This window comes from Echiichthys vipera (genome assembly GCF_963691815.1).
Source record: "Echiichthys vipera genome assembly, chromosome: 12".
In the NCBI taxonomy this organism is placed as follows: domain Eukaryota; kingdom Metazoa; phylum Chordata; class Actinopteri; order Perciformes; family Trachinidae; genus Echiichthys; species Echiichthys vipera.
The window spans coordinates 15929879-16185593 of NC_139837.1; the positions used below are offsets into that span (position 1 = coordinate 15929879).

Genomic DNA, 255715 nt, shown 5'->3' on the forward strand with positions numbered 1-255715 from the left:
AGTCCACCACTGCAGCACAGTTAAAGCACACAATTAAAAATACTAATAATAATAACTGTTATAAGTAGTAGTAATAGTAGTAGTAGTAGTAATATTTTAAAAAGTAGGTAAAGCTTAGTAGTGAAGCTTTTCAAGAATCGTATGCATTGTATGCACCCTTGCACAACTCAGAAATTACTGAGAAATCTATAGATGCTCCAATTTATTGTTAGAAAACTCTGGAATCAGCCACATTAAAGTTAAAGTGACCCTTAGCTAAACAAGCAATACACTGCTATAAATGTGAGTTTTAAGTCTTTTATTATGAAACCAAAAAAGCCTGTACATTACGCTTAAGATAATTGCCATTCTTGTATATAATACTATTCAATAAGACTTAAAATTATACTCTTATTGACACAGCTCTAAATAAATATCATAAATACATATAAGATTGAGCCAAATTGGCCCTGCCAATATTTATATTCACAGAATACAGTCCGCAGAGCAGCACAGGGGAGGCCAGTCAGCTCTTGGTTTGGGTGCGTGCGAGGAACAGGGCTGAGCATGGCAAGCATTTCAAGAAAGTAAATAACACTTTCCACCCTTTCAATGAGCAAAATCCATGAGTCTCCTTATCCCTTCCTGCAGTGAAGTGATGGAGACAGAGATGCATCTCCACAGTGATGTTCAAGACAATACTTCCTGTCTTCCTGATAGTCTATGTCGACTGAACATCCCGCCACACCTCCCAGCAATGGAGGGCCATGTGCAGACAGGGCTTCAAGACTAGTTAACAGTGGCTACAAGCGGAGATCAGCCATGTCATGCCAAGGGAATGGAGACAATGCCGTTTGCTCGACTGCGGCTCCGAGTGTGGACGCTGGACTCTGTGAGCTCCTCTCCATGTTCCTCTGACTTCTTGTCTGCGATGGTGGCCAGGAAACGCAGCGTGACTGAGTCCCACTCTTCTGGCAGCAGCAGGAGCAAGAAGCCCAGGCAGATGATGCAGGTGGCTGCAAGACGCACCACGCTGAAGATCACTTCATGTTTCAAAACATCTACAGCTACAGCAGGTCAGAGACAGACAGAAACAAAAGAGGGAGACAGAGTGCAGAGCAGGACAGGGAAGGAGGATGGGGGAGAAACAAAAACAAATTGAGATTAATTACATAAAGTAAGATAAACCACAGGACACTGCGGCTGTAGGGGATGAGTGTAGAAAATGCGGCTTATAATCAGCACAAGCCATCCACTTTATCCCCTGCGTCTTTGTGGTTTGGAGCCCTAGGACAAGTTGCTGTAACCCACTGACCTTCATACAGTCCATCGTGGTTAAAGAAAATAACTCGTCTGCAGGCATTTAGTGTCGCCTTAGCAACCTGATCCTCCCTCAGCGAGAATAGTTGCAGGGTCTGTTGAGGCACATTGATGATTGGGTTTCCAGGACGAGAGAGGCAGACTTGCTGTGTAATCTTTTTGCTACTGTGGCCCTAAGTGCTGACCTCTCAACACAAAACCACAGAATGTGTGACTGTTTACTCTCATTTTCACAATCATATTCATTTCCACCATATTAAACAAGAAAATAATAGAAAGAAAGTAAATTGGAGAAACCCTACCTGCATTGCCCGGTACACTGAGCAGTGTTCCTATGGAGATGAGAATGGGGTACGTCAGCACCACACCAACATGGACCAAGATGTTGAACACTGTTAAAGACATCCAAGAGGTTGAAAACATTGGAGAACAGATTAACTAGAGCTGAAACAACTGGTTGATTAATCATTCACTTACTTTTTTCGGCAAAAATGCCAAACAGTCACTAGTTTCAGCTGCTCAAATTTTGCTTTTTTTGTATGATAGTTAACTGAAAATCCTCTGGTTTTTACATCTGCTGTTCAGACAAAATGAGCAATTAAGTATGTCAACTGGAGCTCAGGGGAATTGTCAGGCATTTTCCACTATTTTCTGACATTTTGTTCTGACCAAACCAAAGGGTATTGCATAAATGTACATTGTTGAGTTCTTGACCACGAGTAGTAAAATGGAACAATGTTTTTGGTAGAATGCTCAAGCATGCAGCCAATGTGTTTTACATTTTACTGTTAGTTTGTGGCGGTAATGCACCAATAAATTAGCAACACCAACAAAAAGAAAAGTATCATCTTTACAGATAAGTTATGAGGAACAAAATGTCTTAAATATTTAGAATTCCACAAGGCACCTTCAGTCAAGAATATAATCGCTGAAAGAATCAGCAATGAACATAGCTGTTAGCAGGAGCCCTCAAACTACTTAAAAGTACTGTAATGAAAAGGCATGAGTACAACCATGATCTTCAAACTTCTCTCTACAGGGATATATATGCACTCTCACCCAGCCACAGTCCTGCCAGTCCACACAGGTATCCCCAGGGCAGCGAGGACAGTGAGCCCCAGTGCTCTACCTTGGTGAAGTAGAGGATGAGTGGCACACAGGAGATGAAGATGAGGTTGAAGAAGCCCATAGTGGAAAGGAAGTGAGCCACTTCTCCAAGGTTGGCACTGCCCAGGAACATCTTGAAAAGCACCTGGAAGGTGAGGGGACAACTATTAATTTACACCAGTGACTACATGAGTATTAAAAATCAGTGCAAAGGCAATCACGGTGGTTCAAACTGTATTGTGGTCTAACCTTGTAGAGAGCTGATGTGGAAGCTGAGCCCACAGCCAATGCCACGCCCACAAAGGAATCACCATGGAAACCGTCAGCATAAGCCATCATGACAATGCCTGTGATGGCCATGATGGCTGCCACAATCTGCAGGTAGAGATTCACAGCCATCAGTGGCATCAGTACTCCTCATAAGAAAAGAAGTCAACAAGTAATGTCATCGTTTTTGTTTTCATACAGACCCGAACACCCATGAAGCGATCCTTGAGAACAATCCAGGACAAGAGAAAGACGAAGGCCTTGTGGCAGCAGTAGAGGGCAGAGACATCAGTGGCGGTCAGTTTCTTCAAAGCCATGAGGTACAGGTAGTTGGTCAGTGTCCACAGGATTGAGAAGGGTGCTGTTCTCTTTACGAATAGCTTGAGAGTCATCCCCTCCTCTCCAAAGAGCTTGCTGCACTCCCTGTTTGGGAGAACAAACCACAGAAGGGTAAAGGAAGTGATGTCAACCTGTTTTTCTCATGGAATAGCATCTTTGTTTGTCTTTTCAGAATCAGAATCAGAATCAGAATACTTTATTGATCCCCGGGGGGAAATTCTTTCGTTCCAATGCTCCGTGCACAGTAGAAACAAGCCATAAAGATGAATAAAGTAGAAATAAAATAAAGTAAAGACTCAAATAAAATACAATTAAAATAAATCTAAGTAGCTAATAAATAGCCAATAAAATACAGTACAAATAAATAATAAACAATCAAGTAAACAATCTGAAGTGGGTGTGAAAATACAATCTGAGATATATACACTGTACAATTAGGTTGTTATGGCAAATGAAATGAAATATATTTTGTTTTGTTTTGTTTTGAAGTAGTCAAGAGTCCGATAATTAAAGAGATGAGTTTTGCTATCAAGAGGGCCAAGCTTTAAGGGTGGAAATGTTGGTTGCTAAGTTGCTCGGTTCCTTATGGACAGTCAGGTGCTTTAAAAGGTCTTCCAAGTGACTGGGAAGAGCAGCAAGGCCTCTAGGGGGTCACTAGTGGAACTTTTATGGGAAACTGGTACTTGGCCTACTGTAAACAACATCAAAATATTTAATTCTTGTCTTGTTCTACTTGGACTAAGCATAAACACAATTAAATATCTTGTTCTGTTTATTTTAGTGACAAACTTCACTGACACATCTGTAAATCTTTTACCTGTCTGCTATAGCTCTATGTTATTTTAGCAGTAACAGTGGCAAGCGCACATATTGCTAAAGCTTACTGTAAAAGGTGCTCTGGAATCCAATTGGGCATATTTTGCTTTTCTTGAGTAAATGTTTTCTGAACTCTTCTTTATTTGAGTTCAAAGATAACTTTGTTGGCAGTTTACCTGAATTTTTGAATGGGAGTCTGCTTCTCCCGCGTGGTAACCACAAGTCCAGAGTAGTAGATGGGGAAGAAGAGGATGTTCCAGTTGCTGCTGAACCAGGAGATGAAGAAGGGACAGGAGAAAGACTGGAAGGTCAGCTTAACCACCTGAGTGGTACCCACCCAGGAGGAGGAGACACACAGTACCAGCAGAAGACCACCCAGCACCTTCAGAGCTGTGTTGGTACATGTTTGATAGGACCGGCTCTCTTCGCTGGTCTCACTGCCTGGTGTCTCTGCATGAGACTCTGAACCATCCCCTCCTAATGGGAGACAATAGGAGAAAAGACAATCACAGAAAATGCACTGCAGCATCTATACATGTGGGCTCTACTTCCTGTCCAAAGACCAATAAGAACAAAAAGCCTCAAATATGAGAATTTCATGTTTTGTTCTGTGAAATTTGAAGCTTTTACATGTTTTTAAAAGGGCGTTTACTCACAAGTTTCTAAATGAGACTAAAGAGGTTGTCAGGGACATCAAAAGTCATCACGCTGAACATGCAGACTTCAGTTACAAGTGGTGTTGGCATTTAAGTCATGCCACCATAGTGTAGTTCGTTTATAGCCTAACATTAGCTTTTTATGAGCCGCGATAGCTGGTATTGTTTTCATCATGGCAAAATTGGGTTTTGGAGACACCTACTGTAGTGCGAACTACCACAGAGGCAGTTTTGAGTATTTTGCCAGGTGTTTATATGTCTGTTTCTCTACAGCCAGATTTTTTTCGCTGTGATAGTATTGCAGCCGTGCAAGATACAGTCAGAAAACTTTACAGGTGTGTAGGTCAAAATGAAGGCTGAGTTCAAAGATGGGTGTGGTCCGAGCAAGTGAAAATAGTAAAAGTAGGGTTCATTGAAGGCTATCTTGCTGAACGAAATGTGTTTACTATCATAAACTTTAGTTTCCAATAGATGTTATTTTCTGCAATACTCCAAAAGCAAGTTAATGGAAAAATTCTATTGGCTGTTTGTCGAGTACCCAGGGTGATGCTAATTTCTGGGTTGGCCTGCAAAAATATGTCACCCCCCCCCAACCACTCTATTTAGATTATATTTAGATTCTATTCTATCTACAAGATCTCAATGTTTTTTAGCCAAGCTACCAGCATGGCTCTAGGGATGGCAATGTTGGTTAGTACAACACTTTGGTTAAGACTGAAATATCTCAACAACAACATCAGCATGTTAGCATTGCCATTATGACCATGTTAGCATGCCAACATTAGCATTTAGCACAAAGCCCTATTGACAATGTACAAGTATAGCCTCACAGCCTTCATTTACATTCACATTTATATTAGCCTTTAGTGGCATATTCAGTATGCTTTGTATTACTGTATATACTGTACAGGATATAACGTGTGTCTCCCTGGCTGGGGTGATTGATCAATTGCCCTTAGTGATCACTACCAGTTTGCATTTCTTGCTGTAAAGGCGCTGATGCATGAAGCAAGGCTTTGTTAAAAATGTGTTGGGTTAGCATTGTGGCTGTGTATGTCATAAATAGCTTTGTCGCCTCATGATGCAGCACGTAAGCTCCTGTACACCCATTGTAGTCGAGTGTGCACAGAAACATGATGCCCAGAAAGCAGGAGTAAACCTAACCACATGACATTCCACATGAAAGTCATGTCAACCTTGGCTGCCACTGATTGGACTGTTGGTACATTCCTGCTATGAAAATGTTGCCTTAGAGATATATTGGAACATGGAGATGGGAATTAAATGCAGTAATTGGTAAAAATGCATTGTGTCACTAGACAATTACACCAAAATGACATGAACATAGATAGATTAAGCTGAGGGTACTTATTTCTAATCTTATACCATAGTTGATCTGGCCCAGTGCTTTAATGGACTCCGGGACTGAACGGCTTCTGGACCTTTACTATGCTGTATAATATGTAAAATGCTGTGTGCGTGAGCATTTCCAGAGAGAGCTCAGATCCGTTCTTTAAATTTCAACAGTGTGATCAATTTACACCAGGGTAGGAATAAAAGATGACATGTGCTGGATGTTTGCTGCCCGCGCTCTCTTCGCTAGCTCAGCATGTGAAGCTCTGCCATTCCCATCATGGCTACAGACACTAGAGACACTATCTCCCCTCTACAATAGCAGGACATCTTGGAGGTGCTCATTATTGCACCTGATAGTCTTTTGTTTATTAACTGTAGTGAGACCTCGGCAGGAAGTCAAGCAATGGGAGAACAAGTAGTGTCAATAATAGTGTTAGGAGGACAAACTCTTTGATCAAGTAACCAATGATAACAGTATTGTTAGCAATTTGTCTGTGTAAAGCATTTAGAGTGATGAGATGCCACTTTGTATCATCTTAAGTCTCTGTGTCTATCGTGAAACTCAGTGTCTTTCAACAGTCAACAGTCTTGCCAAGCTTATTTCATAAGCCTAATGATTGCATGAGATCATTGCTGGCACCCAGTAAGAATATTAAAGCGCCATGGCTTTAACTGTTATAGCCAAGAAAAAAATGGTGAATATAAAGTCACAGATTAGAGTCACGTCTGTTGGGTGGTAGAATAAGTAGTCAGATCCTCTACTTAAGAAAAAGAACCAAAGTCCCACATTTAACATCTTAATTAAGTCATTGTTTTAATTCGCCTATGTGACTGATATATTTTATTTAGATTTTACATTATCAATACGGATATACCAATGCATAAGTAGCATTTTACGGTTGTAACCAGTCATGTTGGGCCTTGTTTTAACTATTTTATATAAAGTTACATAGAGTATGCAGTTCAGTACAGTGATTCCCAGCCTTGGGGTCAGTCCGCCTCCAAAAAGTCACAAGATAAATCTGAGAGGCTTATGATTAATGTGGGTGGAAAGAGAAAAAACAAATTTATGCCACACAAATTTGTATTCATATTTTGGACTTTTCAATAACATTGGCTTTTTGTGAACTCTGGATTTCAAAAAGTTATTTAAATAAAACCATGAGAAGGGAAATATATATAATGAAAGCTCATATGTTCTTAATCTGAAAAGTTACCAATAACTATATTTGTCAGATAAATGTAGTAGAGTAGTACAATATGTAAGCACAATATGAAATGTGGTTGAGTAGAAGTATAAAGTAGCATAACATGGAAATATCCAAATCATGTACAAACACCTCAAAACTGTATATACACTACTTGAGTAAATGTACCAAGTTACTTCCTCAGTGCAGCACTGGCCCTCAGGGCGCACTCACACTGTCCTTCCGTACCGGGCCAAAACAGGTTTGGTGAAGAAACACTGCAGAAATAAAACTTCCCACTCACAGTATCATGTGAGCAAAAGAACCAAAACAAAAAACTTTAAACTATAAGTTACAATAAAAACCTTTAGTATCCAAAAAGACTCCCACTGAAAAACCCTGTTCTTTCTCAGTTCAGTTCAGTTCATTACAGCCTGTGCGTGTCAGATACACCTTACAGTATATCCCAGCTGGGAGCAGATCTACAGTATGTGGTAAATGCAAAATGTTCAATACCAATTCAATTCCTTTCCTGCAGGATAATCGAGGGATTTGGTCTAATTACATTCTGTCACAGCAAGGATTCTTAATCAACATAATGAGCCTGGTGCTCGCTAACTGCAGTACTGAGATCTGATATTTATGCAACAGAGAAGCAGCTCTTTTATTCGTTTTCACCCTTTTATGTCTGCTTCTCCTCCGCTACAAGCAAGGTGGTTCAGGTTTCACAGCACCGACAAAACCTAAAGCTTTTAGTGTTGGATATGGGCTCTTCTGTCCTGAAGTAAAAGCCACTACAGGCTGATGTAGTGCCAAGATGCAGTAATGTTATAACTCTACTATTCCCCTGCCTCATAAAAGCAGCTCTCAGGCCAAAATTGTATTCTCATAACAGACAGTTATTGCTGACTAATATTGCTGGTAAGAAGTTGCAAATGAATCAATAATGACCAATAAACAAACTGCCAGCACAGTATTGCAGTGAAATGCTTCCCTAAAGCAGGAGAAATGCTATTTGTGGTCAATTTCAGTCAAGTACAAGTGTACTTGTACGTTTGGTTTAAATTAAAGAGTAGTACACTTGAAGTATGTAAACTTAATTAAGCTGTCAGAAATAATTTAGAGCGTAATTATGAGGTTTATTTTATATAAAGGTGATGTTGATTCAGAATCCAGATGTTTTTGTAGTTAAAAAGGCATCACATAAATGCATGAAATACATCAAAGGACACATACCTGCTTAAAGTATGTGATTGAATTTGAGAGGAGCTCATTTCCACCTCTTTCAAACAAGAATACACAGAATATACTTTTATGGCTATATGTGGGCTTGAGAGAATTTGAAAAAATATCTTATTCAGACATGGAAAAGTTGACTAGAAGCTCACTGTGGATTGAAAAAAAACTGAAGGCATGAACACCATGCCATTTCACTGCATAAACCACAGTACTACATAGGATCACTCACTACTGGCACCCATTAACAGAGATTATCAACTCTGTATGACGCAGGATGCTGCTAGAACCTCACATTTCAATCCATTCTGTGTTTTATCCCTGCCACTGCCACTGCATGCCAGTGACATTGATGGATGCATGGACACTCTGCCGAATCCAATATTCAGCTGGCAGTCACGACTGCAGCGAAGGCAGGCCTACTACAGGTCAAACAGCGTTAACTTTATCTAAGTCAGGTCTGAAGGTGTGGCATGGTTTTGATGGTGAAAATGTGATAAACGGGGATCTCTGTTGCATTTGGTGAAGTTCAAGGCTTTTATAGGGATGAGGCAGCCAGAAACATGCTGCTGCTGCTGCTACAACTACGCATTTAGCATCCCAACTCTGAAAGGATACACTAAAAAAGAGAGCATGCTCTCAATGGGCCTCCATGTTTTTTATAAAGGTTTCAATCAGTCAGTCAATACAAATGTAATGTCAAAAAGTCCAGGTGGAAAAATACTTCAATTCAATAGCTGGTCTTTAAATGGAAGTTTCTGATACCACGTAATGAAGAAGAACACATTTGCATCACACTATTTCTATTTCATATGAATACCTACACACTCTACATGACACGGATGGGAAATTATTCTGTCAAAAATAAATAAAGTATTCCACATCTGTAAGCAGTCTATCTGAGCTAATGCTGCCAATATCTAAGTTCTTGCTAACACATACACATGCTTATATACATAGTCTAGTATTAATGGCGGTCTGGCCCTTTTCATTCAGTTTACCTTCAGAGATGGGGCTGGTCAGGACCTGAGTACTGTACGAGCTGAGAGGAGCCACACGGGCTGAATGCTTCTTCATTCTCCACTGGGGGCACAACACACTGTCCTTCCCTGGGAATTGTGTGTGTGTGTGTGTGTGTGTGTGTGTGTGTGTGTGTGTGTGTGTGTGTGTGTGTGTGTGTGTGTGTGTGTGTGTGTGTGTGTGTGTGTGTGTGTGTGTGTGTGTGTGTGTGTGTGTGTGTGTGTGTGTGTGTGTGTGTGTGTGTGTGTGCAAGCTCAGCAGCTCCTCCTGCTAGCTCTGTGCATCCTCAGACTCCTGACTCCTCCGCTTCTTCTTCACGCTCTTGATTGCCCCGTCCTACCCCTTCTCCTCCCAGATCTCTGTCAAACTCTTCTGTCTTGTTCCGAGCACTCCAGTCCTGACTCTCCGTTCCCCTCCAGCCCAGCACTCTCACGCTCACTGTTACTGGTGCTCTCTCTTTCTCTCTCTCTCTCTCTGTCTGTCTGGATGGTGACACAGCTCAGTGGAGATAGCTCAGTGGAGTTGCAGTGAAGTGGAGACTCTACTGTTGCATTGTCATGCCGTGATCCAGCGCTGCCACTGTCTCCAAGGGAGATTGAGCTTCAAGTGTGTGTGGCATGGCGCAATCACTCCGCTCATCTCTTTCTATCCTCCCCCTCCTCTTTTCTCTCTGTCCCGCTTTCCCCTCCTCTTCTTTTGCTCTACAAATCAGCAGCTTTGTTTGGATGGTAACCAAGCAGCCCAGGCTAATTATGCTGCGTTAGCTATTGCCCTGTCTTTTACTCCCTCCTCCTCCCCTCACCTCTCTACCTGACCAGGCTCCTCTCACTACGCCCCTTCCTGTCTTTCTCTATGTACACTTGTCCCCTGTCTTCCAGTGACCCCCCCTCTCTCTCCCTCCCTCTTTCTCTTTTCTTGGCACATCTCCTGCTCTTCACTACTCCTTGAGAGTCAGATTTTTCATAGAGCCCCCTCTTGTTGCTTTCATCACTGCAACATGCATCAATGAGCTATAGAAAAGACAACTATCACAGAGACATGACAGTCCCACATGTAAATGCCATCTACTGAAGCAGGTAATCCCAGTGCTCTGAGAGATGAGGGACTCTCTGCCACATGGTAATCACACCACTATAACATATTTACACATCACTACTGTATGCTATCCAAATGCTTTTCAATCCTCTAAAGACAGCACAAGGGACACAGCAATACAAACCAACTCACTTTTTAAAAATGAATACTACTCGTGTATTTATTGTATTGTAGGCTTTGACTTATCTGCAACTCTTAATAAAGAACTTCTCTCAGTCTGATCTTATGTAGCAACATATTTTACATTGGACATATCAACACTTTTTGTACCTGCATGTTTGCCTTAATAGCAGTAGTAGAAAATAAAAATTTCTCAAATAGTATAATGTTTTAGATATTTGTACATGTCTGAATGATTTTCACTGTGTAAGACTTTACAGCATTGCTCTACTTCATTTTAGAGGGAAATGTGGTACTACAATATTTATTTCAATAAATTAATTTGATAGCTGGAAGTAAGAAGACTGTACATGCAAAAGCATAAAAACTTAAATTATTAGACCTAGCAGTATCTGGACCACCTAAAACATTAAAGCACTACTCACTATGTCAATAACTTGACACTTTGAATGTTGAATGTTTGTGAGGTGTTTATCTTCCACTGCCATCCAGATCGATTACAATTCTCTCCGGGGTTCAGGTAGCATTGTTAAGATTTTGAGGAAAATGATCTGCTTTATGGGGGAGCTTAAATAATCTGACCAATAATGTGGATTCTGCTGGGAGAACTAATCAATTGTTGATCAGTTAAATCAACAATAGAAAAATAAATAAAAAATAGTGCATCGGCATGTTGTGGTGGTCGAGCAAGCTGCAGCAATAAACAGCGTTGGCATGGGCATATTAGCAAAGTAATGGTAAGAAGTGTCACATTATGTTGGCAGCACATAACCCCTGCATGAATATGATTGGACGATACTAGTTAGCTGACAACCATACAACTGTGATTGAGCCAGTGATTGTAAAACATAAAGAAAACAGCTTATGCAACTCTGCTAATGCAGGCGCAATGCTGTGCTTTTTTGCTTTATCAACCCCGTCATACTTACTGTCGTAGCTGGAAGCAGCTGGATGTTTACTGTTAATAGTGTTTTTACATTAAATATTTAAAATTTGATACTTTATTTCAATACTTTTTCCATCACTGTTGCACAGTCAACGGAAACCCTCCCCTCACCAGAAAGTGATGACCTGAGGAGGGTCAGTCTGGACCTTGTGAGTCACCCGTGGGACTGTGGTCTGGAGTTTCCATCTCAAGGAAAGCCCTCCAGCCATTCCATCTCCAGTTGTGGTTTTCTGCCTGAAGATTTAATGGACCTAAATATTGCTTGGGCCTTAACATCAACACTGTAAGTGTCTAGTGTATGCGGTCAGTCACATGAGGCCTTGCAGCCTGGAACATGATCTTAATATAACCTATGCTATGCTATGCTATGCACCAGCAAAATCAATACTAGCCAATCCAAGAACAGCAGCACTATTTCCTGAGATAGAGAAAGCACTCAAAACACCTGCAATATGGTTGATGCAATGTCTGTGTTGGTTTGTTAAGGAAATGAATGCTACATGTCATCTTTGCTCCAGGATTTCTGTCATTATATCAGTATCGCCCTGAGCCCCTCCCTTTCTGTCACCCTCTCTCTCTCTCCAGTGCTCATCAGCCAAATATTTGGAATATCTGGCCCTTTTACAGAGAGCATAGCAAATCAGAGGACTTCTCTTTGCATCGAGCCTGTGAGAGACAGCACAGTTATTGTTTGGTTGTTTGTTAGAATAGATAGAAAATACAGGTCCGTGATCCATTAACACAATGGTGATACATTCATATTGAATTCAAAATTCAATATTGAGAAGACTTTCGCTCTCTCACTCTGCACACTTATTTCCCATGGTCAGTCAGTGTGAAAGAATGAGTGCAACACTAATGCATTAAGTGATGAAACGGTTGTTTGGTCAGGTGTAAGCAGGGGATGAGCTGGGGGTATGGATCCCCTGAGACAAGGAGGGTTAAACTTAAAAATAGCCCTGCTGATGAGTGGAGCCAACAGCCAGACAGGGAGGAGACAGAAATGATCCAGTCAGCAAAGCCCAGGATGCTAATCACTATCAGATTAAGAGAAATACCTGAAGCACATGCACTACAGGAGGCAAGTTTAATTTCAAAAATTAGACTCAAAGTGATTGGTCCGTTTGTTGTTGTATATTCCTTTATTGCGTTAGGTATAGCTAACATTAGCTTAACAAGGCACAAATTCATTGCCAGCTCATGAATTCACTTTTGTTTTCTTTCACGTCAGCAGCTGAGGCCAGATTTTGAAGATTGTTTATCCATTTTCTGTCTCTTCATCTGTTTTTCAGACCAAAAGTATAATTTCCAGCAACAAAAACTCTCGGTATAACACTATAATTCAACACCAGCAAAAACTACTGCTCCAAGATGACCATAAAGTTGAACTCTTTAAAACAGCGTTCACAAAAACCAAACATCATGACCTTCTAAATCCTCTTGTAGCTAGGTGTAAATAACAAATAGGAAATTAGTGTATCACACTCATACTGTTGCATCACAGATCAAAGCACAAAAGAGTGACTGCATCCTCTTTCTTTTCCTCCATAGCAACGGACAGCCTCCTCTGTACTGATGCACTATCCACCGATTCAGGCTCTTTTGTCATTTAGATGAACCAATGTTCCTCAGTTTATGGTGAGAGCTCCTTTGTCTTTAGCCCCTCACTTTTACCCATCACATCTCAGTGAGGACCAGGAGCAAAAGGAGGAGGATGAGAGGCAAATGCATCAATATTTTCTGCAGCTGATATTAACTGCAGTGGAGGGACAAACCACAAATCAAGTCCTGACCGTTAGTTTCCCACTCATTGGACCTCTTTTCATCAACTCAATGTCGTTAGAACATTGGAGGATGAGGACATCTAGTGGTGAATGTGATGGATTGTGTTAAAGGTGCATAGACGGGAGCATGAGGACACAATCCTAACTATGACTATTTGCTCCAAGCATCTACCAGTCCATACAGCCAGTTAGGGGTGCCTTGTTATGCATATAGTTTCAGTTTAATGTGATGAGATTTCAATATAGCTGCTGCTGAATTTTTTTACTACTACCAATGTTATATGTGGTTCCTAAAGCACTTAAAATATGCATTTGTGAAAGTCAACAGAAACAATGTTGGATAATTCACAGTCATCGTAAAGCATAGACAGTTAACAATCCCCTCCAAGTGAGTAAGTACATATATAGCACACAGCAGACTGTACTGAAAATGGCAGCTTCATTATTTTCCCTGCGACCAGCATTCATACTACCCATACTGGCACTCCCTGACCGTGCTTGCTTCTCTACAAGACAAAGCCACATGATAATGTAATAATGCAGGTCCTGTCTTGGTTGATACTGACAATTAATTTAAATTAGCTTGGGCTTTCGGGGGTCCCAGCGCTGTGTTAGGCACTTAGCCTGGTTGGTAATTCAGCAAAATCGTGTTCTTACTGAGTTCTTCAAATTAAATTTTTCATTCAATGCTTTGAGCAGCACACATTTCATTACTGTCACTTTTGTTGATTTGGGGTAGCAGCCTTGTACTGGCGTTTTCTGTCTGGCATCTTAACAAGGATGTGGAGGGTCACTTTATTGTTGTTGTTGGATTTACACACCACATGAGGGCAGTGTTAGGCTGATGACCAGATTGCTGGTGTCCTCTGCGTGATGGAAAGGCCATGACAGACCTTTCACTTATTGTACCCTTCTCTTATGTAATATTACTTTTGGATTACAGAAAATTGCTCACAGTAAAACATTTCTCAACCATGATGTGAATTGCGTGGGCCAGCCAAAAATATTTAGCCTTCTGACATACAGCACTACAACATGACCAAAAACGCATTGTCATGAGTATTAGGTCAGCAGTTCTGTAACTCCTGTGGAGAAACATTGCACCCATTACTTGTGTTTTTGCTCATTCCCAGGAGTATGTGAGACTAACAGCACTCTAGGAGTCGTTAAGGCAAAGCTCATATCCCATTCGAAGCTAGGCTAGTTATAAATAGCACTGAGCGAGCATGCATGGGAATGGGACACTCCAAAATAAGTGCATGCTGATGCAGAATGTTTTAGGCAATGTTTGCTCAATAAAAATGTTTCTAAAAAATGTAAAGTGAATTGCCAATCCGTACAAGCATGACTGGATTCAAAGGCATGCCTATTTTTCTTTGTATATCCCTCCAGATCTTCTCTGTAAACTAAAGTGCACATGACAACACATCCCATTGTGATAAATGGTTGCTTTTCACGCCCTTCCTTCAAAATGTTTCCTCTGAGTGCCTGCGTGTGTTGTTGTCCTCCTGTGGTGCCGGCTGTGAGCAAGCAACACAGACACAGTAGACTGTCACTACAAGTACCTGCCATTTCTCGTGCACAATACCTACTTACCCAGCAGGGTCTCATGCCAGCACTACAAACCTTTTTCTAAATAAGATACTCAGAACAAGATACACAGCAAATTGTTGTATTAGTTTTTCGGGAGATGCTGAGGAAGCATTTACTACACACACCATTGTTGTTTGCTCCAGTAGGAGCCAAGTGGATGCTGTGAGATTATGTTGTCCTTTCTTTTTTCTGATTCAAAGTCAATTTCATGTAAATCTTTCGCTTGAGCAAATGTTTTTAGTTGTGCTCTCCTGTGCAGAAAGTGTTAGAATATGAAATATTACATCATGCTTGTTTACAATGACATTTACCTTCCTACCTTCAGCATTATACCATGACCGTACTTATGCACTACAGCCTGTCACCAAATGTGGTCCACAATCCCCCTCAGAGGCATCTTCTAATTCGATGCAGATGGCAAGTGGAAATAATAAACTGGCACCAAAATCATACTAAATATATCATTACCCCATAGGCTTGGCAGGATGAGCCTACTGTTCTATTTACGTGCTCTTTTGTCTTACCCTCTATGGAAAATAATTCTCATCAAATTGAGAGACGTGTGATTCTCAACTCAAGGTTTAAAAATGTGTAAACAAACCAAAGTAAACAAATGTAATGCTTTAAGGCAGCAGGCGGTATTAAACAAAAGTGACTTTCCACATTCTTGTTTCTAAAGATGATCAAAGAGGAAGATGGGTGTGCACATAAAGTACACTCCTTCACAGTGACAGCACCAGCAACAGCATTGTTTAATAGCTGTGCAAGCAGGAAAAATGGTGACAAGTAGGCTGCCCTGAGGAATACCTTCTGTTGACTCTGGCAGGCATATAAATCAGTTGATGGATAGATGGAGGAACACAGGGCTATAGATGGCATATTTCATCAGAGAAATGGGAAATGTCTCTCAAATCAAATAACCCCTATGCATGTTGATACATTCGCTTTTATAGGCTTGGTGTGGATGCTATTACAATCCACACCTGCTCCTTACACGTGAAATTACATCACATACGACACCCCATCTTTCCTTTTCATCAGCTACAATATACAGTAAGCAATGAGATGGGACATAAAGAGAAGCTTTTATTTAGTCTTGTGTCATACTCAAAACTGTCCAAATATCAAAGATATTCAGTTTGCTATCACATAGGTCAAAGAAAATTGTCACATTTGAATGGCTGAATCAATTAATTTTGGCACTTCTGCTTAAAAAAAAGTACTAAAATGATCAATCTATCTTCAAAAAAGATTTCTTTCTCTCAATCAACTCATTAATTAATCGACTAATTGATGCATTGCTACTTGCAACTATATTATGATGTGATATCAGCCCTGTGATCACATTGTAGGCTATTTTGACAGAAATAATGAACAGCAATTGATTCTTTAGTCTGTAGCAAAATCAACAATATGAGAGTATTAATCACAAAAGTCTTGTATTTGTTACATAATAGCGCAGTTGTCTCTCAGGCCCTTGAACTGTTAAAGTTGCTAAATCTGTTTTCAATTTAAAGTTTTCGGTGCCCCTCATTAATCAGGTATTCTTCCAATAGATTAATCTGGATGGGTAGAGATCCTCAGTGAAAGTGCGTGATAGGGTTCATGGTAAATCTACTGCAACTGACACTCCTGATGTGACGATGAGGTAGTTAATGAGTCAGGCTCATTTCCTTTTCCTCAGCCTCTAAAAACCATTGAGGTGCTCTCAGCTCATACATAAGAGACCCAGTTGAAACTGATTGAATGAGGCCCTATCTGCGTACTTTTACTTTCGGACTCAAAACAAGTTTGTCAGAGTAATGCCTTATGTCACAGAGTATCAGGGTTCAGGGTATATGATCTGAGCAGGAACGCCATAATGTTGGAAGTACAGCTCTCTTCCAGACGTATATCTCTATGTCATGAGTTTTTACATAACAGCCAGAGGAATATTAAGTCAAATTAATTTGGGGTAAAGGTGTCACAGCATCGGAAAAAGAAGAGACTCATAGACAGATGACCAATTACATTTTGGGGATTGATTTGAATGTGGCACAGTGGTGTGGTGGCTAGCACTGTCGCCTCACAACGTTTTGAATCCAGGCTGGGGCCCTTCTGTGTGGAGTTTGCATGTTCTCCCCGTGTCTGTGGGGGTTTTCTAAGGGTTCTACGGCTTCCTCCCACAGTCCAAACACATGCTAGTGTTAAGGTTAATTGATGACTCTAAATTGCCCACAGGTGTGAATGTGAGTGTGAATGGTTGTTTCTCTCTGTTTGTCTCTATGTGCCCTGTGATAGACTGGCATCCTCACACCCGATGTCAGCTGGGATCGGCTTCAGCTGACATTTCCATCTCATATTCAGAAACTGTGTCTTTAAATGAGCCGTCAGGACTTCTATATGGTTGCGATGTCACAACTATACTACATATAGGTAGAAAGTGCTGTTAAAGTGCCATTAAAGTCATTCCCTGGTTGCAATGACTGTGCAGAGATGGTGAGAGCGCAGATGCGAAAGACCCGGAAACGCTGACCAAACAGAGCGGACTGGGCTGTTTCAGGAGGGGGGGTTAAGAGACAGGCGCTAAAACAGAGCGTTTCAGACAAAGGGTGAATGCAGGTATATTCAGACAGATAGTATGAGTCAAATAATGGGTTTTTTTTAACATCGAAGCATGTAAACATTAACCAGAAAACTAACCAGAAAACTAGCAAAATATAGGAAATTTAAGAAAGGCACCAGTTCATCCTTCCCTTTAATAAAGAATGATGGCACAATAAAATGAATAGGCCACAGAGGTAAGAACCAGAGAGGACTTTTCTACTGCTACATATATCTGGTGAAATCGCTCTATGCACCCCTTACCTAATTACCATAAAGCCATTTTTAAAACCACTGACTACTGTAGCTGTGCACAGAGCATTGCAATGCGTATTTCTCCCCTTTTTATAATCCCACTGGCAACGGCTATACTTCAAAACAACTGGAGGGCAAGATTTTATAGATCATCCCCAAACAAAGTGCACCATCAGCTCTCTTATTCCAATTCCAGCCATTGTCTTTGAGTCAGCAACATTCAGAGCATTGCTCTACCAATCAAAACCATATTGACAAATGAAAATTATAGAGAAGCTTAAAGAACTGAAGCTCGAACATTTCTCAAGCAACAAATAGCTGGTGATATTCACACATCACTAGGAGATCTGCTGTGTTTGTCATTTTGGAAATTTATTGTTTTAATTAAACATTTGGAATTCAATATGAGGCTGTCGTGCAAGTGATTATTTGCAGCGTTCGCCAACATGAGTGTTTGATGTGGACAGCATTAGGCTACAGTCAATAGACTTTGAAACTTAATTTGAAAATTCCAGTGTAATTTGTGCATGACATTTTGCTGTGTAATTGCACAGCCTGGCAGTGTTTCTCTCTAATGTTGTGTCTCAGAGATGGAAGGGCCAGCATCACCCCGCCTCCCGCTCAGAGTGGCAGTGATTGACTTAATGCTGCTCCATAACAGCCATAATTAAAACCAAATTAGCTAAGTTTGCAGTGGTGGATTATGTAATCTTATTAAAATTAAAAAAATTTGGCATATTTTGCAAGATATGATGCATGCATTGTTTCGTTTTCCACACACCACTGGCACAGACTGTATTTTGGTTTTCTGTGTTAGTATAACATGATACACATATTTATTTTCCATCATAACATTGTGTTCTTTAATTGACACGATCTCACACCTGGCAAAGAAAGGCGTGCAAGTGTCGCATCCACTGACGATGCCATCAGTACTTTTTCTTTGCACTCACTTCTATGACTGGAGTATCCCGGGTTGTAGCCGTAGTAGCCGGTGATCCTCAGAATCCGGTCCTCTATGTCGTGCACCCCGTTGGCTGTCACTTTGGGGCTGCTTTCCATTAAGACAGCGCAGCTGCCACCGGTCGGCGTCGTCTTTCCCGGCAAGTGCGTGTTCACCAGGGGCTCCAGCCGGATGCAAGGCTGCTCTCCACTTTCCAAAACACTCTCCGTGCTTATCATTGTAGGTCCGAGCGGACAGAGATGACAAGAGAGCGGGTGATCAACATGCGAGAGACCCGTCGGGGCTGCGGCATCAACAATTAGCAACGAGAATCCACATTCACATTCCTTCAGTGATGCTCCGGACGCACGGCAAGGTTATGGTTATCTCAGTCCAGGAGCCTGGTAGGCTTCAGACACTAGGGGGCGTGTCACTACTATCACATGCTTTGAATTCAATTAAGAAAGGGAAAAAAACTTGACTGTAATCAGCAGTGTGGAGCAGAGCAGCCAACATCCATTACAGTCTTCATAAACAGGGTCCTAAACAAGTAAATTATGGCATCTGACATCATTAAAATACTCTGTTTTATAAGAATATGGTATTTCTTATTCTCTTATAATGTCTCTGTAATATTATATAGTGATACTGATTTGTGTGTAATAAGACAGCGAAGTGGTATCTGTTATCTTAGTTGTAGATATTTCTGTAACAGTCTGTTCTTGTAAAAGTCGAAGTGAGCTTTATCGATCTAAAATAAATCTTCTCTCTCATGTGTTACATTTGTCTCTCAGAATAAACCAACGGAAGTTAATCTGTCTAAATATAACTATAATAGCTGTTTTAAGGACAGAAACATTCAAAAGATTAAATAAACCTTAATGTCTCATTTAACCCCACACTCAACATGATCACAGATAACTTATTTTTAAAACAATATTTTCAGTATCCATTCTCTTCCTGGTCTCTGATCATTTGGATTTGTTTCACCTTGTGAGCCTGTGTGTGTGTGTGTGTGTGTGTGTGTGTGTGTGTGTGCGTGTGCGTGTGTGTGTGTGTGTGTGTGTGTGTGCGCGTGTTCGTGTGCGTGCGTGCGTGCATGCGTGCGTGCGTGTCTGTGTGTGTGTCATGGCAAAATGTGGTCCTGGAGTCATCTACTGTCAAGGGAACTAACACAGATGCAGTTCTGGGTGCTTTGCGAGGTGTTTTTCTGTTTTTCTGTCCGTGGACAGATTTTGTCCATGACAGCGTCACAACCATGCAGGATATAGTCACAAAAGGTTATGGGGTTTAGACAAAAATTAAGACGGAGTTAAAAAAAATAATAAGTGTGTTTCGAGCAAGGTCACAGGAAGTAGGGGTTAGAAAGTTGGGAAGACGCCTTCCTACTTTAAGCCACTGGCCTGATAACTGCAAGTAACAGTGACTTTACAGATATGTGGTTGTGACCAAAATGAAGGCAGTGTTTAAGATGGGAGTGGTATGAGCAAGGGTGCTGGAAGTAGGGGGTAGGAAGTAGGGGACCCCCCCACCCCCCAGTTGTACACCCGTGGCCTGACTTGGCGTTGCGGACGGTATGGTGGCCTTTCCGTGATGTTTCCATTTGTAGTTCATAATAAAATATGTATGTGCCTATGAGAAACAAATGTGGCACCGGTTTGTCTCGCACACTGCTGCAAAGCTATTGACTCCCCACTACATTTGAATGTAGGCCACAAGTGTTATTTTACTTTTCCTGTTTTTCTGAAAGTATAACATAATATCTTGTAGATTATGAAGTTTTTGAATATTAGTTTATGCCATAAATAAAGTTTTTTTTTTATCTTCTTCAGACACTTACTATGACACACATTTTATTCTAAAGTTAAACCCAGAACAATCTAGTTTGCTCTTTCCTCTCTGTTCCTTGGCCACAGGTTCTCTGGCTGGCTCGGGGAAGCTCCACTTGACAGGATCCCCCAGCTTGCAGATGCTGCGCAAAAAAAAAATCCGGAAACGGAGCTCCAAATCCAATAACACAAGATGCAGTGTCTCTCAGATACGCCTCTCTCCAAGTCCTCCACTCTCTGTGTGAAATTGATTCCCAGTGTGTGGAGAATTTGCACCCCTGTTGGCATTGTTGTGCAGACACATGCTGGGGTTTATGATGCCCTTGGACTCCAGAAGTGCTTCCTCCCCCTCTCTTACTTACTAAACCAATCTCCACCTCATGTTCCTTTGTTTCAGTTTGTTTGTGCTCCAAAGCACTTATCTCACACATTCAGTTCAGGGACAGCTTTGTGGCTGCAACAATGAAATGCCAATGCCCAGAAAGTTTCTCCTCGCTTTTTGAGAATTGCTAATTTATTATTGGACACTTACACTTACTGTGCAGCTACAGTCCAAAAAAAGTTTTCTCCATTCGCCTACTTGTGTTGTGGTGCTCTACAATTCTCTATAGTTTATGCAGCACCAAATGTAAACAGCTACATTGGAAGATTATGAGTTGGCTGCTTTCTCTCATGTTTAAGGTTGTCAAAGTTATTTTTCAGCTGCTAATGCATTGAAAAAAATTTAGCTCAAAGAAAAAAATTGCTCTCTGACAGCAGTGGGCTCAATCAAAGTCTTTTCAGCCATAACCCACATTATTAAAACTGTTTTTGCATGAACTGCGACAATGCAAGTTCTGGCCTTTTCGATTCTTAATGCAAATACACTGCAGTGTAATGCATCAAAGTGTCATCACAGTCAAGTGATCTCAAAAGAAATCAATCCTTCAATCCTTGGAGTGATATCTTAAAAGCTATCATGAAAGGAAGATTCTCGAATCTACTTTAATATCATCTCTTATTGTCCCCCAGCCAGGAGAACGAAAGGAGGCTGACTTCAATCTCAGACAACTCAATCAGCATTCAGAGCGTCCCCGGACACAATCCTCCGAGCACGATCTCCTCTAACCTCCTCTATTCCAGCAGAATAAATCAAAGGGCCTGAACATATTAATATGTTGTATTTTACTTGTGGTGTGACAAGCAATCTCTCTTTTATTGAACAGCTGTGTTTCTTCTTTGCGGCTTGGACGGTTGATGTGTGCAGAGAGTGTGGCTTCTATTTTTAGAACCTGGTTCTGATTTGGATGCTGAGATATGATGCATTTTTGGAGGTAAATCAAATGTTTGATCATAACTGCCTTGGCTCATTGAATCTTCTCCTCAGTACTTGTCATTCGACCATAAAACCTAATCCTTTTGCGGAGTGGAATAAAAGGACACACAGAGGAGACAATATATCCCATGTGACTTCGTCCCAGGCCAACCCCAGCGCATCAGCACCCCCCACAGCGGCTCAGCAAGTCACCTTAGAGATCAGTGACCGACTCCCCAGCCACCTTCTGTATAAATATTCAATGTGCACTAAAGATAACCTGGCCCGTGCGGCAGGGAGTGAGAAAGAGGTTCTGTTTGTCAGAATAAGGGGCTGTCATTTGAATATAGTGAGTTCAGTTGTGGCTGCATGGCGTGTTGGCCTGCAAAGGTCACGTTTGAAACCCTGGTAAATGTTTAATAACTTTGATCACCTGGTCTCTGTGGTAATGTATGACTTTAATTAGAGGGGGATGAAGGTATGTGAATACAATGAAGAATGAATACTCTTCTCAGAGCACATTTACAGGATGAATAACTAAAATTGTGACATTTCTCATGTTACAATAGTGGCCATTCTATTGCACAACAGTGAGCGTTAATTTTACTTTCTCTCTTTGTCAATTGTGGCTGTGCACAAGATGAAATATCATAATGTCCTTTAAAGCCTTGTATGACCTTTCTTTGTTGTCTCCATGCAAAGAAAAACCGTCACCTGCTTGCACAGAGAGCTTCCCATAAGGTTTCCTTTTTGTCTCTCTTCAGAAACAAAAGTTGATTTGCCTTGAGCAGGTGATTGGCGAACGAGCCTGCTTGCTTTCTTTTAAAGATGTCAGCCCGCATATAAATAAAATATACAATGACCAGACTGCGTTTTTATAAATAGACACCACAGATCCTCATCTCTTCAATTCTCTCCCTGCTATGTTTCATGCTTGTTTGAACATGCTTTTAATGGAAACAGTTAAATACTGTATGTGCAGCATAGTACACAGAAGTGCTACAAATCACCACTGACACGTGTACTATACAGTGCAACAGACCCAGCAGGCAATTAGCCTGAATATCACATACCTGTGTTTTGCACACATGAAAATTTCATAAGCAACTGTAGGTATCCATTTTTCCGAAGGTCAGCATCTTCACATGTGGCCATGCCTTGTAAAGCACGTACAGATGACTTAATGTTGCTTGACGGCGGACGCTGAACGCCTGTCACTGAAGCCATTAACAAAATGGAAATCACAATGTTTTAAACATGTTGCTTTTGCATGAGAAGGCACTTTTGACCCTTTGCTTTATACCTAAACGATCAATATACCAATCGAAATGACTGAATGTTACAATAAGGCTCTCCATCCCATTATTAGGAGGCAGCCAAGGAGTTGCATGCACTTACAGAATACTGCATAAGCTTTTTAGATAATTCATTGTGTTGTACATTTCTCTGCTCTAAGTATATTATGTAGCATAGATGTTAAACGTTTAAAAAGCCCCCCACCCCCAGACATTTTTTGGTTGTCTTTCAATGAAAATAATCAAGTACAATAACCAAGTAAAATCCTCATCACACTAAATTGCATACTGGATGACGATTGACCTCTAAAATCAGTTATGTCACAAAATCATACTCAGATTCAAGGAAAGCACATAGAAACTTTCCCCTTTCAGCTGATGTATGTGAAAACAGCCTTCTAGTGTAAAACTCTGTACATGCATCATTCTGCACAATGAAGCTCAAACATTAATGTAGAATAATAGCAAGCAAAGCACACTTATGAGTGGAGAGGGGCTTTACATTTTAGATGCCCTAATGTCCGTTTAGGATTTTGCGGCCATTAGGGAACACTGTTTGTCAAGAACAAGTTCGCCGGATCATTTGTTTATTCTGTGATATTATTACTCTTTTAAACAATTCAAGCACTGCACAGTACACTAATGTAAACATTCAATTGAGAAACCCAAGTTGCTACACATCCTGGTGAAAACTAAAGCAGTGAAAATAATATCACAGCAGTCGCGTGCACATGTGCATCGAATTACTATGTTCCCTCCATTATATCTACACATCCCTTATGCAAATGCCCCTGCTTGATCATATTTCTACGATGTAGGCTGTTTCTGTTCTCATTTTATTAAAATGGACAAAGGCTGTGTTGCTCTGGGTGAAATTTAACTTGATCTCACCTTCTGAATCTGGGAGGAAGCGACTGCTAGAGATTTATGGTCTCTAGAGATAACAAAGTAAAATCCCTGGGTGTAGCTTTTCAGTATGCTTCATCCCTCCTCACTGCAGTCAGGATGATGGATTAGGTCGCTCGTGTGAGGGGGCGGAGGAGCACAGGCTGGATGACAACAGCAGGGACAGGGCATTTAGTCTGATTGACCAGGCGGGATGGTTAGTAATGTTCAGGTCGATATTAGCTTAGGGGCAGTCTCACTCTCACCTGCACTGAATTTAGATGGTTTCAGGATGTTTATGCTGTCCAACAGATTGCCTCTGCTGATATTTTATTTCTATTGCACCATAAATCATTTATCAGTGTTTTGTAGATTATTAATAATAACAACTTCTGGGTTGCCAGGTTTTGAAAGAGCCCTCTGGTCTTTGGTATAAATGTTGGTAATCCATTAATTAATACTCATTGAATTTTTCATTTTCTAATAATCCATCAAATATGCATTTATAAATGTTATTAAATCATTAATGAAGACTTTTTTAATACACCAAGTCTGCTCTAATGTGTTACATGTTAACATGCTGATGTTTAGCAGATATTGTGTTTACCATCTTAGTTTAGCATGTAAGCATGCAAACATTTGCTATTTAGCAACACAAAGAACAGCTGAAGCTGATGAGAATGTCATGGTCTTCAGGTATTTGGTCCAAAGTGTTGGACAAATTGAAAATGTGACCTAATGATGGAGCATCCTATGAACAGGATCAGAGGGGCAGCTAGTGAGTCAATCAATCAGGATGTAAACTTCAATCAAATCCACAGCAGCTGTTGAACCGCAGCTGACCTCACGGTGGATGGTCAGGTTTTTTGATATTTTGAAATGAACACTGTAGTATCCTCCCTCTGCAGCACTACATGAGTGCAAGTGGAGAGATTGGTGTCCCTTTTCATGCTCCCATTGGACTCTCAATTGAACTCACCCCTGAGCTCATTAAGTACGATCTTATAAGGGGGGATATCGGCCAGGAACGTCAATTCTCAGAGTCAAACCCGTTGAACTCTGATTGCACGCTGAAACTGAGAATTCAAGGTCAAGATGGGTATCGGCTGGGAGATCTAGGGATTTGGAAATTCTCCACAGAGCCCTCTGTACCACTGTCATCTGTCCTTTAATGACGAATGGTGAAGGGAGGCCACCATTGTTCTAGTTTATTTGTCTCCTGTGGCTGGTGCCCAGTGCGACGTGTTGGAGACACATGGGTGAACACACAGCCTAGTAATTCAGATCCAGTGTCACTCTAAATGAGCTTCTCCTAGTAGCTCCAGTTAGGCCTGCACTATTTCCATTTGGATTCATTAAGCTCTGGTTCTTTATGGTTCCTCACACACATAGAGCTGCTGACCAAAGGAATAAGTGCTGTCAGGATGTGCTAGTCAGCAAACATTGTCTTTATATTGTTACAAAACAGCCTTTTGGTACCATATAACTGGAGAATAAAAGCTGATGGAAGTAAGCGTAAATAAAGGGCTGTTGCAGTATTTTTGCTGTGATGAACAAAATATAAAAATAAATAGATAAACATGTATGAATAGATATTCTCAACTTACATTAGGGAATGGCCATCAAAGGAAACAAACTCTGTCTGATGTTTCTCTTATCTGCATTAATTTGCACTCATAATATATATGTATGAATTATTCAATTCATTGTTCACTCCGTTTCAGTCCCTGTCATAAGCTATGCTAACCGGCTGCTGACAGAAGCTTTTTATTTACAGTGAGTAGTATCCATCTTCTCATCTAACTCTTGGCAGGAAAACATTTTCAAAATATATTTATTTCCTTTTCTACTGGAGGAAACGCTTGATGAGCACGTTGTTTTATGTCTGGTAAGTGAGCCTATAGTTCTGCACGGGTATTTCCGATCATTTGCTTGAGGGAATATTGATCTGTAATCCCCCTCTGAACCTGTGCACCCTTGTTCATCACCCATAATGGGCCTTTCCCCCTCAGGAGATTGATTAAAACCACTTAGTTCATCAAAGTGGTAAAGATGCAGGGTCCTACTCTCTCTCAGGGTCACTGTCTTGCCACTAGTCCCTAAGGAGTTTTCTGAAACAGGAAATGGTCCCAAGCACCTGCTGTGCAGCGAGAACTGACCAATGACACCCAATGGTGATAGGATATATTATTTATGGATCATCTGATTTGGGTATGTGCAGTGTTTAATCAACAGGGACAATACTTAAGAGTCAGTGTGTAAACATCACTGCATCTTATTGTTGTTGTCATGGTCCTCATAGAAACAGAATTTCCATGAATAACATTACATTACACATTTGACATTTACAATAGAAACTCATGATTTTGAACACAGCCCTAATCTCTAATTCAAGCTTTTATATTTTTACTTCCAGTTAAAAACGAACACTTCAATTAAACATTAAAAATTGATGGGGACTCAAAGTAAGTGCAGCTATTACCACGTGTCATGTCATTAACTTTAATGATTAATAGCTTGTGCGATACTTCACCCTTCACATTACTTAATCTCAAGCACCAGACTATTAGTTTTTTTTAAATTAAATTAACTTTTTGAATCATTATATGACACCTTATCTTATCCTTTCTTGTATGTTCTGCAGATTGCACTGCATGAGTGTTTGAGCAGCATAAGGTACTAAATGCCCTCCTATGCTGAAACTAGTGTCATAACACATTGTTGTCATTGTCCAGACACCAGTGTTTAAATTCACATTATTTTGATTGTCTTTTAAATGCAGAAATTATCCAATGGACTTTGTGTGTGTGTGTGTGTGTGTGTGTGTGTGTGTGTGTGTGTGTGTGTGTGTGTGTGTGTGTGTGTGTGTGTGTGTGTGTGTGTGTGTGTGTGTGTGTGTGTGTGTGTGTGTGTGTGTGTGTGTGTGTGTGTGTGTTTTCAGAGAAGCTGTTGTCACGTTTAAGTGTTTTGAATATGAATCCAGGATTGCAGGACTTTTTAAACTAATTCCTCAAACATAGTTTCTGTAAATGATGCATGATTAATTCTTACCAGGTGTGCATTTTGTTCTCTGGAAGCCAGCTTTCTTGTACACATCCTGGCTCCACAGTGTTAGTATACTGTTCTATATTTATCCTTCCTTTTTGTTACAAGATATTATGTTGTTTGCCATCATTGTACAGCTGTTACCAGACTGCCACCCTCTGGTCCACCTGCTCATTGCACAACCAGGACTATCCCCACGGGCACTGAAATATATAGTGGAAAAAAGTTAGTTTAGTTAAAAAATGTTTGAGATGAAGGAAAATCAAAGTTAGTCTAGTTATGGTTTTGTGTGCTTTGCACTTATTTTGGGAAGAATATGTTATTAAGGATCTAGATATTCTCAACTGGGAGCTGCACATTAAAGAAGGACCATCAAAGGATAACCAGTTTGTGTCATGTTTCTCTTAACTGTATTCATTTGCACTGATCTTAGATATGATCTTCACTTACATAAGAATCATTAATGCAATATTTACACATATGTTGGAGCATACATTTTGTCATTTTAATTTCAGAAAATCAAATAACTCCACCGGGGCACAATTTCTTTTTTGTTCCTAGATTTTAGATTTTCAAGCATGACACTTTGATCACATCAGGAATATGACAACATCAGAGTAGCCTCAAGTAAATTATATGATTTCTCTGATAAGTGTGTTATAAGTGTGATTATTATTCATTCTTTTGTTCAGAATCCAAGAGAAATACAACTTAAAATAACAAAAAATGTAATAACACCTATGGCACAACAAACAATTCCCATACTTTATAATATGTGTCACTTTCTTAATATATACATTACTTTGTCAACACTGAATAGCTCAAAGAAGTATGAAATACAATCATCCGGTGTACAAACACAAAACCACTGTTTCATTTTGAGTTTAAACACAATTTGTTGGTGTTTTCAGAGTGCATCAATTCAAGTTGCAGAAGTTCTGACTATCACTATTGTAACTAACTTATTAACACCAGACAGCTTCCTGTGTATATGCTAAATTGGTGTGGTATATTGCACAACAAAAAAATGCTACATTGCTTAAGTCTGCAAAGTTATTGCAACTGTGGCTGAATTAAGTGCATAAGGCTCAGTCGACAGGGCTCTTCTGCCTTACAGTCAAGACTCAGGGCACAAGTGCCCCAAATAAAACTTGACATTTTTCATTAAAGCCTAATTTCAATAAGCCTATTCAGTTCCATGGATTAATTAATGCATGCCTTACAACTTTGAATCAATTGATGTATCGCTTGAATTTGGCTCTTGTGTCAGCGTGCCGAGCTGTGCTGCAGGCCAGATGGCATCTGTTTCTGAGGTGCTGTGTTAATTCACACAGAATTTCACAAGACAGACACAATGGTCTCCTGAGAGGAAGAGTCAGGATCCTGCTGAATGGCCAGCACTGCAGCACACTAACTTTGTCCTCATGATTAGAGTATTACTGCACAAACAAGGGTTTTTATTATCAAATGTGTAGCCACAGTTCAACAGGCAGTATTATTTAATTAGATTTATGTCGCTTTTATCATGTAGCAGGAATATTAACATAGCATGCAAGTTCAAGTGAAGTTAAAACAACTTAACACAGAATGGCAGATGCAGTCTGTAAGACAGAGAAGCCGGTGTCTGGCTAAAGAGGCTGTCTGTTTATAACTCCCTTGGGGGATTTAAATCTAAAGCTTTCATATTTCATTTTTATGAACTGGAATGAGAGCTGCTTTAGCTGACGTAAAGACAGAGCATGAATGATGCACACTGTAAAACATGGTATGAACGATTGAATTTAAGTTAAAAGCCTGGTGCCCTGGTCGACTTTATGTTCCTTAAATGAACATCTTCCTCAGCCAGCTTTAACACACATTACAGTCAGCTCTACTCCCACTTTTCTCTTCAATTTGACTTAATTCACCATGAACCTATGACCTTATATTGGAGGGCAGCTGAACCTTTATCTGACTTTCATATCCAGAAGTCTCATGACTCAGTCATTCCAGAAAGAAATGCCTCTCACTCCTCATTCTGCTGAGCCAGTTCTCACTGTGGATTGACCTGACTTCCTTACACATGCCAAAACATATCGCATTGGCACCTCACGAAAAAACATTTACTGGCTGGACGAGTCAGGGTGCTCCAAATGCAGAGCAAGAGACCATTTCTCAACCACTTTCTGGGAACTGAGATTAGGAGTAATTTCAGATGTTATAATGATTGCCAAATCCCCCAGAGTGTGAGTCCAAACTCTACTTTGTATAGTCAGTAAGTGAGATAAAAATCTGTCTATAAAGCATGCCACATATGGACCACATAGACCACATGGGCCGCATCAAAATGATCATTATTACTTATGACAGAATGTAATATATCTGCATGGATGTTCAAGTGATCCAGATGTACTGAAGTTTATAAAATGGTTATTTAAGTTAGATTATATAATTGAGTAAAATCTACCCAAACGAGAGGTTGCAATTATCCCAGATAGCAATTTCTCAAAGCTCATTTTGATGTGTGATGCATTTGGACTGTAAATACATTCACATCATTGATGACGTTGTTTAGTCTGCTGACCACATGTACGTCCTAGCTCCAGTGCGCATTAACATTAAATGTCTTATTTTGTAAAAAGGGGGATTCCCATGTCTTTTTTCTTATAAAGCAGGTCAATTCAGAAACTGTCTTTAAACGAGCCATCAGGACTTGCAGTATAGTTGTGATGTCACAAATACTAGGTAGACAGTGCCACTACAGTAGTTCTCCAGTGCAGATGCTGAAGATGAAAAAGAAACACTGACCAATCACAGAAGATTGGGCTTAAAGAGACAGGATCTAAAACAGAATGTTTCAGACAGAGGGTGACTACAAATATATTCAGAAAGATAGTTTGAGAAGAGACTCACCTGTATCTCACCTCTCTTTTTACTCTCTTTGATTGGCATTAATTAATTTCCTTTAACATTGCTTTACTGATGATTCTTTACTCATCTACTGAGTGTCTAATGCTCCAGAGCTTTTATGATTGCTGAAAGAAAGCCGTGTTTCCTTTTTACTGACATTTCATTCACGCAACATTTGTTCTTAATTGCATTTTATAAATGTTTTTCTTTGTTGATGAATTGCACAACATGGTTTGTGAACTGCTAAATATAGAAATGTCTGCTGTCCCTGGTGACATAATGATATATGTTTTTTTCATTTTATGGGAAATGTGTTTAGAAAAAGCTGCACTGATCTGATAAGGCTGACTTCACATCCCCTGACTTTCAAAGGCTTTGAAGCGATTGAATTCATTGTACTACTGAGGTCCCATTTTGTGCTTGAGACAGATGCGCGTGATACGATATTCTAGATCTATCTGAGAATTATAAAAATGTCATTGAAGCATTTGAAGAGATTTGTTCTGAACAAAACACAATAACATGCGCTGGACACGCGATGTATGCACATGACTGATCTCTTAAAAATCATGTTTTTTTATGTGCTCCAAATCCCAGACTGGTGCACAAACAGATGTTTCTGATTCTAACATTCAATACATTACTGCACAGTGTACAGTCTTTCCCATTTTCTGCTTGTCATTAAAGGTAAATCAATTTTTAAATTGAATGCAGACAACTGTCCAAAATAATCACCAAACAGCATGATGTCTTGAGATATCCTGTGAGCCGGATCATGGGAATGATCACTTCTTGATCTTTGAGGTTTTTCACTTACAGCATTTCCAATATCCCAAGAGACTCGCTCTTGGCTTCCATGCCTCACATCACCTAAGATACCATCTGCTTTGGACTATGTTCAATGAGTGTCGTATTTTAGTTTGTATCTTCCTACGTATATCTTTAGGATTACAAAGTGCTCTCATTTCCTCCTCTGCTCCACTTTTCCCAACTTCCATCTCATTTTCACAGGAGAAGATAAATATGCATCAGCTTTCCATTGTGCCTTCTTCGGGTTTAGAATATGCACATTAAAAAAGCACAGGGACAGTGAAGATCAACTCCACTGTGCCTCTCCGATTAGAAATCCAAATTGTTCATCAGTTTGACGATTTCAGTGGCATTTTATCTCACAGGCTATTACATGTACCACTCAGCGGTGTGAACTGTATACTATATTTCATGAATACTTATTTCCCATGTTGCAGTTTCTGAAGTCTCCCAGCTGTTCAACATCTGCAGATTTGTGTTTCCTGCCCAGAGTAAAAAGGTCTGTCTATTCATGAGTGCATTTCCCATGCTTGCGTGCTCAGCCTGATCCAGTTGCTTCCATGCTCTGTGCCCTGTCTCCGAGGCCTGTAATCCGATCCTCGACCCGACGGAGTGCACAACACAGATCTTTTAGCTCGACGTCCAAAGTGCCACAAGGCACACTGCCTAATGGTTATGAGACATGCTGCCCCCCTCTGCTGCTGCAAATCCCTTGTCACTGTAGACAGAAGATGAACAGCAGTGTGCAGGCTCCTCAAGTTAAGTTGGCATTTCCTTCAGTGACTTCTTCACATTGATAAGAGCCTTCCCAGGGGACACGGGGGGCAGAGTGCAGAGAGGAGGGAAGCACCAATGTAATTGCTGATATCACGTGAGTGTGTAAAAAAACACTTGCCAGAACCCATTTGTCAGAGTTTATCTCTTATGTGAAAGACTGTAGAGAGCTGGGTCCCTTGGGATGGCGAACCCCTTACTCTAACCTCGCCCCCGGCAGAGCCATAAAGCTGCTGGGTATCTCTGCAGTGAAAGTGGACAAAGTCACGACAGAAAGGATCCAGATTCATTCTGGTCACAGTGTGGGAATATGTCCTCAGGAAGAAGCAGGAATAATAAGACAAGGAGGAAAACCATGGGGGAAGAGGAAAAGGGGGAGGGGGAATCACTTGTAACTGCACCATCAAAGGCGGCAGATGTGGGACTGCTCCTTCTCCTCAGTTCCCCTGGTTATGAGACAGGGGAACCCCCTTTGGTTAGCGTTGAATTCCAAATAATGGCCCATTTAGTCTCCTGCCGTACCATTTAGTCTCCAGGCCATCCCGCATATACGTGTTATGAGTGTTATGACCACACTGTCACTGTTTCCCATAAATCACCAGCATTCATCCGCTGTGTGATTAATCTCTCCATCTGCAGTGTGCTGGCTGTGCAGGTGCCTGTGGGCTGGTGTTTCTTTACAGCCAGGTGTAGTGGAGTGCGAATGAGAGACCCCAGAGGTTAGACAGTGGAACATTAGTGCAGAGTGGCAATTGTTCAGTTACAAAATATGTCAAAAATGATAGATGAGTTTCTCACTAAGTGCTTGCTTTTGTATGTTGGGAGAATTGAGGATCAGGTGTAAAGAAAAGAATGTGATTCTTCTCTGATCACAGGCACAAAGACGCTTGACAATTGACAACGTCTTGGATTCATGTCTGAAAAATGATGACATTTTTCTGTCTCTAAATCTCCCAAAGTGTCACTTGCAGTGTCTTTTGAGTTTATGCAGCATTACCAATTTTAGAATAAGGATCAAACACACCTAAAGTTACTCTATGGCCCATTTGTGATGGTAGCTAACAGGACATAACAGTCAAAACTACTGCTGACATCCCTTGCTATTTGAAACCACTATACTTTCTCTGGCCAATAATTGTCAGATTGTGGTTAGTTTGTGTGGCCACCAAGTTCATATAAGTAACACCACATTTGTGCGTTTCAGGGTGTTTTATTTGGAATTTAAATGTCAAAATATATTGTCTGCAATCAACTAGAAACTTCTATAATCAGATTCATAATCAGGACATGTGTGTGTCAACGTTTTTGTTCTTTCCTCAGGTGATTTAAAAGCCCTGCTACAGTACGTTTGTGCATTCTTGTTATCATGTATAAGAAGAGGTTATTTGTTGTTTAGTGTAAACTAAGTTTTACCAGTAGTAGTTTACAAGTTGTAGTTTAAATGGGTGTACCTATTTTGTTATAAACATTATTTACCAATGATAAGTCTATTAATTATAAATGAGGGAGCAGTTCTGTGTCTGACATGAGCATTCTAGGAATCCTGCTGATATGAAAGCACTTAGTACTTCCTGAACACAGCCTTTAAACCCTCATCGGCACCACTTTGTCGTGTGTGTGTGTGTGTGTGTGTGTGTGTGTGTGTGTGTGTGTGTGTGTGTGTGTGTGTGTGTGTGTGTGTGTGTGTGTGTGTGTGTGTGTATGTGTGTGTGTGTGTGTGTGTGTGTGTGTGTGTGTGTGTGTGTGTGTTGGCGGGTGTGTCTGCCATCAAGCCACCACTAGTCTCCTTTTAATCCCGGGTCATTCAGGTCTGCTTAAACACGGAGCCACAGAATGTAAACACAGCCTTATTAACACTGCCAGCCTCAGTTATCTTCCTCAGTAACCATAAACCATGACTTGGGCTTCAGCCGCATTCTACTTTGCTCATTACAGCAAGGTACAACCATGTAAAGTTTATAGTCAAAACTTTTCTAGATTTGATTGGTTTGATTTTAAATCGACATCATTATTTTGTCTGCTATTATGTAGTAGGGGTTAATGTAGCCTTCAGCCTCTATCCTCCTCAAGTGACATCACTTGAGGCCATTACTCAGGCATTTTTTGAGGCTCCCTCTTGTGAAAAGCTTTTTTCACATATGCAGTAGTACTCCTCAAAACCTTTAATATACTTTATTTTGTACAACCAGCCCAGCTCTCTTTAATTACACCACATTAAACCATTTTGTTTGTTGTCAGGGAGTGTACTGAACAAGAATAATTTATCCCCAAAAGGTTGTTCTCGCAGGGGCCTGCAGGAATTCAGAGTCTTCCTTAAAGAAACCTCAGAAGGTGAAATTCATGTTAATGATGTTAGAGGCTTTAACCTTGGTGCTTTGGCTGACCGATGGTCTTTCCAACCATCCTGGAATCCTAGTTGCCTAAACAATCTCATATCAAAAACCTTATCCTGGATGATGGCACGGAGACGTGGACATTTAACAGGCATCCATATAAGCCTTATATCTCACCCCGATTGCTCTCCCGCCTCAGGATAGTCGGTTAGTCTCATCTCCACTGGGAGCTCCTGTTCCTCCTCTTGCTGATTTGTTTACAGACCACAACCAAACACCCGGTGACTGGCCGATAGTTCGTCTCTGCATGTTTACGCTGTAAGCCAGAGTATGCACGTCAGAACTGGGCCACAGGAGACAAGGGGTTAGGCTCTAGGGAAGCCAAAGGGCCTCGGGGAGCAGCAGGTGCATGAGGCGGAGCCTGAGAGTCTGAGTATTTATGGTGAAAGTGCCAACTCCAGAGGCATGATGAGAAGAGGAGGCGGGGACCAGTCTGATCTCCATGATTCCTCTTCCTGCCAGAAGTCATGGGTCATGCCTTACATCAACACTGGGAACAAAATAGTAAAGTCAAAGAATCTCCAGCCCACCTAGAAAATTTAGCGAGCACTTGTTCATCTTAAGTGGGAACATAAGAACATGACGTTTTTATCAAATCGCCTTGTTTGTGTTTTTCCATGAGAAAGTTGGGAGCTCTTGGACCGGCTCCATGTGCTCACAGCTCTGTACCTAATGCAGTGCCTTTGACAAAAAAATGGTCCTTGGTCATGTGATCGGGCTCAAGGACAGCCACCCTTCCCATGGTGCTCATGTTCCTCCCCATGTCCCAGGAGGGCTCGAGGGCCAGGTTTGACTGTATGAGGGGAAGGAGACAGAATCAGGGTCGGTGCAGCGGCACGAGAGCAAGAGAGAAAAAGAGAGACATCTGCTTCTCATCTCGATGGGAAAATTCCCTCGATCCTGGAGATTAGGATGGAGTCCCCAAGACAGAGCATGCTGGCTCCTCCGAGGCTCACCATTTGTAAGCCAGCTCCCTCAGGCCTAGTTGGCCTAAATCCAGAGTAACTCATTTGAGTGAGTGCATGTCTGCTTGCATGCAGTGACATACCCCCAAAAAGCCCCAAAAAAGTGACAATTGGTCTGGATTTTGTGATATTGTTATAATTCAGGAATCAAAACTGACATGGAAATGTGTTGACTGTGTCCCATGATGTCTAGGCCTCACCATCCCGCAGTCATTTCTCTTGTTACCATGATACCCCGGGGTGCTGTTCTGTTTATTTTCTCCTGATTAGCGCTGCACATTTTCACTCGTTCACGTCTGGGGGTGTCGGGAGACAGTTAGTGGTCTGTGTTCATTCAACACCAGCTCTTTCCACTATAGTTCAAAGCTTATCATGACACCTCCTAACCCTACAACCTTTTCAATGCCAGAGCTGCTCTTGAACGCCCAGATGAGACCCGCGTTCAGCCTTTGTTGATCTTACTGCTGGAATTGTCAAACACCAGCTTTCAATCATTTCCCAGGCTGATCGTTGAGGGAATAAAAAGCATTCACCATTGGTAACAGATTTGTATAGTCTGAAAGCAATCATGCCTGTAATCACGCTTGATTTCTTGGATGTCACAGTGTTACAGACAGGATGGATGTCATGGTCTTCATCAGAGATGCATATTGGAAAGACCTCGCAGCTGGTTTCTAAGAAAAGAGTCTTGGTTTCTTCTGCTAAGTCCACTGCATTACTATATGAGGGAATTGAAAAGTCGTATGTATGTAAGAGCTGTAAAGGACTAGTAGAGCAACATCATATCAGTAATCAGCTTTTATCCAATACATCTCCAAAATCATTATCAATTGGTAAGAGGTTTTTTTTCCATCGGAAACTGCAGAGCAAGAAAATAATTACTTCTAAGTGCTCCTCCTTTCTCACAACCCCAGCCTCACCACCATCCTGGAACTTGTGTATTTATTTGTTTGTTTGTTTTCTTTTTTAGGGTAATGGAAAATTAAACATCATTGAAAAATGTTTCCTTTACAAATGGAAAGTCATTCTGATTTTGACACAGAGAACTGAGGCTCATTTTATTAAGCAAATAATATCATTTGAGGTGTAATGGTCTTTATCCATTTCATTTGCTTAACTTAATATAATGTGTGTTCATCCTGCAGAGCCGCTGTCACCATCAGGCTGTATTATCCACCCTGGTGGTCCTCATTTATCTGTCCCCTCTGGGCACAGCACCATCTGGGACTGGTTGTCTCCGCCATCTCCATGGCAGCAACACTTCAAGACCCGACACTTAATCGCAGCACTAAAATAACAAACATTCACATTGTCTTGAGTGATGAAATCTCCTTGTCCCAGCAAGTGCACAGTAGCCATGAAGCAGCAAGGAGCCCTTTTTTTTTTACTGAATTAACTGATGATAATAAATGGCATTGCTGCCAAATTCCCATCAGTGGGCTGTATTATTTATTGTTTCAAGTTATTAACTTTCCCTAGCTCTTTGACCTCCACCCACCCTCCCCCTGCTCTGCTCCCATTCTCTTGTTCCTTGTTCTACAAGCCATAGCTATTTGAGTATATGTATTTCTCCACACATAAATAAATCTCAGTGCACAATTTTGCTTGGCTGCAGTTTGTGTAAACACTTGCACACAGATGAACTTCACCTAACACTTGCTCAGGCCATGGCCTACTTCTGTACTTTTTCTCTAAGAGTCCTCCTCTGTCATTCGACCACCATATCTCAAAGTTGCTGCCTTTGAAAATGTGTCTCTGTGGGTTGGAATTAGGGTGAGTCATTCCAGCTTTCACACATTGCTACTGTATGTTGTAACACTTTTAAGCTCAGACCTTGTAAATAAATGATCATCTATACCACTAATCATTTTAATCAGGACACAAGCATGTATTCAGTTTTTTAAGGAATCGTTTGGAATAAACATTTAAGGAATCCGTACAAAAGCAACGTTCGTTTTGCTTTTGAACGGATTAAACACACAAAATAAAATGCATTTTTTAGGGAGCTTTAGAGGTACAGAATTGTGTTACCTTTGGACAGAACCAAGCTAGCTGTTTCCAGTCTTTATGCAAACTAAGCTAACCGGCTGCTAGAAGTCTGTCTCCAGACTAGACTTTAGACCAGATGTAGACTGTGGGTATAAGTCTGCCCTTGGCTGCATATTTTATATGGCATTCTCTTCTCCTTCCTCCTTCCACTACCTGCATGATGCTGTTTTCAAAATCCCCTTCAGAACAACAACAACCTCTGGGCTCAGATTACTTTGTGGTCTGCTATTAACACAGTTAAAATGGGGATGTTTCTGGGGATGGCTCCAGCCAGGGAATGGCCACCAAAAACGTGACTGTCCCTGGAAAATGGGGGCGTCTAGTCACTTTATTTTGAACGGCTCTTGGAAAGGAACAGAGCCATAAGATCCGGCTCTCGTCAAAGAGCCTCAATTCCCATCACTAATGTCACTACCTCATCCATGCTGGAAACCCACTTTGCCTCGTCTGAATGCTGTATGTTTGAAGTGAAGTAGGTGCTGAATGGCAGTAAAAAAATTGTCTAAATTTGATGTTGAAAAGATGTCCACGATTGACCACATTTGGACCATAAATAGCCCTTAAACGGAGGTTCCACGGACTTCAACATTGGACCTTTGGTAAACGTCGAAAAAAGACATCACCTGGCCCCTTCAGTGGAACAAAATTGAACGTCCAAAAATTACTGAAAAATATGTCACTCTAACGTCACATTGCGCAGTGGGTAACTATTGAAGGTTAATGCCTTACTTCAACCATTTATCTAGAATGGATCTGGTTTCCAGTATGGATCGGGCAGCCACTGGCACCGTTGCTGCAATCTGGGCTTAGCGCCGCCGAAGACGATTGTGATTGGTTTGAATAAATACAAACAAGCAAGAGTGTTTTTCCCCCTAGAGCAGGGGTGCAGTGGAGGTCGGTCTGGCTCTGTGAGACTAAACAGCTGCTGACTCTTGCAGCATATACCTTACAGCATGTTCTTCATGTGAGTTTTGTGAAGCTATAGAAAGGTTTGTTTGAGCTTACAAGCTTTGATGCCATGTTAATGCTAATTGCACAAATGTTACCCAGCTACTGTCAGTTGTTACTTCATGAATGCGGATGATGTGTGTTTTCTGAGGAAACCTTTTAAAACTTTTACACATAGCCCTGAGGGAGGATAAACTAATTTGAGGTTTAAAGAAACACTCTGTAACCTGAAAAAATAAACCATAGCACTCAAGTGCGACTGCAGTCCAGTAAATCTCACTGCCTGATTGAGTTCATGTTTACTCAAGTGTCCCCTACTTCTAGGAATAAATCTAATCTCACTGCCAATCGATGTCAGTGCAACATACACTATTAAAGGGTATATTCCATTAGCCTCTGCCTCATTTATCTCTTTTAAGAACATGTCAGATTGCTGAAAAAATCAGGTTTGTGTTTACAGAGTAATCTGCGGCTTGCAGCAGTACACCTGCAGGAGCTCACAGAGGCGTTTATATTTACATTAAACATACTTTTGGGGTTTATAACTTGAAGAGAATGTTTTAACATGAAGGTGATGTTAAAAAAACATCTAATCTATCTGTTTAATGGCCGAGGCTGAATCACAACTCATGAACTTGTGAATGTGCTCCACATGTGGGACCTCTTAATGGAGTTTAGAGTATCACCACCGGCCTGAGTTATAACCTGCTCTCTGACTGTGGGACCACTTCTGCGCAGTTTGCACCGCTTGCTCTTCATTTATAAAGCTAACGGCTTTTACAACTGGCAATGACACAAGCCGTGATAACTCATTCTCAGTGCTGTTTTTCCTCTTCTATATTACTGACCGCAGGCCCTTGTAGAGGTGATGAAATTTTATCTTAGACAAACACTCAGTTTCCTTTCAGAGCACTGCTGCTGTGCTCCTGCTCCTCTGCACAGTCAGACGTTGGGGAACAGCCTTAGATTGGATCTGTTGTGAATGTTACCAAACTTGAACCAGTCTATCTGTTCATTAGAATTAAGTAGGGAATTAGCATTTCAGGCTGAATTTTTATCCATCTGCTTAAGGAATAGTTTGACAATTGTTCACTTTCTTGCTGAGAGTGAGAAGAGAGAATCGATACCATATGGTATGATGGTGTTATGGAGCTAGAGCCAGGAGCTGGTTAGCTTAGCTTAGCATGAAAATTAAAATGAGGGGGAAACAGCTTGCTCTGTCCAAAAGTAACTAAATCCACCAAAAGCTCTCTAAAGCTCACTAAATAACGTCTTATGTCTTGTTTTGTGGTTCTAAAAAAACACAATTTAACATGATCACATTTCTGTTTAAAAATAATACTTACTGAGCTTTCTAGGGGCTGGTAAGAGTATTTTTCAACTTAGGAAAGATCCAGGCTAGCTGTTTTCCCCTGCTCCCCAGTCTTTATGTTAAGCTAGGCTAGGCTAACTGGTATAAGAGTGGTATCAATCCTGTAATCTAAATCTTGGGGAAAGAGCTTGAATGAGAGTTTTCCCCAAAATGTCATAGTTGACAGAGCTCTGAAGTGTAACATCTCTTTTCTGCAAACATTTCTCCTGTTGAAAGCTTTTGTTCAGCAATGATTTAATGCCATATGGTTTGCCATAATTTCTTTTCTTGTAGCCTGTGACAGCTGACATTGTGATGTCAAGACCCAGCTGCGTAAAGTTAAATGCTATCTGGAGATTTCTGCAATGACTGATTCATCATACCTCCTGACTGAAATAACTTCCAATTGTCTGTTTACATGTTGACTGGTTTCCTACAGAATGAAACAATGCTCACACATGTACAGACATATGCGTGAAAACAGGATGACACCTGACATCCTTGGAACAGAAAAACAAATGTCGGTGTAGCACGGAAGTGTAAACAGGATTTGACATGTTTTAAATGAAAGAACTTGTTGTGGTATAATGCTAATCACCTTAGGCAACCTCTAAGCGGCTTTTTACTCACAGCTGGGGCATTTCCTATTTACCAGTTATATTTTAAATGGTTTTCTCCACAATAGTACAGTTGGTGCAGGAGAAAAAGATTCATGGTTTGTCACATCTAATTAATGACAGGAAGCAAGGGTCTGGATGTTAAATATTGTCGTATCCTGTTTGGGTCTGCTGTCCAGGTGGTCCCAACATGAAAATCATCATTACATCATCTCCCAAAAGCCTCCTGTTCAGGTTGTCATTTCCACTCCTATACATTTTTTTGTTTGTTTTAGGGTTTGAAATATGTATTCGGCAACGTACACAGTTTTGATCGACTCAAATCAAAGATGATACACAGAAACATTGGTCTCCCTTTAGGGCTCTAACTGTTGTTAATGAGATCCTCCAAATTAAGAGGCTCTCTGGCTTCCCACCTTCCCCTTAAAGGCCCCACTGTGGAGGAAACCAAACGCTGCCCCAACAATGATGAATGGACACCATTAATGTTGTTCATCTGTTTACCTTTTACTCTGCAATCTGGGAAAATGAGGGGTCAACAGCAAAAGGGAAATGTGCTTACTTTGGCACTCCAACTCCTTAAAGCCACCCATTTGGTCTTCACAACATCAAAAGACACCGCAGACTGCGAGGGACTTATTTATTCGACCAGCTGACCTTCTCTCAATCACAAAGCCTTATCACGAAACCCAATTAGAGAAGAGGTTTAGCTGACATTTTGATCTTTATATCCATTACTGCATCAATGAAAGATTTCAAAGATTCTTCGTTTTTATCCCTGATCATAATAAACCACTCTTATCTGCACAGTAGGCTGGAAACAGAAGCCTATTCTCTCTAAAAGAGGCATCCTTCAAATGGATAGCGTCTGACTCCATGACTCCAAACCCAACAACGTGAAGACACATGGTTGTCATTGTGGTTTTAGCGAAAGCAATGAGGGCCTCAAGGTTCTTTCACAATCTGACAGCAGCAGAGATCCATGTCCCCCTGGAATACGCTATCACTCATGCCAGGTTTGCTTGTCTTGTCAGCTTGTATTTAGAGTGAAAACAATTTCAGTGTTGTTATTAGGCTCTATCAACTAGTGTACCTTAAAAACAGATAGATCACTGGACAGATGGCAAGACAGTGGTAATGGTCTGGCTCTGTCCTCTGAGCAAACAGGTCTGTGCTGCTGCTGTAGGCAGGGAGGAGATGTAATGGTAGCCTTACTTTGAGGTTGATGTATTAATTTTTACTTTAATTAAAGGTCAGAGAAGATCCTCAGGGCAATATTTGGTCCATCTACACTGGCAATACTGCACCAATAAGGTGGATAGTTATAGTCAGAAGGGCTAAACAGAATAATTGTAGTCCAAGTGCTTCTATTCTGTCCTCTCCCTGAATTTCAAAAAGCATCCATCACTACCATGTAGAGATACAATTTAGGAAAAGACTACTGTGATGCTGCCCAGCATAATTAGAGGAAATGTCTTCCACAGTCCCTGATTGTTTGCACTTTCTGATGCTCTGTCCAGGGCGGTGGTAACGGGGGGATGGTTTACTCTGCTTTAAGTGTTTGAGATGTTTAGAAAAACCACACTCCTGAGTGTGGTCTGTACAATAGCAGGAGGCAGTGGAGCTATTCAGCACTGTTGAAGGAATGTGTGGAAGCCCACAAGGAATCCTTTCGTTCCAGGTTTTCTCCAAACACAGAAGTCCCACACTGAAGATTAACTCTGTGTCAACAGTAATGGAATCTCTCTTTCTGTCTCTGCAAACACTAACGCCTCAGAGGATCTCTGTGCAAATCTCTGTGCATCCTGGAACCTGGGACAGCAATGAGTAGACCATCCGTGTCACCACTGCAAAACATCTACAAATGTTTACTTTGCCTGAATACCTCTCACAGAAAGTCCTCAGAAGAAGTCTCTCTCAGTGAGACTATGTAAATCACCTGTGGTGTATAGTCTACATTAGGAAATAAAGCACCAGCAGCAGTGTCACATTCTCTGCCATAACCATGTGCAGCATCTCATATATTAGCATTACATGTTGCATCTAAAAGGGGTAGTGAAACAGAAATCTATCAGTGAGCTGTGTGAGGGCTGATGAGGCAGAGCAGAGAGGAGAAACAGAGAAGGGGAGGAGATTTAAATGGCCAGCTCGTGAAAAGGTAGTGTGGGGGCAATTAGAGGCAAGACGGAGCTCAGAGCAGGACTGAACACTGAACTGTCGGTACAACTTCCCGCATGGAGTGGATCCTCATAGGTGTTTTGGACTGAAGACCCCTTTTTTCTGCACTGAATATGCTTTTTCAAAACTGGCTGCTACTATTTCATGCTCCAGAGTCGTTTTAGGATTTGTGCTTTGATTTCATTTTAAATGTGAATTGAAAGACCTTTGTTTTGTGCTGTGCTGGTTTTTTTTTAGCAGACTGTTATTTTATTGGCCCAGCACGTCTCGTTCGCCTGAGGGGCCTTAATTATTAGTAAGAACAAGCGACTTCATCAGGTTACACGCGGCAGCGGAGCTACGTGACTACACTCATTCTCTGCATTACTGAACCGGGAGCCGTTGGAAATTCCCCATCAGCATATTTCCGAGTAGTTTTGCACTTTTTGCTGGATTGTTTTACTGTGTGCACCGGGAGCCATCAACCCCTCTCCACTCGCAGACATCGCGAAATGAAAGTCGGTCTCGTCATCCAGACTGCGGTGGCGCTTTATCTGCTGCTCTCACCTGCACAGGTGAGTTACATTCAGTGACACTATTCTGCCGTTTTGACTGAAAATGAGACTTCATCACATGAAGATGCTCACACTAGATCATCTGCTTGTAAAAGTTTGGTATAAGTCTATTGTATAGACTATGTAGAGCCTACATAGAAACTGGTTGAGTCAGCAGAAGCAATGTTGAAGAAGTCTAATAATCCACTTTGCTTTGACACCTTTTAATGTCGTTTTGAATGAGCGCCATTCTGCTCAGTTCATTCATAAGACGGAACGTGACAAACTGCATCACTCTGCCTGTGGATCTCGTGATGCAAAGTGACTCACTGTTGTGTCTAGCAACGCTCACTAACCTTGTAATTAGCTACAGCCCTATCATACATTTCACAGACATGGGCTATTCCTGAGATACTTTTGAGTAGATTTCCATCATCATCCAATAATTTTCGCGTTGGCGAGAAGTTATTTAGGTAATCTGCAATAATTATTTGAATGTAAATGCCTGTAGGTTTTATCCTGGGGAGTTGGCAAGCTGCTCAGCCTGACAGACTGAGGGTGCTGGTAGTGTATCAGGTTAAACAAGTGTATTCAGTTTCTTTTCTCTTCACCTGCACCTGCAGCACTTATTATTTCATCTATATCTGTATGTTTATTGGATACATGCAGTGTGTGTGTGTGTGTGTGTGTGTGTGTGTGTGTGTGTGTGTGTGTGTGTGTCAGAATTATAAAGATGAACCAGTGTCTGTGTGAAAACAAATCCATTGAAAGTTAATTTCAGGCCAGTCATATCACTGTCAGGCTGGCAGGGGATTACTCTGGTACAAAGATGTTCTGTTCTCTGTTGGCTGGCATTGCCTTTTAAAATGAAAATGTGCCAGAACAGGACAGAGCTGAAACTGGAGTGAGAACTAATTCAAAGAAGAAACACTTGTAAGAGGATGTGCAATTGGACAGCGGGACTGCTGCTCATGCTCAGGCTCTTGAACCCATTCAGTCTCTGATTTCCCTCCCAAGGTGGCTGGGGGCTGGCAGCTATCTCTGATGCCTCTCATGTTTAATGCAACACCAGGCCATTGTTGCATCCATTCAATACTGTCACACTTCATACACTGCTGCCACTGCCTGTTGAACACTGTTGAACATTGTTTCGGTTCCCTTTTTGCCAGGCTGCAGTCCACATAGACGTATAACACTCGAACAAAGTCAGACTCTCGAGGTTAGAAAAAACTTCATATCCCACCAGATTCTCTAACCCGGAGAGTTTGCAGCTGTTGCTGAGTTGAGAGTGAGTGGGAGAGGCATGGGATCACCACATCTCCACTAATCCTCATAATCAGCTCATGGCCTGCTCAGTCAAAATAGGAGTGACAAAATCCAGGGCCTTCAACATGAAGCAGGTTAAATGGCCCCCTGCTGCCCAAAAGACTGGCAGCCAATGTAAACGGTTCAGTTCTGAGATTCAACAACCTGTCAGATCATACGGACTGTCTATGAGGATCTGAGGTTTTTTTTCAATTTCTGAGTTCATTAATTGCTTTATGCTGAGAGATCAGCTTAAAAAGTAAAGGTTGCTCTGCTTTCCTGCTCTAGTGCACAGATGCTCCTAAAGACTTAACCATAAATACATCTGGGGAACTAAATAGTTCACATTTTTAGCTGACACTCTCATGCTAGCAGCTCTTTTGAAGTCATAGTGAGAAAATGAGAATCTCTGTCCTGCCAGCCCCTGCATTAAACTGTCTGGCATACCAAAGTGGAAAAAAGAAAACATTGGCCATGTGGTTGCAAATGTGATTTTTAAATGTCTCTCTTTGGGATTCTTTACCCATAAATTTATGTGCAACTTATTGATAATGAGGGTTTTTTGTCACTGTCGCAGCTGGAACTGCCGTCAGCAGCCGCGTGACTCAGTCATTCATGCCATAAGGAATGGCCAAGAGAGAGGGTGGGGATGTGTGTGTGTGTGTGTGTGTGTGTGTGTGTGTGTGTGTGTGTGTGTGTGTGTGTGTGTGTGTGTGTGTGTGTGTGTGTGTGTGTGTGTGTGTGTGTGTGTGTGTGTGTGTGTGTGTGTGTGTGTGTGTGTGGCCCCTGCATGTTGTTTTCTTCCTCATATCTTCATACTGACTACGTTATAACATTGGTATCATTGTACCTCTTAAAGCATTATCTATGTTTACACCATCATCATCTGCATATGTCAGTATTAGGAGATAAACCAAAAGAGTGATTTTACCCCCCCGCTGCTTTTGATTAATATTTTAAGGCCAGAAGAGGTCAAATTTTGAAGTTTGGTATTCACAGTAAGAAAAGCTGCGATTTGACAAATGTCCTAAAAAAGTCTTCTTTAGCATAAATGTTCATTCTGTTGTTGTCCAATGGGTCCACGTTGGGAACCATTGTTAGCAGCAACAGTAGTTGTTCCGCTGTAGAAATGAGCCATCATTACTGTATTATATACTTTCCCCTCTTTTTTAAGCTCTAATTTACCAAGATGGTTAAGCTGGCAGCTACATGAATAGCAGGCCTACTAAGCAAGCAGTCATTGGTAAAAATGAGTCATGGTGAGTGTAAAGGTCAAGAATTGGCAAGTACGTGATGAGATGTGAGGACATTATTGCAGCCGAGTATACTGTAAACCAGTGCCTTTGAAAAACTTTGTACTGCCCCACTCTGAACTTATGACCAGAGCCTCAAGGTCCGCCTCTCAGGGTGACTGCAACGTCCCCAAGAGAAGCTCTGTTTTTGCCTGATCAGCCTTTTCACATTAATCTTAAAAGTCTTCCTGACCATTTAAAAACGTCACAAACTATCATAGTTTTACACACAACTTAAAAACATAACGTCTGAGTAATTAAGTCTGTCAGCACTAACTGCAGAGAGATGGTATGGTCTCTGATTTTCTGTATAACTCTGAGGTCGTGCAATATGGATAATATGTACTGGTAATGTAATGTAGGCTATGTGTTGGTATTTGCAATAGGGGGATATGTGCAATAAGCATGGCTGCATGATAACTTTATTTATGGGTATAGGCAGGGCTGTGCAATATGGACAATATGATGTATAGTGTAGGCTATGTGTTGGAATGAGCTACACAGGGTTGTAAAATAATCTAATTCTTGTATGCAGACAGGGTTGTGAAATATGGGTAATATTTCATATAGTGTAGGCTGCATGTTGGTACATGCACTAGGGGGTATGTGCAAAAGGCAGGGGTTGTATGATAACTATATTTCTAAATGTAGACAGGGTTGTGCAATATGGATAATATGTTGTACAGTGTTGCTCACATCTTGTTATATGCAATAGGGGGTATGTGCAATAGGCGGGGTTGTACGCTAATATTTTTGTATGCACTTTATGTTTTATCTGTGTGTATTTATTGTATTTGTGTACTGTGCTCCGCACTGTGATGCCATGACTTGTGTTTTAATGTTATGTAGTGCAATTGTTAGTGTATTGTGTACTTACTTACTTACTACGTCATTTTGTACTGTAGTATCGTAGTGTTATGTGTTTGTTTTTTGTGAGCTTTCTGCTAAATGTGATTCAAACATTTATTTATTTATTTATTTTTACAAATAACTAATGTCTTTGCACACTGTCCTTTTTTAATGAACTAAATAAACTAAACTTAAGAATAAAGTACCCATCACTGGACAATTGTTGATAACCTTATGCACAAAAAATTATTTTTGCCACTGTATATTGTGATTTATCAGCAAGCAGCTTCAAAATTATTGATACAACTGATAGAATTCACGTTGTCCTGATTCCTGTGGTTTCAAGTCATGTGTGCTTTCTGTCAGATGTGATTCATTCTCTTGAAACGTGGCCCCATTCATATATGGCTCTTGATAGAGGGTGGAAGCACCTGGTTTTCACTTTGGAACAATGGTGGCCTCATGGTCACTTCATTAGCAACGCTGTCCACCGGTTATGTTGATCCTCGACACCCTCCGTTCTCCTGTTCAGTGTATTATTGGTGCTTCCTGTGTGTGTGTGTGTGTGTGTGTGTGTGTGTGTGTGTGTGTGTGTGTGTGTGTGTGTGTGTGTGTGTGTGTGTGTGTGTGTGTGTGTGTGTGTGTGTGTGTGTGTGTGTGTGTGTGTCTGTGTGTTTGTGTGTTTGTGTGTCTGTGTGTGTGTGTGTGTGTGTGTGTGTCTGTGTGTTTGTGTGTCTGTGTGCGTGTGTGTGTGTGTGTGTGTATGCATAGTTCCTGCCTGTGCCTCACTGCAAATCGAAAGAGCAGTACCTGTTGCCTCCTGCCCATTTGGCAATTTCCCCACCGTCTGTGTGTAATACCTCCATTTTATTGTCATAGTGATGAATGCAGGCAAAACTTGCGTCAACACAACCAACCAATTAGAAGCTGCTCTGGTATGAGATTTTGAATTTTTTTGTACATGTCTATTTCAAAATACAGCATTTTCTTGGCTAAAACAGTTGAAACCTGATACAGGGAAAACTTCTTGCTTAACTCATTTGACGTTGCTTGACAGACTCATCTCTTCACCAGTAAAGCATGCTCCTGATGACTCTGGGTAAAAAAAGAAAAGAAAAGGAAAGCAATAAGCCTCATCTTCTGCTCTTGTATCTTTGTGTATGAGGACGTTACACAGATGTTTCCTTTACGTCACCACCGGCAGCAAAACAATTCTTGAGTCTGATCATCTGCATCACACACACATGTTTTTGTGCATGGTGTGTTTTTCTTATTCTTGTTCATAACTAGCCAAGTGTAGATGACATAACCTCACATTTCTAGTAGTTACAATAGAGTTTCATCAGCAAAAGGTTTCCAAATGCATCAACAGTAAACATCAGGTGTAGGTTTCACTTTCTCAAAACCAAAAAGTAACAGTTTTTGTTGAGCTGCAGCTCAGTTATTAACAATCCAACATTAAAAAGTAAACATCTCCCATCACTGTGTCTCTGGCTCTGGCCATGCAGTGGCAGTGACCTGTTGACTTATAAAGCTCTTATTTGCGTTGTTGTGGTATTTCTCTCTAGTTGTAATGTCCCGGCCCAAGGGATAGTCACAATCGCAGTCAGGAAATATGGATTTCTCCTTCCTCCTGTGGAGGAGGAGGAGCGGTGGCGCTCGGGGCAGCTGTCTACTCAGCAAGCTTTAATCTCCCATCTGGATGTAATTTACTGTGGTTTACACAGGGAGAACAGCGTTTACTGTAATAGAGACCACAATTACCACCGGTCAGCCTTATCTCAAGACCTGTGTGTGTGTGTGTGTGTGTGTGTGTGTGTGTGTGTGTGTGTGTGTGTGTGTGTGTGTGGGTGTGTGTGTTTGTGTCTTAAGGGGGACATTTGTGCATGCATTAATGGACTTATACTGAGGAAATGGTGTTTATCTAAATCAACATCTATATGGAACTTTATGTCTCCCCTGTCACTTGACCCTGTTTTTAGTTTTAGTTTTTTGCTATTTGCTTATAATATTTCCAAACTCACAGCAGAGGACAAAATAATTATATTAAACAATATGATTATCTTTATCTTGAAAAGTCTTGAAAAGTCTTAGGAGTCTTAGAAGTAGTCAATATAGTAACAAATCATAGGATATAGAAACTTTTTGCTGAGAGGTAGATGAGAAGATCGATACCACTCTATAAGAGCAAAGAGACCATAAGCATATATTAGCATAAAGACTAGCCTGTCATCCGTACAAAAACAGAAGGTTTGCAGGTACCAGACTATTACTACTTGCAGGCGCTGTGATTTGCTGAATTTGTATCATCTTTGTGCGTTCAGGAAACCAGCTGAGACTCCAGGAAGTAACTTCTCCCAACCAAGAAATAGTACAGCATATTTAACCCCATAAAACCACAACTACTCACTTTGTTTTTTGCACCGATCACACAAACAAGATTTAAAAGTTAGTGAGCTTTAGAGGAGCTGGATTTTGTTACCTTTTGTTACCAACAGTGCTATTATCTTCTCATCCACTACTATTATAGTGGAGTATAATTCCCTAAATGTCCAACTATATATATAGTTAGTTAAAAAACTGTTAAGTGTGTCTAATCTCTGGAATAACTCTGGATTTCAAAGACACCATTCACCCAGCTCACTTGAGAAAGTGTTGTGGCACATTTACCACATGCTCTGTTGAAGTTTGTTGGTGTTTTGGCAGTGCTCTATGATCACAAGCCCTGACCTGACCACCCCAGAGACCCAGCTGGAGACTGTCAGACTTGTAACGGCACCGCTGTCATTGTAGGTCCACCCACCTTGTGTATACAAAACAGAACCTGCTTTCTTTTGTAGTGGCGGAGAACAGATACAGTGACCTGCAGGCCCGGTGAGAGGCCTGAGAATTAATGTTGCAGTCATGGTGTTGATGATGTGGAATCTGGTTCTCGATAAAGGATGGATAAGGACGCTCAATGAGGCAGGGAGGTAGCTCTTTTTCTCACTCGTCTAGCCGTCTCTGTTTGTATTCACTTGTTCTGCTTTGGTGCTCTTTGTCTTGTGTGGTCTTGTGTTCAGAGTGACGCTTGAGTCAGGCCAAAAGACAGGACACAGTTCCTTTTGGCATATATGTTTTCAGCGAGTTGGGGATGCAGGTGCTTTACTGGTCTGGATTACGGCTGGGATGTTTGCCAGCTTTGCATTTTCTGCTACACTTCTCCTTTGCATGGATATCCCAAATCACTAAACTCTTTTCAAGAGCAGATTTTCCTTGATAGAGACGACCAAACCGCAAAGCCTGCATCTCATCTGTGGTCTGTTTATCTGCACTGTCACCCTCACCGAATAAGGTTAATTTTGAAAGTAGACCCTTTTTGGAAAGCAATGTAAATAATGGCACGGTGCCCGATCTAGCAGGGATCAATGTTTGCTAGAGTCAAGGAGGTTTGCAGAAAGGCTTTCCAAAAACTCAGTACGAATGAAAGCAAGAACACAGCACTCCAGAAATCTGTCCACATCTCATGTAGTTTTCTGTAACCAGGGATTCTGTTAAACGTCTTTTGTAATCTTCAGTCAGTTGACACAGCTTCAAAGTGATCAGTGTGCAAGCTGTCGAGTTTGTCAAAGATGATGAATGAACAAGCCTTGTTAGAGAACTGCAGATACATGATAACTCCCTGATACTAGAGCTGAGGTAGCATCTGTTTACACATTTTATTACTCCTATATAGTTTGTGTGTTAACTGGTAATACGGAGAATTACAGGTCCATGGTTTTATTTTTTTCTCCTCTACTAATAGATATTTGAAACTGAAATCCCTCCCCTTTTCAAACTACACCAAATATGGAGAAATTCTTGCGAATGCTGCTTTCAGCCGAAATGTGCCAAAAGTGAAATAACTGATGGACTAACATTTGATTTATGGAAATACACACAGGTTTTGAACAGAATACTCTCTCTCAAAAAGGATTCAACCTTTTTTGTATTTCCCCTGAATTCAAAGTACAATCATGTGAAAGAGTGCAATTAATTTAACATTATTTGGAAACAAAACATCCTCACTGTCATTGTTTCACAATCCAAAGGAGATGAGAAATTTAGATGACTTAATCCATTTCTGCGTAATTTTACAGTCTAGTCACAAACGAGAAGTTGTCTTATCTACTTCAGATAACCTGGCATCTATAATCTACATTTGTTTCCATTCATTTATTTCATCAGTCCCCTCTGTTACTCTCTAGGAAACACACTGAGCAATATGCTGGCTGGTGTCCAGATCTTCTTGGCTAGTGGCCATAGTACCTGCTGTGGAACTAAACATTGCCCCCTCCCCAGCTTGACCGTCAACGTTGATTTTTTTTAATTTTTTATGACCATTATGCTGGGTCCCCATCATGTTTTGTTTTGTCTCCCTACGCATGATGCCCTTCCTCTTACAGATGGAGTTAAGCAAAGAGGTTAAAGATGACGCAGTTCAGCTGTGTGGGAGTGGAGAAGAGTAATGAGGCCTGGAGCCTCTGTGGCCTGACAGCAGGAGCCCAGGGACACAACAGGTCCTCTGATCTGACCCAGTGGATGGAGCAAACTCTCAGCCAGCAGCTTGCGAACTTAAACTTGAGACTTCAGAAGCATAGAGACTAGTTTTTAAAAAAGCTTAAAGTCAAGTTGACCTCTAAATGCCATGCTTTTGTTACAAACTGCTACAGATCTTTAAATCTCTGCTCTCTTGTTCAAACTAACTGCCCCTCACTCTGCAATACAAGCAAAATGTCTCTGAAGCAGATGTCAGGGGCTGAAAACAACGTGTGCAACTATGGGACAGTGACCAGATTGGACATGGGGGCCATAACCCTGATCACACATACACCATGTTAATTCTCCAATGAGAAGCTTCTCCAGAGAAGTTCTCTGGCACAATACAGCTATTGTCTGTTCCAGCCTCTGTCAAGTTGCTGAAATCTAATGGTAAATAGTTTGTGATAGATACACAAGCATTTTAGCACTTAGCACTTTTGCAATGTGTGTGTTTTGTGTTGTTCTTGCGTTGTTTTTATGTGAAGTAACAGACTTGAGCACTGGTCCAAAGAAAAGGCTAGTAAGTCACTGACACCATTTGACAGTTAATCAATGACAATATTAGCTTGCCTGAAAACATTTGATTTTTTATGATGTTGTTCGCAGTACTGACATTTTAAAATAAATAAAAAAATCAGATTATTTGACAATGAAAGTAGTTGCACGGCGGTGATTCTGTAGAATAACAACTCTGCACCACATGCATTTCAGTGTAAATCTATATCATATAGATTTTTTCTTTACACATTTGATGATGCTGAATAGGTTGTAATAAAAGCCAACTTTAGCTGCACTTTATCTATCCACAACTGCTTTTAGGGCTGTTTGTCTGAGTATTGTCCAGATCTTGATGTTTAATTCACCAGCAGCAATATACTGTATTTCACACTGGATTGTGCAGGAGATCAGCACAGTGGAAAGGGTTTTCCTTCTGAGTAATGGTAAAAAGGGATCTTTTTATTGTCACTGTTGTTTTTGGTTTGGAAAAGAATGTAGCTTTTTAATGATTTCACAGCATTTGTGGTATTTACTAAACCACATATGTTGTACATTCAATGCAGAGGACAAGTAGAAGTTTTCCATGATTAGCTAAGGGTAGAAGAATTTATAGTCAGGGCAAGTTTATGTGTGTAGCCCTTAATCATAGTTAAGTCTCAAAAGTTTTAACACATAATTATGAAAACAATACATGGGAATGACACACAGCAATGTTACAGTATAAACTCCCTGAAAAAAGGTCATCAGGGAATGAAGTGAAAAATAAACCCTGAGAGGACAACACTGAGATTTATTAGACACTTTTATACACATATATTGATTTAAAGTGATCCCTCCTTCACACAAGAGCCAAATCACCTTTTAATGACTCAGTATTACTTTTAAGTGCACAAGGAGGAAGGGGTGGCTACGTGAGGATCCTCATGCAGCCTTGAATAATCTGGCAGCTTCTAGTAGGCAGCTCACTCCTCTGTTCTCAACCACAGGAGTTGCCAAAGATGCCTCCTCACCATGTCAAGGCTTAACCCATGACCAAGGTCAGAAAATCTTTCCCACCTCTTCACAATCTGAACTGCAACCGAGAAGCCAGAGCCAAAAAGCCCTTGTGATGTGGAGCTGCGATAGAAAAGAAGAGAGAGTACAGATCATATGCCAATTAACGATGGAAAAGGATTTATTTTTTAAGCCTGGCATTGCTGCTCGAGAAGGATGAAAAAAATAATCAATGCCCCAGAGAGTGGAAGTGACTTTTAACAATAACTTAAACTGAACTGTGACTTTCCCATGCTGTGAATGAAGCACATTCTGCTAGTGGAGCTTGTATCCTGTGGTGCTGTTGTAAAGCCGACACAGTTCAATGAACGCCACTCTATAGAACAGCTCTTCTGTCAGAGGAACAGCTGTATATTTTGGCCAGATGAACAGTCACTTTGAGAGAGAGAGAGAGAGAGAGAGAGAGAGAGAGAGAGAGAGAGAGAGAGAGGGGAGAAGCCGAACAGATCCCCGAACAAGGGGAGGACTGAACCTAAGTGGTTGACTGGAAGCTCTTGTGCAGCTTATGATATGAAGTCTGTCGTACAGTACATTCTGTTGCAGAGAAGACAGATCAGTCCCAAATATACTCTGCCACTTATGTCAGTGACAGTTTTACAGGAACCTCTGAAATGTTTGTGCGAGTGCGAATGCATCATCATCAAAGCAGGACATTCCTCTTTAATCACATTGTTTGGGGAAAAAAAGAGTGTAGCAGTATGCTGCTGACAGACGTTTCCTCGCCCTCAAACTAATGTTGGACCATAACAGGAAGAAGATGCACTTTAGCAATGGACAGATGGTGTCAAAAGCAACAGTCCTTAGTGTCATCATGTTGGTAATGCCCTTGTCTGCCTGTGTGCTATTATATAACAGCTTTTGGTCCAACACTTTGAGTTAATCCCACTATCAGAGTGTACACAGACAGTGTTACAGTATAAATGTCATCAGGTGTGCGGGGGTGTGTATGTGTTACACAAAACCTGAAATGTAACACCGTCGATGAGAAGAGATTGCTGTTGTCTGTCGAAAGTCTGGACCTTATTCTGCTGGAGGGTATTTTATCAAACGTAGATTTCCCTTCCTGAGATGGAGTCAACTAGAGGTTTTGTGTTTTCCCAGGCGAATGAGAAATGCACTCTGTTTATCATGGGATGATGGGAAAAAATCAAGACGGAGGGGGAAACCATCAATGGGAAAATAAATAGAGAGATGAATCTTACACCACAGGAAACAGGTTTTGAACCTAAACAGTTGGGCACACAGAGGAACGTGATATATGGGAGACAGGATCTGCTGCTTGTCAGAAAGACTTTTCCACTGCAGGGTGGAAAAAAGGTGTGTGATCATTTGCCAGGACAACGATACTTGAGTGTCTAATATTGGTGATACTGCAGGCTGGTGCTGTCTTTATTGCCTGAACATGTCCCTTTTCTCATGTGTTTGCCGTCATCTGTGTTTCAGTCCCAACCATTTAATTTGGATGCTCAACTAAAAAGATGGAGGGTTATTAACTATTGTATGTACACAGCAATCCTGAATGAATAATCAACTTTTTTGTCCTGTTTTGCAGAGTCTTCCCTCGCCAAGCATAAATAATACAACTGAAGGTAGGAATACATGCTATTTTTTCTGCCTCTTCAGCCCAGTCGGCGAGAAATAATATTGACATAGTATGTTTCTGCAAGCCACTGCAACGTTGATATGAAATGTTTTTGGGCCCCTTTAGCGTGTGTATGAGATGCACCAGGCTTTCAACTGGCCCCAGTGTAAAACCATCCACCTCAGTTTTACATGTTTAGAGCAAGGGCTCTGAAAGTCAGGTGACAAAGCGTAACAAGCCTCAAACTCCACTTAGAGAAAAGGTCGGGGTGGATGGTTGGGTCATACACACACTGGCCTTTCACTGTAGGTGTCCTGTTCGTGTCCCATCCCATGTCAAAATGAGCCATAATTACATAACAGACGTACTTATTTTATCCCGAACCCAACTATTTCCCTGAGCCTAACTATGTAGTTTTGATGCCCAAACCTAAGTGATAGCTTTTGTTTGAGTTCACAACATTAACCACATGTTTTAAAACTGCGAACGGGTTTCAGCGGTTCAGAAACAAAACATTGAGATTCAACATATCTGTGGTTTGCAGAACCTACAATGCCAACATTTTGTTCTTTTACATTTATATTTTACAGCCAGAGAGTCAACAAGAATAACTTTTAGTTGGAAAAAGTAGTTCCAACGTTTAAGTCAAACCATATTTTTACAGTGTTTTGTGGTCGAACCTTTAGTCGGATGCAGACTAATTGAATGGATGCCAGCTTTGACAAATACTTTTGAACTGAGCTGTTCATTCATCCGCTGTGTGTCATAAGGCTCTTTGAGGTAAGCTAGTCAATGAATTTAATTTGAATATAGAAAATCACAGGTCATGCCTGGACTAGCAGGGATTACTTAAGTGCTTACTTTCTCCCCTCATATACCGTTCCTCCCTCACATCACTATAAATTAACGCTGCTAATAGTGGAAGAGAGAGCTAATAGTGTAGAACATGCAGCCGGAGGATTAGAGAACATTTAAGAAAAAAAGCCAAATAAGCATCAGACAAACCATAAGCTCAAGGAGTCGGTGAATTGGCCCTTTTGAGCTGCACATAATAGTTTGTGGCCTCATCTCCCTAACGTAGATGCTTCACCAGCCGTCTCCTCCCAGCCTGTCTGCTTTTATAAACAGCTGTTGTGGTGTCAGGCTCCATTCGGTGACCTCAGGGGTCATTTAAGTCCCAGTGGTGCCTGCGAGGCAGCTCAGCTCCAGCTCCAGCATGGTTCTGTTCATGGCCATGTTTCCAATGTTTGTTTTCTCTTCCTTCTCTGTTTGTTCGGCCGTAGTCGTCTCTGTTCCTCCCCCACAGACTGTGCAACTGGGATACTTTCACACATATACTCCCACAGGAAAGCGTACTGTACATTATACAAACATTTTTACTTCAAAATGAAAACAGGATACACACTGGCGTATTGCAAGTGGTTTTATGTTTCTGTCTACATGGTATAAGATTGTTATAGTATTGAGGTAATTAATAATACTGTTTGTAAATGATCATTAACAGTTCAATTCCGTACAAAGTACAAAAATTGTATTTTTTATCTGCCAGTTCTGATTAAGTTTCACATACACAAACTCAAACAATAATAAGTCAATGTCATGTCACTCCGTACTGTGAAGGTAGGCTAGAAAGACAGAAAATAATAACACATATACATATATCTGACCATGCACTCTACTCTCATCCGTAGTATTGATGTTCCAAGAAGTGTGGGGTCGCAGCTTCTGCCGGACCATTGAGAAGCTGGTGGAGGTGGTGCAGGAGTACCCGTCAGAGGTGGAGCACATCTACAGCCCCGCTTGTGTGCCGCTGGTGAGGTGCGCAGGTTGCTGTGGGGACGAAAACCTGGAGTGTCATCCCACCCACACCACAAACGTCACCATGCAGGTAAGACAAGTGCATTCTGTGATATAACTGTTGCTAAATTTGTATGATCCATTACTGTATGTACTGTTTTTGCTTCTACTGGTAATCTTAACTGGTTTTATTCCGTAGCTGTTGAAAATCAGGCCATCAGAGCCGGGTCAAGAATATGTTGAGATGACGTTTGTGGAGCATCAGACATGTGAATGTAGGTAAGAAAACAAGTCATAATTTGTGACATGAAGTATGCAAATACCGTCCCTGTCTACCTATAAACTACATTTATATTCTACTAATTTACAACAGCAAATGTTTCTAATAAATATTTCTGCCAAGTTGAAAAAATATCTTTCCCATAAAACATATTTGGTAATAGTAGTACATAAAATAATTTCTAGTAGACAGAGTTGGCAAATACTTAGAATGACAAATGATCTTACACCTGGATGTCCTTTCTAATTGATTGATTTGTTCCTCAGAGTCAGGAAACCTATCGCGAAGGTTGAAAGGTAAGAACATGAATATGACAGTTAATAAGAATAAATAAATAAATAATGATTTTCCATCTGAGAGAACGTAGGCTTATTGGTAACTGTGTTCTACTTGTAGGAAAAGGCAAAGAGGAAGAGGAAGGAAGAGAAAGGACAGACAAAAAACGAAAGACTGTGACAGGTGATTGCCAGATCTTAGGTGAAACATACGTACATGTATGGGCGGCAGTAGCTCAGTGACTTGGCTGGGAACCATAGGGTCGCAGTTTTGAGTCCCTGTGTGGACCATGGATGGAGTGTGGACTGGTGGCTGGAGAGGTGCCAGTTCATTTCCTGGGCACTGCCGAGGTGCTGTTGAGCAAGGCACTGAACCCCCAACTGCTCGGGGCGCCGATCCATTTGGCAGCCTCCTCGCTCTGACATCCTTCCATTAATTGCATGTATATATGTCCTGTTTGTGCATGTGTGTGTAACGTGAATAATAACAGAGTGAAAAAATGTAATTTACCCTTGCAGGATTAATAAAGTGACTCTTCTTCTTCTTCTTCTATGTACCTTCCAACTATCTATTGACAGTATTAAAGATGTGTTATTCGTTCTTGTGATTTTCAGGTGCCAGAACCCTCGCAGGTAACTGCAGTGGTGACCAACCCCGAGTTGCAGTGTGGCTCAGTATTTATTTCCAACCCAGTGACGGCATCCAGAGTCTCCTCCGCTCATCTATCAATACGGTCTCCAAACAGAGACTCAAACAGCTGGGTTGTTTTGCTGACATGCCCTCCCGCTGATGGGCAGAGCGTTTTTAATGACAAGCTTCAACAGGAAGTGTGTTTTGATCGGTGGAAACACTGCTGTTACACACCTGACACAATGGACATCCCTGGGAGCCAGTGCAATGTAGAACCAAACAGATCGACGCCTTCTCTTTTATACTAATTATTACTGTATCAGTTATTGTAATTTGGTCATTTCTTTGGTATTTAAAGGTGGTTACACTTGTTTGAATAAATAAATCTATATTTATTGATACAGCGGAATATATTTGGACTAGCAACCTTTAAAGAAGTTTGTCATCTTTTTGTTTGAACGTTATCCAAGAAGCCTTGACTTGTCAAAGCAACATACCGTAAGTTGGACTGAGTGTGCAGCTGCTTTGTACATGCAATAATGAAATGTCTCCCTCTGGTGTTTTATGGAAACAGTGCTCAAAACTCCTCTATGCTTAAAGTGTGTGTGTTTTTTTCTAGGTCAACTATATACATATAAGATCAGACATAGGACAGTGTCGTCAATCACAACCAATCAGTTTACTGGAATCTACCTATCACGTATGGAGGTCGCTAGCTCGGTGTGAAGCCTCTCCCTCTGTTGCACCTTGTGACCAGGCATGAGTTTGAAGTGTTTTACTGTCAATTCAGTATTTATCAGAAAAAAAATCAAATGAAGACCACAGAAGATCGTGTATGAATTAATTACTATGATGTATCATATTGTCAAAAATCCAAATTGTCACACTTTCTCTATTGTTTTGGAGGGTCGGTTCACATCGGATACCATCACTTTATCTTATATCACACCAGGAAGTGTGTGGTAGGCTGTAGAAGGGATGTGGAAGCTCCAGCAGGATTCAGGGCAGATCAGTAACCAATACACTTAAGTGCTCATTTGATTATGCCTATTAAGGAGTGTTTTTACAAATAATTTTTGTTGTTTTACTGTCATTAAGTTTCTCATGGATATAAAAGCATGTCTGTGTTTTGTGCTGTTAAACAGCACACCTTTGTGTCCACCATGGTGACTCCCATAAGCGACAGGTGTCTTCCTCAGTCTGTTTTTTGGAAACACTGCAGTAAGGAAGGGACCAATTGAAGTAGTTAGCTATGTAAAATGATGTCCTTTTTGTATTTTTTTTCATGTACTACACAAAGAAAATCTTTATGAAAATGTACAAAGTAACATTTCTGCTGTGTTAGTATTTTTATTTCGTTTAAATATTTATTTTGTAATTAAATTGGTATGGTTGTCAGTTTGTCTTGTGTGATTTTTTTTTTTAATTAAATACAGACTAAGATCTTCAACAGGGAGTTCCAGATTTACACATTTTGCCTTACAAAATTCAGGTGAATTTTTTTTTCTAAATTTCTGAAAAGTAATAAAAAAATAAAAACTAGAATAGCAGGGTTGGAAAAGTGATGAGTCCCCAGATTTAAGGCTCCTTTTGCTTTAATTACATCCATCAGTCTTTTTGGATTTGTCTCTACCAGCTTTGTGCACCTAGACTGGGAAATATTTCCTCATTCTTCCTGCAGAACTAATCAAGTTCAGTCAAATTCTGTGGTGAGTGGCGATGGACTGCACTCTTCAAGTCCATCCACAGATGTTCTGTAGGATTCAGGTCCGGGCTATGACTCGGCCACTCTAGGACATCCACCTTCCTGTCCTTTAGACACTGGTTTGTTTTTATGGAGGTGTGTTTAAGGTCGTTGTCATGCTGGAAGGTGAACCACCCGCTCATTTTCAAGTGTCTAACAGAGGGCCGAAATTGTTGTCACATGCACAGATCGACCAACCTCTGCCATTAAGACTTGTAACTCCTTCAAGGTCACCACAGGCCTCTTGGTAGCTTCCCTGATCAATCTTTTCCTGGCTCGGTCATCCAGTTTGGAGGGGCGTCCCGATCTAGGCCAGGTCTGGGTGGAGCCATGTGCCTTCCACTTCTGGACGATACTCTGAACGGTACTCAGAGGGAAAGTTAAAGCCTTATAATTCTCCCAACGTGTGCCTATCCACAACTTTATCCCGGAGCTCTTTTGAAAGCATCTTTCCAAAAATGGTGAAATATTATTAGTGTTACCATGAACTACTAGGAGTGGAGTCCTCAAGGATCGGCTGATTTCATTATGAAGTAATCAAAAACACAACAATTAAGGTCAGATGGAGGCCAATTAACTTGGTGTGTAACCTGGAAGGTGATTAGTTATCTGAGGATGTTTATAATGGTTACTCTAAAGGGACTGATCACTTCTCCAATTCTGCTTTTCTAATTTTTCATTTTTTATTGATTTTAAGACATTTGAAAAAAAAAGATTCACTTGAATGTTTTAATGTATTATCATTTCAGGCTGTAAAACAAAAAGAGTGACTATACAAAAGGGTATCATGACTTTCTATAGGCACTGTAGGTTCCCGGTCTGTTATTTTTTCCATAATAAGTGCGAATAGGCCTATGCTGAATCAAACCTGAAGGCAGGGCCTTATGCGACCGGGGTACATCCATCCTTTCGGGGTAAAACGTAACGTTATGGTGGAAGTGGCCCAGGCAGAGATGATACCAGGACTCTGCGGTGGTGAGCTCTCTCCAGCAGATGGCAGTAATGCAACACTGGCTGTCGATACACACAGACACAAGGAAGAAGTGGAAGAAGCTAACGTTACCACCAGAGTCCGGCAAAACAACAGACGGATACTTGTTTTCGAGCAAAAGACGCATTTTAAAGGTTTGCATTTTTTTAAATTATTATTTCAGCCAAATAGCTTAACGGCAGTCTCGCGATGAGCCGGTTGCCAAGGGGAAGCTACAGTTGCTAGCGGTGTTTAGCTAACTGCGCAGGGTAGTAAACAGTGAAACACACCGTCGGGGATACGGACAACTGATAATGTTGCTAAACACACACTACAATTGTGTTACCTGCAGCAGCGCAGTTGTGTAAATGAGTTAAAAGTTAATGTGTATGCCGTTAGCTAGAGTCGACAGATGCGCGTGTAAACAACAACAATGCTTAACAGCTTTAACGTTAGCTGCACCAAGAAGTTAAAAAATAAACACTTCAGACTCTCATCTTATCATATATAGTTTGCATTGACGTGTTTTATTCACTACCATACTTGCTGCAGTGTCGGGGAAAGCTAAATAAGCATGTCTCACAGTAGCGTAAACAGACGTGCTGTGCAGGAGGGACAGGCCCACCTTTTTAATTATTATTTATTTTATTTATTTTTCAATTTAGAAATCTTTATTTCAGATTAAGAACAAGCAGACAATCGGCAAAAATAGATATGCATACAAATTAGACTAGTGTGCAAATAATAAATAAAAAATATAGCTAAACAATATATAAATATATAAATTAAGTATGTATTTTTTTTTTTTAAAAAGTCGCAATAGGTCAAACAGGGGCCACAGAAAACAATTACTCAAAATAGAGTGACACTGAAAGGACCTTCAATTCTATATGACATGACTTTTATGATATTGTCAGCTGATATTGTGTTTTGGTGTATTGAGCCTTTTTTATGTCAAAACACAATCTTGTGTGTGTGTGTGTGTGTGTGTGTGTGTGTGTGTGTGTGTGTGTGTGTGTGTGTGTGTGTGTGTGTGTGTGTGTGTGTGTGTGTGTGTGTGTGTGTGTGTGTGTGTGTGTGTGTGTGTGTGTGTGTGTAAGCTTTTCTCTAAATGATGTTGACAAAATTTCAATACAATGATGTTTAGTAACGTACAATACTAGCACAACAAGGGGCAGGCTTAAAACTTAATATACAGTGTGTTCAACACAAGCAATTTCATTCAGTCAAACAAAAGATTTCATTTGCCACATGAAATCATACAAGGTCCATTTGCAGTTAAATGTAATCCCATCAGCTCCTTCAGCTTGAGCCTGATTTATCATAGAGTAGATTGTTGCCATTCAGATCTGCACACAGTAAAAAAGCATTTAAAGTAGCAGCTTTAGCAAAAACAGAATATTTTAAGTAGGGGAGTATTTACAGCAGGGTTATTGTTTTGCCTTGCATAACCGAAAACTGGTGTTTCAGATTTGATTAGTTAGCTTAGACAGATCAGGGAGATACTAACCAATCGGGACAAAGTTACTTGAAGGTAATGCATTTAAGTACACTTAATAGCAATTAAATCTGTGAAATGTCCTCCACAACAAACAGAGTTGAATTATTATTTCCTGCCATCAAAACCTAAAATGTAGTCTTAAAGGTATTGCATTGTAAATAATGTTAAGGTTACAAGTTGACTGTGTCTCTTTTGATATGTCAAAGCCCTGTTTTGATCTCTTTAATCTCTTTTTTTCCCAGAAGAGACGAACATGAGCAGTTTTAGTAGACCCGACAGACACAGGACACCCTCATTCACCAGGGCAACACACCTTGGAGCATCGAAGTCTGACCTGGAGAGAGATTCAGGCTTCTCAGGTTTGATTCAATTACATTACTCAATAATTGTAAACCTTTTTAAGTGTTTGTCCCTATGTATAATTTATTTATTTTGACACATCAGCATTGCCAGTGTGGTAGATGTTGTGAACTGGGTGTACCTGTATATAATTAGAATTAAATTTCATTTCCATGATTGTAAAAAATGATTATAAGGAGGTCAACCCTAATCAAGTGTAGGGATCTAGGTCACATGTTCTACGTCGGCTGTCCTATATTGGTTAAATTTTTCTTATGCCTTTTATTTACATGATGAAGGCTGACCTGGATTTAGTTTAGCCCTCCTCATCATGTCAATGGTATCCTTTTCCAGACGCTCTGGAGAGGCTTATCTACATCTGCCACTGTTTTCATAGTACTAACAATCTGCCCCAGATGCTTTTAAATATGACAAGACCCATATGCTTGTCTCCCCCTCCTCAGATGCCAGCTCAGAGTACCTCAGTACAGTCGATCTGACTGACTCTGAAGATGCAGGAAGGCATGCGTCCATAGTCAGCCAGGACCCATCTGGTCCACAGGTGGCTGTGATGGGAGGCTCATATGCTGGACTGTCTCCAATGATCATCATGAATAATTTTGTCCTAAAGCAGGTAAAATACAGCATTGTGTGTCTGCCTTTGCTCAGCACCAAACCATGGCTTAATTGTCAATTCAGGTTGAAATTACCCTCAGAAGACAGTGCAAATGTAAAGCCTGGTACATTGTTTTGATGGATAATACTTACTTACCTACTGGATTGCACTGTTTTGAATGTTTTTACACTTTTATATGCTCCTTGTATTGTAAGAACTGTGTATGTATTATACTATAGATTATAGCATGATAGTCATAGTTGTTTTCTTTTCTCTCTAGCCATCCTCAATGGCTCCAGCTGAAAAACAGTGGAGCTTTCCTTCACCCTTGGAAGTAATGCCTCAGTCACAGGTGGTTCTTCTTCAACCCATGGTATCAAATGGTAGTAGCAGTTCTCCAAAGATAGGTTCTGAAAATATCCAACAATCAAAAAGCTACATGCCCATCTTAAAGTCATATCCCAGAATTGCCCCACACCCAGTGGACACGCCCACTAAAAGGCTGGGATCCTCCAAGGTGAGGGTGAGTTCAACATCAGGATATCACCAGCGACAGAGGAGGCACCACCACGGACACAGGCACTACAGCTCCCCCAGCCCGCAACCAGCGCTGCAGACTACAATCAAACCCTTCTCCAACTTCGAAGCAGCAAACAACCTTTCACAGGGGGCTGAGTGTCAGGAGCAACTCAGTGACAAGTCCCTCTCCCAACTGGAAGGGGCCAGCTCTCTGATCCCCTACATGGATGAATTCAGGACAGATATGGACAGCAACAGGATGGATGACGACCAGGACGATGCACTCTCAACGGAAACTAACAAACTGAAACGTTTCAGCAATACTTACAACATTCTCGACAAATCTGGCTTGCTGGGGATCACCATGCGCACAAAGCAGCTAATCAAGGAAAATAAGCACACCCAAGGCCAGCTGCAGCAGCTTCAGGAGCAGACAGCTCTGCTGCTGGAGGCTCTGAGCAGTGGAGACCCGCAGCTCTGGACTAAACTGCAGCTCTCTCTTCAGCGCACAGAAAAGGAGCAATATGGAGCAAAAGCTCAGCGAGTCCTGGCGTGATTTATCAATGGACATGACCAGCGGTTTTCAATCAGGGGGTCACAAGATGATTTATTGAATGTGAAAACAAATATATCAAATCTATACAAAACAAGCTGTTTTGTGTGAAATAGTCGTTACAGCATCTAGCAGTATAACTAAACTAATAATAAGTTAACTAAACCGTATATTTTCACACTTATCAGGACAGTACAAATCATCTTAGCATTCAGAACTGTTGGTCTAATATGAAGCTGAAGCACACATTAATATAAAGTGGGTGTTAAGAAGCATGCTTACATTGCAAACCCTTGCCTATAATGAATGTTCTTGCCTCTGCTGTTTCAAAATAACAAGTATCACTTGCAATAGGGCTATGGCTTTGATATGTTGAACTCCTTATTCAATAAAACACATGCAGATACACAGGTGAGGGCACGTGGGGTTAATTCCTTGTACATGCCCTGAATGTGATTGCTGTAGAGAAATTATAAGCATCAGTTTCAAACACAGTGTGGATACATCTAGTCTGTATTTCAGTTTCCTCTTTACTGAGATCTTGATTCAACAGGACAACGTTTTGTCCATATTTTCATTGTGGCTACTTTGTTTTTAAATTGGATGGTAAATGACATGAAAGAGCGGATGCCTCCATTGTGAGGAAGTGTATATACTAACAGCTTGTATTCACAAACAGCCGGACAGCTCGCAGAGTTCAGAGGGCTGACAAAACCATAATAATGTTGTTTTTTTGTAATTTTATTACTTCTTGTCAGTATTATTTATTTGTAATAATGTTTCTGACCATGACTAAAGCTGTGTGAATATTAATATAAAAGAAACAAGCACATTATAACGAGTTTGCCACTTCACTGGTAAAGCAAGCTCCTTTTTTTCAAAAGGTATCTTTGAAGAACTACGTAGTTGTTTGCGGAAGCTTAAACTGTAGCAAGTGAAGTGCTGTAGCCATATATTTTTCTCTGGACTTTGCATAGGTTTCTGCCATGTTCGTTTACTGCTGCTTAAGCTTCGCGTTATGTATTCATTCAAACTTCAAGGCAAAGAAATGAAAACTAAATAGTATCCTATTACAGACTCTTGCACTTTAGTTATTAGATTGACAACTTTTTTAGACAAATGTAACAACTTCTTATCCTTAAATGAGCATTCTGTCTTGATAAAACAATGTGAATATAAATGTTTAAATAGGTGCCTGTGCCTTTCTGAATATGTTCATGTTTGCGCTGCATATCAATGCTTGAGCAGATTAGATTGTGAGCTTCATGTGGAAGAAAGTTAAATGTACCTAAAGGTGTCCAAAGAATTACCTTTCTTCTCAAACAAAACCAATAACTGCATGGCTGGATGGCCCATCCAGGGTAAGAAGGTATAGCTTGAAGACAAATTAGGTCATAAATGGTTCAATTTTAAATGTTAAGTCAAGGTCAACTGTTGTGTTATTTGGTTAAGCAACAATACACTACTTTTGCAATATTTGAGTAGTCATAAAATGAAAAATAATCAAATTACCCCTGGTTTTAAAGGGGCAAAAGGAGGGGTACAAAAATGATTTAAACACAACTATTCAGAGATGGATTTTTTTTCCTGTTCTTGTGAAAAGTGCTTTCTGTGTCGTTTATATAGCAAATGTCACTTTGACTAATAATGAACTGTCATAAAACTGTTTGAAGACCATTTCCTCTCAGTCATTTATTTCACTTTCCTACATCAGAATGTGTGTTTAAAAAAACAACAAAAAAAGAACGGCTGTGATTTGATACTTTTATTTGGTATAACAGGAATAGACAAAATAGCTCTAAAAAGTATATTTATTGAAATCCAAAACATCTTTAACATGATGTTGAATATGCCAGTAGCTTTAGTAGCAGCATAACAGTAAAAAGTCCTGACTATTATACAGAGGGCCCCATCGTTAGCAGTGTAGTGAATACCTCATCTTTGGGGTCATCTAAGACGTGTGTTTATGGCACATTGTGAATAATACCCTGGATAATAATATGGTAATCATCTTCACATTCCCCCCCACCCATTCTCATAAAGAAGTGTATCATTGTACTGTCTGAGTCACGATCATTTGAGTAGAAATCAGTGTGACAGTTTATTGTCAGAACAATGGTGTCAAGCCCGGCAGTTTACGCTGTAGTCACATACTGTAGTTTCCTTGTCGGCTAGCCCTTAACGTCGAAGTTAATTATTTCTCTGAAAACTACCGTAAGTTTCCTGAATGTCACATTGTATCATCCTACAAGGAAGCATGGAAGAACAACACACTTGGTAATCTCAGAGCACCGTGTGGCGCAGGCGTTCAAATCAATAGCTTGATATAAAAATGCAAAGCTGTGAATGCATGCACTTATGCAAAAGCCATCTTTATCTCTAGATGTGAGCGTGTAGTAGTGCATGTAAAACTTCTAGATGTCCCAAATGACCAACTTATAGTGTTAATATTGCCTTGTCAAGCTACTTACGTAAGGATACACTTACACTATGTACTTATTCAAAAGTTTCACATTGATATATATGGCTCCTGTCCTTAAAGGAATGTGTGCTAACAGCTAACTATTTCATGGACTACTTTAAAGGCCATAAAGCATCCATTTAGTATTTCAAATCAATCACCACATGGATCCCAAGAAAGCATTTTTCTACAACTTGGGTGACCTATCGGGAGCTATTGATATGACCCATGGTTATAACTCAGTCTTGCTTATGTGCATCTGTGTCTTCAGAGCACGTCTCCGCTGTCTGCACAGGCAGGATAAGGCCGAGGATCCAACGGGTACCAAACACATCCTTAAGGTTGGTTTTCCAAGGGCTGCGGTTCTCCATGAGCTGCCCCCTCTGCATCTGACACCAGGTCTGTCCCCGGGCCACCAGCAGCACCTGCTGGCAACAGAAGCCGGCACAGACCAGGCCAATGCCCAGCCACACGTAGAGCATCAGCACCAGGAACAACTGCAGGCCTGAGATCGTTCCTGTGGGGAAGAATTAAGAAAAATGAAGGTGTCAGAAAGTCGACGTGTGTTTTGAATTATCAGCTTTAATTGTTTAAACGGAATTGTTGAAGGGGATATGTTATGCTGATTTTCAGTTCATGCTTGCATTTTGGGTTAAATCTTTATATGCTTTAATGTAAAAAAAAAAACACATTATGTTTTCTGACATTGTCGGTCTGAATAAACCTGTATTGACGCTGTGTCTGAGACGCTCCGTTTAAGGGCCTGTTTCTTTAAACCCCCGTCCTGAAAAAATCCAGTCTGCTCTGATTGGTCAGTGCTTCCGGGTCTTTCACTGCTGTGCTCTCCGCATCTTTGCTCCGTTATTTTAGTCTACCTATACTACCTATATTCTACCTATATATAGTATAGTTGTGACATCACGACCATACAGAAGTCTCTGTTTCTGAATACGGGCTGTGTGCATTTCTCTGTGGATTGATCATTTTAATACTTTCACAGTATAAAAAATAGAAATCTCACTTTTTACAACATGGTATCTTTAAACTCACCTGTGAAGAAGTAACCAGTGGAGAGGGGGAGTAGAGTCAGGAAGGTCAGTGGGTTCTCAAAGGAGATGGAGTACTCCACTGTTAGAAAGGCCACACCTAGAACCAAGGAGTACAAACAAGTGCACGATGTGTAGATGCAGAACATGATGAAGTAGCGCATGTTTCTGTTGCCGATGCAGTTGCCAGTGAAGAAGCAGTGGTGATCCCTCTTGAGGATAACTTTCTTGCACAGTTTGCAGAAGTGGCGACCGTTCAGGAGGTAGTGTGCGTCCACTTTGTCCGAGCAGTGTGCAGAACACACCGGAACCACAGTCTCGTTGGCGCTTTCAGCAGGATATTTAATAGTCATTATGTAATTTCCCAGCGCGTTGAACATCAAGAAAAGGAAAACAACTGTGTGAAGAGTTGTAGATCCCCTCAGTGATGTATCAGGGTTTGGGAAGATTGTTGGGATGAAGAAGCAGAAGTGCAAAATGAAAGTGACTACTGTAGCCACGAAGAAGTAGGCAGGTGCTACAGCATTGAGAAGCCTCAGTTTTAACATCCTGGTGAACATATCTGTGTGAGAGAGAAGACACAATAAGCACAATGTTATATACACAGAGGAGCGATTATTCAGCAGTCATTTTAAAGGTTCACCATGAAAGATGATAAGAAGTTCCAGATCGAGGTAAAAAAAAACATGCTTCACAGACTAATTAACTTCAAATGAGAGCTTTTGACCTTTTGCTATTTGACCACCATCAAAAACTATTGAATACTTTTTAGAACATATAATAACATTGCCCAATACCAAAATATTTCAAAATGATATGTATATCATAGTATACTATGTACTTTTCCTTCTTTTTCTGAACAGTTCTGATGGAGATAAGCAGATAAAAGTATATTGGTGAAAGTAACAGACTCCCTATTAGGCCTGATAGATCATAAAAAAATGTATGATCTGGCTGCTCATGTAATAAAGAGAATGTTAGTCTGCTGCTTAGAAAAACTAATTTCTCTGGAAAGGGTCTAGGGACTCTAAGGGGCCACTGAGAATACTAAGAATATCTCAGCCTTCTCTCGGTGATCTCCAAACCTACAGCACTGACAGATGTGTAAATCACAGAGAATCACAGAACAAAAAGAAGGGAGGAAGGAGCTCCCACATACTAAACCTGAAACTGTCTCTTTGCGCTCATATAGGCCTGTGAAAAAAAGCTCTACTGTGGGCCGACCAATGCCCTAGATGACAGAAAGCATGCACAGCACCAATCAGGGACTTTCGCAGTTTCCTCTCCTCCGCGCTTTCTTTCGGAAACAGATGTACCAATGATGGCGTCTATCATTTAATTTCCATGACGACGTAATTAAAACGTCCTCACGGTGTCCAGGCTGCCTACCTGCAGATGTCAGGGAGCGGGGGAGCTGTCCTTTCAGCACCGCGGAGCCTCGGCTCAGAGCTCGGCACGCTCATTCAAACGCACAGAGGTGTTGTTGAGACGCGTCCTTTTTTCATTAGTGGGGGGTCTGCTCCTTTGTCTACTGCCGCCTGTTGGTCTGGATGCGTGTTTTTTCCGTCTTTAGTTTCCCTGCCTTATAATTGGCTGTTAGTTTACTCAGACCATATCCATTAAGATTAATGTTACGGGTCAACAGCACAAACTGACCAAGGAGAAGTAATGTGGAAATTTAGCGTTTAATGAAAAACTTTTGTCTTTTTCACTGCATTTTGATTTTTTTTTTCTGTAATCATTTTTTTGTGATAATTTAAATAGCACTAACACACTTGCAGTGTACTTTTAGTTATTATGTTTATATTAATATCTAGTAACATTTTACTGTTGTAGTTGACTAATTTTAACTCCTGTTGGGTAGTTAGTCTTTCTGGGCTGCTATAAGAATGTTATTGGCACAATGCATTAAATATGGTTTTCCAGTAGGTGGCAATGCATCCGCAGTTATTTCACCATTTAGTCTGAGTGCTGTCAGACTGGAGATATAGATTTATGATATTTTGCTGTTACTCAGCAGGCGGAACAAATCCACACCTTGCCTACCTTGTGTTGTCTCATGCCTCTGCCATTCTACTGATATCTTTTAACTTGAAAAATATAACAAGCAGTTAATCAACAGAATAATACTATAATTATAACAGATACTAATCAATTGGTATCTCCTCAAATTAGAGGGAAAGACAAGATATCGATGTAAAGCACTATCTGACGCTCCCTTAGCAGCCATTTAGGCAGGTGTTTCATTGTCAGACGGCCCCTAAGTATGTGGGAGTTTCTCTTGTTTCTTGGTGTTGGAGAAAAAAACACAGCATCGCCCGCATCATCAGCAGACACCAGCGATCAGGAAGCTTTCTGAGGTGAGCGATGTGATTCTTTCCCTCTTTTTAAAAGTCATGTATCCCTGTGGTGATCTAAACGTGGACTGGAATGGTTTATTGCGCTATTTATGGCGCAATCGTTTTTATTAAGTTATGGAGCTGGAGGAAGGTTTGCAGACTGCTGTGAGTGCTGCAGTCAGCGAAGAGACACAGTCGCCCAAAATGTGTCTGATTGAGAGAGAACCACCTTTTCTTTCACTCATAAAAACCCATATTTGTAAGAATTGAGTGAAATCTAAACCATCAGAAAGTCCCTGCGTTATGGAGCAGTGTTGTTATTGGTTGATTAGGATCAGGATGTTTCTGGCAACGTGTCAGATTATTACACCCAAAAGAGATCTTCTCACTACACCTATTGTTCCTCTAGGAGTCAGTTGGGATGGATACCTTTAATGAGAACCCACAGTAAAACTGTAATTCAGGGTTCCCATTGGAGTTGTAACAACACATAAGGGATCTTTAGCCTTCAGAGCCATGCTGTGACCATGCTCTGTGCTGTAGCCTGTTGTTGTTTTGTTGGATTTATGCAGACACAAGGCATTTATTGGTCAGATGAGCATGTTGTTTGACCTGTTGAATCCATGCTAATCAGGCCTACATATTCACCAGGTTTTTAACTGCATCTGCTGCCTCAAAAGAGCGTTTTCTAAGACAGTCCTGAGGTAAACTCAGGTCACAGTTGTTTAAACACTGAGACCCTTTGGCAGTAACTCATACTGTTGCTTTTTTATTATGCACAAACCTGTTTTGGTTGAATCTTGTATTTGAACCTTTTAAAGCCAAGACAGATTCCATAGTGTGCTATTTACAACTCCTGCCATTTGCACCTGTCTGAGATGAAGGTAAGTGGCCTTTAAAATGTCAGATTTCTAATGGGCTTTTTGACATTTTAGTAGGTCACATTTAGTGCATAGCATGATGGAGAATATGCCAGGCCATGAAGAGAGACTGAGTTTAAAAAAATGAATTTCATGTGGAGAAAGGTGTTTGTATTGGAGAGTCATAATAAGGTACTTACATGGATTTTAATGAGGACGCAGAGAATCCTCTTACATTGTCACTCAGATGAGGTCAGTACACGAGCGGCTCATTACATCTGGGGATAATGATGGTGATGTTAATGTTGCTCATTCATGAGGGCTTCCAAACCTTTTCCACTCAAGACCCAAAAGAGAAATTTATGATTTTATTTCCCTTAATAGAATTGTTTCGCTTTTGATGACAAGAAATTGCAAAAAATAATTTTTGGTAGAGTCCTGAATTACTGCAGCGTCATCACGGCTTTACCTCCCTCTATGGGGTACACCAACCCCTGCAGGTTTGAAACGTCGCTGTAAAAAGTGAGTAGCTTTTGTCAAAACTGGTCACCGGTTGGAATCTATTTAAGACAAAGATTACCACAAACTACAACTTTTTGCCACAACCTTTTAATCAAATAGGCCCAGAGTGTTTGATGATTTCCGGTGCACTATCACTTAAAAATTGGATCCAATACTTTAAAAGGAAGGGTATACAGTAATCCTCCCAAGAATAGAGAGCAAATGAATGCTGGTCATCTCTTCGAGTATCACACAGACATTAATATTTCAGGAGACTCCTGAGCTGAGAATGAAAAAAGCACTTAAAGTAGTAAGATGGATATTGTGTACTTGTACTGCTGGTGAACAGTAGGACGATAGAAGTGTGTAGGTCTCTGTCTTTGGATCTACTTTATCTGGTTTGTTTGTTTTGGTCTGTGTTTGTTTCAGCACCTGGAGCAGGTGGACAGCTCTAGCTGCACAGAATGATGGTCAAAAAGCTTTTAAAAATCTGCTGTACCTCACATGAAAAGAGTTAAAAAAACACAGAAGAAACACTACACAAATGAGTAATGCCCCCAGGAACTTCAAACATCCAGGAGGTTTAAGCATGACTTGATTCTTGAATTAGTTTGAAACAGAGTTTAAATTAAATCTCAGTCTTAAATTATGTTCTTGGAATGGTTGGCGATTCTTCTTCATGTAATTTTACATTGCAACATCAATACTTCTAGTGATATATACCATAGTACTATAGGTGGATATCGCAGTGTGTGTTTTAATACAGTAATAAAAGAGAATGAGCTCAGACTGAGAATCTGAGGGGAACAGCTCACACTGATAACAGATTGCTCACAGTATCCTGTGTAGCACCAAACAGACATCTTCCTATGTAATTTGTCTCCTGCCCTCTCTGTTAGTGATGATGATGATGATGATGATGATGATGATGATGATGATGATGATGATGATGATGATGATGATGATGATGATGATGATGATGATGATGATGATGATGATGGTGGTGGTGGTGGTCATTTCATATCTCAATTATGATCAGGAGATAGCATGTTTTCTGTTAATTCAATGAATGAATAGTCTATATGAAATCACCACATGATAAGGCCTTTTGTATACTCCTGTTTGAACTTAATACGTCATGAATGAAAAATATTGAGTATTTTCTCATTTGAAGAACTTTCAGTGCAAAATATAAGCTTGAAATATTTCACATCAGGTTTTCTGAAAGATTTAAGTTAGTCTGTGTGGTCCTCTTTGTGTGTTGGTCTCTCCTTGGAAGTCAACAATATCAATGTTCTCTGCTATTATCAATAAGAGGATGTAATTGTGTATCATAATATCTTAATATGTGATTAAATCCCAATATGATTCCAGGATTAAGGACTTTTTGAAAACAATTTGCACATGTACTGTCTCTGAGCACTGATCGGCTTCTTTATTTTTAATGTTGTTTTATCATGTTTAGTTGTGTGTCATGTTTATTTTTGTGTTGTTTTTGTTTTAAATGTGAAACCTGTATGTTTATGCTGCTGTCTTGGCCAGGACTTGGTAAAGAGATTTTAAATCTGGGTTCCTCATTCCTGGTAAAATAAAGGGAAATACAAAAAAATTAATAAACGTACGTAGTGGTGGTGGTGGTGGTGATGAAGGCAGGGAGATGTGTGGTGCAGGTGTATGTGCAATACATCCAAGCTTGCATCATACAGTAAATGAGGTGTATTTCTGTGACTCATCTCCCCAGACATATATGTCACAGGGCTGCTGGGTATGAATAAAAATGTCAGGAAATACTTTGGTGAAATCCTCTTGACGGAAAATCGAACACAAACAGAATATTTTGAATAAAACAGCGGCTGAGGAATTTGTGAAACCTCCATTTGTATTCCTCCTGCCATCTAACCACAACAATTATGTATCTTAGGCTGGGCTTTGTTCTTTTTATGTCTTGGGTGGAGAGATGGCTTCCTGCTATTTGAGATTCCTGCTGTGAACTTTCATGCTATTCCACAATGGTCCATCACAGTGATACTGACGCATGCAGCATTGTAATAGTTGTATCACTACACAGATACTCTCTAACAAAGAACACAATGCCATAAGCTCCATATGCAGATGTCAGACTTAACCTATCCCCTCACACAAATTATATATATATATATATATATATATATATATATATATATATATATATATACCGTGTATATATACGGTATATATGTAGATACGGTATATATGTAGCAGAAGACGCCCCGATGATGTGATGTGAGCAGACTTAGACTTGTAGTTGGCTGTGATCCAGATGCTCAGTCAATTTAAAAGTTTATCCATTAACTACAAACAATATATTCCATTAGAGCTGAAACAATCAGTCATTAATTGATTAGTTTAATGACGGGAACAACACCTTTTTTGATTTATTGGTTTAGCACCATTGATCGGGCAATAAAAAGTGTTCAACCACTCTTTTGTTACATTGACATTTTCCCCATTTTTCTGACATTTTATGAAAGAAAGTATTAAAAAAAATTTAAATGGCAGATTTATTGTTCATTTCAATGATAGTTTCAGCCTTAATTCACAGTATTGCTGAATATTTTGATTGCATGTTCTTAGATTGATTTCGTACCTTCCAAACTTGTCTGCCACTAATTTAATTAAAATATGAACATTAGCTTAAAGAGACCTGAAGATTGGTACTCTGAACCAACAGGCATTGAGAAGCCCATGGATTCTTTGGAATATATGTAGTGTGAAATTAAGGAGTCTGGTTAACACCCATCAAATGTAGGTATAAGGCACAAACTGTATAAAAAATGGACGTAGCCTCTCCGTCGAGGCCTGTTCTCTCAACTTGGTCCAATCATACTCACCTCCAGGAGTCGCCATCTTGTCAGAATCTGTGGCCACTCAGAGAACTGCAGTTTTTGGCACTTCCTTACTGGATCAACTAGGAAGTCGCTGTAGTGGGGGCCTGGCATAAGGTTATTGGAAAGCAGCATTTCTAAAAAAAAAAAATTAAATTAAAAAAATTAAAAATATGCCTGCAATTTGAGTGTATTTACTAAACTGGCTTGACCGACTGACTGGAAATGAAGTGTGGTTGAATAAATACACAAAACTTTAGCTAAAACATATAAAACCACTGGTGTTGTTTAATCTGTTGTTGATATCAGGCTTCCTTAAGTAAAATCATGAAAAACATAGATAGAAGTGGCTGCTACAACCATTTCCATAAGGCGTTTTAATTGATAAATGCATGATTGACATTATGTCAGTATGTTGAGATGTGTCGTATTTTGACTGGTAGTATGTTCCTTTTGTAAATATGGTTTAGACGCTTACAGATATTGGAGATTTCTCTAAGGGATCTGTTGAAATGAGCAGTGTTTGCACTTTTTCGTAGATGAGGGGGTGAAGGAAATTTTGACTAAAGTTTTCTCACAGGGTGCTTTTTAGGAACAGCTCCAGCAGTACGAGGCTGTGGGTGGAATCTCTTTAAACTCAGAGGTAACACAGATTGTGCAGGAGGCCAGTACTGAAGCCATCACTGATGTCAGATCGCAGCAGCAGGGCAGACACACTGCGCTCCCCCGGGGGCCTACTGAGCATGTGCAGCCAGACAGGAAGCAGGTGTTTGGTTTGTTGAGTACGGCCTGTGTGTGCAGTCATTACTCCAGTCATGCTACAGCTTATTCAGCCTTCAGAAAGATGCTGGGTGGGGGGATGCTGCATTAATTGTGTGTTCTGAGAAGACACACCTCGGTGATCTGTGTTTGTTTGTGTGTTGTGCGATAGAGAGAGAGTGAGGTAGGGAAAGAGTAAAGCCTCCTCCCTCCTCCACTGAGCAGGTGCTGAGCAGATTGTGCTAAAACCTCCGCCCCCTCTCCGCCTCAGGCTGAGTCGATGGTTGCCCATCCAAACACAACCGACGCCTTCAACTAAAACCCTCACAGCAGAGGCCTGTTAGATCCTGTAGAGTTGAAAATAAGATGTACTCACACATGGCATTCCCATTAAAAATCCCAACAACCTATAGAGATGATACATGGCTACATTCACACTGCAAGCCTTCATGCTCAATTCTGATTTATTTGTTTGGCTGTTTACATTATCTTTGAATGTGGCCCATATCAGATCCATCCATGAGTGTGAACTGGTCACAGTCTTGAGAGAACAATGACATCACACACAGCACACTGAAGTACTGAAGTAAACAGTGAGGCCACTGAAGTCAGTGTTTACGGTTAGATTTAAGCTGATGTGAAGTCAGCAGACGCCAGCAAATACATGAGCAGATGATAACGAAGATGATTAGAAAGAGAAACAATTTTTGAATTGTGGATTTTTGCCATGCAATGGTGGTATTGTGACGTGAATTGCTTCATTGAAACAGTCTTCATCCTTTAGCTTTTTAAGAGATAGGCCACTCTCACTGTCAGCGCCTATCCACAAGACTCCCCTGGCAAGACACTCAGCTCTGAGTTGTATTAAGGTTGTATTGGCATGCAGCAGTGAGTTTGTGACATAGGTGCTTTAACTTGATATGACTGTTCAGACTGAGGTTGCATTGCAAAACATTATCTGATTTAGGACGACCTACTTTATGAAAGTGGCCCAAATCAGAATTGAAAAGATCAGATTCCATTTGATTTGTGCTGTTTACACAAAAAAAAACAGATCTGAGTAACATATAAGCAAAAAAAAAAATCAGAGTTGAAGGTAGCATATATGGCCAGAAGTATGTGGACGCTTCTGCCCATCCTTTTTTTTTTATTGGAGTGATTTTAATTTGATTAACAGTACTGAACAGAGGTGGGAATTGTGGCTTCAACAAGCCATCGCCATACCTTGCATTTGTTCTGCTCAGTCACTGAACCAGGTGCATTTACTGATTGGCTCATGTCCCTGGCTGTAGAGCTGCGCTGATTGCAGTCAGCTGGTTCAGGAGCCGAACAAATAAGTCCAAAAGTATTCAGATTAAGTTACATTTTAGTTTGATAATCCAATAACAATAATAATTACAAAATGCCAAGTAATTTGTTTTTAGTTAATGTCATCTTTTCAAAGTAATTTGACCCAACCCTGTTCCTCCCATACCTCTCAATGTACTGCAAGTGAGAGCTTCTTTAACAGATCAGCTTCCACAACGTGTCATGCCATGTCTCATGTTTAATTGACTTTTAAACAGTTCATTAGGGAGGGATTGATTTAACAGAATACCTTTTAAACACCAAGATTTCCATTAACAGCGGCTCTGTTTTAGATTAGCATGCAGAGCACAGTTTAAAAAATCACTCATGAATATTCTACCAGCTCTGGGCCTTTGAGATGAAGTTGTTGACAGGGGCAAAACATCACACAAACATCAACCCTCTCCTTTCGGTGCAGGTTACGTGGCAGGGGACAACGGCATGCTTAACAAGGCTGCAGTCAAGAAGCAGCTCTAAAGCCATTACTCTTTTATTTATGATGATTGCAACTTGTCCTTGGGGGTAGTCTTTTATCTCACAGTGGCTGGCAGGTGATGAGGTGCAGAGGTTTGGAAGTCAACACAAGTTCACATTTTATTCATGGTTCATCTCTCTGGCAACACAGGGCCATCTCTCGCTCATTCCTTCAGACAGGTAATGAATCTTGAGCCAAGTGAGTGTTTGACGATGGGAGGGAAAGCGCTGTCCACCAAATAGTTTATGTTGTTGATTAGTACCCAGATGCTTTAAAGCATGTTTATATGTAAAGAGGCTTTTTACAAGACAACATACTGTTGCTTCAACTCCTCATTAAAACATGGTAAACAGTGATTTAAAGGGTGGTAAAAGTGAGTAGTGGATTACACCGCACATGGTTTAAATCACGGCTAGGAACTTTGTTGCACACCACACCTGTCTCCACAGTGGTGTAAGCCATAAAGGGAAATGTCGGTCAGTCCAGGACTTTGGTCCAGACAGAAATATCTCAACAACTATTGAATGGATTGTTGTGAATTTTTGAATAGACATTCATGGTCTCAGAGGATGGATCCTATTGACTTTGACAGCCCCCTGTCTTTTTCTTTAGCAACACCAGCAGAAAATTGTTAGTGACACGTTTAAAAAAAACTACAGATAAGAGGTGAATCCTAATGACTAAGGTGATCCTCTGACTTTTCCCTGAGGTTCACTTTTGCGGTTTCCAGTAAAATGTCTCAAAAGACAGAGAGGTCGGGTCTGCACACTAGATAATGATCCCATGAAACATCTTTTTATTAAATCACCACTAACGTGACGTTTCCTGGTTCTTCTTTTTCTTTTTCAGCTTGACACTTGAAACATCACCCTGGTGGTTATTTAATAAATATATTTCATGACCAAATACCCACAAAAGTAATGACATTGCCATCAGCCTCAGTTGTATTTTGTGTTTAGTGCCAATTGGTATATGTCAGCAACGTGGTGACCATGGTAAACATATATATGCCTTCAATTCTTATTTTGTTAATGTTGGCATGATAGCATTATCATTTAGCTCAAAGTCTGAGCCTAGGTACAGCCTCGCAGAACTGATAGCATGGAAGTAGACTCTCCTTCCTCGTTGTATTTGATGTGTAATTGGTGACCACCAAAGTAATAGCTCTTTTTCAACAATCCATGGTGAGCTACCAAATCCTGGTTAATTCTGCTGTAAACCTGTACTCTCGTTTTCAATGTATTTAATTTGCCTTTCATTGGAATTTGCTGTAGTGTTCTACTCTCTTAGTTTCATAAAAGCTCTCCCAGAGGCGGGTGTTGCAAACTAGCATCTGTTATAAACAGTCAGTCAGTTTGTCTATGTGTATTGTATCTGTCCCTATCAAATAAAACATTAAAATAAATAAATGATAAGGATAAAGTAGAAGATGGTTTAATAAAAATATTATGAGGGAGTGAGGAAAGATATCTGGATTGAATCAGGGTTTATTGCAAGTTATGAACTTCCAGTTTTATTGTTTTGTCTGTATCACCTCAGGGTTGAAATTTTCTCTCTCTCAGCTGTTTTTACTGTTTTTTTTCTGAGCTGATTAGCTGACCCGCGCTGGCCCTGTTCCTCTTTACAGCTTACCCTTTTGTTTGCTTCACTGACTCAAACTCAGGTATATCTCCTCACCAGCTGCACTGACTTCAGCATATGTGATCATTATAGTTGACTGAGAGCAAAAGAGAGATTTCACTCATGCTGACAGCGGGAGGCACCACGTCGCTACCCAAGCCAAACATCAGTTTGTAATCTGCTGCGTTGGCTTGGAAGCCTGAGTCAGGGATGAGGAGAGAAATGAGCCGAGGGAAAAAGATTAGAAAGACTTCAGCTTCAATAAGCTGAGAGAAGAAATAGATACCATAACTGTGAGCATGTTTGAAAGTTTATACACAAGAGCTGAGACAGAAAGAATATCCGTGGAGTCGTGTGGTTAAACTGCTGAGTCATGCCGTGACGTTTTTTTCCAAATGTTGTGTGAAACCACTCCGTAGTCAGCTTGTATCCTTCAGCATCCTGCTCTGTTCTGGAGGTGGAGAGGAAGAGTTATACTGTTAGCATCAGCAGCCGGCACCATTCAAGTGAATGACTCATCTGATGCAGGAAGAAGAACAGCTCAATGAGCCGATAAAGGTCTGTTTAAGCTTCTGCATGTCAAATTTTGTCAGAGCTCCAGTTTAGAGCTAACTAGTTGAATTTTCTTCCATAGTCAAGCAGCAATTCTGTTTGATTTAGCTCCTGTTCCTGTATGCCACCGTTCATGCAATTGCTCTTTGATTTGTTTGCTACCATCAGCTCATCACAGGAGTATAAAAATAGGCACAGAAGAGATTACTTTTTCTTTTCTTCAGCTCTCCATTTTAGGCTTTTCAACAAGATGATTGCATTAATTAGAAACAGTCAATGGTATCATCGAGCAACACAAGCAATGCCTTTTTTATCTAGATGTCTATGTTGATGTTCTGATGATCTAGTCCAAGGGCTTTGATTGATTTATTGTTCTGTTGATCACACGACTTAACAATCTCCTGTTTGTTAGTCTGTCCATCAGTTTGTTTGGAAGTGTGTTTAAAAACGACCATTTTAGACACAAAACTGTATCATCCAAGAACTGTAAAGGTGAAAGAATCCAGTGTACTAAATGCCCATGAGGAAGCTGTTTTATTTTGTTCTGCTGCTGTCTCCTTACTGTAAGTCTATGTGGTTATTCATCCCTTTTCAGCTGTAAAATAATCCTCTGACTTGTTTCATTATAAGCAGAAAGAAAAAGTGTGGTGCATGGTACATCAGCTTTTGCGGAAACAGCTCTGCAGACTGCGTGTATGTACGTTATGGATTTTGCTTTGTGATCCATCCTCAGGAGACCTCCTTCCCAGTCGTCACCACAGGGAGGCTCAGATGCTGCTGTAACTGACGGCATCTGAATATTGACTGCAAGTTATACAGTTTCACAACAGGAAGTAAGAAAGAGACGACAAAGCAGAGAGAGCTGCTAAAATAGCTGTATTTTATACGATGTGTATTTCCCCAGACCTCTCTGATGGTGTGATGTAAGGAAGTCCAAAAAACTGCCATTGATCAGCTCGCCCTCCTACACTAGACGTCCTGCTGTGGCTTCTGTTGTCCAATAAGCGCTGTTTGGTAAATGTTTCACAAAACTGTGATGGAGCTTCTCAGGAAGTGACATCATTGGCGCAGTGATAAATCACACACCAAGGTTTAGCTCAGTAATGCGTGCCAGTTTGGAGGCCTTTGGCTTCCACCCTCTTTTTTTCCCACTTCAATCTCCTGTTACCTCACAGCTCTTTGGAGATTGGAAAGCAAAGGGTTGTAATGCAGTTTTGGCTGCCATTTGCTGCTGCGTAGCACACGGCGCGTTTACTACACTGTGTTTACTGTCTCAGTAACAACGTCTCTCAATATATGGTGGAATCTTGTTTTTTTCCCCATGAAATCTGATGATTGATGTCTTTCACTCAGGTGGAATCACAGTATTGATACAAAGCTTTGTCAGCACTAAACTGATGCTCTGTTTCCTCATACTGTTTATTTGGTGATGAGTGTTCACAAGCTGAGCAGCTGGGAGTCGGGACTTTATTGATCGAAAGTGTGGACAGTGTGTGTGCGCTGCTGGAGGACAGATGGTTCAGGCTTTCATTCTGTGGTCATGGCACTGTGACTGATCACATCCTGCACATGCTGCTATAGACACAGGGAAGTAAACAGCCAATCCTCAACAAGCACAGTTTAAGCTTTTACTCTTGTACCTCACAACAGAAATATGCTATTGTCTACATGGTTTCATTGGCTCGTTAGCATCTTCCTGTCACGTTGCTTTTCAAAGTGACATCTCCACTTCCATTTGTCAGATAAAGAAGCAGACACAGATCAATGGCTGCTAATGGACTGTGATGATTATTAGACTGATCCTTGCAAATGCTATCATAACTGCACTTACACTGAGTGGCAAACACTTGCCTGAGAAAAACGGACAACAACAATTGTTTTAACAAAAACAACAGATCATTAAATCACCATTGTATTACTTATTACCAGTACCACACCCACTGTCTCCATTTAAATCCACAATATCATCATAATTGTCAGTGTATGTAAATACAGGATTGTATAGGGGTAGCCAACTAAGAAGATGGGTGCTATGGCTTTTCTCCTCTCATTCTACTGCTGAACAGCAGGTTAGCTAAATGCTAGTACTAAATGCTAAAATTTGTCACAAAAGTGTAACTTTAATCTCAACAATCAATTACTAGATTATTACTGAAATTGTATTAGTTATCAGTAAACCAAATGTGATTGCACTATAAATCTGGGTTTTATCTGTGCAAAGCCCAAATACCTAGAGCATAGAGCACAGCAACAGGTGTGTATCAAGGCTAGAACATAAAAAACCAAAGTAACATATTTTTGGTCCAAGTTCAATAGTAGACCAGTCTTGGCTAATGGTGTCTTCCTTTTATTTCTCTGCCGTTCCTTCAGGTATGGTCCAGTGCTGATGGCGCACTCTGAGCTGTTTGCGACGAGAGCGCCTCCTGTGGAAGGAAGAGCTGTGGAGCTGGATGTTTTGAGCTTTCTGGACTCTTTGGGGGATGAAAACAGCACTGCGGAGAGATGCTACCGCTCGCACTCCCGTAGCAGCGTCCTCCAGGGTCTGCCGTTTGGAGGGGTGCCCACGGTCCTCGCCATCAATGTTGTGCTCTGGATGGTACAGACTCACACCCACCCAATACAGTTTGCCCGATTTCCTTCAGAAAAAAAAATATGGTCAATTGACATTTGTTTTGTTGTTGTTTTGTCCAACCAACAGCGCAAAAACTAAATATATTTGGTTTACTTTTATAGATTAAGAAAACCAGATATTTTTCATGTTTGAGGGTTGGATTTTTTTGGCATTTTTGCTTAAAGAGTAAAAAAGTATCAATAATAGAACCATGCTTGCTCTATTTAACAGGTAGCCTGTTGTCCATATTATCATAAGAGTAATCTCTTCTCTTCTTTATGTACTGCTGCAGCAGCTTAGGGGGCCGATAACAAGGTCTGTGAATGCATCCAGAGCTGCCAACACCCTGTTGAGATATTACAGAGAGCTCTGATACAAACAGACTACAAGACGTGGTGATAGATGGTCAGAGGGCTGTTTCTATAAAAAATACAATATCTAATGGACAACCTCCTGTCTCAAGCACATGACTCTGCTCTTGATGATAACAAAGTGCGACAGCAGCATCAGCAGTGGGAAATGAATGCAGACATACTCTGAATCAGAAATATGTCAGCACACCCACAAGCATATTTTAAATTCATCGAGAGGACCTTCTGCTGACTTTGTATATGTGTCACCTCAACACTCTTTTCTATGTTCCTGAATGTAACTAACAGTAAACCCAGTCTTGATTTTAGCCCTTTGAACCCCCTGATTTTTAAAAGTTCTAACTAACCTTAACCGTTGCTGTAATACTACATGCAATTTCAGACTCTGAATATTCATCTCCATATGCTAATGAAGGCAGGATGTCAAAACTGTAGACTCTCCATTTGCAGTAGGCAATGTCTGTATGGACAGTTCCTATAATTATCAGTGTTTAATTATGATGACGCTTCTTCTCGGATTTTTTTAACAGAAAGCCTGCAGTCCAAGCTAGAGGCGTGAAGTTTGAAAGACATGAGCTTGGGAGGGTATAATTAAAGTTGCTACCAGGTTATCTTATGGGAATAGATTATCTAATGTGTTAGTTTGCACAGGTATTAAAGATGGGATGCCTCAATCTTCTGCAGCTTCATTTTGAGCATGTTTATTTTAAATCCGTCCCTCACAAGTCCCCCAACCTAATTCCAATGCAATAGTATAGCGCAGGTTCATTAAACGGCCCAAGACTAGTGTATCTACAATGACGATAAGCAAAGAAACACAAACTTGCATCTTCATTTGTGAGTCAAACATACTTTACAATTTTATGGCCAAAAAAGTATACTGGTGCTTTCATATTTCAAATCTCAGGTTCATTCTTAAGTGGTAAAATGCATGGGTTTCCTCTTCATTCAAAATGTGTGCCATTCCTCCGACAGTCCAAAGATTTGGAGACTTTAAACTGCTGTGAATGTTTGTTTGTATGACAGACTGGTGAGCTGTACAGGGTGTACCCCGTCTCTTGCCTGATGCATGTGTCGGATCCTCTATAGACGATGGATGGTTGGATGTACAGTCCTGAATATCTGTTGGATTTTTATCAATTAAAGAAACAATAAGAAGAGTGATGTTGCATTGCATTTTACAGTAGTAGTTACCCGAGCTTTTTAGTTTTCCTCTCACACAGTATAGTGTATACACTGTTTACAAACACCGTTGCATATTTTTCCTCCTGTCTCCAGATAATAATAGGCTTGTCAAGTTTAATCTCTGCATTGATATCACTCTCAGTTTGCCCGCTCCATGTTTAAATTGGCTCATTTTACCGCTGCCTGGTTGTCAAGACAACACAGAGGGTCGAGTGCTGTTTCTTAATGACAAACATGAGTCAAAGCCCCCCCACCACACACACACACACACACACACACACACAAAGTGACGAGAGCATGCCCACGCATCAAGACCAAACAAAATAAACTAACAGGGAGGAGACGGACACCGGGAAGAGAGCAAGATAATGGAGAGATTGTTATTTAAAGGAGTCTGGACCCTGAACACGCAGTCATTATTCAGCTACAAGCTTTAGTCAAGGCCGCCCTGGTTGTCTATGCATGCCTCTAGGTCACTAAATAATCAATCACTTAACATTTATGGGAGCTTTGTTTGTATTAACATGGCTGTGATCCCTGCGCAGGAAACCAAATGTCTTCTAAACTCTAGAGAGTAAATGATTGAATGCTGTAATAAAAGTCAAACATTTATCTGTACTTTTACTCAATTTGCATTTGTCAACATTCATCTATCACCGCCCAGTTATGCTCTTTATATTCGGTTCGGCTGTTTAGTATTAATCCACTATTGTGTGGTATAATATCTCTTAGAATAGACTTTTTACTTCATTGTGATGCTACAGGTTAGCTCTCCATTTGTAACATAATAGAGGCTATTCATATTTATTCTTGCTTGACCGCACTCATTTGCCATTAGTGCACAGCATGTGTTTGCGTTTGCATGCTGACCTGACTCTGGTAGTTTCCAAGACAACCACGTATGACTCTAAAGAAAGAAGATGGCTCATTATTGCTGCTGCTTTTTGAACGTGTCTATCACTTGTTGGCTCTTTGGAGAATACAGAAAAAGGCCACAGCTATCAAATCGAGCAGTATGGAAAGGTTTTGGATAAGGCCCAGAGCGAATAAGGATGTGTGTGATTGTGTAAATCAGATTCTCAAGAGCTTCATGCATTCATGTTCTTGTTCTGTGTCACAGTTCCTGTTGCTCATCTTCTCCTGTCTGAGGAAGGCTGCATGGGACTATGGCCGCCTGGCTCTGCTGATGGAGAATGACAGGTAAATCCATCACTTGTCGTCTTACACTAAAAATCAGACACACCCGCTGGTTTGTGAGCCATGACAACATTTAAGATGGAGTGTTGATTCTCAGTGGAACCACTCCTGAGTCCTGATCCTGAAGCCTCCAGCTCTCTCTGCTGGGTCTAAATGGTACTGCATAGGAGGCAAATAACTGCAAAGAGTTACTCTGTCTCCGCTTCCAATAATCATTTGTTCTTATTAGACTGGCGGCTGCAACTGAGGCAATATATTCATGCATTTTATGTTAACAAAATATCAGTCTTAATACAAGTCTTAACACGGATCAGACTAACACATAGACAGTATATACACTGTGGTTTGATTGGGATGTCTTTTCACTCTGCAACTAACAATGATTTCAATTAATGATTTTTCCAATATTTTTTTAAGAAAGAGCCTGTTTTGTCCAGACCAACAGTCCTAAAACCATAATATGTTCAGTGTACAGCAATATAGTTCAGAGAAAAGCAGCACATGTTCATATAGTCAAAGCCTAAACTAGACAGAGTTAAGTAGTTTCACTTTAATTAATAACCCAAAGGACCAGGTTAGAAGGCTTTTGGTAATCTATATTTGCATCAGTGTCAACAAATCCCATGAAAGAATGAAAACAAACAATATGTTAGTCCATCTCCCAAGACTTTCCAATTTTAAAACAGATCACAATATACTGTAGGTTTCATTATTATTAAAGGCTAAATAATCTCCTAAAATAGCTGGGAACTGACAGTTCTTTTTTTTAGCAAGCTCAAACACAAGTAAACAATGCATGTGTGTGAAACTATTTTCAACAGGTGTTTGGTGAGTATTTAGGGCAACAGGGTGTAATAATAAGCATTATTAACACAGACAATACTTGTTAGGACAGGATATGATTCACTGTTTCACTGGATTTGCTGACACTAAGAAAACAATAGAATACCACCAGACTTCTCCTTTAATCAACAGATACCTTTAAGGAAACAAAAGAAGTCAAGGTCCGCCCATCTGAGTCTGCATGAGTCTGCAGCAGTTTGCCTCTGCTTGACCTGAGTCTCCTCTCAGGGGAGTGCCGGCTTGATTAGTTCTGCCTGACCGGCAGCGGCTCCATAGCACCCAAGGGCAAGCAGCATCTGTGTGTTTCGCCAAGCGGTCCTTTCTCCTACTAATGCAATTATGCTGCTTAATTTGACACGCTGTTGAACTGTCAGTGGTACGGCCCAGAGAGAAACGTCCGCAAATTCAATCATCACAGAAGCTTTATTAGATTCAACCATAGTGAATGTGTTTTATGTCTTCTTTATATATGTACATACACAGGAATCAGTTTGTCCAGAGCAGTTACATTATGTCACATATTGGTTGTACTGATGAGGCAGTGTCGGCCCACAATCAATATGATGACCTCTCTATTTCTTTTTTCATCATTTCTTCCTCATTCAGTCTCACATCCCTGTTTTATGGAGAACAAAGTGAGAAAGAGAAGTCTCCGTCAGAGTCTAGTCCCTCCGACTCTGAGATCAAGGACATGGTGAGTTGGGTTACATGAGCCAGAGATTTTCATCCGTTCCTTATTTTTTCCAATCAATTAAAGGTACCCTGTGGTTTCATCCTTAAAAACACTGTTTTATTTACATCCAAACCCAGCCCCTTTCAACAAAACATTTCATGTGTCCTAAAGGTCCTCGTTATCTCTTTGCTGTCTATTTTATGTGTTGAAACTTCCATTGTTCCCATTATAACTTTACATCTGAGTGTAGTTATGCTTCCTTAGTCCACTAACTCATATTTTTCCATTAACAACGTATCAAATAACTATGTGTAACGTCAAAGGGGTCACAGAGAGTGATGAAACCACAGAGAATGATCACCTAGAAGAAGAAGAATTACTTTATTTTTATCCCACACGGGGAAATTCAATTTTCACTCTTATTATCATACATGTTACATGTTACACACACAGCCCCGAAATACACACATGCACAACCAGGACCTATACATGCAATTGAGGAGAGATGTTAGAGCGAGGGGGCTGCCAGTGACCAGCGCCCCGAGCAGTTGGGGGTTCGGTGCCTTGCTCAACAGCACCTCGGCAGTGCCCAGGAGATGAACTGGCACCTCTCCAGCCACCAGTCCACGCTCCATATATGGTCCACACAGGGACTTGAACCAGCGACCCTACGGTTCCCAGCCAAGTCACCTATGGACTGAGCTACTGCCTGCAGTGTCTCAAATATATGGAGCATTTGAATCTTTTAACTCATTGTGTTGGTTTGACAGTCGAAGCAGGCAAAAAAAAACCTCCACTTCAAAACTCCAAAGATAAATCCACTGTATCTTATTTGTCCTGCACCAAAGTTTTACAAAGTTTTCAATGAGCTGGCGGAGCATTTAGCAGGAATAAAAACTGTCAGATGTTGCTAATGTTGCTCCTTGTCAAATGGATGTGTACATAGGCACACACTGACATACTAGACAAATGTGTGGAAAATAAGATAATGGTGTAAATTGGATTACTAATCCAAACAGTGTCACCTCTGTGTTGGTCCAAAATCCTCTCTATTTTTATGCCTCTGCGTCGGCGACAGTCCCGGCCGGGAGCAAAATAAATTCTGTCCCATTTTTGTGAGCGCAATATCTTAGAAGCCCCTGAAGGGAATTTGGCACAAACGTCCACTTAGACAAGAAGATGAACTCATCAGATTGTGGAGGTCAAAGGTCACTGTGCCCACACAAAACTAATTTGTGCCCCTTACTCAAACATTCCTAGGCTAATTATGACATCATTTCACACAAATGTCTATGAGGATAAAATAAGGAAATTTTAAAATTTTATACCCAAAAGGTCAACTTCACTTTGACATCATAAAGTTTCAAAACTCGGATACTTAACTGGCACTAACCTTAAAACTGTGTAGTCTGTGCTGCTTGGTTGAAGATGTGTTTGTAAAGCATCCACGTTTTGCCAAAAAAAAATATACTTAATAAGTTTTGTTAAATTCCTTCAAAGTCCTCACTACATATGTTATGTAAGTCTGGACAACTGCAACTTGACTGGTTGACAGAGGCTTACAACTGCAAGGAATTAGTTTTGTCACCCAGAAAGAGACTCACAAATATTTAGATATTTTCTTCGGTTGTGTGTCATAGGTAAATGTCACACTCTGCTTGTGCAGTAAATACAGTATTCATACTAGTTGAACACATGCAAACAATAAAGGGGCCTGCTCATCCTAACAATGCTCTACAGCACCACCCGGTGGTTACAAATTCCAGAGGTTTACATAATTACAGTAAACAATCATAACATTTGAGGAGACGCCTGAAAGACACACTGTCGTCATCACTACCACTGATGTTAGACAGTCTACCAGTCTTCCTGATCATGTTCTCATTTATTTACAGCAATTATACCAAGGTGTCACAGCTAATTTGCCGATGACGTATTGATGTCTAAAATATTTCTATCATCTTTTACAACAAAGTCCACATGTCTAAGATGGCACTACGTCAACAGTTGTAAGAGGAAAGTTTGGCTCATGACTCAGCAGGACTGTGTGTCACTTCATGACACCTGTGTGATAGACTGAGGTCACTCACTGTGTGTTTAAAGACAAAGTGTCAGACTGGAGTCATCGCCTTGTGCCTACTCAAGGCTGAGGCTGCAGTAAAGTGGTTACTGCTCCAGGCTAGACCTATTAAATCTCCCCCTCTGTGTCACTCTGCAGACCTTATTACTATGCAAATGGTGGATGCATGCAAGTAGCCAGATGTGGTGTGCACAGACTTGCATACATATGTCATTTATTATCTTTGAATAATTAATCCATTGGATGTTTTATGATTCTCCTCTCCTTCCAGGGCTTCTGCGCTTGGCTCTCATCACTTTACCATATGAAGTAAGTACACAAAGCAGTTGCCCTTGTAATTATTTTTACCCTTCTCTCATCTTCGCTCCCATCCTTTTATTGGCCCTCTGTCTTCAAAGCTGATGTCACCGGCAAATGTAAAGTCTGTTGTTATATGTCATTTAGCAGCAAAAACAAACCAGTCTGGGCTCATGCGACCGCTGGTGCCATGGTTTCCCATTGAATATTTGCTCTTGCTCCAGTCTGACTACATACAACAGATTTAGGCCTGTAAAAAGGCGATTTTCACGGTCCCCATGGTTTCCATAGTATTATGGTGGATTTTGGGAGCTTCTGTTTTTAGCTCCCGTGCCAGTGGCTCACCCTGAGAAAGTGCAAACCCACCCTGAGAGTTCGCAATGTGTGGGCTGTCATGTGACCAGCGTGCCCCTCTTCTCTTCTGCTTTTTTTTTCATGCTTTTTTTTTTGTTCTATTTTATGACACTGGGTTTCCGGAACCTCCCGCCTGGTGACCACAGCTTCTAGCACCAAAGTAGTAGAGCCTTAGTTTTACTCATGATGAGGTTTAAGCCGTAGGTCCATTCGTCCTGGCAGTAGACAGAGCTGCATACACATTCTTTTATATTGCTCATGCTTGTTTTATGGCTTTTTATATCTTTAAATTGTTTCACTTGTATCAGTTGTTTTTATTACTAACTCTTAACTTAACTTAACATTAAGGGACTGCTGTCTGGACTACTGGCCACCCATAGATACTTGTTATAAGCTAATAAGTAATATTTGAAATATTTATTGTCTAAGACAGTGATATTTAAGATACCAGATTTTTAGTTCTTATCAATTACAATCGCAATAATTTTCACAAAGATATATATTTTCAATGCATTATTAAATTTATGCAGAGCCCAACTATATGCCTTTAAAATTAAGGAAACAAATGTATATTTCTATATGTTTTATGTCCATTTTAACATTTGCGTGTGTGGAAATTCCATTATTAACAGCTCTAGGGCAATTTGCAGCATTTCTCGTTTTTTCCATGTAGCATAGATAGTTTGGGATCTCTTGGATATGGGATGAAGCCATTCTGAAAGTTTCCTTGCTCTCTATTTCTGCAGGGATGAGGAGATCCGTAGCAAATGTGGCATTGACGCCGTCACATACCTGGCCTTCCAGCGCCACATCATCCTGCTCATGACGGTGGTTTGCCTGCTGTCTTTGGCCGTAATCCTGCCAGTCAACTTTTCCGGGAACCTCCTGGGTATTTCTGTCTTCAGATGATGGCCTAGCTGGCCGACTGTTTGAAAAGCCGAGGGATATCCTTAACCTCATGAGAGGCCCACGAGGCGTCTCGCAGGGAGAGAAGCCAGGCCACACAGAGACAATCACACACACCGAAGCATTTATTCGTTAAATACACTGAATCTTTAGCTTCAAACCATCTGTGGTAAAGCCCAGCTATATAGCATGAATGAAATAAGGTCAAAGCTGAGGGTCATTTTAACTTCAAATGACCCATAAAACATTATGAATCGGAACTACTACTATTTATATACACAAAGGCTGTGTTTCATATAATGGGAGTTGCTAGCATACCAGTGGCAATACATCAAGCATTATATAGAGTGCTTCATTTCCTCTTAACATACACATGTAGGTGTCAGGGATGGGATGGTGCAAAATTAGCCACTAAGCAACAGCAGAGATGCCTTTTGGCAGATGTGTGCTTATTCTGTAGGAAGTGTTGAGTAAGCCATTCCATAAAAGGATGAAGGCAGGCGCCATTTTGGGGTCTACAAGGGGCTGTGCACAGAAACTGTTTTTATTACTGCTGTCTGTCATATTATGAACCAGTGTGTCACCATAGTCATTAAATAAACCAACGCCCAATGACAAACAGCCATGGTAACGGCAATCAAAGGGTGCCAAAGTAAAAAACAGCAGAGTTAGGCATGACAACGATGTTTGAATTTTGTGTGAAATTTCATTGAGATGAGAGAGAGTTCATTAAATTGGATGGAAAAGCTTTTCTCTGAATAGTGACATTGCTTCATTGTTGCCTCAGCCTCCAGACAAAAGAGGAGGGGTTTCCTTTAAGTCATTAGAAAATTATAATGTCTTGCTCTCTGTCATGTTTCATTACTTCTACAGGAGACAGTCCTGAAAACTTTGGAAGAACAACACTGGCTAATGTGAGCGCAAAGTAAGTCTAACACTTCATGAATGACATCTAATCTCATGATATAGCACAGAACCGTGAAAAACTGGACCATCTATATTTGTTTCAACTACAAAAGAGTTTTTGTGCCTTTATAGGGACAGCTTTCTGTGGCTCCACAGCATCTTGGCTCTGGTCTACTTCATCATCACGTCACTGTGTATGGCTCACCACTTGATACGACTGGAGTACAGAGAAGATGAGAAGGTCTGTCACCATCACATCGTACTGTTTAAACACTGAGGGACGGCCATTGAAAAAATATCCATCTTATAGTCTATTTCTCTAATTTGTTAGCATGCTTATTAGGACTAAACACTAAATATATCTAAGGCTGGTGGGAATGTCATTAGTTTTTCAGGTATATCCTCATAAACTAGATTATAATGGTCTTATTATATTGAAAGTTAAGTTGAGGCTGGCCCCAAAAGTGAGTCCCCATAGACCCCATGTTAAAATGCCCAATTTTACAGCAGAAATAAACTGTGCATGGATCCACAGCTCAGCCTTTAATTTTTTTTAATGGCTTAGAGATATGCATAATTAAGGGCATGCTGCTTTGAGTGACAGGTGAGTGCCGTCACAGGAGACTTCAGTCGGACCGCCTAAGCTCCATCCTTTTACCTCTTCAGAGCCGACCATTTTGAGCTTCATTTTGGCTCCTGGCAACCCATCAAGACATTTAACTCTTGACCACAAATGTCAACATGTCAGTGGCGTGAGATGAAATCACCAAAGTCATTAGGATTCATCCTCTGGGGGCAATGAATTTGTGCACCAAAGTTTTTTTTGTAAGCCAGTATCTCTTGATAAAATGGTGATTGTTTTGCAGTTTATTATAGCTCCTTCTCATGGTGTTAACATTATATGTTGCAGGTAGCCAGGACGCTGATGATTACCTCCATACCAAGAGAGATCTCTGACCCAGGACTCATCACCAAACACTTCCAGTACACATGTTTTCTTCTCTTTTTCATTGTTAAGTCCAGTTACATCCTCTCCTTATGTTTGATTAATGTCATAAGGAAGCCCTGACTATTGTACTTACACATACCCATCACCTTCATTATGATTAACTCCTTTTGCTCCGTTCACTAGTGAGGCCTACCCCAGCTGTACTGTCACTGATATCCGTTTCTGCTTTGATGTCCACAAGCTGATGAGGCTGGACTTAGAGAGGTACAGTAGCTGCTACAGAATAGAGCAACAGAGAATTGTCACTGTCACTGTTAAGCTCTTGTCTGAGGATGCTGTGTTTTTGCAGACGCAAGGCAATGAAAGGCAGGCTGTATTTTGCCACAAAGGCCCAAAAGGAGGGGAAGATCATGATCAAGACTCATCCGTGTGCTCAGATATTCTGCTGCGACATCTGTGGATTTGAAAAGGTAATTTTTCATCAGTCGATATGGGACTGGTAGGTGCTGCAAAGAAAGCATGTTACCACTGGATGGCACTGCAATCCAGAAGTAGGTACACACAGCAACAAGATATCCTGCCACTGTAAACCCGGTTATCTCTCTGAGAATGAAATATTCAGTGAAAAATTTGTTTCTGCAGGTGGATGCAGAACAGTACTACAGCGAGTTAGAAGAAAAGCGCACAGACGAGTTTAATGCTGAAAAGAACCGCATCTCCATGAAGAGGCTCGGCATCGCCTTTGTGACTTTCCGTGATGAGAGGATGACTGCTGTGTGAGTAAACTTCAGCGCAGCATTGAGGTTTCTGTCTGTCACGTCCTCTCATCACATAAACCCTGTCACAGCGGGGAGCAACCATAAAATTTTGTGAAGTGGTGTAAAAGCAGGCATTACTGAGGACAGGAGCAGATTTCTACAGTGAGGTTTGTACATCTTGTTTTCCAGCATTGTGAAGGACTACGGTTGTGTGCGCTGCCGTCGCAGACCCCAGCAGTCAAGCATCACCACTGTGGTGCAGTCGCACAAATGGGGGGTCGGCTACGCACCTGCTCCCAGTGACATCATCTGGTCAGTACTGACATTACCAAAACTCACACAGTTTCTTAAACCTTATTTTCCCTCGATTAACCTCGACAATTTCCTCACTAAAAAACATCAAAACTACTTTTCTATCTCTTAAAAGAAAGGGAGTTATGCACCTATCCATTATATATACTTATTCTGTGCATGGTCACAGAGAGTTGTAAGCTATCCCATCATGCATTGGTATACCGACAGACAAGCATTCACACTCACATTTACACCTACAGTGCAAGCAATCTATTGACCTAACCTGCATGTCTTTGCACTTTGGGAGGAAACCAGAGCAAACCCACGCAGACACATATTTTGAGAGTAATATCAACTTTTACATGCCCTATGCATCATTTAGACACATTTCCCTGTAATTAACCCTGACATATATGGTATCTTTGGAGATCTCTGGATCGTGGCTAGACTTTAAACCAAAGTTCTGCGGGCTGTAATTTTGCTTGTCGATGCAACATCAGCTTGTAATGATGGACCTCAAAGAGTCTATTTATTTAGACAAGAGGTATACATTATGCAAATTATGTCTCTCAGTATCCGCACTAGCATTTCTATCTCTATTCCTTTTTTTCATTGAGCTCTGTGCTCTTATTTAAGAACATCGAAATAACAGCAACACTTTAGATCTATCAGTATGTATCAGTTGTTTTTGTATGTGCGCAGCTCAACAAATACCATTTAAAGCTCATTCTCTATCCATGATCGGATTAGCTGTGATGCATATTTCTTATCTCGGAGAGCAAATGCAGCAGTCCCAGCGAGATTATGTAACAAGTGAGTGATGCATATGTATGGGTTATTAACCAAAGAGATGGTAGCGCGCACTGTTCGTGCTTCACGCCTGATTGGCTGCCGTGTGTTTATGTGTTGATGTGTTTTCTGCACTAACTAGACAACTGGAGCAGGTGCTTTTGTTCCTTGAAACTGAGCGTTGAAGTGTGCAATTCCCAACCTGCTCTCCACTCCAGTGCAGTGGGAACACACTCACCAACTCACATACGAGAGGTGACTGAGCTGGCTATTTCGGGCTTATGTCAAAACATACAGTAGAGGCATATCAAGGGAGAGTAGAGTGTTAAGTGTTCTGTCTATCCTGCTGGATGTCTGTGAATTGAGGCTCATTATTTCTCCCCGTCACCAGGGAAAACCTGTCAGTGTGCGGATCTCGCTGGTGGCTCCGATGCATCCTCCTCAACATCCTCCTCTTCTTGCTGCTCTTCTTCCTCACCACTCCCGCCATCATCGTCAACACCATGGACAAGTTCAACGTCACAAGGCCTGTGGACAGTCTGCGGGTCAGAGTTTGAGATCGAGTTGAACTGTACAACGTTTAATGCACATTTGAACCCGCTTCGGTCTCATTAATTAATCTATTTTCTGTCCAATCCAGAGCCCTGTCATTACCCAGTTCTTCCCAACCCTCTTGCTGTGGGCTTTTTCCGTGCTCCTGCCCTTCATCGTCTACTACTCAGCCTTCTTTGAGTCCCACTGGACCAGGTACTCACCAGCCTTCGGCCTCTTCTCTACTCTCTTCCCTGAAATGGAAATGTCTGTCCTTTGCTTCTTCAAATGGACCCTTCCTGCGTAGCTGCCTGTCTTCCTCTCAACTCTCAGCATTTCTTTTTTTTTTTCATCTCAATTATTTTTTTTCTCTTTCACCCTGTTGCTCCTTTTACTCTCTCCCTCCTGCTCTCAGTCACTCTCCCAGTACTGTTATTCTGGGCAGGTTGTCATAGTGATCTCCATGTGAGGATAATGATATGCACAGTAGTCACCATGCACAGCACATGGTGACTAGCAGGAGGAGGAGATGAACAACTGTGCATAAGGAGCAAACCTCGCTCATCACCTATGAGCAGCCTTTCTTTACATAAGCACTCCCACAAACGTGTTGTGCAGGCGTGATGTGCGAAGGACCGAATGCAAATGAACTGTTTACTGGAGTGAAAAGCGTAGTTTGTGCAAATGAAGCCAACATTCCTTTAAATGGAGAGTCAGCTGACTTTACATTACATTATATGAATGTATTATGTTGACGCACCCTGTATAGATATGTTGCACCACTAAAATTGCATAATGAGGCTCTTATCATCCTATGTTATTCATTTAATGTCTCAGATCTGGAGAGAATCAAGTCACAATGCACAAGTGTTTTTTCCTGCTGGTATTCATGGTCATCATCCTACCGTCACTTGGTCTGTCCAGGTACATTTACAGCAACTCTACAGAAACAAAGCAAACACATAACTTCTGCTTTTATACTTATTTTTAGAAAATTCTTTTGATTTTACCCACTTCCTAATTTTTTGCTTTTGTTTTTCTGTAGTCTGGACTTGTTCTTTACATGGCTCTTCGATGTCAACTTCCTTGATGAGAAGGAGGTCAAATTCCAGTAAGATTACTCTTTCTGTTTAATATGACTCCTACGAAGACATTTAGGTTGCAGCCGAACACTCTGAAAACTCGGTTTTCTTGTTGCAGGTGTGTGTTTCTTCCTGACAACGGTGCATTCTTTGTGAACTATGTGATAACGTCCAGTCTGATTGGCACATCTATGGAGCTGCTTCGTGTCCCGGCACTGACGGTGTATGCCCTACGTCTCTGCTTTGCCAAGTCCCAGGCTGAGCGCATTCATGTCAAACGGGTTAGCCGAGCCTTTCATGCTTATCTCAGTGTTTTCATGTCAGGTGCATTAGATCCTGCTCTGTTTTAAGATATAACAATCTGACCTTGTTTTCATTTGCAGAGCCAGGCCTATGAGTTCCAGTTTGGCCTGGAGTACGCCTGGACCATGTGTATCTTTGCTGTCAGTATGACCTACAGCATCACATGTCCCATTATTACACCCTTTGGTAAGCATCATACAGCAACCCTCCTTTGTCCTCGTCTACCTCCTCCTTCTTTCCACCTTCTCACTTTCTGTGCCATCCCATAACGTCCCCTCTCAGTCTTGTGTTTGTATGTGTCGTCTCCCCTCATACTGTTACCTCACTCTCCTCCACTGCCTGCCAGTCCGATGCAGACTGTGTGAATTTGCTGCTGCAGTCCCAGACACCCAGACACAGTGAGTTGCGAGCCAGACGCCCACTCTGCTCCTGTCTCTGCCCAGAGCTCACCAAGCTTCTATTTGCTTCTGCAGTCAAATCCTCAATCCGAACAGGTCCTTTCATACATACTACACTGCTGTTCTGTGCCGTTTACCCGTGCTGTTTTCTGCAGATTGGCAGTTAAGACCTCATTGGGTGGAACCAAAAAGAAGCAACACAGGAACACTGCTAAACCTCAAGGGCAGAAATATTGAAAAATGAAAAACTGAAATTGCGTGAGGCCCTTAAAGCCTTATGTGTGTGGTTTGGTGATCCGTTGGGAGGTTTGAGAGAACAAAATATAAAATATCACCACACCAGGGTTTTCTGTTTTTCTACCTTAAAAACATGCTGTAGTGTTTTGAAAAATTAAATGTGTTTTCCCTGCCCCTCTAGGTCTGCTCTATGTGGTCCTGAAGCACATGGTTGACCGATACAACATCTACTATGCATACGTTCCCACTAAACTCAGCCAGCGGATCCACAGAGCAGCCGTCAGCCAGGTCATCCTGGCTCCCATCCTCTGCATGTTCTGGCTCCTCTTCTTCTCTATGCTCAGATTAGGTACTTTATCACTTCCTTCTTTCTATCCTGTTACAGTTTCTGTAGCCGTCATTATATTTTGAGTGTACATTATATCATGGTGACATTTTATTTCAATTTCCCCTTACTGTCACAGGTCCAATGCATCCCATCACTCTCTTCACCTTAGCGTCCCTGCTCTCGTGTATTGCCTTTTCCCTCTTTCGCCTGTGCCTTAGAAAGCAGCCAGACAAGTCAACGAGCTACCAGGTCAGCTCTGCCATAACTCACAGAGACTCAGTTCAGCTGAAGACTCACTAATACTGAATGAATCGTACACATTTTCTTTGTTTCAGATGTCTGATCAGCCAGCAGAGGGGACATTCACTGGAGACAGGAGTACTGTAACATCCACCACTGCCTCTAATGTACAGTAGTAGGATAATATGTGTATTGTTGCTTGTTGTAATAGTTGTAGTTTTATCTTTGTAAAGGTTACATTAGGTATTGGTGTTAGACAGCTGAACAGTGTTGCATTTATGAGCAGTGGTGACTGAGAATAAACCTAAGAGGACAGACAATAAAGCGACAGAGCAAAAACATGCGTGTTGTGATATGAATTGTCGCTCGAGTCTTGGATGGGCATCAAAGCCACACTAATAAACTAGGGTATGTTTGGGCAAAGTATATATTGGGGAAGTATGGGTAAAGTATATTATACTGTAAATTACATTTTCGGCATAATGAGTACTTTTAAAACTGCCAATACTGGTGTACTTTCACTTAAGTGGAAATAAGAATGCAGCACTTTTACTTGTATTGGAACATTATTTTGAACTCAGACTTATTAATATGTAAAGATCTTAAATTTCCTCTCATATACTCCCAGTGAATTGAGTGATTTAATGTGTGACACCATCGTTAACTTTGTGTTGATCTTCCCCCTCCTCAGCTGTTTGTGGCGTCCGTACTTCTGGAGCCAGAGCTGGCTTTGACTCCCATGCCCTCCCCGGCTCACCACAGCTACGGCGCCATGGCCAGCTCCCAGAGTTCAAACCATGGCCAGGCAGACGAAGAAGAGTGTGAGGAAGGCCACACCCAGACCCTTGAGACTGAGCTCCAAGACCCCCCAGACCCCTACTGTTCTAGCCCAATCATGGAAAGCCGCGTGGGCTTCCAGTAACAGAAAATCGCCCACGCTGATGCCACGTGTCCTTCACCTGGGGAACACAGATTGCTAAATGCCGCGATGCTGCATTTTCGCTTCTGACCTCGGACTCCAACTTAGCTGCCTCAGATCCTGGGGCCGGACTGGACTTGTTAGAAAGGATGAAGCCCGAACAGGAAAGATTACAGAAGCAGGATTCATGTAACCACCACTATTAATATATAGACAGCTGTTTGCCAAAACATCCCCTGAACCTCAACAGCAAACATCATCTCTACAGAAGACACATCCCTAAATGTACAAATTATTTTAGTTAAACTATCGAATGCTCTGTAAAGGGATTCCAGCTTTGTTAAAAAGGTTAAAAGTGATTAAAGTTACTTGAGTGGAAATGCCTTTGGGTTGCTATCAGAGATACTCTGTCCATGCTGTGGCACTTGGACATGAGTGGAGGTGAAAGTTCCCATCAGAGTGGGTGGTGTGAGCAGACTTGCCCCGGCAGACTGACAGAGCGGTCGTGGCACGGGTGATATCTGGTTCCTCGGCGGCAGAGAGCTCAGGGAGGCTGAGGGTGAGGGCAGCTAGTTGTGAAGCCATCTGCAGTGAGAGAGCAGACAGACGGAGGGCCGAATGTAACTCAGAGATGTACTGTAATATATGTACACTCTACAAGGAGGCACAAGCAGCTTGGCTGTACCTGAAGCTTGTTGTAACTATTATCAAGTTAAGGTTGCTATTTTTGCTACAGTATTTTGGTGTCATTGATATTGTGCTTTGGGCTGGGGGGCGGGGTTACTAGAGATTTGTTAAGGATTTGCAGAGCTGTCCCATCTTAATGAGAGTATTCACTTATCGTGCTGTTTTGACTGTGTATGTGATCCGACTCAATTTTTTTTATTTCAAAGGAATAGTTCAACAAGCATGCTTTCTTGCCAAGAGTTAGATCAGAAGTCGATACTACTCTCACTTAGCTTAGCTTAGCACAAAGACTGGAAACAGAAGCAAACAGCTTGCACATGTGTTTATTCTGTGGATTAAACAAACAAGATACACTCTTTAGTGCAGTTTCCCCTTGTTTCCAATTTTTATGCTCAGCTGAACAAACTTTATATTTAACTGACAGATATGAGGGTGGTGAAGAGAGAGTTAGACGAGCTCAACCACTTTGGATCCTATGTCTTATCTCCTGAGATGTGACCATGGAAACAATCTTCTCATCTAAGTCTCAGCAATAAAGCAAATGTGTTCATTTCCCAAATTGTAGAACATCCTGAAAATATGCCATGGAGTCTACTTTCTCTCCTTACAAGACAACAGTCTCTAGAGGAATTTATTCATTTTCAATTCAATTATGTGAAATACTGTGTTTCTACTGAAGCCATTATATTAAAAATAATAATGATAATAATAATAATCTAATAATAATTTGTCACCATTTATTACCATACCATGTATTTGTTGTAAACAGTTAATTCAATCACTACTACGTACCATGGTTTCTGTGTGACTCCACTGCATGGTGACTATCTTGTATAAATGAGGTATGCCTTTCTATCCTTATCCATAAGGTCATTTTCACACATGTTAATCTCATTGGTTTACAATCAGTCTGTATTTGGGGGTTATTTTTATTTCCTCATGGAGGAATGAACCTTTTTTTTCATGAAACTGAATGTAAAGTGATTGTAGTTTGTTAATCATGTCTCTTGCTGTGCCTTGAAAAAAACACTCCCTTTTCGTGTGACAATCCAGCATGGCCTGAAATATGCTGCATGGACTGAAAACTAAAGAGCGGAGAAACGTCTGAGAGATGAAGACACAACGACAACAAACCCAAAAACAACCCAAAGTAGTGATTTTCATTCAATAGTCAATGAGTGTCCCATTCTGTAAGTCAACAGACGAGCAGTAAACTTTTTTTTTAACTAAAAAGGCTCCTCTTACTACCACATTCTGGAGCTTTTGACCACATCACATGGTCTTCATCTGTAGATTAGTTTGTTCAGTTGTAATGGTCAAATCTTCTTTTCTGTGTATGTTTATGACTTTACTCCATGCTCTTCAGTTCTTTCTGATCATGTTGAGAAAATAATCTCTGCTCTAGGTCCACTAACTTGCTTTTAAGAGCTTTTTAGAGTAGGCCAGTGATCAACCTGTGCAGCATCGCGGACATATCCCATAAAAATATCCCCAGAATAATAGAAAGCTTTAACGCCTACAGATCCGTGGCAAACTTCATCCTCTGATTTGATATGATCAAAAGCCCTGGAATAAGCACGTAAGTGGACCTTGAGTATTTTCTTTTTCAAGGTCAATTCGAAGCTAACTTACTGTGTCTTTACATCACAGCAGTTCTGTCACTTTTTCAAATGGATGGTTTGAATTTTAATGAAGTGGGGTTGTATGAGGTCCTCGTCAATAGTTAGTCAGTGTTTTAAACAGTTTCGGATTCACCAAAGTAACACATTTACTCAACAAACTAACCAATCAAGGCAGCGGTAGACCAGCAACTCCCGTATTCTGAGGTGAAATGACTGTTTTGGTCATAGGAGTCTGGTGGATTTGAAGAGAGCATTGATTAACAGCTTGAGTTCATCATTGGAAAGGGCAGCCTGACTTCAAGGTAAATCGGTAAAGATATTGAAAATATAGCAAACACTATAAACTTTTATTGATTTTCCTTTTTTCAAGGTAGCTAAAATGCATTTTGCTGCTGTCCCCGTTCACAGCAGTACATTGCTTAGCTTCCGCACCGCTACTCCCGTTTGCTCTTTCAAACTCGGGGAGTCTGCCATCTACTGGAGGTATATACAGTGACTATGGTAGAAGTACCTCATACTTCACCACTTCAAAAAAGCCAAACTATCGCTTTAAGATGTTTTTTTATTGTGTCCTTGTTGATTTCAGTCCATATCTTTTCAGTTTTCAGTTGTTTTACTCTTTGAACACATCATATAATATGTCTGGCCAAGCTTTCTGTAGAAGATAAAACTCTTTGAAAGTTGTTTATCTAGTGTCATTCACTTGTATGATTTCTCTTAAGGTCAATAATAATTACTTTAACATGTTGGATTAACAGTGGCAGCACTGTTGTTAATAAATTGAGTTAATCTCTCCGAAAAACAGCATATGCAATTATATTCCTGTGACAGATTTCTTTTCATGGCAAATTTAGCAGAAAACAAAATATATTTGCTCCATTTAACAAGAAATGTAATTGCCGTTTCTCATGCTGTGTAAAAAAGATGAATGCTGGCAGCAGAGAGAATGAAGTGGTCAGTGCAGAGAATCATGAAGTTAAACCTATTTGGGAAAAAAGAAACATCAAAGAGCATCTCTAAATTTCTGTCTGGGTTTCTCTGGTAGAAGCTTGTTTCACAGATCATTAAACATATTTTCCTTTGAAAAATGCAAAATGAAATGTATTAGGGTATCCATGCAATGAGGGATTGTCCATTTTCATGCTTAACTAGTTTTATTGTATCCTGTCAAGTCTGTTCAAATAGTCGGCTTTGCCATCCAAGGTCTATTCGGAGGTACATTAGCTTTCCAGACATGTCCACCCGGTTTTTGCTCATGGTTATGAAATGTGTTTATCATAATAATTTTATACAGTGTGTGTGAGCCTGCTGTAAATGTGGGTTATATCTCCAAGAAGGTTGAGGTTAAGGGACAGGCTGCGATTGATCTCTGTCAGGCTAACGAGTTTTCATCTGTCAAAAGTGAAGTGCTGTGATCTGAAATTAAAATTAATTCAGCTCAACCCACTCATCTTGTGCCATGAACTCCTCATTGCCCTCCTCTGTGGTCTATGATGAAGGGTTTTTGAGAGGCAGTGAGTCACACTTCATGTGGTTAGTAGTAGTAGTGAATGTGCGCATGATGCCTTCAGAAAATGTGCGTACGGATATTTTGCATACAATACCGGTTTATGACTTATGTTAGACTTTACCATTTTAAAGGAACAGTTTTAAAGTTTCAAGATTGGAACCATTCCAATCTTTTCATCCAAAGCTCTGCAATAAAGAAAATAAGTATGTTCCCCAAAATGTCTAACTACTCCTTTAAAGTCTAACAAAGTTCAGCACTGATGACAGTGATTCCCTTAATCAAAAGGGTCTCTCTCTCTCTCTCTCTTAGTTGCTCCAAAGATAATCACAGACCAGATACCCTCATTTAACAGAGCTGGGGAGAGGCAGCTAATGAATGCAGGTGCATGTCAGCTTAGTGTTTGAAGCAGTGTGTCTGCATACAAAATAGCCCTGGGACAAGCCTCTGTACATTGCCTCAATGGTCCCTGAAACCACATCTGAGAGTGGATGGGGCAATTAATTGTATAAGCATCTGCTTCTATTTAAACCACATTGGAAAGCTGTAGCAACATAGTGCCAGTGGTGGATGCTGCACCAGCAAAGTAGTGCACGAGTGCGTTTTTTTCAGAGAATTTAATTTTCATATTTGTGCAGTAAAAAGAGTTTGCAAGAAAACTCCATAACCTGCATGCCATTATTTATAGTGCTTCTTTGTTGCTACGAGTTACGAAAGAAGAAAGAAAAGTCCCTGACATTTCCCCTGTCACCCGTGGCAACTGCTGAGAGCATGCTTCTCAGTGAAAGGTGAATTCCTCTGGGTGCGTGGCCCGTCACTCGCCTCTCTCCTGCACAGATGCTTAGAATAGAAAATGTCTCTTCCCTCTGCAGCCACCATATTGTCACTCCCATATGGGTTTGTTTCAGGATGCAAATGTAGTTTAATAAGTTGGTGTTGTTTAGTATTTACATAATATACCGGCTCAAAGTAATCACAATTTTGTTAATAATCTCGAACTTTTTTTATCTCCCCTAGAGTATATTATACTCTTTCAACAAACATATATAAGAACCTTGGAAAAAGCAGTTGACAAATCAAAATTACCACAGGGTTGAGATGGAAAGTTCATCCTTGATCTTGGATACCCATTTGGTATCTGATCCTTGTGATGAGATTGTTTTGTCATCTTGGTTGAAAATGTTTCACAGTGGGGATTACCTCATTAAATCAAAAGGTCTCAGGTGAAAATTGCCTTCCTCATTATATCCAAGCTAAAGATGTCAAGAACTGTTATCTAGGTGATGCAGGCCGTGAGCGCTGCATACTGTAGCTCAAATGCTATTTTTTGGTTAAACAAGAGAAAAACTACAGTAAATCAATTATCGGTGGGCTTCATTACATTAAATAAACTGACCCTGTTAACCTCTATTAATGAATAAGACATTAGATATTTTGACAATTGTCAGAAAATTGCATGAAAAGACCAAAACCTGTCTACTGAATAATATTTATTAACTAACAAGTATCGTCTGCCTGGTAAATCTTATTTATCTGAGCCATAGAGCTCAGCTGTTGCCTGAGAAACTATCAAAAACACATCGATGAGCCACACTGTTGCACTGGTTGACATGTTTCTTCATAACCATGAACATGGGCACTGTGGTTTATTTTGAGTCAACCCCACATACGTGCCATAAATACTTCTTGACACAATGTCTACACAGCCCACATAACAAAAGCAGCATGTTAGCAAAGCAGCAGTTTCTGCCCTCCATCTACAGTAGGTCTATGCAAGATGCGTTCAGGCACAGTATTGAGTGTAGGTCACCCTAGTTTTCTGGCAAACGGTAGAAAAATGGTAGAAAGTAGACTTGAAGCTCAGAAATGCACTTCAGGTTCACATTTGAGCATGTATAGCATAAACACATGCTGTTAGGAGGCCTGTGTTGACGGCTGCATAGATTAAAATAGAAGTGTATGTTTTCTATCAGACTTGCATGGCTGAAATGCCTCCTGTAGATAAGCTGTAACACAAAAATGTGTATTAATCCACAGCTGAAAATAGTCCTAACCAAATACAAAATGTACTCTGGCTTGAGTACCTTTTGCTAAAACACACAGTGCCCAGTGTTTTGTGACATTTCTGTGCCTTTTTTTAAATTAAACTATTGTTTGTGACTGGTTTTGATGGTGGTTGCTTCAGTAGGAACCAATGGGTCTGAATTAAGGAAGTACTGAGGGACAGGCTATCACATTGTTTTTGTCTTTTCATGGGATGTATTGACAGTCAGAAAATATATGAATATATGAACCAGGCTTATCCTTTAACTGGTAATACTTCAAGTTAGAGTGACAGTGCTCATCCCCACTGTTGTGGTTGTTGTTTGGCAGGCTTGTGTTGCAGACTCCAGCAGCTATCAGAGCGAAACCTTATTAGCCTGAGCCTGCACGCAGAGTCACTGTTCACCGCTCATTCCCCCCACAGTGTGATTTAGGAGGAGTGAGTGATTGAGCAATGCCTTGCTTTTCTCCTTCATCCAAAACAAATACACACACACACACACACACACACACACACACACACACACACACACACACACAACCACGACTCTCGACAATCACTTAACAGTTGCCATGACAACCTTCAATACCCCTTCATTCCAAACTTTCTAAAAATAATATGTTGTCTTTTCTCGCAGACTTTTCTCCAGACGACGACAGCCTTCAGAGCAAATCCTCGTGCACTACAAGGTAAGACTGTAGAACTAATACTGTTTAATGGATTACCACAAGGGAATTAAACACTTACTGTGTTTTAGTCGGTAGCTAATTGGATTTTGCTGTAATCAAACCATTGGTTGGTGACCTGAGAGGAGGTCGGGTCAGTCTCTGCGAAGGCCAGTGACTAGACAACTCTGGCTCATGTTGTTCTGTAGGCTGAAGCCAGACACGGAGCATGGAGCCAACACAAATACAGCAGACTCTCAGTCGGACAGAGAGAGTGAGGATACTGTTGGGTGTGCAGAGAGACAGATTAAGGCCATGTCAGCCTCTGCCCCAACAGCAGAACAGACAGCCAGCTCATGGATGTGACTTTTACAATGATACAAGCAAATTGTATACACGGGAGAAATGAGCACTGTGTATTCAGATTACTCACTACAAGCACCCTCCCTTCTCCACTTCTCTCATTACTATGGCTTCCCCTATAGGTAACACACGCAAACTGATATTTGAGTAGAAACACATGGGAACATCTATAAGGATTTTTTTTCTGTTTTTGGAGGGAAATAAAAACCAAACTGTCCACATCGCGTAGAACACAATGTCAAATTTGTTAAAATCTTGGCAAATTTTTGTGAAATTCTATAAACAATCTTAATGTGACATTGTGCAGTTGCATGACTAAGTGGGCTGATGTCCCTGAAGTCGCCCTCGTCTCTGTAGCCAAGGGCGATGAGCCATTCGGCGCTTGGATCTTATGTAACACTAAGGGATGGGCTAACAGTTGGAAGGAAATCAGGCATAGTGTGATTGATTTCAAACGCTGACCATTGTGTTGTAACCATTGTCAGTCTGTGACAACCTGAGAGCAAAAGGAAAACACACTGACCTCATTTAGCAGTAAAATATCCACAGAAGATCACTTTATTTAGTCTCAAGTAAGCACACAACATATTTTTAAGGAAGGAATCCAGTTTACAAAGAGTGCGTGCTTGCATTAAATCTAATAGTACTGTGCGTTTTTTGGTTGAAGGATAACTAGGTGAAGTCATCGCTGTTCAGTAGCAGCTGATAATGATGAGGTAGACAGTGACACACTCAATATGTACAGGGCTGGATGTTAGAGGGATAACATGCCAGTTATCAGTCATGCCTGCTAAAAAGACCTAATATTGGGTAAATGAAAACAGAGACATGGAGAACAGCAACCTGCATAGGGCTGTGTACTGATACTAAGAGTCACTATAAATACACCACATACACAGTCAGTTCATAAACATTACACCTGGAGGCTGGAAAGTATAAACTATGCACAGATAAAATAGATCAATAGAAAACTCTGCTTTTGTAATTTTCCGTAAGGATTGCACATTTAGAAGTTGATAATATCTATCTCTATATTTTTGATTTAATGAAACCAGATTAAAAGCAGAACATATGCCTGTTTGCATTCATCCACACACAAGGTGATATATTTGGAAGATATACAGAAAACAATATCAATGGTCTTTAAACAACACATATATTTTTAGAATATAAAAATAAACTTTTTAAATGTAAACTCAGACTAATAACCACATATCAGCAGCTTGGATTTACAGTAGTATGGTGTTATTATCTAATACTTGGCACACTGTTGCTAAGTTACTTGGCATTATCAATAACAGCTGAGGATGATACATACAGTGTTATGGCAGTAATAATAATAACATACACACATATTAGACAGTGTCAGTACACCGCATCTCTGTAGTATTTGTTCTGTGTTAATAAATGAAAAAGGGAAAAAATTGTGATCAATTGAGTTTGTTTTTGTTTCATAATCTAAAATAAATATTAACTTCCAGGTAGAAGCTCTGTGTGCGAGAGACACAGGCCACTCGTCTTCACCTCTAAAGTTGAGGTAATACTACACGTTTGTAGCCACAACAACACAATTAATAAGCATTACTGAGATAAGCGATTGCAGTACAAGAAAACTACTTGATAGCCAAGGAACAAATATTTTAAAATTCCTAGAAGTTGCCCTTTACTCTAAAGTAAAGAGTTAACATAACAGTCTATGAGTTAGAGTTTAACAGTCAGCTGAAGCCTATTGAAATAATACAAAACCTCTCCTGAGGAGAGCATCACACCATGTTGAGTAAGGTGCACATGGATGCCTTAACAGTCATAGATCTCTGAAGAGAGCCATCAGAGAGTATAACAGTTCTTGTCAGTAATTATTGAATATCATTCTTAATCAATAGGTTAAATGTTAGATAACACAGTCACACATAAAAGTAGGTGTAATGACACACAGTTATGATTAAGGTGATAGGATTAACTTAAGTAGAATCACATTGCTTAGTCCCAAAGCTTTGAACATGTTTTGTAAAGTGTCACTGTGTTCCAGTTAGATGGAGAGCTGCCGCGCTGGCCACAGTAACCATCACAGTTTGAGTAGTGTGTGATGCCTAAATATAATATTGAGTGTTTTACAATTGTGCAACTTTTTAAAGACACATCACAAAGACCACTACAGTCACTGTAATTTGAGTAGATATATCAAAGCCATTATATACAAAGAGACTCAACAGTTATCCTTGTTGCTTTTTCTCAGTGTGAGGCGCTTAGATTACAGCTCCAGACTTAGAAGAACCATGGCCGACTGGCTCAGATCCTCACAGCTGTACAGCAGCATTGTCTGGTAGCTAAACTTCCACAGCAAAGAAAATATACTCTGTGACTGGTCGATCCAATTGTAAAGTGTAACCACACCATACATTCGCTACGCTATGCGACCTCACCCACAGAGCAAATGTACAGCAGCCAAAGCCACAGTGCTGCAAGTTACACAGCCTTATTCCATGGCAACCATGTTGAGTGATTTGACAGCAACCGCTCCCGCTGTGCGCCTCAGTCGGCCTTGTCCTCCCCGTTCTTGGCCCATCCTTGGCTCATGGCTGCTACCACGATGCTGTACATGTTGAGCCAGGCTTGACGCAGCGGCACCGTGTAGGCCTGGCCCAGACTGCACTGCAGCATGTAGAGAAGGGACTCACCCACCACCTGAAGAAGTCCAAAACAAAAAAACATATTTTTTTAACAGCTCAACTCACTTGTGAAATTGCTTTTTGAGAGTATTACTATGAAGTGTGGGTCCTACAGCAAATGACTGTGTGTTGACTCCCACTGCCTGATGCTTCCTCCCAAGGTTGAGAAGAAAGTCCTCCAAGGTGTGAAGGTCATCCAGGTGGCTGACTGCTGCATCGATCACAAGCATCACCTGGGATCGCATACACATGCATATAAAGAGTTCAAAACAGTGCACAAGTACAAACTAAAAGCTTTAGTGGTGACTGATGTGACTGAGCTCACCTTGGTGACATGTTCCAGGAACTCAGGGCTGGAGAGACAGTCTTCTGTGGAGCCACAGTTTGTAGTGTAGTGGAAAAGAGTGAGGAGTGCTGGGTCCAGCTCAAACAGTCTACCACAGACAAATACCACACTATTCTATGGGTGTATACACATGGCATGGGGTTGTCAAACATGCACACAGAGACAAAATATAAAAATCTCTCCTGCTAGTGTCTGATTTAGGGGCAGCTGTCTCAAAGTAAATTGTGGATTATTGCAGTCGGTCGCCAAGCAACAAGTCAAGCTTCCGGTCCCTGCATGGTGAAAGTGTGCCGCGAAGAATCTAGCTTGATTCTCTCTCCACACCGGTGTTTCATATTCACTTATACATATTTTTAACACCACAGATATTAAGTAAGAACAACTATGACTTTTGGTTGAAGTGTTATTAGAATTAATGTTGATTAAAAGCATAACTGCACAGAATAACAATGTTTTTTCTCTCTTACAAGTTACTTTACTGTCTAATTCAATTTAAATCACGTAGATTTAAGTAAGACATTACCTGGAAAACATGACGACACCGTGAGGAACTTTGTTTTTGCCCAGGCTCTCCCAGCTGCCTCGTATCAGCTCCTTGTCTTTCCCTGACAGCTTCTCCATCCCCCCTCAGGCTGTAAACACGCGGCAAGTTCTTCTAGAGGGAAAACACACAACTCCTCTACAGGACAAGAAGGCTTAGTTTGGGGAAAGCCATAATATTCGAGTTAATCCACAGACGAAAAGTTCGCCAACCCACCTGGAAAACAAAGTGGAGCATCAAGTGAGTGTAACACAGCTCATTTGTTAGTTTCAGAAATAAAGAGGGGGACACGGCTGCAGGATGATTCCTAGACTAGAGATGCACAAACATACTGTACCTTCTTGAGGTCAGTCTTCTCTCTGAACTTCTTCTGGTGCAGCTGGGCTGCAGGTGGGTGTGTGTGTGTGTGTGTGTGTGTGTGTGTGTGTGTGTGTGTGTGTGTGTGTGTGTGCGTGCGTGCGTGCGTGCGTGTGTGTGTGTGTGTGTTTGTGTGTGTGTGCAGGCAGAAGCCTTGCCTGAGACTCTGGTGCACTTGCTCTCTCTTTCCCCAAGCCCCACGGTGCAGTCAGGGAGACAAGTTCTACCACGCTCTTATCTGTCACACTGGCTGCTATCTCTCTCTCCCCTTTCCGTTTGCCTCTTGATATGCTCTCTCTCCAGCACTGGGGATATTATTCATACCACTGAAGGAGAAAAAGAGGGATCTCTCTCTTCTGCTCCAGAGAGGCTGCAGTGAGCCACAGCTCCTCCTGCAGGTGAACCGAGGACTAAAACATACAGAGACTATATGCATGCACATGACTCTTCACACACAAGAAACGCAAACTATACTTTATATACTTTTTATTTTAAAAAGAAGTATTAAATGCAGTGCAATTGCTGATGTTTTAAATGTTAGGTGAATGTTAAGGCTCAGTACAAACAGGTTTGAACCCAAAAGCACGACTCTAAGAACAGGCCGCTGGAGCAAAAAGGCAGGCAGGGGAGATGAGGAAATTTTATCCAATAGAGGATCAGAGTAGAAAGCTGGAGTCCAAAAAAGCAGGCAGAGAACATGGCTGGATGGGTTAGGTGATGGGGAATGGTGGGAACACAGGGGTTAGGTGGGAGTGGCAGGATGTGAAATGTCAGGAGAGTTAGCACATGGCAGGAGGGTGAAGCAGACAAGGAAAATGTGAGGGTAGGAATTGGCTGACGTTCTGATAGTGAAGTCCATTTGAGGCCTATATCATCTATTCCCGGGTGTGTCTTCAGCTGCCTACACATGCAACCCGTGCATTTACAGAATTGAATGTGTGGGAATTTTTATATCTTACAGAAGCTGGAATAATAAAAGACCTGAACGCACAACCTTGGTGAAATTATATTGTTCATCTGCTGAGTAGAGCCACTCCTCAAGCAGCGTGATCAAAACATGTGGTGGCCAAGAGCTCGGCCTCTCATTAATCTAAATGAGATGTGTTTGTTGCCTCGCTTCCACACACATTGGAGGCACCACAGTTAGTTTAAGTAGATGTCACAGTCGGATATTATCTAACAGGTAAGGAGAGATTGGTTTTGTTTTCAGCTATACACTGGGGGAATCAGAGGTGTGCAGCGTTTGCCTGAGGGACTATAAGGCAGAGTGGGGAGGGATAAACTGTTCCCATGACAACCTGACAGGATGGAGCCCTCGAGGCTTTGTCATGTGATGTTTGAGATCTCACGGAGGGGGCTCTGTGCTGATTTATCACATATAGAAGTTCGTGTGGCAACATTTTGCTTTTCTACTTTAATTATCTTTTTAATTAAATACCCAGACAGTCATGGTGAATACAGTTACAGTCACTTTTTCTCTGCCACCCCCTGTAGAGATGCACACCAGTCTGGCAGCATAAAATGATACTGTAACTGTATGTAGCATATATGACCCTTTCTAAATAAATATCAAACTAAACATTCAATAGTTTTACCTCTGTATGAGATACTTTTAATCACCTCAATGTCATCTGAGCTCAAACAAATGCACACATTACCTTCAGTGCCCTCAGTGCATGATGACACAGTAGCCTACAACCATTTGGAATGTACTGGTCTCCATGACGACATTTTAATTATGATTATATACATAGTCAGACATTCCCATGTGGTTTGTTAGTAAAAAAAATTATTTCTAAAATTCCTGGCAGTCAGCTTTCTAAGCACAAGCTTATAGTGGAGGCCAGTGTACAAGCGTATTTGATGTGGGTCTATGGGCTTGGAGCAGACCACTGAAACGGTCTGTGTGAATGCAAATGTTCAGTGAAGGCTGTTTATTTAGGTGGCAGTGTGGCTGTAGAAATAACTGGGAACTTTAACACAACCATCTGAGGACAGCCTATGTCAGACACTCGGTGTCCTTAAGGGACCTGCCCAATTCAAAAACATAGATTTATTAGATTTTTTTTTTAACTAAACTAAAGAAAAAACAACTAAGCGCAAAAACAGATACATTTTTTCATGGTAAAAGTACTTTTTATTTTTATGGCTACTGGAACATCCTTAATGTAGAGTGGGTAAAAAACAAATGGATGTTACAGACAGTGGTCTCAACTGGTGTTCTCATTTAGTTTTTTATCTGTTTATTCTGCTTGCCAAGAGTTCATCATCCTCTAAATTACAGTGTTCATATTCCTGAGCATAATTGTCATAAAACAAAATGTACCTTTTTTATATCCATATAATCTGCCTGACATGGTCATGAAAAAGCATAAAAGATATTAATTACTTATAAACAAATAAAGTTCTATAAATGTATATTTTCTTCCAGCTGTAATCCTCAACATTCATGATTGTGAAGTCCAGATGTTTTGTCATTTCATAATTTGCAGTTGCACATCTTAAACTATCAAATGCTTGGTGCGGATAGTTAGCCGTGACATGAGTCATTTTTGAGGACAGCGTTGGTTTCTAGTGGAGAGGCCATAAAAAACTCTGCCGCCTGAACCTTTTTGATCATGGCATTTCTTCCCCTTTGGACTTCACGCTCTTCTCTTCCACATCTTCAATTTTCTCCCCGTCGTCTACATTTTCTTCCCTAAATCAGACATGTTGGGTTAGAAAATGGCTATATTGTAATTACATCGAACTTTTACTTGGCTACAGTGTTCGTCTTTCCTGACAAAAGGCTGAGAAGCTTTTTGTCAGGAAGCTCAGAAAATTATGTAATGTAATATGACCAAACCACATGAAGTCCTTGGCTCTCCAGCACCAGTGCTATTCATAATTTTACCGGACACAGTGGCATTACATAGTGGATGAACAAAACTTGCTCAACATTCTCCCTCTGCATACCTGCTGTGAATGTCGTTGTCAGTGCTGAGATTCTCGTCTGTATCCTCCTCAGATCTGGAGGATGTTGATGTTCCTTCGTCTGCTTCTCCGTTTTCCTCGACAAATAGCTCCTTTACGCCGGCTTTCTTCAGCTTGTTTCTGTACGTCTGCTCTGCGTGAGCCTTTGCATTTTTCTGCCAGTAAAAAAAACCTCAAAGTTAGGCTGGAGGGGCACGTCATTTACAATGTTATGTAATATTCTCTCCTTATTATGTCACTCACCTGTTTTACCTGTTCAAACAAATAAGGGCGTTCGCTAACTCGTGCCTTCATATCCCGTAACTCCCTCCTGTATTCTCTCATCCTTTGTTGGTCAGCCTCCCTTCATGTAAGAGAAGATTATAGTTTGAGCTATAGCGGAGGGAGTGTGTGGTTGTTGTGATGTGAGTTGCAAAGGTTGCAATACTGGAGATTGAACGGACTCACTTGACCAGTACTCACCGATTGTTCTGTAGTTTGTCATTATACACTTCTTTCAAGCTGCTGTGTGGGTCCAGCAACTTGGCATGAAGTGTGACCGTCTTCTTCATGGCCTGGGAACTCATTTGGTACTTCCTCGACCAATCGGCACTCTCTTGATTCTTACTATCCCTCATCTCCATTGACTTTCTGTGAAGGTAGACATACTCTCCATGTCAGAGGCTTTAAAGGAGACATGCTCATTTTCAACTTCATGCTTGTGTTTTCGGTTCTACTAGAACATGTTTACACATTACACATTATTTCCTCATATTGTCTGTCTGAAACGCTCCGTTTTAGCGCCTGTCTCTCTTTAAGAAAGCTCAGTCTGCTCTGATTGGCTTGAGAGAAACATATGGCACACCTTTGCAAAGGTAGTTCTCAAGCATTGGGTGGAGATACTCAGATGGAGGCACGGTATATTCTAATGAGCCTGCATCTGACACAAGACGGGGAGCCGAATCTGAATGGTTTGTTAAATTTATGATCTAGGCAGACTTCAAAAAACTGAGATATTTCACAGGGTGGGAGTTGGTAGGTACTCCATAGACCCAAATGTATATGCACAAGCACTTAAAAAGTTAGTTTTTCATGATATGTCCCCTTTTACAATGTGTAGAAACTATAAAAATCCAATAAATTCTTCAAGTGACCTGATGGCCATGCAGCGCTTCCTCGCAGCGTCTGTGATGTATGTGGGAAGTGTGTCCGCGGACAGTGATGTTAAGGCTCCAAGTGACTTGCTTCTGCTGAGATTACTTATTTTTGGTACCTGTAGATGACGGAGGAAATAGTCAACATCTTTGTTTGATGAAATCAAAACAAATATATTGTTTGACCATACATTGCATCGACTTTTTAGATTAGAATGGACAGTAATAAAACCCTTGAGAGTGCAGTAATAACGAAACCTACATTAGTGTATAAACTGATGTAAGCCTTATATAAACATGCCAAATCAGTGCAGGGAGTTGTGACAGATACAGAAGGTTTTCCTTCAGATGTAACAGCATATCATGACTTAGAGAAGCAGAACAGTTTATCAGTTTGTGAAAATAAACACTTGTTCATTCATCGTCTGTTTGAAATTACAATTACTGTGAGAACAATCAATACAAAGCACTTGGTCAATATTCACAAAAAATAAATAAAAATGACAAAGATTATTGATGAGATACCAATGACTTTAGGACTAAATAGTTTGATGTTAATGTCTATGATATTACTGGTAGAATTAGGGCTACCCACTATAAAAACGACTAAAGAAATCTTAATCGAACAACGTCCAAAACAGCTGATTAGTTGATTTCTTTAGTCATTTTAATAGTGCATTTTTTTCATGATGAATGACTTATTTTCAGGAAACGTATAAACACATCACTAGTAAACACAAGATTTAAAGTGGTGCTTTTATATGATTCTTTGCGGAAAAACTAACTTTTACAGATCTGTCGATAAAAAATCGCTAGTTACAGCCCTACATAGAATTATGTTTTTGGGTGTTTTTTTTCAGATAAACCACACAGTATAAATCTGTTTCTATACTCATACATTATTCAATTACCTATGTGATGTTAACTTACAAATAATGACTACGTACCGAGGCTAAATGTATCTATAAATAGGATAAGTTAAATCAGAGGAATTTGCCCAAAAATGTCTGACATGGTTCATAAAATAGATCTCTGGTGAATTTAATTTTGAGCAGAGCCAGAAATGATATGAAAGGAAGAAAGAAAGGAACTTTCACTGATCACAAAGTTCATGCTACCACTGTGGATTAGTGTAAATTACTGTGATTCTTATTTAATTACAGTTATAATTATTTCTACTCTATAATGGCCTCATGTGAATCATCCACCCAGACTAATTTCTATGGACATATATAGGGATGGTCTTGTAAAATACGTGTTAAATTGCTTTTTTTTTTTTAAAGCAGTAAAAATGGGGCCTGACTTGACTTTATAAATTATGAGGTGGAGAAAGTTTGAAATACAACTGTTGAAGGGAGGGACATATTCCCCACTGTATACATTTTAAATAGCTTTACAGTTCCACAACTGAGGGGACTGGTCTGAACGGCCGCAAAAAATACCACATAAGCCACACAAGAGCTTAACTCATTCAATAAATCTTTCACCATCAAACAAATGACTCCCAAGGTCATGGAATAGAAAGTAAAAATGTAACCAGGTCAAAGTCTTTGGTCCCACTGTATGAAATAAACACCTCTGAGTGTTGAGGGAACACAGGAAGATGGTAGTTTAATGTACAGTTTACTGTTAGGCCAGTTGTTCTTATTAGGCAAGTTATTGTAAATTTTGTGCAATCACAGTGACTGGGACTTTTTTAAATGAGCAAGGATTTCAGCACTGTTGGTCGTGTTTAAGGAAGGCTAGCGGGTTCCCACCAGTGTGTTTACTTGACAAAATGCTGGTTGGATGTGTCTCGAGCCATACATCACAGAGAGTAATGCAAAACTAAAATGTGAAGCCATCTGGGCCTGGTGGTTTGGAGTCCTAGTTGTCATCTTGTTAATTCCTCAAGAGACATGGGCTCTTCAAAATAGGCATTATTCTTTACGTTTTATTGATATATTTGTAATATTTGAGTCACAGTACCATGATTAGGATGGGGGATTAATGAAATGCATATAAAATAACCAAAACAAAAGTTCAAAACTATAGACACTAAACGAAAATTAGCTCATATTCTGAGTAGTGCTTAAAACTAAACTGCAACTAAAAAACAAAACATTAAAACAATTTTAACATATTCTCGTAGTAAACAAGCAGGTGTTTGGTAAAGAGAAGGTTTTACCTGTGAGTTTTCAGGGATCATACGACTTTGCCTTGCAGGAAGAGCTGACGTCCTCAGATAGAAGGGCTGACATTTGATCCCATCTCTACTTTGGGATTTTCTCAGCCCCTCTGTCTGCAAGGCTTTGTGCAGCCTGCTGAAATCAGGGACCTGCTGGATGATTTTTGGCTGGAAGCTTGGCCTCTCATCCAGAAAGCCCAACTTTTCCTTCCTGGTGCGCTCAGCAGTGCGAAGTTTCGGGCTGCCAGACAAAGTAGGATTTTCTTGTCGCACTGCTGTCTGAGTGGGGGCTTGTCTGCAAAGCTCCTGGTCTGCACAGAATTACAATTAGGCGATGTAGAGGATTCCGTGTGTTACTGCAAAAAGTGTATCAGAAACGCTGTATGTACAGTATCCAAATTAGATGTGTAACATTTTAATTACGTTCAATACAATTACATTTAGGGGTAGGATGAGATAAGCATGATGCTTCTTCCTACTCCATTTCAAACAAGAAATGATCATTTCTGTTGTGAATATTCATGATTGGCTGACTGTTACTATAAATTAATAATGTAATGTAAGGCACTTAATGTGTTAAATCATTATATATATTATATCTTCTGACTATAACAGTGGTTTCCAACAGGTCAGGACCCTTAAAGGGGTCCAAGATTAAAGAAATATGACAGCTCCCAAATTACTGACGCAACTTGTGACAGGGGTCAGCAACGCACATTTTTCATCTCCATTGTTTCATTTGTGCAGGGTACTGTGGAAAATCTTATTGTAGATTTGTTTTTTTTATATAACTTTAGTACTTTTGATCCTATTTATTGTGGATATTGTAGTGTTGAAACAAGTGTAAAAAATATCAAAGTATCAATAGTTTTAACATCATTAAAAGTGACACATAAAGTTATGTTACAAAGAATCTGATCTCTCCATATTTTCACACCAGTTCCTACTTTTATATCAAACACTAGCCAGCATCATTCCATCAGATAAGGAAACCCACCTTTCAGCTCTGAATCTGACGTGTCTTTAACGTCTTTGTGAGGAGGTTTTCTAACAGTAGCAGCCTTGTTTTTCTGATCATGTGTGACTTGGTTTAACATTGCTATCAGCTTGTCTCTCTTCTCATTTTCTCTCTCCTGGAAGCTGAATGGTTGTTGTATAGCAAGCAAGAAGTCCCTCCTCTGCTCATGGGCCTGCTTCCTCTCCTTCTCTCTCAGCTCCATCATCTCCTGATAGAGGGGCTGAATGACATGGCTGGGTACTGGGAGAGCGCAGAACTTCTTCTGACACTCAGCCTGCGCCTCCTCCTCTTTGATCACCTGCGTTGTTTTAGATAAAGCTAACCGCTCACACAGTTGAGTCCTGGCAGGAGTCAGCACAAAAGCCCTGACTGAACTGCTTTTTTTTGAAGATTCCCAGGCTGGAGACGATGACTTAGGCTTCTGTCTGGCAGGGGGCAAAGTCTCAGATGAAAAAACAGTAAAGATATAAGAAAATAGATATGTTCTACTTAGGACACATTAAACATGAAAAGACATTTGATGAAACCTACTTAGCCTGATGTTTCAGTTCATTTCTATCACCGGACCCATCTGCTGACAGTAGAGAGTTCTGATGAATCCTCCGTTCAAGCTCCTCTTTCTGTCTCTTCTCTGTCTCCTGCAGCTGCTGCCTGAGGACCTCACTCAGGGCCTTCAGCTGCTGCCGAAGCATTAGCTCTGATCTGAGTCCATCCTGCAGCAGAGTCTCCAGCTTTGGCATATTTTTCTGACCTGTGACACAAACAAAAAGTTGAATGAGCTGTTGTTTGTGAAAGGTTTATTCCTGTAAATGAAACATTATTCTGTTTTGAGCTAGTGCTGAAAAAGTTTTTGTGTGTGTCTCAATGGAAAGTTTATTGACAATATTTGTTACCCATTACTTCAGTATACAATTGTAACACGCATCTAAAACACATACACAAATTACAGAACGATTTACATAAGCAATACTCGCACAGTTCATACAGTATCATCCAATTATTTGACCTCTGTATGTTTTCTTCTTTTGTTTAACAACTTTTTATATCTTGAGAACAAATTATTAGTCAATTAATTCATTGTCTAGTGGAAGTCAGAAAATGAATGGTAACAATTCTGATATTTGACTAATCATGTACGTCATTTTCTTGAGCAAAAATAATCCACAATATGTGGTTTCAGCTTCTCAAATGTTAATATATTTAGGCTTGATTAGTTGTAAATGATTCTCTTTGTTGTAAATTGAATATCTTCAGGTTTGAACCACTGGTAGAAGAAAACATGCAGTTTAAATCATATACAAGATGTAACCTTGGCTCTGGGAAACATGTTGAGACAAAACCATCAACTGCTTAATTGATAAAATAACACGAACATAATTCAATAATAAAGAAAATAACTGTTACAGCTCTACTCTTAAATTCAGAGAACAGGGCAAGCAATTTGAAGACGTCCCTTTGTGGTCTAAATGAATGGGCATGTTACATTTTACAACAATAATTGTAAATGATTAATAAATTAGTAGAAATGATGAATCAATAATGATTTTTTTAGAAGCGTCGTGGATTAGAAAATAAAAAATAAAATAAATCGCCCTTTAAATGCCTTATTGAAAGCTGTATTCTTAATTTGGTTGGTGAATTCAGTTATTTATTTATGTTTTTTAAAACTGCATTTTCAAATTGATTTTTAAATGCTTGTATTTATTAATGAGTTAATGTAATGCTTTTTTAAATGATGTATTTATTTACTGTTTTGAAGTTTCATCTTTTATAGGCTAGTTCCTGTTTAATAATGGATTAATTAATGGATCTGAAAAGCAGTTGATGAATTCCTTTTTTGATGTACAATGAGATATTAAATAAAGAAATGCTGTATTTCAATTTCCACGTCCATTGGAGTCCTCCATAGTTTTGTATTTGTAAGAAAACAACGAACACACAACAAACAAACAACTACAGTGTGAAGGGGTTGCCTGGTAACCAGACCTCTCTCAACATAGAGGTAATGTCGATTTGACACAGTATTTAACGGTAGCAAAGCTAATTTCTAAACGTATTTACTAGTAAACTTTTATTCAAGCCTGCTCCTTTTCCTTACACTCAAAAGCACATGATAAAAAAAAAAAGTAATATTAAGCCGCCAACCTGGTAAAAGATGAGTTTTAGGAAGTGTTTCTCAAAGTCGAAGTGTCTTCAAAACGTCGCTGTTCACAGTGGCAGCAACGCAGTGACGTAATGGTCAACTGCGACCGACGTCTTCTGTGATTGGACACTAAACCAGGAAGTACTTCATCTGGGGTTTTGTCAACATGGCTGGATTACAGAAGGGACACAGCCGCAGTTATTAGGACACATCCAAGGGGAAACGTCTGTCTGATTGTCATATGAAAAGTATCTTCATAGTTGGACTGATTCCTCCAGTTTAAATCGCGGCTTGCCCGCAAGAAGACAGAGTGAAGACAGAATCATGCACAAGCTCACAAGGGCGACGCTGGCCTTAAACGAACTTAGTCGGTGTTTTATTGCAGAAAACTATCTGTCTGCTATAAAAATCAGCACTCGAGGATTAGTGTGTGCAGAACATGGGGATGATTCTGGCAAGAGTGAAGTTTATGATGTTGTTATATCCGGGGGAGGAATGGTTGGATCTGCAATGGCATGTTCCCTAGGTGAGTGACCACCTCTCCTACAACATTATGATATGTGACTCTTAACCAGTCACATTTCGATTTAAAAACTTAGTTTAATCAGTAGCATCTATTTAAATAAACCCATAGAAACGAATCACTGTGATGTAATGCAATGGGGGGGGAAACATGGGAAATCTTATGATACCAGACATATCTAAACATAGAGCGACACAATGTTGTATATGTGCCGCCATTTTTAGACAATATTTACATGATTTGTGACAGGCATGGATCCCAACTTGATGGGTAAGAGGATTCTTCTGCTTGAAGCGGGCAACAAGAAAGTTATGGACAAGGTCCCAGACACCTACAGCACCAGAGTCAGCTCCATCAGTCCAGGCTCTGCCACCCTCCTCAGCGGTACAGTATACACCTACAGTATATGACCTGACACACAAAAACATCAGTCAGATGATTTCTTTTTTTGTCTTGTGGAAAGGCTTCCTGTATTTAAAAAGAAGAGTTTCACCGCAGACAGAATATATATCCAAAAGTTATTTCTGTAGTGATTAGCTCCCTTCCTGTGATAAGCTTGTGGAGCTGGACTAATAGATGACTCCCACAGGGTAAGCAAGGGATCAGACACTGTCCGGTCACTCGGGCTTAGCAAGGATCATATCTGACCTTATCTGTTCCTCCCTGTAACATAAACTGGGATTGATGGACTTGTCTGTGAAACATCTTTCCCTGTCCCTGTAAAAAATAGCTGCTTGTGACCATCACTCCAGACCTGTGCATTTTATTATTTCAACCGTTCAGTCTCACTGTTAGGTGCTACCACATACAACCACTGTTTTACACACGTACATCTCACCAATGAACCATGTACAAAGGAAAATACGAATTAATTTTCAAGTGTTCAGCAAAGATTGATTATTTTCTGGTTTGCCTTAAGGATCCTGAGAAGTGACTGAGCTATACACCATACCATTTTTTCTTTATTTTGTAGAAAATGTATTTATTAATTTATTTTTTATTTTTTTTCCCTATCAGCTTTTGAAAAGATATATTGTTTGTATGTATTTTACATGTTTTGAGTTGTTGACTTTTTTTCTGTTTGTTTTGTTTAGTTTTGTCTTGTATGAATGTTGGCCAAGTATGTTGTGCTTTTGTTGTCATTTGTAAGCCAGCGAATGTAAGTTATGAAATTGTAGAGACCCGAGGAAGAGTAGCGACTGTCTAAGACAGAAGCTACTGGGGGTCTTAATAAATAAACATAAAACGTTTTCTCTCCAACCCCCAAAAAACAAACAAACACATTTTAAATATCTCTAAAAGGATTCAACTTTTTCATTTGAGCTATTAGACAATAATCATTTAGCTTTGATAATTCGACACATACATTTAATTCATCCACATTTATCCCGATTCAGGTCTTAAATAAGGTCAAGTTCAGACAGAGAGGCTAAAGCTTGCTTAACATCTCAAATAACCTTCTTCACTCCGTTCTCTTGCCTCATTTGTGTACGTTTTATTGACTTATTGACACTAAAGTGTTCACCTCGTGTCTGATCAGAGACTTTGACACTGAACTGTCAATAGAGAATTTGATAGGAATATAGTGGTGTGACACAAGGCAGTTTATTTGCCACTCAATGGCACCTGCGTAAAAAGTAAAAGACACAAACTTGTCCTTCCCTTATGAGCACTGCCTTCACTAAATTCTCAGTCTCGATCGCATTTCTCAATATCCATTTTAATATTTTGAAAGGGGTCATATCATGAAAACTCACATTTCCAGTGCTTGTACACATACATTTGGGTGTCTGGAGCGCCGATCAACCAATGAACTGTAAGATAAAACAACCCAGTCAGTTTTGTGGGCAACCTAGTAAATATGGGATTCAACAAGCCATTTAGATTTGGCTCCCCTTCATATGTCACATGCACGCTCATTAGACTATACTGCCACCATCTGAGTAGTTTCACCCACTACTTTTGCAAAGGTGTGCTTTTTAAGGGGGGGGGGGGCTTAAAGAGACAGGCGCTAAAACTCGAACCATTCAGACAGAGGGTGACTACAGGTCTCTTCAGACAGACGGTAAAAGAAAAATCTTGTGTTTTTTGAACATTAAAGCATGCAAACATGTATGAAACTGAAAAACTACTACATACTATTTCTTTGTTAACTACTCCTTAGCCAAACCGATGAAAACACATCCACATTACTCAATCTGAACCTGATCATTTTGCCCAGTTCAGCTCTGACGTAACCCCCGATCACTAAGACTAGTTGGACCAATGTCCTTCTACACTGCACATTATGTTAACATATGCACTTCCACTGATGTTTATTAAAATACACCCAAAATGATATTTCAACTTTTAGAGTATGGTTACAATTGTTTGTAATACATAGGCATACATTATTGCGTTCAATAAGTGTTAGAATTGAAATGTGTTTGTGCACACAGGTATTGGAGCATGGGAAAACATCACAAAGATGAGGTGCAAGCCATATAAAAGGATGCAGGTATGTTGATTTTCACCTCAAATCTGTGCAACACGTAAAGTAACTGCCATCGTACTGCTATTTCAAAAGTTCAGATTGACAAAAGTAGGATTTCATGATCAACAAAAGAGCTGCAGTGCAGAGCATCTTCCTAAATCCTTCTGTTAAACAACTTGGGTTTTTTTTTTCATATGTCCTCCAGACTTTCTAGTTTAAAGCCATATTGTATGTATTTCTGCCATGCATCAATCACAGCACCATACAATTTGTTGAGAGAAAAACCTGCGACTCTCGGCTTCTTCTCAGTCAAACAGCTTAGTGAACAAGCAACACAGTACTGTATCATATGATCATGTATATGGTATGTGATTGTTCACATAAAAATGGCTGGAAACAGGGGTTTCATGTAACATGCATTTTGTTCATTCCTTTGTGCAGTTTATGCCTTTTCAGTAACTCTGCAGGATATGTGGCATAAGGAATGCCAAAGAACACAAGGTATATTTAAAGGGAAAAAAGGGCCATCTCCTGGCAAATTCAAAGTACTGAATAGCTGTTTGACCATGCAAGTTTTATTTATTAAAGCCATGTTTTCTATGAAGAGTAAATCATTTTGACGTTGGCAAATTGGTACAGTTCTCATTCCCCACATCTTATAATTATAAGGATGCATGTGAACAACGGGAAGAAGATGAAAGATTAGTAGAGTGGTTGTTTGCTGCAGAGTGAACTTGCTTTACGGCTGTGGGTGCAGGCTCAGTCCTTCTTGTAAGATGTGGTGTACCAAACACTTGACCGCAGGATTTCTCTTTGGGCCTAAGATGTCATCATGCAGTGCCTTTACAGTGATTATAGTAGTGTACCTCTCCCTTTATACCTTCACTCTGCTACCACTGTTTTGGCTTGTTCGCCCATAGAATCTCAGTCATATACATACTCACCAATTGCACTGAAAAGTATGCACTGCAGGTCAGCTCTAAATAACATTCTTACCATGCAGTTAAATGCCTTTCCTCCTTAAATGTCCAGTAAGCATTGAGGGTTTAGATTTGAAACAGAAGGCAAACAGAGTTTTTGCCATGAAGGCGTCATTTTGCCCACATTTTTCTCTATAAAGTTGCAAGGAAGTGTATTGTTTAAATCTTTTGGTTTATTTTTTTGGTAACAGATTCTACTTCGAACACTGCATCATTTCACTCTACGTTAAACAAAACCAAAACAATTTATGGGCTGGTCCCAATCATTCTTCCCAACCACTTATCACAAGTCGCAAACCCACTGCCATTAGTGGTTTTCTGTAGGATATATCCCCCTACTTTATGGTAAGTTGGAAAAAAGTAGTGCAGCAGCATATTACTGCAGAATGATGGGTTTTGTCACCATAGTTACAACCCAGGAGAGGATTAACCTTGTACAAACACTTTTCACCCCCTCCCGTTTAACCCAAACAGTATTTTCAGGGTTGGAATTACAGTAACCGAAAACTATATCTCATTCTGCCGCTTTTAGTTGTAGATAAATATTGACTCTCTCTTTATGTTCACAAACATGTCATTGGTTATTTGTGTTTCCAAGAGAGTGTTTGCAAAAAAAATCCACATCGCAAAATGTCCTTCGGTCCTCCACCTCAGAGCTCCATTGAGCTGAAGTCAGCCGACCAGCCAGAAGGGTGTTGGTGACCCTCATCGCTCTGGGTTTGTATGTATGTAGGCTGTGCCAACCTCCGACAGTGCCTCAACAACTTTGATGTGTTCAGCTCAATGAAGCGCCACTTCTCTGCCCAGCTATATATAGGGAAAGGGGATGCATTTAAGGATAGACTTGTAGACCGCAGTCATAATGAGTCTTTCATTTAGGTTTGGGATGCCTGCTCAGATGCCCTGATCACTTTCGATAAGGAGAACCTGCAGGACGAGATGGCATACATCGTGGAGAACGACATCGTTGTGGCTGCACTCACTAAACAGTTGGACAGCCTGTCCGGTAAGCACAGCACTTATGATTAAAACATGAATCCCCACACAGTAAGCAGCAGTGCTCTGTAAGACCTCTTGATTCCTGTTCCATCTGCCTAATGGACGCCGAGTCTGGCAGCTAATGCCACCACATTTATTCCATCCTGTCCCCAGGTTTTGTTTATTTGTACTCTCTCCGAGTGACTGTTTTTTAAAGACAAGTTAAGCCCCTGGAGCAGCTCGTGTTTTTCCTGCAATTTCAATCAAAACCTCACATTTTGGGAACTGCAGGGCCCCGGCTCCTTCTGAAGACACGTGAAGTGGTCCAGTGACCTATTTAAAGATGCCATGTGCTCCCAAGCTCTGCCACCTCTTAAGACACTAAAGCGCTGGCGGTGTATAATGCTGTATTGCTGTCGACATTAGACCAACTTTTGTGAAGGTTCACAAATAAAACTTAACTCCACTATGTGCAGTTAAAGTGGCATATTTATAAACAGTTTTCAACATTTTGCCCCAAACAACGGATGTGTGGTCACAGCACGTTTTTTGCCTCATGTGCCTCCCATTTGTCCGTGTCTCTCCCTCTTTTTTTACCCGTGGTGTTGTTATGCTCAAGATGCGCTACATGAAAAGTGTTCTCCAGGACAGCTGGTTTCAATGTATCTCTGCTCTCCATTTTCTGGGAACCCACATTTGACATTTGTGTTCAGGAACCAGTAGCCGTTCTGCGGAAGGGCTCGGCTCTAAAGTCGGCATGAGCCAGCTCAAGAATCCCTTCAACTCTGGGATGTCCAGCTGCTGATATTTTAAGAAGAGGGGCTGTTTTAGTGCCAACCAGCTGGGAGCATGTGCAAAGTGTGGCGTGGTGTTTTTGTAGATAAACACTATTAGTTAGGGCAATGTGGCAGGCCAAGGCCATTAGGAAGATTGTCAAATGTAAACTTTTGCAGCTTCCATGTGCCAGGGAGGAAAACCAGTGGTGTTTTATGAGGTAGTTTATAGATCTTTCACTGCTTTCGCTGCAGGGAAACCATCCTCTCGTTTCGAAGGAAAAAGTAGCAAAGTGCTGATTTAGTGTGATGATGCATACACAGGACCAAGATTGATCCCTTTGTTGTGAGAGGGTGAGTCACACCAGTTGACATTTTCGTCACTCACCAGTTTTATGTCTGTCAGATTATGTGCAAGTTAAGTACAGGTCCAAGGTGGTGAAGTATGGGTGGCCCATGCCCTACCAGGCAGCGGACTCTGTCCCATGGGTCAAGGTCACCTTGGCCAACGGAGAGACTCTTCAGACCAAGCTGTTGGTCAGTTTGATTCTATCATCACATACTGTAGTTATTGTTCTGTCTGTTCTTGTCCTTTTTGTTCTTTATGGTTTGCCTTTTTCTCATCTTGTTTGACAGATTGGTGCAGACGGACCAAACTCAATGGTTCGGCAGAAATTGGGGATACCCACAGTCAAGTGGAATTATGACCAATCTGCTGTGGTTGCCGTGCTGCACCTATCAGAGGTGAGTATCACATTCTCAAATAGCATTATTGGACGTAACTGAGTGAATTTCCTGTGTCGTGTTTTTATTATGATTGTAATTTTAATGTCCCATCTGAGAACAATGCACCCGCCCTGAAGAACCCTTTTGTAATATCTTGTTTTTATGTGCAAAATATGTAATTCAAATGTATTCTGTACATTGCAATACAACATTACTTTAGTATTATATTTAATTTCATCTGATTTATGTGTTGGACAGCCCACAGAGAACAATGTAGCGTGGCAGAGGTTCCTCCCAACAGGACCCATCGCAATGTTACCGGTAATATATCTGCATTATTTACTGCAATATTTTTTTTCTTTCATAGTATCCATTTGTCCCATAAGTATTTTAAAATGATCAATTCAATGACCATGCTCTGCACCCTGCAGCTGTCGGACACAGAGAGCTCTCTGGTGTGGTCAACCAGCCATCAGTTGGCAGAGGAGCTGCTGGAGCTGGATGATGAGAGCTTTGTCGACGCGATCAACTCGGCCTTTGTAAGTCTCGCTCTAACCGTTAAACTGCTGATGTCAAAGTTAGATTTCATATCTGTCGGGAAGGTGTCGCAACATTTCTGTATTTCTGTGCAGTGTACTACATGTGGCCGGGGTTCTCCGTAGTCTCTCTGTGAAGTGTTGAGCTTATTTTTGTGACTCATACAAACAATGTTGTCATTGTTTTTGCCAAAACTTTATACAATACTAATACTTCACAAAGAGAATGATATACCTATCAATTTTTTTATGTTTGGAGAAACACTCTTTTCCCAAGCTGGCTATTTTTACCAGGCCTGCTGATGGACGGGGTCACCACGGTTGAGTCATGTTTGGTTTCAGGCCTGGTTTGCTAATTAAACCTGTGGTCTCCCAGTGTCGACCATTACTGCATGGAATGTTTTTCAAACAGAGCTAATTCAACTGCATAGCCTGGCCGGCATCTTCTTTTAATTAGCCCAGCTCCCGAAGGCCTGCCAAACCAGTTAGTTAGGGAGGGGAAAAAGAGCACTTATGCTGGCCTGGAGTTCAGCTTTGCTCCTATGGCAGCTAATTTCTTTGTCCACTCAAAGGGACAATGTCTGTTTTTTCTCTCTTCTGGTCATTTTTCATTCTCTGTCTGTGTGTGAACTAACAGTGGAGTAATGAGAACCATTCAGAGCTGATTGAGACGGCTGGCTCTCTGTTCCGCGGTGCCCTGTCGGCCATCATGCCGTCTGCAGGTTCACCTCGACAGCTTCCCCCAAGTGTGGCAGGGATCGGCCCAAAGACCAGGGTCATGTTTCCTCTGGGCGTCGGTCACGCATCGGAGTACGTCAGGCACCGCGTAGCTCTCATTGGGTAAGATAGTCATAATGAAAGTAACAGCCTTCAAATAAACACTAACATGTTTTTTAAGTGAAGATACCAATTGTAAAAAGTCCTTAAAAATTAGCTTGTCAAGCAGTCAATGAGTTGTTCAAGCAGGCTTTCGAGCTGTTCATCGTTGCCTCAACTAATGTTTTACTTCATATGTTAGTGAATGGCTTTTAAAATAGAATTACGTGAGTGGAATGTATATGGATATGTTTGTCTTTGCAGGGACGCTGCCCATCGTGTCCATCCTCTGGCGGGTCAGGGAGCCAACCTAGGCTTTGGGGATGTGGCTTGCCTCACGCAGCTCCTGAGCCAGGCAGCCTTTGACGGAAAGGATCTGGGTCAGTGAGAAACTTAAACAGACACTACAACCATAGCACAGTGGTTTCCCCTAAGCTCTTTTCCATAGCCCCAACTCAAACGCACACTGTTGATCTGAATTATAAAAAGCAACAGCTTTTCCGGCAACATTTATTTGATGGTTTTTTTCTGTTCGTTCTGCCAAGAACTATAATTCAAGTTGCTTTTCATAAAAAAAAAATTAAAAAAAAGCTAAATCCTATATAAGATATTGTGTTTATTTTTTCCACTGTTTAAATGTTTTGGAAGTCAAAATAGCACCAGTGTGTTGACTTAATGCAGACAGACGTGCACAAGCTTAAACTTAAGCTTAAATTTTTTAACTCCCAGTCTTTGTTTGTTTGTGCAGGAGCGATGCAGCACCTGTTACAATATGAAACTGAACGCCAGCGACACAACCTGCCCATGATGGCTGCCATCGACCTCATGAAACGTCTTTACTCCACTAACGCCGCTCCTGTTGTTCTCCTACGCACTTTCGGTGTGCAGGCCACCAACATGCTCCCGGCACTTAAAGTAAGCTCTCTCCCTTTTAGCTCTTACCTCCAAACATATCCTCCTGCACATCCCAGTGAACCTGGTCATCACTTGGATAACATCAACCACCTGTCAAACCGAAGCTCCGCCTCCACCCTGACCCCACCCACTAGCCTCTTTTCTGATTACACGGAGCTTTACTTTAGCGGTGTCTATAATTTCCAGGGTTCTGAACCTACTACTACTGGCATCTAAATTTAGCCCCAAATTTAGTGTTACCAAAAGTGTGTGGGTGGGGCGCAGGGCTGGCCTGGGGCAGCGGACAGCGGTGTTGGCTTGTGTTTTCACACCCCTTTTATTACCGACCACTCATGTGAAATGGCTTTATTTCCTACTAAGTGATTCAGACCAACACGACTGTAACTGGTTGTAAAGGCAGTTCACTATGGAGGCACAGAAGTTAAACGGGATATTTTTTTCCATATTAAATGTTGTGAGTTCATTGGTTTACAGGTCTTGTATAGAGCTCTTCAGTGCCACACACTTGTAACAGGCTTTTGGTAAGCGTGATTCAAAGTTAACAGAGTTTCTGAGCTGATGTCTCTGTTTTTTCCTCGGCAGGAACAGATCATGGCGTTTGCAAGCAAGTGATGCATTCGTCATGCTAGGTCTTTAATGGATCTTCAAAGACTGTGCGCTTTAAAGGCTGTAAAAATGTGAATGTAAGAAAAAATAAGAATAAAAGTTTTATTTTACTCCTTAGTGATTTTTGTTCTTGTGTGCTTTGCTGCAAAATACATCCACAACGACAACATCACATTGCAACTGCCCAAAGAATTTGATAACACGTTAAAAGCATAAGGATTAATGATTTTATGTGAAAATCCTTCTCTATTTTGCAGATACAGTTTGTTAGTGCTGGGCAGTATCACCAAAGATGTGTATCACTGTATTTTTAAAGATTCTGTTGGTGTCACAGTATATCACAGTATTTTGCATGCACTAGTGCACTATGCACTTAGTATAAGTATAAAGTGGCTTATTGTACTTAACTAAACTTAAAACCATTAGTAAGAAGGATCATAGGAGTCCCCTCTAAATACATTTACAGCTTTCACTGACCGTAGCTCCCCGAGAACATTGTGTATTTTACTGCATATTGAAGTAACAGCAATTGATTCATCAATGCATCAGTTTTAGTGGAATATGAAAAATTCGTATTTTACGGGATATTATCCACCCAGCAGTTCATAGACCAAACTCTGAATTGCCCAAGAAGTACATTTCTTAGATATGATTTTAAGAGCGGTATGCAGACAGTGTTAAAGATTATGTCATAAATCCAATGTTTGCACAGTTTGATAAAGATGTTTACCATTCAAAGATTCAATACATTTTTAGATAGAAGACTAGGTACTAATACATCCTATAGCATTTCATTATAAGAAGTCTGGATATTTAAAAGTATACACAAAGTAGTACATTTTCAGGTTTTATTAAAACATACATGAATAGTATACACTTACTTCACTGGATTTAACAAAAACAATTTACATAATGTCAGTCATCAGGTTATTCATACTGATGAATATACAGGCATTTCTGAGCAACTGTGCAGCATAAAGCTTTTGCAACGTAAAAGCAGTTCCTGTCAAAAGATTTCACTAATAAAAGTTTACATTATGTATATACAGCAGTAGTTATTAAACATGTTGAATACTGAAAAGACAGCAGGTTTAAAGAGCAGTTACATGAATAATTAATATAGGATAAGGATAATTAAAATACTCTACATTAGATAGTTATTTAAATATTTGTACAGTTCACAAGAAAAATGAATTCAAAAACTGAATTCTATGTTAATGTTTTTGAGTAACCAGCAAAAAATGAAGGAGGCAGATTTCAAACGTTTTACATAATTTCTGTTAACATTTTTTGTGTATTTAATGGCTGTAAATTACATTGTTGAAGCACTATCTACACTTGATGAGAGGTCTTTCTATTGCTGGTCTAAAATAGAGTTCAGGCTCCTGCAATTTAGCCATGCTTGATAAGGCCTTTACCACTCTAGACAAAACAAACAATAATGGCTGAACTTTAAATGTAACAGCTATACAACACAGTCTGAGAGGCATCTCTCCACAATGCTCTCTTTGCCGCCCTCAGTCATGGTAAATCCAACACTTGTTGTGAATATGTACAACTCCTTAGTCCACATCAAAGCAACTGATCACGTCCTAGCTACAATATCTGCAATTAAAGTGTTATGTGCAAAGTGGAAGAAAAGAAGCTGTATGGATGTCAACAGCAGTCAGTTTCCTATGATGGCTAGGGGCAAGTGAATTAGGGTTCTGTGAAAATAATTACGGCTAGAATAGAAAGCATTTAGAAAGACAATTATGGTTGCAAATCCAGCAACTAGTCTCTAAATAAATTCCACTGTACTGTACAGTGCACACCAGGACCACAGTAAGCATCAAAATACCATGACTGGTTGTACTGCTCCTAAACTGCCCTCTACACACTCATAAGGAATCAAAAATGTAAACGTTTTACAAAGACAAAGTCAGCCCACCAGTAATGAGCTCAACATACAGTAGAAATAGCTGGCCTTATAAAAATATAGTGATTTCTTTTTTCAACAGTTCTCGGAGTGTTCGCAGGGTGCTGCGGTTGAGGAAAAGAGGAGGGGCGTGGGACCAGGTGTGTCTGATCGAGGTTGGATGGAGGACAAGAAGTCCCACTGTGACAGACTGTCCCTCTCAGTGCCGGCTGCAGTGACAGCGAGCTGTCCTTAGTGGATGTTGAGGTTTCTGAAGTAGTCAAAGGTTGCACCAAGGGCCCAGCTTGTCTCCACGTTGTTCACCTTCTTGGCTAGCTGTTTAACAGATTGACAGGAGGATCATTAAAACCACAAAGAAACAGTTGACTATACTTTACTTTCATATTGATTAAAAAAGTTGAAGTCTTGTGAAATAAAGTACAGACAGAATTTGAAGGTTTTTCATGTTTTGTATCTCTTTGTCCACAGTAATCCAGCCCTGATTTGCTTACCTGCAGCACAGTGTTGTCCTTGAAGCCAAAGCCCTCCTTTAGCAGACAAGTGATATATGTCATATCCATGCAGAGGAAGGGGCTGATAGCCCGGTACTTGGTCATTTTGTTGCACACTGCGAACACAAAAAACCACAGGTTTCAGACATGACATTAACACAGGTTTCACATACCACTGACAGAAAAGCATTTGACGGAGACACCTTGTTGCATCATATAATAAAGACACGTTCCGTGTATTAACACGATGAAAAAAACACCTTTTCTAACCTCTGTGCTACATGATTAAAAGATGACCTCTGTTTTGTTTGGCTGAATAAACAAGGTGGTGTTAGGAGAACGGTTGAGGGTCAGCACAAGGCTGTGGGTGGGTGGCGGTGTTAAACAGCCTAGTACACAGTTTGTGTGCTGCAGTATGTGTCAGCCCCAGGGTGGTGTGTGGCTGTCAGGTGCCCTCCTGCCTGGACCAGACAGACATCTTCAGCTCAGCTGCCAGCCCAGCCTGAGCCAGACTTGTTCCTCGAGGCCATGTGACAGTGTTCTCACAACACAAATAGCCTTACATAACACATAAACTCATTCCTACTTGCTATAAATCTGGTTCTACATGGGCATTGTACACACTTTTTATAATGAAACTTTAATTAAATAAACTACATTTATCTTATAAGTCATCTCCATAACACATTTTAGCATATAAGCGGTTACATTTTACTGTTGTATTAAATTCTTTAAGCTGTGCCAATTTGTCACCAAATTTGTCACAACTGAGCCAAGTGTTTGGGCACAAACAAGGTTTCGTGCTTTTTCTGTTTAGAGAATAGACAGTGTTGCATGAAGTTTCAGTGGTTAGAGGACTGTTTTATATATATTTAACTTATAAGATTGTTGGTTTCAAGTGCATGCAACCCTAAAGAAGAAGATGGCATGTAACTCTTACCTTCTTTGGCTCTCTTCTTAAAATCCCTGACTTCAAGCGCACCACCTCGACTGCCATCTGTGCAGAAAAAAACAAGCATGCAGTTTGAATACCTTTTTTGTGCAAAAGATGATAATTAGCCTGAAAGATAATGACACTGGAAGGTGACTCTTTGGTCTGTGCCCACTCACCAATGAGGCCAGACTCCACAGCTCTGTCGAAGTAGTAAGAGAAAGCGTAGAAGACACTGCTGCCTTTCACTTCATAGGGCTGGTCCACTATTCCTTTGATTACCTTCATAACTTCATAGTAGCACAGCTTATAGCCCGCATAGCCTAAAGAGAGAGAAATGGTTAATGTAGTTTAGTAAAAAATGTACTTCACTAGCGTTGAAAATGCTGGAGTAAACAATGAGTTAAAGGTGTTTGGAGGTAGTGATGGTTGGAATGCAATTGTGTGAGTCTGGAGCCTCAGTTTGAGGTCAGCCAGGGATTTAAGCTGGGGGCTCACCAGATGGTAGACAAGGGAAGCCCCAGAAGGACAAGTTTCACACAGCCCCATGGGTATGGTTGGCTCATTTGTGCCGGCAAAACCATGTGCTGACAAGAGCGGCAGTTAGTGCGGCCCTGTTGGGCTGTCTATTTTTACCACATAATTGTGAGCGGTCCAGATCAAGCCGCTCGTTACACAAAAAAAAATAACAACTCAGGGACAAGCCCAGCATCTTTTGGCTACTTGACTGTGGTATGGGAGTGACTGCCTTATTTGTGAAGTTAACTGACAGTTTTCGTTTCGTTTAAATACAAGGTTGACTGCAGTATAATTGTTCAAGAGAGAGAGCGGATGACAAAACATGCGTTTGGCGCCAAGGTTACAGAAACTTCAGCGGATAAATGTTCTCATGAGAGAATGCATTGTACTGTACTCTATTGTGTACCAAAGTCGAGAAAGGAATGCACAGATTGCTGCATCCAAGGCACTGGGAAAGCAATCAAACCACAGGGTGCTTTTATCTTACCGTCTGGAATCCCGCTAACTTTGTAGGTGGTTCCTCCAAAAGTCACATCTTCTCTGAACTTTTTTGGGAGGCAGGAACTAGTGAAGACTTTCCAATCTAGACCTGGGAAAACAAAAACAAGAAACAGTTTCATCATCTTCCATTGAAAACATTTGTTAAAGAATAAGAAGTGCAGCCCAGAGGTGACAAAAGGTACTAGATTCCCCTACCATCAGCTCCTAGTGCTCCAAGAGTTGCCAGTCGAGCCGCATACAGTCCATTTCCAAGGTAGCTGTGATGGTGACATACAATTATGGTAAGTTTCTCAGATATATGTATATGTATGTTTTACTCTACAGAATACTGATATGTGAGTTTTCATGGGTAAAGTCTAATCCATAAACAATCTAGCACCTTTTTTGTCAGTTATTTACCTGTGCGTGTAGAGTTGATACTTATGTTCGAAGAGGTTAAAGTTAGCAATGTAGGAGGGGGGAGCAGACTCAATCGTTTTCTGTTGGATAAACAACAAAAGTTTAGTGGTGTATTTTTGGTAAGAACATGTTTAAACATGTTTAATTAGACTTTATTCACCTTTGACTTGGGAAGGAACGTGATCTGTGTAGATCCTCCACCCAAATCCAGGATGCCCACTGTCTTCCTTGTGTTGGAGTACAAGTGACCTTTGGGGAAAATAAGCTCAAAGTTAACCATTGTAAGATGCTATCCATCATCAGTGCACAACCAGAGCACACTGTGTAATCTTGTGGCTTCATCACCAGTTTGTCTTCCTTGTATAACCACTACTGTCAGAATGATGCATGCTTACAGATCATGTCTTTTCCCAACAAGAGGGAAAATACCTTTTTGATTTGAAGCGTGAAATTGGTGTTGAAAATAAATTTGATGTGCAAAAAACAGGAATATTGCTTGTTTTTGCAACCTGTTTGAGGCCAGTGATTCAAGCTCATAACCTCAGACAGGAGACAGGAGTCTTTCACTGCCGGGCTTCTGTGTACACTGGAGCCTCAGATATGAACCTCCTGACCACTAACACCACCATAGCAAAACACAAGCAATGTCTTACCTGTAAGGAAGTTCACTGTGACCCAGGCGAGGACTCCTAAAAAAAATCCCATGGGTGAAAATGTCTGCATTAGTAAAACCCTGAAAATTGATTAAAACTGACCTATGCTAAATTTTCGCATTCAAATGTTTTCATGCAAACAGAATAAACCTAGAACTGAAGATGATTTTTAGTCCAGCTCTCCTTCATTATGCTTAAGTAGCAGAGTTGGTGTAACAGACCAGCCCAGGTAATTACAATTGTCTCAGATGTCAAGTTATTGCACTCATAAAGTGAGGATAATTAACGGCACAAGCTGTATGATGCAACATAACATAGTGAGGGTGTCTTAATGAGTGATGTGGAGGATCCCACTAAATTATTGGGCGTGGGGCAACAACTCACACTTATTTATTTGTCTCTGCGAGGTAGTAACAGACCTCTTGTAAAAAAAAATGATGAGAGCAGCATTGTTTGTGCATGAGGCAGTTAAAGCACCTGGTCAGGCTATATCGCTGTCAAAAATAAAAAATATATAAAAAATCATGTATATATAGTACAATTTGGTTTTAAGGCAGTGAAAGATAACCTACCTTCTTTAGCGCCATTCATGATGGAAACACTGTTGTTTGGTACAAAGAAAGGGGACTCATCAAATACTTCTCGCACCTGTGGAATAGATGTATCCCCATTTCATTACAAGTATCTACTAGATATGTGTTCAAACAATACAATGATTGAAAACGACAACCAAAAGATCATGCTGTTGTCAGGATATACTCTAGTTCATTCCGGCTCTGGTTCTGTTTTAGAGTGACAGATAACTCTACCACAAGCATGGCTGGAACAGTAGCCTGGATTTAATACTTTAAATGACAAATATGGTTACTCCACACAACCCCACAACAGCTGTTTTTTTGCAACATGATAGCCACCAAATGGGCAGACTTGCTGCCTTTTTTTTCAGTGACACTTGTAAGCACTTAGTGGTTTCTCATCCTGCTCCTTGGCGGGACGGATGGTGTTTGTGCCAAACTGTCTGAGGGCAGAGAGAAAACGTGCCTCACCTCCTTCAGAAGAGCATTAGCCTTGTCTTCAGGCAGCAGACGCAGTCCCGCTGTGGCCTTCAGGACCACCGGGGTCCTCCTCCAGTCCTCCTCTGGCACTGTCTTCTTGGCAATCTTCAGCAACTGTCGGATGGTGTTGCCACCCTGCAGAAGAGATGGCAATCAGTTACAGGCAACATAATCTTCAGAAGGAGAGACATTTCATCATTAAACTAAGAAATGTCTTCAGTGATCAGAGTCTTTAAAAATGTGTAAATCAAAGGTAGGTTAATACAGCAGACATGAGTAGGCAGCGGTGACAGCATTTGTGTAATTACACCACACAAACCCAACCCAAAGAAAATCCCAGTGGTTTGCAACTCCCTAATACACCTGATAATTAATAATAAGTGATGGTGTAAACATGCATTCATACCTCCTCAGGGTTGTCCTTATAAGCAGACAGTCCAGGCTTCACTGCATGGTACATTTCATTGTCCAGAACGGGAAGCTCAACTAGAAAAGAAGTCAGCAAACAGATCATAAACCACAGTGCATATTATATCTAATATTTCTGGGATCAAATATAAACTAATTCAAGTACTTTTAATTGTATAGTTTACCCTTTACAACCTGATATTTAAACTGCACTTCACCTACATGCTGGTTTAATTTGGAGGTCTGCTTCCTACACAATTGAGTCAGACAGGAAAATTAAAAGTCTACTTCAGCTACTTTTAGAAGTTGTATTACCCATTCACTCTGCCGTGCATGTTACACCACAGAGTGGATGACCTAACAGCAGGCAGACCGAGTGGGAGCCGGCAGCATGTGCAAATCCTTACTATTGGTTTAGAGACACAGAGAGAGAGAAAGAAAGTGGTGCAGTTACCAGGGTCTTTCTGGATGAACTTATAGATGTGGATCCTGCTGCCTGTGCTCCCAGCGTCAAACATGACCCCGTAGAAAACCCGGCTCGTGTTGACAGGGGACGAGGCTTCGGGCACCTGCTGGTAAACCTCAGGTAGTTGGTAAGGCTCAGGTGCAGGATGCACGACTTCTGGCACCGGGTGGAAAGCCTCTGGTATGGGGTGGATGACTTCAGGTGCCGGGTGGAATACCTCGGGGATCTCGGGGTAGGTCGGCACGCCGGGCTGCGGGACTTGAGGCTCCGGGTTGGATACCTCAGGGAGGAGGTTTTCCGTGTTGGCAGAGTGCTCCCGGTAGCGGTAGAAGTGGGGGACGTAGCGGTGGTGCCGGTAGTAAGTCGCCTCCGCTATGAGGCTCCCAGCCAGGAGCCACACGGATAAAGTGAGGAGCATGCTCGGCGTGGCCATTGTTCTCACAGCCGGGGAGAAGAGACAGGAGTAAAAAAGGTAGAGCTGAAGAAGCTTTGGTGGATGCTGGAGTAAAAGATTGACAGGGACCTGCAAAGAGAGGAAGAGCAGTGGAGATGGAGAGACGCAGAGTGGATGCGATGCACACTCAGGACTGTCCGGTCATCCGTTTACAGTATATAAAGACACAAGGGCTTGGCATGGGGCCACACCGAGTGCAGCCATCAACCAATCCAGTGTCGGTCCATCCCAGCTCCATCAGGAGTCCCCCCCTCCTGTGAGCTGAGCTGGAGAGCGACTACCTGCCTACCAACAGCATTTCCCTTCTTCTTTTTTTTTGCAGATGATTATTTTTGGTTATGTTTTTTCCCCTCCTCATCTTTATTGGTTATTCTGGAGCCAAAAATCCCCAACGCAAAAGAGAAAGGGATTTATAAAGTCCAAATGAATGGCTCACACTCAAAAAACCCAAAAGAAAGCGTCTTAAAATACTTTTTATGGACGCATTTAAGACTTACATAGTAACTTGCCTCAGAAATGCCTTCACCCTGCAACTCTTTGGACTTTGACGACTTCACAAGTGCTCACATTTGACTACTGCTTAAATTAAGAGTGATGTACGTTTCTATTTGGCAGTTACATCCATAGCGTTTTGAAATTAATTAGATACAATTTTAAAAGGTTGCACATTTTGAATGAACTTTAGTTTTATTTTATTTGGGGGCTATGTGGGGAAGACAAAAGCCTAAATTGAACAAAGAAACTCCAACTCCTTACTCATTGACTCATTATGTATTGTAGGTAGAATATATTTCTGCTTGGTGTTATTAGGTATTACAACATATTCAGTAGCTTGAATGAATCATGCCTGTATTTAAAAAAATACTCCCAACCTCCATTTCATGATCCTACAATAATCACCGCATTAAATCTGCTGCAGCCCTTTTACCAACCTTAGAAATGCAATTGTGACCTGCACTCCAGCTGGCATAAAAGTTAAAAGAATGTTAGCAATCATCTCACTCCCACTCATCCTTGTGTTAACCACAGGCTTTCCAAGGGGAAAATATTTGGGCAGCAAGGGACATTTCACAAGAAAATGCATGAAAAGCATGAGTGGCTGTTTCTCCACTTTAGGTGGGTGGTTGGCATAGCATCATAAGTCATGCTGTAGTCGATCAGCTAATGCTTTGTCATGTAATGGTCAGAGTTACGTACATGGCTTTAGTGCAGGATATCCCACAGCACAGCAACCCAGAGACCTTACATGAACTAAAGATTTGTACCAGGCTGTGATATTTTTCACCCACTTTGTATCAACAGAAACAGGGCAGACATCTATAACAGGAGGCGCTGGTAGCAATTGAGGCATCCCTGAGGAACTGACCCTGCCCCAGCCCTGACCTAACATGTGCTTATACGAGACTGATTCACCTCAGGCAGCAAGCGACTGAGGCAGAAACCGAGCTGTCGGCCAGCCCAGTCAGGAGGGTAAGGGGAGGGCAGAGGTCCTGCAGATGGGCACAAGAGAGTGCAGGACGTCCACAGAGAGGACAATGTGGGGAGGGTGGGGCTTGGCACCAGTGTTCACCCATCATGCCATTCCACTCCCAGGACACTCAACTGTGCAAAGCACCGTTCCAACACTGTAATTTGGACTAAAAATATTGGACTTTCTTTCCTCCTTCCTTTTTTCTAAATACTGTGGCTACTTTTTTCAATCCTGCGGCTCACCAGAATGGTCATTCGCCCCTATCAAAGCGTACATGTGCAGGACCTCTCACTGACTTGTGCCCATAGATGTCTTTTGCATGTTAACAGAGTGATAATGTGACTATTAAAGCCTGGACACAAACGTCCTAGAAATATTAAAGAAGACATGCTTTGTCCGGAGTGTGTTTTCATTTTGAAATCATTGTTTAATGGTTACTTGCTGTTAATGTTCAGACACATCTTGTGGTTAATGTAGCAAGTAATTTGGATAATGTGCTGTGTTTGGACAGCTGCAATCAACCTCAGGCCATTTGGTGCATGAATCACAGCATGTTTTAGTTTTAAACACCTACCTTTATAACACAATTATTACAATATTGGGTGATGCAATAGGAACTGCTGTCTGAGTTTGCATATGCATTTAGATTTTAGGCCTACACCAGAAATTTTATAAATTTTGAATGACAAGTTTAGAAATAATATTAAAAAAAGTAAATCTAGAGCAAAATCTGGACGTTGCCAAATCATGTTAGGTTGTCATCCAAATGTGCACTGCTACTGTATAATTTCCATGTAAATTGCTCTACAGCATGAGACAGCACATTACAAACACAATGTTTTAAAGTACATTTTGGTATTTTTTTTCAAGTTAACTGAAACCGTAAAGCATGAGAAGAGACCCCAGCTTTGTAATCTACACTGTGCAATATATCATTAATATGCTGCAATGTTACCCTCAGGAATGCCATGTTTGTGGGTGTCCTACCCCAAGAAGTCCATTGAAGAGACCCAAACCTTGTCATTACAATTCCAATGATAATGACAGCTTTGAAAAGCTCAGGGTTATTTCAGTTTTCTCTCCTCACTGTCATAGTAATTACCTTTAAATTTAGTCTTCAAACTCTGTTGATGATGCCAGAGCAAAGAGTGACCCTATATGATTCGGTTTACAGTAGCTACACCCAACACTTTCGCGATATTTAGCCTACTTTTTTGTTTGATGAATAATCTACACTGGACACACTCAGGCTTCTGCAGAAAGCTAAACAAGATAACAGAGAGAATTTAGTTGTTTTGAGCTTGAATTATACGACCTGTGCAAATGTTACATTGTTTCTTTTGGAAGCGTTTATTCAAAGGTGTTAGCCAACTGCTTTTACGTGGATCTTGGTGGTTTTCTCATAACTCCTGCAAAAAACAAAAAAAAAAAAAATTGTGGCGAAGGCAGCAAGTACCACGTAGTTCTTTTCAGGACAACCTGAACAATACCGCTGACAGGAGCCAAATATATTTCATGTCATCGTGTGGGAGAAGATCATGTGCAAACAGATCCTGTTTGATAGAGGCCGGCATGAAAAGACTGTAATTACAAGAAAAGTGACAAATAGTGTGTCATTCTAGACCAGACGTGTGTTTTACAATCTCCCACAGTGATTGGTTGATTAAAACCTTTCTTTATACAGGGACGTATACGTTTTGCAGGAGGAGAGATATAAAACATAAAAAAACACAACCAAAAGTTAAAAGAAGCAATAGCTGATGACAAATCAATACTAAAAAGGAAAAAACATAGAAAAATGTCTATTACGATAGTTATTTTTTTATATTCTGAGGGTATTAATCAATTAATCAACTGACAGAAAATGAATTGCTAACAATCTTAATAATTGGTTAATTGTTAAAGGATGACAAAAGGTAAAACTTTGCTAGTACCAATCCTCAAACTTGAGAATTTCCTGTTTGTCTGTGGTTCACATCATAACTAAGAACTTCGTATCATTGGGAGTCTTGGTTAGAGATCAACTTGTACTGGGATATTGGAACCTTTTTTAACTGTTTTCTGATATTTTACAGATTAAATAATTTATTATTCTTTAATCATTCGTTAATGTTGCCTTATTATTTGTGATAAACCCAGTTGTACATTTTATTAGCCAGTGACAATGATGTCACTGATGGTTTTCTTTCATTTTGACACAGTAGGAAAAGCAAAAGTGTAAATGATTACGTTAACGATGGCTAATTTCTTCTAGTACGTGAATGCTGTCACCACTAATAACTGAATTAAGCTGATGGTTTTTGTTTTTAGTTTTTTTTAATTTATCATCAAATAGTATGAACAATTTAGAAAAAGGAACAAAAAACAAAAAAACAACAAAGCGACATTCCAAGACATGACAAAGGCACCCATCAAAATGGTATAAGGGTGAGTTATAATGGCAGACAAGTTCACTGAATGTAATTTTAATACAATTCAACAGCTAAACATTTTTTGTTGGATTTAACATATGACAGAGATTCAAAATATATATTTTTTCAATTATAAATAATGGGAATGAAGGGGTTGCCTTGGACATTTTGACTATATCTAAATGAAATTTACCGAATTAAGCTGGTGTGTATTGTTCACCTTTGTCATAAGGCGATTGCACACCAGTATTTCCATACCTCTACCTTCCTAAATTCTAACAATATCTAATCTTATTTTACTGAATATACTGATTTTATCTCAAAGACCCATTGGAACATGTATAAGTGATGCAAAATTCGTACACAGGCTGGAGATGTGATGGTGACAAACATTAGTGTACAGAGTTACAAGAAATAATTTGATTTGCAGCTTGGTATCTTTATCTTTCTTGTCTAATATTATCACTCAGTTTAACATGGAGTGGTCTGTTTTTTTATTGTATTATTTTCTTTCATTTAAAGGTTGAATATGGAGAATGAGCATAACACCTCCATCTAGTGTCTCAAGATTGTGGTGGCAACAACAGACAATAATTCCACCACTCAGGTCGCCATGTTCCTCAAACATAAGCCTACATAAGTATCCTACAGACAACTGGAGTCTGTTTGAGGCTGTTTGAACCCATCCCCTCCGGAAAATCACACCATAAAATAAAGTATTGCAGAGGAGTTTGACTGACAGCTACCGTTAGACGTTACAGCTAAGTAAACATGAGAGTTAGCTTACCAATTAAGGAGAAATGTAGGCATTTGGGCGTGTGTTTTAATGCCGTTGAACTCCTTTATCTCAGTCCATTGAGTGAATGCTTGGTCTATATTGACCCTCGTTTTTAGGTGTCTCCGGTCACTCAGCGGCTTGGACAAATAACAAAGCTGCAGGGTTGGCAAACTCCATTTCACCCAGTGCCAGCCTACAGTAGCTGCACCCAACAACAGACAGCCCTGGTAACCAGCAATGCTGGCCGCTAATGGCAGGTTAAATGTTAACAGAAAGTCATTGTCAATCCTGTCAAGAATGTTTTTAAATATTAATAAAGACTAAATATACTGTATTTTTTTAAATGAAAAAGCAAAACTTTCATTCTGTAGCCCTCAAAAATTAATAATAACAATTATTGAAGATTCTACATATTCAATCTTTAAATTTATGTATGTGCACATGTAGGCGTGTGTGTGTGTGGTATGTACAATTTATTTTATTTAAAGAGAAAATTGTGTATGTTATGCTGTATAATGTACTCCAATAGAAATGTAAATGAAGATATACATATAGGCTACAGCAGGCCGGTAGTCTAGGTGACCAAAGATCATGTAGCAGGGAAATCTGACCTTCCTCGGTTACAGCGTCTCCATGGCAACAACGCTACACAAACAGGAGCTAGGTGCCTTTAGCTAAGGCTAGCCACTGATCCCGGGGTAACTACCGTGCAGCTTCTTGAATCTACCTGTGGCAGCACTGTTTGTTCTCAGTAATATTATTAGACGGTAAAAGTAGCAGCAATGCCGAAAAAGAAAGTCGCCAAAGTAAAGAGGTCGAAAGCCGGGTAAGTGCCTAACCATTTGTAACTTAACGCTGAGCTAAAACGTTTGACTGCATTTACGTTCAAACGGAAACTCGAACTGGCACTACGCTTTGTATTTTGTCACAGGAAGGGGAAGAAAGAAGGGAAACAGGAGTCAAAAGTGGACAAAGAGTCTGACTTGGAGAAAGCCAAAGCCAACGCTGCCCTCTGGGAGCTGAAGCTACAGGTCACCGACCAGTCGCTCGCGCAATACCGCGAGGCTTGCCGCAAGTTGGCACGCGCTAACGAAGAGCTCACCAACCAACTGTACCGCGCGGAGAAGGACACGATCGATATGACTGGCTTCATGAAGAGACAAGACGCAGCCAAAGAGGAGAAGGTCGGAAAGACTACTAGTTTGCAGACATTTAATAGCTAGACTGGATACGTACTGCAGATATCTGTAATTTAATTATTCAATGACAATGACATTCTTACTAGTACAAATGACGTCACTTTTGCCATTCATGTGCATGGGGCTTTCAATTCTACACATTTACATTTTAGATAACTGTACTGTAATTATTATTAGGAAAAACTCTAATTTCAGATCTACATGTATACAATCCAATTGTTACTAGTCATAATTTTAATTTCAGACATCCCAAATGAAAAAACCTTCCACACATCCATAATGTAATATTTCATTCATTCATTTTCAACCGCTGGTCTGTTTGAACATGTAAACTTCACACAGAAGGGCCCCAGCCCGGATTCGAACAAGAAACCCTCTTGCTGTCAGGGAACAGTGCTAACCACCACTGCACCGTGCCACCCACAATGTAATTTTGACTATCCAAATCACATTCTGACTAGTTAAAATGTCATTACGGATATGCACAACTGCAATTTTCCTAGTAAGAATTGCATTAAAGATGTCCAGAATGAACAACCTAAAATGTAATTGTGGATATCTAGAAGTGAAAGCCCAATTCACATGAATGGCAAAAGTGATGTAATTTGTACTAGTAAGAATTTCGTTGTGGATATCTGAAATTATTATTCTGACGAGTAAGAATTGAATTTTGACTAGGAGAAATGGTATTATGGATAACTTAAATGTAATTAGTATGATTTGATTGAATGTTAAAACCGCTTGCCATAGTACTCTGTTTAAATGAACATAAAGAAAGATTACCTGATTAACAAACATATTTTAACAGATCCATACGCTGCAGAAAAGCCTCAAAAGTCAAAAGGAACTTGCAGATGAAGAGCAAAGCAAACTGGTGAGTAAAACACAAGAAAGAAAATAAATGCAACTTGAGTTTTCATTTGTGCTGCGCTGTCTTAACAGCTGTCATGTGTGTAATTATGTTGGCATTCATTATTTAAGAAAACAACAACCAATCAAAGCGACCATAACACAAAAAACAAACCCTCACATACCGAGTTGCATGGTCTAATGCCATTTTAATCTCAGTGGCCACAGAAAACATTAAAAAATGCTTGCTTGGGAAAAGGCAGTAACCCTGCTGGTCTTGATGTGTTAACCTCATATGTCACACAGATCCTTACTCTAAAAGACCAATTTTAGTTGCATAATATACGCCAAAGGAACTTATTTTGACTCCTTTGTCCTCACTGACCTCTGCTGTTTGTAGTTAAGATCAAGCTATCAAACTGACATGACAAAATTGAAGTGGGTTAACTAGACAAAAAAACTTGTGCTTCTTTTCCATCTGTTTTCCATCTTCCAGCTCTTACTTCATGCTGGTAAAAAGGGGTCCAATAAGCTTCTGAAGGAAAAAAATGGCATCGGTCTGGACCAAGTTGAAACATCCCTATTTTAGACATGTATGGAACTGTCACATATGTCCAGTTAGGGGGAAGAATACTGTCATGTCTACATGTGACTTCTGTTCACAGCCCTTTTCTCATGAGGTGATAAAATGGTTTGTTGAAAATTGTCTTAGCTAATGGAAATTACTCCATCGAAGACACTCAAGAAGCTTGAATGCTCCTGACTTTTGTCTAAGGCAAGACAGACTTTCTGAGTGTTGAGGTGAGCCAAATATAAATAATTATCCCATAAAGACATGTCCAACTGTAGTTACTTCACATCACAAGGACAGATATGTGAAACACATCAGTTTTTTTTAACCCAAAACTGGTGAATATTTTTCAGGAAGTCAACTATTCGGTAGATCACACAGAGGGAAAATTGCATATGCTGCAAACCAACTTGCATAAAGATTGGTGAATTGATGTAGATGGACATATACTGAGTTATGTGAAGAATAACGATTAGGCCTACAGTTGTAATCAGACGGTTGATAACCTCTCATTTAGTCGTCATGTACATGTTTGTGGGTGCATGTTTTGCTAGTCTCTCATGACTTTGGTCATTTTGTCACATTTTTGCTCAGACTGGCTTTTCCACAGTAGCATCTTGAGGTATTTAGCTTGACTGGTCTGTGCTTAAGTTGATTTTCAAAAGGGTATGGCCTGTGTGAACTTTGGTATGAAAATCGTTTTCCCTAACTGATGCAAGCTGCACTTGTGGGAACTTTGTAGAATGTCTAGTATATAGATGAAAAGATGGATGCATTTGTACAGTTATGGCATGACTTTGATATGTAAAATGTTTTTTATTCTATGTATCTAATTTGATCGGTTTCAACAGATTGGTGATTACACAACACAAATCAATGAGATGAAGGAGCTGTTCAGAAAGAAGTCCAGTGACTTTGACATGATTCAGGATGGGATGAAGAAAATTAAGGAGTTTCAGAAGAAGAAAGCCCAGATGGAGCAGGAGCTCAGTGATGTGAGGGGGACACACACAATATAAAGTATTTCCTATTAAGAGTGGTTGTTTCTTGTGTCAGGATGTTAATGCCACTAATAACCATGATATTTTTAATTTGTAGATTAGAGAAAACATGAATGTTGCTGACAAGGAGCACAGGGAAAACCTAAACAGACTGGAGTACAAATTATTCAAAGAAAAGGTATGGTCAAGTCAGTGGATCCTGCGGGGAATACTGAGGGGAAATAACAGTTAAATAGATGTGAAATTTATCAGTAAATCAATATTGTCCCAGGTGGAGCATCATGTGAGTTTTGCCATTTTCCCTACAGGATCGCCTGGAAAGGGACGCTGAGCGAACGATAGCTAAGGTGGTGGAGAGCGCGCACAACGAAGCCATTGTGTGAGTGTTTCCGCTGTCCCTTAAACTGGGCTTTGATGTCCTCAGAATGCAAAGAAAAAATAATTTACTCTCACAAGTGTTTATGTATATAAATATATATAACAAGAACTAATGTTATTGTCTTGACCACACTGGTTGGTCATGTTCAGATAGTGTACATCACCGAAGCCAACGATCACATCTTCAGCCGCCCCAGAACGCTGAAAGTGTAATGTGTGTGTGGAAGACCATAGTTTATTACTTTTGAGGCCATAATATATACATTTCACCTCTGCTATGTTTAGTTATTTTTTACAGCTCATAAAAGATCAAAATTGATACTCAGCTTGCCTCAAAAATCAGGAACACTGACCCAGTTCATTTTATGTGTCGGAAGTAGGAACCAAGAAATTGTGGAAAAAAACGTGTTTTATGCTCCTCAAGATCAGCAGTCAGTCTCCTCACATTACCACCATGACTAATAAACAGTCTTAAAATATATAAATATATTTTATTGTACTTGGAAAGCCTTTCTAGCCTTCTGACAATTTATGATGCTTTTATTTGTCACATTCACACACTGATGGCAGAGGCTACCTTCTTAACCTTATTTCCGTAAAATCCAATCATTCCAACAGGGAGGAATTTGGGGTTCAGTTTCTTGTCCAATGACACTTCGACATGCGGACCAGAAGAGAAAACCAACTTATTCCACCTCTGAGCCACAGCCGGCCATACAATCTTTGTATGAATGATGGATGATGTTTGGCATGCAATTAAGATTCCTAGGGATGTGATCATAATCAAAGACAAATTTCTTTTTTGTTTGACCTCTAAACTATTCAGGCAGTTGGACGATGCCTCGCGGTCTGTCTTTAAGGAGAACGTCCGTCTCAATGAAGCACTGAAGTATCACATAAAGGAGGCAGAGGACCTGCAGATATTGACAAATTCAATGGCTAAGGAAAATGCCTCCCTGGAACTGGACAAGGTATGTTTGAACCCTAGGACAGCAAACAGCAGTGTTACTATTAGGCTCCGGCAGTCCTTGGATAGAGACTATTCATCTCCATAAAGTCATTTTCAATCCTTTCAGTTATGAAACACTTGTCCGACCTGTGCAGAATATATTTCAGGTGGTTTTTCCCTTGTGTTGTTTACTTGTGCTGACCCTGTGTATTTTGCTTGTGGTCCTACTCCTACCCCTCAACGTCCTGACTACTACCCTGCCTCTCAGTGGTCAGTGGTTGTGGTGAGTTTCCACGGGTCTGTGGGTTCAAATCCAATGGCTTCTCCTTCACAGGTTTCTGGCACTGATTCAAGACAAATAAATATTGGGCACATTAATCTTACCTCTGATGATGACAGTAAATAAAGGAAATACATCCACCATGTTTAAGCTTTGGGCACTCACTCAGCAGCACAGGCTAGCACACAAACCATTATCTGTTCCAGCTCTATAAATGAAAAGATTTTCCAAAGTTAACTTGATGTCATCCATTTTACTATTTTGCTCTTCTGTCTACTCATCCAGAACACGTGTGAGATGATGGTTAAGAAAAACGTTGCTCAGTTGGAGGCCCAAAAAAAGGAGCTATCTAAACTGAGGGCCAAGGTAGCTTCCCTGGAGCATGCCCTAGAGCTAAAAGCTGGGGAATCCAAGAGAGAGGAGGAGGAGGAGAAGGAGAAGATTTTGGTGAGGATCCAGGCCAGCCAGGTAGAGTTGGAGAAACTGCAGAACGTGCTTTCCATGCGGGAGAGGGAATTGGGGCACGTGAAGCGGCTAGCGAGCACCATTGTAGAGCAGCGAACAGAGCTGGAGCAGTTCTTCCATGAGGCACTGGCTCAGGTGAAGCAGGAGACCATGGCCAGCAGGTTGCAATACAAAAAGGATGCACTACAGGCTTATCGCTGGAGGCTGAGAGAAGCCACGGCAGGAAAAGTAAAGTTCCCGCCCATCCGCACCTTTCATAAAGGCCCCCACAGTACCAACTCTGTCTATTCAGACATGGAGGCGGCTGCAAGGTGGTAGGTCCACTTTCCATAATTTCCATGACTTGTACAACTGTGTATGCCTGTGATATTTTAATAGCTATTATTTATCAGCACCCAGTCACCTGCAGATCATTCAGTGGTCATGGTTCATCTTAATGCAGCCGATATATGTAAAAGAATGTGTACAATACCAGGGGTGAACACTCATTTAATTGAATTTCATCCACCTGTTTTTAAGGACTCATCAACCAGACTGCAAGGTTGAAATCTCAGATCTCACTTGGGAGCAGAAGGAACAAGTTCTCAGGCTTCTCTTTGCTAAAATGAATGGACAGAAGGAAAGGTAATAAAACGTTCCGATAATTGTATTATGTTTGTCTTAGCAAAATAGTCGCTTGATGCTTGTTTATGGCTTGTTAACTATATCCTAAATAACACTCTGCAACGGAATTGTAATTCCTGAAAGTGGACTGAAACTTGTGGGGATCAATTACCTCCTGAAGAACAAAGTGCAGTGACACCAAGCAGTAGTTCAGGCTGAACTTCTCGTGACTCCTCCCTCTTTTTAATGTTTTAAACAGCCATTTTCTCAGCAGAAGAGGATACCATAAAACATCAGTTAGGCTTCAACCAATTTTCTTTTCCATCCAGCTGCTTAAAAAGAATGAAGAAAGAGTCTGGGCACAATAGTAAAAATAGGCCCGGCCACAGAGTCGTGTGCTTGGAAACAAACATCTGGTCACGTCGATTTGCTTTTAGCCTATTGGCCCCTCTTCACGTGCACTGGCAGTTTATTTTGTTCTTTGAACACTTGTGGTTAGAGAGCAGCTGGTAACATGATTTTAGAGGAGTGTGCAGGGGATCTGAATGTATGGGGGTATGGCAGGCAAGAGGAGACGTATATTCATGTTAACAGTGGTCTGGCACCTAGTCCAGCAAAATAACAGAACATTTGGCGACTCAGTTAGCAGCATCCAAGTCCATGTGCATTGTGCTGACCCAGGGTAACCCCTTTCCAAGACAGGCTGCAGGTCTGAGTGAATAGACACCAGTGTGCTAAAACATTGCTTTTCACTATGAGGTTCTGAATTTAACTGCAACTCTGCATTTTTTTTGATAGGAATGCCAACCAACATCTGGCTTTGTCTGCCTCCTCTGAAAAGAAGAGCCTTTTTGACAACGATGCTGCCGGGTAAGACACTAAAGGAATGTACAAGAATAAAAGTTGTACCTCATCCTTGCAATTATGAAGCCTGTGCAGATTTATTGGTGCCACATTCCATGTTTAAATGAAAAAGTATTGGCTGTGAGAAACATGAGTGCCTACGTGTGATTTATATTTTAGTGTTGCATAATGATGACTATCTTTCAGAATTAGAGAGGAGCTCTCCCTGCCGACCTTCATCACCCAGGCGCCTGAGCCCGTTCTGCCCTCAAGCCCAAACAGCTTTCCGGATATACACACCGCATGACCTCTGTGTGGCCCCTACATTGCACATCACACTTTGGGGTTTTTTTTGCCCCTGCTGTACGCTTCCCACAGAGCGTCAATCATGTGTGTAGAATAATACAAGATGTTTGTTTGGGCTCATTATAAATATCTTACCATACAAGTAGATATGGCATGTGAGTACTCTTTCATAAAGTAGCTTATTATAATTCTGTCAAAATCTATCTAAAAGTACTGAATATGTAGTATTATCCTAAAAAAAACCTTATACACTAATACTAAAGTAATCCAGTCATCACGTATGACCCACTAGAAGTGTGTGGTGGTGTCTGTTTCTGCAGAGACCCTGCCCTCTGCCTGGATTTTCGCTTTTCTTCTTATTTTGTGGACAGGGATGTTTCTGGGTGTTGGCAACTCCACATGGACTTTTAACCCCCAGCCAACAGCAGGCAGGGTGAGCAGCTCTTATTCCCAACCTCTATTTTGTCATGCCCCTTCCCCTCCGTGTTGCATGCTGACACACAGGGCACAAGGCAGTGTGTCCGTTTTACCAGCATACACACACACACACAAAGGGTAAAGCTCTGCATTCACTCATATTCCGACAGTGCAGCACCTTGTGTTTATTTGTGCTTTGAACGTAACTGCTGTGAAACAACTAGAAAAAACTGTTTTATTCCTCTGATTCACTGATTTGTCCTCACTGAACAGCGCTCACTTTCTTCACTCACGCTCTGGCTTGTTCTGAATGTGGACTGTTAACAGTAAGCAATACTTATTACATATTAAATCTTTAAAAGAATGTGTCCCCTCAAAATAATAAATGAGTGCTGATACCAATATATGCATAAAATATAAACGATCTCTAAACAATCAGCTTAACACAAAGCAGTGTCCATGATAACATTAATTTATGGGGATTACACCCACTAGAGTGCAAGTTAGTACAAACAAGTTTCAATACTGTTGTATTTGAGGAAGTGACATTGATCAAATAACAATGCCTCAGTTGTACAGATCTTTTGTGTTTTTAAAATCTTAATCACAGTGATTTGCTTTTACAGAGTATATACACATCTAATATAAAGTATCAAATGGGTGAGTATTGTTTAATAATTTGTATTGATGAACTATTCACATTTAGCACATAACTGTCTTGTATGTGGAAAAAGGGCGTCTAGGTCTTCTGGTTTATCGGACTGAACAGCAGCACTTGAATGGAGAATTTAGCGTCCCATGGTAGGCATGGTAACTGCAGGACTTTTCAAGCTGGCATCTTCAGCCTTCCATTGTGAGGTTACAGTTTTGATCTGTGTGTAAAACTGGATGCCCTGTATAGAAAAAAAAATAAACATTTACATCTAAACATAGACTGCTACATGTGTGCATTTCTCATAACTGTAAGAAAAGGATGCATTGATTTAGTTCATACTTGTTTTCCATAGAAGTTCATGTCCCCTCTGAAGGATCCTCTTGATCCAGTAAAGGAGAACATAGGCAGTGGAACGGGGATAGGAACGTTTACACCAACCTGCAGAAAACAAGTATTTTCCCTTTCATTTCCAAAAGTGTAGGCTTTGTAAAACAACTCCCCCCCGAATCCTAAATAGCTACGATGGGTAAGATGCGACTGATGAGAGATGTGGTATTTCCATGCCGTTTGAAAAACAAGCTTACATGATCGCACTAAACAAAGCTAAACCTGCGGCTTATATTTGCAGTTTTGAAAGCACAGTGTGTTCTTATGAGAGGGAAGAGAAACTAAATAAAACATTTTGTTATGAAGGCAATACGGGCACAGCATGGTTGGTTTTGAATGTTTAAAACAGCGGGAATAGGTTTGGACACACTAAGGCCTTTTGGCGAAGGTGCTGGGAGGGAAAAAAAAGGAAAAGTAGATGTTTGTTGCATCGAGGTTTGGAGAGGAGAACAGCACATGGCCTACACAGCATTCCCCGACATGTGAACAGCAAACACAGGACATAACTAAGGCTCCACAGGCAAATAAACAGGGTAAAGGCTGGCCATATTTATGTTTAAACGTAGAACAGGACCCTAGGAATCCCTTTTGAGTTTAATTTAAGATTTCCCTCATTGAACATTACCCGGAAAAATGTTTCCATGTACCCCTGTTTTCTTTTAACGGCCACATATTTGCTGTTGCTATTTGCAGTTTTGACTGGTGGGGAAGTGGAGCCATGGGGGTTGCCGAATGTGTGTATATTTGGTTATGGGCAAACAAGGCTATACTTGACATGGAAAATAATAGCTTTTTAATGAATGTGAAGGTTTTCAAACATGAATGTAATGGGCTCCCTACTTGAGATGCTGTATAGACATGACAGAGGGATGTGAATGTCTCCTTTCTCCCAAAACAGAGGAACACATTTGGAGGCTGCAGCCACTCACCTGGCCCACGTCCACCTCGTGAGTGTATTTGCGTGCAGTGGCACCATTTGTGGTGAAGATAGCTGTACCATTGCCATAGGGGTTCCTGTTAACCAAATTGATGGCATCATCAAGCGTGTCTGCCTCGAGAACAACCAACACGGGCCCGAAGATCTCTTCAGTGTAGCACTTCATCTCAGGCTGGGAGGGCACAAAAGGGAATATTTTCACTGGCACTGACACTAGTTTCACAGTGGTTCTTATGGTATTTAGATGCAAACGCACATGTGCACATAAAGATATGAAACCCACGTACTGTGACATTGCCAATGATGGTGGGACCCACAAAGTTGCCGTTCTCGTAACCCTTGACCTTGACGTTTCGACCATCCAGAAGCAGCTTAGCTCCCTCATCCACACCACTCTGGACCAGACTGCAGACCCGGTCCTTGGCCTGCGGAGAGATCAGAGGCCCCACGTCTGCACCAGGCTGGTCTCCTAGCAGGGCCCCATAAACAAACAGCTATAAGGTTACATAGTATGGCAATTGCATGATGTGAGCACAGTAAGGGAACTGACTTTCAGCCACGTCTTGCCACAAACATGCAAAAACCAGGACGAGGGGCACTCTGAGGCACTCCCTCAAAAGTGGATACTTACGGGTTTCCTGTGAAATACAAAAATAAGAGTCAATATCACTGCAAACAAGGATAATCATTCTCTATTTTACTCCACATCGAGTTCCTTTCTCTTAGCATTTGATGCACTGAACCACTATTTAGGCCTGTGCCGCAGATCTCGCCACAAATTTGCAGCAGGGCTGACTCAACGAGCTCCTACTCCCAGCTGACTCCAATGTGGAGTTACAACAGAGCAAAAGGCGAGAGGTGTGGTAAGGACGGCATGGGTGGCCACGAGATGACTAAACCAAAGGACCTCAGGAGAATAGGGGCTAAGGACAGACAGAGGTGAAGGGCAGGGTGACAGGGCGTGGTACCTGCGTTCACACGCAGAGCCTTGGAACGCTCCACCAGCTCCGGTAGCCAGCTCCGTGCTTCACCCACTAGGATGGCTGTGGAGAGAGCCATGCACCGCTGTCCTGCCGCCCCGAACGCTGCACCCACAAGCTGGTTCAGAGTGTTCTCTTTGTTGGCATCAGGCATCACCACACCATGGTTCTTGGCTCCCTACAGTACAAGAGAGGCGGTTATCCTTCTGCTGTTTGATCTCCACATTACAGCAGCTGGTTAGTCACAAGTGAGAACATAATATCAGGGAATTCTAAACAAACAACCTACAAATTGTATGTAGTAAATGTGTTCCACATTTTGGTCCATATAACAGAGAGGGCTGATGGACACAAACCTAAATAAATAGATGGAACATTTGTAATTGTGGGTCTTCAGCTGTGATGCACAGCTGCAGCCTCTGTTTTGCATCTTCTCTCATGTGTACAGCTGCTAGTAAGAAGGATCAAAAATACAAGAATCTGTTGATCAATGCTGCCACCTTCTGGACATTTACATCAAGTGTCAGACATGTATACCTGGGTTGGGTACTCACCATGTTGGACTGGACTCTTTTGCCATTTTTAGAGCCCCTCTCGTAAATGTACTCCCCAGCTTGATTTGAGCCTACGAAGCTGATTGCCCTGATGGCCGGGTGGTCACAGATGAAATTCACAGCTGTGGCAGAAAGTCAGTTATATAAACTGTTATCGCAGATATGTTTAAATCAACCACAGTAATTAATAACCACAGATATTAAGAATACTGTCACATTTTCTGCATTACGGAGAATATGACAAAATAAAATGTAATGTTTGCTATATAAAAGGTAAAACAAATTATGAGCTTGAGTCATTTTAACATAAGTCCTTTAACAATTTGTGATGGACCTCATTCCTTTCATATTCATCAATCCTGGCTTGGATGTTGGGCTGCAACTAATGATAATTCTCATTTTTGATTAATCTACGAAATATTTTAATTAATAGGTAGATTGTTTTTTTTATAAAATGTCAGAAAACATGTTTTGTTTTGTCCGACCAACTGTCCAAAACCCAAAAGGTATTTAGTTTGATGTTCTTAAAGACAAAGCAAAGCAGCCAATCCTCACACAGGAGATCAAAATATTTGATTTGACACAACGCATAAAAGAACTGATAACAATAAACACATTTTTTTTTATGAAAATACATCAGAAGCTGCTTCATGGGCATTCATTTCAGACTCTGAGGTTCTGTATGTCATGTTATTAAGTATGTTATTAAGTATCAAGTTCTCCGATTTGAGTTTGGCCTTCTTTGTCTTCCTTTAAAAAAAAGAAAAACAGTTTCATCATATCTGCTGCCTTGTATCTACACCACAGATTAGGTTCAGACACAAAACAGTATGTTTTTGACCAGCTGTGGGCCAACTCTTACCATCGTGTTGGCCATGGATGACGTTGAGCGTCCCGTCAGGAGCACCGGCATCCTGCAGCATCTTGGCCAGCAGCATGGCACAGGCTGGCACCCGCTCTGATGGTTTCAGCAGGTAGGTGTTGCCGCACACCAGACCCATGGGGAACATCCACAGAGGGATCATGGCAGGGAAGTTGAAGGGCGCAATGCCGGCACACACCCCAATGGGCAGGCGGTAGGTGTAGGTGTCCATATCCTTGGTGATGGAGGGCAGGGTTTCACCGAGCATCAGAGAGGTGATGCTGCAGGCGTGCTCCACAACCTCTGCAAAGAAAATAAGCAGTGCAACACAAGTTCATTTGGTCAGTTTTCTTCTTTTGTAGAAGTGTCAAGCTATGATAGAATTGTTTGTGTCTGGTATATATATATATATATATATATATATATATATATATATATATATATATATATATATATATATATATATATATAAATCAGCTGAAAGATTGATTGAGTATAGAAGTGATTGAGTATAGATACGCTGTGCGTGTTGCTTCAAAAGCCTCAAAAAACAGTTAATTCCTTCCTAAATAAAGTAAAAAGAACAGCAATAACTCCTGGCAATCATTCAAAGGGTTCATGAAAAAAACTGCCCTTTGTTCTCTTTTATTATAACTCATTAACTATTCCTGCAACCACAAAGTAAAAGCATGCATAACATGCAAACGTTTACCTTTTTGTTGCCCTTTGTAAAGTCGTGTGTGCACGTATGTGAGATAAACTTACGTAATCCTCTGAACACATCACCCTCTGCATCTGCAAGGGTCTTGCCCTGTTCTACTGTGATGGCCTTGGCAAGTTCTTTCTGAAACACAAGAAGGCCCTTATGTCAGTCCTTTGTTCTCATCTTAGGTTTTGATATATTTCTGAACTAGAGTTTTAGTATCAAGTCTTAACAGCAGGATCTGAAATAATGTGGAAATGTTTAAAAAGCTGATGTAGTTTTACAACTTAATTCATCAAATTGAACAGTTCCTAACAGTAAACTTGTTTTCAGCTGCACCTTATACTTTCTGACCCTTTGACTTACAATGTTGTCCTTGATAAGCTGCTGATAGCGAAGAAAGACCTGCTGTCGAGTCAAGATGGAGGACTCAGACCAGGAGTGAAAGGCTCTGGAGCACGAGTCCACGGCAGCCAACATCTCCTCCTGGGTGGCTTTTGGGACACGGGAGATCACCTCATTGGTAGCCTACAGAGGAGAACAAAAGGGGGCTATAGGGATGAGTCAGTTTACATTCATATGGTAAATATTGCTTAGTTTCAACCAGCAGGGGCCCTTTGAGTTCACTTAACATTAGGTCACAGGTGAATCCTAGCAGATGTTTAACTGATGTGGGCTTTCATAAACCTGCAGGTCAGAGTTTATCAGATACAAATAACAGTATTTCTATATTCAAGACATTTATGATTAAGAAAAGAAAGGTCCAGAGTTTAAACAAGTGTAATGAAGGTGCTCTTTGGTATCACAAAGGTTAAAAAAAGAAGAAAGGTCCAAGTCATAAAGTAAGAACACAAAAGCCTTGTCTTTGCCTTGAGTGCCTTGGACATTTATAATCGATGGGTAATGACTCGTTATCCAAGTGTATCTGGGGTTTAGGTACTTCTGATGGACAAAAATAGTTACACTTACAATCATTGTGTGTTACAAACTGAAAATATGACGTGAAACTGCTCAGATATTTAAGATAAATTTAAATGTCGACATTTGCAATTTACTTAGTTAATGTAGGGGGATGTGATGATGTTTGAGACTGGTAGGACAAACCGGTGGAAGTAGTTAGACATCATTATCATTATGTAACGTGTAACAGGTTTAGCAACTCCACGGACTTGATAGAGCTATCCAAGTATCATGAAGGCCGAGCTACAGGAGGATAAACATAACCCAGCTGAAAAAAAATTGCATGCTCGATCCAGGACCAGGTGAAATACTTACAGGGTTGTGAATATCCAGCCATTCTGACGTTTTGGACTCAACAAACTTCCCATCAATGAACAACTTGGTGGTGGGCTGTGAGGGGAGATAACACCTGCTGTAAAGTGTTATAGCAGACTGACAATTAATTGTACACTGTTCTCAACTCACCACCGAGGAGGAGTAACACATGCGGCCAACTTTAAATGGGACCTGAGAAAAGAAGCACAGTGGCGAGGGAGTGTAAAATCATCAGATGGAATAAATAGCAGCATCTGTCCAACAAGTACAATAGTAGGACTTGGTTTATACATCATTTGTAAAACATTAAACACACAAAACCAGCTGTTTCTGTTTGCAGCATTAAGGCCTGCAAGATTAATGAGCAACTACAAGGAGTAAGGAAAAGGTTTGAAGGGCACAAAGTCAAGCTCATTGGAGAGGACTGGAAGAATGAATGCAGTCCAGCCAGTAGTGACAAGTTTTTAAAAATAGTTTAAGTAGCTATAAATGAGCTCATAATGAGTGATACCTTGTCCAAAAAAAAAGCCTACAGTCACACAGAACATCATCTGAAGAGAAGAAACAAGTGAAGTCAATCTCATTTGTGAAAAATAAACCAGTCTGTAATGCCCAGACCTAAATCCTGAAGCACATGACACATTGCACTTTGTAAACAATGTGAGCTGTCAAAACCTACCTGCGTCATTTGGCACTGAGGGGTTTTTAAAGCATTAAAAAAACGTTTAATTTAAAACTTAATATTACCTTTGCTATAAGTGCCGATCTCAATGCTGTTGTCGCCATGGTGAAAGTGTTACTTTGCACTCTATGTGTTGTCCAACTCCGCTGCAGGACGGTGTCCAGCCGAAGACAACATCCAGCTTCCCCCCCTCACAGATGTATTACCTGTGGGCGGGCTCTGAGGGAAATATGAGGCTTCCTATTCGTTCCGCGTTCGCACTCCCCACGAAGAACGCAGCCTGATTGGTCAACCGTTGGTGCGTTCCAACCTATCGCTAGTTGAGGTTTTCGATAATCCCGCCTTAGCCGAGGAACTCGACCAATCATTGGATAGAAGCAGGAAGTTGCGCAACCCCGAGTTGAACTGTGACCAAAGAGCCTAGAACTTAAAAACTAGCTTTCATGGTAAGCGTGTGGTTATATACGCCAACGTAGAAGACAAGGAGAGGGCTTTTGCTTATCCTAAAAATAAAAACGATAACGTTATCACAGCCACAACAATGCATTTGTCTTTACTCTGCCTCTCTAAGGTACTGTAATAACATTGTTAGTTATTTGCTAAGTGTGTGTGTGTGTGTGTGTGTGTGTGTGTGTGTGTGTGTGTGTGTGTGTGTGTGTGTGTGTGTGTGTGTGTGTGTGTGTGTGTGCATAATGTGAACCACATTAAGGCCAGATGTTGCTTAGTCATGGACCAAAGAGTGGGTAGGAGGGATTTTAGGCGCACATCCTATTGGCTGCAGCAGAATGATGTTTAAATGGTGCAAACCCTGTCTGCAAACGTTGATCCAGTCTAGTTGAGTTTAAACCAGCCAACAAAGCTATGGCCACTCAAACCAAGGTGAACTAGTAAGACACAAGAACAAGTTAAGTCAAGAGAAAATGTGTTGTTTTTTAAATGGTCTGACTGCTTTTTCTGCTTTGGGTTCTCTATGTAGCCTGTTCTTCATGGATACTTCAGAAGTTCCTGCTCCTGGAGGGTTCGCATTGGTAAGTGATGCCACAGCATTTCACTAGTTAGCTGTTATTTTGAAGTATTTTGATGTTAAGTTGTGCAGTGATGTTCAACATGTAACTCTAGACTGGTATAACTACACCTCTGTGGTATTTGTCTTATGTCTATTTTGTATGTTAATATTTCATTGTTTATTATCACTACTTTTTATAGTGGTAGGGGCGCCTCTATATACTAAAAAGTTTCTCCTTGATATTGCATGTCATTATGAGGGTTTACCGGATTTTCCAGGCATGTATATTCAATTTGTTTAGGTAATGCTTTTCTTACCTGTATGATTATTCTACTTTAAATGTCTTGGTATGATACATTTTGGAGTATATATATATATATATATATATATATATATATATATATATATATATATATATATATATATATATATATATATATATATGCACACACACACACACACATATATACATATATGTATGTCACCATAAAATGACATGCTCTATATATATACATATATCTATATATACACATATATACACATATATATATATTATACACATATATTCATATTTGCACTGTCATGGGTGCTTATAACGAGGTGTGTCTCCCTGGGTCGCTAACGCCGCATTCCGAACACAAGAACCCTTTTCTACTTGGACTTTACTAAGGAATTCTGCGCAACCAGTTCTTTTTGTACTCTTTTGTTAAGAAAAAAGGAAGAAACTTTCTTTTTGTACCCTTTTGTTAAGAAACCATGTAACATTTCGGGCCCCATGGTGTGATATAGCAAATAAACGCTATTAGGAGCAGACTCTGTTTATCCCTTGTACTGCTTTTTTGTCCAGAACCCAGTGCTTATCTTTTGGGATGTGTGTGCTATTTTGACTTTCTAATAAGATGATTCACTTTTTTGTGCACCAGCTTTTGCTCTCAAAGGTATTGAATATGACCAGGTTGCTGTCAATCTAATCAAAGATGGAGGTCAGCAGGTACAGTATAGACTCACAAGATCAATATCAATGCAGACTACATATCTTTACCATATCATAATGAACCACATTATACTATATCGTGTTATTGTTACATTGACTTTTGCATTATATTCAATGATGTTAAGACAAACACTAAGTACTACTACTAAATCACATAACATATTAGCCTGGTGTTCACTTCACACCACGGCCCCTTTGCCATGTCATTTGGTCTCCAAATACTCTTTTATAATTTCTATTTTTATTCAATTCCTATTTTAGTTTATTTACCCCTTATTATTTATGTTGCTTTCTATAATCATCTGTATTTATTTATTTTGCATTTATTTTGCATTTATTACTGCGACAACCACATTTATCTTACCTTACTCTACATGATAATCAGCATGATGAAGTCAATGTAAATCCTGTATTAGTCTCACAAAACTTCTCTATGTGCTCAAGCTTACTGAACAGTACCAGACATTAAACCCCATGAAACAAGTGCCTGCAGTTGAAATTGATGGCATTACCCTTTCTCAGTCAGTGAGTCCCCAAACTTTTCACCCATGTCATCCTTCAGACCATATTTTAGTTGAACGTGAACAATACTGAATATGGTTTCTTACCCACACAGCTGGCAGTGATCCAGTACATCGATGAGACCAGGCCAGGCCCTCGGCTTCTCCCGGCCGACCCAAAGAAGCGTGCCCAGGTTCGGATGATAAGTGATATCATTGCCTCTGGGATACAGCCTCTGCAGGTGAGAACAGCACAGGACCGATGGTTAGAGTTTAACTGAAGCAGAAAGTTCAAACAGGTATTTCGTTGCAAGTTCAGGTGTGACATGATACAAAAATACAGTCACGACATGTACTTTTTTTATATCTATATATATATATATATATAATTCTTGGCTGTTTCAGAATTTGTACGTAACCAAGAAAATAGGAGCAGAAAAGGTGCAGTGGGCTCAGCACTTCATTGATCGCGGCTTTCAAGGTAGGTGGAAGCCCTTTTTCTCAACTATACATTAAGTTTTATTCAAAGACTTCATCACTCGACTTCCATTGCTTTATTTTTTATGGGCATCTTGCTCTTCCAGCTCTTGAACTGATTCTTAAGGAAACAGCAGGGAAATACTGTGTCGGTGATGAGGTAAGAAGCATGACTATCATATTAAAGCATGACAGTGCAATATACAGAAGAGATTGATCTGACTCATTGCCTACCTTTTAGATATCCATGGCAGATATCTGTCTGGTCCCACAAGTCTACAATGCAGAGAGGTATGTAATCACAACTACTACATAAATACCACAGAAATACTCAGTCACCCCGAACACGAACATTCATTTTTCTATGTTTGCAAGTTCACCCAACCTGTTGAACCTAAAAACACCCTTTAATGAAACCCTTCTATGTCTTCAATTTCTACAGGCACAAAGTGGATGTCGGGCAGTATCCAACTATCAAAAGGTTAAATCAAACCTTACTTGAGATTGAAGCTTTCAAAGAGAGCGACCCATCGTGTCAACCGGACACACCTGTTGATCTGCGTGCATAGAACTCAGCAGCTTTAGAGACAAACCATGCAACTTGGTACAATGTTTAATACAGTGCTTTGAAAATAAGCCCATTCCAATGTCATTACTTTAAATAAACTTTGAGTTAAAAATATTTATTTGCATGGTATACATTTTACACAGTCCACCACTTTACTCTCAAAAACGTATTGACATGTGGAGTCAAGGTAGAGGACATACATTAATGTGTGAAACATGCAAATCAAAGATTTGTTATGCAAAGAGCAAAACCTCTGAGCTCACTGCTTGCAGCGTATTGCTTCTGTGCAGGAAGGATGGATATATATATTTTTTAAAAAGGAATAAAAAAAGAGACAAGTTTAAGCTGCAGAATACATCATGCAACAATTATATAACATGTAAAGACAAACAACCAATATAACTGTGTAAATACACATTTTTCAGATCACAGCATCCTCCACTGTTTATAAACGATAAAACTCTTGTCCTCAAAAGGATTTCTTCCCATTATTTGTCACCAAGAATCTCCACTGTGCACTTGACTGTGTCGTCGTAGAAGGTACCGGTGCAGTCTGATCCGCCAAACACCAGCAATGTGCAGCTGACGCTGACATTTTCACCCTGTTCATGCCTCTCTGCATCTGTCAGGATGGAGCAGCCCAAGTTTATCATGCTGTGTCCTGCACGAGGCTTTGAGCAAAGCAGCGGAGAAGCCACTGAGCTCCATAGGTTGGTGTCTGAGGAGAAATCAAAGCAGTTGATTGGTGACACATTGGAACAGGGTGACCATGTCTGACACCAACCTTCTACGCAATTATGGACTAAACCACAGACACACACTGATACAGTCTTATTGCATCTACTAGGTATAATCAGATTGAAGTGGCATAAATGACATACTCACCAGTGTTGAATATATGTACATCCTGCAAGGCTCCAATTGCACTGCAACCTCCACTGACTAACATCCTGTTGTCTGAAACTGGAAGAGCTGCATGAAACCTGTCAATGTACAAACAAAGGAAATGTATCAAGTGTACCAGTTTTGTTCTAATGCCAGTTTCTACACAGTATTTAAAGCATCTACTGTTATTTCTTACTGAGCTAAAACAAATTTAACAAAGGATAAAGAAAGACGGTGTCATGTCAAAGAGATGACATTCTGTGTTGAAACCATTCAATTCAAATATAGTTCTGTTCGTCAAAAGAGACCAAAAATATAAAAACCAGATGGCTACATTGATGACATTTCTCAAGGTTGATTTGTCCTGTACTCACCCTCGGGGCAGCGGCGGCATGTTCCCACATTTCACAGCTGTGTACTCCATGAATCCTTCGCTCATAAATAAAAAAATAAATATCAGCTTGAAACCTGGATGCAAAATTGTTGCCTAATGCAGCCGCTGAAACTTCCTCTTACCCAGATCTAGAACATGGAGATCATTAAGGTAGGTAGCAGTCTTCCGTCCACCGAATATTATCAACTTCTGTGACATCAGTGTGGCTGAGTGTCTGTTTGACACAAACGCAAGCATGGGATCAGTCTTTAGGGAAAATAAAACAGCATTAAGATGACAATAAATTCACTGTTTCGAAAAGAAGACTGACCCAAACCGTGGCAGGGGTATGTCACCATCCACAATCGGCTTGTACCAGAGTTCAAACTCTGGGTTAAAGATGTACAGAGCATTACTGCAGGATTTATCCACGGAAGAATGGCTCGGCTGAACTCCACCAAAGACAAAAAGCTCTTTCTTATAGAAGGCTGCGGAGTGATATGCCAAATTTGGAACGTTGCCTTTCGCCTAAAAAAAAAAAAAAGTTTTTTTTTTTAAAAAAAAGGGAGGTTAATCCGCAAAAACAAACCAAAAGAAAATATTTCCTACTCCCTCTGCTTAAGTATTTGAGAAGAAATTGAAAACTGGAACATGTTAGTAACTTGCAACAAACCCACAGTGACAAGCTTCCACTTCCAGGTCAGAGTATTGAGGATGTACAGCTCGCTGTAGCGATGACCCTCCCTCAGGCCACCGTAAACAAAGACCGACTTGGAGTCTGGGTCATAGGTCGCAGAGTGTCCTCGGGCGCAGGGTGGTTCAGGTCCAGAGGTAGAGGAGTTCACAGGGAACCAGAAGTCATTGTCTGGAAAGAGGTCAAGAAGGAAACTAAATGTGGACAAATGCTCATTGAAAGTGCGTAAATATTTTAGGGCTTCCAATTTTGTCTTAATCCCTTAAAACAAAGAAATGTAACAAACGCCACTGACCCAACTCGAGCTTCCACAGGGAGTCCTTGCAGTAGTTTTGATCTGCTGTCTCCCCTCCAATGAGGATGGCTGTGTCTGGGTCACTCAGACACATAGTGTGGCTCCAGCGCTTCGATGGACACACTGAAACTAAATCACGATGTCTCTCAAAAGCCTATTTTGTGCATTCAGATGTGACCAAAGTAGATGTAAAGTTTCCTGACCTTCTCGGTTGTCACTCTTTATCCGCGCAGTCATTTCCTCTGTGCTGTTCATCCTGGACAGCTTTCTTCTCTTGGGGGTTGAAGCCTGGTCCACATCCTCTCCGAGACTGTCCATGTCCTCAGAGCTCCATGTCAGGTAGCCTCTCTTACTGATGACTGTCCGTTTGGGCGTCTTATCCTATCAGTTGCACAGAGTACATTGCAGATTAAATCACTCACCTTAAATTCAAACATTAATATATTCTTAATGACTCGTACCGTAGGCCAAACTGGAGGTTTATTTCCTATAGCGGATCCACTGGTTTCGATTTTATTCACTTGAATATCAGCAAAGCAAACACTATCTCCCAAGTGTGAGGAGTTGGGAGTTATCTGCGAGGCAGGACAATAATGTCAAAAATGTTGCAACCAACGTAGATTACTGCAAAAATATTTGAATCCTATTTATCTCACCGTTTCATTCCCTGTGGTTTGGTGTAAGGTGAGATCAGTGGCGTTGTCCTTCTCTGGGAACAGACATTTCCTTTGAACCAGAGGAGTACTGCTGAAGACATCCTGTGGCTGATCACAAGTCTTTTTAGGAAACAAAGCAGTCACAATGTGATATAAGAAATGTAACCATAACCAATACTGTTGGTATCATTGTCAGGTATATGGGCAACACTTTGTAGAAAAGTGGACATTAATTATCATCATGAGTTTGTGCATTAGAGATGTAGCAGAATTATTAGTATTTGTAATGTGTTGATTCATGCAACAACTAAGGTCTCGTCAGGAATTCTGAGTTACTAACGATGTTCATGTCTTCTTCATGAGTCTCCAGTTAAAGGGACAGGGGAGTCGCAGCAGTACACTGTGCTGAACTCCAAGTGTTTTTACTTTTTCACAACTTCATGTTTGCAGCCCTTCAATTAAAATTTACCAGTCCATGATAAAGACACAAACATCATTAATTCAGAAATATTGATCATACACCTTGGTCGTTGCTTTAATTAACCTATTGTTCATGCGTCAGATGCTGTTCATTCTTCAGTTTATGGAGAGTTATGTGAATTAATTCATGCATCAAAGTCACATGAATTCATGATTACTTATCTGACCTTACCACAGAGTGTTACCCAAACCCTCCTACCTCTTTACAGACTGTGAGCACAATCTTGCCATAAACTCCTCTCCTGCCTCTCTCTGCTGCCACTGTGACAATGTCAGGGCTCCAGTCCCCCTCCCAGATCAGGCACCTGAGTTCAAAGTCGATTTTCACCAATTTAGACTCATTTTTTGGGGTTAAAAGTAGCTTTATTCGCTCCTCAACATACCTTGCTTGAGGTGACAGAGTCCCGATTTTCTGGGCCGGTACTTCTGGACTGACCAGAACATCTACTGAGATTGTTGTATCGCTGCATTTCCATTCTCCCAGACCGAAGATGACCAGGTGCTTGGGGAGAGGCAGTGGGATGTGGACTTGGAAGCAACTTCGGTTGGATTTGCTGCGTGGGACCCAAGTGTTTGAACTGTGTATTTTTTTTTTGTCTGAAAACTGACGTGTGCAGGTTTTCCCCAAATAAAAGCCTACCTGATAAACTGGCGAGGGGCGTCACGCAGGGACCAGAGGACATAAAAACTCAGCCTCCCCATGTTGTTCTTGTTTTAGGTCGCCTCACCCAAGAGCACAAGAGGCAGCAGCTTTAGGTAATCACTTGTGATTGGCTGATCCCAGGCTGTTGTGCAAACGCACAGCTGAGACCGCTGCACAATTAATTCAGTAATCACAACACACTCTGTTTAGCCACTGATAAACACCTGCAAGGTTAGGGTAGTTGTTGATGTACATCTATTTTTGTAATAATACACCATAATGCATGCTTTTCCATACTTAGTTTCCCTTTCATGTAGTTTGTCTGATTGTTTACCTGCAGGTGTAAAAGTGGAAAGAGAGCTAAACTTTCTCCCCTTTTTTAAATTCCGTTTAAAAACCTACCTCTTCAGATTAGTTTGTACTAAACAAGTATAGAAATTTTAGAAATATTTTGGTATTTATTTATTCTTCTACTAGTTTTGTTTATTTTTTTGTTTTTACTGCTTTGTTTTTTGTATATGTAACACACCTGACTCTACCTATTTAATTACCTGAACCGTCTTCACACCGTGTGTTTTGCTTGGTTGGAATGAAAATCTGCAGCCACAGCGGCCCTTTACTGGATCAGTTTGACACCCCTGATGTAAGGGGACATTGAGTGGCCTGAAAGGCACCAATAAATAAAATGTAGTATTATTAAATAGAATTACTAAACGCAGACAGAGCTTATTTTTCAGCAGTCGATCACTCAGCCTTGCATCGCTCTGATGAAAAAACACAGATTACAGCTGTATTTGGAAACAATGCTTGTAATGTTCAGTTTAATTAAATAAAAAGCAGTTTGCTTTTTAAAAAAACAAACCAAATGATTAGTGGTTAAATAAGCAGTAGAATGCAGTAGAATTTAAAACGTGTTTGATTTTATACATTTGAATTATTTGGCTAAATGAATCATCAGTGTTTTTCAGTCATATCTGATTTGTCTGTAAACCTTTTAAATTTCCTCAGTGGTAGGTGGTGCTGTATCCGTTAATGTTGTTATTCTGCCTCACTTGTGTACAGCATGTAATGGGGTGGACGAGACACTGAAAACACCATCATAATGCAGGTCAATACAACACTTCGAACTACGGGCTCAAGTGTGCCTTCAGGGTAAAAACATTACATTTATAAATAAATAAACATAATAGAATTTGCTGGCTGCACAGGTGTAGAGAATATATTCACAAGTGAGCATGTATAGAAAAAAAATCTGCAAAAAGATTTATCAGTGCAGCCCATCTCATATCCACACCTTAAAACCGTTAACAGTCATCAAAGACTGTCCTAATGCCGTGCTTTGAGCGGTATCATATAAGAACAATTTAAGAATATGTTTATCCTACTGCTTTTTAGAAATCCTGTAAAACCTTAGGGACACTAAATGTAACTCTGGAGTGTGACTGGCCTCTAGGGAGGGCTGAAAATAAAACCTGGTCTCATCAGCACTTCTGTAACAATTACATCAATCCCCTAATGCCACAATTTAATGGAAACACAAGGGACCATCCTGAAGGGTTTTCTAATCCTGGATCAGCAGTGAGACTGTTATGAAATGATGGCTTCTCAGCACAGATTTAGTTCAGGGACTACACACTCTGACATCTCTTAGATGTCACGTTGTTGTAACATTTTCACCTGCTAATTACAGTGTTCATATGACCGATTCAACTCCCAAATAAATCACAAGAAAAAGTAGATAATCTTCTCTTTATTGTGGAATATAAATCACAGGAACAAATGGCATCATAACTTACAGTAGAAGGTACAGTACAGCAAACACGGGAAGCTTTAAACCGGGTTGCTTTACATTGTATACGGCGTTAGCAGCCAAATCTGTGACATCTTTGGGAACATGCGCACGAGTGAGAGTGGTAGAAGAAGCATCCATTTTTTAAGAAACAGGATGGAACAAGGCAATACAATCAAATCCAAAGTGTTTGGCCAACGCACAGAGGATATTCAAAAACAAACACACTGACACACACTTACATAGACCTGTGCACAAAATTACATTTGGGTGAAATATTACAACCGCTCCCTGCCTCTGAAACAGCAAATTAAAGTGGGGGTGGTTAAAGCAAATGTAAATATTGAATCTATATTACATAATAAGAGCTTTATGTGATAAGGGATGGCTTTTTATTTGTGTCATAAAAGAACACTCTGGAAAACTGTTACAACTTGCTTCAGCACATTCAACTGATATATTTTAACCAACACGCCACTATGACAGTAGACAGCTCTGTGCACAGAATTCGTATTACATAATAATTATATTCTCCATTATCACACGACTCAATTTCACACATAAAAATTAATAATTTACGATACAAAGCAGGAGGATAAATACAGGTAACAATAACAAAGCAACATAATCATACGACAAACAAAAACAAATCAATTTCTTTCGAGCACTGCTGATTAAGCACCAGGCCTAGTGAAATAGATTCTGTGCAGGTGTTCCCCGATCACTGCTACCATTGAAATGTTACAGCTGAAGACAATATAGGTTTTTATGACGGGCACTTGACCAAATAGCACAGTGCACACACGGGAACATGGCACATATGCAAGGCTTCTTCAAATATCTATCAGAGCAAATGTTGCGTTCGAAAAAAAACTATCTGATCGTGAATCCAACAGGTGGCAACACAAGCTGATAGTGGTAAAAATAGATATGCCTATATTTAACCTTTTATATTATAACTTCATCTTTTTTCCAAGAAAGGAATCAAAAATAGTTCTTAAGAGTAGTATTCTTCTGTAAATTATACATTCATAAACTGACATCTCAGGCACTGTAATAAACTCTGTAGTAAAGAGTTTTATTTCGCCATAATGAGTAGGAGTTATCAAACTTCAGGAGGTAAGTGCCTTCACCTGGGAAATCGTGGCTCCCCCCCTGGACGGATATGTGACTGTCCTGGCGGTATACGGGTAAGATTTCAGCCAGGTTTGAGTTGGTTTGACTCTTGGAGCCCTTTTCGACATCTCCGTTACTGACGGGCCCTGCAACAGGAATCACATAAAACCACAAAGTCAACACACTGCCTCAGATCCCAGCTGGATAAAAACACATAAAAACGCAGTGCTGGTGTGTTTTGTAGATGCAGAATGACTGATATGTTTTATAGAATGATTATGCATAATCGAGACACTCAGTGAAGAAAGGTTTCAAAGCGTGAGCTAGATTGAGGCCGCTTTACATTCTGAACTGCAATCACTTAGCTGACCTTCCATCTCCTCCTCTTCCTCTTCGTCATCACTCGACTCGCTGATGTGCACAGTGATGGACCGGCTCGTTACGGGCGTCCAGTCAAAATATATGCCAAAGCCGATGTCGTAACCGTCCGTAGCAAACTCCCAGCACACTTTTTTGGCCTCGGGGACAGTGGGCACGTGAACTGTCATGATGTCGCCTCGGTACACTGTCACCACGCTGTCGTCCTCCGTTCGAAGCTTCGCCTTCAGCTCCTTCAGCGCAGCAGATGTCCACGTTGTGGGGGGTTTCAGGGGCGGCATCTGGGCTGCCGTCAGGAGGAACAAATTGCAATGTGTCCACAGAGAGCATAACAGCAACTGATAGTGATTTATTTCACTTACATAAGCCTTATGAAAGTATATTACACCGTGACCATATTTGAAACATTTATGAAACCTCTGAATCCAAACATCAGAAAACAAAGCAGCAGTCATGGTGGCGTACTCTGCAGGTCCTCACCTTTAATCTCAGAGGAGGGATGACAGCTCCCAGCACTGTTGTTCTCCTTGCCTCCTTCCCCCAGGGTGGGCTCTGCTGGGGCCTCTTCATTACCCTCAAAATGCACACACACAAGAATGATATTATAGCTGAGAGATGATATTATATCATCGTTTATTGCCACTAAATGACAGCTCTTCTGGCACATTTAAACATTAAAAATACCTCAGAAAGTTGCCCTGAATCCTCCCTGGTTTCATCCATATCAGCCTGGTGCTTGGGTTGGGTGCAGCTCTGTGAAAGGTCTGTGTTTTGGAGCCTGAAGAGCAGAAAGTACAGCAGCAGCAGAAGAAGACATCACAGTATATCAACAGTTAAAGACATGTAGGATGCATGAAGTATATGACTGGCAACACGTCTCCTTACAGCAGCTTTTATAAGCAGCACTTTTTCTGCAGCAACAGGCTACCTGTCCAGCGGTCTGGTGTCGCTCTGTTTGGATGTTATCCCGGGGAAAGACGAGAAGGAGAGGGATGACAGCCGCGACTGGAGCTCCGATGTAGCGTCTAATCTCTCCATGGCTGTAAAGACAAGACACCTCAGTCTGCGTGGCTCAAAAAAACAGGAAACCCCGCCCCTTTCCAACCACAGGGAGGGAGGAAAAGACTGAACTTAGCCTCCTAACGCAGGGTGGATAAATGTCATTAATGCACTATATTAACTCCTGTAAAAACTGGCTGCTGAGTTACCAAAGCCAAACGTGTAACCGCGTGTATATGTGAGGCTTTAACACCGAGCAACAGCTTCATAAACTGGCATTAGCTGGGCGGCTAGCTGGTTAGCTCTCATTAGCTACCGAGCAGACAGAGAAAAGTGCAGCCGGAGAAGCTGCAGGCAGACCGGGGCACAAAACTTATCTTACCACGGTGTCACGATGACAGTCTGGTAACCACGATACGATTATACGTTTAGTCAAACTCAGGAAACATCGGTAAAAGCGCCTCCATTCTCACTGCATCATGTTACGGGTCTCTCCTCGGTGCTGCTGCTGCTGACAGGGAAAAAAACACAATTGTTGACACTTCCGCGTTGTCGAAAATCTGCGAATCTGCACCGAGATCCTGTACAAAGAAGTTTTATAATGAATGCACAGTAGCCTATATTACATTACAAACGGACTATTTATGATGCTTATTTTGCATTATAAAAGGTATTGTTTTTCACACATACAGACATACCATCTGGCCAGTGGCGGATTAAGGTGGTCAGGGGCCCCGAGTCTACTGTTTGTTTGGGCCCCCACATTATTAATCATATTTATCAGAAAGTAGGAGTCCACAACCTGGAAAAATCCTGTCAATTTATGAATTTTCTTTAGTAGATCTTGGTCCTCTTGGTTGTTCTTTCAGTCGTTGTGCTTTTCTTTTTCCTGCTCCGCTATCACATTTCCTTTCTGACATTTGTATCCAGTAACAGTGAGTGATGCATCATTTGACAACAAAACTGACCTTATGAACCCGGCCACATGATGGCATCTGATTGGGTAAATGTGTTCCGCATATATCCAATCAGAAACTTTATTTCTAAGGGCCCCAATAGGAGGCAAGTTTTTTTTTATTTCCAGTGTAGTAAATTAAAAAAAATTAAAAATAGTCTGGCCAATCCGGGGCCCCTGCACACCTGGGGCTGCAGACTAGATCAGTCTGTGCATTAATCAACCTCTGCACCTGGCATTAAATTGCAAAGAGCTGGGATTGAACACATGACAGACATTGACTCATCATGGGTGCAGATCCTGGGGGGGCACATGTCCCCCTTAATTTCTGAAAAAACATGAATTGTCCCCCCCAATGAAAATATCCTAAATTATTCAAAATTGAACAAATGTATTTTCAGACTTCACATTGTTCACATTTTAGATTCACATCTAATTATTGAAATGATGGTAGAAATCATGTTTGACATATATATTTCTGACATCCATCTCTCGTCTCCTCCACTACAACACAGATGCATGGGCAGTTTCTTACAAAGACGCTGATGATCAGCAGGCTTTAAATAAAAGGGCTTCATATTTTGATATTCATCCATATCAATTAGTCATGCATAAAAAAGTCCCCTACACTGGGAAAAAAGGAAGATGGCGAGAAGAGCAGGGGGTGAGTAGACATTACATGCCAGAGACCCTTAAAATTATTACTAATATAACAGTTAAGTAAGCAGTGATACATGCTGTTGGCTGTTTAGGACAAATAAACAAGAAAGGTATAAGCACAGTAAATGATTCCCTGTGCGGTACTTTTTGAATGATAAGGCGAGCCCCCACGAAGTTGTGATTTATGGAGGCATGGTATGAGCTGCTGACATTGGATGTGCACCCATGTGACTCATGGTTCATCTTCTCTAACAGATGAGCTCTTATGGTTAGCACTGTCGCCTCACAGCGAGAAGGTTTCAGGTTCTCATCCCGACTGGGGGCCTTTCCTGTTTCGAGTTTGCATGTTCTCCCCTCGTCTGCGTGGGTTTTCTCCGGGTACTCCGGTTTCCTCCCACCATCTAAAAACATGCACATGTTAGGTTAATTGATGACTCTAAAATTGCCCTTAGGTGTGTGTTCGTCTCTATGTGACGCGCGATAGACTGGCGTCCTGTCCAGGGTGTACCCCGCCTCACGCCCGATGTCAGCTGGGATCGCCTCCAGCCCCCCGCGACCCCGACAGGGACAAGCGGTTGAAGATGAATGAATGAATGATTGCAAGGAGAGAGTAAATAAATGCAGTAAAGGGCTGACCTGCATTCAACCTCCAAAACTGGGATTGAACCCACAATGCAAACATATTGTAATCTGAGTCATGTTTCATCTTCTCTAACAGATGACCCCCCCTTTGAAGTAGTGAACAATGTTATGTTCTGTGCACTTCCTGCAATCGTTCATTGTACAGAGGGGATACATTTTGGAGCAGCCTGACAGAATATGTATCCCTTATCTAAACTTTTCCAGGAAAGAAGAAACTACTTAATATTCACCACAGTTATTTGGCACATTCTGGAGTATTCAAAACATAAAACACTTCGTGGTGAAGCAAAGTTTGTTCGTTTCAGAGAGGGGATACATTTCGTGGCAGGTTGAGACTGCGAATGTGTATCACCCTTAGGCATAATCTGAAATACTGGTAAAATAATATACTTGGTTTCAGGGTATCACATATTGATTTTAGAGAGGAGATTTTTAAAATACCTTTTTTACATTTCTACTCTTCTAGACAGTGAGTGTGACAATGTCTGCAGACACATTTGATGACATGTAATCTTGTAGGCCTGGATATTAGGTTATAATTTTCAAAATAAAGTAACATAAGGTAAACAATTTACATGCGTAGTGGACATCCTTAGAGTTACATTAGAGAGTGTCTTATTCTGCTGGTGTCTCTAGCAGTGATTTATATGCAGTAGAGAGGCTCTGTTGCATGGATTTGTGGCGTGATAGAAAGCGCAGCAATGGTGTCTCCTTGGCTTGGACATCAGCAAGAGAAATCCAGGGAAACAGTCTTTGTGGGGGAGAAAAGAAGGTGGAATCAGAACAGACAGGTCTACACATGACAGAACTACATGTATTCTTGGGCTGCACAGTGTTGCACTCACTCCTCTGTATGAAGGGAAGTTTCATATGACGCACTGATGAAACTGTGCACGTTTAATTTCACAGCCTGTGGCCTTTTCTCTTCAAGGACGCTGTTAATAAGAGAGAGAGCATCACTGGATCCCAGACCGGCAGAGGTGCAGATATTTAGCAGGCTGTACAACACTGCACACACCCAGTTCAGACCCAGAGAGATGCCACCTGAATATTGAAATTACACATCAAACGGTTAAATAAAGAAATACAGCTTAAAGTCTTATTCCGACGCAAAATCATCCCATGGTCTTATTCGGCACTTGCATACATCAAATAAGCCATCGAGACAGTTTTTTTTGTGTAACAACTATTATCGAGATATCCCGGAGAGTTGCTAATAGTCGGACGTGGCTAACACTGATTAGCTCGGTGCAGCATGCTGAACGCATGAAAACAGCTTTTTTTAACCACTAATACTGCTCAAAATAACACCAAACCTCTGCAGTAGCATGAGAAGAGTCCCCACATATAAAACAAGCACCAATGGGCTCCTTCCTTTGGGATTGACTTTGGTAATCGACTTGAATGGACTTTACTACGAGAGGAGCTGGTACCGCGACCATTAGGTAAGTCTTTATAACAGTCATTTAATAAACTCTGGGTTCACTAACTACGTTGTTGGTGCTCTGTTTTATGTGTAGGGACTCTTATCATGCTACTGCAGAGGTTTGGTGTTATTTGGAGCAGTATTAGTGGTTAAAAAAAGCTGTTTCAATGCCTTCACCGTACTGCCCCGAGCTAATCAGTGTTAGCTAGGGCCGGCTGTTAGCGACTCTTAAGGATTTCTCCGTTAATAGTTCATACACAAATAAAACTTTTTCGATGGTTTATTTGATGTATGTAAGTCCATGGGATGATTTTGCGCCGGAATTACACTTTGATTAATGTAAATTATGTTAAATCAAGGGTGAAGCCTAAATCCTAGTTCAAGTCCGCAATAATGAAACATAGACATACCGCTCGTTGTAAGAGGACACGATGCTTCTATCAGCAGAGGATCTGTCAAAGCCGTCGCCGGATGAGTGCAGGACAGCCACACATCTGAGGTGTCACAAGCGATAAAGTCATACTGTGGTTTCAGAATAAAGTCATGTCCGAGAAGCTGTGCCAATCTGAAATAAAAGGTCAAAAGAGAGGGATTCAGTGACTGAAAAAGCAACAATGTGCAGCATGTGTATAAGTGTGAGAGTACCTGGTGACAGGCACACCAGAGGTGAAGCTGTAGACAAGGCAGCGCTTTGACAGCTGAGAGTGGAGATCAGCACAGACTTTGGGGAGTTGAGAGGGTAGACAGCAGAGGAACAGAACATCTGCCCACGCTGCCAGTCTGCGATTGTCAAAGAAGCACTCGACTCCTGTGCAGATGTATTCCACTGACGTAAGGAAGCAACAGGGCGAACGCAAGGACAGTAAGTAAGGCGCGACTCAGTTAAATCAACTCATGAGTGACTTGTGAATATCAAATCTTCTCACTACTCTTGAGCATGTTAATGTATTGGACATTACATGGCACAGTAACATCTTATCTAACTCTCCAAAAACCTTCAACAACCTCATGTCTGGAATAACGGATTGAGGAGCATTATAAATGAAAGTCACATAGTATCGTAACTGGCATTTAGTTCAGTCTTTACACAAATACACATATCTGTTTTATACACAATGCTTCAAAATCTTTATGTTATTTTCTATGAAACTCATGCAACACTAATGTAATCGTCTGATACTTTTTGGGACATTGGGATTAGGATTATTGGCTTCTGACAACAAAAGCCTTTTCACTTGCAGAAGATAACACAGTTACCGTGTTTTGAGTCAAACACACTGCCCGATTTAGTAAATTTCCCGACATCAGAAAAATGATTTAACTTTGATTTGGATTTTTGAGGGCCCTATTTTGTCATTGTAAACCCACCTGGCCTTCTACTGGATATCTTAATGTGTGATGGTTTGATGCCAGTGTTTTCAAGGAGGGAGAGGAGCAACTGTTTCCCCATGTGACCCATCCCAATTATCCCAACGCAAAGGTCGCTGTCTTCTCCTGATGCCAATGAGTCTCTGTTTGCAGAGTGACTTTTGATGATACATCTGTAAATGTAAACGTACACAGATCAGAATGACAGTAAAGTATGGTCAAAGTTACTGTAAAGTTCTTCCTGTGTGTCACAGACCTACAGATAAATTACCTCAGTGACTGGACCAGTTTACACAGGAACGCTGCGTGCGCGCACCCGCAAAACGTCAGTCCAGCCGAGCGTGCACGGAGGTACAGTAGGTCTTTCTCCTCCTCGGTCAGTCCACTCTCGAAAGAAAAGCTGCTCAATTCAGCGGATACGTCCACCATCGCCTCTACGTTTCCACAACAATGAGTTATTGTTTATTATTAATTATTCGACAGAGGGGGTTATTTTCTGAAAGTGGAGAATCCCTCCCTTTACAACTCACAACATTCGCCTCATATCCCCGTTTCCATGGCAACAGGACAACTTCCGATTTAACGGTTTACATATTTCAAACGCTCCGTTTTTTTTTTTCTCAAAACTTTATTCAAAACATTTCGCAATCATCAAAAAACACTACAAACATGTTCATAAGGAATTATTGACAATACAATAAGGGACATACAAAAAATAAAATAAATTTAATTTATTTAAAAATAAAGTAGGCAGTACATATATGATAAAGTAAAAATATTTAAGGCTTTTTTTTTAAACAAGGGGGAAAACCAGTTTAATTAGTTAGTGGGGAAGTGTTTAAAAATGTTATATAATTTTTGTGCTTTAGTTCCATTCATCAACTTTAGAGATTTGGCAAACGCTACATGTTGTTTTGGGGTAAAAATAGTTGACTCATATTAAAATTAGAGGAAAAGTTTAATCGAAAGAAAAACTAAATAAGTTTAATCAATTGGGAAAAAAGGTTTTTCTTTCTTTTGTTTGGCCAAAATCTCCCATCTCAGGTGATTACTAGAAACACTAGTCAAGAAAAGAATCATACACAACCACAATTTATTCTGGTGGATTTAACCATTTTTATTTCCATTTCATGCCCTTTAATACAAATTCAACTGTACAGTTATGTACAAGAAATATTTTCCTGTCCACATTAACAAGAAAATGGGCAAATCATGTCTGCAACACAACATTTCACGCCAAATATCAATAGTCCAACATACACTTAAAAAAAAAAACACAATTGTGCAGAATATTAAGACTTCGCTTCAAGATTTTGACTAGATACAGTTTCTTGTGTACATTTGTGTCAACAGTTTGAAAATGTGAGCAGCAGACTGACACAATAAAAGATCTGAAACTATCTTTAAATTTTAAAAGCAACTTTTCTGAACAGCAGCTTTCGTGAAATTACACAACATTGATCACAGCTCAAAATAAAATGAAACTTCATAACAAATGTGGGTATTCTTCCCCTGTGTCACTCATTTGAACAAGTAACCCTTAGTCACTAAAAAGTGCTGATAAGGTAACTTCACACATTCAGTTTCTGTACTTGTTCTCTTATATTTGCATGAAATGTTCTACATTAGGAATATTTACAGTAAATAATAAAGCCCACATACAGTACATTATATAAATTAAGGGTCATTACACCTATAATATAGTGTTAAGAGGATAACGTGACCGCACACAGCTTGTAAACGGAGCTGCTTGAGAATGAAGCAAATGTTGCGCCTCATGAGACAACAGCCTATTTCCTCATTGTTATGATTTTATATTTATAATGCCGTTGTCAATCCTACGACAAAACATAAACTACATAAAGACGATATGTGGCTCACTAATTCATCACTCATCTTACATCCCTTTGATTAAACATACAGTTAGATGCTGATAACCATGAAGGCACTGCGAGGGAACTGGTAAGCCGACATAAGCTGAATCACAGCAGCTCAGACTGCAACAAGATGAACAGTATTTTATTTACACCAGGGCTCTATGTGCACATCTGAGATGTTACTCTTTAAAAAAAAAAAAAAAACACTCGGAAGAAAGTTTCCAACACAAATTCTTTAGCTGTTGCTTCTGTACAATCACGGTTTCAGGTAGCCTATGGCAACAAGAATTACTCCTCGCCCTGCCTCCATTTCTGAGACTCCTCCTGGCGAGCATCAGGGTGAATCTGGTTCCTCATCCCACCCAAGACGTTGGAGGTGGCTTCCGTGGCCATAATAAGTGGCTTGACCACTGCGGGTGGCAGCTGCCGCAGAACTCCACCCACCGCCCCCGTCATCCCGCGTTGCTCGTGCTCCCGGGTGGCCGTGTCATAGATGGTCAGGGCTGTGTCTGTGATGCCCTGTGGACACAAAATCATTCAAAACAGAGTTTTTCTTTCCTTTGACTTAACTGAAGTGAAAATATTGGTCATTTTTGCTTTAGGGTTGTTTACCTCTTTTACAACAGTATAGGCTTTGGCTACACCTTCTCTCAGGTCAACGGGCTGATGAGCCAGTCCATAATGGGAGAACCGTTTTATTCTCTTTGTGTCTCTCTCATCAGGCACTGGAGACACCATGTCATACGCCGTCTCTGCGGCTGCCTAAAAATGACAAAGAAATACATTTGTCTGATGTCTCATGAAGGCATTAGTAGTATGTGCATACTTTTTCTAGTAATGGTTGAAAGAAAAGTTTACCTGGATGGTCCGAACCATCCTGTTGGTGAGCTCCAGAGCAGCCATAGCAGTAGAAGTTCCAAAGGAGGCAGTGCCGCGCTGAAACCCACGGACGATCCTACCATCTTTCCTGTACTGCTCAATGGGGAGCCAGACCAAATCCCTGAATCCCTGAACTGAACAGAACATTACAGGTATACGTTACCTACAGTAATTGAAGAGAAAATTAACGTCAATAGTAATACAAAGATAAGCAGTAAACACCCTAGCTCAATGTATTACTTGCTATAGTTTTTATCATTTATGATAACTATTAAAGCACACTGTGGCAACAAGAAACATGTACCCGAGTTCAGTACATGTACTAACCTAGTTGTACCAGAGAGTGGATAGGTCCCACACCACCCAGTAAGCCTGGAAGCTGGTTCTTCTTTATGTCATTTAGCCACTCATTTATTGCATAGGAAAACAGCTTATCCACACCTAATAATCTGAAATACAGACAAGTATTAGATTCCTGTATTCTTGTATAGTATTACACACTTGATAGGGACATATCATGCATTATGGTGTGTAAAGGAAAATTCTTCTATTACCTGCTGAGTCCAAGATTGTAAATAATAAGCAACATAGTTTGATGTATTACTGAGATAAACATACCCTTGTCTATAGCACAAGCGCCTTAGTTTCAGCTCTGAACAATTAAGCTGCGTCAACCCGATAATGATCCCCGCAAATGTTCCCTAAAACAGAGCAGGCATAAAATCATTCAGCACAGAAGCACAAATGAAATAATATTGAATTACTACATAGCAGTCTTAGAGCATGTACCTGCTCCATTGCAACATGTTTCCCATGGTAATCCAGGCGAATGGGAACCTCAGAAATAAATCGAAACTCCCTGTTAGGAAAAGAAAACGTTACCAAACATTAAAAGAGCAATTATATTATTTCTTCAAAGGGATTTCAGTGTTTAGTTGAACAATGACCTAAAGAAGATCGGTTGGTCTGTAAAGGAAGGAGCAGAGGCTTCATTATCATTCACTTCCTCCCTGCCAGATGTGGAGAAACCATTGTGGCTCAAACGTCTCTGAGCCGGCACTGAGATGATTGGGGCCGGGTCCTGGCTGCTGCCAGCGTGCTTGGAGAAGCTACAGGAGATCTCTGGGGCGGCCGCTTTTTTTGTGGAAACACAGACAGCTGCAAAACAAAATATTATCATATTAGGAGAAGGCCTTTGGGGTCGCGCAAAAAATCTAGTTATTGGTGCTGGTAACTTGACTTTGATATCGTTTCCTGAACAATACTCTTTTTAATACCAATTTTATTAAATCCTTGCGTAACAAAGTGGGTTTTTTTCCTGCATGCCTCTACGTTTAACATTAGACAGCCAATCATCAGCATTATTGGAGCTTTACTCCTTAAGGCCCCTACATATGATACACGGAAGAACTGATGTTTAAAGCCCCGGCCGTTCCATTCATTTCCTATGGAAGAGGCGGTAGCGCCCAAGGTAGCTGCATGCACCCCTGCACTCAAGAGTTCAAATCAGTTAAACTTTGACCTTGTTGCCACTGACATTTCAAAAGCGCAACCAATGAGATAGAAGCTTTGAGTGTGACGTTTATGTTTCCAAGGCAACCAGAGAGCGACATCCAGCAGGTAAGAAAGATGGAGGAAGAACTTATTGTGTGTCCGAGTTTCCCAAAATATTTAACGTTACATTAAAGTCGTTTCACGATATCGGAAGAAAACGTAATGATGGAGGTTTATAAGTAGTCATATGGAGGCAATTCACTCAGTGCCTAAAAGTCAAAGTTCTGAACCTAGCCCTATTTTGGAGCCAGTATTTGCAAGTGAAGATTATGTTAAATGTTTGAGTTCAAGGCACATAATAAAATAATAAAATTTACCTTCTTGAACAGGTGGTGAGAAAAACTCAACTTCTGTAGCAAGACTGGTGAAGAAGTCCTTCAAGAAGAACAGTGCATCCTTCAAACAAAAAAAAAAAAAACGTGGCTGTCACTTTAAAGTAACTAACAATGCTGATTAACATCTTCAATACAATCATCTGTATCAGAATCTTTTACCTGATCAATATTGAGGCGAAGAGGCATCAGGGAAACACGCAAACAGCACTCCTGAGGAGCCTGGCCTGACTCAGGACACATGTGCAGTGCCTTAACAGTCAACTAAGACCAAAAGCACACTTCAAGTTACACAAGGTCAAGACTTGATGAAGTTAATGTGAGTGTTGCCTTCCTCACCATGTTAGAATGGGCTTTTCGGGGCATTTCTTTGCTAGAATACAAGTAGAGGAACTTGTTCATCTGTGAGGTAGCAAGTCTGTCTCGAATCTCCAAGTCCTGCACAACAAACACCTGCCGGGACACTGGCTGATCCATTGCTGGCCCACAAGCCACCTGGGCCTGTGGGTACACCTCATGCTGAAATCTCACCTACAGAAAAGGTAAATGGTAAATGGTGAAGAAATTAAGGTATTTATGTGATCTGTATGAGAGTAATATCATAAACAATCCCTGCATGCGAAGAGGAACTTTACCTTGCTGAGCTGTATCTCCATCAGGACATCAGGGTTCCTTCCTCTTCCACCTCCTGCCCGCCCTAAAGCCCTGGCCTGTCTGACTGGAGTCTGAGAGGGGGAGCTATGGGGTGTAGACCTGCATGGTGGAGTAAAAGGATAAAAATTAAACAAGTTTCCCATTGACTACATTTAAAACAGTGTGTCAGCAGTTTCATAGTTAATGGCTTACCCTCGACTTCTGGCGGGAGAGGCTGTGAAAGTGGCACTTCCAAAGTCTTTCCCACCATAAAGGTGCCAGATGACCGAGATCTCCTTGATGAGGTAGCGCACCTCTGGGATGGGAAAGTTCATGGCTCCACCCCTGGAATCACTCCCATCTAGAGGCTGACTGAAGTAATCGTCTTTAATTTCCACAGGATCTGAGGTAAGCTGCTTCACCACTGGCTCCTGATCAAGATCCTGAAAGACATATTGCTTACAGTGAGCCTGCAAAGATTTTCAGACTTCTTCTTTACAAAGCCACAACCTGGTATATTCTGACCTCTCCTCTGGAACCTGGTGTCTCCAGGATACAAAAGTCGTCCGTCTCTAGGGCCAGGGTAGGGACAGGTGTAATGAGAGGAGAGTGAAGCATGGGGTAAGTGGGGCTCGAATCTTGGTTAAAATTCCCACTTTCATCCGGGAATAAGAATAGATCTGAGCGAGGCGGGTCATGGTCTTGATACCGCTCCTCGTGTGCACCTATAGATGTGTGAAAAAGTATGAAATGTAGTTAAGTTATATCATTCATGGAGCTAAAACTTTTATTTTTACATAACAAAGTCTTCACCATTCTGCTGCAGCCCTGGTGCATGCTGCCCGTCAGTCTCCTCCATAGCTTCACTCATCAGATCCTGTAACATCTGCTGATCAGTCTCAGCGAGCAACAGGGTCTGAGATGTGGGCCGGCTAGGAAACTCCGCCTGTCAGAAAACACACCCAAAGTAAGCGTGTATGAGCTGGAGAGGTTATTAAACCTGTAGTAGCTATGTAATATGGGCTCATGGTGGCGTCGATGCTGACCCTGGTCCGTTGTGTAGTGCTGCTGTGTTTGGCCTCTGGTTCTGTGGGGGGCAGTAAGTCTCCATAGCTGGCTACGTACTGGATAAGGTTCATGAGGGCAGCACAGGAGTCTGAACACGTTCTAATGTGGATAACATCACTGGAGCAGCGCATTTCAAATCTGGGCTCTGACTGTCACCAATGAGACAATAAAAAAAGAAGATTCACACATTTTTTCAACATTATTTTCAAGAGAAAACATTACATTAATGTTATTTAGAGACAACTCTTACCAACTTTCCATCCACTCCAGGTTTGACAGCTGTAATTCTCAGCTCCAGTGTTCCCATGTCTACCACTTGGACATAGTCTGTGACAAAAAAACCCGAACAAAAGCAAACATTGTTCAAAGTTGATTTTAACATTTCAAGCAGTTTGTTAAAATCCTCAATGAAGTCAAGTTACCTCGTGCTAAATTTACAGAGACGGCGTTACTCTTGTCTGAGAGGAACAGAGCCGCTTCGTCCAAAATGATCCTGTGCAAAAACATATTATTCAGCAAAAACAACTTATTCTAAGGCTCAATTACAATCACATCTCTCAATTTTCATACCTGAGTGTTGAGGAAGAGAGGTCTAAAGATACACTGCTGGAGATGCTAAAAGTCTCTACAACCAGCAGTAATCTGAGTGGCAGGTAAAGGGGTCTGTCAAGAGAAAAACTAATTATTATACACACACAGATAACTAAAAACTCATTATTTAGTTGGAGGTCTTAAGTCTATTTTACCTGTAGTCTAGAGAGCAGCTCCACAGGTGCAAATGTAGAGTGGTGACAGACGTAGGGGGGGCGTAACCCAACACAGGCTCATCAGACACATTCAGAAAGTCAATAATCTGTTGCACAGAAATTGGTATTAAGATTACAAATGTGTGGTTTTATAGCATCATATTTCCCTCAAATGCTCTCTGAACATTTATGTGAAGGCAATAAAGAATAAAAGAGGTTTTGTAAGAGTAAGGGAAGTGGTCGCTCCATCTTGGCGTACCTGGTCATACCAGCCCAGGCTGGGAGGGACCACTCTGTGCTGGAGTGTGGCTCCTCTCACTCCAACAGCAACCAGAAATTCCTGCATAAAAAGGCCCAAAGTGTCATCAGTGAGGAGAAAACAAAAAAAGAAAACCACTGATATACTTTAAACATAAGTTCTTCCAAATAAGGAGAACATTGACTGGATGTGGCTGACACAGATGATACTGCAGTTTTCAGGAATAATTCAGTAATCAATATATAATCACGTCTGGTGAAAAAATACTATCTTGTGAACACTAAACCACCTTCCTAACGTGGGGTCAGAAGCCCTCCAAGGGCTAAAGTTGCAAGTTGATTATCAGGATAAGAAAGTTCTTGACTTAGACTTAGAATTCTCTTTATTGATTCCTTTGGGACGACTACCGCAAGGAAATTGAATAAATTGAGTAAAGTTTTGCTAAACAAAATTCTGTAACTGTAGCTATAATCTTTGATTTTTCTTCTGAAATACTGGGTAGTTACTCATCTTAAGTCCTCTAAAAACCTTTCAAATGTAACATTCTGCAAATCACTCTATTGGTGAAACGGCTCATGACTCACTGATCTACACAACATGACTCTCAAGGTGACGTTGCTTCATTTTAGGGAGCCCCAGTAATCCAACAAAGCTCCACAGACAAAGAATCTATCCCAAGGTAAACTAAAGCTGTTCTTCCAGCCAGCACTGCCTTTTTTCTCTCTATCAGTCAATGATTTGAGTAACCTACCTTAACATTGCGTTCTGCGTTTTGTGAGGAGATTTTGATGGCAACAGACACCATACTGCGGGCCTCCAGTCCAATACCCTCTGAGGGCGTTGAGGATCTCTCAGGAGGTGTCTCGGATTGGTAGATGGTTGGCTCCAACCAGTGGGGATGTGTCCTGCACGGTAACTTGACATCTGAGACAGAGGTGCCTCCATCCACGAGTCCTGAAGCGAGTAACAGAGGGAGACGTCAGTGAAAGAGGCAGTAGAAGTACATGAATGATATAACAACATTGATGTAGACAGTATATTAGTTGCATAATAGTACTCTCACATTATCACCAAGTATAACATAGACACAACTGCATAAGAATAATATTGTAGTGAATATGTGCAGTCGGTTTACCTTGATGATACATGCAAATATTACTGGTGTGGAAGCAGATGTAGTGCTGGTCTTTATAGCCTTCGTACTGCGTCACACTGAACAGTACACCATTTTTCACCTCCAGCCAGAACTCGCCATGTTTGTTTTTCAGGACAGTTTTATCCTCCTTCTGTGAGAGAAATGGAAACTCAATCCCAATATCCATAAGACAAGATACGAGTGATATCAAAAAGGATGTGAGGTTACCTTAGCATTAGTTTGAAGAGCCACCAGGCCATGATTGACACTGATGATGACAGAGAACAGGCTCTGGGAGGTCTTGCTCTGGGCTTTGGGCTTTTTCTTCTTGCGAGACCTGTGGCCAAGGTCCGATGCAGGACAGTAATAGTGCATGGTCTCCTCCTCTGAGCCACTGGTCTCCTCTGTAAGCACAAAACAAAGCATGTCTATGAAGTGACAAGCTGCTGGTTGTTTAAACATGACTTAACATTAGACATTTCTACTACAATTCTAAGAGTGAAAATTCATGGAGATTCATGTTTTATTGTCTCACCCTCGGGACCAGTTGAGCGGAACTGGCTGAAGCTGTCCTTTGAGTAAGTGTTGATCAACTGACTGGCGACAGAGAGTCCAACTCCATATGGCATGCTTTCCACCGTCTCCACTGGAGATGGAGCAGTGGGCTCCCACAGCAGCAGGTCATTATTTATCCTAAAATTTTGAAAATATGAGTTTTATGTATGGAACAGGTAGGGGTTAAGTATCTAAATAGGCATCTCATATCATCTTCCATGGCTATGAACACAGTTTTTGCTTCTTCATTTTGACAATCCGCTCTTTTCAACATTTTGGCCGGAGGTCATAAGACCTGTCTCAAATGAAATATAACATCTATTCAAAAAAAAAAACAACAACAGAGTGCTACAAAAAAATACTGATTATCTCATGATTTTCATCTACAACAAAACACATTTATACATGTGCAAAAAACTTAATTGCTGTACTGGCCTACTGTATAACACAAACATTAACAAACATGTTCTGCCATTTCTGTACCTGTTGTGTAGTTTTTCATAAAAAGCCTTGCCGGGGAGTAGTAATTGTACATTGGGGAAACACAACTCGAGGATGAAGCGAGAGTTGTTCATGGTTTTTTCCTGGAACTCTGTCATCTCAGCAACATCACCAGGGATGATCATCTGGAGTAAAAAAAAAAGAAAAACACAAAAAACACTTAACATGGGCTTGTCACCACCGGCTCTGTCAACAGGTAAGGTATGCAAAGCAGTGCTCATGTTGCTGTTTGCATAATGATGCATCTCTTGCACACTATAATACATTAACCAGAGGATACCCTCGCTCCTGAATGCAAATACATTCACCTGCACAAAGCCACCTGCTTGGAACCAATGCCATCATCTAAACCAACAATTCTTCAATTCATTTTTTTTTTCAAACTATGAGGAAATATGTGCTACAACATGTCTTATAGTGTAACTGAAGGTTTATGTTGTTTTCCTAACATCAAGCGTGTGCATTGATAATATGATTTATAAATGCCTATGGGTCCAAACGGAGGGCAAAAATGTTAAACTAAGAAATGCAGTAATTTACTGTATATTTACATTTTTGATGAATGTTGCCCTTTGGCCATGACCTACCTCTTCATTCTCATACATAACCCTTCGTGACGAAAAGGGTGATGGCTCTGGTTTCCCGAAGTCACACACATCCTTCAGTGAATGGGCAGCCCCTTCCTCCTCTTCCTCTTCAAGGGAATGGTCCTCAGCTCCCTCGTCATCTTCAGCCGTGACCCGCTCAAGGATTGAGTGGACAGCAGTGGGGTTCATCTTCAGCACAACCCTGCTCAGAGAGATTCAGTATCACTCAGAGGTGCCCCTGAATGGACAGTTCAGATTGAGGTTGGTTAGATGAACTTACCTTGGCCAATCAAATTTTACACTTTCAGATGTTGTCATGTCTCCATCCATTGTGTGGGACACTCTCAGGAATCGGGAAGCCGGTTGATCCGGCTCCTCTTGAAATTTTCCTGTGCAATGCAAAAAACAAAGAAAAACGGTAAAAGAGCAATTCCTCGATTAAAAAAAATCTTTGGAGGGAAGTTTACATCTTTTCTCCTTTAGACAACATACCAATAAGCTCCCTGAAAGTGAGCTCCATTTTGGTTTGGTCAGGAGAGCTGCCACCCATGAACTCCGTTTTCACTTCCAAGTCTTCCAGCTCCAGGTAGAGTACTTCCTTCTGAAGGGACTTCTTGAACCAAGGGCCCCTCTCCTGATCTGAGCGCAAGTCAGGAATGGGGAAGCGGATTGCAAGGCCCAGCAATGGGGCATTGACAGTCAGCGATACATGACAGTTGGAGGGAGTATGGCTATCATCAAGGAAAACCTCTGTAAAGGCCTTATGCTGTGAAATGAATTTAAAGAGACAAATAATTATATAAACAAGCCTAAAAATATGCAACTGTTTTACCTTTTTAATCTAAGTTTAAGGCAGCTGTGATGTATTATTATTGTGACATATATATGAGATATGAATGTTTCTAAATACTGAATTGAATTATTGGGCCCCCTTACCAAGCTGACATGTTTATTATAGGATGTGTACATGTGAGAGGCCATCAACTCTGTGGTGGCCAGCTTCTGAGGTTGTAGCAATGAGTTGAGACGGTCTACGATGCTGATGTCCAGCTCAGAGTGCACGGAGCCCAGCTCCACCTGGATCTCAGCTTTTCTGGGAATGGTGCTGAGGCGAACCTGGCCACCCTGCACAGAAAACCAAAGGATGGTCTGAGTAGAAGCCTGACAGTGATGCAGATCATGTGTTTGAGTGGTAAGTGCTGTGGTTTCATATTAGACTAATAAAGGCTGTTACCTGAGGGCCTCTGCGCTCAGCCTGTTTGTAAAGCAGGTGAAGGCAGGTGGTTAGCGCTGCATCAGCACTGGCCGTGGTGTCAAATGTCAGGAGCTGAGGTGTGACAGAGAAACTAGTGAGAAACACTATTAATGTCATGCCAGCTGCAGCTTTTAGGTGTACTGAATGTAGAGGCATTTTATTAACCAACCGAAGCTCAGAGCGGTACAAAATGTGCTTAGCTCAAGCTCTCTAACCTCAGTGTACTGAATGCCTCTTTGGGAGCCACCAATGACAGCCTCAGAGGGGAACAGACACTCCAGAAACTCCATCTGGTTAAGGGAGACATCAGTACTGAAAGTCCGCAGGCTGGATCCCTGACAGTGCTCATAGTTGATCTTCAGGCCCTGACCCACAAACCTGCAAGTATAAACCCAGATGAGACCTACATAAACACTTAAAGAGATACTCATAAAGAAACCCATATCAATTCACATCTGTGTCATGACAATGTGGGCATTGTGCTCAGATGAACAGTGTTCGGTCTGTTGCCCCGTGTGATGATGCGAAAACGTGACATTTGGCGAATTTTGGCAGATCTCCGTTGCTCCGATCTGAACCAAACACCTTTCATCTGAACACAATTGAACACAATGCCACAATTGCCATGACACAGACCTGGAATGAGTAAAGTGTCTCTTTAAGTATAACCTTGCCCGAAATTAATTAGTGAAAAATAAAAGTGCACCTCAGATGGTCATGGGGGCATGCCTGGTTAAAGACTGTACGAGACTGAAGGAAAGCATCTGGGGCGAGCTGGCCTGGGCCCACCATGCTGAAGAAATGTGCAGCCATGGGGCCGAGGGGACTGGGTGTAGCACCTGGAGGTGGCAGTGGGTCGATGTGGAGGACTGAAACAGCCAGGCTACTCAGTGTTACTCTTAACACCAGCTCTGGCCTTGACTCATCACCATGAGTTTTGGATGGATGGGCTAAAATACAACAAAGGCAGGTATACAGTATATATAGATACTTCAAGATCACTGAGGTGAAATGATTTGTGCAACAGAGGGCTGAATGTTGGTATGTTTTCATAGAGACAAGCACTTCACCAGCTGATTTTACTTATTATCATACCATCAACCACAGATAAAGATCTAATCAGGAAGATGTGCTGATGTAATCTTTGCTGAGAATGAAAACGTCTTTCCCTCTCTTCAGCACATGGCCACAGAGCGACTAATAGTTAATAGTGGAATGTGTATAAAGTGTGTAAAAATATACAGAGATATTGTGTTACGTACAAGTCTGTCTCAGTAATTTTTGGGGGAGTTGTGAATCCCGGGACTTGAAGGGAGTTTCCTTAGTCTGCTTCTCTCTCTGTCGTGGTACATCCATGTAATCATCCCACAGAGCCTACAGACACAGATGATGTGAGACAATGTAATAACAGCAACTCATTAGGAAGAATTTTACCACAAAAACTAAAAGACACACACACGTGCACACATGCACATACACGCACACGTCAATTATATACCTCCTAAGGATTTCAGTGTCTAACAGAGTAACTAGAACGCCGAGAACTCTTGTGCTCAACCACATTCAATTTCAATATGTCTTTATGACTGTAGTCAAAGATATGAAGACTTACTGTTGCATTTCCAGGGGGAGATTCTCCTGGTGAGGCAGAGTAGTTGCTGTTGAGTGACAAATCCAAGTCAACGGTGGGTGGTTCACCCAGAGGAGGAAGGGAGGACAAGCTGTGAGACATATCCATGTCTGCCATTGAGAAGAACACATCATCTACACCAACAAAAAAAAATAAAGGAAGGGACAAAGAAAGAACATATTCCATTAGATGCAACCATGATATATAGTTTCTCTGAAAGGTCAAGCGTTAGGTGATAGTGTTTTAGTCCAACCTCGACTAGACACAGTTCTGGTGGTCTGACTCTCAAAAAGGTCGGGATCTGTCCCTGGCACAGCGGTGTCCTTTTTCAGGCAGCGGTTCAGTTCCATATGGAGCCGATACTCATCTTCTTGCTGTATGGGTCGGCTCTTTCTATCCTTGGCCCACTCCTGTGCACCTTCACACAAAGAATAAGACATATGATAATTCACTCCACTCCTTAGTAACTCATTTGGTGACATTATTTCTCAGTTTGATCCAAATGTTCTCTATCATGAATCAACAGAGGGGTGCTCACCTCCACCAGAGAAAGCTCCACACAAGTCCAGAAGAAGATGAACTTGCCGTGGGGACAGCAGAATAATAAGTGTATCAATATGTCCAACAACATCCAGCTGAAAAGCAAAGCATGTGAAAACACCCTAATCAAGATCATTTGCCCCAAGATCATAATACTGATTAAATATTCAGGATATCTTATGATATTTTGTAATTACGAAATGCTTAGTTTACCTTTGCTCCAGGCATAGCTATGTTGTTTTTCAAAGTGAGGGATAACTCAATTTTACCATCGAGGCTCCCAACCTGCACCGCTTCAAAGGGTGTTGTAGAGGAAACAGGCTCTGTAAACTGGGGATGAGGCTCACATATGATTTTGGGATTCCAGCTAGGGGAGAGCTTTGGCTCAGTGTCCTGCATAATAAGAGATATGTTTTTAAAAAAGGCTGTTACATAAATACATACACTTTTATACCAGATTCCAAAAACTCTCATCACCAACCGTTGGTGTGGGTGAAGATTTACAACCAGCACGGGACATATCTGAGAATTCATCCCAAAATACGGTGATGCCTTCCATCTGCAAGTTTTTATGTGCAAATGTGGTTGGCTGATGCACATTCACACTTGAACTCTCCTCGCCTGTTTCATCGCAGTAAACAATCCTGAAAGCAACCACAGAACACAGTTAGCTTGACAAGGACCTGTAGTATTACAGTGAAGGTGAATGCATCACATGTACTACATATCAAGGATATCTTCCATACACTTAGCTGCAGCCTTTTTTACGGCATACAACAATAAATAAAAACAATGGTATTTTTTCTGATTCCTCTTATCTACACCCCTAGATTTCAAACTGATGGTTTGAAAATATTTAGAATATTTGTGAAGTTGTCTGGTTTTCCATTTCCTGTCCAAACTTACTTTCTGATTCGAATCTCAAGGGCGATTCCAGTTTTAGAATTTTCAGGAATGTGTTCGACTCGGAGAACAGTATCCAAAAATGTCACTTTGACTCTTCTCAGAACTGCAAGATAGGAAAAGAAGTTACTATACACAATACTAGGCTGGTAAACCACTTTAAATGTTACCCACCAGTATAGACAGAATGTACCTGTCTCTATAGTTTCAGCAAACTTCTCCAATCCCTCAAAAGGCTGGAAGCTCTCTCCCATATCGTCGGTGAGTTTCTGGCTGAGGCATTCTTTGGCAAGCTGCATGCTGCTCGTCATAAAACTGGACCAGTACATGGGCTCGGTGCCAGATGCTGGAGGAACAGCCAGTGACACAGTCATCGACTTTTCAGAAAAAATCCACTCTTTAAAATCTTAATCTTAATCTTAATAATTTTGCATTTCCATCTATACTTTTCAAAGATGGTTTTGTGCTGAACATAATGCAGCCTTTCCTTACCCACTCTCGGTCTTGGTCTGAGCACCATCTCCAAACCCTTGACCTCTAGAGCACAGTTTTCATGCAGTAGGGCTGCCCATGGAACGGTTAGAGAAATTGTCTGGATGAACCCGGCGATGACTTCAAAAGGAGCATCTGCCGTCTCTAGGAGCTCATTGAGTGACTGAGGGAAAAGAAAAAAAGTCTGAAGTCTCCAAGTTCCTACAGATCCAGTGTTTAAATAAAATAAATTAAGCTGCTACTGCCTGTCACAAAGATAACAATACACATACCCATTTATCCAATGGCACTTGTGCAAGTGATCCAGTGCCTTGATAGAGGTCTAAACTGAGCTGATCCAAGCTCAACTTCTCCTGCAGAAAGTTGCCAAGGTACCTATGCAGGAGGTATCTGCAGGCCCGCTTCTTGATGGACTCCGAAAACGGCCAAGGCATCTTAACTCAATAGGTGAACAATACACGGCTAATGAAAGGGATCTTGAGGCTCTGCAACCGGAATGCTGTAGCTACTCAGACAGCTATGAATTAATCTCTGGTGTTACGGTAACAGTCATCCTGTCGACTTAAAGACATTGAGAAATCGTGAGCTCAAACACCCTTCACATCCCAAGATTAGGGACACTTTGGAGGATGTGTTGACACTCAGGGATATGTGCGGGAATTGGTCCGACTCCAGTTTGCTGCTCCTACAGAAAAACACACACACATATGGTCCCCCCCTTTGTAATTTGACACTTGACACAACATGAGTCTTGACACACAATGTTTTCAACACAGCCGAAAACAACAAGGATCATTAATGCGTCAGTTTTAGACAGAGACAGCTTTAAATTGCTCCTAGTTGGCATTAAAAGGTCCAGTTAACATTGAGTTATTCTAAGCACACATGTATCATTCCACAGCCAGTGTAAACAAGCCAAACGCACTTGCGAAATAACTGTTAGCATGTCACAGGTTTGATGTCAACAGCTACCATTAGCTATGTTTACTTATACAGAGCTGTCATCGAAGTCAAGAGACGGGATTGCGCCAGCAGCTACACAAAGGCATGCCATTAAAGCTAATAGCCGGTTAGCAAGGTTAGCGACATTAGCATCCCTGAGAGCCACTACTGTCTGCAGAGTGAGGCAACATTAGCACAGCCGGCTAACGTCAGGCTAACCCCTAAAATACAACATTTCTCAAGTTATCTACCCTCACACTTGAGAAGTGCACTGCCAACAAACACGTTACATATACACACCAGCGTAATGTGAAATAAATACATATAAAAGAACAGAGTTAAGGGTATAAGTGCAGCTGTTAAATTACCTTCTGTGTGAGTTGTTTACAAACACTTTCATGACTCCGCACCAACTGACACACTCCGGAGGGTGGGATTAGGAAGCGACGTCATCCCAGGGCAACTCAGCTGTTTGGAAAGATATCGGTTATTATTATTATTAATTATTATTAGCAGCAGTAATTCATTTTTTATTATTTTATTTATCTATTCATTTATTTTGTTTAGTTTTTTTAGTTTATATCTGAGGTTATTTGTTCCGCATTCCGTGCCAATTGGCGGCGGTAATGCGCCAGAAAGTAGTTTGCCAACCGCCAAAACTAGGAAAGAAGAAGAAGAAGAAGAAGAAGAAGAAGAAGAAGAAGAAGAAGAAGAAGAAGAAGAAGAAGAAGAAGAAGAAGAAGAAGAAGAAGATGGATATGACGTCACAATAGTTTTTTATTAAAGATTCAAAAGAGTTTCGTAACTATTTCGAGTCTGTCCAAATTATTAATAATAAGAAATGTAATTATACCACTGATGAGTTACATTCTTTTTAAAAAAGAAAAGTAACAATACAACCCAAGTTTTAATTTAATCTCTTTGTATGTATTTATTTTTGCTTTATTTATTGTTTTCTTCTATGCCTCTGTATTTGTATTAAGTATCTAAGTACTCTTACTTATGTCATGTCATTATAATTTAAAAATGTATTGTTTATTGAAAGGACAATTGACTGTTTTTATATACATTCCTGTAATTGTTAAGTACGATGCCAAACTGTCAAATGTTTGTACTATTTTTTTTTCAAAATTTGGACTGGAAAGTTTCAAAACTCTTGAAGTCCTACATTTTTTCATAGAAAAAAAATGATATATATGGAAAATATACATGGAAAATTATAAGATGAATGTGGTGATAATATTGCGGAAATTGTTTATCCATAAAAACAGATATTTAAAAACATTCCCTCACTTCCTAGTATTTAAGAGATTTTAACACATATACGAAACCCATTGATGAAATGACAAGAAGAATGCAACAGTTTTAAAAATATTATACTCAAATAAAGGTTATCTAACGTGAACTAAACCCTTTTGTGAAGAAACAAAACGGTGACACAATCCCTGTTTAAACAATTATCTGTGGGATTTTAATGCAAGGTTACAAATGAACACTTTGAATATAAATATGGGATTTCCCTTTGTTTTGTCTGTTTTTTGTTTGTTTGTTTTGTTTGTTGCTTAGCCTTTTATATCTGTCTCATGTATCCACATGCAAACATTTGTGGAATGGATTCACTTGTTTAACTGTACTAAATAAAATGTACTGAATTTTGAATTATTTACTACATTTTTTTATGGAAATCATTTTTATATTTTAATATAATTTAATTTAATATATTTGTATTAATTTTTATATTTTAATAATAAAATAATGATCAAATTATGCTATGTCATATTATGTTTATTAAGTTTAATCTGGTGAATATTTGGGATTGTTAATAATTAGTAATAAATCCATTTTAGTGTCACTTTTTTAACAAAACATTTTATGACGTCACAACATGGCGGATCTGCGTGGACCACGGGAGACTTAACGGCTCAGGATTCATTTCCAGCTCGTGTTTTAGACATTAAACAGACAAACTAGAGATAAAGGACGCCAGGGTGTGCGTCCATGTGAGTCCGGTGTCCGGTTTTCCACAGATCCGAGGCTCGGGAGCCGGTTAGTGACGCTCATTTGACTGGATCCACGGAGAGAGCCGTTGGGCTGAAGCTTAACGGAAGAGCAGACGAACAACAGCGAAGGTAAGAAACATGAACGTGGTTATAAATGATTATAAATGTAACACATCGGATCAAATGAGCCTGTTTAATCATCAAAAATCACGTTTAACATGTTTAACTAAGTGACACACGCGCATGTACACAGAGGGATCAATGCTAAGAATTATTTCCAACACTTAAACATCAAAAATCATAATATTACACAACTAGAAAGCGAGATACATGATTTAAAAATACTATTATTTTATTTTTGACATGTCTGAAAAGGAGTTGGGAGAAGTGTACATTTATTTCATCCCACCCCCTTCTCCATAATCCATTGACTCGTTAAATTGTTACAGCTTCCTGTCACATTATTTATTTATTTATTTATTTTAAATTCCAAACTCAATTTCTTTAACTGTAATTAACAAGTTTTTTTTTTTCATATATTCCTATCAAATACATACAATACAATCCCTTTATTATAAAGGACTGACAGGAAATCGGGTGAGAGAGAAAGGGGAGGGGGAGACATGCAGCAAAGGGAGGACCTTCAGCCTCTTTACATGGGGCGACTGCTGTAACCACTGTTCCACCGCCCGCCCCAGTTAATTGTATTTAATAAGAAATTATAAAGTTATTGATATATTTTAGTGTCGTATTGGTTTTGCTACCATTGACGAGTGGGGATTAGTTTTCCCCAGTTTCCCAATATTTGTAGCAAATGTTAACCATCTTACAGTAGATCGGTCTGTCTATTAATCAATTAACCACATTATAACATTTGCATGAAACTCACGTATTAATTTAATAACTGATGTCTGACAGAATCACAGTACCAGCTACACAAAAGGGTTACTCCGAGTCCTCAGGATGTTGATGTTTTTAATTGCATAGATTAATAATGTAGTGTTAACGTTATTGCATTGGTTGTCTTAGAAGGCGTTTCATACTGTGATGGAAACCAACTATGTAAGTTAAAGTAAAATTACAGAGTAGGCTATTTTTTCTCTACTACAATTCAGAGGGAAACATTTGACTTTTTACTCCACCTTATATAGGCAGATGTAATTACTAGAAACTCTAAAAATGAAGACTCTGCAGACAAAACATTTACAGCAGTATAACTTGCTGGGGATTCTTCTTTACTTTAAGGAACAGTTTCGATGCAGTGGTTTTGGAAACAGGGTTTTGCTTGTAATCATTGCTGCATAGTAGGTTAATCTAAATACTTCCTACTTAATGGAGGCATATGTGCCTTTGTGTAAGTCTTTTTACTATTGTTTAATCTGGCGATTAGCCCAAAACAGCATTAACGGTTCCATCTAGAAGACGTAATAAATTACAAGCATCTATTGAAATCTATCTAATTCTAAACTGACACCATGTGTTGGTTTAATATACAATTACAGACGACAAACAAACCATAATAATACCTTCTCCTACCGTAAAAATGACCGATCCACTGTGTTTTACCACATCAGAAAGGTTAAGTAAAGGTTGCGGCATCTTTCACAATCGGTGGGTTCATTAGCGTGGGCTTATTGCCCTTAAAGGCATCCAGCCCTGATGACAGCCAGGTGTGAGACAACTGCGTTAACAAATGTCACGAATCACAAATAAATGCTAGGGAGGACAAATAGTGGAATAATGGAATAAATGGGCCGCCAGTTATTAGTCGCTATTTAGCAGCCTGTTATATTCAATGAGTGAAGCGTCTGAATGACTGAGGATACCTCAACACCAAAACCTGGCCGGTGCAACTGGACTTTGAGCATTTGGGAGATGAAATCCGGAAAAAAATGAGTCAACTCAGCATTGAGATATGACCTAAACATAAAGACTAGAATGTTTTTCGTACCAGGCCTTAAAAAGGTTTAATTATGCTGTGAAACGGCCTGTTCAACATGGGGGTCAATGAGAAACTGCTCTATTATGAAACCTGCCCCTAGTGGACATCCACTAGGGGCTTTGATTGGCGCTTGGTCCAACTACATTTTGTTCATAAAGCTACACACACACGATCAACTACTCGTAAGAGACATTTCAACTTTTCAACTTTGCAAAAAGGTCACACAACAGTCAGAGGCATGTTTGTTTCAGTTCTTTTTTCTTTAGACAATGCACTATGACAACCCTGCTCATGTTGTAATGTTGTGTAGCTGTGTTATGTTTTAAACGTTTTATGACCAGATGTTACAGGTGTACTTTAAAAGACTTTACTGCAGACTCATTATAGGTAATACTTAACAGGTAGTCCAGTGAATGTAGCTTGTGCCGATGGCAGAAAAGAACTGCTTGTTCTGACAGTCGTAGTTTACTGAGAGCTCTTTCTTTCATTGTGCCAGTCAGCATTTTTTAATAGCATACAGTAACATCTGGGCTTCAGCTGAGTCCGTGAGTAATATTGTTGTTGTGTTACAGGGGATGGAGATAGACTGCCAGCCCGAGGACTCCATCATCTCTTCATTTGATGAGGAATGCGTTGTGCTTGGTGACGTCAAGGACATGAGGTTGGAGGCAGAAGCGGTGGTTAACGATGTGCTTTTTGCCGTTACTGAAATGCACGTGTCACAAAGTCTCAGCAGCGCGTCAGACGTGGCCCACATCAATGTGGAAACCAGAGAGGGGACCCGCTATTGTCTGGAGCTCACAGAGGCAGGACTAAGGGTAAGCTGCATCAAAGTGAGGCACAGTATTTTTCTTGTTTTATTACTCATTGTATACACATTTTTACAATAAATCACTCTGCCCAACAGGTGGTGGGCTATGCCTTCGATCAAGTGGATGAGGACTTGAGCACCCAGTATCATGAGACCGTTTACTCGCTTCTGGACACGCTGAGTCCGGGTTACAGAGAAGCCTTTGGGAATGCTTTGTTCCAGCGGTTGGAGAGGCTGAAGCAAAGTGGACAATAAAAAGGAACAAGATGCTGCACAAGTTGTACAAGTGGAATAGAGGGTGATGAGTGGGTATATTTGGATCTGAACCAATAATAACCAAGTCTGGTCAAATATTATAGCCTATTATGTGACATCCACCTGCCTGGCTACCACTACAATAAGGGGTGCCCAGCCCCATCGACGCTGCTTTGTTCTGACTTTCATCTCATGCTAGTTACTTAACTTCAGTGACTGCTAGGGATTGTCTGTATGGGGTCTGTTGCAATGCTGTTGACTTTTACTGTGGAAAGATCTTCCAGCTTCCATGATACAAATTTGTAACTGCACAGTGTTTGAGAATTCTGCACCTTTTTGTAATCCTCAAAATGATCTGAGAAAGAAGCAGGTTACAGAATATTGATCCACTTTCCTCCTCTGCTCGCACTGAAGCTGCCACCTGATATCTGCTCAAATATACCCAGCTCGTTCTTATTCAGCAGGTGTCGCAGTGAAAGAGCCAAAGCTATATTCTTTCACCTCATATCTACTGCCTTAATGACTGACTTTTGGTTAAAGTACAAAAAATATATATAATTCATTGACTCATGTTTTCCTTTTTGAATTGACAAAGGGTTTTTTGTTTTGTCTTTGAAAGTTGATACTGTATCAAGTAACAATTAAGTTGATTTGTTAGATATCACTTTTGCATAATGCATTGCAACTCTTTTAGTGCCCGTCTTCAAACTTGTCAGATCACACAGCATTTGTTTATTCACCTCAAGAGCTGCTTTAAAGTCTCCGTTTATTGTACATGTTATGCAGCTCGTACTTCAGAGTTGAGTCAATTTGAAGACATCTGTTCCCTTTGGATTCAGACTGTGATTCCTTGCTGCTGGCCTTCGTTCGAGCCAATAAATCCTCAGACTTCTCACTTCATGTTTACCTGATGAATATCTACAAATGTCCGACAGGAGACACATCCAGGTAGAGCGGAAGAAAGAAACTCACTTTGAAATGAGAACAGAGGTTTTCCCTCATCACCTAGTGAATGCATTGTCAATTGCTGGTTTGGGGGTTAATTCATTAAATTAATTACAACATGTGTGCAGGATAAATTGAAAAGCACAACTCTTACTAAAATAATTCAGTCATAAGTCAAACAATGCAACTTGGTAAAGATCAGATTTCTTTATTAGAATTTATTTTACAATATCTACTTTAATACGTCTAGTGGTACAAGGTCAGTAAGAAATTACAAAAGTTTTAGTGAAGTAGTACATTATGTATCTCTTCTGACTACACAGCAGCCAGTGAGACATTTGCACTGTAGTGGAATGTGCCTCAGGGTCATTCACAAACAAATCGCATGGTTTCACATCTCTTAAAAGTCGACGGTTAGGGAAGTCACAGCAAAAATCAGCCTTTTGTTTATTTTAGCAGGATTCAAGATGTGTTTGAGTGCAGAAAAGCTTTGAGACATCTTGAAAAGAAAAATAATCAATTTGGTGAATGCATTAAATGAGATCTTAACTAGAATCATTTATTTCCATAGTTTGTTTGTACTTGCAGCTGAATCCCTTTTAAAACAAGAAAAGAAAGCAAAGACTTGCAAGGAGGCATTGTTACTAGTTTAGCTCACGATCTGAACTGGGAACCTGATGCAGAACAGATCTTTTTTCAGGTCGTCTCTCAGTTCCCACTCCACCACCAGCTTTATCTAGAAATGCAGAAGAATAATTAGTTAAAATAATAAAAACAGGTGCTTGGTATTTCTTAAAAAGAAAGCAGAAGTGAAAGATACAATAAAAGGAGAGCAAAGGGGACATCTGCATTTATTTACACTGAAAAAAACTTTAAAAAGAAGATTTTTGCTAATAACATGTACTTACAGCAGGATACTCAGTCTTCACAGGAAGAGCGTTCAGATAGTGATACATCTGCTGCTTCTGGATGGGACACTGGATTCCAGACTTGCAGCCATCTTCTATGGGAATGGGGAAGGGGATGGGAACGCCAGCAATGATACCGTGCACCAGCGCTGTGCTCGTCTGGCTCTCCACAGCTGGAACAGGTAACAGTTACAAGGGGGGTCAAATGTTTAGAAATATAGGCATTTATGCAGTCAATCAGTTATTTCTCAAAAAGGATAAAGTCCCCTCACCACTGTTGAATGTCACGTTGACACTGTAGGACTGCCCTTTGTGTAGCTGGCATGGCTGACTGGCACAAGGGCTAATGTCCACTATGGACACTCTGCCAGAAGAGGAGCCTGAAGAGAAACATGGGGAAAGAACTGTCTTTTAAAAAAGATAGAAGTGTCTACTGCTGACATTTGACTTGCATCAGAAGAGATCATTCAAAAAATAAAATACTAAATCCAACTGGCTGCTTCATGCTTTAGTGAGCCGATTATAAAGCTTCAGCTTAATCGTCACAAAACATTTACTGAAGGATAAAAAGGGAAGTAACTACAAAAAAGCAATGTGATGTTAAACATGTTAAGTATGAGGAAACAGACTTTTTTTTTCAAGTAGCTCTTATGTGTCTGTTCAGGAACAGACGGGCTTTGACTTTAGGCCGATATAGTGGAAAGTAAGTTTCTGGGTAAGCCTGTAAAAAAGGTTTTATATTGTAATCTTAAAAGTATCTTTGATGGATTCCTACGGATTACCTCACTAATTATCTTTTTACATTCATCAAGTGATTTCAAAATGATTTGACTCAATCAAAAACATGCTCATGTCTCTATGTTGTAGGTTCATACGGTTATAAAGAATGATGCTGACTCCCTTGAGTCATGAGTCCCACTCAGCTGTGTAATCTCTTCTGTTGCTCTTGAGAGGAAGCTGTCCAAAGTGTGAAAAAAATAACCCCGGTGATGTGATCAGGGTGTCAAATGATAGACACGTTATAGTTAAAATGTAGGATCCTGCATTTTTGGAACTTGACCTAAAATTAACTACATGCCTCTACATCTTGAACTCTGCTGCTTCCCTTTTTTTCCTCGAGTCACTCGTCTATAGGAGTACTTACAAGTTACTTACAGTACAAAATCACCTCCAGAAGGAATGTCATATCTTACCAGTGACCAATCAGGACACTGCTAATTAGTCTGAAAAAACAGAAATCTGACCAGATGTGGGAGTTGTTCGTGTGCATATAGGTTTTTTGTTCAGGACAGGTAATACCATCTTTGGGATATATGCGGATGCAGGCATAAAATGTGTCTAGTGCCAAAACAGCTCGACAAATATTCTATTAACAGAACATTAACTACTTTGATAACCAGTTTAACCTTAAGGAATATGGAGGACTCATGAATTAAGTCTAAATAAACACTTTTAAACAACAGAAGAACACATTTTAAACGCAACTTACCGCAGTCAATGAATTTCACCGGCTGCGCACAGGTGAAGCCCATTAAGCAGAACAAAGCGATGAAACCAGTCCGGACATCCATGTTGCCTTCTTTGTGTGGTTCCTAAAACAACGAAATGTCCATTACGCAACGGTCAAGTAAACTTTTCCTGACCAGTGTGGCTTCAGAGCAGTTTAACAGAAAGAGTTCAATCATATGACTTCCCCAAATGTACCGAGTGCAGGAGTTAAACAAGGTTTAACAAAACAAACAGACATATTTCGGTGGATTATTTGACAATATGGTAAACAACACAAACACAGGGAGTCTTCTGCTAAAGTATCAGACATATGCGCACCTCTGAGTGAACCGTGTGCCGTTGGAGGTCTGCCGTCAGCTCCAGAAGTGAGGACTGTAGCCGCCTAGCACCTTTTATTTCCTTGTATCACGAGATCGAAGTGACGCTTATTTATTGACGAGAGTTGTTTGTTTGCCCACATTTTAGTCTGTCAGGAAACCTCTCAGTGGAAAGTCCTCACCTTCTGCGCTATAATGTCACATCAAGACCTCGAGCAGTACACGAAGAAGCCAGTCATCTGCAATATAAACCGCAATATTAACATTTGGTTGGTGGACGGTGTATATTTTGGCAGAGTTGTGCCTGAAAGGCAAAATCCAGGTATAAAAAAAATACAGGATTAAAGCGCCAATACCTCATGATTGGCAGATAATCTGACGAATCAAATGACCGAATGGTTCCAATGTGGGCGTATCTGCGTGACAGACAATAAATTCAGCCAATGATGGGGCGATTAGCCCTAGTCAACGATTGGAAGGCGGGGCTTACCAACGTTTGTTATGGAAGATGTCAGTGGTGAGAGGAGCGATGATATCTGCGTCAAAGTCAAAAGTAATCAGCCTCGCTAGGTAACGTTAATTTGTCTCATATCGTTGTCATCACTAGGGATCATAACCTGTAAACAACAGCTCTGGCGTGAGGGAAAAACCGTGTTGAATATTCGCCAGGTAGTTAGCAAGATAGCCTCTAACGCTACTGTTTGGTAACTGTTAGCTCAAGCTAGTGCTCGTATTTTAACGTTACACGTCCTTCCGCTGTCGTGCGATGTTATCTTAACGTAGCGTCAATGTTTTGCAGGGCATCTACTCTTCTGAACAGCCGTAATGTGAGCCAACAGTTGCATCGACTTGCCCAAAAACCCAGGCCAGCCCTTCACACCGCGGGGCTTCAGCGGTTCAGCAGCGCTTCAGCCCAGGAGAAGCCGACGGTGTCAGCTCCATCTGAAGATAAAGTACAACTCACCGAGTCATGTGTGAAGGTCAGCAGAAACCCATGATTCAGCGTATCATACTCCTCTCATGTCTGAAAATTCAGATTTTAAAGATACGTTTGCAGTTTTGATACATGTATGGAAAGCCAGAGAGGCCAAAAACTATCCATGAAGCTGCTCCACTGACAGCAGTTCAGATATTTTGCAGATGGTGTTTACACTTGTCTGTGCAATGATGAGTTGTCATCTTTGCACCTCATTCATCATGCTCATGTCCCGCCTTTAATCTAGAGACTCAGGGAAATCATGGAGAAGGGCGAGTACCTGAGAATACATGTGGAAGGAGGAGGATGCTCCGGGTTCCAGTATAAGTTTTCTGTTGATAGTAACAAGAATGAAGATGACAGGTAAACTAATCTAGCTTTCAGGTTATGGTTTTACACCGGCCTCACTGTTTCCTTGTTGTCTTATTAATTAAATCAACTCTGTTCCCCCATGCATCTAGAGTGTTTGAGCAGGGAGGAGTGGGCATCATCGTGGATCAGGACAGCCTTGAGTTTGTGAAAGGAGCCACTGTGGACTTCAGCCAGGAGCTGATCCGCGCCACCTTCCTTGTGCTCAAGAATCCTCAAGCAGATCACGGTTGCTCCTGTGGCAGCTCCTTCTCTGTCAAACTATGACCCTGCTTCCCTGTGTCAATGTTACTTAACACCCCAATCCACCAGCTCATTAGGTACACACGTACAAAATACAATAAAATATTATAGACACTTCTCAATATACAGTAATGCATTCTAACTACTGGTTTTGTTGTCTTGAACCGAATGAAAGGTGAGATCTGGATTAATCATTGTTCTATTTTGCAGATATTGTCAATGCTAATTAACAACTGAGCTCACAATATCCACCGGTAATCCGTCATGTATTCAAACAAAGGCCCAGTTGAGGTGTTTGAATATGCCGTGCTTAGATTTGCCTTTGTGTGTAAAATATGTAAATATCTATGATTGAGAGAGAGCCAAGCTATACTGCCTTACAAAGCCTAAACGCAGTAACTACGAAACAGTTTAAGCCCAAAGAAATGTCTTTAAAGTTTATTTACTGTCCCAGCAAATTAATATTTGGCACATTGACGTTGGATTATGGTTTACTAGTTTAACATTTAATAATTTTTATCCAAATCAATCCTAACCTCCATACTTGAAGGCCCAAAACTGTGCAAAAATCATGTTATTAGTGATTTCGTAGTTACTGCACTTAGGCTTTGTAGGGCAGAATATTATATTTGTTTCAACTAAAATAAAATTGAGTGAATTTCAGATATTTGTATCCTTAGTTATTTCAGTGTATTCTATGCAAATTGGTGTGTTATATAGTTAATTGTTCATGATGCACTTATTACATTAGAATGATGACAGTGCAGCCTGTTTCTATTTATTGATTATTGATAAAAGGGTATTTTTGAACACTGATTGTTTCATTAAAAGTGTTACTTCCTCAGCATTATAAAACTGGTCACTGAATACATATCACTCAAAGTCATGGTTGCCTTTTTTATATTAAAGTGGAATTTAAGAAACATCTCACAAAAAATATACAAAAAGAATATATACAAATGATATTTACACTGGTAGAATGTAAATCAAAATATGCAGCAACATTTTTTGTAGTTAGTCTTAATACAGGGATCAAAGTATTTTGCATTTTTCACATTTTCTCTGATAAAACATTCCACTTAATCAATATATCTGATTACACAAAACATTAACTTACTGTTGAAAAAAGTCTCACTGTTCATATTCATGAAATGCGACAATAACACGTCATATAGCAGCACACTGAAAAGTGAGAGAGAGAATTGCAACCGTGTATTGAAACATCAATTTACAGCTGTTCTTTTTTGTTTGTTTGTTTTCTGAGGAATTTGGTTCGGACAGATTGTCTTCCAGTAAGCCATGCACACCCACTATCCACAACAAATCCTCAAACAAGTATGCACACGTTTAACACGTCATGAGGGGAACACTGCCGAGGGAGGTTTGAGGTCAACCAGTCAACAACACGACCACATAAACGAACCATAAATGAACCGTCAGGGTAACACAGTGACCAGGTCAGGTGTACAGTGCATAGTATGCTTTGGCATGCTGACATCCAGAACATAACAGTGGATGTTACATTCAGGAGGAAGGCCACAGGATTTGGAATCACCAGTAAAAATAGAAACAAACAAATGACTACATGACCCAAAAAAGTAAACCAACATAATACAAAAAGAATCCAAACCCTCATAAGTTAAACATGTTAAGGCTAATTCAGTTTGCTACATGATTTTTAAAAAATGGCATTGTCATAACACAACTTTATAGGCCCGCCAAGTGGCAAAAACTGCCGTCTGGGACATGTACACAGATGCGCTCATTATCAAAAAAATAACCCATCACTGAAATGATATGCACACACTGTATTAGAGAGATGTTTTTCTTTTTTTTTTTCAAAGATGATGTTGTGAGTGCCGGGCTGTGTGCCCTCCACCTGTGTTCACAATCAGGACTGATGCTGTGATGAAAATGAGCCTTTCACATATGCATGCACCTAGTTTTGAGGCAGTAAGTCAGATCAACACTCATTTACAAGCTGCCCGCTCTGTCCTCCTCCTCCTCCTCCTCCTCCTCCTCCGCTTTGTTTAAATGCATCCTTGAGCAGAAGCTTTTCCTCTGGGGAGCCACGCTGCAAGACTTTCTGAGGCCGGATGGTCCAGGTGTGATCCTCAGTGAGGGGCATGGACACATCTCCACACAAAGAGGCTAGAAAGAGGTATAAATGAAAAGGATGCATTACTTAATAATTGAATTTCATTTCATTTGTAAACTTTGTTATTTTGTGCCTCAGTCGTACCTTCTGTCATCTCCACCGGCGCTAACGACGTAGCGATCTCCATTTGTGAAGCGTACATTAGTCAAGTGAGCAGAATGGCCCAGAAAGCGTTTGTGTTTGGCCTAAAATAAATCACATAAACATCATCCAGGATGCATCTTTCAAACTACAGTCAGCAGTCAAGGGGCTTTGCTGTTAGCTGTGGTCGGATATACACACATATTACAATGCACAGAAATATCAGGTGATCAGGTTCCAGTTAAAACCCAACATGATAAAACGTGTAGTAGCAATCATTTAAAAGCCACTATTCTAACATTTTTAAAAGATTGTATCACGTTTCTGATTTTTATGTTTGTAGAAAAGCAAAACAATCCTGGTGAAAAGTGGTGCGGGACACATTTTGTTTTCAGCTCATTCATCTCAGCGTTCCCTGGTCAAGAAAATATGCTTTTTTTTTTTAAATATCACCACTGAGTGGCGTCAAAGTCAGGAATTTCACATTTTTCTACCCACAGTTGCTTTAAAATTTCAGCTCATCTCAGAAAGGTGCAGAGACAGTTTTCACGCTTTTATCATCAGATAAATGGCATCGTGTAAACATTAATGTCATAATAAATCACTGGCAGAATAACAAACAGTAAAATATAATATTGTGCAATCATACTTACAAACTTGTCTGGACATGGAAAGTCAAACAGCTTCACCATTCCAAAGTCATCGCCTGTGGCGACGTTAAGGCCTGAGTGGGACACACAGGCACAGGTGACGTCTGCTTTGTCAGTGTTGCGGGACCAGATCCCTATGACCTCGTCCCCGAGGACACTGGATCCAGAGAGAGAGAGAGAGCAATTTTAGTTTTGGCCATTACCTTTCCAACATGCATGTGTCTAAACACTATGACTGACCTTGTCCAGGTGGCCCAGGTAATCCTGTCAATGTGGGATTGTTCTGTGACCTGCTTCCCAGACGGCACTTCGTACACGAGTCGTTTATAAGAACCTGTGGAGATCTGTTTCAAGGTATGAGAGGTTAGGGATATCACAGCCAGCAAGCTAGCATCTGAGACGAACATGACCTCACACAGTCTATACCTGGACGTAAGCGCTGTCAGCAGAAAAGTCCATCTGCATCACAAAGCTGGGGATGTCCCTGCAGCAGTTGATGCGGTTCAGCTGCGGGCCAAATGTCAAGTCGTAGAAGTCGACTGCACTCTCAGTAGAGCCTACAGCCAGGTAACGAGAATTTGGACTGAACCTGTAAGAAAGACAGGCAGTGTTACAAAAGTCTGTCTGATTTACGCTCTGGTGTGTGGAGGTTTCACCCATTTCACTTTGCAAAGAAATGTTGATTCTGAATCTTTCTATCTTTAAATCTAAAAAATGAAAAAAATAAAGATAATATATTTAAATTGGGCTGATTTATAGGCCTCAACATGCTTTGTCCACAGCTTTCCTGGAGAGCCCACTTGGGTTTCAAATGGGGTTCAACAGGACAGTCTGTCCTTGGCCAATATGGGGACCATTAGCCCCAAACTATATCTGAATCTAGAAATAAACAAAACAGGCAGTACGGTTGAGGAAAGACTTCAACATGCCAATCAAATATTGAACAAAAGGCAAGTTCACGCTAAATATTGCATTTTTCATTAATGTACCCAGCTGTATTCTTTTATCATTACCTAATATCTTGGATAGGAGAACGTCTGTCCCTTTTCTTGCCCCAGATTTTAAGCGAGGCAACCAGCAGGATGATGAACTCTCCATTCTTCATGCCGATGGCCACCATGTCTCCTTCAGGACTGTAGCTGATGGTGCGCGCTGGGTGGCCCAGGTTCACCTTATTCAGCATCTTCTGTTTCCCCATGAGGCCATGCAAGAACAGCACATACTTATTATTAACGGTATTTAACATAAGTATTGAAGTACTGGTAAGAACTGAGATGGCTCTGAGGGGATGGAGGTTGACCTTCTCTGGGATGTCCCACAGACGCACAGTGCCATCCTCTGCCGCAGACAGGAATACGTCTCTGGAGGGATGGGTGCCCAAGCCCCAGATCGGTCCGTCCATGTGTCCGTTCACCAAGATGTTGCATGCTGCATTCTTCTCTCCCACTTCAATGATCTCTGCATTCCTGGTCCCCACAAGGATTTTACCCTGACACAGAAATCAGCAAAATGTTTACAAAATTCACATGATGAAGTTTGGAGAGTGCATATTATCTGTAACCTACCTTTCCTCTGCATACAGAGCGAACACAGTCTATGATCTGTCCGGTTTCTAAACGAAAAGCTCTGCAGCGTTTCAGCTCCTGGTCCCAGAGCTTCAGAGCGCCTCCCTCCTTTGACCTGTGGAGGAAAACACATTTATTTAATCTCTCAGCTGATGAAATTCACACAGCTCTAAATAATATGTATGCATTTCCCTCTCATACTGTATTTAGTCTTATTGGTATTACATTCATCTGGATAAGTACATTATTGCAAATATTGATTAAATTAATACAAAACTATTTATAAAAGCGAAAAGATATTTTCCATTATCTGGTATCAAGGCCATCCAAGCCTTCTGCACAGTGTGAGCTCACTGATTTGTAATACAGTGTGTTAATGTAACAGAGCAGCACTTACGGTCTTTCCTTGCCCCCGGTGACAATGAGGCCGTCTCTCAGTGTAGTGTACATGGTGAATACAGGGCCCGTATGAGCTTTGGCCACAATTCTTACTAGAATGTGTTCCTTCCACACACACACATCCCCACTTATGGTACCTGTAAATGTCAAGTTATTCTGAAAAGAAAACAAATCTGCACTAATCTAGTGGCCTAAGAAAGCAGGGAGAGCAGTGGAAAAACAATTCACAGCAGATTTAAGCAGACAGTTTGGGATCAGGTGAGCTTTAAAGCCAAATAATGAAAAATTCAGCAAGAACTAGCAACGTTTTTAGGATTTCATAAAATTGGTTTCTTTTTAGGATCAATTAGATGTTTGAACAATTAGATGCTGTATTGGTTGGAAGTAACTTACAGCTCCAAATGCTACAGACAGCATTGTCTGCATCCGGGCATCCTCTATGGAGCTCATCACACCCTTCTTGCTGAGCAAAGCTCGACCAGCTAACGTCCAAAAACGCACATGTTTGATCCCCACAGACACAAAGTGTGTGTCGGAGTCTGGACGAAATTCAGCCACAAAGATCCTCTGGGTGTGACCGACCCGGCTGGCCACTTTGGCACCTGAAAAATGAAGCAAAGTGCAATGAAAGTGTGATCTCTCAATTGTTTGTTTGTGTGTGTGTGTGTGTGTGTGTGTGTGTGTGTGTGTGTGTGTGTGTGTGTGTGTGTGTGTGTGTGTGTGTGTGTGTGTGTGTGTGTGTGTGTGTGTGTGTGTGTGTGTGTGTGTGTGTGTGTGTGTGTGTGTGTGTTTGTGTGTGTGTGTCCCTCTCTCTTTTTAATCCCAAGAAGGTAAAGTGTAAAGGAATATTATTTTGTTTTACCTTCCTGCCACTTCCAGATAGCGACGGTGTGTTCAGGGTCCAGGCCCACAGACAGCAAGAGTTTTCCTGTGGCACTAAAGCTGACGGAGCAAACTCCACCAGAGTGGAAACATCGGAGTACCGACAGTGTCTGCTTGGTCATGGCGTCCCACACATGGATAGATGGAGACGTGGCTGAGGGAAAGAAAAGGAGAATTATTTATCACAGTTTAACTACTTTTAATGTACTTTTTTCCTGTCTCGCAGCAAAAATATTGTATTATTGTTTTTTTCTGTTCAATGGGGGGCTGCAAATTCCAAATTCACATATGACAAAACCCTACAATTAAAAAGGTATAGGCTAGAGTTTAGACATATGCTTTCATAGCTTATGAAATTGTACATTTTTAGACAATAATGTGATAGAATAAACCTGTGAATGTTCTCATTCTCATTCTCAATCTCAATGTGAAAGAATCAACAAAGTAAAAATACTTCCACACATGATTAATAGGAATAACCACATTTGCATGAAGTAAGGACCACAAAGTGGCCACTGGATGGCAGTAACATGAAGAATATAATGAGTCTGAACCATGGAGATTTTCTTTCAGTAGTTACTAACACCATGTTTGAAGTGTCCTTACCTGACATGTCACCAGTATCACCTGGAAAAACAAGGAAATCAGATTAATTGACAGAACCAACATATTATTCGTTCATTGTTACTGAAGAATAGTGTTTTTTGATAAAAAATTCTACTTTCAGAATGTAACGGTAATTCTCAGAAAATTCTGCACAAATCTAAAAGTATATATACAAAATGTTATAATATATGTGTTTATGTGTGTTTCTTTGAAAATGCAGCATGTGCGACAATCCCACAGCTATTTCTATAGTAAACATAAGGTTGTAGGAGGCGATGGAAGGCTGTCGTGTACAATAATCCCCCTGCACCGATTGCACAACACAGGATACAGGGAAGAAAAGTGAAGCGGCTGGTGACACAGGAGGTCGACTTCTCACAAACATACCTACTTGGCCAGTTGCCACCACGTTGGGGAATTTGGGATGTTGATTGATTGTCAGGCACAGAATGTCGTCACTGTGTTCTACGTAGAAACTTTGGCAATCTGTAATGACAGACACACACGCTCACACATGGATACACAGTGAAACACGATGCTGCGTTTGCTTTACAGGTAGTGAATCGTAACACTGTCAGTGCATCTTCTAGACTGTCTTACTTACAGGTTGTCAAGTTGAGCACGATGCCAACTGAGGCTGTGTGGTAGATGATGTCCGCCCCCTCGTTCAGGTAGTGCACGTTATTGCGGCAGTCATTGCCACGGTAACCAAACACCAGCTCCAACACCAGGTCCTGTGGGGGAAAAAGGCCGGCAGAAAGTCACAAAGGTCAACGCCATGACAACTAAGATGTTCAGAGCCAGCTGACGCAGTACGTCATTATTCGATTAGAGCATCATCAGAGTCCCCACAGAGGCCGTCTGGGTGGAGCACGAAAGCACACAGCATCTTCAAATGGAACATTAGAAACCAGCATTTTGAATCTTGCTGTTCTGACATAGACAAGACTCCTCCTGTTTACATGAAGTTCCCCATCTGTATGGATTAGTTTACTGACTTCTGGTAAGAATGTGAGGTCCTTCTTACCTCAATGGGTCTCTTCTTTTTGCCAACGTTGTTTGTCTGCAGCTTCTCCGGCTGTGGCAGCGCTCTGCTGACAGGAGGCCTGAAACAGACAGCTGGGGTAAGAGGGCTGCCGCAGAGCTGCTTGTCATGCAGATGATAATGATAATGATGATGACAATAATGATAATATTACAATGTTTGTAACTATTATGTGAAAATATTCCCCCAACATCTGCTCATATGCTACACAAATAGGTGATGTTTTATCTGAAAAGAAAGGAAAAAAGCTGGGAATCTCTAGGTGGGATGACGATTGTTATTAAAGCAGGTGAGAATTTGATTTTATTGGTATTAAAGTTTGTTTCAAGGTGTCAACAGGTTTAAAAAGGTGACTGAGTAAGAAAGGTTTAAAAGAGAGTAAAATTCTAAGAATAAACCAGTCGGTCAACTGGCTGAAAAATACAGCTATCTTCTCGGTGAAACACAATCATACAGTAACATTTTCAAGTCCTTTGGAAAAAAACTGTGTCCATAATTACTATAACTTTTGCAGATTTAAAACACAATGGTATGAAGAAAAAAAACTGCATAATTCAAAGACTGTTAGGACAAACTGTTACCATGACCTTCTTTTACAGTCAAGGCAAGACACACAGACATTGGCTTAATTTGAATCTACAAATTCCTACAGTACATGAGGCCAAAGCCTCTCTGTGTGCGCTCTACAGTAATAAGAAAGTAAGCAGCTTACCTCGACCCTCTTCGTGGCAGCAACAACAAAGAAAAAGTAAGAATTAGAAAAAAGGTCTCCCACAGCGTGCTCACTGGCGGACACACACAAAACTCAACACCTAAAACACTGAGTACATAAAATACGGAGTCAATATATTGCGTAACCATGACAACTGAAGTCCATTTCCATGACAACTGCTGCCCAGACAATGCTGCATGGATGTTTGCATCAGACCAAGGTCTGTAGCACACTTAAAGATGGATTGTAATGATGAAAAATGTGATAATGCATCTAAGCATCGTTTACAACCAGACAAATAAACAATACTTCCTTTAAAAGACTTTAAAAGATGACATCTTAAGATGTGTATATTTCTGACATTCCTTCTGGTTTGATGTGTAAAGTTAATCGACTTTAATCATGCCATTTCCCCAGAGTCACTGACTATTAAAAACACTTCTATTCAAATTATGTTCTGCTGACTACTAAAATGGATTAAAGTAAATGAACTGTTAGCCTAATTTGTCCTGCCCGTCAGAACAGCAGCTCATTAGCAAGTGAATTAACACCCAAAAGAGTGTCAAACACAACAAGTGAATTACTAAAATGGCTGGATTTGTACTGAGGAAACTTCACAGACATCAAGGCATTTTATAGAAAATTGCAAGAAGTGAAAGACACTTCTTGATCTTGAGTCTTGACATGGGTTAGTCAGATAAGGTGTTTACCTTTTTACTGTAATTATATATTATTCAACTATGCCCACTGCTTAATCTTTTGTCGAAAATCAACATACATGAACACAAGAGCTTACCTGACCACCCCTTGTCTTCAAGTAGAATTAAAAAACGAAGCAGGATAATGACAGATGAGCAGCCATTAAAGGAAAGAAGAAGAGCAGAAAAGGGTTATTTCAAAAGGGCAGGGACAGGGAAGGAAAAGAAAAAGATAAGTTGACTGAAGAAGGCATGCTTGGCTTCATCTTGATGCAGAAGCCTTATTGTGTTTACTATGACAGGAAGAAATTCCTAAAAGTTGTTTTCTGAATGCTCAGGAGCGTCCTTCTGAGCACGTGCAAAGCTTCATCATAGCTTTAAGGACGAATACCTTTCATCCACAGAGGGCTCTTTCAGCTGCAAGTGGGGTTTCACACCCGTCATGGGTCGCATGTTGCTGGATAAGGCCTTGATGGTGTAGTTGATCTCATTCTCCCTTGTCACATCGCTGTCGTAACCTGGTGATAGAGGGCAATGATGCAGATGTTACCAACAGGAACATCTGATGAATAAAACCTTAAAGGAAGCTCAACCCTCACCTCCATCATCCTCACTTTCGATGTCCGACTCTTCACTGTCACACTGTTTGAATTCCCGGTGGCTCTCGGGCTCGTGGGCCCAGATCATGAGGCACGTGTCAGCCCCGCCGACCGTCACCAAGAGGCTGTCGTCATGGGTCCATCGCACGTTGGTAACATGTGTGCTGTGGGCCACATAGCGTTTGAACTTTGCATACTTCCCCTGAGGGAGAGGGACAACATTTATTTAACACATGTGACATTAACAGAGAAATTAACATAACATTTGCATAAACCTAAGCCTTAAGTCATGAGGCGTTCAACCCAGATAATAAAAAGACGTGTGTATTGTGTTTTACCTTGACAGGGTATCTGAAGAGCTTGACGTATCCCAAGTCATCTCCTGTTGCTAGCACCTTCCTGTCGTTACTAAGGCAGGCGGCGGTCACCTCAGTGACCTCGTTGATCAAAGGCCAGATGCCCTCAACAGACGTCCCCAGGACACACGTCCACGTGCTCCAGTCGATCTTCTCCACCTGAGCCAAGTGAGTACGTAAAGATTCATTTGCAGAGCATTTTTTTAAAGTTACAAAGTCCTACACAATAAAAGCATTAACTATCAAACAAACAGGGTAGTAACAAACACAAGAGAAAATAGGAAAGTGTGTCTCCCTCTCCTCTCCCAAACAAAGAGTTGAATCTCACTCAGTTGTCTCTCCCGTTAGAGCCCTGTACAGGACTGTTTGGTTAGTCCCAAACTCAGTTATTCTGACCATGCATACACACTTGGCCTCAAACAACTTAGTTGTTTTAGTAACAGGTCAGATTTAAAACCAGGCTTCTGCAGAAAGAACTTTGTAAACCAAACACACTCGCTCTAAAAAGTGAGCTACCAAGGCACCCCACCTCTTGCATTTTTGAACCATCTGCAGACGAGCTACAGCAAAATGTCAAACTATTCCTTAAAGGTCCCAGAGACCGCTGCAGGGTCTTTAGATCAAAAGGAAAGGAAGAAGGAGCAGAAACACTGTCTCAGCCTGTCAATAGTGATCCTGTGATCAAGGGTACAAGGGAAGAGTGAAATGCGTGGGAGGGAGAAGAGAAAAAAGTGAATGCATCATGACAAGGTGAGACAAACGAGGAAAGGTAGGACAGGACATCGCTCCAGCGAGACACTACCGAGCAGCATCCATCCATCTCTGACTCTTATTTTCTTAATGCCCCCCTCAGCTGTGTGCCTCGCAAGGTGTCTGAATGTCATGCTGTGTTAAGGGGACAATAAACACTATCCCACTTCCACTGACAAAATTAGAATCATACCAGTGAAAAGTGGGCCGTGCTAATGCTACACTGCCCTTCCTCGAGCCTCCTCTTATTCCGAAGGGATAATGTGGGCCAACAGCGCAATCGTATCCAGGGCTGCTCCTGTGATTTCTCTCCCTGCTTACCTCTGTAGCAGGGATGGTCTGCCTCTTGCCGCGAGGAGCCTCGAAAAAAAACTGCTCTTTAGCACCTGTGTTGACTTGGAGTAGTTTTCCTGTGAATGAAAGAGCCCAGTGCACCACGATGTTTAACAGTTGTTGTTTTTTAACAGAGACCTTTGGAATCAATAATTGTTACTTCAGCAGTGGTTTGCAAGGATTTACTGAGAGAATAGTACTAAAGGAAGTTTACCTCTTTTGTCCCAGTCCAGATGAGTAATGTAGTTGAGGCATCCCTTGCACACCCCAACCCGTTTACTGCTCATGACATTGTAAATATCCACAAAAGTGTCTCCTGATGCGACTGCAAGGTACTTCCCAGCACCTGAGCAAACACAAGAGACATGAGTGTCACTTTCAGACTGTTGGGCGACCAGACTGAAATATCTATCGAACTATAGGGTGGATTGACAGGAAGGTTTGCAATCATTCAGGTCCACCTCAGGATCGATTACAAAACCTATGGTAATCCCTAGTCAAAAATGTAATTTGTCCAATACTCTTGGTTAATACGTGCAAAACTAAGGACATTACCATCAACCTCAGCTGTACTTTGTGTTCAGTGCTAATAAGCAAATATTAGCATGCTAACACAATTTAAGATGGTCAACACCACAGCTTTTAGCTAACGTCAGGATGTGCCTAAGTATGAATATAAACCATATACACACACACACACACACACACACACACACACACACACACACACACACACACACACACACACACACACACACACACACACACACACACACACACACACACACACACACACACACACACACACACACACACACACACACACACACACACACACACACACACACACACACACACACACACACACACACACACACACACACACACACACACACACAAATATAGAAATGGCCTGACCAGACAGCTATTTTGGATTTGTGTGTTATTACTGACCTGCTTAGAAAGCCTTTTCCATCATTTTTTATGGACAATTACTTTAACCATACTGAAACCCATTTCGCGCTTGGCATTATTACACTTCTCTATCCAGTCACTGATACTCTAAGATGAAGCTCTCAGGGATTCATGGATGTTGGACTGAGAAACAGGATCCCTTGCATTGTGGACTAAGGTTAAGTGTCCAGACGAAAGAGAGTTTAATTTCTTGCTCTGCCTTTGTCTGCCTGCACTGTTTCTCATTCCTCTTTTGTTGCCTCTCTGTCTGGTCTCATTACAGAAAGCCATTAATTTGGGTCAGGCCTGCAGCAATATCTCCCCCACTCACAGAGACAGGGACCTGCTGAACTTCTCCTCCTACATAAACTAAGATGCTTTGAAAGGCACGCATATTTTAGAGGCAGATTTTCAGCCAGGGTTTCAGGGGAGTTTTGTTTTGTCAGGGTGAAGAAATAGGGAGGTGTGCAGCAGACCTGGAGAGAATCTGATATCGGAGATGATGTCCTTGCGGTGGTGGAAGGACACCAGGTCCTCCAGGGTGTCTGCGTTCACAATGAGGAAGCTGCCATCATTCAGGCCCACTGCTAAAGCTTTGCCATCAGGGGAGAAGCAGCAGCAACGGCCACCTGTGGAGGACAATTTGTGTGTTAAAAGCCCTGGGGCCGGTACACTTGTACTGTAAGAAAAAACACTTGTCTGTTGCTGTTTGAGCAGTGACTCACCTTTTCTGAGCTTGCGAACAGCCAGCATGCAGTGGCTGGGTGAGAGGTCCCATATGCGGAGGGTTTTGTCATCGCTGACGGTGGCACAGAGAGGGAGATGGGGATGAGTGGCCAGGCCCCACACTTCACCTTCCATGTGACCCTGCAGACACAAACAATAGCAGAATTATTTAATATGTTGATAGGTAACTCTCTAATAAATAATAAAAAAAAGGAGCCTAAAAAGGCCAAAAAGAATACAAACAATGATCTCAGTGTGGAATTAAAACCTTTTGCTTATCCTTGTGTACTGATTTCCCCCCTTCATTTACTTACAGGTCTTACTTACTTGTCCAAGCAGTTAAATAAATAAATAAAAGTAATCAAATACTCAAATATATGAGTGATGTATGCTAAGTTTTTTAAAAATAATAAGGGGTACTTTTAAGTAACTTTTGAATATCTAGTGTGCTTGTTTGCTTATTTGTATATTTATTTATTATTCATTGTATTCTAATTCAATTTCAGTTACATGGCAACAAGTGTCACTTTCTACTGAAGTGCGTCCATACTAAGGACAATAACTACTAAAAATAACTATCATGATGTGAGCATTCACATTGATGAATGAAAACGTGAAGCACGCTCACAGTCCCATGGATCCCTTGTCTTCTGTATTATTGTGTTCCCATAATGCCGTTAAATTAGTTTATATAAAAGAGGAAGTCAGAGACCGCAGATACAACATTTCTAAAACACTTCATTTAGCTTGCATTTGCCAGAATTCTTGTTAATAAAAGTATGAATAGTAAGAATAAGAAAACTGTTGAAAAATAGATGCTGCTGTGGTACACGGCCGTGGTGTTTTTCAGCACCTTGGAGGCAAAAAGAGAGAAAGACAGATGGTGTTTATTTCGGTAAGTAGACCTTCATTTTATTTATTATGCAGTTTGAACGATACTCCCTGTAAATTTAGATTGGGTTTTGATTACTGTCCATGGTTCTATCGTTCATCAAATTACTCTGAAAGTGATCCCACTTGTCGTTCTAGTTGTGGTGTGGATTCGGCCAACCACTTGACTTGTTTTTAAACTACATGCTTTCTTTAAAATAATAATTTTTGTTGTGAAAAATGTGTATGCTGTTATATATGAATAGTAAAAACCTCTGCCTTATCTTTATATGTCCCTCCTCTCAGACATCAGCATTGGGTTTAATTTAACAGATTAACCATATGTACCCAATATTTTATCAAATCTCTTTGATATCCTACTAGATACTTAGCCTGTTACCTTTACAGCCGCTGACTGAGGACAACCTTTGGTTCTTTCTTCAGTTGATCCCATTCATCATTATGTATGTGTGTGTATTTTAAAGCATTTGAAAAGGGCAATCAATAGCATTGGCTCTGTCTGCCTGCAATCAGCAGAGCCTGGGAGACAGTGCAGGACCACTTAACTTAATGAACAATCTCCCATTAAGCAGCAATAATTCATCGTTGTTTATAGCCAGCTCCTTGGTGATTCTGGGGTGCTGTGTAAAAATAGCCAGCAGCAGTGTTATAAGCCCACTGAAGGGCATAGCTGGTGGGTTTGTATGTTTTAGCCTATTAACCACAGCATGGAAATGCATCTATTACTGCTGATATGACCGTTTTGGATTTTTTTGGACCGTATGGGATTGTGAAGCTCACTGAAGTTGTGGCAGATTTTTGGGTTATTTTATCTGTATTTTTACCTGGACCAGCAGAGTGATGGGGCCGCTCTTGTCCACCTCCAAGATCTCTCCGTTCTTGGTCCCCACCAGGATGTGGCCATGGCCCAGAGATATGGCACGTATGGAGGGGTTGTCCTCCAAGAGCAACCCTGCAGAGTTAATGACATACAGAGCCCGCAGCTTGAACCAGGAGGCAATATTAATCTCAACTAAAAGCATTGGATGTTTTAACTGGATTTGCATTTGATGGTTGTATTACATCTCTAGAAGGAATAATCTGAAGGAAGTGGAGGACAATTGGGAACAGGATGACTCTGACTACCTTTAGACCCAGGAGCTAGGACCGCTCGCTTGATAGCGTAGGTCTTGAGGCACCTCTCGAAGGTGTCGTCCCAGAGAGCAACTATACCATCCTTCCCTCCAGTCACAAATCCCTACAGGGACAATAATATAGCACATTTAAAGCTGCAAGGATATCCTGTTAGTTGACCACATCACTGTCATATTAAATTCAATAATGCATACAATTCTCTATGAAAGAGATGGCTAGACAAAGAGAGGCAGACAGAAAAACATACTTCTAATGTAGTTTTTTATCATTTATTTTATTCTGGACTGGTCAGTGAAAGAGCCTATTCCCTGTGGTACCTTTTCTAGAGCGTGAACACTGAAAACAGGGCCGTCATGTGCCTTGACAGTCTTCATCAGGAACATGTCCCTCCATATGCAAATGTCCCCCGTACATGTGCCTGAAAACACCATCTCCTCCGACCAGCCGTACACAGCACACATCATAGTTTCTGTCTTCCCCATATTCCCCTTGCGTCCAATTAGACCACCACCTGAAAAGGAAAGAGTAAGATGTGTCACAGCTAAGCCAGAGTTCTTCTTGTTAGAGTCTTTGCTAGTCAACAAAAAAAGGGGTCTCAGGGGTCTTACCAGCCTTATGCCAAAACTTCATATGTTTCACACCAGCAGTGATGAGCTTGTCAGGAAGGTAGGGATTTATTTTGACAACAAATATCTTGTCCTTGCTTCCCCTGGAAAAAAAATCACAAAATACGCATGGAGGAAAAAACGCCTACGTCTTGAGAGAAAGAAGATTTTATTACATCATTATTTCTTATAGTTGGCAAGACAAACAAACCCTAACTTGACATATAAAAAGAATGAATCTACTGTGGCTGTAAGCAACGATTCAAGGGCCAAGTGCACTCAGGCTTTTTTAATCACAGCGCAGAAATGCAGATATATGCCTCGCTCTGTTTCTGTGTGTTATGAACCAAACTAAGTCCTATAGCTCGGCGTATTAAAATGTTTGTGAACAGACACAATATATCCGTCCTGCAGATACCATGTGTTACATAACGTGAGGATGAATTAACATTGCAAAAAAACAGTGGTCTCACTCTTAGAGAGCTGTATTTTCTGCATTGTTTTTAAAAAAAACAATAAACCAATATTTAAAAGGTAACTGATCGTGGCACAAGACTGATTGTACTGTATTGACCTTCAAATGCAACTTCACATTTTAAGCTCACATTTATTAGCTCCTTAACAGGCATTACAAACAGACTGGAGAAATAAATAAACTTACTGTAACTGTGTCTCTTTTTTTGCCCTCTGATTGCATTGCATAATATAAACACTGAGGATCAGCCACTGGTCCTGTCTAATGCGATGGACAGTACCTGACACTTTTGAGTTCTCTAATCATTGCTCTTTGTTCTCCTCTCCCTCGAACACCCACTCCCTCTCTCTGAACTGAAGACTAGACAGTGGCAGTGCACAAGCTAGGCTCTGTCAGGCCCCATTTTCCTCTGCCTGCCTCACTGCACTGCCCACCAGGGTCTACAAAGGAGATTAGTGCAGCTCCAAGCTGTCCCTGAGCTGCAGTGAGAGCCTGGCACACAACACACAGGAGAGCAACCCGCAATGCCCTGCTCCAAACTAGCCAGGGGGAATTTCAATGGAGTAGATGCTAAATATGAACATCAAGTAGGGCAAGCAACAAAGCAAAAGAAAAGATATTTTGGAATGCGGATGTTTTTCCAGTTACATAATTTTATTTGCTGTGAAATTGAAAATGTTTTTTAACAAATGAAGACCTCTCATGTTTTAAAGCAATTCAGGTCTGGTAAGGTAACCCACTTGCATTAAATGTATAAGCCTGGTGTTTCTGCTCCATATCTGGCCGCACGTATCGTTTACATGCTATATACAGAGCGATCATCTGCATCGTTATCTCCAGTGGCAAAGGAAATCAGTCTGTCACACTTGAGCTCAGAACTATGTTGCTTCAAACCCTTCTATAGTACGACTTCCTTTATCTTTGATGGAATATTAAGATGTGGAGTTGTATATTTAGTTTTTATGGTCAAATTGCAACACATTTGTTTTTTATGTCTCGTTTTGTACCTCAGAAACAGGGTACATCTGTAACAGACACAGTTTTGTCTTAATATATTTTCTTGTCAAAATAAAATCTGATAAATCAAACACCCCAATTTGCCAGGATGAGCCCATGGAAGATTAAAAGTAATTCTCTTTAATTATGGATCTGCCGATTGGGCCCTGGGGAAACTCCTACTATAAGCATTCAGACCCTGTCATGGTTAAGTGTTGCAGTTAAGCTGCCTCATAATATAAAAAGGTAATTCCCCTTCTTTCTTCTCTTCCATCAAACACACTGGCAACTCTGCACAGCAAAGCGGCTTCAATTAACCCTCATCCATAGATGTCCATATTTCAACTAAAAGCATTCAAACAATCTTTACAATTAACAGGAAGGTTTGTCAAAGCTTTTTGGACATGAGGACAGCAAATGCTGCGTGCTGAAAGGTCTACCTGCAGCCCTGTAAAGACTCTAATATAATAACTGTACTAACCTCATGGCAGAGAGCTTCTCCCCCTTCCTCCAGTCCCACAGCACAATGGTGTGATTGTCGTCCAGGCCCACTGAGGCCAGCCGTTTGCCATCCGCTGTGGAGGGAAAACCATAACCATTCAGCAGCCCAGGGGGGTTTGATCTACAGTAGGTGATTAAGTGAGCTACAGGTCACCACACTGCCTCTGTCTGAGGAAGAGAGATGAACAGCTCTATCTTAATTTTAGTCACACTGCCGGCACTTAAAGCGAGCAGATATAGGTTTGTTGGTGTTGCTTGTATGGTGGTTGTCTTGTGAATTTTCCCATTTCTTTTCAAGTTTTCATTCCCCTGTGACAGTGTGATGTCTGGCAGAATTTGTGAAAAATAAAACGTATGTCATGTTGAATCTGTCTGGATAGGAGAACTAAAAACAAGCTCTGAGTTACCGGAAAAGTCCAGAGCGCACACTCCGAGCTGGTGGAAACCCCTTAACACAGACATGGGTTTTAATGTTTCTGTGTCCCATATGTGGATGGAGGAATCTCTGCCGACCTGGATAGACATGAAAAACCAAAGTATGTACACATTAAATTCAACCCATTTACACAAGGGAATTTTGAGATTAATCTATGAGGAGCCATATACTAAACACCAATGCCATCAATATTTTATGTTATTAGCGCTGGCAGCTACCTGGCCTGTTGCTACAAAGTCTTTCAGGGGGTGGATAGCCAGACAGAGGATGTCATCATCATGGCCCATGTAAAAACGTTGGGTATTCTGCTGTCTGTTATACACAACCCCAATGGCAGCTACGTGGTAGACTATCTCCCCAGTCTGTGTGTAGAACAGGTTGCTCCTGCAGTCATAACCCCTATAACTGCAAACAACAAAAACAGAAAAATACTTTGAACTACAAAGCGGAATGTCTCCAATTTCAAAAAGCCTGAAATTCACTGAAAATATCAGGGTTTCCAGGGTTTTCCTTTCATGATGCTACAGAGTAAGCTTACCCGTGAATGAAGTGAAGCTTCACACCGCTACCCGGTGCTCGCTCTCTCTTCTTCATGGCCGTCGCTCGATGCTTCTCTTTGCACTGCTCTTTGAGTTGAGGTAGATCTTCTTTATACACCTGGATACGTGTAGAAAAGTGTGTACCTTCTCTGTTTAACAACATGTTTTTCAGGCAGATTTATTCAAAAGAGGGGACATTCATGATATAATCACAAACCTGTCGTCGATACGTGAGCTGCGTCTCCTGCTCGATTTCTGAGTCCATCTCAGGCACGTCTGACTGATCAGAGTCTGACTCTTCACTGTTAGAGTCTGCCAAAGTCTCTGTGGGCAAAAACAAGGTTGCATCACACCTCACCCGTTAAATCCTTTCCTGCCTCTAAATCAGAAAAAGATCCCACTGTGCACACAGTGAAAAACACTTCATCCTGTTTTGGTAGAAGTGAGGGTGAATCATGTAAAAATCCTCTGACATCTCCTATTTATCAGGCAGTCGTGCTTCACAGTGACATCGCTCAAGACAAATGTATAAAAACGCTGATGCAGCACAGTAAAGCCGTGCCAAGACAAGGCAATAAGCAGAACTGGCAGCTAAGGGCGACTACTCACAACATCCATTAGGAAAATTAAAAGGAAAGGCAGTTAGTATGTGCTTTAATTTCAGAAAGCACAGCTGCACTCTGTCTCTGGAAAAAATATGACTTGGGAATGACAATGCAATTATACTTTCCAAGCTTCATTCACTTTCATTGGATTTGTCTTAATTAATGTGATGGCTGTTCCTTTGCAGAGCTTTACAGAACTAGTGGTTCATGAACAAATGGTACGGGAAAGGAACCAACTAGTACATTACTCTTAGCACATCAAGTTTAGGAGGCTGGTGGGAGCAGTGTAGCTGCACAATATGTAACAGCTAGTTACATTCATACAACCCCTAATATGGAACTAAGAAAAACTCTGGTAATTGTCATACTTTCAGACAGATATTGGACATTTTAGGAAATATTTCTAAGGCGTTTGCATTCTTGCAGAGAAGTAGATAACAAGATCACTTCACACTCATGTCTGTGCTTCAAATAAATGGTTTGATGCATTTTTATGACTGTGAGTTAAATAATTCACTGTTTTTTTAGCTAAGCAAAGAAACAGGAAATAGGGTAAAACAGCTCACCTGGATCAGTCCAACAGTAACAAAATCCACCAACCAGCATAACTAAAGCTCACTAACTAACACCAATACATGCCGACATCCTTAATCCAAATAACCAGTCTCCTATCTAGACGACCAACTTGGAAGAAATGGGAATGGGAGGTTACACGCCGGGGTCATCCCTATGTTCCCCGGGTCCTATGTTCCTCTGTCACATAAGCTTCTGCCTTCGCGGATTTAATTTAGCATTTTGGTATGGCTAGAGGTAACGATTAGGGTCAGGGTTAGGGGGTAATGTTAGGGTCTATATAGATCTATTTGCCAGGGAATTCGGCACTGATTGTGGAAAAAATAACAGACCGGGGAACATAGGACCCTTTCTGTGACAGGCGAGGAACATCAGACCTTTTTCTTAAAAAAGGGTCCTATGTTCCCCGGTCACATACAAAGCGGAACATAGGAGCCGGGGAACATAGGTACGCTCCCCTTTACAACCCAAGTGTAAAAACTAAAATTCTCTGTATTATGGGAGGTTACATGCCAGACTCCAAGAAATTACTCAATTAAACAAACAAGATATAATGATAATGCTAATTAGTGAGCTTTAGAGATGCTGGTAGGTGGTTTCGTTTTGCTATCATTAGAAAGAGCCAGGCTAGTTGTTGTTTACCCCTATTTTCAGTCTTTGGGCTAAGCTAAGCTAAAAGGCTGCTCGTGGTAGGTTCATATTTTACATACAGACATGAGAGTGTCATCAATCTTCTCATCAAATACTAGGCAAAAAAAACACTTGGTGGCAAACTATTCCTTTAAGTGTGGATCTGATGATGAGTGTACAGACTGGAAGCAAGAGCTAACCTGGCTCTGGCCTTGGCAGCTTTTGAGAAGGAGACTGAGTAGGTATCAAACTTTTTGTCAAACTTTCCCACTCAGCCTAATCAGATAATGTCTGTTGGCAGAAGCCACTGATTTTGTGTGATAAGTAATATCAGTAATGCAAGTCACTGGTCGTCACACAAAGCTACATTCAAATGTAATACTGTAATATTCCTAATTGTATAGATGAGAAGGTAAAATGTAAATCCCCTTTTTGGGAAAATGTATTACCACATTACGGTTAAAACTTGCCTGGGGCGTCATCTCACCTTGTGGCGCTATATGCACAGCTTCTTTAGACTTTCTTTCGGGAACAAACTTCCACTGGAACACTGAGTGATCAGCACCACCAATAGTTATGACCCACTGGTAGTCATGTGACCATCTGGCGTTGGTTATGTGGGCTGAATGACCTAAATACTTTTTAAATTTTGCACCTAAAATCAAGAAGAAACATATCAGTAACACAGAACCTAATAATCTGTATTTCTATAAAATTAAACACAACATTGGGTCTTCTTTACCTTTTTTTACACATGGATATCGTAAAAGTTTGACTAATCCGTAGTCGTCAGCTGTTACTAATACTTGATTGTTAAAGTTGGCGTCCACAGAGTTAATGTCATTGATATCTGAGTACTTGGGCCATATTCCATTAACCTCAGGGCCCAACACACATGTCCACGAAGCCCACTGTACCAGCTTTAGCTCCTCCCTGTTGGTCACCTCCTTCCCACCTCAACAGAAGACAGGAACATTTTATCTCACAAAGAAGCTCCATGACAGCATGACATCAAAGCAAATAGCTGTGAACATGGGAACATGGACTTACTTGGCATCCTGTAGAAGAGCCTTCTTCCGTTGCCGTCATTGGTTTGCAGGCATTTGCTGTCCGTGGACCAGTCCATGTGTGTGATGAAGCTGTTGGAGCCGATGCACTCACCCACTTTCTTGTACCTCTGTACCACACCATAGATGTCCACTGAATTATCATTAGAGCCGACAGCCAAGTGGGCCCCATCAGGGGAATACTTCAACTCATGGATGGCTTCCTTCCTGTCCTTGATGTGGACCACCTCTGTCATATCTCTGGAGGGAAGCAGATAAATGTGGCTTGAATGAGGAGCTAAAAAGACACAAAATGATGAAGCTCTTTTTCATAGTAGCCATTCACTGAAGATTAGAATTTCTCATTTGGCCTTTGAATAGTGTACCGACCTGACTCTGAGAACAGTGAAGGAGCCATCCTTCATCCCCAGTGCCAGGTGAATACCATCAGTGCTCACAGCTGCACAGCGGATAGGTTCCTCCATGTTACAGCGAGCTATCAGTGCATGATCTATAAGGCTCCATATCCTTTAGACACAGAGAAGCAGGACAAATGAAGAGTCAAAGCAGTGATTAGATGACACCGTCAAACAACCATGGCAATGATGTTCGTGGTGTCTGTCCTGTTATGTTTTTTTTTTTGACTACATAAGGACAAAAAAAACAAGTTACTTAAACGTCACCATAACACAACGGAAGCTTCACCTGACTGAGCGATCATCACTTCCTGTCATGGCCAAAGGCTTGCTGGGGTGCACTGCTAGAGCCCACAGCTCGCCTTCACAGTGACCCTGCATGATGAGGAAGGGCTTGGTGCGGTCGTGGACCACAACCTCGAAGATCTCACTGTCTTGTGTGCCCACCAGGATGTGATCTCCCCGCCAGCACACGCTACGCACAGACAGCCCTGTCAAAAACACACAGAAACACTTAAAAATCAGGGGGAAAAAAAGAAAAAGCATGCTTACACGAAAGCAGACAGACATTTACCGATGCTTATACAGTTATTATAAGAGACATGAAAAGAATAATAAAGACGGGAGGTGCAAATAGCCATCTGCAGACGACCCAGGACGGAAAAAACAATGACAGCACGCTGTCAAGCCGATCTGCCAACTGACTCTGGATAATACAGCCAGAAGAGGATGGAGGAAGCACGTGCTGTATACATATGTGGACATGACATCTGTATACGGCGTAAAACTGCAACAGAACTTAGACTTACTAACAACAGGAGGAACAATATGGGCACTGCTACAGACAGACTGACGGTTTTTACCGTCTGCAATCATTTTACCCACCTCTGCTATTTTCACCTCTAGCTACTGTCCAAGATTATAAATACAAGAGATGGAGAAAGTGGAAAACAAGAAAGAAAAAAGTATTAGTTTAGAATTAGTTAATAATATTAGCAGGGAGAATATAAATGGCATAAAGGGTGTTTTATTTTGTACATATACACAATTCTTCCAGGTCTCAGGAGACCATAGTTTGGCCTGCAACCTCTCTGTACTCAAATTAAAGGAAAAGGACTTTGACATCACCTTTATATCCTTGGTCTGTTTCCCTGAGATCAATGACAGTAATTGGTTTGAAGTTGAGATCCCACAGCCGGACGCAGCCGTCTCGGCCCCCGGTGGCAAAGCCCTCTTCACAGACATTCATGCTGAAAATCCCTGACTGGAGGAAATGACAGACTGTCAGTGAGGATCTGCACAATAAATGAGCAATGACAGAACCAGCTACAGACGGCATAGTGCTGCTGCTCAGCGGGGCATTTCTTTACCATGGTTTTAACAATTACAATCCTACTACTGAGGCCTCAAGATAACACAGAACTAGGTAAGTGGAGGTGTTTTTTTATTACTGGAAAGCTCTACTGATGACCTCTTTTGGCTAAGAAGTCTCTGTATACACGGGGAGGCACCTTGCTAAACCGTCAGTGAGACATTTGGTGGTACAAAAAACAGCAGTGAACATGTACTGTAGATATTATCCCCTCCCCCATCCACCCATCCCCTCACCCAGCTGTTGATCCCATAGATATAATTTAATCCTGTGGAGCAAAAGGCTGATCCTTTTCTACTGAGTAGAATCAAACAAAGCCAGCATGCATGGCTTCAACCCTGATTAAGTTTACTAGATTTACTATGAGTCTTTTTGTATATGGTACAGCACGGGGCAAAATCAGCCACATAGCACTAAAAGCCGCTGATCTTATAAACTCACCCCATGAGCTCCTTGCACCGTCCTCATCAGGTTGATGCCTTTCCACACGTAGATGTCGCCATTCAAGGCACCTGAATATGTGACCTCGTCCTTGGCACAGGCAAGGCAGAGGATGGTTTGGAGATCCCCCGTTTTTCCAAAAACCCCACGTTTGGGTGTGAGAGCATTACCGCATAAGCTCCAAAACTGCAAACACAAACAGGAAGAGTGAAAGAGTATGTTGGCTAATAATCTCCCCTGTAATCCTAAACAGCCAAACAGACAATTATGGAACATTTGGATACAACAGAGTGAAAACCATCAAGTCATTCTAGTGCCTCCATCCAGTCAAAAATGTAATTTGTCCAATACTCTTGGTTAATACGTGCAAAACTAAGGACATTACCATCAACCTCAGCTGTACTTTGTGTTCAGTGCTAATAAGCAAATATTAGCATGCTAACACAACACCACAGCTTTTAGCTAACGTCAGGATGTGCCTAAGTATGAATATAAATCACACACACACACACACACACACACACACACACACACACACACACACACACACACACACACACACACACACACACACACACACACACACACACACACACACACACACACACACACACACACACACACACACACACACACACACACACACACACACACACACACACACACACACACACACACATCTTGAAAGAAAGTCAAATGCTTCCCCTCCTCTTCATGTGATACTCTTGCTGGGGGTCAGTGGTGTAACCACCTGATCAGCATGCACAGACACACGCACCTAAACACGCAGGCTCATTATTAATGAACAAGGTCATTGGGATGCACTGGCACGGCCTCATCTGAGGGCTAAATCCATCAAACGGAGGAGGAGAGAGTGAAAGAGAGACACTCTGTCTGCATGGAGATGAGATGGGGAGACAGGGAGCAAGCTCAAGGAGGGCGTCTCGATTGCTGAGACACGGCTGTCGGCACGTGAAACAGAGACACACTCATCACTGGCAAGCAGCAGGAAAGTGACAGGACGACAGCCTTTTTTCTGGTCTGCTTAAAAGGAGAATTTTCCTCGACAATACCTGAAATCAGGTTCATTGCAAAAAGAATACATGTTTTAAGCTTTAAAAACATAGAACCAAGATGATTCTGCACAGACAAGACAGAAATTGTAGGTGGTTTTGTGCTTCTGACAACACAAGAACTGAGGCTTGATAGACAGTCACATAATGAATAAATGACCTCCTCGATAGTGACAGCCTGTCACAACCTCACTAACAACTATCCTCCTGACTGATAGGGCTGCCGTGTGCTAACAGGAGGGATCGATTATCAGAGACAGGCATCACAGCCTCAGATACAGCCCTGCAATCAAATATCCTACGTAAGGGGGCGGGGCTGAAGGTTAAGTAGTAGAAATTAAAAATAGGTGTGTTAGTAACTTGGGAAGGTGTATATGCGGGTTGAAGAGTGGCAAGTGCTGGGTATGTTGAAGGGGTGGCTGAGATGACCATCCTGTTGCAAGGCAGCAGGGATGGATGCAGCATGACTGCACAGCCCCCCCTGCCCACAACTGATAAGGCAGCAAGACACAGGCAGCAGCTAATCCCTTTACTGCTGAATTTCGAAGAGGAGGCAAGATGTTGAGGGGGTTTTACGATACGGCCAGGAGCAGGAGAGATAGTCACAGAGCGTGAGGCAGAGCACAGCAGAAAGGTGAAAATGTGCTAGAAAATTGGACTGCTTTGTAATGAAATAAGGACCCGGATAACAGTGTTGCTTTTTAATGAATAACACTTTTTATTACTTAAACAGCCCCCAGAGAACCCCCTGCTATAATGGAAGCCTCTGCTCTTAACCCAGGATTAGTTGTAAGTTATTAGTTCAGTTAACGCCACCATCACTCCGAGGAAAACCTTTTAAATGCAATAATGCAGTGAGGGTTGCAACTCATCAGCTACTGCATCCCCCCTCACCTCTTTCATCTCACTCATAATATCCCTATCTGTCAGACTACACTGACCCTGAATGGTGTCAGAGTGCGAAATGCTACGCTAACAGAGGTCAGTTTTTTGGCAGCTCACTGTAAGGAAAACTGGCTGTCAGCGTAGCTGGAAACTGATTTTCTCAAAGCTGCTGTCATTCATCCACATGGTGTCAAACTCAAGCTCACCTCTGGGGCAACTGGTATGATCCACACTGGTATGAAGGACCTGCATGGTATCACGTTATTACTATCCACTTTGAAAAGCACACACTTTTAGATTTTCTGATCTATCCAACGGTGTCCATTTATTTCTGTGTGATATGAAAAGCTATTAGTATATTCCATCCATCACAGTGATGCTACCATTAAATATCTTGTATCGAGTTAGCTGATTGGCAGGTGTGGTGTCTCCGTGTGTGTGTTTCCGCGCGTGTGTGTGTGTGTGTGTGTGTGTGGGGGGGGGGGTTGCAGAGGGTCACACTGAGGTCTGAGTTGTCCTGAACGAATGAGCTGTGTGAGGAGAAGAGTGTCACCAGCAGCCTTGGTCCTCGTCACAGGAGGCTGTGTTTTCCTCAGACTGCTAGTGAGTGGATTACTGGGACTAAATCTCCTGGATGCTCTGAGTGGTATAATCGCTGAGCGAGCACTGGGCCGGGGAGCAGATGTCACATGGTCCGCAGGGTGAAGGCTGGGGAATTATGTGGGACAATTGCTGGATTGCCTTGGCATCAGGAAACCAAAAGTGGGGGAAAGAAGAGGAGGAGGGGAAATACTGGAGGACTCGGGACTGAGGGGGTTGGGTTGCGACGGCCATAGGGGGTTTCCGTGCCACGGCGGTGGGGGTAGAGTTCAGGAGGGATTTACTACGAGAGGAGGCAAGTCAAGCAGGATTGAGATGAGGGAGTCATCACTTACACCACAGGGAAATGTGTACTTGCTTACTTACTTGTCACTTTTCCTATCTGAGCATGATTCACTCTCTTCACAATGTTATGGAAGTAAGCTTCCTCTATGGCTCCGTCTTACTTCCTGCCACTCAAGGAACACTACTACATATCCCCAGGGAAGGCTTGGTAAAGACACTCTGCATGAACTTATAAAAGATTTATGAACACCACTCTTCTGTGAAAAAGAAGTGATAGAGATAGGCCCGAGAAGGAAAGCGAGCACAGCTACAGTTTCCACGGAAGAGTGTTTTTTAAAAGCTGAATGAGGAGAGCTGGGCAGGAGAACTGATGAGCAGAGTCATGATTCCCCATAAAAGAGGAACATTTTTTTCTCTCTGCAGTGCAGATCACTACAAATTTGAGGAAAGGGACTGTGAGTCATTGCCTGTCCTACTTATGTTAAGTGCCTAATAACCATGGACTCTGGAATAAAGTGAATTTGCATACATCTATTTTAAGACTTCGATATGGTCATGGCGATAAAGAAGAGAAAGCTGGGAAGAACGGGGCACGGAGCTACCGGATTCTTCAGACTTCCTAAAAATCCTAATCTGTTTTCAAATATTATGCAAATGAGGCACAAGAACTGCAGCTCTCAAGAGCCAACTGTAATCTCCAGGGTGTAAAAATGACCAGGAAGTGGCTGTACCTTGATATGTTTGACACCACAGCTTACAAGCTTGCTCGGCTGGTACAAATCCCACGATATGTCAAATATCTGTGGGGAGAAAACAATGCATAAAATATTGTTACACAAGCACTATAACATCATATGCATATTGATATTTCGTGTCATTTTTTAATGTGACGCTCATTTATATTCAAATTTCCTCAGATATCTTACAAAAGAGTAGAAAAAGGACAACATTATAGAAACAACAGAGGAAATGAAAAGAGTGTGTGTGTGTGTGTGTGTGTGTGTTTGCACAGGCTGTGTTAATAATGTGTGTGGGCTGAATAAGAAAACAACAGCTGCCTGTATTTCATCTTTTTTAAATTCCTTTTCATTAGCCGTTCACCCTCTCAGACGGGCTCTGGAAAGCTCGCAATCAATCAGGCCTAACTTGTTTATGTCCCCTTTGGGATGACGCTCCATCCTGAGTTTATAGCTAATTGAGGCGGTCGATACTGAGCTTGTGACAGAGACATGGGAGGAAGAAAGTGTTTACCCTGTCTGTGTGACCCGGAGCAGCTGCCAGAACCTTCCCTCTCCTCCAGTCCCACACACAGATGGTGTTTTTAGAGTCCAAACCCACAGACACCAGACACTGCAAAGAGAGCAAAAAGGGAGAAAGACATCACAGATTGAACTGACTCTGCTCTGTTGCACTAATCACTGCAACATGAACTTAGCTACCACAATGAAAGGGCTAATAACAGCTACAGAGCAGAACAGAACAGTTGTCCAGCCCCTGGCGTTTCCATTGAGCACTTATGAGTGCTTTTGCTGGAGGAGCCTCCTATAGCTGACTGAGTGAGTAGGCAGCAGCAGCAGCAGCAGCAGTAGCAGCAGCAGCGGAGCAGAAGAGAAGAGAGCAGCTCTAAGGAAAGTCTTCTCCACTCCGAGGCTTGCTTTACATGATAGAGGATGCCCTCTTTAATCCATTGCTCAATCAGTGTTTGGCTACGGATAGAGGTCTCTGCTGAGGCATTTGCACTGTTTTAACTTGTATTAAGAGAAGTCTGTATTTTAATGATGAGCCCTGTGTGACGAAACCCAGTGAAACCAGGTGGATGATAGGGGTGGAAAGTACATCCATAATTTGAAAACTCAAGTAATTTTTTTAGCCACCCTAGCGATATGGCTCTAGGGATGTCGGCCTGACGATCGGCCCGCCACTTTGGTCCAGAATGAAATATCTCAACAACTGGGGGATTACCTTGGAAGTTTGTACAGACAGCCGTGGTCTCCCGTTGATAAATCGTAATAGCTTTGGCGATTCCCTGACCTTTCCTCTAGCAGCACTACAGGTCAAAATGTTGCAAAACAATTACGTTTATGAACAAATACCTGAAAAACAATCACATTTCATTCAGCCACAGCTGCATGTAGACCCTACAGGTCTGCGGTTTCTGCGCATTCTTTGTATTGTGTATTTTCATTTTGTATCGTGTTCCTGCTATGATCGCCTTTCTGCATGTTGCTTTATGCCCTTGAAAAGCACTTTGTGACTGGTGCTTTTTTTTTTTTTTAAATGTCTTACTCACTAACTTTGCTTTTAGCACTAAATAGCAATGCTAGCATGCTAAAAAATACAAAAATGGTGAATATGGTAGACATTACACCTGCTAAACATCAACATTCTAGCATTGTCATTTTGAGCATGTTAGCATGGTGACGTTAGCATTAAGCTCAAAGCACCCCTATGCCTGAGTACAGCTTTAGCTTTAGATAATATATCCCAAAGTTGGCATTAATTACATATGACAGCTGAGTTGCGAAGATAAAAGAGCACCTCTTAATGTTTATTTTTGAGGCTTAATGGGGGTTTCCCAAGGGAATATGAGCAACCACTCTTCAAAGTTTCGAAACCACAGCATAATGTGGCATGTAAACAACGGATTAGAATACACAGAACAGCAAGAAATAAGTAAAATATAAGTCGGGATGAGTTATAATCACATACACATACACTTATCGGACAGCACAACTGCAGCTCATACTCAAAAACCTAGAAGAGATGTCTCAAACATCAGTATATATTTTGATATTTTTTTAATAGATGGACAGGGTAATTGCACAAGGCATTTCTCTAGATTGTTCAGCTCTGACTTCCTCTAATCCAGGAAGAGGAGAGATGGAGAGTAAATAGAGCCGCTAAACTGAGAAGCGATGGAGCCTCCTCTGGCTTTAAACACTGTCACATTCCATCTAAATCCCCAGCTCTCTACCCAAGCAGGAAAATAGCACAGGGTCATCTCCCTGTCTCTAACTGCAAAATACAGTAGGTATAACTCTGAGAGCTCCTACGGGAGGAAGAGAGTGCAAAGATAAAAACCTAGAAATGCCCCCGCACAGTATCGATTTTTGTAGTCCAAATCAACATAGGGTGGAGGCTGCGGTGTGTAAATATGAACTGGTGGAAAGTCTAGGCTCAAAAGACGACATGAAAAGGTTCAGTAGCAAATAGTGGGCCTCATTCACCAACTCTTCCTTTTACATTTGGAGTCCAGTGACATGATTCTCTCAACTATTTTTTTCCATATCTGTGCATGGCTGCGTGCATATTGCCCTGCAGTCTCATGTGCTTTTTTGAGGTTTGGTGGGGCGTTTATCGATGCTCAATATGATAAACTAGCATGTGCGAGGATATTGGATTTATCAGAGGTATGAACCATTAAACCGTTTAAGAACACATCATGAATCCGATGTAGACTTCTCTTAGGACTTTTCTTAATAACAAATTTAGGAAAAAACTAAGGAAGATATTAGTGAATGAAGCCCAATGTGCTTATGTTGCATGGCCCCACTGTCCAGATGCTAGTTTCTTACTGTATGCCCACAAGAGTATTTAAAGGCTTCCTATGTGCTTAAAACTTTTCTCACCTTAATAAACCAGGCAATGTCAAACTCTGTGGTGCAAAGTACCAAGCATTTCAGCTGACTGTTTTCCTGTAAAATCTACCAAGTAGAGCATGTCTGGGTGCAGCTGTCCACCCAATACTGCTGGAGTAATCACAGATGTGTCATACAGAAACTCAGCCCAGCGGGAGAGCTGCAAAAGCTAGCATGCAGCTCTTGAGTGGAGTTTTGATTGCTGCTGCTGTGCCTCTCAAACTGAACACTGCTGTTGACACTTTGATATCTGTCTGTGCTTTTTTCTACACAGCAGAAACCATCACTTTAATGAAGAAATAAAACGTACTGGGCTGCAATTCAAACAGTGCTAAGCAACACTCAATATCCTTGGTTTATTCTGTGGTGGCTGCTCATCATTTCAACATTAGCATTATTGTGTCACAACAATACCGTTCCCTCAAGGTCGAAGGCCAGGCAGGCGATGCCGTGGGTGTGCACGTCCTTGAGGATGGACACAGTCTGCACGGTGTAGGAGTCCCATACACAGATATAAGGCTCCTTGCCCACCTGTCCTGTGGCCACCAACACACGCTCCGGATGCAGAGCTAAACTGTACAGACAGAGAGAGAGAGAGAGAGAGACACACACACACACATACACACACACACACAGAGACAGAGAGAGAGAGAGAGAGAAAACACCTGGTTAACATTGCTCTTTTGCCCATGCATTTTGCGTGCTGTCGTGTGTGCGCCGGGAGCAGACGAATGATTCACCCTCCCAGCGGAAACCACTGGGATGAGAGGAACACATTAACTCTGTGATGGGTCTGAATACGGAAGCAGAGGGGCAGCTTGACGAGGTGACATGGTTCAATTAACTCAGTCATGCTCAAATACACAGCCTGGCTTCATGCATGCCTACAGGGTGTTCATGCAGCATTAAAAGCAGTGTTGGTAAATCAGGGAATTTCATTCATTTCATTTTCATCGCGCTCCTCTCTGCACATTTCACCTTTTATAATGCATCTGGGGTTTCCTCGCATCACCGGGCATATGTTTGTAACACTGTTACATAATCCCCCCCCTCCCCTTCCACTCGTATGTCCCCCACCCACAAGAGTTCCCACTCTACAGCTGAGCAACAGCGTGCTGTATAAAGCGGTCACTCCGTTCCCTTGCTCCGCCCATCCTTTCAGCGGCCGCCAGTCACGTTCCGGGCAGGCCCGAGTGATTCACTGGGCAATTCTTCCTCTTGCCTTGTCCTGGCCTATATATTTCATACTGTGATGGAGCTCCATTATAATCAGGCTGCTTTTTTTGCCAACTACTCTGCAGAATTTCTAATCCTGGCATGAATTCAGACAGCAGGTTGCATGAGGTTTCACAGGCCGGGCAGTCTCAACCTGCAAAGTCTAAGCAGCTCGTGACAAACAAGGCCTTCTTTCACTTTCTCACACTTTACACCTCTGTCTACCTCTCTTTCTTTCCTTGGCCGCCTTTGTTTTCACGCTGAAGCTTTCTGTCTGACTCTTGACATCTCATCTGCATTCGAAACACACTGCCACCATGCCATAGCTTTGGCGCTGTGACGTCTCTGAATAATGAGGCGGACGAGATGTGACGGGTCAGATTTTTACCCTCAACGTCCTCGCCTCATTCTTTCTCCACCTTCTTTGTTGAACCTCTCTCCATAATGGCACAATTTTGCATCTTACTTTTTATGAATTATATAATCAGAGCACAAAGCAGCTATAAATAGCTTTCAGGAAGAGAAAAAAATGATTGGATTTGAGATGCAGACAGACGTAGCAGAGAAAACTGCTCTGACACAAGCAGGTAGTGCACAGCAAATCTGTTTAGTTTGACACTGGAACAGCATGAAACATGAACACTGAAGAATATATAATGTTCAACATCTGGGGATTGAATCTCAGGCCAAAAGTATGTGCAGAAAACACTGAAACTCACCTTCAGTTATATCGTATATCTTATGTTACTGTCTGAAAAACCCAGAGTGGTCTTTGAGCCAGCTACAAGATTGCTGTTTCATTTACATTTCTGTCTGCTAAAGAGCTTGCTAAATGCCATCGCTAATGACTTAGCCTGCAGTGCATCAGAGGTTCTCCTATAAGATATACGCTACGGCTGTCTAATGCGGCTGTCTTCCATCTGCCAAGTTGTGTAGTATAAAACTAGCTAAATACTGCAGCAATAAAACAGGCCATTTTCATGCAGATATGAGGCAAAAACATGATGAAGATGCAAAGATGCAGCACAGGAAGAGATAAACATCAGCTAAATCACAAAGAAGAGCACGAGACATATCTTTTCCCACTCCAGCGTGAATATTTTCCCTTCCTTAATATGAAAAAATAATAGACCCTCATGATATGGTGAACCCCTGAGACAACTTTGGTTCCCATTCCTGAGAAGAAGTTTCCTCCATCTGGTTTTTGTCTTCAGTGGATTTTATAATAGGTAGAGGATTAGCACGTTTCTGAAGGTCTACACGACATGGGATATTTCAGGATCCACAGTGTTTTTAATCCAGCTGCCCATCAGACTCCATCTGAAACACCTGCCCATACACCGCACGTATAAAGCTATAAATATAAAATCGCGCTGTTTCCAGCTGAACATGCCGTCACGAAACACAAGAGGGAAAAGTCCTCTCACAGAATTTCAGCTATTTTTAGTCCTCAGCTCTTCAGAAAACCAAATTGAGTCAATCTCTTCACTGGAGATAATGGATACTATCTTATAGTGCTGAAGGAATTAATCAGCTAATTTAAGGTCAATCGAAATAAAATATATTTCTTTGATAATCAAGAGATCTCCTAAGTCATTTATTAAGGAAGGTTTTCTAATTTTTTCTAGTCGAAGCTTCTCACATATGAAGATCTGCTGCTGTTCTCTGTTTTATATCACTGTGTATTAAAAATCTTTGGGTTTTAACAAAAAAAACGATTTGACCGTGTCACCTTAGAGCCTGGGAATATGTAACAGGCACTTTCCACGATTTTATAACATTTCATGGATAACGATAAATCAAAAAAAACTGACAGATTTTTTTTTTTTTTATCAAAAATGAAAATAATCGGGCCGGCCGGTGGCACGGTGGTTAGAGCAGCGCAGGTCGGAGTCGAACCCGCAACCCTTTGATGCATGCCCCCCCCTCTCTCACCCCATTTCCTGCCAGTCCTATCTAATAAAAAGAAGGCTTGAAAAACTGCCAAAATGATCATTAGTTGCCAACCGCATACAAAGCCTTTATTGTTCTCATACCAAACTAGATCATCTGTGATTTCTGATCAAATCTATTAAACCAATTTTTTTTTATTAATCTGTATTGAATATGTTAAAAAAAAAATAATAATACAAACTAAATAAAGGGAATGAGCAGTAAAAACTAAAGCAAAAAAAGAAAAACAAGCAAATGGTATCCTCAGAATATTAAGCGATAAAAACATGACTCAAGTGATATAGTTCATGTTCAAAAGGGATAGGAACAGGGCTGTAACAATAATTGATCAATGAACTAACCTGTGACTGAACAGTTATCTCTTAAACTCAATTTGTTTGTCCCGTTGATTGTTTCGGGATCAAATTAATATGAACTGAATTCATCATTATATACACATCACTCATTGATAGTGTAAATATCCTTTGAAATATTTGCAATCATTTTGTTATCATTAACTCAGTAATGCACTAAAATTATCTAAAGTTTGGCATCATTGACATCTGGGCTGTTTCCGAGTGTAAAGTAAGGGTTACAATATCAGAGCACATGTGGCCGCTGTGTGAAACACTCATAACATCACCACTTAAATGAGATGTTGCCTCAGATGGTTTATTTAATCTCAGCGACAACAACGCTGAATCATGCCATTGTGCTAAGTAATCGTGCTGAACTGTGGAGGACCCTAATTGGAGAAGACAGATCTGCTCTTTAGAGAGCAGACGACTACTTACACTGATAATGGGACATGAGAACTCCGCGTCTCACTGACACTCTGCACAGAGCACCTGGAAATATGTGTAAAGGTGAGAAGCAAAAAGGTAGCAGACAGCTTTGGCACCAGCAGTAAAGGTTATTGGTATGATTTTCTACAGTCTTCTCACTGGATCTTTTTTTATTGGTCCTGCTTCTACTTTTTTTCTTGTTGGGGTTATGGTGATTAAAATGTATGAGCATGTTTTCAAGCAGTCATAAATGATTGAATACAACAGTGACTGACATTCATACAAAGCACAAACAAACCATTGTCAACTTTTAATTAATCCACATTAAATTCAAATATGTGAGTCATCTATTAGCTCTCATGGCTGTTGTAAACAAACTCAAATATACTGTAATGCATCATGGATATAAAACACACTATAATGATTTTACATCAGTTATGTACATTAATATGCTGAGTTAGTTAGAATTAGCTCATGCAGTTCACAGAGTACAAGTGCAAGACTCTTCTCTGCAAACCTCATCTCATCTCATCTTCATCCGCTTATCCGGGTTCGGGTCGCGGGGGCAGCAGCTTTAGCAGGGGACCCCAAACTTCCCTTTCCCGGGCCACATTAACCAGCTCTAACTGGGGGATCCCGAGGCGTTCCCAGGCCAGTGTGGAGATATAATCTCTCCACCTAGTCCTGGGTCTTCCCCGAGGCCTCCTCCCAGCTGGACGTGCCTGGAACACCTCCCTAGGGAGGCGCCCAGGGGGCATCCTTACTAGATGCCCGAACCACCTCAACTGGCTCCTTTCAACGCTAAGGAGCAGCGGCTCTACTCCGAGTTCCTCACGGATGGCTGAACTTCTCACCCTATCTCTAAGGGAGACTCCAGCCACCCTCCTGAGAAAACCCATTTCGGCCGCTTGTACTCGCGACCTCGTTCTTTCGGTCATGACCCAACTTTCATGACCATAGGTGAGGGTAGGAACGAAGATTGACCGGTAGATCGAGAGCTTTGCCTTCCGGCTCAGCTCTCTTTTCGTCACAACGGTGCGGTAGAGCGACTGCAACACCGCCCCCGCTGCTCCGATTCTCCGGCCAAACTCACGCTCCATCGTCCCCTCACTCGTGAACATGATCCCGAGGTACTTGAACTCCTTCACTTGGGGTAAGGACTCATTCCCTACCTGGAGTAAGCAATCCACCGGTTTCCTGCTAAGAGCCATGGCCTCAGATTTAGAGATGCTGATCCTCATCCCAGCCGTTTCACACTCGGCTGCGAACCGATCCAGTGAGTGCTGAAGGTCACTGACCGACGATGCCATCAGGACCACATCATCTGCGAAAAGCAGAGACGAGATCCTCAGCCCACCGAACTGCAACCCCTCCCCACCACGACTACGCCTTGAAATCCTGTCCATGAAAATCACAAACAGGATTGGTGACAAAGCGCACCCCTGGCGGAGGCCAACCCCCACCGGAAACGAATCCGACTTACTCCCGAGGATCCGGACACAGCTCTCACTTTGGGTGTACAGAGATTGGATGGCCCACAGAAGTGACCCCCTCACCCCATACTCCCGCAGCACCTCCCACAGTATCTCCCTAGGAACCCGGTCATATGCCTTCTCCAAATCCACAAAACACATGTAGACTGGATTAGCATACTCCCAGGCCCCCTCCAGGATCCTTGCGAGAATGAAGAGCTGGTCCGTTGTTCCACGTCCAGGACGGAATCCACATTGTTCCTCTTCAATCTGAGGTTCGACTATAGGACGAACCCTCCTTTCCAGCACCTTGGAGTAGACTTTACCAGGGAGGCTGAGTAGTGTGATACCCCTGTAATTGGCACACACCCTCTGGTCCCCCTTTTTAGAAAGAGGAACCACCACCCCGGTCTGCCACTCCCTTGGCACTGTCCCAGACTTCCACGCAATGTTGAAGAGGCGTGTCAACCAAGACAGCCCCTCCCAACCCAAAGTTTTCAGCATTTCTGGACGAATCTCATCAACCCCTGGGGCTTTGCCACTGTGGAGTTGTTTGACTACCTCAGTGACTTCCGCCAGGGATATTGACAATGATTCCCCATCAGCCTCCAGCTCTGCCTCTACAAAAGAGGGCGTGTTAGTCGGATTAAGGAGTTCCTCAAAGTGCTCCTTCCACCGCCCGATTACCTCATCGGCTGAGGTCACCAGCGTCCCGTCTTTACTGTAAACAGCTTGGACGGTTCCCCGTTTCCCCCTCCTGAGATGTCGAATGGTTTTCCAGAAGCACCTTGGTGCCGCCCGAAAGTCCTTCTCCATGGCTTCTCCGAACTCCTCCCACACCCGCTGCTTTGCCTCTGACACAGCAGAGGCTGCAGCCCTTTTGGCCTGTCGGTACCTTGCAACTGCCTCCGGAGTCTTCTGGGATAGCATATCCCGGAAGGCCTCCTTCTTCAGTCGGACAGCTTCCCTGACCACCGGTGTCCACCACGGTGTTCGAGGGTTACCGCCCCTTGAGGCACCTAAGACCTTGAGGCCACAGCTCACCACTGCAGCTTCAGCAATGGAAGCTTTGAACATTGCCCACTCCGGTTCAATGCCCCCAACCTCCACAGGGATGCCAGAAAAGCTCCGCCGGAGGTGTGAGTTGAAGATCTCTCGGACAGGGGCCTCCTCCAGACGTTCCCAGTTCACCCGCACTACTCGTTTGGGTTTACCTGGTCTGTCCAGAATCTTCCCCCATCCTCTGATCCAACTCATCACCAGATGGTGATCAGTTGACAGCTCTGCCCCCCTCTTCACCCGAGTGTCCAAAACATGCGGCCTCAGATCAAATGATACGATCACAAAATCGATCATCGACCTTTGGCCTAGGGTGCTCTGGTACCACGTACACTTATGAGCATCCTTATGTTCGAACATGGTGTTAGTTATAGATAATCCGTGACTAGCACAGAAGTCTAATAACTGACGACCACTCGGATTTAGATCAGGGAGGCCGTTCCTCCCAATCACGCCTCTCCAGGTGTCTCCATCAAACCTGCCATATTTTATTTTATTCCTGCAAATTCTAGTAAGGGAAAAGAAATATAAGGCAATATTAAAAGAAATGTATTCACTTCTCCAAGCTCAGTGAAACAAGAGCAGTCTCGGTTAGTCTGACATCTATAATCCATAACTCTGGCTTTGTTCCATCGTAAAGTTAACAAGATATTGTAACATGAGACAGCCTTTTATACCCGTGTCCATAACACCCTCTCATTAACTCTCACGCTCTATCATAACATAGAACATAAGGGGCCAAGATTTTGAATAACAGCAGAAAATAAAGCTAGGCTTGGCTATCTTTTGACAAATTTAGACGCTGATGCAACACATGCACATGTACTGTCATCGAGCACTGATCTGCTTTTTTTATTTTTAATGCTGTTTTATTTTGTTCATTTATCATGTTAAGTTCTGTGCCATGTTTAGTTGTGTGTTGTTTTGGTTTTACACGTGAAACTTGTATGTTTATGCTGCTGTCTTGGCCAGGACTCCCTTGGAAAAGAGATTTTAAATCTCAATGGGAATATTCCTGGTTAAATAAAGGGAGATGAAAAATGAAATGAACACAGTACCAGCACAGAAAGTGACAACATTTATAAAATATGAATAAATATGTTCCTCCGCCTCCACCTTTCCTACTGGACTGGATGTGTGTGCGGTTTTGCAATGGTTATGATCCCACACTCAAAGCATCCTTTAGTAATTTGGCTTATTATAAGTGTGCATGTCTGTGTTTTCAACGTATTCCTGTGCATTGCTCCGGTAGGTGTGTACATGTCCTGCATGTCAGCATGATTGTGAATAGGAGAGATTAAGCTTGGTGGTACTGACTCCTGCAGGTTTTTTGCAGTAGCCTCAGGTTCTTTGAGTTTTAGAACAGAATAATTATCTGAGCTGCAACAGAGTGGAAGGTCTACAGGAATGTGTGAGGAAAGAATAGCAAATAACAGTCTATATTAGTTTTTGCTAGCTTGGGGAAAAGGGGAATTGTGTTTTAATATCCCCAGTCTATTATGTTATTGTCCAATAACCTGTGAATTTAATTAACTGCCAGCTCAAGAAGGCAGAACTATCTTGCATCCTTGTATATGGACAGCTGAGCTTTTCATTCATGCGAAAACCTCCCTAACGCCTCCACATCAGGCTGTGAGACCAGTTAAAATAGGCTCTAGGGCCAGTAGAACAGGAAGGAGAAACAAAGCCAGCAATTAATTCATGAAGTAAAACACCAATTCATGTGTAGGTTACAAACAACCTAAATAAATCAAGAAATAATGAAAACAAGAGCACCAAAGAGGGAAACAGAACGAGAGAGGGCTATCTGAGTGGGCTGCATCTATTCCACATGAGTTAGTGCAACGTGAGAGTTATTCAGCACTGAATCTGATGAGGATTGCTCCTGGTTGTGCCATGGCAGTCTCAGTCAAAGGAAGTGTTCGTAAGAGTCTCCTCTGAGCTCTGCATGTAAAATGACAATTTCCTCACCTGTGTCAACAATGCCAGACAGCTCAAGAGATCTGTGTAGCTTCTTGTACAGTCAATGTGTTTGCCAAAGCTTTATATTTTAAACAATAAGGCTGCAGGAAAGCAACAAGAGACCAGATGACACCATAAGGCGCCTGATCTGACTGAATCCTTACAAATGTACAGATGGCAAATTTGACGGTTTACTAATTCATTCCTTTTGCATATCATTAGTTTTGCAAATGCAAACAGTGACTCCGCCAGCTACGCGTTTGAACTCGGGCACTTCACCTACAGGGCAGCGGAGGGTTAGTATATCTCTACTGTGCCATTAATAATGGAGCAGGAGTCCAGCTGACTACCGACACAGTATATAATGCCAGTCATCTCCAGGCCAACCCACACTCACACACATGTCAACACAAGCGCTGGAGCGTTGGACACAGGTCGCTGTTGTGTGGCATGCTGAGAAACAGTTGGAAAGGCAGGGTCATTACATGTGTGATGTAACACTGGTTACTTTGCTGTGTTTTTACCAAATAGAAGGTGATTCAAGCCAGAGAAAGCTTTCAAATCCAAAGGTGCCTTCAAGGACAGCTGTGGTCAAGTCCATTTATCAGAATTGCACATAAGTAGACTATAACTGCTCCCCAATGCGCTGGAGAGACAAAACATGCAGGCTGCTGTTTAGGAAAAAGCTGTTAAAATATGTTGAAAACATGTCTGTCAGCGGATAATGATGAAACCAGGAGTGCCAGCAATCTGAGAAGGTTGATTCATTGTTAAGACAACCTGTACAGAAAATTAGCAATCAACTATTCAACTATCTGGTTCATCATTAAGACAGATATCTTTCTATTGACACATGCTATAATAAGTGGATTTGCTGATATTTTAATTAATTTAAATATCTTTGAGTTTTGGACTGTCACACTGAGCTCAATAAAAAAATGTAAGTGGCATTTATCCCTATTTTATAGTCCATTAAATTATTAATTTAGTTTTGATGATTAGGCTTACTCTGATAGATAATAATAATAATAATAATCTAGCAGCTCTGCAACTACAAGAGGCGTGGCAGCAGTGTAGTGACAGAGACCACCCTTCAATCTGGAGGACATCTGCCCTGCTGGAGTGGCACTGAAGCCCCTTACAAACTCCGGGAATGCTGGTCAGTAGGTGTTTTCGAAATATCATATTACATACACAAGGTGACACCGGCAGCATCCACAATGACAGCACTGTATACAGTATCAATTCATTTTCTGCTGCGGGTCAGGTGCTGTCCGAGGTGCTGGGACAAACTGTTGTGTGTATGATTGCACTAACCTGATTATGTCATCGTTGTGCCCCAGGTAAAATTTCTGCTTATGCTCCCGGGTGTTGTACACAACTCCCACACCGGCGACAAAATAGACTATTTCCTTGGCCGCGGTGTAGTACAGGTTGTTGCGGCACTGATGTCCCCGGTACCCGTACACCCACTCCAGTCTCAGGTGGCAGTTGGGAGCAGTCCTGTCAGCCATGTCCGCACTTCCGTGTGTGTCTCTCTGTCGCTATCACGTAGGGTTTTTCTGATATTGTGTCATTCACCAAAAAGCATTTAATTTAAGCCAGAGTGTCCCGTTAGTTCCGTTGGATTTCCAACGGTCCGAAGAGAGCGTTAAAATGAGGCATTTTCAAAGGGTCATGTAAATGTTTATAGTCTTGCCGTCCGATAAGATGAAAGCCCTCTGTCTCTTTTTTATGAAACAGGTTTCGAAGCTGTTGTTGTTGTCATTGTGAAGAATTATTCACTTGTACTTCTTCGTCTTCCTCAGCCCGAGGGTTTTCGGTCCTCCTCGACACAGGTCACAGCTCCTGTCAAATCCTACAAAGATGGAGCTGCGCCGTTATTCCGCAAGCACCGCCCACAAAGATGACGGATCATCGTGTTGGCCAATCAGAATCCTGGAATTCATCCTCGAGAAGGAAAAAGCGAGGAGAGGACAACTCCGTCATGGCTACAAAAGTTAAGCTAACAATTAAAAAAATAAAAATAAAATCCACAAAAATAGAATGATGAAAACATCCCGACATTTATTTGTTTTCTTAAATTAGTTTAAAATATATGTCAAGTCCTTAAATGGAAGAAAAGCACTTAAAAATTGTATGATATTTCTAAAACACTTCCCCACTGTGTCAACTAACTGAAATTAAACTGTAATCCCCCTTGTATGTAAAGTTATTTATTGTATTTTTTCTCCCTTCTATTTATATTATAATAATACAATGCTGTTGTGCCAGTTGGCAAATGTTTTGTACCATTTATGAAATGTATGGACATAGATGTTGCCATATCTATTTTGCAAATTCTCAGTAAAGTTTGAAAAAAAAATGTTAGACTAATATTCCAAAAATACCATCATATTCTCCTAATAAAGGCTATGGTTTCAATTATGCATGGATACAAAAGTTATGCTAAAATTTTTAATCAACAATTAAAAAAATGAAAATTCATCCACAAAAATAGAATGATGAAAAAACCTCGAAATGTATTTTTTTTTCTTAAATTAATCTAAATTATATGTCAAATCCTTAAATGGAAGAAAAGCACTTAAGACTGTATGATATTCTAAAACACTTCCCCACTGTGTCAACTAACTGAAATTAAACTGTATTTCCCCTTGTATGTAAAGTTATTTATTGTATTTGTTTCTCCTTTATCTTTATATTATAATAATACAATGCTGTTGTGCCATTTGGCAAATGTGCCTGTTAACACAGCATTCTGGAGGACTAAGGTTGAAACTAAAATATTACTTAAATATTATTCATTTAGCACAGATGTATCAATAAAGTATGTAAATGTTCTGTTTAGTTTATTTATTTATTCCCCTTAGCAACTACAAAATAATTTAAACTCACTATTATTATTATTAGTTATTTATTTTCTCTTGTTATTCTTTTCTATTCGGTTTAATTTGTTACATTTTTTTTAATTTCAATTTAAGTTATTTGTATCCATTTTGCCTTGTATGTACGTTGAGGGTTATTAATGTCATGTTTTCTATACCGTGATATTGAAATAAAGTTAACATTTTCAATAAAAAATTAAAAAAGGTTTTATTTTATTTTGGAGGAATCTACGGCAGTAAAGCCACGCCCTCCTCCGCCGTTGCCGAGCGACAGAGGAAGCTTCCGTCTCGCCAGCTTCGCTGAACAGCTTTGTAGCCGACTTTTACATCTATTTTCCCACCACCAAAGCAATGGAGGTGACGATGGACCCTTTGTTTCTGGCGTTGAGCTATTTCAGGAGGCGGAAGCTCCAACAATGTTCAGATATTTGCACAAAAATATTACAAGAGAACCCGTACGACCAGGTACTGTGGTGGTGGAGTTAGCCGGGCTAGCCTAGCATGCTAGTGATTATCCATTAAGGAAAGCCTGCGTGCTTGCTAACGCAGGGAAGCAGTATATCCTGGTGTATAATCCTGATTAGTCTAGTCCTTGTCGTTTATTGATTTACTTCTGTGTTTACTGGCACGTCTTTGAATCATCATTTACCTTAATTGTTACTGGGACATATTCCTGGTCACTGCACTGTATTTCTTTTTCACATTTCATTTTTTTGTTTTCCTCTGTACCATGTTTTCCCTTCATCCTCTTATTTAACCTATTCATTCACATCCTTCCTTCTTCTCTCACTAACTCACTGCATGCTGTCTTAAGGACTCCTCCTTACCTATCTCTGAGGTAACCTTGTTCCTCTCTGCCTTCCCTTTTCACATTTTTTATGTGTTCAACAAAGATCACGACTGTGACATGCTCACCTCTACTTTCAAGGCATATGATTAAAACATTGTTTGTTTTATAGGCTGCCTGGAGTTTGAAAACCTGTGCTCTAACAGAGATGGTATACATTGATGAAGTTGAGGTCGACCAGGAGGGGATTGCTGAGATGATGCTGGATGAGAGCTCTATAGCTCAAGTTGCACGTAAGTTTGAACTCTTCTCAGTGCCTTAAAGATAAGAAAGTTAATTCATTAATTCATCATTTACTCATCATTAGACTTGATTTTCTTCCAGGACCCGGAACATCACTGAGGCTCCCTGGAACAAGTCAAGGCGGAGGTCCCACACCGGCCGTCAGGTATCGTCTGCCAAACGATGGTTACCTTGAAATTTCATCACTGATGGCATTATCAATAAAGTAAAAGACACCTGATCGGAACTTTCTTTTCTGAATTCAAGGCCTATGACACAATCAGGGCGTCCTATCACAGGATTTGTGAGACCCAGCACACAGTCGGGCCGTCCTGGGACAATGGAGCAGGCCATCAAGACCCCACGCACTGCAAGCACTGCTCGTCCTGTCACTAGCGCTTCAGGCAGATTCATCCGTCTGGGAACAGTGAGTATATATGTGTCAGTCTGCAGCGACTGAGAGGCTCAGTTTTGAAACAATCATACTGCCCAGTAATTTGGCTAACACAAACAATATTACCTTTCTCTTAAAAATAATATTTCCAGCGTTACATTTGTGTTTTTATTTCTAATAGTTTTATTTTGCTTTATTGACTGTGAAGAAAGCCTAAAATATTTAGCATGACATTTTGTTTCACTGTTTCTCCAGGCTTCAATGTTAACCAATCCAGAAGGACCCTTTATAAACTTGTCAAGACTAAATCTGGCCAAGTATTCCCAAAAGCCTAATTTATCCAGGGTAAGATTGAGACTGTGACTTGCAAAAATTAATCAAGATTATTGTTTTTTCTTGTGTCAAGTAACCACAATTTCCATTCTCAGACACTGTTTGAGTACATTTTCCATCATGAGAATGATGTAAAAAATGTAAGTGTTCAATAAATCTACTTTATAAAGAAAAATAATATTACTTTGTAAGATTGTTGACTATTATTAATGCAACACACACTTTATATGTCTTGTCCAGGCTTTAGATTTAGCTGCTCAAGCTACTGAGCATGCTCAGTTCAAAGACTGGTGGTGGAAAGTTCAGCTGGGGAAATGCTATTACAGGTAACCCACAGATATCCAAATTGTTGGAGTTTAAAATGTCTGACATTTAATTAAATTGCATTTTTATATTCTATGTGACGCTTAATGTCGACCTTTGCAGGCTTGGTTTGTATCGGGAAGCCGAAAAACAGTTTAGATCAGCTCTTAACCACCAAGAGGTGGTGGATACATATCTCTATCTTGCAAAGGTTGGGACAAATTACTAATTTGTTGCACAATGGAAGTACTCTTTCTTTAAGCCAAAGGTTTGCTAATCAACGAAAAACCTTGTTTTAGGTGTATCAGCGCCTGGATCAACCAATAACAGCTCTCAACCTTTTCAAGCAAGGCCTCGACCACTTCCCTGGGGAAGTCACTCTTCTAACGGGAATTGCTCGCATACATGAGGTACAGTACGTCACTGTGGTCCTTACTATAGAGTTCTCTTTGTTCTCTCTCCAGATATAATTGCCCAAATAAAATAAGATAAGATATTCCTTTATTAGTCCCACAAAGGGGAGATTTACTCTATACAGCAGCAAGTGGATAGCAAACATAGAAGAAACATCACTAAGAAAAAATAAATTGTAGAAAATAAGGAAAATATGAACAATATAAATACAGGGAAATATAGAAAATAAGAAAAACAGGAACCTAATATATACAATCTTTTTAAATAGTCACACCAGGGCACTGGGGAAAAAATATATAATAATATAAATATGAAACCATATGTCCTGTTTATACTGCGATATTGTAACAGGAGATGAACAACATTTCATCGGCCACAGAGTATTACAAAGATGTCCTGAAGCAGGACAACACTCATGTGGAGGCTATAGCCTGTATAGGCAGCAACCACTTCTACACTGATCAGCCTGAGATCGCCCTGCGCTTCTACAGGTCAGAAGACATTCTGCATAATTTATGTCATGTTATTCTTACAGTATATTTAAGGAATTAAATTATATCCCATCTGTGATTCAATAAGTTTCTCTCATTGCTAGACGGCTGCTCCAGATGGGGGTTTATAACTGCCAGCTGTACAACAACCTGGGCTTGTGCTGCTTCTACGCCCAGCAGTACGACATGACTCTGTCCTCATTTGAGAGGGCTCTGGCCCTGGTGGCCAATGATGAAGAGCTGGCTGATGTGTGGTACAACATAGGACAAGTGGCAGTGGTCAGTTAACAATCTCCCAAAATATCCAAGAATGTCTGATGTTTTAGTGAGATGTAACCGTACAGTTTAAATAAATCAAATATTGTCTCTCCTGAACTCACAATCTTAGATCAGATACTTAGAAATAGAAGTTTGTACAAAGTGCATGTGTTCAATGTTTACAGGGAATAGGGGACTTGACCCTGGCCTACCAGTGTTTTAAACTGGCTTTGGCTTTTAATAATGACCATGCTGAGGCCTACAACAACCTGGCTGTGTTGGAGCTGCGCAAAGGTCGTGTAGAACAGGTGAATATAAATCTCTGAGTCATGTAGCTTTTATTTTTCTTTTAAAATATGAGGTATGAGATCATATCGGTGTCCTTTTAGTCCATGTGTCACAGCATATTATTAAAGAACCATTTAACTGTCATTCTTGTTGTTAAACTTAAATGAAGAATGTGCATGCATAAGAAAACATAATGAAAGTTGGAATGGGAGATATGAGCACATCTGATGTTATGGAGGGATGCGTGGATGTCAAACTTCACATAAAGTACCTATTATTTAGTTTTTTAGTTGCCTTAAAAGTCTGATTGCAACACTCCATGCCATGCAGGATGTTGATGTACATTCTTCACTAACGGCTATCATTTTCAAGCTTATCTTAAACTGCTACTGAGCTAACAAGATGGCTCAATGATGTCTGATTCTGAAGATGCCCTTGATCGTTCCTCAGATAAAACCCTACTATAAATGAGAAAATGCAGACTAATTCAAGCCAGATGTCTGCTGTCAGTCGAATGATGATGGTAACGGTGTTATCTGGCATAGAAATTGGTGGAGGCGAGATCTGGCAGTGAGAATTTCTCATGTCTAATTTTCACGCCCTCAGATTATGGTGAAGAAAAAATTATATAAATTTTGATAAAATATTATAATGTTGACAATATTAAAAGTTGTCCTATCTTTGATCCAGTCGAAAGCCTTCCTGCAGACTGCTGCATCACTGGCCCCTCACATGTACGAGCCACACTTCAATCTCTCCATTCTTTCTGAAAAGGTAATTTATCACTATTTAATTAATCTGTTTGGAAAAAAAAAAAGTTAAATAGTCAAAGCATAATTTCCACATTACACCCAAGTGATATCTTCCTCTGTTTCCAGATTGGAGACCTTCAGAGCAGCTACACTGCCGCCCAAAGGTCTGAGGACTCCTTTCCAGAGCATGTCGACACTCAGCAGCTTCTGAAGCAACTCCGACAGCACTTTGCGGAGCTTTGAGTGTCTGACCATCAAGCTTAAGAAGCAAAGTGTGGTTTAAAATAATGTCGTTGTAAAAGAAAAGGGATATAGCTCAGTCGTGGTAGTCTTCAAAGCAATAGAGGTCGGCAGATTAGTCAGACATGGAAATCAACAAATGGGCATTGTTTTTGGCCTCTGTTTATTTATCAAATGGTACATACGTGTACACTAAACTGCCTATTTATTAGGTCCACATATAAAACAGTTTAACAGAGGATGTTGTATCCCATTGGAAACAGTCTTATGTGGTGCATTTTCAGATAAAACAGCAATTCTGCAGACCTGCGTTGAAATTCTGTTTATTTGCACCTTGTGGCCATTCCCCTTTGAATCCTCTGATCCACAAGCTTTGTGTTACAGAATCCCTGGTCTCTGGTAGTATTTTTGCTTTTCACACCATTCTAAGTAATCCTCACAGCAGCAGACTGTGAAAAGGCCAACAACACATCCGTTTGGGAATTGCTAGAACCAAAATGCCTAGATCCAGTGGTTAACACTTACTGGGTTTTCTAGTCTATGTAATGTCGATGTGTCTCTGACATTTGCAAGCGTAACTTCGCTCTAAATACTTCTTTGTCACGCAACATGGAAAGAATGTACAATTTATGTGAAGGTGGGTGTTATCCTGATAACTGGTAACCTAGTGTAAAGATCTGTATAGTAGTAATACATATGTACATAGTAAAGATAAAAACATGCATTTATTATAGATAGTATAATGGTCAACTAGCATTTTAAAGTTCATTTTATAAATCTGATGTATTTTTTCGTATTTTGACATTTTGTAGCCTCAACGAATATTGACAGTAAAAATATTCAGAAGATGAATAAAAGACTAAGACAGTTATTTCGTCATTCAAACAATTAATTGAAAACTGAATGTGATTTTACAAATAAAAAAATCACATTAACCTCTGTGTCATTTGGCAAATCCATTTCAGCTCATGGCCGCACGGAGCATCATTCCAAGCCTTAAAGGGGTTTCTTACGGGATATGCCGCTGCACAGTCCTCATTACCCTGGTTGTTGGGCTCTCCATCAATCCAGTACCTGAAACAATTTATTGGTTTTTGAGCCATAATAACTGCTCTGTCACAATATGTTTAAACTACTTAATAATTACTTTTTGATCTCAAAGAGTGGTATTGCAAATGGATGACAGCCACATCTGTAAATATGTGAATGTGCTATCAAGAGAATTCCTACAATCAAAATATTTGACTCCAATGAGTTGTATTTTTTTTAGCATGTACACACCCCTCAGTCAGCCTTGTTCCATCCAGCCATTTCCATGTCCCTTCCACATCCACATCCCTCAATCCGATCCAGAAGCCACTATGGACCATCGGTCTTGTGGGGTCTTGATAATTATTTAACAATTCGATTATTCCCAGCTGCCAACAACGGAAATATACAGACACAAACATACATGTAAAGTACATTCATTTATCTTGTTGGGTTCTATGTGACACCAAACTCTTACTGCTCAGAAATAAAGTGTAGGCGTTATATAAAAAGAGAATGACAAAAGTGGAATGTGATGTGTTGACTTAATGTTGGGTCTTACGTGTTTGTCTCTGCTGTCTATCACTGCCAAATCGCCTCCTTGTTTCGTGCAGAACTGTCTGGCTTCCTGCCATGATTTGTGTGAAAAAGCATCAGAGAAAGCGAAGTAGTAACACACTGAGTTCATGAAAGTCCATCCTGGTAGACAGTGTCTGCAGCCCTCCTCTGTTGCCAAAGAAAATGGAAAAACATGATGTGTTCCTGGTTGGGTCACAATAATTCTGTATACTTGATAACACAAACCATCAGTAAAAAGAATAGAAGCTCTCACTAATCATTGGGATGTGGGATTTCAAGGCTGCCATTTCCATTTGAATTTTGTCACTCAGCTTTTCGTAGTCTTTGCTTCTTTTAGACTGGTGTTCAACCTCCCACTTGGTAAATTGCTGCTCACTGATCTCATCTGCCAACTGTTTCTTGGCTTCATTCCTGCCTTGGATTGCGGCGTTGTAAGTAGCCTGCAGTTTGGCCATCTCACTGCTGATGTCCGTAATTATGTTCTGCCCACCAGTAAGTTTGTTATCTGTAAGTCACCAAAGACCAAGTCTTACTCAAGTAGTGTAGTTTAAATCAGCACATTCTACAAGTACATGTACAATTACCTACATGTCTAAATTAACAAGTAAAACATGAACACAGGAGTAGAAAAAAGTGAAATGAAAAGCTTTAATATCATCATCATAGGTACACAGGCATTTAATTACTGTGCATTTACAGTTTGAGGTTACTTGATTTTTTAAGTATTTGCAAGTATTTCCATTTTATGCAACTTTATACCTCTAGTTCTCTACATTTTGGAGGCAATTATACTTTTGACAACACTTCATTTATTAGGTAGCTTTAGTTAGTAGTTACTTTGATGATTCAAATGAATTAAACAACATATAAATATAAACTGATTAGTAGGATATAATATTATTATACTGTTTGTTCAGCTTCCCAGCAGTATATAAAGCAGTTGAAATGAGCTCCACCTTTACCAGCTGCAACAACATTAAAGGGATGAACTGAGTGCATCAATAATTATAATGTTTATTATTCTATTCTATGCCATTCTGCGTGTAAGTTTATTCATTTATTTTAGAAAGAATTACCTTTATTAACCACGTGTGTGTACACACTGACTCTGTTACTTGTAAAGAGTATTTTACACACTAGTATTGCTACTTTTAATTAAGTAAAACATCTGACTACTTATTCCACCATTGGTGAATTGTCAATGAGATGTCACTGTATAACGTCATTACACTACTTTTTTTGGATTGTTTGTTTTAAAATTTTGTAAATCCAGGTGAAAGGTTAACAGTAACTTACAATAGACTCCCAGGCCAATGTCAACTGCAAGCAGAATGACAGCGAGCACCACCAGGCTTACTGTGAGCACTTTGTAATGATTCAAACTGGATCCAGGTCTCACCATGGACATGGACACTAGACAGAGAAGACCAATATCATAGCCATAAACTGGGTCAAATGCAGTAGCAGTTCAGTATAATCAAAATGATATACAGGTAGTTGATGGAAAGAAAAAACCTAAATACATGAGACACTTTTTGAGATGTTGAGATAAACATCGATTTTAAAACCATGCAATTTTAGCTAAACAAGAATACGTGCTAAAATTGTCAAATAAATGAGTAAGCTACAGTGTCTCTAGCACTATTTTCCAGGACTATTTTAGAACCTGGTGCCAGTGTCACAGAACATATTATACATTAACAGATTTGTGTGCGCAGTCATTTATTTTATCTTCATTTACTGTACCTTGTTGCTTCTCTTGGTTTGAGTAGAGATCGTGCTCATCTCCACTGTAGTCATCTTGATAAGTCAGTTTGTTATATGAACCATCAAAAGCGCCACCTGAATTTTCTCCGTCCTCCATGTTGACTGTTAAAATGAGAGCAGCCTGACGTGATTGTCCGGGAGAGATTATTTGTTAGGACATTGCCCTGTGTGTGCAGCTGTCTGTGTTTTCACATAACAAACAGAAAATCAAGTTCAATTTGTTAAATATTTACAGGTGGGTGCAGGTTATTTGAAGAGCAGTGTCATTTTCTGATCACAAAATAATTAGATTTATTCAAACATTCAATCTTTATGAGATTCTTTATGTGTCACAGTTTATTTCATCTACAGGGAAAACACTTTCTTACATACACAACTGGATATATGTTTATTTATCAGATTGGTTATTAAGTTATGGTTATGGAGGGGAATCAACAAGTTAATGAAATGGCACCATTTGTGTAGATATTTCTATTATTTTCGCAGCTATATTCTGCTAAAACTCAACAGCGAAAAACGACATTCTGCTGCAAGGTATACTTGCACTGAAAGATCAGACACAAATGATTCGTCCGGTTATTGAGACTTCGGCTCCATCTCACATATCCAGTAATATCGATGGTTAAAGCAGTTTCCATTATACCATTTGCCCCTGGTATTAGCAAAGTAATATATAGCAGCACAGTTCCCACTCTGAGGTCCGTCATGGGCAGGCTGTCCAATTCCCCAGTGCCTTTTAAAAGAGATTAAAAACATTCAGAGAAGAGCCAAACTATAGAAATCAATAGGAGGCATTGACAGTCTGTGAGATGCTTACACTGTTTCCACCTCCGTCACATTGTTAACCCAGACCCACGTTCCTGCTGTCACTTCATCAGTGAGGCCGATCCAAAATCCGTTCTCCCACCACATACCATTCTTTCTCACCTTTGGAAAGTTGACACTCATGAGTTGCTGTAAGAAAGCAGACATAGGAGTCCATACCTTAATCGAACATTTCAAGTTTGTAGTCATATCTACTGTATGATCAAATAGCCTTTAAATGTCTTCAAATCCCTTTTCTGATTGAGATTCTTACATTGAACATACCATTTTCTACTAAACAAAGCTATTAAAAAATGAGTAGAGACAGCAAATTAATTAAGTATTTGCTGAGTGAAAGATGATACTATTTTGTTTTTCAGAGATAGAAACCCACCTGCTCCTCCAAGTTATTGATCACAAGTAGGTCACCCCCTTGACTCTTACAGTCTGCTCTGCTATCCGCCCAGTTCTTTTTGGAGTTGAGTGCATTGTGAGAAAAATAATAGCAGGAGGATTTAAGAAAAACCCATCCTTCCAGGCATCTGCCACACGATTCCTCTATTGAAACAGAGAAACGCACACCAAATACATAAATTGTACAGGTTTACAGCATGTGTTCCTTTAGGTCTGACTATTTAAACCATGATACTGTCTTAGTCTGTCTTACCTAAGAAAGTTTTATTAGACTGCAGATTTGTTTTCTCTGTTTGCAGGTTCTCAATTTTTCTCTGAAGGATGTCAGTGAGGGTCTTAGTCTGCTTCACTTGCAGCTTTAGTTGCACATGGTTGGCACGCTCTCTCGCTAATTCTGCCTGGGCCTGCAATTTGGCTGTGAGGATAACGCTGTGGTTGCGGAGATAGTTCATCTCGATGATGAGGGGTGTAGCAGCTGAATGGGGATCCTGAAGATAGCCGCCTTTGGCACCTGAGGCAAAAAAGCTTATAATAACAAAGAGAAAGAGGAACCGGGGCAGAGGAGGTGTGTGAAGTTGAATGTCAACATTATTTTTTTATCCATGCCAGCAGCACTATGTCCACCACTGGGGTTCTGACTGCTTGAAGCTGTCACCATGGGAACTTATTATGGTACCTTTTCTGTATTTTGTGATATTTTACAGACAAAAATACTAGTCAATTAATTAGCAAAGTATCTGGCATTTTTGATAATATTGATATTAGGTCTGGGCGATAATTCAGTATGATAAGTTATTGTCTTTTAATGGAATCGGATTTAATTAATTGATTGTGATGAACTCATATCGAGATATCATCATACACATTTAAATTATCTAAATTGATAATAACAAGGACATACTGACTCAGAAAATTTGATATGAAATACTTTTAGTTATATAAATATTATACTCAGTACTTTTCATTTGTCAGGTATTTAATTCACACAGGAGTATACAGAAGTAAGCTTTGTTTTATATAGTATATTACATTCACTCAATTACCAGAAAACATGCTATATCATGATACATAACATGTATACAGTATATCGCTATCAAGATATACAATGACCTATATCAGAATTTGCTGCTTAAAAGAGTGGTTAGATGCATCACATTATTAATTGCTTATCAAGATGCACACCAGATCTGCCTCAGTGAGTGAAATGCACACTCCTTGGATGTAGCTGTACAGCATATTAACTGAAAATGTTCATACTTGAGAAAATAATTTGAGAATGCAATATATTTCTACGATGTGAATACAGTCTTGCACATACACATTTGGATATTGTGTAATGTCAACTCAGCTATATGATTTAAATTCTTAAGAAGAGGACTTAAACATCAGATTCAGGATATTTCTGTGAACTTACAGTAAATCCCAATGACAACAGCAGCTATCAGTAGAACTGCGTTCAGCAGGCCCAGGCTGAGTATAACCAGTCGGTGGTGTGGAAACGTAGACCAACCTCTCTCTGTAAACAGACGTTGATAAAGTTCCTCTGAGTTAAAATCTTAATAGTGTGTAAGTTAGACCCTCCTAATGGGTTACAGATAATATAAAGCTGGATATGAATAGAATCAAAACATAGACTAGATTAAAACTTATATATATAAATACTTTACATACATTTTAAATCTAAGTCACGAATAAACTAAAGTTACACTGAGCTTGTCCGAAAGAGAAAAGAGAGAAGAGAAGAAGGCAGTTATTCAGAAGCTGTATATACTGTATAAAACTGATATTTTTGTTTCTAGTTTAGTTAAGTTTGGTGTACCTTGTCCAAAAGAGCCTGAATGCCTGCTGAAATCTTGAGATATCTTTTGTTCAAATGGCATTTCCTCCCCCGGTCCCAACTCTGATTTCTCCATTATGCTGGTGCAAGTAGTGCCTATTGACCTGTTTGTCTCCTGCTTAAACCAGTGATAAGGTATGTGTGTGTGTGTGTGTGTGTGTGTGTGTGCGCTTGCGTGCGTGTGTGTGTGGACCCTGGTCTGGATGTCACTGCTTGTGTGTATGTTTGGATTGGTTGGTAAAATATCAGTCACAAGGATGCTTGCTTAGCTTAAAAATAATAATATACATATAAATAATAATAATATAATATACTGTAAATGTCAGCAGATGTAATCCAGCTCATTTTTACTTCTAACGTTGATATGAAAATATTACCGTGCTTCTAAACCTATTTGCAAATCGCATAAACAATTCTCCATTCTGTCCAAAAAAAGCTACTTTAGCACATAATGTCTAAATGTAAACCTTTATAATTATGATATTCTTCATCGTATTATTGAGATGCTGAGTCATTATGATATAATACTGAATTCAAATCGGATCAGATTTTCGTTCCCTGATCGATTATAATTTAGTTTCCTATTTTTCTGTATTTCTTTGCTGACCTTTAACAACTGGACATTTGAGGCAAAGTTGGACATTTGGGGAAATAAATTTATGCGCTTTTGAAGCAGCATCATAACACATTTCTGTAATAATGAAACAACTGAAATTTACAGTAACAAAAAAACGGGTTTTCATTAAATCATGTAGGCTATCTAAATGAAAGCAGCAATGATGTACACAGTGATTTACAAACAGAGCGGGGAAGGCTGCGGCTCAGTTGGTAGAGTCAGTCGCCCACCTTGCCTCGTGTGAATGTGTATGAGTGCTGTATGTTTGAGGGGAGGCCGTAGGCGCTGAATAGCAGCCACGCTTCCGTCAGTCCACCCCAGGGTAGCTGTGACTACTATCGTAGTTCACCACCACCACGGTATGTCTGTGTGAATGAATGGGACCTGGACTCTGTAAAGAGTTCTGAGAAAGGCGCTATATAAATACAATCCATTACAAATGGTCACTGAAGACGCATGTGGAGACAGATACTGCTGCCAGGTGTGAACAGACGTACTGAGGTGTCCATTTGTGATCTGATCACTCAGGACGGATGTTAATATCAGGTGAAAACCGCCCTGAGTGTTGCTTTAAAAGAAAGATTCTTAATTTATTGTTCAAGCTCTATACAAAGAAACAAGTTTTCACTGTCACAACATCTTTAAAATGAAAGTAGTACACTCACAGAAATGCAATGAATTTACTACATTTTTATTTACACGTAGAGAGAACAGGAACCAGAGCACTTTTTCACATGAATATCAAGTTTACAAGTACCTAATTCAAAGGATAGCTGTGGCTGATGGGAATGTCATAATGCAGGTATTGGACAATACACATTTTGACTTGATGGCGACACTTGGGGAAAATTCAGGGGTTCACCAAAATCATTATGATTCATCCTCTGGGGATCATGATGTCTGTTCATGTCATCCATCAAATTGATATTTCAGTGTGGACCAAAGTCACGTAGTAGTAGTCTTAGTAATAACTTCATATACACAAAAGAAGAGTATGACAACAGAACATAATAGTTAATACAAATAAAAGCATACGTTTTATGAATCAAAAGCATCAATGTGTTGGTCAAGATCATCACGACATGTACAACAATAAGATTAATAATGCTTTTAAGGAGATCTCTAAAACTATCCAAATACCAAAGTGTTGAGCTGCACGATCTCTGAACTATTCCATGAAAATCTCTAAAAAAAATAAAATAAAGGATTTCTAAGCACAGTACTGTTGGAACATGCAAGTCATGGTAAATGAATAGTTAGACATGTTGGAAATGCACTCAATATACCATGCAATATGTTCATTCACCTTCATGATGAGTTAGATCAAGATCAGTTCCACTCTCATATCTGTTTGTTAAATATGAAGTAACAACCATTCAAGAGCAGAGAAACTTGAGTCTTCTCATATGAAGGCTCAGAGCTTCTTTGACATTATGGAGTAGACTGAGTAGACTCAGCCTGGATACGGACCACCATGCTATCCAGAGCTAGTTGGGTTCCACTTCACATAACCATTCCCTGTTGACGTGGCAGTTTCCATCAAACCATGTTGCCCTCGGGTTGTACATGTTCATAAGTGCTGCACAGTCCTCACCCTCTGCTCCATCGTTGTTAGGCTCCCCTTGCATCCAGTACCTAAGGCAAGGCCCAAGTTATATGCAATCATCATCATCATCATAATCATCATCATCATCATCTCTTTCTCTCTCTCAAAAAACAACAACCTATATAAAAAAAATATAGTATTAATTAATTCATATAATGCTTGTAATTAATCAGAAGAAAGGATCTGAATCAGTCAACAGATTGACGTTGCAGCGCAATCAAGAATTTGATTTGTTCACTCTAATACACCAAAAGGAATTTAATCACATTCATTTGAGAATCTTTTTCAAATTATACTCCTGGTTTGAAGGATACCTAATTTTACCACAGCCAAATAATTAATTTCAAGACTTTTGATCATTTCCATAAAGGAATGGAATAGGGAATTGGGGATTGTGCTGATAGTTCATGAGAAAATCAATACTACTCATGGTTTTAAACAAAATTGCAATTAGCTTAGTTTAGCATACACACTAGAAGAGGGGGAATAGCCTGGCGCTGTCCAAGTCTGACAGGTTTCAGTTTTAGGAGGAGTGACATGTCTTACAACACAGAGCCAGGCTAACTGTTTCCCTCCGCTCCCAGTCTTTTTGCTAAACTAAGCTCCATATTTACCATACATGAGTGGCATTGACCTTCTCATCTAAACAAGAAAGCGAATAAATTTAATTCCCATAATTTTCAAATGATTCTTGTAACACAGCAACACTGCAAAGTAAGTCTTAGAGGTCTTACCCTCCCTGCAGAGTCACATTATTTACCCACACCCAGTTGCGCTCTGTTTGAACATCCGTAAGGCCAATCCAAACGCCCCCTGGCTTGCTTGACCACAGTGTAATTCTTTGATCCAGTTTAGGAAGGTACTCAAAAAGATTAACCTAGGTAAACAGTTATAAAAAGATCATAATTTGTTAGTTAGATGTATATTTCCTGTACTGTGCAGGCCTTGCTAGCAACTGTTAAGATGGTGAGGGGAGCATGTCAAAAAAAAGAGATGGCTTCACATACCAACCTAAGATTATCTACAACTGTATTATGACTATCAAAAACCAAATTAGTCACTGAGAGGGGAACACAGGGATCTGTCCGACGCGCTTTATCCAAAAAGGAAACGTGAAGCCGTCACTGCAGTTTGTGGGTGTTTATTTATCCTGTCAATGAAGAGTACTTTTGTACAGTTTGAGGATGGACTTGCAGAAATTGACAATATGATGGTAACAAGCTTTAGCCGTCAACAGAAATATGAGCACCCTGCCTCTCCACTCTCTGCATCAAGCAAACAATTTCCCACTCAGACGCAGGTGGCATTCATCAAGCAATCAGTCAGCTCCACTGACACACACACACACCGTTGACTCCGCCCTCACATAGACATACCTCCAGACACACATATTACCTCCTAGTGACAAGCAACACATCCATGCCGCTACAACAACTAATAGGAAAAGCACCCATGTTAAGGCTGCAATATGATGAATCGACTCCGTCCTGATATTGTCCATGCTAGCCAAGGCTGCTATTTAGAGATATATAGAGATGTATTTTCGTTGCTGAATATTGCAATTACTTGTGATGAATACAACACCTATTAAAATGCACGCAGTTCCTACTTCCTGCTGCTTTCAGTATACTGCTAAAATTCACCAAATTGCTTGTTGAATTAAAAAAAGGAAATTAAACTATTTCCAACATTGTTTCACTGAACATGAAACATGAACTGACCATAAAATGCACCATTACAAAAAGAATGATAGTTACATTTTAAAGTGCAGTTATCTACTGATACTCTCTTTCAACTAACATCATTCATTATGCAGCCCTAATGCTGGCTCAGTGGTACTCACCTACAACACTCTGTCACGTTAAAACGATCCACAATTAATGTTAAGAGAATCTCTTAGATTGAATTATTTATCTGCCTCTTCTGACAACTTCCCCTTATCAAATGCTCCTGAAGACAGTGTGTTTGAAAGCTCCGGGAAAAAAAGTGGACCTTGATTCAATATGTAAAAAGAAAAATGTAAATGTTTGCATTTGATTCATCACTTGACATGGAGCAGGCTGATCGCTTGACACACACTGCTAGGCTTATTTTTTGTTGTTGCGACTACGATCTTGAGACACTAGATGGCAGTATTCTGCTCATTCTCCATATTCAACCTTTACTCAAGCTTTAACCGTACTGTATGAATGTGATTGTTTCCATAGTGATATGGGCTTTTCCTGCATTTTCAATGCACAGTGCCGCTCACAACTCACCTCTTTGCCCTCAGGATAATGTCACTAAACCTCTTCACCAATCTTCTCTCTCTTTGAACCGTCTCCATATGTGGTGCAAGTTGCATGCTATCATTAGGTAGCACATCACACACTGAGGCTGAGGGCGGTGAGTCACCAGAGTCAGCCAGATTAAATTTAACCCAGCCGGCGGACTAGATCATCTTTTTTACAAAATTTTGTATCTCAGTATTAGTATTTTAATTACTGCCTCCATATTTCCACTGCAATTGAAATATAGATTTTGTTGGTAAGCAGGCCAAACTACGTGTTTTATGTACGTTAAAACATCGAGAGAATAGCTGTATGCACTCTTTCATCTCTTATTTTTCAACTACATCATACTGGACTCACCTGCTCCTCCAAGTTATCAATCACAGCCAGATCGGCCCCTCGCCTGATACAGTCCGCCCTGCTGTCTTGCCAGTTCTTTAAGGGATTGGGTTCTGATACAGAGTGGAAGTAGCATGATGTGTTAAATAAAAGCCATCCTGATGGGCATCGTCCGCAACTTCCCCCTGTTAAGAATTTAAGAAGTAAATTAAAGACACAACAACGAGAACCAGTTTGATTCCAAAATGCAAAATAAAAAAAAGCGTGCAATCGCCTCTCACGAATATCAGATGACTCCGACTGCAGTGTTGCTCTCTCCACTTGTTGTGTCTCAAGCTGCTTCTGAACTCTATCACTGAGGGCCTTGTTCTGCTCTAACTGCAGTTTTAGTTGCTGGTGGTTCCTGAGCTCTGTCTCTAAGGCTTGTTTGGCCTCTTCTAGAGCTTTAAACGCTTCAGTCTGCATTATCTGCAGTTGCTTCACCTCTAAGATGAGTCCTTGTGCTGTTATTTGGGGTGGAGCAGATTCTCTTCTGACTTTACCACCTGTGATTAACAGAGATAGGGACACTTTTTAATTTATCTTAGCAGTGCTTAGCAGAAAACAAGATACAATTGTATTTACCAAGTCATAGCATTGGGTATGAAACGGGAAGTTAATTATCTTAGCTTGGTCAATAGCTTAGTTAATGAATTATTCAGTACAGTGTACAGACAACAAGTGAAGTATAGAGATACAACACCTTCCTTGGACCTGTTGTACTCACAGTAAATCCCAATAACAATAGCAGTTAACACCAGAATAGTGTTTAGCAGTCCTAAACACACGATAACCAGTGGATACATTGGAAGTCTTCTGGACCCAACTCTGACTGTGCACATAGATCCTGAACAAACAGACACTTTGGAGTGACCTCGAAGGTAACAACGGATAATAATGCAGTATTTTTCCTTAAGTCATTATGAGGAAAATTTAAACAATGCAAGCTTACCATTGTTACCATCTGTGTGATGGTGTGATGATTTTCCATCTGTGCTGTAGTCATCATTTGAAATCATGTCTGGATATCTGTGTGGCTCCAGTCTTTCACTCAGAAATCCCCTCAGCATGTTACCTCTATCTTTGTGAGGTGGCCGCTCTGTCAATATTACAAAACTCTGTGTGTGTGTGTGTGTGTGTGTTCTTTACCTTCTCACTATTATATGAAAGACCCACACATAATGATAAGTTCATTAAATGTAACTTACGTGTGACCTTGAATGTGCCGCCTGAAAGATCTAATAAGTGGTCATTGATGTCATGTACTCTACGTCTAAAAGGTTGTGACCTACCAGTGGGTTGTGGTAAACAGTAGGTTGTCAAAAGTATCGATACCGATTCAATGCCGCATGTTTCAAAATTATATGATATCTACATTTGAGAGTATTGAAGGCACCAACCCTATAAAAAAAAGCAGGTCTACAATCAGACTTTCAACCCAAGGCTGCACAGATGAAACAACAGGGGACGTCAGCTGTCTGCTGGTATGTGTTCAGTGACTTTTTCTGAACCAGCACTGTGTGCAAGTTGATAAAACAAAAAAATCCTTTTTACTTACTTTGTGTGACATGGACTTTTTCCTTTTTTACCGTGGTCAACAGAGATATTGAGTATTGTTGTTTTATACTGGTGGTATTAAATTGAAGTTTTGTAGTAGACAGAAAAATGGCCTTTTGTAACTCCTCCTGCTGCACACAAAAATGCCGTATGTGTTCCTTTGAAATACAGTAATAATTCAATTCAACTCAGTTTTATTCATAGTGCAAAATCATAACAAAGGTTATCTCAAGACACTTAACATATGGAGCATGTCAAGACCACTCACTATGACCTATTCATAAATTACAGTGACCCAACAATTACCCTTTATACCACGGTAACTTTCGCTTTAATGCATCAGGCAGAATAACAGGCCATGTTTTAAATCAATATTGGTCTACGCTGACTCACAACAGTTTGATGCGTAAATTTTTTTTTAATTTCTGCGGTTAGAGAAGTTAAGGTTCTTATAGAAGGGATCTTCGACATCGTTCCACAAAACCTGGGACCCGATGCTGACTTTTATTAGTAATAGTCTTACTGAATTGAATTGAATTGTCTTTATTGTCATTGTACCAGTACAATGAAATTTACAGTACAATCCCTTAAAGTGCAGAAATAATTTAGCATTAAAAGCATCAAAAAGAATAGGCTCGACCTTTAAAAGACACATTTAAAACGACAAGCTTACACATTAACACGCACACACACACACACACACACACACACACACACACACACACACACACTCACACACACACATACACACACACAAACACACACACACACACACACACACACACACACACACACACACACACACATACACACACACACACTCACACACACACATACACACACACACACACACACACACACACAAACACACACACACACACACACAGCGTAGCAGCTTGAGGAGACAAAACAAAAAACACTAGATTGCAGAGACCCTGAGCATCATGTGCCATCGTAGGTAAAGGTGTTTGCGGTGTTCAGCACTGTTATAGTTTTTGCACAACTGTTATTCCTGATAGGCTGAGGACACTTTAATACTTGGAAGGAGAGAAACCCCCTCTTTCTTCTTTTTTTTACTTTCTACTTTATTTATTTTTACTATTATTTACAGTTTTGCTCTATTTTGTCTCATTGTACCATAATTATTTACTTATGTTATGTGTAAGTTAAGTACCAAGTTGTTTACTGTGACTTCGTCTGACATGAGTTGTTGGGAGGGAAAGTGTGATTCATGTTTGGGTTTTTTTTCCTTTTTCTTTTCCACGCTCAGGCGCAGCATGCAACTACTGTACTTTTCTTTGCCTGTCTGCAAAAATTCAATAAAGACATATGAATTAAAAAAAAACAATATTGGATTTCAATATGATTATTCTATCATAATCATAATCATCATTGTGATACATTGATACTCTGATTTGACAGGTTTGGTGGATCAGCCAGAAACAGACATTCCTGACATTATCCATTAACAGTTTT

General features: G+C 40.8%; 20 protein-coding genes across 30 annotated transcripts; 9 read left to right on the forward strand and 11 right to left on the reverse strand.

Moving 5' to 3' along the window:
- Window positions 1-804: 804 nt before the first annotated feature.
- slc35f4 (solute carrier family 35 member F4) lies at window positions 805-18841 on the reverse strand (the record flags this gene model as incomplete). Of its 2 annotated transcripts, none has more annotated exons than XM_083924260.1 (7): window positions 805-1046; window positions 1602-1691; window positions 2359-2551; window positions 2656-2781; window positions 2877-3096; window positions 4005-4305; window positions 18613-18841. In XM_083924260.1, the coding sequence occupies 7 exons, from the start codon at window positions 18839-18841 to the stop codon at window positions 805-807; spliced, it is 1401 nt and encodes a 466-aa protein (XP_083780386.1). The 2 variants fall into 2 exon arrangements, with proteins under 2 accessions (XP_083780386.1, XP_083780387.1); XM_083924261.1 differs by lacking the exon at window positions 18613-18841 and adding an exon at window positions 9265-9340.
- Window positions 18842-42385: 23544 nt separating this feature from the next.
- On the forward strand, window positions 42386-57187 carry pgfb (placental growth factor b). The gene is made up of 7 exons (XM_083924489.1): window positions 42386-42478; window positions 53567-53603; window positions 55288-55484; window positions 55593-55672; window positions 55940-55969; window positions 56070-56132; window positions 56564-57187. The coding sequence occupies exons 1-7, from the start codon at window positions 42416-42418 to the stop codon at window positions 56583-56585; spliced, it is 492 nt and encodes a 163-aa protein (XP_083780615.1). The 5' UTR covers window positions 42386-42415; the 3' UTR covers window positions 56586-57187.
- Window positions 57188-59347: 2160 nt separating this feature from the next.
- cipca (CLOCK-interacting pacemaker a) lies at window positions 59348-64390 on the forward strand. 2 transcript variants are annotated; one of them, XM_083924375.1, is made up of 4 exons: window positions 59348-59448; window positions 61037-61153; window positions 61598-61767; window positions 62030-64390. In XM_083924375.1, the coding sequence occupies exons 2-4, from the start codon at window positions 61048-61050 to the stop codon at window positions 62822-62824; spliced, it is 1071 nt and encodes a 356-aa protein (XP_083780501.1). In that variant the 5' UTR covers window positions 59348-59448; window positions 61037-61047; the 3' UTR covers window positions 62825-64390. The 2 variants fall into 2 exon arrangements, with proteins under 2 accessions (XP_083780501.1, XP_083780500.1); XM_083924374.1 differs by having other exon boundaries at window positions 61040-61153.
- Window positions 64391-65521: 1131 nt separating this feature from the next.
- Window positions 65522-67791, reverse strand: zdhhc22 (zDHHC palmitoyltransferase 22; the record flags this gene model as incomplete). The annotated part of the gene is given in 4 exon segments (XM_083923650.1): window positions 65522-65799; window positions 66333-66890; window positions 67718-67739; window positions 67741-67791. Coding segments are annotated over 4 exon segments (909 nt in total).
- Window positions 67792-68667: 876 nt separating this feature from the next.
- Window positions 68668-95899, forward strand: tmem63c (transmembrane protein 63C; the record flags this gene model as incomplete). Its single annotated transcript, XM_083923709.1, has 23 exons — window positions 68668-68688; window positions 80016-80241; window positions 82933-83012; window positions 84459-84546; window positions 86877-86914; window positions 88003-88145; window positions 89036-89087; window positions 89201-89309; window positions 89979-90052; window positions 90201-90281; window positions 90367-90487; window positions 90660-90793; window positions 90965-91087; window positions 92250-92403; window positions 92499-92605; window positions 93227-93313; window positions 93435-93500; window positions 93590-93752; window positions 93855-93960; window positions 94591-94758; window positions 94874-94986; window positions 95073-95144; window positions 95669-95899. Exons 2-23 carry the CDS (start codon window positions 80032-80034, stop codon window positions 95897-95899), a joined length of 2520 nt encoding a protein of 839 aa, XP_083779835.1. The 5' UTR covers window positions 68668-68688; window positions 80016-80031.
- A 9417-nt stretch (window positions 95900-105316) lies between these two features.
- On the reverse strand, window positions 105317-106420 carry ngb (neuroglobin; the record flags this gene model as incomplete). The annotated part of the gene is made up of 4 exons (XM_083923905.1): window positions 105317-105469; window positions 105567-105686; window positions 105779-105887; window positions 106323-106420. The coding sequence occupies 4 exons, from the start codon at window positions 106418-106420 to the stop codon at window positions 105317-105319; spliced, it is 480 nt and encodes a 159-aa protein (XP_083780031.1).
- A 2381-nt stretch (window positions 106421-108801) lies between these two features.
- fam161b (FAM161 centrosomal protein B) lies at window positions 108802-114728 on the reverse strand (the record flags this gene model as incomplete). The annotated part of the gene is made up of 8 exons (XM_083924995.1): window positions 108802-109395; window positions 109653-109825; window positions 109914-110013; window positions 110133-110300; window positions 110804-110922; window positions 112971-113281; window positions 113968-114413; window positions 114520-114728. The coding sequence occupies 8 exons, from the start codon at window positions 114726-114728 to the stop codon at window positions 109314-109316; spliced, it is 1608 nt and encodes a 535-aa protein (XP_083781121.1). The 3' UTR covers window positions 108802-109313.
- Window positions 114729-116297: 1569 nt separating this feature from the next.
- On the forward strand, window positions 116298-125574 carry coq6 (coenzyme Q6 monooxygenase). Its single transcript, XM_083924899.1, has 12 exons — window positions 116298-116657; window positions 116904-117038; window positions 119093-119151; window positions 120987-121113; window positions 122265-122395; window positions 122495-122602; window positions 122843-122905; window positions 123016-123123; window positions 123758-123960; window positions 124201-124316; window positions 124685-124851; window positions 125434-125574. The coding sequence occupies exons 1-12, from the start codon at window positions 116456-116458 to the stop codon at window positions 125461-125463; spliced, it is 1449 nt and encodes a 482-aa protein (XP_083781025.1). The 5' UTR covers window positions 116298-116455; the 3' UTR covers window positions 125464-125574.
- A 774-nt stretch (window positions 125575-126348) lies between these two features.
- On the reverse strand, window positions 126349-133367 carry entpd5a (ectonucleoside triphosphate diphosphohydrolase 5a). The gene is made up of 13 exons (XM_083924729.1): window positions 132787-133367; window positions 132331-132410; window positions 131916-132059; window positions 131442-131517; window positions 130870-130905; window positions 130377-130465; window positions 130217-130296; window positions 130013-130074; window positions 129804-129905; window positions 128977-129120; window positions 128807-128863; window positions 127867-127982; window positions 126349-127690 (listed from the first exon to the last, which is right to left on the reverse strand). Exons 1-13 carry the CDS (start codon window positions 133229-133231, stop codon window positions 127607-127609), a joined length of 1515 nt encoding a protein of 504 aa, XP_083780855.1. The 5' UTR covers window positions 133232-133367; the 3' UTR covers window positions 126349-127606.
- A 5327-nt stretch (window positions 133368-138694) lies between these two features.
- On the forward strand, window positions 138695-145387 carry bbof1a (basal body orientation factor 1a; the record flags this gene model as incomplete). The annotated part of the gene is made up of 11 exons (XM_083924730.1): window positions 138695-138738; window positions 138844-139096; window positions 139920-139985; window positions 141383-141526; window positions 141630-141710; window positions 141841-141911; window positions 142737-142881; window positions 143425-143918; window positions 144124-144228; window positions 145006-145077; window positions 145258-145387. The coding sequence occupies 11 exons, from the start codon at window positions 138695-138697 to the stop codon at window positions 145355-145357; spliced, it is 1575 nt and encodes a 524-aa protein (XP_083780856.1). The 3' UTR covers window positions 145358-145387.
- A 607-nt stretch (window positions 145388-145994) lies between these two features.
- aldh6a1 (aldehyde dehydrogenase 6 family, member A1) lies at window positions 145995-152994 on the reverse strand. The gene is made up of 12 exons (XM_083923676.1): window positions 152874-152994; window positions 152277-152318; window positions 152127-152201; window positions 151218-151379; window positions 150914-150992; window positions 150149-150451; window positions 149287-149408; window positions 148721-148910; window positions 148040-148221; window positions 147745-147924; window positions 146768-146866; window positions 145995-146666 (listed from the first exon to the last, which is right to left on the reverse strand). Exons 1-12 carry the CDS (start codon window positions 152910-152912, stop codon window positions 146562-146564), a joined length of 1578 nt encoding a protein of 525 aa, XP_083779802.1. The 5' UTR covers window positions 152913-152994; the 3' UTR covers window positions 145995-146561.
- Window positions 152995-153276: 282 nt separating this feature from the next.
- On the forward strand, window positions 153277-156423 carry gstz1 (glutathione S-transferase zeta 1). Of its 3 annotated transcripts, none has more exons than XM_083923825.1 (9): window positions 153277-153379; window positions 153785-153836; window positions 154738-154805; window positions 155253-155333; window positions 155425-155550; window positions 155714-155789; window positions 155893-155945; window positions 156027-156076; window positions 156228-156423. In XM_083923825.1, the coding sequence occupies exons 1-9, from the start codon at window positions 153350-153352 to the stop codon at window positions 156352-156354; spliced, it is 663 nt and encodes a 220-aa protein (XP_083779951.1). In that variant the 5' UTR covers window positions 153277-153349; the 3' UTR covers window positions 156355-156423. The 3 variants fall into 3 exon arrangements, with proteins under 3 accessions (XP_083779951.1, XP_083779953.1, XP_083779952.1); XM_083923826.1 differs by lacking the exon at window positions 153277-153379 and adding an exon at window positions 153599-153687; XM_083923827.1 differs by lacking the exon at window positions 155253-155333.
- Window positions 156424-162140: 5717 nt separating this feature from the next.
- tmed8 (transmembrane p24 trafficking protein 8) lies at window positions 162141-165173 on the reverse strand. The gene is made up of 6 exons (XM_083923899.1): window positions 165044-165173; window positions 164591-164702; window positions 164347-164440; window positions 164143-164236; window positions 163655-163948; window positions 162141-163430 (listed from the first exon to the last, which is right to left on the reverse strand). Exons 2-6 carry the CDS (start codon window positions 164698-164700, stop codon window positions 163213-163215), a joined length of 810 nt encoding a protein of 269 aa, XP_083780025.1. The 5' UTR covers window positions 164701-164702; window positions 165044-165173; the 3' UTR covers window positions 162141-163212.
- A 2360-nt stretch (window positions 165174-167533) lies between these two features.
- On the reverse strand, window positions 167534-170141 carry noxred1 (NADP-dependent oxidoreductase domain containing 1; the record flags this gene model as incomplete). The annotated part of the gene is made up of 6 exons (XM_083924590.1): window positions 167534-167669; window positions 167764-167962; window positions 168755-168909; window positions 168990-169170; window positions 169713-169885; window positions 169984-170141. The coding sequence occupies 6 exons, from the start codon at window positions 170139-170141 to the stop codon at window positions 167534-167536; spliced, it is 1002 nt and encodes a 333-aa protein (XP_083780716.1).
- Window positions 170142-170850: 709 nt separating this feature from the next.
- On the reverse strand, window positions 170851-186014 carry atg2b (autophagy related 2B). Its single transcript, XM_083924047.1, has 43 exons — window positions 185969-186014; window positions 184931-185343; window positions 184659-184821; window positions 184360-184512; window positions 184170-184272; window positions 183745-183907; window positions 183477-183656; window positions 183262-183358; window positions 182977-183141; window positions 182706-182857; window positions 182356-182467; window positions 181800-182043; window positions 181309-181471; window positions 181073-181165; window positions 180775-180963; window positions 180331-180604; window positions 180119-180227; window positions 179839-180040; window positions 179234-179376; window positions 178731-178888; window positions 178424-178599; window positions 178196-178346; window positions 177812-178014; window positions 177061-177141; window positions 176802-176908; window positions 176626-176718; window positions 176478-176548; window positions 176306-176382; window positions 176034-176204; window positions 175801-175933; window positions 175513-175712; window positions 175201-175430; window positions 174990-175107; window positions 174694-174885; window positions 174517-174618; window positions 174340-174418; window positions 173416-173626; window positions 173258-173327; window positions 173087-173169; window positions 172796-172917; window positions 172448-172602; window positions 172202-172351; window positions 170851-172108 (listed from the first exon to the last, which is right to left on the reverse strand). Exons 2-43 carry the CDS (start codon window positions 185090-185092, stop codon window positions 171878-171880), a joined length of 6231 nt encoding a protein of 2076 aa, XP_083780173.1. The 5' UTR covers window positions 185093-185343; window positions 185969-186014; the 3' UTR covers window positions 170851-171877.
- Window positions 186015-187493: 1479 nt separating this feature from the next.
- Window positions 187494-191429, forward strand: gskip (gsk3b interacting protein). The gene is made up of 3 exons (XM_083924151.1): window positions 187494-187729; window positions 190115-190360; window positions 190450-191429. Exons 2-3 carry the CDS (start codon window positions 190118-190120, stop codon window positions 190606-190608), a joined length of 402 nt encoding a protein of 133 aa, XP_083780277.1. The 5' UTR covers window positions 187494-187729; window positions 190115-190117; the 3' UTR covers window positions 190609-191429.
- A 320-nt stretch (window positions 191430-191749) lies between these two features.
- On the reverse strand, window positions 191750-194358 carry LOC310955033 (NPC intracellular cholesterol transporter 2-like). The gene is made up of 5 exons (XM_083924755.1): window positions 194289-194358; window positions 193951-194053; window positions 192734-192841; window positions 192462-192634; window positions 191750-192289 (listed from the first exon to the last, which is right to left on the reverse strand). Exons 2-5 carry the CDS (start codon window positions 194030-194032, stop codon window positions 192203-192205), a joined length of 450 nt encoding a protein of 149 aa, XP_083780881.1. The 5' UTR covers window positions 194033-194053; window positions 194289-194358; the 3' UTR covers window positions 191750-192202.
- A 434-nt stretch (window positions 194359-194792) lies between these two features.
- Window positions 194793-196538, forward strand: isca2 (iron-sulfur cluster assembly 2). The gene is made up of 4 exons (XM_083924761.1): window positions 194793-194857; window positions 195087-195267; window positions 195511-195626; window positions 195725-196538. Exons 1-4 carry the CDS (start codon window positions 194796-194798, stop codon window positions 195897-195899), a joined length of 534 nt encoding a protein of 177 aa, XP_083780887.1. The 5' UTR covers window positions 194793-194795; the 3' UTR covers window positions 195900-196538.
- Window positions 196539-197909: 1371 nt separating this feature from the next.
- eml5 (EMAP like 5) lies at window positions 197910-235469 on the reverse strand (the record flags this gene model as incomplete). 3 transcript variants are annotated; one of them, XM_083923598.1, is made up of 42 exons in its annotated part: window positions 197910-198026; window positions 198118-198218; window positions 198768-198921; window positions 199005-199108; window positions 199191-199353; window positions 199778-199950; window positions 200065-200253; window positions 200330-200444; window positions 200727-200884; window positions 201122-201330; window positions 201591-201764; window positions 202217-202237; window positions 202604-202702; window positions 202821-202950; window positions 203244-203322; window positions 205063-205189; window positions 205271-205472; window positions 205609-205785; window positions 206698-206786; window positions 206924-207055; window positions 208140-208292; window positions 208389-208530; window positions 210105-210232; window positions 210406-210517; window positions 210732-210925; window positions 211023-211123; window positions 212972-213065; window positions 213399-213504; window positions 213646-213832; window positions 213966-214084; window positions 214184-214290; window positions 216262-216429; window positions 216517-216729; window positions 216825-217081; window positions 217211-217348; window positions 217526-217727; window positions 218365-218500; window positions 219050-219235; window positions 222624-222692; window positions 223144-223242; window positions 225945-226104; window positions 235273-235469. In XM_083923598.1, 42 exons carry the CDS (start codon window positions 235467-235469, stop codon window positions 197990-197992), a joined length of 5901 nt encoding a protein of 1966 aa, XP_083779724.1. In that variant the 3' UTR covers window positions 197910-197989. The 3 variants fall into 3 exon arrangements, with proteins under 3 accessions (XP_083779724.1, XP_083779723.1, XP_083779722.1); XM_083923597.1 differs by having other exon boundaries at window positions 203244-203349; XM_083923596.1 differs by having other exon boundaries at window positions 203244-203349; window positions 205057-205189.
- Window positions 235470-237178: 1709 nt separating this feature from the next.
- ttc8 (tetratricopeptide repeat domain 8) lies at window positions 237179-241385 on the forward strand (the record flags this gene model as incomplete). 5 transcript variants are annotated; one of them, XM_083924905.1, is made up of 15 exons in its annotated part: window positions 237192-237305; window positions 237655-237678; window positions 237800-237920; window positions 238012-238075; window positions 238177-238336; window positions 238559-238648; window positions 238732-238776; window positions 238877-238962; window positions 239063-239150; window positions 239239-239349; window positions 239705-239844; window positions 239949-240123; window positions 240288-240410; window positions 241081-241164; window positions 241269-241385. In XM_083924905.1, the coding sequence occupies 15 exons, from the start codon at window positions 237192-237194 to the stop codon at window positions 241383-241385; spliced, it is 1542 nt and encodes a 513-aa protein (XP_083781031.1). The 5 variants fall into 5 exon arrangements, with proteins under 5 accessions (XP_083781030.1, XP_083781033.1, XP_083781032.1 ...); XM_083924904.1 differs by lacking the exon at window positions 237655-237678 and having other exon boundaries at window positions 237179-237305; XM_083924907.1 differs by lacking the exons at window positions 237655-237678; window positions 241081-241164 and having other exon boundaries at window positions 237179-237305.
- Window positions 241386-255715: the final 14330 nt, after the last annotated feature.

What these genes read in the sequence shown, in the direction of transcription:
- atg2b (XM_083924047.1), bottom strand. Translation starts at nt 185,092, where the DNA reads ATGCCTTGGCCGTTTTCGGAGTCCATCAAGAAGCGGGCCTGCAGATAC. An exon ending in CTGAGCGCAGAGGCCCTCAG is followed by an intron (nt 180,964 to 181,072) that starts GTAACAGCCTTT and finishes TTTTCTGTGCAG; the next exon opens with GGTGGCCAGGTTCGCCTCAG. An exon ending in TATTTGCATGTATCATCAAG is followed by an intron (nt 178,015 to 178,195) that starts GTAAACCGACTG and finishes TACTCGCTTCAG; the next exon opens with GACTCGTGGATGGAGGCACC.
- coq6 (XM_083924899.1), top strand. Translation starts at nt 116,456, where the DNA reads ATGCACAAGCTCACAAGGGCGACGCTGGCCTTAAACGAACTTAGTCGG. An exon ending in TGCAATGGCATGTTCCCTAG is followed by an intron (nt 116,658 to 116,903) that starts GTGAGTGACCAC and finishes GATTTGTGACAG; the next exon opens with GCATGGATCCCAACTTGATG. An exon ending in CTCTGCCACCCTCCTCAGCG is followed by an intron (nt 117,039 to 119,092) that starts GTACAGTATACA and finishes TTGTGCACACAG; the next exon opens with GTATTGGAGCATGGGAAAAC.
- LOC310955033 (XM_083924755.1), bottom strand. Translation starts at nt 194,032, where the DNA reads ATGGATGTCCGGACTGGTTTCATCGCTTTGTTCTGCTTAATGGGCTTC. An exon ending in GGTGAAATTCATTGACTGCG is followed by an intron (nt 192,842 to 193,950) that starts GTAAGTTGCGTT and finishes GTTTCTCTTCAG; the next exon opens with GCTCCTCTTCTGGCAGAGTG. An exon ending in CAACGTGACATTCAACAGTG is followed by an intron (nt 192,635 to 192,733) that starts GTGAGGGGACTT and finishes TACCTGTTCCAG; the next exon opens with CTGTGGAGAGCCAGACGAGC.
- pgfb (XM_083924489.1), top strand. Translation starts at nt 42,416, where the DNA reads ATGAAAGTCGGTCTCGTCATCCAGACTGCGGTGGCGCTTTATCTGCTG. An exon ending in CATAAATAATACAACTGAAG is followed by an intron (nt 53,604 to 55,287) that starts GTAGGAATACAT and finishes TCTCATCCGTAG; the next exon opens with TATTGATGTTCCAAGAAGTG. An exon ending in CCACAAACGTCACCATGCAG is followed by an intron (nt 55,485 to 55,592) that starts GTAAGACAAGTG and finishes TTTATTCCGTAG; the next exon opens with CTGTTGAAAATCAGGCCATC.
- tmed8 (XM_083923899.1), bottom strand. Translation starts at nt 164,700, where the DNA reads ATGGAGAGATTAGACGCTACATCGGAGCTCCAGTCGCGGCTGTCATCC. An exon ending in ATTCAGGGCAACTTTCTGAG is followed by an intron (nt 164,237 to 164,346) that starts GTATTTTTAATG and finishes GTGCATTTTGAG; the next exon opens with GGTAATGAAGAGGCCCCAGC. An exon ending in TCCCTCCTCTGAGATTAAAG is followed by an intron (nt 163,949 to 164,142) that starts GTGAGGACCTGC and finishes TCCTGACGGCAG; the next exon opens with CCCAGATGCCGCCCCTGAAA.
- gskip (XM_083924151.1), top strand. Translation starts at nt 190,118, where the DNA reads ATGGAGATAGACTGCCAGCCCGAGGACTCCATCATCTCTTCATTTGAT. An exon ending in TCACAGAGGCAGGACTAAGG is followed by an intron (nt 190,361 to 190,449) that starts GTAAGCTGCATC and finishes TCTGCCCAACAG; the next exon opens with GTGGTGGGCTATGCCTTCGA.
- entpd5a (XM_083924729.1), bottom strand. Translation starts at nt 133,231, where the DNA reads ATGGCCACGCCGAGCATGCTCCTCACTTTATCCGTGTGGCTCCTGGCT. An exon ending in TGGAGCACTAGGAGCTGATG is followed by an intron (nt 129,906 to 130,012) that starts GTAGGGGAATCT and finishes TTGTTTTCCCAG; the next exon opens with GTCTAGATTGGAAAGTCTTC. An exon ending in AGTTAGCGGGATTCCAGACG is followed by an intron (nt 129,121 to 129,803) that starts GTAAGATAAAAG and finishes CTCTCTCTTTAG; the next exon opens with GCTATGCGGGCTATAAGCTG.
- gstz1 (XM_083923825.1), top strand. Translation starts at nt 153,350, where the DNA reads ATGCATTTGTCTTTACTCTGCCTCTCTAAG. An exon ending in GCATTACCCTTTCTCAGTCA is followed by an intron (nt 155,334 to 155,424) that starts GTGAGTCCCCAA and finishes TTACCCACACAG; the next exon opens with CTGGCAGTGATCCAGTACAT. An exon ending in CTGGGATACAGCCTCTGCAG is followed by an intron (nt 155,551 to 155,713) that starts GTGAGAACAGCA and finishes TGGCTGTTTCAG; the next exon opens with AATTTGTACGTAACCAAGAA.
- cipca (XM_083924375.1), top strand. Translation starts at nt 61,048, where the DNA reads ATGAGCAGTTTTAGTAGACCCGACAGACACAGGACACCCTCATTCACC. An exon ending in GAGAGATTCAGGCTTCTCAG is followed by an intron (nt 61,154 to 61,597) that starts GTTTGATTCAAT and finishes CCCCCTCCTCAG; the next exon opens with ATGCCAGCTCAGAGTACCTC. An exon ending in ATAATTTTGTCCTAAAGCAG is followed by an intron (nt 61,768 to 62,029) that starts GTAAAATACAGC and finishes TTTTCTCTCTAG; the next exon opens with CCATCCTCAATGGCTCCAGC.
- isca2 (XM_083924761.1), top strand. Translation starts at nt 194,796, where the DNA reads ATGTCAGTGGTGAGAGGAGCGATGATATCTGCGTCAAAGTCAAAAGTA. An exon ending in AAAGTAATCAGCCTCGCTAG is followed by an intron (nt 194,858 to 195,086) that starts GTAACGTTAATT and finishes AATGTTTTGCAG; the next exon opens with GGCATCTACTCTTCTGAACA. An exon ending in TCACCGAGTCATGTGTGAAG is followed by an intron (nt 195,268 to 195,510) that starts GTCAGCAGAAAC and finishes CCTTTAATCTAG; the next exon opens with AGACTCAGGGAAATCATGGA.
- aldh6a1 (XM_083923676.1), bottom strand. Translation starts at nt 152,912, where the DNA reads ATGGCGACAACAGCATTGAGATCGGCACTTATAGCAAAG. An exon ending in GGCTCTGCGTGTGAACGCAG is followed by an intron (nt 148,222 to 148,720) that starts GTACCACGCCCT and finishes GGGCCCTGCTAG; the next exon opens with GAGACCAGCCTGGTGCAGAC. An exon ending in ACGAGGTGGACGTGGGCCAG is followed by an intron (nt 146,867 to 147,744) that starts GTGAGTGGCTGC and finishes TGTTTTCTGCAG; the next exon opens with GTTGGTGTAAACGTTCCTAT.